At 39.8% G+C, this 286,895-nt stretch overlaps 4 protein-coding genes, 1 long non-coding RNA gene, 1 other non-coding gene and 1 pseudogene across 14 annotated transcripts in view; 4 read left to right on the top strand and 3 right to left on the bottom strand.

The window, feature by feature from the left end:
* Positions 1-11,015, bottom strand: part of LOC110542271 (transmembrane 9 superfamily member 2-like) — a 92,973-nt gene extending 81,958 nt beyond the window's left edge. Inside the window, exon 1 of the mRNA XM_060374675.1 lies at positions 10,905-11,015. Within this exon, the coding sequence (XP_060230658.1) occupies positions 10,905-11,015 (111 nt within the window). The remainder of the gene's footprint in view (positions 1-10,904) is intronic.
* Positions 11,016-23,977: 12,962 nt separating this feature from the next.
* On the top strand, positions 23,978-38,442 carry Rbmx (RNA binding motif protein X-linked). Of its 4 annotated transcripts, XR_002476066.2 has the most exons (11): positions 23,981-24,162; positions 25,324-25,454; positions 25,646-25,752; positions 26,484-26,655; positions 27,193-27,345; positions 32,766-32,880; positions 32,964-33,089; positions 33,504-33,586; positions 35,361-35,503; positions 36,429-36,513; positions 37,114-38,442. XR_002476066.2 is itself a non-coding variant. In XM_021629086.2 (9 exons), the coding sequence occupies exons 2-9, from the start codon at positions 25,346-25,348 to the stop codon at positions 34,534-34,536; spliced, it is 1,176 nt and encodes a 391-aa protein (XP_021484761.1). In that variant the 5' UTR covers positions 23,981-24,162; positions 25,324-25,345; the 3' UTR covers positions 34,537-35,293. The 4 variants fall into 4 exon arrangements, 1 of the variants encoding a protein (XP_021484761.1); XR_009588497.1 differs by lacking the exon at positions 35,361-35,503 and having other exon boundaries at positions 23,978-24,162; positions 25,327-25,454; XR_009588496.1 differs by lacking the exon at positions 35,361-35,503.
* On the top strand, positions 25,502-25,573 carry LOC132650209 (small nucleolar RNA SNORD61). Its single transcript, XR_009588592.1, has one exon. It is a non-coding gene; the product is annotated as a small nucleolar RNA SNORD61 (small nucleolar RNA).
* A 25,895-nt stretch (positions 38,443-64,337) lies between the features above and the next one.
* On the top strand, positions 64,338-67,137 carry LOC132650073 (uncharacterized). Its single transcript, XR_009588433.1, has 3 exons — positions 64,338-65,169; positions 65,279-65,447; positions 66,552-67,137. It is a non-coding gene; the product is annotated as an uncharacterized LOC132650073 (long non-coding RNA).
* Positions 67,138-82,762: 15,625 nt separating this feature from the next.
* Arhgef6 (Rac/Cdc42 guanine nucleotide exchange factor 6) lies at positions 82,763-204,382 on the top strand. 6 transcript variants are annotated; one of them, XM_021658313.2, is made up of 22 exons: positions 82,765-83,369; positions 84,583-84,666; positions 114,737-114,821; positions 116,892-117,016; positions 119,765-119,966; positions 133,131-133,201; positions 146,512-146,606; positions 150,611-150,706; positions 151,164-151,286; positions 178,941-179,079; positions 182,019-182,078; positions 184,230-184,376; positions 187,529-187,615; positions 188,373-188,451; positions 189,419-189,564; positions 190,602-190,727; positions 192,502-192,522; positions 194,217-194,310; positions 195,640-195,717; positions 197,797-197,896; positions 201,001-201,055; positions 202,268-204,382. In XM_021658313.2, exons 1-22 carry the CDS (start codon positions 83,205-83,207, stop codon positions 202,406-202,408), a joined length of 2,319 nt encoding a protein of 772 aa, XP_021513988.2. In that variant the 5' UTR covers positions 82,765-83,204; the 3' UTR covers positions 202,409-204,382. The 6 variants fall into 6 exon arrangements, with proteins under 6 accessions (XP_060231771.1, XP_021513988.2, XP_060231770.1 ...); XM_060375786.1 differs by having other exon boundaries at positions 82,772-83,369; positions 188,373-188,455; positions 189,423-189,564; XM_060375787.1 differs by lacking the exon at positions 192,502-192,522 and having other exon boundaries at positions 82,767-83,369; positions 188,373-188,455; positions 189,423-189,564.
* Positions 106,792-107,112, bottom strand: LOC110561793 (large ribosomal subunit protein eL42-like; annotated as a pseudogene).
* A 5,680-nt stretch (positions 204,383-210,062) lies between the features above and the next one.
* On the bottom strand, positions 210,063-224,041 carry Cd40lg (CD40 ligand). The gene is made up of 5 exons (XM_021658316.2): positions 223,819-224,041; positions 221,733-221,864; positions 217,233-217,287; positions 215,292-215,354; positions 210,063-211,177 (listed from the first exon to the last, which is right to left on the bottom strand). Exons 1-5 carry the CDS (start codon positions 223,972-223,974, stop codon positions 210,801-210,803), a joined length of 783 nt encoding a protein of 260 aa, XP_021513991.1. The 5' UTR covers positions 223,975-224,041; the 3' UTR covers positions 210,063-210,800.
* Positions 224,042-286,895: the final 62,854 nt, after the last annotated feature.

Raw genomic sequence — 286,895 nt, 5'->3', positions numbered from 1 at the left:
AGATAGAGAAGCAAAATTCACAATGTACTATTGGAAAGGATAAGATTTGAACTATGTTTTAAAATGTGCCTCTTGGAACCTGCTATATTTAAAAGAACCTTGATAGTTCCTCATATCAAGTATAGAAAAAACATATTACTAATAAATTGTGTTTCAGTGATTGGTCAGTGAGCTAAAGATAAAGGTTAGTAGGATCCTTACATCGTGTCTCACACAAGGATATGTGAATCTTACTTAAATATGAAGAACTTAAAGCATAAAACACTAAAGAATACAAGGGATATTTAACTTTATAATCTTGTATGGAGTAAGAAAGCCCTTCCAAAGCAGTGGACAAAACTCAAAAGTCACTAAGCCTAAATTAAAAGAGAAATGAAATTTTAAAAATTGCGAAGAGAAAGCACACAAACCCAAAAGTCAACAGATAAGATAAAATTTTCCACATGTTCCAGACCTGGAACCAATTTCCTCACTCAAAGAGTTCTATAACTGGCTATGATGGCACACTCCAATAGCACATGGTAAAGAGGATGAATCAGGAGGATGTCAATCTGTACATCTGCAATCCTGACAGTTGGATAGTTGAAGGGAAGATGATCCAGGATCCTGAGCTCAAGGTCAGACTGAGACCTATCCATGAAACCCATGTAAAGGTGGATGAACTAAACTTAACAGCTATAATTCCAGCACTTGGGAGAATGAGATGGAGGCCAGCTGGCCATGCCGTGAGTTCTAACTAAAACATGGCTACAGAGTAAGACTCTGTCTCAAAAAGAGAAACAAAAAAAAAAAAAATGGGAGGAAGGGAAAGAGAAAGTTAAAGAGGACGAGAGTTAGAGAGGAAGAAAGCAAGATAGGGATGAAAGGAAGGTAGTGGGGGGGAACAAAGGAAAAAGGAAAGAAGAAACAAAAAAAGGGGGAAGAAAATGGTTAAACAGACAAAGAGAAAGAAACAGAGAAAGAAAAACAAGAAATAAAAAGAAAAGAGGAGGAACATAGGAAAAAAGACAGGAAGATGCACTTAAAATTCTGGTCGTGCGTGTGTATAGTATGAGTATATACAAACTTACATCTTAAATGTTTTAAAAGTATTGTTGTACGTGTATGGATGTTTCACCTGCACTTATGTCTGTGTATCACATGTGTGGCTGGTGCAGTGAAGGCAAAAAGTATGTAATGGATCTTCACCTCATAATGGGTACTGAAGTCAGGTTCTCTGGAAGGGCACCCAGAGCTCTCAACCACTGAGACATATTCTTAAATTCTTATGCATTTGGGAGGGGGTTAAAAACAAGAGAAAGAGAAATGACGAGGGGCAGCAGCAGCTGTGGCTATAATCCAAGCACTCACCAGACTGAGACAGGCAAATCTCTACTGTAGCCTAGAAGAGCGACTATGAGATTGTTTTTAAAGAATGAGGGACTCTTTCCTTGGAAGGTTATTACCCAGGACTGTAAAGATGGCTCAGTGATTAAAAGCTAGTACTGCTCTTGCAGAGGACCTAAGTTCCATTCCCAAGCACTCAAATGGTTGGTCACAACCATCTGTGACTTCAGTTCCATATATGACACCCACTTCTGGCCTCTAGGAATACTGAGATGTACTTCTCATGTAGCACACAATTGTACATACATGTAAGAAAGTGCCAGCACAAAAATATAAATAAATAAATCTTTTTTAAGCCCATAAATATGGTATGGGGTATATCTTTTCTTTTGAGTACCTCATTTTTTGATCCTAATGTTTAAGCCGAAATTAAAATAGCTTTCCAAACACCAACTCTTTCATGAAAAAAAAAATTAAGAAATAAAGGGAGAAAAGAAAAAGACAAAAAAGGAAAAAAAGTAGAAAAAGAAACGAAAGGTAAAAGGAAGAAATGAAGGAATACAATAGGAAGGAGGAAAAGAACACAAAAAAAGTAAGAGAAACAAAGAGACAGAAGGCTGGGAAATGGCTCATTGAGTAAGAATGTTTACTGCACAAGCATGATGTCCTCAATCCAAATCCTCCAGAATTAACAAGAAGCCAGGCTTGGTAAGATGCCTAAAACCCCAGCACAGTGTTGGAAGAAGGCAAGTGAGAAAAGGAGCGTCACTGGGGCAGGCTGGCTACTAGCCTAGATCCAGGCTCAGGAATATACTGTCTCAAGGGAATAAGACAGAATGTGATATAGTAAAACATCTGACAACCACCACTGGCCTCCACAAATGCACAGGGATATGTACCCACCCACACACATACACAACACATGTATGTGTATTCTCTCGCTCAGAAAACAAAACAAAATAGGGAGAATTAAAAAAAAAAGTAGAATACAAAAAGTGAGGGAAAAGGGAGAGTGTCGACAGTAGCATAAGCTACAGGGCGGGGGATATGATTTCTCTGGAAATAAGCCCCCTGGAAGGTCCCTGGCAAACTCATCCCACTTGGAAAAGAGATGTGTTCTGAGATTTCTACGCTTTTTCAGTTGTGGCTCTGGGGCTGGAATAGTGAATTCTTTGATCTTTCTCTGTGACACCTGAAACAGCACAACTAACTTTATAAAGAAATTTATTATTAGTAGATTGTTAAAGGCTTTAGTAAAAATAATAAGTTTAAGAAAGGTAATGAATTAGATTTAGTATTAATAGGCATTAAGAATAGTGAAATAATAATAGGCTCTTTCTTAAAAAATAATAACATGAGAAGTACAGCTGGCATGAGTTTACCCCTCCCTTCAGCATCTTGTTCCTAGGGAAGATCATAAATCTCTAGCAGGACATAAGGGAGGATGGTTGACAAAGGTGTATTTAGACTTTGGCAGGTATTCGACTTGGCTTGGAGGACTATTACAGCTCCTGACTTTCCTCTTCACTAGTCAGTGATAATGAAACCATAGTTTGAGGCTTTTGTTTCTTGTTTGCGTTGATCAGAAAGTTTCTAGGCAAAGATTTCTTGTGGGCACTGCCCTATGTTAAAACATTAACTTTGTATCCATGGTAAAAGTCTGAATGTTCTGGAAAGCATGCCAATTTTAAGGTGCTTCCTTGTGAGATCACTATAAAAATACTAGCTTGACTTCAGTAAAGTTGCAGCAGAGTCAAAACCATCAAGGTGTCTCTGTCTGTCAATTCTTCCCCGAAACTGTGTCTTCCTGTCCAAAGCCTTGTTCTCCCGAGGATGATGGGAGCCTGACTGGGCCTGTCCGTGGCAGGAGAGTAAGGTTAAGAAACAGAAAAATACAGACAAGAGAACAGAAACAGAAAAGGAAAAAGAGAAAAAAAGAACATATACAAAAAGAATGAATGAAAGGAATAGAAAGAACAGAAAATAAAAGAAAGAGATGGCTCAGTGGTTAAGAACATTCAGTGTTCTTTTCTGAGGACCCTAGTTCAATTTATCAAGCAGTTACAGCTTCCTGAAACTCCAGCTCCAGGGCATTCACCACCCTCTTCTGGCCTCTAAAGGCACTGCATTCATGTGTACAAAACCACTCACCAACAGACACATACACACATAAGTTTAAAATAATAGAAATAAAATATTTTAAAGAAAGAATAGAAGAAGGAAAAAAAATAAAATTGAAATCAAAAGAAAGTGGAAGAGAAACAGGCAGGTGAAAGGAGAAGGAGGGAGTGAAAGGCCATGGGAAAGGTAGACAAGAAATGCAAGAGAAGTAAGACAAGAAGAACAGAATGAAAAGAAGAAGAAAATAAAGGACAGAGAAAGAGAAGCAATAATAGAAATACAAAGACAGAAACAAATAGGAATAAAGGAGAAGGAATGAGCAAAAAAAAAATAGAGATGAGGAAAAATTAAAAATATGAAAGAACAAGAGAAAGAAGAAAAACATGAAATAGAGGAAAGAAATGAAGAAGAAAGAAAGAAAGAAAGAAAGAAAGAAAGAAAGAAAGAAAGGAAGGAAGGAAGGAAGGAAGGAAGAAAGAAAGAAAGAAAGAAAGAAAGAAAGAAAGAAAGAAAGAAAGAAGGAAAGAAAGAAAGAAAGAAAGAAAGAAAGGGAGAAGAGGAGGCAAAAAAAAAAAGAGGACCACAAAAAAATAATAAAAAAAGAAGGTTAGGGATAGCTCAGTTGGTAAAGTGTTTGCCTAGAATGCATGCACAAAGTCACCAGCACCTCACAGTCAGAGCTTGGTGGCACACACCTATGATCCAAACACTAGGTAATTGGGCTAGGAGGACCAGAAATTCAAAATTGACAGATAGATCCACAGTTAAGAGGAGAGCCAGAATTAAGATCTTAACTGGAGTTACAGGTAGTTGTGACTGCTTGGTAAATTAAACTAGGGTACCCAGAAAGAGCATTGAATGTTCTTAACAACTGAGCCATCTCTTCCTTTTATCTTTTGTTCTTTCTCTTTTTTCCTTCCATGTTTAAAAAGTGGGTGGTGGAGTTTTTAACAAGAGAGAAAGACAGAAAAAAATAAATAGAGAAATAAAAGACAGAACGAGAAAAAGACACAAAAAGAATACAGAGAATAAAATTTTTAAAAGGAAAGAGAAAGTCAGAGGAAAAAAAGAGCAGAGAAAATTTAAAAAAACTAGTGAATGGAGAAAGATAAGAGGAAGGAAATTTAAAAAGAGTAACAGTAAGGTAAGGAAGGAAAAGAAGGAGAGAGAGAGTGAAATCAGGTATCTGGGAATGGTGACACACATCTGTAATCACAGCAATAATGAGGGAGAGGCAGGTTTCAAACTCAGGATCACCCTTGAGATTGAGACCAGCCAGATCTTTATAGTGAATGTCAAGCCAGACTCGCCTACATAACAAGACAGAAAAAGGTGGGGGTGGGAGGAAGATATGTATGACAGGAGGGGAAGGGAAGAAAAAGAGAGAGGAAAATAACGGGGTGAAAGAGTACAGAGGTTGGAGAGGTAAAATAATATTGGAACATGAAAGAGGAAGAGAAGAGGGAGGGGAAGAAAGAAGAAGAGGGAGAAAAAAGAGGGTGAAGGGGAAAAGAAAATGTGATAGGAAGGGAAGGAAGGAAAGAAAAGACAGAATGAGATAAGGCAAAACAAAAATGGAAAAGAGAACGACTGAGCAGGAGTGAAAGGGAAAAAAACAGAGAAATAAGAGAGAAAAGGGAAAATGTAAAAACAAAAGACAAAGAAATAGAATGTGAGAGCGAATAAAGGATAGTAACAAACAGAAAAAAGTGAGAAAGAGATAGCAAAAAAAAAAAAAACAAGAAAAGAGGGAACAATAAAGACAGGAATACAGAAAAATGAACTGAGAGAAAGACATAACAGCCCAGGAGTAATAGCACACACACATATATCTGCAATGTCATCACTTGGGAGGTAAATACAGGAAGATCAGTCTAAGATCATCCTTGGCTACACCTCAAGTTTGTCGTTATCCTGGAATACATGAGATCCTAATCTTCAGACAAACAAATCATAATGAAAGTTTCAAAAAACAAAATAGAAAAAGGAAGGAGTAAGGAAAACAAACAAAGGAGCATAAAGACATAAAATGAGAAAGAAAAACATTAGCAAAGTTTAAAAAACCGGATAGAAGAAAAAGTGGGGAAGAGCCTTGAACTCATTGGCACAGGAGACAACTTCCTGAACAGAACACCAACAGTTCAAAGATCAACAATCAATAAATGGGACCTCGGGTGGATATTGAATGTAGGAGAAAACAAGTAACAGGACAGGAGCCTACCACAGAGGGCCTCTGAAAGTCTCTACCTAGCAGTGTATCAAAGCAGATATTGAGACTCATAACAAAACCTTGGGCAGAATACAGGGAATCATATGAAAGAAGGGGGAGTTAGTATGACCTGGAAAGGATAGGAGCTCCACAGGAACCAAATATATCTGGGCACAGGGTTCTTTTGTGAGACTGTATCTCCAACCAAGGACCATGTGTGGATATAAACTAGCACTCCTGCTCGGAGGTAGCCCATGGTAGCTCAGTCTCCAAGTGGGTACCCTAGTAAGGGGAACAGGCCTGGCTCTTTGACCTCCCCCACCACCACCCAAGGGAGGAGCAGCCCTGCTAGGCCACAGAGGAGGTTTGCAGCCAAGCCTAATAAGCCTAATACCTGATAAGCTAGGGTCAGATGAAAGGGGAAGAGGTCCCCCCCTATCAGTGGATTTGGAAAGGGGTAGGGAGAAGATGAGGGAGGGTGGGATTGGGAGGGAATGAGGGAGCAGGGTACAGCTGGGATACAAAGTTAATAAACTGTAACTAATATTAAAAAAATAAAAATTAAAAAATAAATGGGACCTCATGAAACTGAAACACTTCTGTAAAGCAAAAAACACTGTCATCAGAACAAAACGACAGTCTACAGAGTGGGAAAGGATCTTCACCAACCCTGTATCTGACAAAGGGCGAATATCCAGAATATATAAAGAACTCAAGAAGTTAAAGAGCAACAAATCAAGCAATCCAATTATAAATGAGGTACAGAGCTAATCAGAATTCTCAATAGAGGAATATCTAATGGCAGAGAAACACTTAAAGAAATTCTCAGCACCCTCATCAATCAGGGAAATGCAAATCAAAATGACCATGAGATTTCACCTTACACCCATCAGAATGGCTAAGATCAAACACTCAAGTGACAACACATGCTGGAGAAGTAGTGGAGAAAGGGGAACCCTACTCCATTGCTGTTGGAAATGTAAACTTGTACAACCACTTTAGAAGTCAATCTGGCATTTTCTCAGACAATTAGGAATAGTACGACCTCAAGATCTAGCTATACCACTCCTAGTCATATATCCAAAATGTGCTCAAGTACACAACAAGGACATTTGCTCAACCATGCTCATAGAATCTTTACTTGTAATAGCCAGAAGCTGGAAACAACCCAGATGTCCCAGAGTGGAGGAATGGATACATAAATTGTGGTACATTTACACAATAGAATATTACTCAGCAATTTAAAACAAGGAAATCATAAAATTTGCAGGCAAATGGTGGGAACTAGAAAAGATCATCCTGAGTGAGCTATCCCAGAAGCAGAAAGACCCACATGGTATATACTCACTTATAAGTGGATATTAGACATATAATATAGAATAAACATACTAAAATCTGTACACCTAAAGAAGCTAAGCAAGGAGAAGGACCCTAGGTAAGATGCTCAATCCTCAGTCAGAAAGGCAAATGTCATGGACATCAGAAGATGAAGAAAACAGGGAACATGATAGGAGCCTATCACAGAGGGACTCTGAAATACTCTACCGTGCAGGGTATCAAAGCAGAGGCTGAGACTCATAGCCAAACTTTGGGCAGAGTGCAGGGAATCTTAGGAAAGAAGGGAGAGATAGAAAGACCTGGAAGGGTCTGAAGCTCCACAAGGAGAGAAAAAAAAATCTGGGCAGAGGAGTCTTTTCTGAGACTGATACTCCAACCATTCATGGAGATAACCAAGAACACATGCACAAATGTGTCCCATGGCAGCTCGGATCCTATTGGGTTCCCTAGTAAAGGGAACAGGGACTGTCTCTGACATGAACTCAGTGGCCTACTCTTTGATTACCTACCCCTGAAGGGGGAACAGCCATACCAGGCCACAGAAGACGACAAAGCAGCCAGTTCTGAAAAGAACTGATAGAATAGTATCAGATGGAAGGGGAGGAGGACCTCCTCAATCAGTGGACTGGGGAAGGGGCATGGGAGGAGATGAGGGAGGGAAGGTAGGATTGGGAGAGGGAAAGGGAGGGAGCTACAGCAGGGACACAAAGTGAATAAACTGTAATTAATAAAACAATAAATAAATTTTAAAAAATAAATTAAAAATAATTCAGACAAGAAGACAATTATAGATTCCAGAAAAGGACCAATGAGTTTACAGAGAAACACAAGACAGGTGTTTCTAGTGGGAGAAAAGGACATTTTGAAACAGCACAGACCTGGGCATATACAGAATAAGGAAAAACAACAATAGTTGTCCATTTTACTTGAGGGGGAAAAATATAAGTAGCAAAAGAGTGACATAATAAAATAGTGTTTGGGGCCAAATTGAGAAGACAGCAAAATAAAAGAGTTATCATGGAAAAAAAGAAACAAATAATGAAGCAAGGCAGCCTGACAGAGAATAAGGACAGGTGGAGTGAAGGGGAAGAAATAGAAAGTAAAGGGAGAAAGGAAAAGGATTGGATGAGAAGAATAAATACAGAGGAAGAGAAGGTAGAAAGAAGGAAAAGGATGGAATAAAACAGAAGGTATTAAAAGAGTTATTATGGGGAAGAGAGAAGAGGAAAGGGGAGAGGATGAGAATGAATGATACAGTGGAAAAGAGAAAGAAGATCTTCTATGAAAAACAGAAAGGGAAAGAAAGTGAGAGAGTGAAGCCAGGCAAAGTGGCTTATTCCTGGATAATCCCAGCACTCAAGAAGGCAGAGGCAGGTGGATCTCTGTGAGTTCCACGCTAGCCTGGTCTACAGAGCAAGTTCCAGGAAAGTCAGCACTACAGGGAGAAACCCTGCCTCAAAAAATCAAATAATAATAATAATAATAATAATAATAATAATAATAATAATAAATATATGTATATATTTATTTTATATATTTATATATAAATAATATATCCATATATTTATATATTTATATTATATAATATATATTATATAATGATAATATATCTATATATTTATATATATAGATATATATAAAACATGAGTCCTGTGCTATGGAGCACCCTGTAATCCCAACACATGAGAGACAGAGGCAAATGAAATTTGAGTCCAGGGCTAGATTGTGTTAAAAAAAGGAAACTTTCTCTTAATGAAAAGAAAAAAAAAATCAGGGGCTTGAGAGATAGCTCAGTGGTTAAGAGCACTGACTGCTCTTCCAGAAGAACCAACCACATGATAGCTCACCATCATCTGTACCTCAAGTTCCAGGGTACCCAAAACTCTCACACACACACACACATGTAGGCAAAATACCAATGCACACAAAATAATAATAAATATGTTTTCTTAAAGCACCACACATAAAACCTTCAACCCAACCAATGAGTGGCCCAACTTGAGTCTCATGCCACGAGAGAGACCACCACCGACACTACTAATAATATTCTGCTATGCTTGCAGGCAGAAGGGTATTGAGTGGCTTCACACAGCAACTGATGAAAACAGATGCGGAGACCCACAGCCAAACATTAGGCAGAGCTCGTCAAATCTTATGGAAGAGAGGGAGGAAGGATTGAAAGAGTCAAAGAGATTAAGGACAGGAGAAAGCCTACAAATCAACTAACCTAGACCCATAAGTGCCCACAGAGACTGAACCACCAACCAGGGAACATCCATGAATGGTTCTAGGCCCCACACACATATGTAATGTACAGCTTGGTCTCATGTGGAACCTCTAACAGCAGTAGCAGAGGCTACCTCTGACTCTGTTGCCTGCCTCTGGATCCCTTTCCCCTAACTGGATAGCCTTGTCTTGCCTCAGTAGAAAATGTGCTCAGTCCTACTTGATATGCCAAGGGGTTTGATGCCTATGGGAAGTCTCTCCTTCTCTGAGAAGAATGGGAGAAGGCACAGGGGCAAAAGGGAGAGGGGTAGAAATGACTGGTACTGGAAGGGAAAAGAAAAGGGATGGGAACTTCTACCTGGATGTAAAATAAATAAATTAATAGGAAAAAAAGCCTGGGCAGTGCTGTGCATGCATTTAATCACAATGGAGAGGCTGGGGGTGTGCAGAGCCAGATAGATCTCTGAGTGATTTTGAGGCCCTACTGGTCTACAGAGTGAGTTCCAGGACAGCGACAGACAGGGCTACATAGAGAAATCCTGTCTTGAAAGGACAAACAAAGAAGGGGAAGAGTAAGGAAGGTTACATATCCTGTAACGACAACATTCTACAGGCTTGGAACACAAGGATGATATACTGTTGTTGGAAATCAGCCTGGGCTATCCAGCAAAATCAAATATCCCCCCTCCCAATTTTTTTTCAGGGATGTTCATCATGCCTTTCTGCCTATCATCCCAGCAAGGAGGACTTTGAAGCATGATGATTGCCAATTCAAGGCCTCAAAGCCAGCTGGCAGCTCTAAGACCCACTTACAAAAATTATGTTGTTAAGCATGATGATCACCATGGAGATGGCAGATGCCACTCTTGGTTACAGAAGACCATGTCTCCAAAATTTAATAATAATAATAATAATAATAATAATAATAATAATGATGATGATGATGACGACGATGATGATAAAGTTGGGCACAGTGGTGCACATACGTGAGTCTGAACTTGGAAATACGCTGAGTTCAAGCCTACCCTAGATACAGATACTGACTCAAAATGCTATCAGAGTGGGAGGAAAGAGAGGGAAAGGATGACAAGGGCACAGAGACCGCCGTTCCACTTCCTGAAACTCTCCTAAATGCCTGAGTGACAAATGCTCCTTTCTCAGTACCAGCAGCCTGTACAAGTAACCAGCATTATGAATGTTATGCATTCTGGAGGATCAGGGCAACCAGAAGGAGTACCCAAGAAACAGAGCAAAAAAGGTGTGAAAGCCCAGGAGGGTGGCAGAAAGATGGCAGGATCCTGACATGGAGGGGAGAGGGGTGAGTAGGAGGCAAAGAGGGTGGAAGAACTGAGAGAAGAGGATGGAAGAGCAAGGCGAGGCTGTGGGTGATGGGGATGCTACAGAAGGGGGCGAGCAGAGTAGACAACAGGGCAGAAGACAGGGCAGAATGGAGGCAGAATAGGCCAAGGAACCTGAGGCCAGGAGGACACAGGGAGGGCTGGGCACGGGAAGGCCTGGGTATGGGGAGGGAAGGGCGAAGAATGGGCTGGGAGGTGGGTAAAGATGCTGGGAGGCCAGAATTCAGGAAAAAGTATGACACTATACCAAGAGGGTGGGCCTGGGACCGCCCAGTGTCCACACTGTGGCCTTCCCTGAGGGCACTTTACTCCCACTGACTCCTCACCTTGCAGTGAGAATTAGGTTGGTCTTCCTCACAGTACATGATTGGAGCCAGTCCAGGAAAGTGGAAAGCGTCACAGATAGCGGCCAAGTGCCACAACCACAGCCACCACATCGTCATCAGGAGGGCAAGTCAGGGCTTGGCTCCCAAATGGCGACTTCCTGGACCTATCTTAGCCTCTGCCTCCGGGACAACTTTCCTAGGGACAGACCGAGACGGGAACTGCTGGTCAACTGAATCATAAAGGATGCACCAGGAAACGGTGACCAGTGGGCGGGGTAAAGAACTTTCCAGAAGAACTTTTACATTGTTAGGACCCTGTTGCTAGGCTACTTAGCAGTGACAGTTGATAAGCAGGTGAAGTGCGCATGCCTGCATATCATGTATCACTTACACTTTGCCCAGAGAAATGCCGAACTCTTCCGCCATTTTGGTCACATGTCACACTCTACCTCACTGGCAGCTGGGCAGAGGGGCCATGGTGAGGAGGTGGGAGGGGCTGTCTTAGTGCTTTCAAACTCTGAAGTTTTACTTTTTGAGGACTTTTTCTTTTTTTCTTTCTTTTCTTTCTTTCCTTTCCTTTCTTTCTTTCTTTCCTTCTTTCTTTCTTTCCTTCTTTCTTTCTTTCTCTTTATTTTTTCTTCCTTTCTTTCTTTCTTCCTTCCTTCCTTCCTTTCTTTCTTTCTTTCTTTCTTTCCTTCTTTCTTTCTTTCTTTTTTCTTTTATTTTATTTCCTAAGACTAATACTATGGCCAGGGAAATGACTCAGTGAGTAAAGTTTTTGCTGTTCAGCCTACAGACTAGAGTTTGATGCCAGCAACCAACACAGTGAAAGAAAGAAAATGAACTCCCCCTAAAAGTTGGTCTTTCAATGACGTATGTCTCCCACAGAAACAAATAAATGTAATTAAATTTTAAAAAGAAAATACTCTTAAAAGTATTATCACCCTACCCCCATCTTTACTGGTGGCAGGGCTTGGAGAGATGTGCTGGGAACAGGGTGTGACAGTGTGTATGAGGACTTCAAGACCTTGTGGTCCAAGCATAGACAAACATCTTTAATCCCAGCACTTTGATGAGCGAGGCAGATGGATCTCTGGGACTGTAAAGCCAGCCTAAACTAGGTAGCTCATTACAAGCCAGGCAGGACCCTGCACAATAAAACCATGTCTCAAAAAAGGGGGGGGGGTATCAATCAAGTACTTTGACTTTAAATAGCTGTGTTTGAAATGAGACAATAAATGAAACAACACATAAGTTGGCTTTTTGTTGTTGGGTTTGATTTTTTCTTTTTTAAGTTTTTTGAGACAGGGTTTTTCTGTGTAGCCTTGGATATTTTGGACTTACTTTGTAGATCAAGGTGGCCTCCAACTCACAGAGATCAGAGTGCCTCTGCCTCCCTGAGTGCTAAGATTACAGCCCAGCTTAACATAAGACTTTTTACTCATTTACAAATGTAATGCAACTCATGTACAAATGTAAGTTTTACTTCCAGTCCTGTTAAATGCTGCTATTACAAATTGTTTAGAATAATTAACTTATACAAATTAATGGTTAATCAGTCAGACTCATGGTCAATGTTAGATACTAGTCTGTCTGTTCTTCTTTCTTTCTAGCCATGTTTTCACTATGTAGACCAGGGTAGCCTGTAACAGACATCTGCTAGGGATTAAAGTGCTAGAATTAAAGGCATGTACTGAGCTTAATTTTCTCTTGAATCAGTATGTCTTTGTGTTTCTTTTTCTTGCATTGTTGAACTGACTAGGATTTCCAATAAAATATTGAAAAGAAATGCAGAGGATGGGCTTCCTGGCCTTCTTTCCTACATTTTTGTTTATGTGGGGGGGGGAGTATTCAATTTTCCATCACTGAGTGTTGATAACAACAATGCGGTTTTTCATAGAGCTCTTTAAAGGGTTGCAAAGTGGGCTTTGAGAGACCAAAGAATTAAAAATCAGTGGGTATAGTTTTAAACTTTAAAGCACAAGCCTGAAGTAAGACTAGCTAGGTGGAGACAGCTTCAGCCACCGGTGGAGAAGAACTAGACTTAATTCCCTGAGGGGAAGAACTAGCCTTACTGCATTCTTTTCCCACCCACTAGAGATACAGTTGCTAGGAAACTGGCCCATCCCCCTGGGCCAGTTTGGGGGGGCCTTCCTATAGCCAATCAATTCAAAATGCAACCTCCTCTTTTGTGTTTCAACCAATAGATGCTTGCCAGGCAGGAATCTCCCTGCTTTGGGTGCACTGGGAGGGAGCAGACTCTTTAAATCACCCAACTAACCTGAGCATGAGGCTCTCAGCTCTCACCACTTTGGCAATGATGGTGTGTGAGTCCAAGCTGTAGTTTATGATAAAAAATAAACCCTCATGTATTTAGAATAGAGTCTATTCCTGGTCTTTTGGGGTCTCCTGAACTGGGCACAACAGCTTTCCTTTCTAGTTTATGGAGAATCACCTTTCCTTTGTCATAAGAAAGTACCTGACACAAGTATCTTAAAAGACAAAAGATTTATTGGGACTCCTGATTTTAGAGTATTAAGATCTGGTCACACGGCAAGGCAGAACATCATGGCAGAAAGTTGTTGCTGAAAAAAAAATATTGTCACATGAATCAGGAAATAGGAAGGGCTGACAAAGAACCAGGAACAAGATAAAGACTACAAAGATGTGCCCTTGTTACCTACATACTTCTTTCATCCTTGCACTTCTGATCATCCTGCTTCTGCCTCCTGAGTTCTGCAAATATAGGAACTTGGGAAGGAGGCATTTCATGTACAAGCTACAGTAACAAATACTCACTGTCTCATGTGAATTTTCCAGTGTCCTTGAATTTTCATGTCAAGGTAGTAACTGATAGTTCCATTTTATGTCAGCTAACTAATGCCAGAGAACGAAATTTTGATTTGTGCTAGGCTACCCTGCTATTATATGAAAGGCTGAGGCTAGCAAGTGATGGCGCATTGTCAGTCATCCTAGCAGGAAGCAGGAGGATCAGAAGTTCAGCGCTAGACTGTGCTAGACAGCAAGTTTGAGGCCAGCCTCGGCTACATGAGACTGTATAAAAAACAAAAACAATACTAATACTGTTACAAATAAAATGCTAGAAAGAAGGACTAAGGTTATCAAATTAAATGATAGAAAAAGGAAATGTTAAGTGTGTAGCAATACAAAAATGACCTGATGTATCTGTTAAATTTCAGTCTGTACCAACTGAGTATTTTTCAAAAATGAACAGCAAAAAGTTTGAACATCGGTACAAAGTCCCAATTTATTTCTAATATCAGAGATCAGACCTCTACTCTTGCCTGATGCGTCTAAAACAAAAAGGGGGATCTGTAGAGAGCTGCGGAATGCTGTGCCTTAAAGATGGAGCTGGTTTCCGCCTTCCACCTTCCCGATGGTGAGTGCTCTCTGTCACGAACAACTCCACATTTGGCTAAGGCCGAGGATCTGGCTTGCTTCCATGTATGTGGACCTATCTGCATTGCACACGTGGCACGCCTGGGTTGGCTACCCAGAGGCTATTTAAGCTGTGGGCTGGCTTTCCCCAAGGTCAGATGATTGTTCAAGGTTCCTGAATAAACTGCATTGAAAAAAAAAAAAAAAAAAAAAAAACAAAGGTGGGGGAGGCTTGAAGTTAGGTCAGGGTCAGGAAGTAAAGGCTGGGTCTGGTAGGAGTTAGGGAATGGAGTAGGTGATAAATATTATCAAAATACATGTGTGTGCAATTCTCAAAGAATTAATACATTGTAAAGTACAGTAGAAAAAAAAAACAAAACAAAAAAAACAACAAAAAAGAAAAGCTAATATTAGGGAGTTGTATGAAATAGGTTTTCCAATATTAATTTACTGTTTGGCTTATGCACATAGAACAGATTCAAAATCATTGAACTAAAGTCTTACTCTATACTCTATTGGGTTTCATTAATAAACACTGAGTAATTATGAATGCCATATTTTAATATCAGTAAAGTGCAACATGACAAGATCATGGAGTCACAAAAATGAAAATATTTTTACATAATTTGAAAATGCATTGAAATCCAAAATATAAACAAACAACATGATTTCTATTTGTTAAATAAAAATAGGTTATGAAAATAAAAAAAAATAGTTGCATGAAATACATGAACCTCAAGGAAAGAGACTGTAATGGTGTTTGCGGTCGATATGAATGAAACTGATCTGCATAGGCTCATGTATTTGATTACTTAACCTCATTAGTGAAACTGTTTGGAAGAACTGATAGATGTGGCCTTGTTGGAGGAAGTGTGTAACTGGGGTTGGGCACTGAGCTTTCAAAAGCCCACTGTTCCCAATTAGTGTTTTCTCCTCACCCACCTCTCTCTCCCCTTTCTCTGACTTGAGGTTGTTGTTTCAAGATGTGAGCTCTCAGCTACTTCTCCAGCACCATGCATCATGCCATACTGTTGCCCTGCTCATTGCCATGATGGTCATGGACTCTTCCCCTCTAGAACAATGAGCTCCAATTAAATGTTTTCTTTTATATATTTCCTTGGTCATGGTGTTCTGTCAGAAAAGTAACTGAGACAACACCTTAGGAAATTAAAACATGGAGCTTGAGAGATGCCTCAGTGGTTATGGGGCGCTGGTTACTCTTCCAAAGGACATGGGGTTAGTTCCCAGCACCAGCAGCTCACAACATTATCAAACTCCCGTTCCAGGAGATTTAATGCCTCTTCTAGCCTCCATAGGCACCATGCACACACATGGTACTCCTACATACATGCAGCAACATTCTTAAATCATGTCAAAAAAGAAACAAGTGTTCCAAAGTATTTCAAGCATCTGCTCTAGAACACATACTATATATTTCATAGAATGTTGATAGAGCAGCACTAGAATACCTCTAGAGCTTTCCACCCTGGTGTTTTCCTTCCCAATTTCTCCAGATGTAATTATGTTTCTTCTAAACTGGTAACACAGATCTGATCACGGTTTAGTCCTCTGTAAACCCTCTATTGACCAAGCCTTGTGGTGCAAGCCTGTAAGGACAGCAATTCAGGAACCTGATGCAGGAGGATTGAAAAATCAAGATTTTCCTGAGTGTCAGAGGGTATTCAAGGAAGCCTAGGCAACTCAGATCTTGTATCAAAAGGAGAAAATATAAAAGGAAGCTGGAAATAGAGGCCAATGATAGAATGTTTGGCTAGCACGTGTAAAGCCCTAGATTTGATTCTTTGTACTGCAAGTCATCATCATCATCATCATCATCATCATCATTATCATCAAAAAGAAGGTAAGGCTAACTGATGAAACAGCTTTGTCAGTAAAGGGCTTGCCATGTAAACATGAGGACCTGGAATGTATCTCCAGAACACACATGGAAAAGCTGGCCACAGAGGTTTATGATCATAGTGCTAATAAGTCTGAGACATCAGGCAGATTCCTAAATCATTGTCTAGCCAGCTCTAGCATACTCAGTGAGCTCCAGACCAGTACTGGAGAGACAATTTTCAGAAAAATATGAGGACACAGCAAAGCATAATGGTGCATGCTTTTAATCACAGCACTTGGGAGGCACAGGCAGTCAGATCTATGGGAGTTCAAGGCCAGCCAAGGTTACACACTGAGACCTTGCTTCAACAACAACAACAACAACAACAACAATGAGCATGGCATGGAAACGAAGGCCTTAATGACCAGTTTATGTTTAGACAAACACGGCACCAATAAGGATATTCACTGAGTCAGCTAATATATGGCTGTTCACCAGATTCCCTAGGACACCAAAGTAAACAACAGTAAAATAATCTGCTATATAACTCTTTTTGGCAGAATGCCAATTTTCTGTGAATCTGCATAAATATAGTCTTGGGGGCAGAGGCCTGAGCTTTTGCCTCTACCTTCTCCAGAATTCCTCTGTGTGTCTGTCTGTAGGCCTGTGTGCCTGTCGCCATGTGTCCTGTGTGCCATCTGCCTGTGTGCGGCCATGTTTTCCTTTGTATGCCTGGGTGCCTGCTGACAGCTGCCTACCTTACAGCCCTAGCCTAGAAAGAGTAAAGTTTTTTTTTTTTTTATCTGCCTGTGAGTCTTAGTAATCTCTTCAACCTCCGAGGCTCCCATGACCCTCCTCTTCTGGTGCAGTGGAGCATGGACCTCACACCTGACATAGTCTGCAGGATGCAAGAGCTGCCAGGCAAAAAAAAAAAAAAAAAAAAAAAGACCAAAAAGAAGGAGATGGACTGGACTGAAACCCTGCATCTCTGGGAAAATCTTCTCAGGTCCTGGCTGACACTGCCAAAAAAAAAAAAAAAAAAAAAAAAAAAAAAAAGTAAAAGCTTATTGGAGAACTGGCTGTTTTGACTGCTGAAAGCAGGCCAAGAAGATACTTTGAGGTGAGAAACCAAACTGTGCAAACTGGTAGCCAGAGGAGAAATGGAAAGCTCAGTTCCCATTTGTGATTTAGAGTATGAGTTCATTTAAAAATACATATTATACATAATATATATGTTCATTTAAATATATATAATACATAATATATATTCATATTTTGTAGATAATAGATGACACATTTTATATGATTTTTATGCTAAAAAGATCATTTTATATATGCTTTATTTTACATAGAAACTAGAAACATAATTTATATAATAATATATACACAATATAATAGTAAGTATATAAGAAATTATGATATTATATTATAATGGCATGATAAATATATTTATATGTATGTAATATAAAATAATCATAAATTTATTTTTATATAATACATATTGTATACTAGATATCATAAATTTTATGCTATATTATATATTTATATTTGTATATTATATACTATATATATTAATCAAAAGGAAAGTAGTATGGTCATATACTGTGTGAGTTAGCTCCTGCATTTGTGAGACCAGGAAGCAGATAGTGTCCTGCTGAGAGGGAAAGAGGTGAAGAAATTAGCCTTTATTACCACCCACTTCTCTTTAAAGCAGTGCCTATATAGGTCATGAGCCCATAGACTCAGAAAGAATGAATATCTAGTTTCTCCCAGGCTAAGTATTTCCTAGGGGTGGAGCTAAGTTTCCTGGCTAGGGAGGGTCCAGGAAGACCAGAGGCATTGTGTTAGCTCATTATTCATTAATCTTCCACTAATGTGCATAGTGTTAGCTGTTGTTGACACTGGAACTGACTGTATTTTTTAGTCCATGGAAATCTAACCTGCTTTCCCAGGCCAGCCACATACATAGGCAGATATGGTGGCCAGTGACTGATTTGGGGTATCAGTCATTTGACACCTACCTGTATACAGTGTATGCTTCTCTTGAGGCTGAATAATCCTAGGGGCAACCCTCCAAGCAACCACCCAGGAGTTGCTAGTGAAGAATATTAAGCTAATGGTGAGGGGCCACCCTTCCCAAGGGCTGCCAATACCAAGACTTCACAGTCCACCAGGACCTGCTGCTTTCACAATGTCAGTGTAACATGGGCAACACATGGCCCTACACTGCCCCCGTGTGGTCAGTGTAGAAACCAGATGAAACCTGGAAAATGAGCCTGCAATGATAAAGCCCCAATTGTCTAAAATAGATGAAATGGAGGGAACAGGAAGGCTTATGTTTAGACAACATGACACCAATAAGGATATCCATACGAGTCTGGTAGTATATGGCTGCCACCAGATGTCCTGGTACCCCAAAGTTAATAGTGAAGTTATGTTATATGACTGTTCTTGACAGAATGCCACTTTTGTATGACTCTATATAAACATACCCTTGAGACTAGAGGCCCAAGTTTTTTCCTCCATCTTCACCAGCCTACCTTTATATGTCTGTCTAGGCCTGTGTGCCACCCAGCTGTGTGTGGCTATGTATATAAGTGTGGCCTGGGATCCAGCTGACAGCTGCCTACCTAACAGCCTTTGTCTAAAAAGAATAAGGTATATCTTAGTTGCCTGTGAGTTCTAGCATCCTCTTCAACTTCCTAGTCAGTCTCCCATGACCCTACTCTTCTCCTGCACTGGAGCGTGGACCTTGAAGATAGCTCCAGTGCTTGATCTCTAGCCTTTATCCATATGCACACACACAAACACACACACAGGTGTACCTAACCAAGCACACAGAGAAGAGAAAAACTGAAAAAAGCTGGGGATACGGCTTGTTGATAGAACACTTACATCACTTGTGTGAGAACCTGGGGTCAATCCGTAGTACCATATAAATAAATATAGATATACATACATACACCTGTGAAGGAAAGGATGAATCCCTTTACTGAACAGGCAACCAAAAGTAATGTTGGATCTTGCAACTTAAAAGGACGTTAATAAGAAACTGGTAAAAATGCTAATCCTGTAGTTTACCTAATAGCCTTATACTAATATTGAATTTGGAGTTTGGTCAAAGTAACATAATCATTTAAGATGGTCACATTAGTAGAGTTTGGATGAAGAGTATACAAGACCACTCTGAACTATCTTTTGTTGTAGTAAATTTGAAAAAAAAATGAGTGTTGTGCCATATAATGTTTATTGTTAGCCCCATGATTATCATGGCAATATTATCTAACCGACTATCACAAATAATAACACAGGTATGTGTTAGATTTTATAATTGCCTTATTTATCATGGGCCGGGCAGATATTTCTACCTACACTGTCTCAATCTCCTCACCATCCATCTCCCTGCCCCCAACCAAAGGCATCTACTTTAATTCTCCTCATCTGGACAATTTTCCATACATATTCCCATGTTACTTGCTTTATTCTTCATATGGGCCTTTTTACACCACACCACTGCTGGAGTCCTTTCTCTAGGCCCATGTGCTTATTTCTCCATGTTAACCCATTGTGGCTTTCTCCTTCTTCCTCTATTCCTGTCTCCTGTGATGCTCTCTGTCCTCTTCAAGCCTGGGAACCTTAGCCATGCCTATCCCATTTTGCCCTGCCCAGGTATAGGCTATTTAATTAGCCAATCAGGTAGGTTTACATAACACAGATAGGTATTCCCAGAGAGGGCTAATAACATGCATCAGATCAACCTCTAACAGTTCCTCTTTTCTGTCTAAATAAGAAGGTCATTTTTTTTACAGTAAGAATAATTATGAAACAACTATAAAAAAACTAATATGCAAATATATATAGTATATATAATGTCTAGTCTAAATCTATTTGGCAATCTGGAAGAAAATGTCTTGAAAAATATGAGGGACTAACTTTTTGTACCTAAGTTATTTTTATAGTTTGCATCTATGTACCTAATAACATCTATCTAGATCTAACACATCTTTTTAATTTTAATCCTAACAACTCAGCTAAGTGTAATATTATGACTATTTAGTCTTCAACCCCATTAAAGACTTAAGAAGGAATAAAATTAATTATTTAAGTAAATAGCAAATGCATGCTAGGAGCTTCCAAAAATTATAAAATTAAAAGAGACAGTTTGCTCCCAGAGACTGATACTCCAACCAAGGACTATTCATGGAGATATCCTAGAACCTCTGCACAGATGTAGTCCGTGGCAGTTCAGTGTCCAAGTGGGTTCCATAGTAATGGGAAGAGGGACTGCCTCTGACATAAACTGATTGGCCTGCTCTTTGATCACCTCGGGAGGGGAGGAAGGAGGGGCTTATGGGGGGATACAAAGTGAATAAAGTGTAATTAATTAAAAAATAATCATATCAAAGCAAAAAAAAGAGAGAGACAGTTTGCTGCCTAAACAACCATCCAAAACTCTCTATAATGTTGGAGCATTATCTTCAGCCTTTTGGCTCAGTATATTTGTCAGATGTAAAGCAAAAACCATTTAGTACTTGCTTACCCTGTCTTGGCAGAGTCAGGCAGTCAACATGGCCTTCATTTAAGCTTTCCCATTCTAGGCAGAATTTTGTCTGTAGTGAAGCAAGGGCATTTTCTCTTCTTTTCTTTTTTCTTTTTCTTTTCTTTTTTTTTTTTTAACCCTGATGGCTTGTTTGCCATATTTAAAGCCATCTCCATATGGAGGTTTTTCAATGCTCATTATCTTCTTTGAGGTAGTCTGGGTAATGCCAGGAGATGGCATGTCTCATTGTCAAAGAATCTTTAAAATAATAAAAAAATTTCTAAATGCCATATTCTGTAGATCTTTGAGGTTTTTGGAGACTTATCTATCTTTACATAATTTATTTATCTATAGAATCATATCTATCTAAACCTACGATGTATATTTTTGTGATAAACTAGACTAGTGTCTGACATGACCATGAGTTGATTGACTAACAATTAAGTTTTATTACCTAATATCTTAATAGTTTGCAATTGTAGTTGAAAAGTATTGAAAGTGAACCATAAATTTGTGTAAATATACTGAAATTTATACCAATGTATCAAAATAGACTTGTTTATGCATCAATAAACAAAATCCTATACCAATTAGTTAAAAATAACCTTATTTGAGAATAACAAATAAGGCCTTAAATTGAGTAGATATAGTAATCTACTGTCTGTCTTATTATGCATACAAAATATCCCTGTATTGCTCTCTCTTTCTTTTCACCCACTTCTTCCTTATCTAAGAAAGAAAGAGAAAAGAAAAAAGAAGAGAAATCCTTGAGCCTAACATCATTTTCTCTCTGAATATGGCCATTAATAACTTATTACAATAAATATTTATAACCCCAGAAAACAAACAAAAACATGCCCAACCCCCTTAAGGGAAATGGGGAGTAGTTCTCATAGATTAATTTTAGCTGTTTTAGGGACATGTAGAAATCCTGCTTAGAGACCTAAAGGAAATTGGGGGAAATGGTTAAGCAAGTTAGCTATAACATTTGTGGTCCAGTCTCTAAATCTTGAGAAATTCCAGGCTTAATAGAAATCCTGTTTGCAATAGTCTGAAATGCCGGACCAATTGAGATTAGTAGCTTTCTTCAAAGCTCTCTTGGGAGCAGCTTTGGTACTGAATCAGTGGAGACTAGAACAAGCAGAATGCTGGAACATGCAGGATGCTGGAACAGATGTGTCAGTATCTCATCATGCTGGAAGGATGAGTCCTGCCAAGTTTGATCCAGCATCATTGGTGTCCAGATCTTTTGTTCTAAAAATATATAATTTCTCACAAGAATTATATAGTTCTAAAAGTGTAAATTTATGAGATTTGCAGGATGCACAGATCAATTAAGAATGCCTCACTGCTCTTTGTATGAGCAGAAGAAAGACATCTGTAAGTCTATATTTATGTCATATGAAAAGATGACATGTACATGTCATGGGGATTCTGTAGCCAATAAGAATTATTGGCTATGCATAGACATCCATGTCTCAGTCAATTTCAGAGCTATTCTCATGTTGCAGGATCAGCAATATAAGTCATCATTATTATTGAACATATAATCATTATCATGTTGAAATCAAAACAAGGTTGTATAGATAGAAATATCCTCTTTGGGTTCTTGAGCACCTTTTGTATTAGGCTAAGCATTTATCTTATCTCCTATTAGGAGATAAGCCAGTTGTCTTGAGAAATAGAAAAGACATGTTTTAAGTAATCTTTATACAAATTCTATTTTAATTTAGAGTTTAAGCATACCCTAGGCATCTTGTACCTGGGTTTTTACATTGGTTGTGGTTCTTACCAGCTTGCCCCTTTTTTGATATATGATGGGCAGTTATGCCTTTATACCCAAACTCCCTTTTACCTTTAGTGTTTAAGCATATCGAAGACATCTTGTACCAGGGGTTTTGCAAAAGTTGTGGCTATCTTTGGCTTGCCCTTTTATTGGCATGGGATGGACAGTTCTGCCTTTTAAACAAATAAATTGTAGCTAATAGGGGTAATGGGGCAAAAGTATTAAGTCAGTGTTTGGTGTCATAGGACAAGTAGAAGTTGAAAGCCAGGTTTGGCGGCACACGCCTGTAAACCCAGCTGTCTTTCGAAGAAAGAAGCACGCCAGGTGCAGTGGAACACGCCTGTAATCCCAGCACTCTGGGAGGCAGAGATAGGTGAGTTTGATACAAGCAGCCTGGTATACAAAGCGAGTCCAGGACAGCCAAGGCTACACAGAGAAACCCTGTCTAGGAAAACTAAGAGAGAGCAGAGAGGGAGAGGGAGGGGGAGGGTGGAAAGTAAAAGGGAGGGGGTAGGGAGGAGGAGGAAAGAGAGGAGGAGGGGGAGGGAGATGGGGAGAAGCACCCTGGAGAGATGGCTCAGAAGTTAAGAGCACTGTCTCCTCCAAAGGTCCTGAGTTCAATTCCCAGCAACCATATGGTGGCTCACAACCATCTGTAGTGATATCTGGTGCCCTGTTCTGGCATGCAGGCATACATGCAGACAGAACACTGTATACATACTAAAAAATAAATCTTTAAAAATAAAGACAAATTAAAAAAAAAAGTAAAACGGGCGAAATTTTCCCTCCACAAAGCAGATAAAAATTTAGAATACAAGCCTGTCAGAGTGGAGCACGCCTTTAATCCCAGCATTCAGAGAGGCAGAGGCACGAGGATTCCCAAATATTGGGATTAAAGGCGTGGGCTAACACCTTAACGATTATCGGGTATTTTTCTTTGGCAGTCTTAACCCTGAGACCTTCTCTGGCCTCACTTGTTCTTGGTTGTATATCAATCTTGTAGGTATTTCTATTGCTTTATATGAATGATTTTTCTGTGATGCCATTCAAGTTATGTTTTCACTTAACATTTATTTACCAGTTTCTTCCCATTCTGTTAGTTATCCCTCAAGAAAATATAGGCAGTTATAGAGTAACAACTAAACTTCTTTGTTTGAGTGTTCTACAACATTGACGTTGTACTATTTTCACTTTGCTTTTGGAATTAAGATTTTTATGAAAAAGAGAGAGTTTTGCACCATGCTTGGCCTACTAGGTCGCTCAATATATATATTTACTTCTTTATTCAATAAATCCGATCCACTGTTTTAGCAAAAGGATAAAAGGCGCCTTGGAGGAGAATGGGCGGGGGCAGGACAAACGGTTAAAATCGGGCAGGTTCAGAACTTTAAGAGACACGGGAAAGGCGGAGCAAATAGTGATTGACAAAGGAGACTGCCAATGAAAAGTCTGGGAACCACTCTCCTCCCTCCCTTCGTGCTTCAAATTCTAAGCTTAATTTCCATCCGGGTTCTTCAGCCTCGTTCCCCGGTAGTATAAAGATTGCTGTCTCCTTTGTTCGCCCTCGATGCGCAGTAGTCCTAGCGTTATTTCTTTTCTGGTCTGAAAATCGGTAGCTGTCACTGGTGCAGCGCTGCTTGGAGGGTCCTGCCGGCGATCTCCTAGAAGCGTGAGACCACTGCAGTCCCCTCGGGTAGGTGCTTCCTTTCCTTGACCTGTTTTCTACACAGACTTCTCACAGTAAGGCTGGATATCGTTTGTTTCCCTGGAGATAGTGGTGGCAGGCGCCATTTTAGGACGCCCAAAGATGCCAACCTATTTAAAGCTTGAAGGGGTGGAAGCACCACACTAGCGGCTCCCTCCATTATCTTCTGTGCGTCTCCCAAAGGTTTGGCTGTCCCCTGTCGCGGGAGGGCAGAGGGCGCAGCTTTGTAGGTGGGGCTGGACAATCAGCGACCGCGGGACCCAGCACCAGGACAGCGCCTGTGCTAATGACGGGCTGGTGGACTTCTCTGCGCGTTCCTCTGGTTCTTGGCGATAAGGAAAGGAAGGCTTTTGAGTTTCTGTTACCAGTGTCAAAGGCAAAATTTAGTTAGCCAGGCAGTTGTGGGTGGTTTTGGGTTGGGTCCAAGTGTCGCCATTTTGTCTTTAACACGCGGTTTTTAATTGAGTCTTAATTAGGTGCAGGCGATGGGAAGGTTAACAGTGTGTGATTCTGAGCTCCGTTATTTTCCGACTTTGGTACTTTTATCTTTTCAGTCAGCCAGCAATCTTTTGTCGGGTTCAGTGCGGCGACTTTGTTCTAGCCCTGAGATTTGTACTTAAACTTAAGTAGGAAAGCTAACCGAGAAAAGGGCTTGGTCTTTTCTTGGTGCATCTGGCTGGTGAACTTGAATGAATAGGGGGAAGTCTTTTATACCCTTCGCTGCGGGGAGTGGGGGTTAGCGAATAGGGTGACAAGTAACGAAGTGTCCCAAGATAACAGATCAATACAATAGCCGGGTGTGGCGGCCTTCGTCTGTTAACTCCTGCACTCTGAGGCTGCAACCTTGTACTGAAAGTAAAATATGTTTAAAAGTAAAATTTGCCGTTTCAAATGCTAAGGAGCTGTTCATTCGTTAGAAACAGAGCAGATGAAGAGGTATGTTAAATTAGGCAGGCCCTTTTAACCTGGTTGGTGAAAAGTGCACTCCACCTTTAACCAAAGTATTTCATGGGGTTTTCTGATGTACTTGAGGTTTATCTGTGTCTTTAGTTTGTAAAGAATAAAGATTTGACTAAACATGAACCACCATTAAGCTGTTCAATAAACTTTGGGAACTTTCTCCAGAGAGATGATAATATTATTTTTCAGAAGGCTCCCATTGGTTGAAAAAATGGTTGAAGCAGATCGTCCAGGAAAGCTCTTTATTGGTGGGCTTAACACAGAAACAAATGAAAAAGCCCTTGAAGCAGTATTTGGCAAATATGGACGAATAGTGGAAGGTGAGTTAACTAAAATCATGTGCAGTATTATCATAATTAAAAGACAAGCTGTGATGAATTTGAATCCATTGATCATCTGACGTGATAATGTATTTTGTCCTCTAAGAAGTTCTGAGCTTGTGTTTTGTAAATGTGCTCTGGTTATTTTTGCTTGAATGAAAGTAACTTCCTCCCTCCCCCAACTGTCTTAGTGCTTTTGATGAAGGACAGAGAGACCAATAAGTCAAGAGGTTTTGCTTTTGTGACTTTTGAAAGCCCAGCAGATGCAAAGGATGCTGCCAGAGACATGAATGGAAAGGTATGATTGCTTAATAAAAAGGTGTTTGCTGGTAACAAAAATCACTTTAATATTATCCAAGCTTCAGTCCATAGCAGCTCTGGAATATATATACTTTTGGTCATTAGCACTGTTAGTACTCTTCTGGATTTTATTTTATTTTATTGTTTTTTTGAGTCAGTCTTAACTCAATTATAGTCTTAGTCTTATAGTCTTGACTATGTAGATCAGGCTGATTGCCTTTGCCACCAGCATGCTAGAATTAAAAAAAATTAAAAAAAAAAAAGTGCCCAGTCTCTGTTGTGAATTTCATTGTGATCCCACAACGAAATTTTGTGGCTAAGGCTAAAAGTTATATGCCTAACAAGAGTGAGTCCAGAGCAGTATATGATGATGTTATGTGATACTGGAAATTATCTTGGAATCTATAGGCCTTAATTTGATAACCTAGCTTTATTTTTTATTTTTATTTTTTTGGCAACAACCTGAACACCTACCTAGACTTGAATTTTCTTAAGAAGTTGTGTAGTGAATTTCTTGCATCTAGTAAAAATTTTAAATGAATCGAAAAGCGTTATTTATAGAAATACTATTTCCATTCTTTTTTTTTTTTTTTTTTGGTATAGTACTTGGCAGACAAAACTGTGTTTTTAAGGACCTTGTGGGATCCTGGGCCATAGTGGATCTCTTAACTTTCTTTTTAAGTCTTGATAAGATTTAATTCTGTTTTGCTCTTTTTTTTTTTTTTAAAGTCCTTAGATGGAAAAGCCATCAAGGTGGAGCAAGCCACCAAACCATCATTTGAAAGTGGCAGGCGTGGACTACCTCCACCTCCAAGAAGCAGAGGCCCTCCCAGAGGTCTTCGGGGAACAAGAGGAGGGAGTGGAGGAGCAAGAGGACCCCCTTCACGTGGAGGACACATGGGTAATGATTTGATTGAAACTCAGGCTTGGCATTTAAGTTAAAAGCTCTAGATCTGCACTGATGGTGTGCATCCTTTTTTCAAAGCCTCTGAAATGGAGACTGTTTACTACACACTATTATTGTAGTGTTGTTCATGACTTGAAAGGAAAAAGTAGAAGGCCTAAGTTAAATTACAGTGTTAAAACTATGGGCCACATAGTAAAAAAAAAAAAAAAAAAAAAAAGAAAGAAAGAAAGAAAGAAAGAAAGAAAGAAAAAAAAAAGAAGGGCAGAATTGGAACTTACTCAGGCTGTTCTTTTATTTTCCTAATCTATAAGTGTTTTGAAACAAATTCTCCCTTGTTAATTAATTCACCTGGTTCTGAACACTTGTCATGCTTATTCCTGTTCAACCAGGCAGAAAAGATTAATGTGATGCACGTAGTTCTTTGTGTTTTTTCCCCTTGAGGCAAGTAGTTTTTAGTCCTTTTTTTTTTTTTGAGTCTGAGTTTTTTTCTGAATTATTGTGTTAATGTATTTTCTTTCTACTCAAATATAGACGATGGTGGCTATTCCATGAATTTTACCATGAGTTCTTCAAGGGGTCCTCTTCCAGTAAAAAGAGGACCACCACCACGAAGTGGTGGTCCTCCTCCTAAAAGACCAGCCCCTTCAGGACCAGTCCGCAACAGCAGTGGAATGGGAGGAAGAGGTAATTGCTGCATGCCATAAATCTGTGTAGCTACTGTAACATTAAGTTGGAGACAGGCATGGTGGTGCATAGGACTGACTGATATGAGGTCAAGACCTACATGGGAAAACCTTGTTGTTTTTTTTTTTTTTTTTTTTTTTTTTTAGTTTTTTTTTTAAATGCTTGGCCAGTGGGATGGATCATTGGGTAAAAAAGTATTTGTTACTCAAGCACAAAAACTTGAATCAAACCCCCATTCACACACAAAAGTGGAAAAAGAATTAACTCTACAGAGTTGTCTTCTGACCTACATTTGAACTATCACATGCCCCCTCCAAAAATACACATTAATGCATTTTTTAATGCTTATGCTTAAGACTAATTTAGGGATTCCAATTAATCTCATAATTCTAATTAATGAGCACTGATATTATGTGAGAGGGAAACTTCCCATTTTAGCTACAAAGTGTTAATATTTATATAAAAATGCCGAACGAACACACAACCAATCTTAAATCCAATGAGGTTTATTGGATGGAGGTGGAGATGTAAAAAAAGAGGGAAGGGGAGAGACAGAGAGACAGATGTAGTGGGAGAGGGTTTGCCCTGACAGAGAGAAGGGAAAAGCAAGAGAGCAAGAAGGCATTAGAGAGACAGAATGGTGGGTTGGGTCCTTTTATGGAGCAACTTAACCACACCTGCCAGGTGTGACACCTGCCAGGCAACACATGATGACATCATAAATTACTAGGTAACCCAGAAGCTGGCTGCCTAAATACTAACATTTCTCCCTTTTTCTATAATTAAAAAGTGAGGAGCTTGGGCTGCTTCTCATGTAAGGCAAGTTAAAGTATATAAATGTAGGTTCATTGGAGGCAGCTCTTGGCTGCCATGCAAGGGGGTAAGAGAGAGAGGAATAAAAAAGTAATAGCAACAAAATGTCTAGATTATGTGGTCAAGAGGAGGAGGGGAAGCCCTGCCCTGGAAAGTTCAGGGTAAAGAGTTGCCAGCCACACACTACAGCAGGTAGGAACTGAGGAAAGCTGGGAGGACCTGGAGCTGTGTCCTGGTCCTAAAGCACACCATTCCAGACTTTTGTTAATAATAAGTGAATAACAGGCAGAGATTCTCTTCTGGCTACTTCCTGCTGACACTGGGGAAACTGTACGGAGGTTAAAAGGCTGAAATGCTGGCTAAGTCCAGGAAGAACAGGCTGCTTTGAAGCTGTCCAGGGTCTGTGAGAACATCCATGGCTGGGAGGAAAAGTGGAGGTCCAGCTTGATAGAAGTCTGTGAAGTGAGACTGGAACACCTGTGGTTGCTGCTTTGGTGCTGTTGTGGATGTAGGAAACACCTGGGTCTGGCAGGATACTGGAACATAAATATATATATATATGTGTGTATGTGTATGTATGTATGTATGTATGTATAGGCATAAGACAAAGTTAAGTACGTTATGGAGAAAATTCCTTTAGGTGTACGTTTAAAACTTCTGCGAGAGCAAACAGGTGAAAAGGTTGGATCAAAGAGATTTGAACATGGGAACTTCCATTTACCTGAGGGAACCTCTGTTTACCCAGTCACTTGTAGTAATTAAAAACGTTTTGCTTTGGATATGTCATCTAAGGAAATCAAGGCCAAGTTTGGTTACAGAGGTTTGTAAGAGCAGAGGCTGTTAAAGCAGACACTAAGTGTAGCGATCTGAAATTCTCGAGAAGACATCCCAGAGCAGAATCTGGAGGAACGGACAAATGGGCAGGTAGGAGACAGTGACCTGTCAAGGCATCCCAAGAGTAAGGTTTGACTCAGTAAAGTAGTATGGTACAATCTGTTCAAACAGCATATCAGCATTGGCCAGAGACCAAGGGCACAGTTGCCCGTAGTAGACACGGTTTACCTAGCTAGGATTTTTGTAGATGAGCTAGAAGGGGAGGAAGAGAACCCATGCCAGTAGAGGGAAAATCTTACCCAAGAGAGAAGAAGGTCCTAGATAAAGGGAGAGCAGTAGGAAGCATTTGCACCAACCAGAAGGGAAGACTCACTAAGGCTGGTGTTGGGTGTACACATTGTAGCAATCAGTAACCAGGAATTGATATCAATCAGAAGGGAAGCATCACCAATCAGCTGGTGTTGGATGTCAGAATGTAGCAATCAGGTAGACTGGAAAGGGAAGGAAATAGCCAGGAAAGGTAGGCAATAGGTGCAATAATTATCTGGAGCCCAGTTGACCTGAGAGGTGGATTCAGGTGGATTTCCTGCAGCTTGCAAGAACTACTTTTAAGTTTTACAGAGGAGATAAAACTTTAGGCATGTTAGCATCACAATTATAATCTGCACTGAAATGTATATTGTAGAAAAGGCAGTAGATGTACACATTTGTGTTAACATAAATAGTTTCTAAGGTCAGCTCTGGAAAGGCAGAAGCTCACTTGATCTTAACCTTTAGTATGATTACACATCATGGAAGGGAGGCTCCTCTCTATCCAGAAGAGATTATATGTACATAAGTCTAGCACAATGAGAAATAATTTTTAAGTCTATACATAAAAGACAAACCAAAGGAGATTTAAAATCTTGAGCTTGGAACCATGATAGTGGGTGCTATAGTAGAATGTTTTTGTACTAGAGTTAGATTAATAAATCAGAGCTCTGTTGATAAAGGTAAAAGCTCGGTATAGTCAATATAACAGTAGCATAGCAACAGGAGGAAGTATTAAGCCTTTTTACCTATTTAGGATACCTTAAGTCACCTTAGACCTTGCAACCTTTATAACTTGCATTTACCAACCTTGAAACACTTTTTAGACCCTCAAACAACATTTTCCTTAGGCCTTTGTATCTGGTTATTTACCATGAGACATAAGTGAGACTGCTATGAACATTTATTGTTCTTTAGCTAAAGTGATGATAAAAGGTTACATCTGAGGCCTGTTTCTTTAGTCTGGCAACAAGGCATATTGTGTCTAGGCCTGACAATAGCAACTCTAGGACTGGTCTCCTGCATATGAACAGAACTGAAAAGATATCCGTAGTCTCCTAAGAAAGAAGTTGGCAATATGTCCATGGGGCCCGAGTAGGCCAAAACAGACCTGCAATGTTACCCTGGGCTGGGCAAGGGTGGTGGAGGTCACTGAATCTAGAAGCCGTTTGTCCTTCACCAGGCCAAGAAGCTTGAAGGCTGGAAGTGTCTATAGCTCTTGTGCTGGTTGAACCTCCATGGCTGGGCACAGAGGATAAGTCTGCATGGGAGCATTTTGACTTCCAGAGGCCAGTCTGCCAGCAGGCAGTCATATCTTTTTGAGGCAGCCATGGGACCAGTGTTCCCTTTGGCTGTATTTGAAACAGCTGCTTGTCAGAGTTGACTTTTGGCTATACCCCAGCAGGGTATAGACATTACAGACCTCCTGTTTTTTGTGGGGGAATGCCAATAGCCTCAGAGCAGCAGCCAAGGTCTAGAGAATCCTTTTAGCTGTAGATTAGCCTGTGGGGAAGACTCCTTATTATTTTTACCAACTCCTGTATGGTGACTCAGGGACCATCCTCAGCTGTTAATTAAAGATGGCAGTGAGGCCATATTTGCATCTATAGGACGATAAATATATTTTTAAACATGTTAAAGAACTTGATCATCTATAAGATGACTCAACTATTAATTTGCATTTGCTAACCATTAAATATTAGGATTTTAGGTTTCATCCCTGTTCAGTTTGAGCCTTAAAAGTAGTCCACTAAAGTAAGAGCATGACAGTTTCCTATATGATTTAGTATATTAAAAGTTCATAGCTTATAAAAGTCTAAGCCTATACTATAGATTAATAATGTTACCATTTTCAGAAAACAAGATCAAGAATATTTTAACCTTTTATAGTGAAGATAAAGCACGATAATCAAGTTTTAACATAAATAAATGCCTTTAAAATTAATAGATCTTGATTTAAAGTATTGGTTAAAAACTTGTACATAGTAACCCCTGAGTTTTAAAAACAATGATATAATAGAACACTATAAAGCAATTTAAAAATTACATTTGAATTTATTATCTCAAACCTAGTAGCCAGAAAGCCTAGTGGTGAACCTGGATCATAGGCAACTCATGGTGGGAAAAACAACATTTAGGCTTAGGGCCTAGAAGAGAATGCATTTTTGCAGCTACAAAAACAGTGGGACAGAAACAGCGTAGTAAAAGCAGCTGGCAGCAAGTGAAACCACAGCTTTTTGGTTTTTTGTTTTATTTTGTTCTTTTTATAACCAAGATGGCTGCCAATCATGTGATTGTCCTTGATTGTCCTAAGTTAAGATGTTGGTGAAACCATGTGCTTACCCTTAGTGGAGATTGCAGTGAAGCCATGGCGCCACCAACTTTATCCCAAAATCAACATGGCAGCTAGCCATGAGTCATGTGCAGCTGAAGCAGGGTGGCAGAACCATAACCAAGGTTGCAGGAACCAGGGCCTTGCTGACAGCATGGTGGTCCCTGCCCAACAGTAGTTCTAAACTGTTCATGGGTGGCACCACTGAGCAGGCGTCAAGCAATTCAAAAGCACTGCTCCACACATTAAGCAGGAAAGTGAGGTGGGAACTTTAAAACCTGATTTCTTGGGGTCTGAGGCAGTGGCAAAATTTAAAGCTATTTGAGGGCAGTTTTAAAACCTTCCATGCTGTGTGGGTGGTCCCGAGGTCTGGCTTACCTAACAGTGAAGTCCAGCCCAAGTGAGCGAGTAAGAGCAGTTGTGAAAGATTGGAGCAGATGAGGGTGTAGGGGAGAAAGAAGTTCCGATGTGGGCCGCACACCCATCTGAACAGCTGCCAGAACTGGGACAGGTGCCTGTGGCAGCAGCAGGTTAAGCGATCATGAGAAGAGTGTGGGAGATGAGGGTGGGAGAGAAAGATTTGTTGTGGGCAGGCATGTGAAGATGGGTTCTAGCATGTCTAAACATTGCTAGAAGAGCCCTCCTGGGTTTCAGCACCAAATGTTAGTATTTATATAAGAATGCTAAGCACACAACCAATCTTAAATCAAATGAAGTTTCTTGGATGGAGACGGGAATGGAGAGAAAGAGGAAAGGAGACAGAGAGAAAGGTGCCAGACAGACAGACGTAGTCGGAGTGGGTGCCCAGACAGAAAGAGGGGAAGAGAAAGAGCAAGAACAAGAAGGCAAGAGAGAGACAAAGTGGTGGGTTGGTCCTTTTATGTAGCAACTCAACCATGCTTGCCAGGTGCAACATCTGGCAGGCGACTCATAATGACGTCATAGATTGCTAGGCAACCCGGAAACAGGCTGCCTAAATACTAACACATAGTATATTTGATTAAATCACTGTTGTTTTTTTTTGTTTGTTTTTTGTTTTTTTTTTTTTGTTTTTTTTTTAAATAGGCTGAGTATAAGGTCACATGAAAGCTCTTCCATGGCTAGATTTTAAAGATTACTTTTTTCCCTTAAGCTCCAGTGTCTCATGGGAGAGATAGTTATGGAGGCCCCCCACGAAGGGAACCCCTGCCTTCTCGAAGAGATGTTTATTTGTCCCCGAGAGATGATGGATATTCCACTAAAGACAGGTAACAGAAGAGTAGTTTCTTTTATGAAGTATCATGTTGGAAGAAAGCACATCAGAAGCATATACCAACTTTTCTTTTGGTAGCTATTCAAGCAGAGACTATCCAAGTTCTCGAGACACAAGAGATTATGCACCACCGCCAAGAGATTATACATACCGTGATTATGGTCATTCCAGTTCACGTGATGACTATCCATCCAGAGGCTATGGGTAAGTGGCTACTTCCGTGGTTTGCTTATAGGTATTTGCTGTAAAACTTCATGCCTTGAGGGCTTGGGAGATGGCCCAGCTGTTACAAGCATTTTCCAAATAAGCCCAACAACCCAAGTTCTATCCTTGAAACCCTTTTAAAGGCAAAAGGGAGAGAAGAGACTCTGCAAAGTTGTCTTTTGTCTTCCACAGGATCACCATAGCATGCATATGTCTCCTCTCATACACCCAATTTAGTTTTACATTGGACAGCTAAAAAAATTAAGAGATTTGAGACTTTTAAAGCATTGGGATTTTTTTTTCAATATTTGGGGTCTTTAGAATGCATTATACTTATATTATGAAATAAACAAGGGACAGAGCAAACAATATATATTTTTTAATGAGAAGTTGCCTTTTTTTTTTTTTTTTTAGTGATAGAGACGGATATGGTCGGGACCGTGACTACTCAGATCATCCAGGCGGAGGTTCCTATAGAGATACATATGAGAGCTATGGTAAGATACCACTTAAGGATCCTAACGATTAGCAGCTTGAGGTTTTAGGTTCATGAGCTGGATTAATAGGCTGTGTGGTGCTTGCTTTTAAAGGGACCTTTGCTTGCTTTTAAGGGGTAATTTTACCAGCTAGGCTTTTCCTAGTTTTGTGAAGGGCTTTTTGGTTCTCGTTTCCTTTTTGTTTCTTTTCTTTTGAGGCTGTTCGCTTGCTTTGGAGGGGATTTTGCTTGCTTAAATTGGCAGCCTTATGTGTTTTCCCCCAACAGTGAAAATACAATTTAAAAAATTTTATTAACAAGATCAAATATTTACCATTGCAATATGAAGGAAACGCAACAGTTCAAAATTGCAACTTATCACTGGAAAGTGGCTGAGTGTCTACTATAAAATAACAAGCTGTCTGGAATGTCCTCTTGAAATACACATCATCTTCAGTCTTTTCAAAACAAACATTAAAATCAATCCATTTCCGTATTTCAGCAGATGAGCAATTCCCTCTTATGGCCAGCAATGGTAGAGTTTAAAACTTCCCAGTTGAGAAAGTAAACTTTTCATACAAGAATTCTGTAAATTCAGATTTAAATGTTGTATATATACAATTTATAGTGTTGCGATATTACCTGACCATTGACCCTGCAGGTAACTCACGTAGTGGTCCACCTACACGAGGGCCCCCGCCATCTTATGGTGGAAGCAGTCGCTATGATGATTACAGCAGCTCACGTGACGGCTATGGTGGAAGTCGAGACAGTTACTCAAGCAGCCGAAGTGATCTCTACTCAAGTGGTCGTGATCGCGTTGGCAGACAAGAACGAGGGCTTCCCCCTTCTATGGAAAGGGGGTACCCTCCTCCACGTGATTCCTACAGCAGTTCAAGCCGCGGAGCACCAAGAGGTGGTGGCCGCGGAGGAAGCCGATCTGATAGAGGGGGAGGCAGAAGCAGATATTAGGAACAAACAAACCTTTTGGACCAAAAATCCCCATTCAAAGAAACAAACAATGGAAACTTTCTGTCGTAAACTACCCAAGGACTACTAAAAGGAAAAATTGTGTTACCGTTTCAAAATTTCCTGTTCCCCTTGATAATTTTTATGTTCTGTGAGGGAAAAAGTAAGACATGTTTTATTATATTGGCTATTATGACTTGCTTTCACCAAGCAAATGTTAGATGTGTAAACCTTGACTTGTTACTAGCATTGTAATTTTCCAAGTAAAAGTGTCCCTGAAGGCCACTTCCTAATTTTTTTCAATAAAGGAGGCAGGCAATCCCAAGATCTTCCACAAACATCCAGCTATCCAGATGTCCTTTGGTCTCCATTGATCAATGAATCACAGTGCCTATGCAGATAAGCTAGTTATTAGAGAGGGTTGATTGGCTGTGTTACCCTTAGGATTCAGGATTTCAGGGTGTCTTCCAACTGAAATCTCAATGTTCGCAGTATAAAAACAAAAACAAAACCTGAGATCAGATGCCTAGAAATGTGCTATTTACCCAGAAACCCCCTTTCCCCAAAACAAAAGAAAACAAAACAAAACAAAACAAACAAACAGAAAAACAAATGGATGCTGGCCATATTTTCCTTTTCTGACATTTCCTTGGGAAGCTACAAGAACCTCCCTTCCCTGTTCCCGAGTAAGACCGTTTAAGTGTGTGTTAAACAACTACAGAATACTAAATAAAAAAGTTTGGCCAAAACCAACCATGAAGCTGCAAAACGATGCTTGCTCTTACTGTTTCAAATTTTTGCAACTCTGTAGTGTCTCACTTTTAAAGGAACAGCTTGATTGCAAAGGAGAAAATAGATAAGCAATGAAGTTATCTCCAACTTCCTAAAGGCTTATGACTTCTAAAAAGTGAATCTATCAGCATTCCACATCAGATTTAAAGCACCAAATGCCTGTGAAACAGCAAAGATGGTAAGCAAAGCAAACTAGTTTTTCCGTCTAAGTCAAAATTGAGCACTTACCTTCCTCATAGTACAGTGAAACATACTGTACTTCATGGCAGTGGAAATGCCTTCTATATTAAAAAAAAAAAAAAAAAACCAAAAAAAAAAACCTTTTGGAAAACAAACCCACAAATTTTCAATAGCATATTAGAAGTCCTCCAAATTCAACACTTGGATTTTTTTAAAAGCATGTATGACACTTAAAGGCATTAATGCAGCTGTTGTTTATCAATAGCAATCTGGGAATTGGGAGGGGGTGACTTTTTTCTTAAATATTTTTGATGAAGACCTTTAAACATGCTTCATGTTTTGACTTTTATTTTCAAATTAATCTTTTAGGCAATATAAGAAATGGCTTAGTATTGGGGTCTCTCTGTCTGACCCCTATAAGCCATTGCAACTTGACCTTTAGTTGGATGCCTGACTTGTTTTAGTTCTATGAAACTACATTGTATGGAGAAAAAAAAATCTATTGCAAGTGGTCTTTTAAAAAGCAAAAAACCTGAGGCAGCATGACCCAGGTCCAGCCATGAAGTTGAAAAAGATGCTCTTGAATATAGTAAACTTTTGAAGACCTCCAACTAAAAATCCTTAGACTGCACTTATTCCTTCAAATGTTTTGTCCGTTCAACTTATGGATTTAACGTGGCAGTGCACCATTGGAAAAGAATGAGAATCCATAAGCCATGCAACTTAACCATTTAAGCCATTCCAGTCCATCCCAAGCCAGTGAACGTTCCACCAATTAAGAGAAGTAGTAGAAGTTGAATTATGCATTAAGCTGCAAGTCTGAACTTGCCTGTTCTTTCTGGGAAAAAAAAAGCAGTTATAGGCAAATGTTAAAGAACTTCCTTTGGAGAAATAACTAGTTTTTATTTATGTAATTTTTGCAGGTTGAACATAATGGTCATATGATCAGGAAGTGCTGATTGGTTCATAGTAGATAAAGCTGGCAGTAAGGAAAAATCAAATACTCAGGTAAGTGTTGAAAGTAGTGTCATTTGAAGGTTTAAGTACCGTGGCTTTGTCATTCTGTGTCTGTGCTGTGGGCAAGCATTTTCTGACCCTTGATTCATCTATAAAGTGGGGGATGATGCTGAACTTTGGACATATGGGTGAAATTGTTTTTCATGAAACACCTAGCACATCCGTTTGACTGAACATATATAAATGTGTTTTCATTACAGTATTGGTAATATGGTACTACTAGCTATTTCTGAAACAGTTACTAATAGCTCTCTACCTGCAGGAGCTCTTGTGAAAAGAGCTATCTAGTTAATGGTTTGCTATGTGAGCAATGTTGTATGAATTGCATGATGTCCATGCTTGCTTATTTTCAACTGACCTGTGTTACAGCTGCTACTGCAACCTTCGAACTTCATTGGCACAATGGGGCAGGGTATCTGATTTTACTATTACAAAGCTGATGCTTACAGTGCTTGCAGTGGAAGCTGACACTTTTGAGATGTGATACTTAAACTGAAAAAGCAAATTGTGTGCACTTACTAAGGAGAGGATTGAAGTACTTTGCCTTGTAAAATTCTCTGTAACTTGATCCCATGCTTTTTTTTTTTCCAGAGTTGTTGAAGCAGAGGAATGCTGAGACTAAGCTGCAGCAATGTCATAACCAGTGCTCATCAAAATTGGTTTGGAACAGGCAGTGGAATTTTATTTTGTTTTTTGTCTTGAAGGGAGGGAGGCATTGGTGTCGATTAAACCTTATTTAGGGAGGGGTGAATCACTTAAATTGGCCAAAGGGAAAGAAGGAAACTGATTGGTAAGTGGAGATATCTTCCCAGGAAGTTCTCATGGCTTTTTGTAGATTTAGTAATTTAGGCAAATAATGGGGCAATGATGATAACTGGCTATAAGAAAATTGAATTAGCTGGGACTGTAACTCCATGGTGGGGGGAGGGCTTCTAAGATACCAGTGAGGCCTAGAGTTTGATCCCTGGTACCACACATAGGAAAAGAAAAGTCAATCAGAAAAATGATACTTCAGTGGTAACTTTATGCACTGATGTCTGATTTTTAACAAGAAAACCATTTGGGGGAATTGCCTTTTCAGGGAAAAAAAAAACATTTTACTTGTCCTCTAAAACTTATAAGAGGAAGAGCAATGCTAGGAAATGAAAGTAAAAACCGGAAACATTGTTAAGATAGTGGAAAGCATACTGGAAAGAAAAGTAGGTCACTAGGTCACTATAGTTTTATAAAGGTACTTTACCCTCAGGTCTCAATCTTGGAAACAAATCATTACACAACTCTAGTTTATTGCTTTGGAAATTAAGAGTCAGTAATGTAAATATGGATATTTTCAGAGGAAACAGGTTGAGTTACAGGGTTAAAGGAGTTAATTCAACTTCTAAGGGTTTTCTTAGAAATTCATTACAGTACAGTCATGTTTAACATTTATACTTAGGGAAAAGGATCCAAAACTTTTAACTCCATTGGTCACATTTCTCATCAGATCATGAGGGTATTGACCAAATTTCAGTAGTTGTATTTGAATAAGCTATGTTAACTCAAACCTTCCATACTGTACTAATTCCTTGAGTAGGTGCTTCTTTCAAGACCTTTTGGCTCTGAGATTTTATTTTGATTTCTTAAAGATAGTTTGGCATAGGTTATCCTACAGTAAATATGAATGCTGAATTCAAAATAGGGAGTAGGTAGAAATTATCAAGAGACCATTTTGAAAAATGGTAAAGATTATAGACCAACAGGCCTAAAATCTGTAGTTAAGAGAAAAATTATCTTTGATTCTTCTGGCTAAACACTGCTTGTAAAAGAATAAAGCAGAAAGTGTTGTGGTTTATTTGGTAGTTGGATGTTGAGCTTAGGTTTATATTGTAGATCATTTTTTGGAATGTTTTGTATTGAAACCCAATAAAACTCGAACATGCATCTTTGTGGCGTTGGGTTCTTTTTAAAAACCTTTTTGAAAGTAGAAATTCATTTTAGGCGTTTCAGTGGGTTTTTATTCCTGTAATTTTCTCTTCCAAACTTTATTTCTGGTGCACTGCTGGCACTTAGGTGAGGGACATCCAGAGTCCCTGAAATGGTCTGACCACTGGCCTTTCTGTTTTGTGACAAGTTAATCTTAGATAAACATGGTAATTCAGATGCTTTTGTTTAATCCTTAACCTAAAAAAAGAAATGAGCTACCACACCATACTTTTCCAAGAATTTTCTTTCACATCTCCCTTGATTTCCTGCAAATTCTGGAGGGGGAGGGGGAAGATTGGGGATGGGCCAGTAATAATTTTTTTTATGATAGTCTCAGTACTTTGGATCAGAGTTCTTCAGTGATGTTAATAGAGCAACCCATAATGATATACTTCTGTGTGGGAGGTTTCTAGTTTCTTTACTTACTATAAAGTATACATTTAAAGGTGAAAGAAAGAATGCTGGCTTTGCAAAACTTAATTGGCAAAGGCTGTGAATAACCTTTGTCAGAGAAAGGGACCTGAGTTCCATCCCCAGAACCCAAGGAAAAAGCTTTGGATAGAGTCCTAATTCCAGTGTTCAGGGGTTAGAGACAGAAGGATTCCCAGACCTTGCTGGCCAGCCAGTCTAGTCTGTTCTATGGGCCTCTGCCCTGTGGTTTTTAGGTTTATTATTAGGGTGATAACACTTTCTGAATCTGTTTTTATTGTGAGATAGGAATTTAAGGTTTTTTTTTTTTCAAATATAGACAAGCATTTATTCCAGCATCTGATCAAAAAGAATGTCTTTCTACATTTTTTACATTTCTCCAGTGTTGCCTATCTAGGATCTTATACTAATGAGTTATCCAGGAGGAGAGGGATCACAGTGTATAAGGAAAATTTGGTATGAAAAAATTATTAATGAGTAGGAGTAATGGAAACTAAGGAGTATAGGAGGACCAGATAAAAAAGCAGATAGGACATTACTCTAATCATAATCACTACTGCTAGATTGAGATCAGAGTACCCAGTGGAGACCCCCTACCTTTGTAGTCTTTAAATACCACTGCAGGGCTGTTCTAAAAGATCAAGGAAGAGCCTCACTACCTACTTAGTCAAAAATTGGAGAGGCATGGCTAGGACTTGTTAAACATTAAGGGACACTTCCACCACTCTGGCAACACCTACCAGAAATCTGCCCTCTAGGTGCTGAAGGAACTACATAGGGAGGCATATTACCAGATGTACTCAACTGTAAAAACTGCCTAAGGGTGTTTATGAGGAAGTTGTTACAGAGTACAGACCAAATGTGCCCTCCAGGAGCACAAGCCCAGACAGGCTCCTGGCTGAAAGCAAGACTAAGTGGCTCACTAATACTTCACTGTCAAGACTTCCAAGTGTACCAGCTGGCAAGTGGTCGGATTTCATTTTCATGGAGCCAGAATAAAATGAATGTGGAGTCAGAGGCAGTAAAAAAAAAAAAAAAAAAAAAAAGTGTAAATGGCACTGCTGGTCGCCTAAACTGAATTACTTTGCAACTATTTTTTTTCCCCTGAAGATGCTTGGTGACTGTACAGTTTTAAATCCCAACACTTAATTCCAGTTAGATTTCTGTAAGTTTGAGGCTAACCTGGTCTACATAGTGTTTTTCAGCCTAGCCATGCTACATAATTGAGACTATGTCATAAAGATATCACAGAGCCTAGATTGACCTCAAACTCCTACCCAAACTTCCCAAGTGTTGGTATTACAAGCGTGTACCACCACTATGACTAGTTTATGTTCTACTGGAGATGGAGCCAGGGACTTTTTGTGTTCTAGGCTGTCACTCTACTAACTGAACTACGCCCCTGCTCCATTCTTTTCTTTTATCATTACCCAATACCTTAGCTGTGGACTAGCATGCACTTTAGACAGGCATGGTGGTCCACACCTGTAATCATAGCACTTGCAATGTAGATGCTAGAGGTTCAGGCTGCATCCATTTCATAGTCTCTTGTTTTTTAGTTAATGCTAGCATTTTAGTTAGTGATGTAATCTGAGACTTAATTACTTCGTGGGCTGAGCCTTTTCCATTCTACCTTTGTGTTGTTTTATTGTAGGATTTACCTATGGCTTTGTATTTTCTACAGCTAAGTTTTATCTTCAGTCTGTTCCTTGATTTGGTTTCATAAGGTATTTCAAGACAGTCTCCCTAAGTAGACCAGGCTGGCCAAAAGCTTTCTGTGATCCTCCTGTTTTTGACTCCCACGTGTAAGAGTAAGATTATTGGCATGAGTTACGATACCTTGCTTAACTTTTTAAGACAAGATCTCATAAGGCTAACCTTGAACTTGTTATCCTTCTGTCTCTACTCTCCAGTATAAGAATTTTAGATATGTGCCACCATGCCCAGTTTTAGGTAATGATGGGGAATGAGCCCAGAACTTCATGCAAGCACTCTAGTGGCTGCTGAGATATATCCAAGCCCTGGCTTGGCTTTCAAAAATTATTTGTATTTTATGTGTAGGAGTCTTGTATGCGTGTGTGTCTGTTTACCACTTGTGTGCCTGGTGCCTGAGGAGTCCAGAAGAAGGTATCTGATCATTTTATAGATCTTAATGGATACTGGGTCTTTTTGAAGTGTAGCCAGTGTTCTTAAGGGCTGAGTCACCCGTCTCTTTCCCTTGGCCAATAAACAAGAAAAGATGTTCAACTTCATTAGCAAATGCAAATCAGAACTATGTTGCGATTTCATTTACCCTATTCAGAACAGGTCTCATTAAGAAAAGAATAACAACAAATACTGGCAAGGGTGTGGAGAAAAAGGAACCCTTATTTACTGATTGTGGGAATATAAACTTGGACAGCCATTATAGAAGCTAGTATGGAGGTTTCTTGCAAAAGCTAAAAATATATCTTGAGTATAACCCAACTATACCATGCCTGGGGATTTACTGAAAGGACTTAAAGTCAGCTTTCACCGAGATACTTACACATCACTGTGTACAAGTTAGCATAGCTGTTAAGGAAACAGCCTAGTTGTCCAACAAAAGAGGAACAGATCAAGAATAAGCAGTGTGTGTGTGTGTCGACTGTGTCATTTGTAGGAAACTAGATAAAACTGGAAAGAATTATTGAGGGAACCAAGCCAGTCTCAGTCAAATTTGTTGTGTCTCACTTGTCATTGCTAAATCTGAGGAGATAAACAGTCATATGTGCATTTGTTCTGTGACTGGAGAAGTGAAGCTGTTTGGAGGGATTAATGCAAAGGAGAAGAAGCAACAACAGGTTTTGGGATATATGGGAGAATATACTCAACATATAATGCATACTTAAAACAAACTTATTTACATAGTTTTTGAAATTTTGACTTATAGCTGGCCATGTGTTCCTCGTACATTCTGTGAGAAAAGGAACAACGTGAGAGGAGCCCCGTGTTCATTCCTGCCTGGGGAAGAATTTTCTGATAACATCACACAGAGAAGTAGTGTCTGAACATAGTACGTTAGTGTCACTGGACATAGGGGCAGAGGTCAGAATTGGAGTTTCAGGAAGAAAAGCACAGGGTGTCCCAGATGTCACTTTGAGGTTTCCTAGCAAGTCATTAGTTGACAACTACCCTGCACATTCAGAGTGTGTGACATTTTGCCAGGCCTAGAACAAATTCTAGCTGCTATGGAGTTGAAAGAAGAATAGAAATACTGAGGTCATGCAGTGTTGAAGCTCTTGGGACTCTGACCCAGTCAGAGTGGAGTCAGCTTTTTAACACGTAGACATTGCAGACATTCAGTTGAAAAGCCACAATTGAAAACCTCTCCCTGAGTAAGAGCAAACTATCTGTTTGCTTTGACAAAGCCTAAATTGTGCTTTACCAGGATCAAGGAAAAAGGAAATTCACTGAGTCTCAAAACAGTGTTCTTTTTTAAAAACATGTTTTCTTTTTTGAGACAGGGTCTCATGTAGCTCTGACTACCATTAAACTTACCTAGCCTTGAACTCTCTTTCTTTCCTTTCCTTTCCCTTTCTTTTTTCCCTCCTTTCTTCTTTTCATTTATTCTTTTTTTGTGTGGTTGCTTTTGTTTTTATTTCTTTTTTTTTTTTTCAATGCAATTTATTCAGGAACATTGAACAATCCTCGGACCGCGGGGAAAGCCAGCCCACAGCTTAAATAGCCTCTGGGTAGCCAACCCAGGCGTGCCACGGGGGCAATGCAGATAGGTCCACATACATAGAAGCAAGCCAGATCCTCGGCCTTAGCCAAATGTGGAGTTGTTCGTGACAGAGAGCACTCACCATCGGGAAGGTGGAAGGCAGAAACCAGCTCCATCTTTAAGGCATAGCATTCCGCAGCTCTCTACAGTTCCCCCTTTTTGTTTTAGACGCATCAGGCAAGAGTAGAGGTCTGATCTCTGATATTAGAAATAAATTGGGACTTTGTACAGATGTTCATTTAGGTGTCATCCACCCAAAGAGCATCAGACCCGTCCGATACCTTTTTCTCAGAGGCGGGACCTGGGGCATCAACCCGCATGCAATCAGACATGCTCTTCTCTGGGTCCAAAGCGGCTGACCCTGAGTGCAGTGCTTAGCCTCGCATCCTGAGCGTATCATTTTAGCTTTTTATGGTATCCAACCATGCTTGGGGAGAATGTCCTGCTTCAATGGCTGTAAAGGCCTGAATGATCATGGCTGCATCACACTGTTGTGAGACTCTAATCTTGCATATATACCACAGGCAAACCAAGGAGACCAACACCAGAAGGCCTGCTAACACTCCCATGCCCACCCATTCCTTCAGATGATTCATGGCTGCAGCAATCCATGTTTTTATTTCTAAAGCAGGGTTTCACTTTATAACTCTGGCTGGCCTGAACCCACTGTGAGAGTAGGCTGGCCTCAAACTCGAGTGCAAGGATCAAAGGCCTATGCCACCATGCTCAATTCTTTAGGCATGTATGTGCTGCACCTACCATACACAAAGGCAAAAAAAAAGTGTAACAAATTTGGGCAGAAGGATTAGGAGTTCAAGGTCAGTTTTAACTACATAGAGAATTGAGGGCCAGCCTGAGATATATATATAATACCTTCAGAAAAGGACACATAGAAAGTGTCAAACAAAAACATTATGAGAGAAATGTAAAATGGTGCAGCCTCCTTTGGAAAGTTTGACATAAGCAGCACAACCATTCAAAGAAATCAAAATAAATGTCCACAAGGACATTTAATTTAAGGCCAGCCTGGGATATATAAGATAATTTATAGAGACAGAAAATAGATACATTGTAGCTTAAGCTTGAGGAATCATAGGTGAAAATTTCATATTGGATTTTAACAATAGTCACACAGCCACAGCTCTTGTTATAGAACCTAAAAGTTTAAATGTTTTTGTCCCCAGCCTATAACATTACTGGTAGGTGGTAGAAAATTTAAAAAGTGGAATCTAATTACAGGTCATCTGGCCATAGAATGAAAGTTGTTCAAGGTGATATTAGGACTCCAGGCCCCTCATCTTTGTACATCTTTTTAATATCAGGAATTAGATGAATAGTTTTGCCATGTGCTACAGCCATGATATACAGTCTCATTACAGGCTCATAAGGAATATGCTAATATTCTCAGGTATTTGCAGTTTAATAGGAAGCTAAAATACAGATATTCCTGCCAGCTTTATTTATAGTTGCCAACAACCAGGGCCAGAGATGGTGGATCACACCTGTAATTCTAGTACTTATAAGGCTGAGGCAGAAGAATCACCATGAGATCAAGGACAGCCCAATCTAGAGAGTGAAGTGTGTCTGAAAGAAAAATCAATGTAAAAATTAACCAGTAATCAGAAATGATCCAGAGACAATAGATTGATGACTGAATAAACAAAAGGTCATATAATCATTCAGTGGCATATAAAAGAATATTCTTAGCAATAAAAGAAACATGGATACATATTACAACATAGGAACCTCAGACACTACAAAGGATTTGCTGGGGAGATGGTTCAGAGACTACTAGCACCCACATGGCATCTCACAAGGGTGTGTAACTCCAGTTCCAGGGAGTCTTGCTACCCCTCCTGTCCTCTGTGGGCACTGCATGCACATCTTGCATACACATAAATGCAGGCACTCAATAAAAAACTACAAAGGACCATGTCCTTTATTGTTCCATTATGACAAATGCTCAGAAATGAATTTATAGACACAGGAAATAGATCTTTTGTTGCTTAGGCTTGAGGAAGTAGAGATTAGCTGAGCATAAAATTTCATAAAAAGAAATTTCTCATATCCACAATTTCATCTAATCCAAAAATCTGATTTTGAAGATGATCACACAGCTCTGTAAACGTTCTAAAGTAGTCTGTTGAACAATTATAACTGATATGATTATTATGGTTTCTAAGTGACACCTCAATAAAGCTATTTTTAAAAACATTTGTTAAAGTGAAAGTGTGATAATTGTCACTAATAATTATGAGAATATAATCTTTTATTTATTATTTATTACAATTAATTCACTTTGTATCCCAGTTATAGCCCCCTCCCTTGTCTCCTCCCAGTCCCACCCTCCTTCCCTCTTCTCCTCCTATGCCCCTCACCTACCAACTAATAGGGGAGGACTTCCTCCCCTTCCATCTGACACTAGCCTATGGGGTCTCATCAGGGCTCATCAGGACTGGCTGCATTGCCTTCCTCTGTGGCCTGGTAAGGCTGCACCCCTTAGGGGGAGGTGATCAAAGAGCCAGCCACTGAGTTCATGTCAGAGATAGTCCCTGTTCCCTTTACTAGAGAACCCACTTGGAGACTGAGCAGCTATGTGCTACATCAGAGCAGGAATTCTAGGTCCGGTCTCTGCAAAGACCTCTGGGCCAATATTTTTTGGTTCTGTTGGTCTCCTGTGGAGCTCCTGTCCCCTCCAAGTCTTTCTGTCTCCCCCTTTCATAAGATTCCCTGCACCCTGCCCAAAGTTTGGCTGAGTCTCAGCATCTGCTTTGATAACCCTGATCAGTATAGAAAATATAATCTAAGACCACAATAACTTTGTTTTTCTTGGATGTATACCCAGAAACTGGATTGCAGGATCTTCCAGTTCTGTATGTGTTCCCGTGTTTTAGGTTTTGAAGAACCACCATATTGTTTGGTACAACCCCTTTATTACCCTTTTCCCATCAACTCTGTGTAAAGGTCCCCATTTTTCCATAGCCTCACTCACACTCCTCATTTTTTCTGTTTTTCATATCAGCTCTTCATACAGGGTCAAGGTGACATTTCAACATGGTTTGATTTCTATCTCCCCGACAGTGACGCAAAGCAGTTTCACCTATATCTGTGGGTCATCTTTTCTTTTTCTTTTTTCTTTCTTACAATTCTGGATAATATCCTCTTGTCAGATATACAGACTTTTTGCTCTATTGATTGTTTCCTTTGCTTTAAATTATATAAAATTGTTTTGATGTAATCCTACTTTGCTATTGTTTGGGTCTGTTTTCAGTGCTTTTTCTGCCTTATCAAAAAATCTTGCCCATTACACTGTAATGATGCGTGTTTTCTTCAAGTAATTTCTTAGCTTCTGGTCTTACATTTAAGTGTTTAATCTGTTTTCGGTTGTTATTTTATTTGTTTGTTTGCTTATTTATTTATTTATTTATCTATTCTTTTTTGTTATTTTCAAGACAGGATTTCTCTGTGTCTTGAATGTCCTGGACCTCATTTTGCAGACCAGGCTGGTCTCTAACTCATAGAGATCTATCTCCGTGTTCATCCAAAATGCTGGGATTAAAGGTGTGTGCTACCACTGCCCTGCCTGGGTTGATTTTTATAACTAGTGAAGAACAGGAATCCAGTTTCATTTTTCTGCTGTAAATGTCTAGTTTGGTCCCAGCACCTCCATCAGATGACTCACAACATCCTGCAATTACAGCTCCACGGGATCCCACACTGTGTTCTAGCCTCTCTGAAGAAATCCACCCACACCTGTGCATATATCCACATAGACACATCACGCACACTCACAGATATAAAAGAGAAACAAAATCTGAAAAAGCTCGAGAGATGTCTTGGGGTTTAAGCATTTGCTGCTCTTGCAAAGAATTTCAGTTTCCATCACCCTTGTCATGTGTGCATAAATGCCAGTAACTTCAGCTCCAGGGAGTTTGATTTCTTCTGGCCTCCACCAGCACCTGCACACACCTCCATCTCCTGTCTGGTCATGTGCTCCACACCCTCTCCTGCTTCGGTCTTTATATATTATTTATTTGTGTTTAGGAGTGAGTCACATGCTCCAATGCACATGTGGAAGTCAGAGGACAGCTTGAAGGGATCTGGTTCTCTCTGTTGGTTTACTTTTTAAAAGACACTTATTTACATTTTTATTTTTTTGGCTTTTTATTATTATTTATTATAATGTATTCATTTTGTATCCCAGCTGTGGCCACCTCCTTAATCTCCTCTCAATCCCACCCTCTCTCCCTCTTCTCCTCCTATGTCCCTTCTCTAGTATGTCCCTTCTCTAGTCCACTGAGGTCTTCCTGCCCTTTTTATCTGACCGTAGCTTAGCAGGTCTTATCAAGACTGGCTTCATTGTCTTCCTCTGTAGCCTGGCAAGGCTGCTCCCCACCAAGGGGGAAGTGATCAGAGAGCCAGCCACTGAGTTCATGTCAGAGACAGTCCTGTTCCCATTACTTGGGTACTCACTTGGATACTGAGTCTGGGTTACAACTGAGCAGGGGTTTTAGGTCCTCTCCATGCATGATCCTTGGTTGGGGTAACCAGTCTCTGCAGGGACCTCAGGACAAAGGTTTTTGGTTCTATTGGTCTCTTTTTGAAGCTCCTGTCCCCTCCAGGTCTTTCTGTCTCCCCCTTCATAAAATTTCATGCATTCTGCCCAAAATTTGGTTATGAGTCTCAGCCTCTGCTTCAGTGGGGAAGAGCCTGGAACTCATTGACACAGAAGACAACTCCCTGAACAGACTATAAACAGCACAGTATCTAAGATCAACAATCAGTAAATGGAACTCATGAAACTGAGAAGCTGTAAAGCAAAGGATACTGTCATCAGAACAAAATGACAGACTGGGAAAGGCTTTTCACCAACCCTACATCTGACAGAGGGCTAATATCCAGAATATATAAAGAACTGAAGTTAAACACCAACAAAGCAAGTAATCCAATTGAAAAATGGTACAGAGCTAAAACAGAAGTCTCAAGAGATGAATATGGAATAGCAGAGAAACACTTAAAGAAATGTTCAACATCCTTAGTCATCAGGAAGACACAAATCAAAACGACCCTGAGATGTTACCTTACACCCAGCAGAATGGCTAAGATCAAAAACTCAAGTGACAACACATGCTAAAGAAGTTGTAGAAAACTCTTCTCCATTGCTGTTGGGAATGTAAACTTGTAAAACCACTTTAGAAATCAATCTGGCGCTTTCTCAGACAATTAGGGATAGTGTTACCTCAAGATCCAGCTATACCACTCCTAGTCATATATCCAAAATGTGCTCAACTATACAACAATGACATTTGCTCAACCATTTTCATAGAAGCTGTATTCATAATATCCAGAAGCTGAAAATAACCTAGAAGTCCCTCAATTTAGGAATGAATACAGAAATTGGAGTTCATTTACACAGTGGAATACTACTCAGCAATGAAAAACAAGGATATCATGAAATTTGCAGGCAAATAGTGGAACTAGAAAAGATCATCCTGAGGTATCCCAGAAACAGAAAGACACACATGGTATATATTCACTCATGAGTGGTTATTAGACATATAATAGAGGATAACATTTACTAAACTCTATACTCCTAAAGAAGCTAAACAACAAGGAAGACCCTAGGGAATGTTCAATCCTCATTCAGAAGGGCAAACTCGATAGACATCAGAAGCAGGAGAAAACCGGGAACAGGACAGGAGCCACCACAGAGGGCTTCTGAAAAGACTCTACTGATAAAGGTATCGAAGCAGAGGCTGAGACTCAGCCAAACTTTGGGCAGAATGCATGGAATTTACATTTCTTGTATCTCTTTCTCCCTATTCCACCCCAATCCCTCCCAGTACCCCAACACCAGGTAGGAGAGAGAAAGGGTTAGTGGGAGAGGGGGCACAGTTCTCTTATTTGCTTTCTGCTGGTTAGGATTATTGGGTTCCTTTGTTTGATCTCCAACTTCTTGTCTTACTGCAACAACAGCAACAGGAGCTGAAGGGGGGAAGCAGCAGCAGCCTTGTTCTTTCTCGGAGCTCTTCCATACTTTCTGGGCTCTGGCATTTATTCTCTCCAGTGTCTTCAGATTTAAACTATCTGGAACTGGCAAAGAGCTCCTATCGGAGGCCCACATGAGGCAAATAGTCTGCTGCTGTGGACTATCTGAACCAGTCCCACATCCCACACTTGGGTTTAAAACAAACATGTTTATGTTTACACCGTAACACCTCTCCTTCTACCACTCAGGAATCAAACTCAGGTCATCTGGCTTGGTGGCAAGTGCTTCTACCCACTGAGCAATCCTTCCTGTCCTTTTTAGGTATTTTTCTCAATTATAAAAAGGAATTATCGGTTAAGCATGGTGACATGTGCTTGTAGTACCAGCACTCGGTAATCTGAGGCAGAAGGGTCACCATGTATTTTAAGCCAACCTGGGCTAGATAGCAAAGCCCTTCGTCTTTAAATCAGTATGTGAAAGACTCATCTACATTCCCACTCCATTATGAAGCAATCCACAATAGGCAATATAAGGAATCATCCTCATATATCCTCAATGTCCATCAACAGATGAATAAGGTGTGTGTGTTACTATTCATCCATAAACCGGGTAAAATTTTGTCTTTTCAACAACACAAATGAGGCTGGTGGACATTTATGTTAAATTGCATGTCGGAGAGAGAAATAAAAATGCCAAATGATCTCATTCATGCGTGGAGAATTTTAAAGCAAACATTTATTTAGTATACTGTAAGAGTGTAGTGGAAGAAGGAATGTCCTGTCTACACGTGTCACGTTTAAAAATTGGCTTCCTGCGTATTGAGAGTAGAACAGTCACAAGGCACTGGGGAGGGCAAGCAAGCAGATGTTGAGCAATAGGTATGCTGTAATAGTTAAACAGGAGGAATAAGTTCTGGTATGCTGTTTCACAGCAGGGTGCCTAGTTAACAGTAATGTATTATACATTTCAAACTAGCCACAATGTTGTGAGTACTCTTACTCTAAAGATATAGATAGCTAAGATTATGGATATGCTAATTATCTTTATTTAATTTTATTGTTATCTTTTTTATTTATTTATTTATGTTATCATGCTGTACCCCTTAAATATTTAGAGGTATCTGTGAATTACAAGCCAAATTAGGAGCTGGCCTTGTGGTGCAGGTCTGTAATCCCAAGCACTAGAAAGGTTAGGGAAGAAGGAGTGCAAATTGAAGATCAGCTTGGACAGATTATTGACACTTTGCTAGAGTAAAAATTAAAAAGAAGTACATGGTTGTCTTTCTTTCTTTCTTTCTTTCTTTCTTTCTTTCTTTCTTTCTTTCTTTCTTTCTTTCTTCCTTCCTTCCTTCCTTCCTTCCTTCCTTCCTTCCTTCCTGTCTGTCTTTCTTTTTTTCTTTCTTTTTGGATGTGTTTTTATTTTGTTTTCTTGGTTTGGGGTTTTTGTTGTAGTGTGTTTTGTTTCTCTTTTGAGATAGAATTTAAACTTAGGTGGGTAGGGAGGGTTGGAGGAACTGGAGGGTTTGGGGGAGGGGAAGAATATAATAAAATATATTTAAATTTGCAAATTGTTTTAAATAATGAAAACTATAATAATAAGTAAAAAGTTTAGGATGTAGCTTAGTGGCACAGCACTCAAATGCCACATGTGAAGTCCTAGGTTCAGCCCCCAGTACTGCTAAAGAGAAAAGTAAAATAGTCCTGGGTGGTGTCCCCACGGGAGAGTGCCTGCCTGGTATATATGAGATTCTGGGTCTAATCCCTAGCAGTGTCCAGAATTTTTGAAACAAGAATAAATAAATAATACAAATAAATAAATAAATAAATAAATAAATAAAACTCACAACAGTAGAACTATATTCCACTGGCAAGCATGAAGAAGCTAAAGAATAATAATGGCTGGACAATGTGGAGAATTAAATGGCTGATCTGAAAAACAGATTGGCAATTTCTAAATAAGCAAAGTGTATGTTTACCATACACCCAGTGATGTTCCTCCAAGGTGTATGCCCAAGGAGGACTGGACAAGGATTTTTCCCAGCTGGATTATTTATGATTGCCAAACTAGAACCTGTCCAAATGTCCATCCAATGGTTACTGTATAAAAAATAGAGGGTAGAATATCATTAAGCAATAAAGAAATTATACAATGAATATATACTACAACCTAGATGAAATTTGAACACATGATAGTAAATGAAACAAGTCAGACACAAAAGGTCACATGCAGTATATTCATATGAAAAGTTTGTAGTAGGTAAATTCATAAAGATAGTGGTTGCAGGAGCCTTATGACAAGAAAGGGAATTTAAAATAAATGGGATCTAAATAAATTAACTAAAGCAAAATAATCCCAATAGTTATAGCATTTGTTATTATTTTTTAAAAGAATCTCACAAACCAAGAAGCAGAAAAATTGTAAGCAGGAGGAAGGGTGTGAGCAGCTGACTTGCAGGAATGACATGGCTATTGCACTCTTGACAGTAGCTGTGATTACTTGCATAGCATCTGCACAAGACTGAGCCTGTCAAAACACCATCATCGTTAGGCATGGTGGTGTTTACTTTTAATCCCAGTACTCAATAGGCAGATACAGGTGGAACTCTGAGAGCCAGGCCATCCACGGCTATATAGAAACACCCCGTCTCAAAAAAAATAAAAAAATAAAATAGCAGGAACCAAAAAGACCCTGTCTCAAAACAAATATAAGCAACGTAAAAAAAAACAAAAATCAAAAACAACAACAACAACAACAAAAAACTATGGCACATAAGTGAGAGAAGGAGGACTCACCGAGAACTTATATGCGGTTAAAGGTTGATGGGAGAATTAGGGACATTTTCAGTAATTTAGCTGCTGGCCAGATTCCAATGTTTTTATAAACAACCCTAATGGAACTCATTGGGTCACACTAAAAAGCAAAACAAACAAACAAAACACTTGAAAGTAGAAAGTAGCTGAGCAAAGGTGGCACAAACCTTTAATCCCAGCACTAGGGAGGCAGAGGCAAGCAGATCTCTGTGAATTCAAGGCCAGCCTGGTCTACCAAGTGAGTCTAAGACAGTCAAGGCTATATAGAGAAACTCTCCCTTGAAAAACCAAAACAACAACAAACAAACAACAAAACAATAAACAAAGTAACTGTGCTACTCACAAAAAGGGAATTAGCAGGAATGGGAGGGGCACAAGAGAGGGTAATGGGGGATGAATATAATCAAAGTACAGTATGGACATATATTAAAATATCAGAATAAAACTCATTATGTAAAATTAATATATGCTAATAAAACATTTAACCTTTAATTTGAGTCAAGTATGGTAGGTGGCACAGGCTTCTTATTCACCAGTTAGAAGTAGAAGATAGTTAAACATCATCCTGAGATACATAGTGAGTCCAAGGCTGACCTGGGCTGTATGAGATCCTGTCTTAACAAACAAATCAATAAGTTGTGGACTGGAAATGGACAGATTATGTGATAAGTGAAACATGCATTGACCTGTAAAAACCCAGTAGTGAATTTTAAGACTTGTTAATGTTGTTCTGTCCATATGTCTTTTGAGTCTTAATTGTTTCATTTTGTAGTAATTCTATCCTTCACCCAGGCTGGTCTCAAGCTTGTGATCCCATTTTAGCCTTTAGAATGCTGCTGAGATCACAAGTATGAGCCACCATATCCAGCTACCTCTAACAATTTCTGTGCATTCTTTTGTATCTACTTCCCTATAAAGGCCTATACTTTGTCTCTTGGGATAGCAGCTTAAAGGAAGAAGTTTTAGTTTAATTTGTGGTTTCAGTCCCTAATCACTTGACCCTGTTGCTTCTTGATTCATGTATCATAAATCATCATAGCAGAAACATATGGTAGAAAGAAGTGTAGATAGACAAATATACAAGGACTAGGACAAGGTATACCCTGCAGAGGCAGGCCCTGGGGGACCTACTTCCCACCTCCCCAAAACATCATATAATGATTTCATCAGTGAATTAATCCGTTGATGGGTCAGATGGTTCGTGACCCAAATGCCTTACCAAAACCACAGCTCTGAACATTGCATGGAGGACAGGTCGTTCAACACATGAGTTTTGAGAAACATCTTAAGTCTATCCTTAGATTAATTAGGAATACTGATGCCCAACGCATGAGTTTTAGAAAGACATAGTCATATCTGCTGTGATTTGATTGTCATGAGATGGTAGGGTTGCTGCGTAATACGTGCATTAAAAAAGTATGCCTGATATTCAGTGACATATTACATAACTTCTTGGTATTCATTATGTATCCGTTGATAGCCTGGAACTCACTATGTATCTTAGTTTGGCCTCATACCCATGATGTTCTTGCATCACTGTGAGTGTTGGGATTGCAGATGTGCACCAATATGCCTTGGAAAGACAGTTAGTTTGCTTTGGATAAATTATTACCTTGGAACTTCTTGGAAAGGTGCCATTCCAAGTGAATGAGTTGTTCGTACTTATGGAATGAATAATGTTCTCAGCAGAAGTTCAGAATGATTTAGAGTGAAGCAGAAAGAGGTAAAGAGGAAACATAAGAGTTAAAAACGCTTTCCCTTTCATAGAAAATTACTCTTTCTCTGTGCCTCTGCCCTGCATGCCCTAACCTCTGCCTCTAACTCTCCCTCTTCTTTTTCTTATCCTTCTCCAACACCTTTTTCTTTGTTTTCTTCTAGTGGACAAATCTGATTATTTTTTGTTTCTGATTATGCAGTATTTAAGCCAAAACTTCTAACGAGTTTTTAGAACTCCCACCTGCATTCATTCCACCAGAGGCATCTAGAGTTTTCCACGTACTCAGAGCCTCAGAAACCAAAAAAGGAATGGAAACTGATGTTTTGACTTTATCCCAAGCCTTTGCTTCATAAGGCCTGAAGGTCTCCTTCAACGAATATTTTTTTCCTGAGGCAAAATATTCATAGATTCTGTTGTAAAATAAACTACAAGATACAGAAAGTTGCAGTCTGGGAGTTGTCTTGTTTTGCAGATCACATGACATGCTAAAACAACACAGTGCTAAGATCTATATGTTGGCATATGTGTTGAATCCCAATCCCCATTATTTTATTAGAAGTTGAGGGTGTGGGATAGCAGAGTCATTCAGTGGTAGTTGACTTCCTGAGGCCATGGTATTTATCTTCACCACTGCAGAATCAAAACAAAACAAGGAAGAAATTGGACGTGGTGGCCCCTCTTATCCATGTCCTCAGGAGGTAGAGACCAGGGTTGTCTATGATTTCCACTGTAAATTTTAAACCAGCCAGGGCTACCTAGTGAGACCCTGTCTCAGACAAACAAGCAAATAAACACTAAACCAAATAACTGAATGAAACAAAACCAAGAGCCAGATGTGATGGCAAATGCCTGTAGTCCCAGCACTTGAGAGGTAGAGGCAGAAGGATTAAGTATGTTTTTATGATGGTGAAGCAGGCATTTTACCGCATATCCCCAGCCCCAGAATTCTTTTTTTTTTTTTTTAAGTCTTAAAACATTATCTGATAGTGGATGCTTCACTTTCATTTGCATTGACTGTAGGTTTTTTTTTTTTTTTTAAGATGGTGAAAGCAGCATAGATTACAAAAGTACAGAGCTTGTCTTGGGAATCTTGACCCGCATTACATTTTCTAGATGACCACACACATAGGGTATGTCGGACATTCCTTATTCCTTTGGCCCATATATCTCATTCCCCCAAAAAACGTGCTTATCTCTTTGAGTGCTGGGGGAGCATAGTTTTTGTAACATGAAAGAGCTTGTGACTATTGCTGGCATATTCTCAGTCACTGATAGTAGGATACTTTCTACCCTCCTTTTGTTGGAGCCATTCAGTCAAGCTACTTTGGAAAGGAAGAGAGCTACAGCTTCTGAAGGGAAATCCTTTATAAGACATCAAAGTAGGCTCAGTGAATTCTCTCTACCTGCTTTACAAGGAACCTGGTGGCATTAGATTGATAGAAATAATGCTCAGGGGGAACTGGTACCTCGCTCAGTTGGTAGAATACTTGCCTAGCATGCATGATGCCCTAGGTTCCATCCTCAATACATACGCCAGATGTGTTGGCACATGTCTTGGGAGGCAGAGTCAGGAGGATCAAGAGATCAAGGTTAGTCTGGGAATATTGTTCATAGGTAGAACATTTGCCTAACATAGGCAAGGCCCTAAATTCAATTCCCTAGTACCACCAAAGATATGAGGTTGTTATCCTAGGTCATTTCAGGCTATAGAGTGAGTCAAGGCTAAGCTACATGAGCCCTTTTCTTAACTCTCCCACCTTCCCCAAAAAAAGGGTGTTGGGAGATAAGATTTGTTTTTTGGTTATGGTATATCTATGATCTAGGTGGGTTGGCATCCTTCCCTCTTGCAAAAGCTGATGTTTAGTTAAATAGCACGAGTAAGTTCTAGACATCTGCTGTATAATATTGCACTATATTATTTGAATCTTTCTGTGCATGGATTTGCATGTTCATGGCGTAAATATAGTCATATGTTATGTGATCTTTTATGTATGAACCCTTCAACCTCATGTAGTGTTTTTAAGGTTCAGTCATGACACCGTATCAGTATTTAAAACTTTTAAAAATTTATCTATCTATCTAGTTAGTTATTTAGTTAGTTTGATCACTTCAAACAGAATCTCATTATGTAGCCCTGACTAATCTTGAAATTACAGTAACCCTCCTGCCGCTGCTTCCAAAGTTACAGAGTTATAAACATGAACCACTGGGACTGTTACTATGTCATACTTTTTATGACAAAAATTATGCTATAATACCTTATCTTTTTAAAGTTTGGGACAAGCTCTCACTAAAAGGTTCTTGTTGGCCTAGTACTTACACAGACATACATGCAGACAAGACACCCATCCATACACATAAAATAAAACTTAAATCAAAACTTTATTGATAAAAGGATAAGGTTATTTTAATAATTATTTCACTAGTAGCATTAAAACCAGACAGATGAAAACAACCTATATATACTTCTATAAGTGAATAGTTCAATATTCTGTACCACAGAATACTACTTAGTAATAAAAGGAGTGAATTGTAATCCTATCACTTAGGAGGCAAAGGCAGGAAGACCAGGAGTTCAAGTCCAGCTCTGGGACTAGAGTTTGAGACTAATCTGGGCTAGTCTCAAAGGTAAGGGCTTGAGATTCTGTTTTAAAACAAACAAATAGACAAACACACACACATATTTTCAAAATTTCCCTTTTAAATAATTTCTCTCAGAAATAAAAAAAAACATGAGTAACACTTGACAATATATCAGACAAAATATCTGACAATATATCAGACAAAATACCTACAATAATAACTTCTAAAACTCATTAGCAAAACCTGAAACTAACCAGAAAACATTAACATATTCTGGAAGAAAAAATATATAAATAGCCAAAACACATGAAACAATGTTTAACATTGTTAATTATTAGAGTAAAATTACTATTAGATGTAAGTACATATTTGAAATAATAGCTAAATTGGGATAGAAAGATGACTCAGTGATTAAACAGTCTTGTTCATAACTATGAGGGAGTTCTGATTGTAAAAACCATATAGTCATGCCCATAACTCCACCTCTGAGAGAATTACTGCTCTCTTTTGGCTTCCAGGGACGCAGCCATGAACATACATGTGTGCATACAGTCAAGCACACACACACGCACGCACGCACACAAAATAAAATGATATTTTATTAAAGTGTGTTTATTTTTATTATATGTGTATGACACACACACAGAGAGGAGGAGGTGGGGAAGGTGGAACAGCATAGAGAGCATATGTGACCATGCCACGGCATGCTTGTGGAAATCTGAGGACAAGTTAGGGAGTTGGTTCTCTCTTTCCACCATGTGGGTCCCAGGAATCAAATGGATGTCCTCAGGCTTAGCACCAAGCTTCTTTTCAGCTCAACCATCTTACAATACCTAACTGAAACAGTAGCAGCAAATGCTGAGACAGATGTATAGCAGCTGGACACATGTAGATGCCATTATGTATGTAAGCTATTGTAACAACTTTGGAAAACATGAAAAAATATTTTATTGTTATTTTGATTAGTTTTAGATTTTGAATTTTTTGACTATTTCATACATTTATAAGATAAAATTGAGCTATTTTCAATTTCCATTTGCCTCTCATCCCCCTCCCTCTACTTCCTAATAACTTGTCCTCCTAATTTTGAGTCTTCCTTTGTGTGGGGGGCCTCTAACTTTAATTATAATTCTTCCTTGAGTGTGGCTGGGGGATTATTTGCTGGAGCAAGTAAATTTAGTATCAGCCCAATCATGCAAATGACACCCCTTACCCCAATGACTGTTAACTGCTAGTAGTCCATCAGGGCCATGTTAGGTCTTCTAAGATCCTCTTCAGTTGTGCTGAGGGGCCCAGTCTTGTTCAGGCTTTGTCTAGAGAGCCACAGCCGCAGTGAGTTCATGAGCGATTGTTGTGTTTTGTCCAGAAGACATATTTTTGTTACACATCTCCCCAACTTATGGCTCTTCCATTTTTCTGTTCACTCTTTCAGTACATTCCCTGAGCATTGGTGAAGATGATACAGCTGTTTCATTTAAGGCCAACCACTCCATGATCACAGATACTCAGCACTTTGGTCATCTCTAAGTTTTTGCACCACCTGCCACTCAGTGCAGTAAGAAGAATCTCTGATGATGGCTGGGTACAACACTAATCTATGTGTATAAGCATGAGTATTTGTGAGGTAGTTTGTCAAGACCATTTAGTGAAAGGTTCTTTTTATTTTATTTAATCACTTTGCAGCCTTATACCAGCCCTCCCCTCTCCACCCAGTCCTGCCCTCAAGTCCCCTCCCCTCATCCCCTTCTACTTCTTTTCAGAGAAGGCTCCCCCAAGGGGTACCAAACCACCTAGGCACACCAAGTCATAGCAAAACTATTTGCATCCTCTTCTACTGAGGCCAGACAAGGCAGCCCAGCTAGGGGAAAGGGATCTAGAAGCAGGCAACAGAGTCAGAAATAGTCCCTACTCCTATTGTTAGTATTAGTATTTTGGAACACAACCTGCTTCTGGGTTACCCAGCAACTTATGATGTCATCATGTGTAGCCGGCCAGGTGGTCACACCTGGAAGGCGTGGTTACCTTGTGCCTTAAAAGGATGACCCTGACATGTGGTGTCTCTCTCTCTTACTCTCTCACTCTCCCACTCTCTCATTCTCTCTCTCTCTCTCTCTCTCTCTCTCTCTCTCTCTCTCTCTCTCTCTCTCGGGGTGACCCCCATTCCCCTTTCTTTCTCTCTCCCCACCATGTCCCATTCTCCTACTCCATCCATAACCACTTAATAAACCACTTGCATAGAAGATCGGTTGACCCCAGCCTCATCTTTTTTTTTTTTTTTTAATAATAACTAACAGGGGATCCACATGATGACCAATCTTCACATCTGCTACATATGTGTAGGAGGCTTAGGTCTAGCACATACATGGTCTTTGATTGATGTTTCAGGATCTGTGAGCCCTTATGAGCCCAGGTTAGTTTACTCTGTAGGTCTTCTTGGTGTCCTTGACCCCTCCAGCTCCCTCTATCTTTCCCCCCACCTCTTCCACAAAACTCCCTGAGCTTGGCCTATTGTTTGGCTGTGGTACTCTGCATCTGTTTCTTAAAAAGCAAGACCTGCCACAGAGGAAGACAATGCAACCCGTCCTGATGAGACCTCATAGGCTAGGGTCAGATGGAAGGGGAGGAGGACCTCCCTTATCAGTGGACTTGGGGAGGAGATGAGGGCAGCTTTATTCATAAAGTCTCAAAGTACAAACAGGACAGTAGTTCATCTTCAGTAGAATAGATAAACCACAATATATTCATGCAATTAAGTATCACTCAACAATCACTACTAATGCAAGACTTGATGGGGGTACTTGCCTGTAACCACAGCAATTAGGAGGGAGAAGGAGGACATCTTTAAGGGAAGCCTAGTCTACACAGTGAGTACTCAGCCAGCCAAGGATCCCATAGTGTTGGGAGCCGCTGTTTTAGCAGCTGCTTTGATATTTAAATCTCAGCGGAAAGATTGCTTTTACCAGGCCTTCACTGAAGTCAGGGAAGAATTTCCAAGTCCGTCTCCTTTTTGTGACAGCAGGTGGGATAGCTTGTCAAGATCACACCTCTTGTTTCACCTCCTTGTAAATTTAACCCATTGTTCTAAGCTGTTTTTACTCTGGCTTAAAAGCACTCTGCAATAAAGTCAGGCGGCTGGTTGAGTCTACTCTCCACTAGAGCCATGTGTTGTGTGTTAGTTTATTTATTTTAATCCTCACTCCCAACTCAAGAGCCATTCGACTCTGCTGGCAGGCTCCGGCAACATAGAAAGATCCTGTTCCCCAAATCCAAAGGATTGGTATAGCAGGGTGTGGGTGGGAGATAGCCCATGCAGCATGGGTGAATCTCAAAAACATTGTGAGTGAAAGGAGCAAAGGTTTTAAAAACGCATAATGTAAAGTCACACTTAGTGGAAGTTGTAGACCTGTAAAATGACCTATTATGGTAGGAAGCAGATCGTGGTTACAAGAGGAACAGAAGAGAAAGGAGATGGGAGAAGTAAGGAAGGACTGCAAGGGAAGGGAAGCAGTGCATGCCACATGAACGTGTTCTAGATTATTTTTTGAGACATGGGTCTTGCTATGTAATATAATCTAACCTTGAATTCATGGCAAACCTCCTGACTCAGCCTCACATGTCCTAGAATTACAAGTAGGAGCCACTACCCTGGGCTCTAGTATTCTTACCTTTCCTAATCATTTTTACATTTATTTATTTATTTTTGTATGTGAGTATGTGTGGGTGTGGGTGTGGGTGTGCATGTAGGAGGAAGAAGAGGTAGACCTCTATGAGTTTGTGTCCAGCCTTCTCTACAGAGTGAGTTCCAGGTTGGCCAGGACAACATAGTGAGAAGTTTCCCAAAATAGAAATTCTGTCTGTGGGGGCTGGGAGCATTGCTTGCTCCTTCAGAGGGGCTGATTTTGGTGCCCAGCACCCACATGGTGGCTTACAACCATCTGTAACTTCAGTCTCAGGGGATTCAGCACCCTCTCTTGGCATCTATGGGAACCAAGTAAGTGCATGGTACTCATACATACGTGCAAGTGAAACACCCATACACATAAAATAAAAAAAATTGAGGGAAAAGGGGGCCCAGCACCCACACATGTGACTCACAAGCAACCATAATTCCAGCTTCAGAGGATCTGACACCTTCTGGCCTCTGAGCACTGTGCACTTATGTGTACATATCAGCATACGGACACATAATGCACAGTATTAAAAATAAAATTAAAATAATAATAATTCTTCTTCTGAGATTAACATATGTTGTATGTATTTGTAATAGCTGCCAACATTCTGATATCTGTTCTCTCCAGTTTATTGATACGTACTCAGAATCAATTACAATTGTAACATCATAGTGATTTATAATCCCTTTTCTTATTTCCATGATAATACAGATCTCCTCCATCATCTACAAATTATATTTTCCTGGTTATAAAAGTCATATATACTTATTATATAAAATATATACTGTATCCATCATTCATAAAAAGAATATCCTCTCATTTTATTATCCACTCAAGAAAGCTCTTACATTGAGAATATCATTGTACTTTCTTACTGTTTTCATGGTACTGGACACAGAATTCAGGGCCTTGCTGGAGAGGTTTTTACCACTGAGCCACATCTTCAGTTGGCTCCAATTTTTTGTTTCATTTTTCAGGAAAAGTTTGAAACTCTGTAGTTCAGGCTGGACTTGAGTTTATATGATTTCCCATGTCTCAGTTTCCCAAGGGCTGGGATTAGAAATTTTTGCCACCATATCTGACGCGCGCGCGTGTGTGTGTGTGTGTGTGCTCAATAAAGAAAATGTTACTGACACCATAGAACTTAGTTTGTAGTAGCAATTACTAACAAACGAGTATGCAATATGCTAAGTGATAAATGCTATAATAAAATATGAAGAAATGCAAAAAAAGGTAATGAAAGTGATACTGGGTTTTCAATAGTCTGTTAGTTTTATTTTTTAAAAATCTTGCACAGGAAGGTTTTTTGCTTTTATTTTTATTTGTTTGTTTGTTTGTTTGTTTGTTTTGGGGATGTGGGCTTATACATCTGAGGCTGGCCTAGAACGTACAGTGTAATTGATAATGACTTAAGCTTCTGATCCTCCTGCTTTAGCCTCGAGGAGCTGGGACCACCCCATGCCCAGTTTCTGCCATGCTGGAGATTAAATCCAGGACTTTGCACTTGGCAAATAAGAATTTTTCCAATTGGGTTCCAGCTCTATTCCTTGTAAGAATTTTGCTAATTCTTTGAGAATTTGGTACAATGCATTTTGATCATATTTACCTTTTCTCCCAACTCCTCTCAGAACCAGCCATACCTTCCTACTCACTTCTGGTCCTTTTATTTTGTAACAATATGTGCAATCCAAATACTATTGGGTATGGGACTACTCCCCAGAATGTGGTAAGCCTACCAGGGATCACACCCTGGAAAGAAATTGGCTGTTTTTCTTCCAGAGTGGAAAACAAAAGGACAGTTGCACATATGAACTCACAACAGTTGTGGTGTCATCCACAAGACCGGCGGAAACTCAAGGCAGACAAAATTGCAGTGTGGTAGGGTATCTGGGCATGGAGTCCTTGTTTTTGTCTTTTGACATAAGGGTATTTATGATGTATCCCAGTGTAGCTTCAGATTTGTGTCTTTGTGCCTCTTCCTTTTAGGTACTGGGATTTTAGGTTCACACTCCTACCCCAGGCTAAAGGGATGCTATTTTAATAGCTCTGATAAAGGCAAGTACAGAGGTTCCTGGGTTTCAGCTTATTTGGTATGCAAGAATACATGACAGCAGGCCAAGAAAGACATTTGGTAGGGAATATAATTCAACGTAGGCAGTGGCTAAATCATGGCGGCCTAGTTGTCCTTGGTAAACTCTTGAGATTTGGTCCCAACTATGATGAAAACACCATTGGAAAAGTAAACACACAAGAAAGAGGGTATTTCTTTCTTATTGTTGGTTACTGAGACAAGATTTCATGTATCCTAGGATGAACTTAAACTTGATATGTAATTGAGGATGACCTTGAACTCTTGATCCTCTTCTGGGATGACAAGCATGAGTTACACATCCAGCTCATTTGTATCTTACAATAATTATTCTAAGGGCTGGGAATATAGCTCTGTTTGTACAGCACCTGCTCAGCATGCATCCAACACTGTGTATCATGCCCAGCATCTGCTACAGTTGAGCATGGGAGCACTTACTTGTAACTACACTTGAGGGCAAAAGCAAAATCAGTTCAAGAGCTGCATGAGAGCTTGCCTTAAAAAAATATTCTGGTACTGGAGACATGGCTCAGGTTAAGACCACTTTCAGCAGACCTGAGTTTTGTTCTAAACACCTAGATCAGTCTGCTCACAACTGCCTGTAACTCTAGCTCCAGAGGATCTGACACCTCTGGCCTTCCTGGACACCTGTACTCAAGTGCTCAAAAACACATGTGTGTATACATGTGCACACACACGCACACACACTTAAAAAATAAAAAAAAATTAAGTTATCCTGTCTCCCTATGTTTATGTGTAGAACATTTCTACAGTATAATATGACAAGAAGAGATGTAGCAGGCCTACAGAGTGCAGTGCTATTAGCTGAGATTTGGGTGAGAAGTAAAATAATTTAGACCAGCATGACAGCAGTAGAAAGAATTGTAGGAAGATGGCTTCTGAACTTGTACAGGGTGGACAACAATCCCAGTTGCTTGAACTTGAGGTGTAAGTGAAGAAAAGGAAGTGAAGTCTGACTCCAAGGCTTTTCACCTTGATGTCAGATCTCAGAGAGACTGTCCATCTAACTCCCTCCTTTGCTTAGTTGCGTAGGAAGAACAGGCCTGATGCATTGAGGTATGGAATCTGAGTCACACTGACTGAGATGAGATCATTCAAGCAGGGATGGTGATTAGGCAGTTGAAATATGAGTCTCAAGTTCAAGGCACAGGTCAGGACTGGCCATTTATAGTTATGAAATCACCAGGAAATGAATATGGCTAGAAGAAACAAGATGCCCAAGGCCTGAGTCCCCGGGCACTCAGATCTCAATCTGAAAGAAATGGAGCAACCAGCAAAAGAGACACACGTAAACTAATGAGATTAGAGGACACTAACGTCACAGAAGTACATGCTTAAAGATGTGTGTCCAGAAGAGCAAATATGAGGCTATATGATTCCTTTATGAAAACAAAAGAAACAAAAAGCCCTGTCTCTTTCTCAAGTAAAAATAATTAGTTGCTTTACATGGTGCCTGGGAATAAAGCCTTGGGTTCATGAAAGGAAGGCAAGTAATCAACTGAATGCTTTTAGCCAATAGGTGTCAATTTTTTGGCAGTAAATTCACTTAGCACTGATAAGCATCATTGCTGTCTTTTTTGCTGATTTATTTCTAACGCTATTCAATGCTTTGGGGAGCACATGTGCTTGGATGATCTGTGAGTTAGTGTTTTTAGTGGTTATGACTTTCTAAACTGGGTGTTGATGTTCTCTAAATGATTCTCTTTAAAAAACTGAGGAAACAGGTTATGGTGTGGTTTTGGGGTCGGTTGACTGTGTGTTGCACATTCAAATCACTAATCTAAATTCCTGAACATCCCAAACCACAGAATTAAAGATATATGTCCTCAAATATTTGGCATTTTCCATAGAAAAACTATGTCAAGCTGGTATTGTGTGACTCTTAAAGGAAGAACTTAGAACTTGTTCATAATTCATCCACAAAAGAAAGTGTTGGGGCTGGAGAGACAGCTCAGAGGTTAAGAGCACTGCCTGCTCATCCACAGGTCCTGAGTTCAATCCCAAGAAACCAAATGGTGGCTCACAACCATCTGATCTGTTCAGATGCCCTCTTCTGGCATGCAGATGTACATAAAATAAATAAATAGCTAAAAGAAGAAAAACTCAAACAATTAAATAAAAAAGATTTCTTTAAAAAAAAAAGAAAGTGTTAACACTTTCAGTTGTGCAAATATTATTAAGATAATTTCAAAGCACATGTACAATCTAGCCTTCAGGAAAATCTGAGTTGGCAATAAAACGTTCATCAATAAACATGAAATAAGGTACCGCCCAATGATGATTTCTGTTTTTATTTTTTCCTGTGGAGTGGGTGACACTAGTATAACATATGTCTTAGTCTTTAAGTCCCTAGTTTCATGAATTTGTAGCAATACTATTTTGATTATGTTTTAAAAGACTGTATTTAAAACAATAAAAAACCCAGCTTTGACACCAAGAGTCTTTGAACTATATAAATCAGGGAATCTTATGAAAGAAGGAGGAGATAGTAAGACCTGGAGAGGACAGGAACTCCACAAAGAGAGAAACATAACCAAAATATCTGGGCACAGGGTTCTTTTCTGTGGACCATGCATGGAGATAACATGGAACCTCTGCACAGATGTAGCTCATGGCAGCTCTGTGTATCCAAGTGGGTTTCCTAGTAAGGGGAACAGGGACTGTCTCTGACATGAACTCAGTGGCAGGGTCTCTGATCACCTCCCCCTGAGGGAGGAGCAGCCTTGCTAGGCCACAGAGGAGGACATTGCAACCAGTCCTGATGAGACCTGATAGTCTAGGTTCAGATGGAGTGGGAGAAGGACCTCCCCTATCAATGGAGAGGGGCATGGGAGGAGATGAGGGAAGGAGGGTGGGATTGGGAGGGAATGAGGGAGGGGACTACAGCTGGGTTTTTAATTAAAAAATAAATAAAATAATTAAAAAAAGATTTCTACGAATGGCTCAATGGTTAGGAACACAGTGCTCTTGAAAGGTCCCAGAGTTTCATTATTCTTAGCACTCATGTCAGTCAGCTCAAAGCTACCTGTAACCCCAGTTTCAGGAGGAATCCAATACCTCAGTCCTCTGAGGGCACCTGCACTCTTGTTCACCTTCTCACCTATAGACATACACGTAACAACAATACATGTTTTAAAAATTTATTTATTTTATATTAATTACAGTTTATTTACTTTGTATCACAGCTGTAGCCCCTCCCTCATCCCCTCTCAATCCCACTCACCCTCCCGCATCTCCTCCCATGCTCCTCCCCAAGTCCTGTTTTTAAAAGATGTATAGAACTCATTCCCTTAGCTGTTAAGATTTGAGCACTGGACTTCCTTATGTAGCAGCATGTGTTTCTAGAGGGTAGTAACTAGGCATTGTAAATACTGCTGAGATGTCTGGTGAGGGGCCCATAACTGATCACTGGGTAACATGAAGGTTGTTTGGGGCTTAATTCTCTCACATCCAAATGTATATGTTGGCTATGTATAGTGATTTGTGTTTGTCATCCCAGCACCCAAGAAGATAAAGAAGGAGGATTACCAAGAGTTCCAGCCTGAGCTCCATTGTGACTTCCAGGCTAGCCTGGGCTTCTGAGTGAGAACCTGGGAGTGGGGGCCATGAAGAGGAGGAAGAGGGAAGAAAAGTAAGATAGGGGGAAAAAAAGAAAATTTATGTTGAAGAGCGATTCCCCAGATCCTCATAATATAATTGTATTTGGAGATAGTGATGTTTTGTTTTCTTTTGTGTTGCAGTGTATTTTGCTGCTTTGAGAAAGGATCTCACTGTGTAGCCCTGGCCAGCCTTGAACTTGTGGGAATCCTTATACCTCTATTTCCCCCAAATGTTGGGATTATATGTGTGTACCACCAGACCTGGTTTATGCAAAACCGGGGATTGAACCTAGGGCTTTGTGCCTGCCATGTAAGTATTCTACCAACTGAGCAATATCCCCAGGTCTCTGCTGACATGTTTTTTTTTTTCATTTTTTGATGACTCAATGAGTTTAATTAGCATTGCTTACAGGAGCATGGGTGAAGGATAATTTACTGGAGCAGGGCAATTTACCAGGAGCTGTACCAGGAAAGAAAATGTCTTCTCTTCCTCTCAGCAACTAACTGTTAACTAACAGGAGCTTTTCACAGGGTATAAGAGTCCCCTCCTCCACTCCTCGATTGACATCTCCACGGGAGACATCTAGCTAATGTTCAGCTGTGAGAAAATAAGCTTTGCTTTCTCAAGCCACCCTGTCCACAGTATCTTTCCATGACATCTTCAGCAAGGTAGCATAGAGGTGTGGCCATAACTGCTGGGCCTAAGTATTCAAGTGCCTAACAGTTAGCTGTAGTGGGAAGGGAGGCAACAGAGCACATAGCTGCAGATGCAAGTAGCCTGCTTGGTTGAGACAGAGGAATGACTACCTCTTCAGCAAGACCGTCAACTACATGGGGAAGGTAGGCAGGGAATTACAGATTTGTTGAGAGAGGAATGTTTTAAATAGTCTTCTAATAAGTGAGTGCAATCTTAAATACCTTAAGTTGCAATCACCTCTGAGCTGGGTGTGGTAGCACATATCTGTACCAGGACTTAGGAGGCAGAGGCAGGGGAATTGCTAAGAATGTGGAACTGGCCTTGTCTACAAAGCAAGTTCCAGCCATGGTAACATAAAAATACCCTGTCTGAAAACAAACAAGCAATGTAAAAGGATGATCTCCCCTCAGAAAGTCTTTTTTAAAATCTTTTTTCCAGCGTAATATTTTTATTGATTATTTGGTAATTTCACATAATGTACCCCGATCCCAATCACTTCCCAGTCCTCCTAGATCTACCCCACTACCCTTGAGAACTTCCCCAAGGAAGAAGAGGAGGGGAAAGAGAAGGAGGAGGAGGAAAACAACCAAAATACTAGGTCCAATTTGTGTTGCCCACCTCCAATGGCTTCCAGTCTAGTTTTTTTTTTTTTTTTTTTTTTTGAGAGGCTGGAAAAGAGAGGTTGTCACAGAAGCTTTCTTTGTCTCTCATTCTCAGCTGTGAGTCTGCAGTCATTGATACCACTGCAAAAGAAGCTTCCTTGCCCTTTACAGTCAGCAGCAGCATGGATCATGGACTTCTATATGGTTTCTGGCCGCAGACTGGATATCTATATGGCCTTCAGTGTCAGAAGGGACCATGGTCTCTGGTGACAGTACAGACCACAGACAGTGCAGCAGGGAGCACAGATACTGTCATGGCCTTCGGCAGCAGCACAGTGGATCTCTTCTGAATGGGGTTAGTTCCCATGTGAAAGAGATTCAAGAGAGACCTCTGTCTCCTTCCACCATACAATGACAGCAAAAGACACCACTTATGACCTAGAGAGTGGGCTACCATTACACACCGAGAACATCCTGACAACTTGGTTATCAGAATTCCCCACCTCTAGGGCTATGAGAATTTCTATTGTTTATGAGCCACCAACAGTCTATGAGTAAGTGAACTGGAGAAAGAGAAATGTATGAAGATGGATGGATAGTGCTGACAGCCCAGTTGAAGCTAGGCTAGTAAACAATTGGGGTTGGCCAGGTTCATGTTCTTGAAATATGGAAGAAATAAAATTTGATGGTACATTTTCAAATATTCATTTACAAATATATCCCTTCCTTCCTCCCAGCAATTATTAACTACCAGTAGCTTTTCACAGGGCATAAGAGTCCCCTCCTCCACTCCCTGATTGACATCTCCATGGAAGACATCTATCTAATATTCAACTGTGAGAAAATAAGCTTTGCTTTCTCAGGCCACCCCGTCCATGGTATCTTTACATGACATCCTCAGCAAGGTCCAAGTACAGCTAAATAAAAGCACTGGACTTCTACTGATGTTTTCCATTCTAGCTAGCCCACCCTCAAGACATGGTAAGCCACATTCCTACCCAGCCTAGAAGTTTAGAGCAGAAAATTACTAACAGCCAAGCTTGACTGCAGCACCATGAGCCTGAAAAGTTTGAACATAAACACATTGTAAAGTATAGGAATGAATCCATGGACACAGAGATGAGCCATGATGCATGGTTTTATTGAGAAACACAGAGATGTAAGCAACACAGAGAAAGATAATACCTGGATGATGTGTATGATTTTACCCTCCTGATTATTCAGTAAGAAAAGGACAAAGAGTCAAGACTTAAGGTTTATAAACTGTTCTCTGCACTCAATGACCATACCTTCCTGTCATTCTAAGCTGATGCCTGGCTTGCAAAGTTGTAAAATAATAAACTCTCACTATTCTGCATCTTCAGTACTCTTATTATGAAATGAGGCATTGTTTCTCAAAAAGAATAAATGTGGCGGAAGGAGGTAAAGGAAGAATGTGAAGGAATATGTCAGGAGTCTTAGCTGTGTAGGAATTAGCGTAGTTATCTGATGATATAAAAGCAATGATTTAGCCAGCTCTGGAGACTCATTCCTGTAATCACAGAACTTGCTGGAGGCAGGAGGATCCAGAGTTCTGGGACAGCCTAGGCTATATAAATCCCCATTTCAAAAGTGAGATGCATTGGCTGTGCAATGCTTACTGGGTATAGGCATTTGCTGTCAAGCCTGATTGACCTGAGTTCAATCCCTGGACCCCACAGGTAGAAGAAGTGAACTCAGTCCTATAAGTTGGTCTCTAACCTCTACAGGTGTGTCTTCGCATACACTTCCACACAGTAATATATACATACACTAGATAAATTTAAAATTAAAACAAAAGAAATACCTACAAAAGCACCCTGTGTCCTATAGAAGAGATGATGTATATTTAATGACATTTGCTTTTATTTTGGAATGGCATCTCAGAAAGGACTAGTGCTTGTCATTGAAAAAAAAAGAGTTAAATGCATGGTGCATTTATTCAGTTTTGTACTCTGAAAGTAAGGTAAGTAATGAGTATTCAGTAATAAAAGATGTTTTTGTCATGTTCATATTTTAATATATGTATGTGTATATGTATGTTGTTGAAAAGGGATCATGTAACATTCTATATATTTTTCACAAGTATATGTCATATATATGTATATTATTGAATGGAGAACATGCCATATGTGCTATATTTCAATTGTACTACGGGAACATGTTTTGAGGCACAGTATTGCTATGTAATCCTGGCTCTCTTGAGACTCACTGCAATCGGTTCTAAACTTGCAGTAATCTTTTTCCCTGTCTCCCAAGTGTTGGGTCATAGGTATGAGCCATCATGCCTTCCAGGCTGCAATCTGTTCACTTCGTTTGTTTGTTTTTTCGGACAAGGTCATTTTAGTATTCCTGCTGGCCTAGAACTTATTAGGTAGTCTAGGCTTGCCTTAAATTCACAACAATCTTCCTGAATTTGCCTCCCAAATGATTGTAGGAATGAGTTACCACACTTGGCTTTGCAATAGGCTTTTAAACTTTACTATATATTTGATATTTTTCTGTGTTAAGCACACAATTTGTATAATTCTTTTTAAAAATTAAAGATTGGATTTGATATTTATGTTAGAATTTAAATCAACTCTACATAGATTGATATCTATCTAACATCTATCTACCTCTCTCCCTATCTATGGGGTTGAATAACCCAGGGGTTCATATCTGCTAGCTAAGCACTCTCGCAAAGAGCTACAGTCCTACTCTTAAATGGATAATTTAAAAACAAAATAGGATTTTAAGACCAGCTGGGTCTTAAAATGGCAGATACCCATAATCACAGCAGTTGAGACTGAGATAGCAGGGTCCCTGCAAGGATTAGAAAATTCTAAGCCAGCTAAGACTACATAGAAAAACATTGTCTCCAAAAAAGTAGTATCCTATACTTTATATTCAAACAGTTATATATGCAAAATAGTATGTGATGCTTAACTGCAAATGGGACCAATAAAAAAATAGTGAAAAAAGAAAGAAATTTTAAGTGAATGGCTTCTACATTTGCCTAGCTTAAGCCTCCTCCTTCGTGGACCTATAACAATGCCAAACATATCAGTAGTGCCAACGATCAAATGGGATCATGATATTTCTCTGTAGATTTCTACAGACATATCTGTCCTGGTGAAAATGCCTGGGATTTTTCCCAGTGATCAGTGGTTGATAATAGTAAATGTGGTTCATAGTATAATGATTCTCTTGGCTTGCATTTCTAGGAAGATTGCAGTTAGGTGGCCATTTTCATATTTTCAGTGTGTTACATAGAAATCAGTACATTACCGATTCTTTTGAGAACACTGAGTCATATACATTTTTTCTTTGAGTCAAGGTCTTACGCTGTAGCTCAAGATGACCTGGGACTCTCTATGTAGCTGATGATGACCTCATATTTGTGAAACTACTCCTACCTCAGCCTCTTGATTGCTGGGATTACAGGCGTGGGTTGCCATGTCAGCTCCACATGTACCCTTGATAAAAAGCTTTTCTCTATTCAGGGCTAAAGAGATGACTCAGAAGTTAAGAATGCTTGATGATTTTCCAGAGGACCTGAGTTGATTCCAAGAATCCAGGTTGACAGCTCACAGCTGCCTATAATTCCAGCTAATGGACTTTAAGCGCAACTCTCTCTCTCTGTCTCTCTCTTTTTTTCTCTGTCATAAATAAATCTTTTTATTTTAATTTTTGAGACAGTGACATAACCTTGGCTGACCTGGAACTCACTGTGTAGACCAGGCTGGCTTCAAACTCACAGAGATCCACTTTCCTCTGACTCCCAAATGCTGAGATTAGAGGTGTGCACCTCCAATGCCTGCCCATAATAAATTGTTTTCAAAAAAGCTTTTCTGTATTCACTGTTTAAATTTCCAGACCACTGTATATGATGTTTTCATTACATGTTATGTTAGCTCTTTGTGTGCAGGCTGCATCCTCACCTACCATCTATAGTGTGGAACAGAGGGGTGGCCACAAAGATATGCAGTTTACTGATTTGCATTGAGTTTTCAGGCCCTTTAGTTTTCTTTCATTTCCCAGTATTGCTTGCTTGTTGGTATAATATTCTTATGGACTGTACCCTTTTTCATTGAAATGCTGATTTCTCTATCCCACTATCTGGTTTCAATCTGGACATTGTATTATAATGCTTATTCTAACCATCACCTGTCATTTGTTCTCTATATTGTCAACTAAACATCCAGCCAGTGCTGTGCAATGGAGAGAATAGGGTGGGACATCCTGGTCCAGAGGGGAAGACAAGGAAGCCAGGGGCAGGGGAGGAGAGCGGAGATTGGCAGGACAGGACTTGGAACCATGAGGAGGGATGAACTGGACTTAGGATATGACTAAAGTATAATGTAGGAAATATGAATGGTAGAAACTATGAGGGCTTGGAGGTTTAAGATGGAGTAACTATGCCCAACATTGTGCTCTAGGTTAATTAAATAAATTCTAGTCTCTGTGTGGTGATTTGGTTATACAGATGGCTTAGGAATAACTGCTGCTTTAGTAAAAGATAAATCAATAATAAATATTAATCACCCACAACAGTTGCTTTATTGGTTCTGGCAAAATCTACAAAGTAGAAAGTTGAAACCAATTTTTGATATGAGTGCACAGATTGAGGCGAGATTGTAAGCAAAGTATTTACAGAACTATATTTGATCCACAAGACCCTGCTTAACCATAATGGCAAGAGGAATGGTTTGATTACAGATAGGTATAATGATTTCTTCCAAGTTACCCTTTGTGATCATTAACTTTAACAGTCAACTCGACACAACAGAGAATCTCCTGGGAAGAGAATCTTTGTGAAACTGTCTATATTGGGGTGTCTTGTGGGCATGTCTGTGGGATATTATTTTGAGTGCTTTAATTGATGTGGGAAGATACATGATGAATGTCGGCAGGACCTTCTGGGTGCAGCCCCTGTGAAATGACATGGAAGAAAGAAAGTGTTTGCCTTTTATGCTTGCTGGTGTTCACTATTGCTGATGAGTTCATCCGTCCTATTGCTGCCTCTTCCAATTCTTTAATTGATACAGAACCAGCATCTTTGGGCTACCAATGTGGTCTGAAGACCCTGTTGATCCTTTGCTGGTTTTTGGAACCAGCTACTTCAGGCTTCCCAGTGTGGAATGAAGATCAACACCTTTTCATGAATCCTCTGGGCCTTCAGTGTCATAGTGGCACTGTAGAGACATCCAGTCTCATGGACTGAGACACTACTGGGTTTTTTTGACTCTACTGTGAAACAGTCACTGTTGGACTCCACAGATCAGATTGTGTAAGCCATTTCAATAAATACCCATTTAGAATTACTTATTTTATTTAGATTATAATGTAGTTACATCATTTCCCCCTCTAAACCCTTCCATACACCACTCATTGATTTCTTTCAAATTCATGACCTCTTTTTTCATTACATATAGATATGTATACACATACATGTTCCTAAATACATAAATACAAACCCCTCATTTTGTATGTTACTTCTATGCATATTTTCAGGACTGACCATTTGGTGCTGGATAACTAATTGGTATACTCTTCCCTGGAGAAGACTATTTCATCATTCCTTAGCTGCCTGTAGTTCTTTGTTTAGGGATGAGATCTTGTAGGCTTTCTCCTGTTCACATTAGCATGTTTACTGGTGGTGTCCTTGTTTCAGCTTAGGTTCAGGCAGTAATATTGGTAACATTTGGAACTGAAGCATAGGCAATGGAGGAGTGCTGTTTAATGGCTTACTTCCAAGCTTATGTTCAGAGTTACATTTTTAATACCTCTCAGGCCCACCTTCCCAATAGTAGCTCTACCCACAGGGTGATGGGCCCTGTCATGTCACTCAACAATCAAGAAAATGCTGCACAGGCATGACTACAGGCCAATTTGATGGAAGCATTTCCTCAGCTGAGGTTCCCTCCTCCAAGTGACTCTTACTTGTGTCTAGTTGACAAAAAGTAACCAACATAAGCATGTTATTATATTTTCATCATATTCACTCTCTCAGCACCTTCTCTTGTCCTGTTCCCACTCCTGCTAATCCTCCTCCCAACTAGTCCTCCCTTCTACTTCCACGTCTGTTTGTGTGTGTCACCTAGTAAATTTTATTACTGTTGCTTACAGGATCATTGCTGGAACATGAACACCTTAAGTGGCCATATTACTGAAGACAATGTCTCCCTCTCCCCTAGCAACCATAAAGTGTCTATAGATCCTAAGGCAGGCGTGGGACCTCATGAGTCCCTATTGCTTCTATGATGGGCAGAGTCTAGTCCATATAATCCTAGGTGCTATGAGTTCAAGAGTGCAACCAACGAACAACCATGCATGCAGAAGACCTAGACCCCCTGCTCAGATGTAGCCCATAGTAAGTTCAGTCTTCATGTGGGTTCCCTAATAAGGGGGGAGGGGCTGTCTCTGACATGGACTCAGTGGCTGGCTCTCTGATCACCTCCCCCAAGGGGGTGCAGCCTTGCCAGACCACAGAGGAAGAGGATCCAGGCAGTCCTGATGAGACCTGATAAGCTATGAGCAGACGGCAGAGGAAGAAAACTGCCCCTTTCAGTGGACTAGGTGAAGAGGATAGGGGGGAAGAGGGAGGGAGGGTGAGACTGAGAGGAGTTGAGGGAGGGCCTTCAGTTGAGATATCAAATGAATTTATTGTACAAAAAATATTTTTTAAAAAGTGCAACAACTATGTTATGCCTAGAATACAGTGTCCCATAACATCCTACCCCTTCCTCCAGTTTTTATATTCTTTCTGCTCCATCTAACATGGTGTTTCTTGAGCCTTGAAGGCAGTAGTACTTTTTAAAATTATTTTAAATGTGTATGTGTCTGTGTGTCTCTGTGTGTGAGAGAGATGTGTGCAGGTTCCTATAGAGGCTAGTGGTGTCAAATCCCTGAGAGCTGGAGTTTAGCCACTTGACCCCCTAACATGGACGCTGACAACTGAAATCAAATCCTCTGCAAGAGGAACAAGCACTCTTAACTGTCAAGCCCACTATTTTTTATAGATCTTATACCTCTCTAGTACCCAATATCTTTATAGACGCTATACCTCTCACACCAAGAAATTTCTGAGCATCTATTATTTCAAGAATATTAATAAACTCAATGATTACACACACCTATTTTGCCGCACTTGGGAGTTAGAGGCATGAAGATCGGGAACTCAAGGCCAGCCTGGGCTACACATATGAGTACAAGGCCAGCCTGGGATACATGAGATCCTGTCTCAAAATAAAAAGAGTATTAATAAACAAAGCTTTATAGTATGCAACACTCTGAAACTGACTTTTGTTCAACACAATACTTTGTGTTCCATCCAAGTTGTTGTATATATCAAACATTAGTTTATTTTTATCATTAAGTGGAATTCTACACTAAGGCTATAGAGAAGTTTTAAGCATTTGCCTATAGAGAAGAACATTTGAATCAGATAGGTATGGTAGCTTATGCTTGTAATTACAGCACTCCGGAAGCAGGGGCAGGAGTCTATACCCAGCTTGAGTTGCAGAGTGAGTTCTAGGTCAGCTTGGGCTACACAGCAAACTCCTGTCTCAAGAAGAGTATGTTGAATTAAATTCTTTCTACCTTGGAGCTGTTACAAATAAAGATGCAAGAACATTCATGTGTAGGTTCCTGTATATTCATTTCTGAGGGAAATGCTTAGAAATGTAATTACATAGTAACTGATTGTTTAGGTTTTTGGGTTTTTTATTTTGCTTTCGTTTTTTTCCCCCAAGAAACTGCAGACTGTTTTTAACACAGCTCTAGCACTTTGGTGACCGGCAGTGATATTCAAGTCCAACTTTTATGCATTCTCACCGGCATTTTGTGTCATCACCATTCCTTTATTTTAGCTCTTATTTTATTTGTGTATTATGTATCAGGTAAACATTTGTCATTTCCCCAAATGATTAATTAAGCTAGGCATCTTCTCATTTGTTTATTTTACATCCAAATAATCCATTTCATGAAATGTCTCTTCAGGTATGTTGGCCATTTTATGTTGGATGGGAATGGGGAGGGGTTTTGAGACAAGTCTCATTAGTGTAGCTCAAACTAGCCTGGACTTATGATGCAACTCAGGTTAGCCTTGAATTCATGGCAATCTTCCTGCCTTGGTCTCCTCAGTGCTGAGATAATAAACATGAGCCAATATAAACAGGTGAATTAATTTCCCCCCACTGTTGAAGGAGTAGTGATAATTTGCAAATTCTTTTTGGGTAGTAAGACAACATTAGATATGTGAGTCTGATATTTTCTTCCTGGTTGTGACTTTAATTTTCTGAAATGAGATTTTATGCAGGAAGCACTTTTATTTAGATGAGGCCTAGGATTATTTTGTAAATTATAATTCTATGGTAATACTCCCCTTTAGAGATAAATGGTCATTTTTTTAGTCCAGGCTATCCTGAAAATCAGTTTGTAAACCAGGCTAACCTCAAAGTTGTGGAAATCCATATTTTTCCAGGGGTCGGGGCGGAGGGAGTTTACATGTGTCACCTGGTTATGTTCTGTTTTGTTTTTAGTTATTGTTTCCTTATATGGCCCTGGTTGGTCTCCATCCTACTATCTTATTTAGTCCAGGCTGGGACTGAATTCAGGTGACGACCATAGTTCAACCTCCTAGGTGCACGGGTTACAGGTGTGAGTCACCATACTGGATGGTCTTTAGAATTTCTGTTTCATAGGATGGACATTGGAAGAAGGAGAAAACAGGAAACAGGACAGGAGCCTACCACAGAGGGCCTCTGAAAGACTCTACCTAGCAGTGTATCAAAGCAGATCCTAAGACTCATAACCAAACTTTGGCCAGAGTACAGGGAATCTTATGAAAGAGGGGTGAGATAGAAAGACCTGGAGAGGACAACAGCTCCACAAGGAGAGCAACAGAACCAAAAAATCTGGGCACAGGGGTCTTTTCTGAGGCTGATACTCCAACCAAGGACTATAGATCTAACCTAGAACCCCTGCTCAGACATAGCCCATGGCAGCTCAGTATACAAGTGGGTTCCCTAGTTTAATGGGAACAGGGACTATCTCTGATATGAACTCAATGGCAAGCTCTCTGATCACCTCCCTTTGAGGGCGGAGCAGCCTTACCAGGCCACAGAGGAGGTCAATGCAGCCAGTCCTGATGAGACCTGATAAGCTAGGGTCAGATGGAAGGGGAGGAGGACCTCCCCTATCAGTGGACTTGGAGAGGGGCATGGGAAGAGAAGAGGGAGGGAGGGTGAAATTAGCAGGGCATGAGGGAGGGGTATACAGCTGGGATACAAAGTGAATAAACTGTAAATAATATAAAAAATAAAAATTTAATAAAAAATTGTTTCAAACAGTATATTTTGATTGCATTTCCCCATCCTAGAGCCTCCCCACTTCCCAACTAACCCAGATTTATTCTCTCTCTCCCTTTTCAAAAACATACCCACAAAATTGAAAATGAAAACAAATAGACCGTTAAGACAAAAAATGTCAAAAAGGAAACTAAAAGTTATATATATATATATATATATCAAAAAACATATAAATATATATGAATAATATATATATATATATATATATATATATATATATATACACAGATATAAAACAAGAAACAAACAAACAAAAGAGTCTGTTTTGTGTTGGCTAACTTCTCCTAGACCTGGGGCCTTCCCTGGAGTGTGGTTGATATACCTAGGGACATTACATTGGGAAAAAAAAAAAAAGATTTTCCTTTTCTCAGCAGGTATCATTGCAAATAGCTTCTTAGTTTTTTTGGGGGGGGAACTTTGTGTCTACTTCCCTTTCTCTGCATTAGAATTTTGTCTGGTTTGAACTTGTGCAGGTCTTGTGCATGCGGTCACTATTTATGTGAATCCTATTTTGTCTTCAGCATGTTCTTTTCTTGGAGTTATCCACTACAGTCTTTCTGGCTCCTCTTCTGCATGGATCTTTGAGTCTTGAGGTGAGGGTTGTGATAAAGACATCCCATTTAGGACTGAGTGTCCCTCACTCTCTGCATATTGTACAGGTGTGGGTCTTTGTGTTAATTCCCATCTATGGCAAGATGAAACTTCTCTGATGTGGGTTAAGTGAGACTCTGATCTATGGGTATTACAGTATGTCATTAGGAGTCATTTTCTTGCTTTATTCCATTAGCAGAATAATAGCATTAGGTTTCTTCTAGGTTCATAGCGTATCTAGTCTCAGGTTCGTGGCAACTTTAGAAGTGTCAGGTATGGATTCCTTCTTATGGAGTGTGCCTTAATTCCAATTTCAAAAAGTGGTTGGTTATTCCCATAGTATGTGTACCACAATTGTACCAGTATGTCTTACAGACACATTGTTGTTGTAGTTTACGGGTTTGTAGCTGGTGGTAGTGATAATTGCCTTTCTGTTCTAGTAACATGCAGAGTACTTTCATTTGTCTTTTTGGACTTACTTATTCTCAGTATTTCATGTGAGATAAATCACAATACATGAGCTTGTGGCCAGTTTCTTTCATATAGTGATATATTTCAAAAGTTTATCCAGGATATAATACTTATCAATGTTTCATTCATTCTTCTGTATTTATTCAGACTGTATTGTAATAGCTGGCTTTGAACTCGATATGTAGCTGAGGCTGACCTTTAACTCCTGATTCTCCTGTTTCTCCTTCCATGTTTTCAGCTATATGCCATAATGCCCAACTTGTCTGCCCTTTGGATTACAGCCATCCTAATTTTTGTGAAGTATAATTCTGTTGTAGTTTTTATTTTTAATTCTGTGCATGTTGTCTTTGGAGAAATTTCTATTTGCTCTTAGTTGTCACATTATTGAGTTGTGGGTTCTTTACAAGTCTACATACAAGTCCTTTGTCATTGATACATGATTTGAAAAGTTTCTTCCCTCTCATTCATGTGTATGGTAGAAGTAAAAATTTAGAAATTTAAACTATCAAGTGGTCAACAGAAAATCATAATGTCTTTGTTGGGATGCAAATTTATGCAATCATGGTGGGAAATTATTTGGAGGTCTCTACAAGATCAGGAAATTATAGTGGGAGAAATGGAAAAATTATAGTTCAACTCATCATTCAGGAAGCAGAGTACTTTGTGTGATGATGAGTTACAAGGTATAACCTTGCAATTGGTTTGCTAAAGTATAGAGTAGGTGTTCTTCGAAGATAATAAAGTGAATCTGTTTAGACTCAATGAGGTTTCAGATGCTTTATAATAATTTGAAAGTATAAGTTCAACATACAGAATTACCAGTCAGAGAAGCTGAGACGATGGCTCAGTAGGTAAAGTGCGTACTGTGTAAGAGTGATGACCTGAGTTCAGATCCCCAGAACATAAGAGCTAGGTGTGCTGATGTGTGGCTTCTTGCTGGTCATTTATTTATTTGTTTATTTATTTATTTATTTATTTATTTATTTATTCATTCATTCATTCATTCAACTTGACATATACTACACTTACCTGGAAAGAGGGAACCTCCACTGAGTAATTGTGGCCATCACATTGGTCTGTGAGCCTGTGTTGTGGGGACACTCTCTGCATCAATGATTGAATGTGGGTGAGCTCAACCCACTTCGGGGAAGGTGGTTTTACACTTGTATAAGAAAGCAAATCGAGCAATGCATTGGAAGCAGGCTGGTAAGCAGTGTTCCTCTACAGTCTTTGTCTTGAGTTTCTGCTCAGGCTTCTTTTCATGATGGAATCGAAGCCATAATATGTAATAATCATTTCCTCCCCTCCTGCTTTTGGTCATGACTCTATCACAGCAATCCAGAAGCAAACTAGGGCAGCCTGTAACCCTAGCTCCTGAGAATTGGAGACATGCAGATTCTGTGTCTCACTGGCCAGCTGGTTTAATCAAAACAAGAGGTTCCAAGTTCAGTGAGAGCTTTTCTCTCCAAAAATAATTTGGAGTTCATAGAGACGGCTATCTGAAGTCACTATCTGGCCTCCACAAGTCTATGAGTATACGCGCAGGAATGTGCACCTTCCCCTGTATGTGCACACGTATGCATACCTACCACAGATGAAATGAATTAGCAGCCAGGTGTGGTGCATACCTCCTGCAAGCCCAGGACTCGGGAGGGAGAGTGCGAGTCCAGCCTGACTACAGGACATTTTTGTCTCCAAAAGGAAAAAAATAGTAAGGGGGGGGTATGGTGGCTAGCCCTATAATCCCAGCACTGAGAGCTCAGGTCCTCATGTTTTCACAGCAAGAACATTACCCATGAGCCATCTGCTCAGCCCCTCTGGCTGCTAGTTCTTTTCTTTTCTTTTCCTTGGTTCCCTCTCCCTTTCTTTTCTTGAGACAAGAGCTCACTATGTCTCTCTGGTTGCCCTGAAATTCACTAGGTAGACCAGGCTTGCCTCAAACTCCAGAGATCTGTCTTCTGCCTCTGCCTCCGCAGTGCTGAGATTAAAAATATGTGCCACCATGCCTGGTTTTGACTGCTAATTCTTATGTTAAACTTTTTCCTTTTCAAATTACTGTAAGGTTTCTCCATCCCTGATTGAACTTAAAGGTTTGCTTTTCAAGTCTAAGACCAACCTGGGCCACAAATTTTTGAAGCAAACAGTAACAGAAGATTAGAGAATTGGGGTGTTGAGTGTCTGGCTAGAAGTAAAATTTATATAGTGTACAAAAGAAGTAAAGGAAACTCTAAAAGACTGTAGGACTAGCAGATTAATATAGAATAGTAGCTATGATAAACATAATGTGCCACATCCAATACCCTGTGGACTGTGACAACTGCCTCTCAACCCATACCTGAGCCCCAAGCCTTGTTAGAGAACTTGCACTAAACCAAGTCAGCAGAGCTTGGTGGACATCAGCTGTCTACAACCTCCCCAAAATATGCTTTTCAGGGGTGCTTGTTCCCACTGAAGGTGTCTTCCAGAGACACTTTGCGACAGTACCACTGAAGGGTAATGTCAAGTAAAACTGCTTCCCACCATAAAACAGAGAAACCAGAGCCACAGAAGGTGAGTGTGGGCAAAGCCAGGGGTCGGGGGGGCTGAGCAAGAGCCTGTGGATTGAGCAAACAGGAAGTAATCAGCACTATTTCTCCCTCATCCCTCAGTGATAGAACTTAATACTGTGGCAGCTGGCCAAGCAAAAAGCATTTGAAAATCCCAGGTCCATTTTCAAAGAGAATAGGCATGAAGGCCATCTGAGAGGTAGTAAGTACATGCGTCACAGTCAGAGGCAGTATTAGAACTGGGGAACTGAGTGGCCAAGGTGTTGAATTGTTCCTGGGGATTTTGAAACCAGCAAGATCTTGCCAGTACCTGGACTGGAGCAGAGGTTCAAGCTTTCTTCAAGTGTGACCTTGGTCTGTCTACATCCAAGTCAGGTGGAGGACTCCACTGCAGGTCTTCCGAGGTCCACCAGATCTTTGTTTGGTGGCAGAGTTCCACCAGATCTTTGTTTTAACAAGTGCCCCAACAGATTTGTGGTTAAAATAACAAATCACTTGTGTATATTTCAATTGCATAAAAGTAAAGGAAATAGTATAACAGGTCCCAGTTTACTCATCAGCCAGCTTTAGCATATGTTCACATATGCCTCATTTCTTTTAGGTCTTTTGTTTCGAACAAAATGCTACCTATTTCAGCTCAAATTCTACCCTCATTATTTTTCTCTGTTGAAACCAGGTGGTTATCATTGTGCACATTCTTATTTGTCAATCACTGCTTTAGGCAATGGAAAGCCTTTGAAGGGTTTTATCTTTTTTTTTTTTTTTTAAAGTAGAGGTTTCACATAACCCATGGTGGTCTCAAACTTACTATGAAAAAAAAAAAACTTACTATGCAGGCAAAAATGTCCCTGAATTCCTGATCTTCCAGCCCTTACCTCCCAAGTGCTGGAATGACAAGCTTGCACCACCATGCCCAGCTCCTTCATAGATTTGTTTTTAAAGCAGGATGCCACTAGAAGCATAAAAATGAAACAGAATGAAACAAGCTAATGGGGGTCTTCTGGAGTATTCATTAGGTTAGGAGGAGGGAGGCAAACCTTTAAGCAGGTAGATCCAGTAGTCCTTCTGGGAGGCCTGTTCAGTTCTTATGACCTCTAGTATCTTGCTCTCATTTTATTTCCCAGCTCATCAGCTCCTCTCTTGTCTTTACCTGCCTCCCAAGCCTGCCTGGGTTCCATGGTTAGTCACTTCATGTAGAAGCTTGGGTGCCCTGACATTATTCTGTAACAAATCGAACTTTCAACTCTCAATGTTAACAAACCATTTCTTTTGCCTTGACGTGAGGTAGGAAGTGATGAGGCCCATCTATCTTACACTAAAGAGACTGGAGTAGGAGCACTCACCATGAGTCTAAAGCTGACCTGGTCTACATTATTGAGTCCCGGGCTAATCAGAGCCATGCAATTAAAACCTTGTCTCAACAAAACAAAACAAAAGCAAAACATGGCACCTTTCAAACCAGGTGACACTGGACATGAACCTATTTTGGGTTACACTATATTCCTGAAATGACTCACGCTTTGCTAGACATCATAAAATATTAGTACCTCAATAAGTCTACCAGCTTTTGTTTGCTTATGGGGTAAAATTTGCCTGAGCAATTATGATGCTATCCAAATGACATACAAAACTCTGTTTAAATAGGTCATATTGAGGAAGTAAATTTATCAACAAATGGATTCTGCTTACTTCTATTACATATATTTGGCCATGGGTCAAATCTAATTACAATTTTGATTGATAATATTTATTTTACTTATAAGTATAACAAGCCAAAACCACAGAGGTAAAATTCTTCATTATAGAACTATAGATAAACCCAACTACATTACTGAATCTCAAAATGTTGGTGTTCAGAAACCACAGAAAGCAAAATACTGAGGCAGGTAGGCATAGGGAAAAAAAAAAAAAAAAAAAAAAAAAAAAAAAAAAAACCTTGACAAAGAATTATGAGACAGACTCTCCAAAGTTGCCATTGAGTTTATTTTCTTTTGCCTATCTACTTCTGGGAATTGGGTCTGCCCTTAAAAGTGGTTTGTATAGCCAGTGAGATTCTGTCAGAGAAGATTATTTTTTTTCATTTGTGATGGTTATTGGAGATAGATTCTGGATTAGGGATGCAAATGCACACTTTTGAGATTGATAGAAAAAGTTCATGTAGATCAGAGGTTCCCAAGGATTAAATGATTGTAGCATTAGGAAGGTTGGGAACCTCTGATCTACATGAACTTTTTCTATCAATCTCAAAAGTGTTAGTAGAATGCTTGTCTAACATTCACAGAGTCCTAGAGGCAAGCCCAAGCACCCCATAAACTCAGTTTGATGCTGCATGCTATTAATCCTAGCACTTGAGCGGTAGAGGCCCAAGCACTACAAATCCAGCCTCAGCTACATATGGAATCAAAGTCAGCGAGCTACATGAAACTGTCCCTATCACTATCACCATCAAAAAAGCACGAGGGGAGGGCAATTAAAGGATTGTGAGACTTAGCAGATATCATATATAATTAACTGGATGCCTCGCATGTGTGAGGAGAGGTAGTGAGGGCCTGCATTTGCAATCATAGAGCTATGCAATTAAACTTTGCCTTATCATAACTTTCTCTATACATATTTTACCTGGTGCTGAAATGCTTGAGAGAATGTGGTCATACTACACAGAAATTTATGATAAGGCAACATTTAATAGTTCTTCTGAATTCATGAGTGGGACTGGCTTTCAGATCACTGTTTTAAATGCAGAGTGTTTGTTGATGGAGGAAAATGAATTTTTCAGTCTGTATTGTAGACAGAGAGAGTACAAGTGCTCTTTTGTTCTCAAGTGCTCTGTCTCCAAGAATATTTCCCTCATTTTCTGTGACTGTGTCTGAGTCTTTGCTAAGGGTACTGCAGCTGGACTGTGGAGTGGAACCAGGTCCAGAAAAAGAATTGCTAAAGAATGCAAGTAAACAGGATGTCAGATGTTATCCTTAGCCTATTTCCCTAAACATAGCTTTTTGGCTACAAAGTAAAATGCCATTCTTCCAGCTTCTGCTAATATGCAGTGATGGCTGACAGCAGGGAAAGTCCTCATTTGCTTGGCAAGTTGTCACCATGCGACTCCACGTGTTCTGTAAGGAAGGAATGATCACAACACACACACACACCATCTCTGAGATTGTCTGAGAACATCTGGCCATTTCTGGGAGGAATTTTCTCAACCCACTGAAGTTTTTGAGCACTGTTTTACCAGCACAGCTCCTGATGAGGCTCAGATCTGTCTGACCTAAGAGCCAGTTGGCATCTTCCTCCTGACAGAAGCCAGATTTTTCACTGTGACTAGACAGTAGTGATAGTGTTTTCCCAGTCTGCCCCATGCATGTCTTGTTTCACGGTTCTCTAAAGTGCAGGCTCACTCCAGTTTCCACGAGCACTTTCTTATTTTTCTGCCTCCCCAGCATCCTCCTCACTTCCTTTCCTTACAGCTTCTTGCACTGTTGTACGCGTTCAAAGAAAAAAAAAAAAAAAAAACTAAAGAATTTGTTTTGCAGGTTTTGGAAAAAAAAGACAGCGATGTTATCCCAGGAGTTTGTCCCAGAACTTTCATCCATTTCCATATCTTTGAGTATGATCTCTGTGGTTTAGAAATCCCACGTTCCACTGTTGTCAAAGAAAAGTTGCCTTCAACCTTTGCCCTGCAAGCACCAGAAGAGAGCTCATAAAAAGGAAGACAGCAGCAGATGCAATCACGGATGTGGCTTAGTCCTCACGGCTGCCCCGAGAGCTGTTCAGAGTGTACGAGCCTCAGCCATGAATCCAGAAGAGCACGTCGTTACATGGCTTATATCTTTGGGAGTTTTAGAGTCTCCTAAAAAGACTATCTGTGATCCAGAGGAGTTCTTGAAGTCCTCACTGAAAAATGGGGTAGTGTTGTGTGAACTCATCAACAGACTTGTGCCTGGCTCGGTGGAGAAGGTAAGGTTGTTTTGCAGTGTCTTTGGGATTACTTTCCACCACAGAGCAGCAATAATATCATTCTTGAGATTTTTTTCTCTTGCCTTCTCATGGGAATCCCCTACTCTAATGTCTTTCTAAAAGCTAGGCATTCCTTCTTTCTGTCCTTGTCTTTGAAAAAGTCAGAAAATGAAATGTTATCCTTCAGTAATTGGTCCCCAAATGTTACCCTACTAAAAACCTGCCACATGACTGGCAATCAGGGATGGGAAGACAACCTTGCTGTATTGTAGAGATGATTAAACTTTCCTGTGCACTTTGGACATGTTTTGAACTTTGGGTACACAAGTCTTGAAATAATGTAATAATTTGTAGTAGATCTTTCCTGTATTCAATAGTTTGCCTAAAAATTGATGCAGATTTCCTTTCAAAAAAATTCATTGAAGAAAAGTCTATTCACAAAAGTCAATTTTACATAACCACCCCCCACACACACAAAAAAAAAAAAACCAAAGAGAAACCAAAATATGAATTGAATGCAATGTGCATTCAAAGTGAAACTAAACCTTGCTAAAAAAATATCCAAGATTTTTGAGGTTAGAAGCCCTGTTATGACAGTGGCTGGCTTCTAAAGTAGGCACTTTTGTGTCATTAAAAGTAGAGTTCTTCTGATTCTTTTCCCAAAGTCATTTCATTGTAGCATGTGACAATAAAACTCTTTTTGCCTTTTGGAATTAGTTCTATTTTTATGGGAAGAGGTAGATGTACTTATAATTTTTTTCAACTCGAGAAACAGTGATTAAACTGGTGATAAGATACAGTGAGGCATGATAAAATGTAGCACTCAGCCACAGTGAAATCTAATATCAACAAAAGATCATGGGGAGTAGAGGTAGAAAATCAGAGTGGCCTTCTTGGGTGAAAGCAGGAAATATATGTGTGTGTGTGTGTCTTGGGGGGGGGGTTCTTAGTCTCTGATTTGCTATCCCCACAACTGAGTTGAAGGCACAAGAAAACCTTTTAAAAGTAGAAACGGCTTGGGTACATTTGAAACAAAAAACAACAGTTTGAGCACTTGCATCACTTCCTTCAGTGGTTAGTCCTCTTCCTGGATAGAGAGCGGGGCTGCCCTGTGCCTCCCAAAGCCGAACACATGTCGTTCTCAACAAATGATGATGCTGGTTTGTTTGTCATGGCTTAGCAATCTCCAAGTGACATTTGGCTCTTTCTCTAGTATTGTCTGGAGCCCCAAACTGAAGCCAACTGCATCGACAACATCAATGACTTTCTGAAAGGATGTGCAACCCTTCAAGTGGAAGTAAGCTTACCTGCCTTGTCTTTCATTTTACCATTATTTTCCGCTCTGCTAATAAAATCTGTCTGCAAAAGTACATGATTGATTTTCACTGTTAGTAGCCACAGAAGTAAACAGAGGTAGCTATTTAGAGAAACCAGAGCTGAGACCCCTCCCAATGATGCATTCCTACCTTTTTTCAGAACCCAATTCTAAAAAAAGAAAGAAAAAGAAAAGAAAAAGAAAAAAAAATTATTAGCTGGACATGGTGGCACACCTGGAAGATCAGAATTTTAATGTCATCCTTGGCTACATATTTAAGTTTTGGCCCAGTCTGGGTTACCTGAAATTCTATCTCAAAAATAAAAAAGAAAGAAGGAAAACCAGAACTGTCCCCAAAAGAAAGAAAAAAAGAAAGAAAAAGAAAAAAATAAAAATTACAAAACAACAAAATACAAAATTGATGACTTTCAAATGCAGCTTCTCCAGGTGACCGGGCTCTTTGTGATTGTACTTCCTTATTAATGGGAAACAAAAGCCCTCGCAACAGCAGAGGGTCTCTGCAAACAGCAGTAAAAGTAAACTTTAAAAAAAAGTCCCCCCCAAATAAAAAAAAGAAATGGCACAGTGCCAACTGATCAGCACTGAAAACATACATACAAGTAACATTATATGTACTGAGCCGATTATATTTAGGAATGTACGTGTATATGCATATACATATATCCATGTGGTAACAATTAATGGAAAAAGAGGGCATGGATTTTAAGTAGAGTGGGGAGGGGTATAAAGGAGGACTTGGAGGTAGAAAGGGGAAGGAAAATTGTTGTAATTTTTTTCTTTTTTTTAATTTTTTATTAATTATACTTTATTTACTTTGTATCCCCCCTGTGGTTCCCCCCCTCCTCCCGTCCCAATCCCTCCCTTCCTCCACCCTCTGCATGCATGCCCCTCCCCAAGTCCACTGATAGGGAAGGACTTCTTTTCCTTCCTTCTGATCCTAGTCAATTAGGTCTCATCAGGAGTGGCCGCGTTGTCTTCTTCTGTGGCCTGATAATACTGCTTCCCCCTCAGGGGGAGGTAATTGAAGAGCAGGCCAATCAGTTCATGTCAGAGACAGTCCCTGTTCCTATTACAATGGAACCCACTTGGACACTGAACTGCCATGGGCTACATCTGTGCAGGGGTCTTAGGTTATCTTCGTGCATAGTCCTTGGTTGGAGTATCAGTCTCAGGAAAGACCCCTGTGCTCAGATTCTTTTGGTTCTGTTGCTCTGCTTGTGGAGTTCCTGTCCTCTCCAGATCTTACTGTTTCCCACTTCTTACATAAGATTCCCTGCACTCTGCCCAAAGGTTGCCCATAAGTCTCAGCATCTCCTTTGATAGTTTGCTTCCTTAATTTTCTTAAAGTAGCTGGTTATGATGATGCAAAAACTTTAATATCAGCACCTGGAGGCAGAGGCAAGTGGGTCTCTGTAAGCTATAAAGATAGTTCCTGGCCAGCCAGGACCACAACATGAGACCTTGTCTCAAAACCAGATTTTGCTTTTTTTTTTTTTTTTTTTTTTTTCTTGAAGCTCACCTTAGTCTAAAGCTATACCTGTGTCAGAATGTCTTATTCCAATCTTTCACCCACCTTGAGGGTCATGGTCCATGTGGCCTCAGAGCATGTGATATGTGTTATATAGAATGCTCTCTACTGTGGAACAGACCACGAAATTTTCACGTTTAATTTTTCAAATAAAAATACAGTGAAGTTGCCAGTGATTTCTGTGTTGAACCAGCCAGAAGCTGTACTGTGCTTCTTTGCAGTTCTAAGAATACTGGATGGTTCAGAAACACCTCCCGCTGCTGCCACGATTGGGGTTTTTCTGATAACTAAAGATTATTCCTTTTTAAACCCAAATGCTTAAAATAGTTTTCCACTTTGGTTAGAAATTTTACTAAAGAGTATATCAAACTGAGGTGATTCGAACGTTGTAATAAAAGAATATCGGATATTATGGTTATTGCATTCCTTTTGTAGCTTCATAGATGTGTTAGAGTCTGCGTCAGTATCCATGTCCGTGTGTGTGTGTGTAATGTATGCACATTGTGTGGATACATGTGTAGGCTAGAGGTCAATGTTGGTGTCTTTTTCTACTGCTCTCCAGGTTACTTAAGCCATTTTGAAACAGTCTATATTCCTTATATGTAAAGATGAGTTTTAGAATTATCTTGTCCATTTCTTTTGTTTTCTTTGTTTCTCTCTTTTTGAGACAAAATATCTCACTGGACTTGAAGCTTGCTGAGCTAACCTTACACCCATGTCAGAATATCTTATTCCAATCTTCCATATTTTTTCAGTTTGAAAGGGCCATCACCCACCTTGAGGTTCATGGTCCACGTAGCTTCAGATCATGCGACATGTTTTGGATAAATTGGCTTGTCAACAAGACCCTATCTCACCCAGCGTTAGGATAATAGGCAGCTGCTGACATGCTCAGCTTTTACATGGGTGTTGGGAACCCAAATTTTGTTCCTCATGTTTACACAGCAAGCATGTTACCCACTGAGCCATCTCACCTCAGAAAGTTACTTAATATCACTGTGCTCTTGTTTCCTCATTTGTGTGATGGGGACTAACAGTTTTTACTGCAGTGGACTTTTGAATTGTGTGTGTGTGTGTGTGTGTATGTGTGTGTGTGATATGACTCTATGTTTTGTCTGCAATGTATGTTTGTGTACCAAATGTGGTTTAGTGCCTGCAGAGGCGGGCATCAGATTCCTTGGAACTGGAGTTGCAGATAATTGTGAGCTGGGACCTGAACCTGGACCCTGTGCTAGAGCCGCCACTGCTCTTAACTGCTGAGCCATCTCTCCAGCTCAGCTGCAGAAGATTTTAAAATCAATTTTTACAGTTAACATTCAGTGTGGTGTGTATCATTACAGAGAACTATTTTAAGGGTTGGGTGAAAGAATGCATCTACCGCTCTTAATGTATCACTACATCTAAGTATGACTCCTCCAGCTCACTGTTACCTTATGACTAGGTGCTCTTTGCACTGTGTGCGTAAAACTGAGCCACAATGACTCACTCACAGAGCCCTCAAGGAAGGCAGATAGAGTCACCCCAGAAGGAATGAGACTGAAAGATGAGCTGGAAAGCACGGAGCAGCCGCCAGGTATGAGGACTTCCAGTCTTAAAGCTTCCAGATAGCTGAAAAACAGACCTGTACGGAAGTATTTTCAAAGGTCATGGGAGGGAGAGGGAGAAGGAAAAGGAGAGGGAGAGGGAGAGAGAGGTATAACTCAGCACTAAGTGCTTAGAACAGTGTGTGGCATAAAATATGCCTGGTGGATCTCAGTCAACTTTCTAAAGCTCCAAAGGTGTGAAAAGCAAGAAGAGGGTTTGGCTCTTTCCTAGGGCACACTATTATTTCTCTGAAGAAAGGGTGGCAGTTTGAATCAGTAAGTTTGAGAGACTGCAACACTTAATGGGAGAGGTGGTGACTGAGTATTGGGTCCAGAGGTGTGGGGGACCACACTTCAGATTTGTGACCACTTGGTCTGTCCAGATGCCCTTTCTGTTGTCTGCATATATGAGAGTTCTGGGTCTCAAGTGGTTTATACAGGTAATAACAGAGAAATCTAGAAAGAAATTACTTTCCAGCATTTATACTACCCTTTCAAACATTTAAAAAATATTGATAAAGTCCTATTTGTTTTTTGTTTGTTTTACTGTGTCTTATTTTATTTTTTGTGCATGTGTCTGTGACAGTGTGTGTGGAGTTTAGAGAACAATTTTCAGTAGTTATTTCTCACTGTCTGCCTTGTTAAGGCAGGGCCTGTCTCATTTCTGTTGTGGGGGTGTGCCCTCTAGGCTAGCCGCTCTGAGAGCTTCCCAGCAATTTTCTCATCTTTGCTTCACACCTCACCGTAAGAGTGTTGGGATTACAGATGTGCACCAAGGCGTCTAGATTTTTTTAATTAAAAATGTATTTTATATCTGTGGGTGGTTTGTCTGCATGTATATTTGTGCACCACTTGCATACCTCCTGCTCATGGACTCTAGACAGAGGTGCCAGATCCACTGGAGTTACAGATGGCTGTGTACCACCATGGGAGTTGTGGGAGTTGAATCCAGGTCCTCTGTAAGAGCAGCCAGTGCTCTTAACTACTAGGCCATCGGGTTCTAGAGATCCAATTCAGCTTAGCATGCTTACCCAGCAAGCATTTCTACCCACGGAACAATCTCTCCAACTCTCATCTATTTTTTAACATTGACCTTCGGTGTCATCTGGGAAATGCTTGTACAATCAAAGGTCATGAATCCTTGTGTTTTCCTCTAAGAATGTTATCATTTGGCTTTCACATTAGAGCCTTTGATCCCTTTTAAGTTAATTTCTATATATGGCATATACTATATCATTATATATATATGTATATATATATATGGAGTCCAAATTAATCTTTGAAAAAATGCATGTGCCATACATTACAAATGGAGGTTCCTTTCTTCCACTCTGTGGATTTTAGTGATTGAACTCAGGTCGTCAGACTTGGCAGCAGGTGCCCTTGCCCACTGGGCCATTTCACTGGCCCATGTTAACTCTTCTAAATTTGACGTGCAGTTTTCTAATCTCCATTTACTGAAAAGACTATTTCTCTCCCCTTTGGCTAATTAACAACAGCTTTATAGGGATTTTTAAAGTCAAAATGTTTGAGTCCTTCAATATGTTCTTAGTTTCAAAAACATTTTGGAGTATTCTCAATCCTTGACTGTCTCCTGCCTGTATTTCTTTTCTCTTTTATTTGTTGATTTGCATAATTATTTATTTTTGAGACAGGCTTTCATTGTAAAGTCCTGCTTGGTCTGGGAACTTGCTATGTAGAGCAGGCTAGCCTTGAACTTGTGACAATCTTTCTGCCTTTGCCTCTTGACTGCTGGGATTATAGGTGTGTACCACTATGACTATCTCTATTAAAAACAGCCAGCTAAGACCTTGACAGGGGTGTGCTAAACTTACAGACCACTCTGAAGTGAGCAAGTTTTTTTAACCCTTGAACATAGCTATCTTTCTACCACTTAGGGGTGCTTTAATTTCATTCTATTTTGTTTTTATAGGTTTTAGCATATGTGTCTTATATCACTTTGGTTCAATTTTTTCCCCAAATTGTTTTATATATTTTTCTGTGACATAAGGTCTTATGTAACCTAGTCTGGTCTTAAATTTTGTTCTTGTATAGCTAAGAATGGCCTTGAACTCCCAAACTTCCTGCCTCCAAGTGCTGCTGGGATACATTTCTGGATGCTTTTATATGTAGGATGTCTTTTTTACAAAAGTATTTATGCCAGTTATGGTGATGCACACCCAACTCAGAATTTTGTGTGGGTTTTTTTGTTTGTTTGTTTGTTTTTGTTGTTTGAGACAAGGCTTCTTTGTGTAGCCCTGGCTCCCTCTGTGTAGACCAGGCTGGCCTCAAAATCACTTAACCTCCCAAGTGCTGGGAGTAAAGGCGTGCATCACCACTTCGTGGTCAAAATTGTCTTCTTAATTTGGCTTCAAAGTATTCATTGCTAGGGCATGGAAATATAATTAATTTTTAATATTTATGTTGTATATTTCAACTTTTCAAAAATTTTGTTTATGAGCCCTAATAGTTTCTTAGTGGAGTTTTTATGATTTTGTTATATAAGCTTATGTCACCTATGAATAGGGAATACTTGTACTTCTTCCTTTTGGGCCTGGACAGTTTTATTTATTTTTCTGTGCTACTTTATTAGGCTAAAACTTCTAGTACTACATTTGGTGGTAGTGCTAGAAGCAAGTTCGTTGTTTGGGTTTTGATGTCAAAGAAGAAAGGGTTAGTCTTTCACTACTAGATATGATGATACATGTGTATTTTTCATAAATGGATCTTAGTAGTGAGGACATTTCCTGATAATACTAGTTTGTCAAGTGTTTCGTTTTTGTTTTGTTGGTGTTACAAAAGATGATGCAATTCGCCAAACTCTGGATCAGCTGGCCTTGGGACATAGAAGTAGGAGGTTCCAGAGTTCAGGGGCTTCCTCAGCTACATGTATGTTCCCCGTGTGTTGATGTTATGCTGTGATTGTATTTGCGTATGTCAGTCCAAGTTTGCATGTAGAGGTCAGAGGAAAACCCATGGTCCTGCTTCTCATCTCCCCTGTTATTTTCAGTTTCTCTGTTGCCCAGTGCTGCAGAATGCAGGCTAGTTACATGTGAAGTTTCCAGGGATTCTGCTTCTGTCTCCACCTCCCGTATTGCCATAGGAGCACTGAGATTACAAATGGGTGATGCTGTGCCTGGCTTTACATAAGTTCAGAGGATTCAAACCCAGGTCCTCATGCTTGTGTGGCAAGCATTTTACCTCTTGAAGTGCTATCCCCCCCCTCCCCCAGTTTCAATTGTGCGTTCTATGCTTCTGTTGAGATGATCATTAATTTAGGCTCTCTTTTATGCTGATATATTCCATTGATTGATATTCATATGTTGCATCAATCTTTCATTCCTGTGGTAAATCCTGGTGAGGTATGTTGTATATGTACATATAATTTGTGTGGATTTGTGATTATTCTTGAAGAATCTTTCATCATAGAAATGGAATTATGGTGTCAGATTTCAACAGATAATGTCAAATTCGCCTACAAAATTGCTCTACCAACTTATATTTCCACCCAAAGCATAGAAACTGTTTTCTTCCTCATGTTCCTGTCAGCACTGCACATTATTTATCTTTTTAGCTTTAAAGTTTGCCAACGTGATGGATGAAGCAATATTTCTTTTGCTTTTCTTCTTCTTTTTTTTTTTTTTTTGGCTGTAATTTGTATTTCATGATTCCAAATGAATTTGGACATACTGTCACTCCCTTATATTCCATTTGTTTTCCTTCTTTGTAAACCAAATATATCTTTTTTTTTTCTCAAAGAATGGATGAGGCAGGTGCAGGTGTGTGTGTGCATGTGTGTTTGTGTATATTCAGCCAAGTCAAAAAACCATATAAAAACGATTTTTCCTTTTAGGTAGTCACTAATACGACCAGGAAGCTCCTCAACAGTATGAGTTTTAGAAATCACAGGGTCTCATCAGTTAAGAGTGTCCTGAGTGGTGAGATCTCTGGCTGTACTGTTTGGGATTGTCCATGTGAGTACTGGTCTGTGAAAGCTCTAGCCGAGGGAGTTTCTCTTTCCTTCCCAGTAGAGACTTTTTCTTCATTGTCTCCTACTGCTGTGTCCTTGCCTAAGACACTCTCCCATCTCTATTTTGTATAAATAGACATGTCTTCTGTTTCTAGACCCAACTTATTTTGTTAAAAAAGTTTTGTTTTTGAAGGGGTCATTGAATGAATATGTGATTCAAATAGTTTCTCTGTCTCTTCCTTCCTTCCTTCTTTCCTTCCTTCCTTCCTTCCTTCCTTCCTTCCTTCCATCATCCTTTCTTCCATTATCAGCAGTATGTTTTTTTTCTCAGCCCCACGCCCTCACTCACTCCTGACTTCCTGAGTCACTCCATCTGCCTTGTCACCACAACAGCAGGGCCACTCTCCCCAAAGTGAAGCCTGTGACATGGACTGGTTGCCATCTCCCAGGGACTGTTCTGCAGGGAGGCAGTCCTAGAAGTAAGGCAGCTTTACCAATGTTCATGAGTCAAAGTTATATCTGCCCACTTCCTGCTCTAGCCCTATGAAAGTAGAAAAATAAAAACAGAAAAATAAAAAATGCCAGACCACTAATTAATGGCACAGTGGACTTTTACAAGCCCTAGCAGGGGTACTTGTATGAAGTCAGAGTTCCTCTCTCTGGGCTTCTCACTATGAAGCCCTGGCTGGCCTGGAACTCACTATGTAGACCAGGCTGGCCTTGAACTCACAGGTACCTGCCAGTCTCTGCCTCCTGAGAATGTTGGGATTAAGGCATGCTAAGCTAAGAAGCCTGCCTAAAAGTTGGATAACGTCTCATTTTCCATCTGGCTCTTTTCCATTTGTTTCCACTGGGCAAAGCTTCCACTCAATTTAACGAGTAGGAAGACCAAAGGGCCTTTTGGCACCTTTGTTTTCTTTGCTAGTTGAGCCAATGTGACATTCCCATTACTCGGCTGACCTAATCTTTTACTAACTGTGTATGTAAAAATTGAGCTTCAAAACGTAAACTATAGGACACACATGACCCAAGCTACGCCATACGCTAAGCCAGGAGGATGTGATAGGAGCCTGGGATGGAGTTGGTTGGTAGAACCCTTACCTAGCCTGTATTCCTTTGAAAACGGTATGTGATTTGGGGTCTGTTTGGGAAGAGATGGGTGTGAAGGGCCACTGAGTGCTTCTCTGCTTGGGGGAAGGCAGTTGAGGGTGTCTCAGTGGTCACCATGCAGCTTACAGGTCCCAAGTTACATCCCAGGGTTAGGAGGGGAAAACAGTCTACTAACTAGTAATGGCTATTTCTTGACTCTAGCATTCCCAACGGGGAATTTGGCAATAGCTCTGGGCAGGCCAGGCACTGATCTTGGGAACTGGGTGGCAGCAGCATGCGCAGTGTAGCTGCAACCCTTAAATCATGGTTTTTGCTCCTTCCCTGGCTACCGGGGTGCTAAGGCTGCTGCCACCACGGCCACTGCCGCCACCGCCACCGCCACCACCACAGCTGCTGCTGCTCTTCCCTGTGCCGCTGTCACTTCCAGTTCCTACTTCTGCGATCCAGGTCCGGGTCATAGCTTCCCCTCTGCTGGCCGTGTCTCTCCAGGCTGCTCTCCCTCCCGGGTTCTGGCTCCTGGCAGCAGAGCTGGGTCTGGAGGAACCCTGCCGCCAGGCTCCCACAGGCCACCCGCTCCCCTCCTGTGGCTGCCCCGCCGGGGCACGCCTCCCGCAGCCCTTGATAGGAGCTCTAGAGAGAGAACTTGAGGGCAAGTATCTGACTTCCCTCTTTACTAAAATAAAGAAATAAATACCTACAAAAACAAATAAATAAATACATAAAATCCTCTGCCTGTGGAGCTTGGCTGCAAAGGAAGGAGTTTGGAGACAAGCTTCTCCTCCTCACGCGTCCAAGAGCAAAGTTGCAGCCGCCCCTCCCCACCGGTCATACCAGCTTGCTCTCCAGTTTCACCCTGGTGGCAGCCGCACGGGGCAGGGTCCCAGCTCCATCTGGGGACAGCGCTTCCTGCAGCCTTGGCACGGGCTGGAGGAGCTCGGCCGGCCCCGTGACTCTGAAGGGCGAGCCACTTCCAAGGAGGAAGAGGAGGCTGGAAGGAATGAGCAGAAGGACGACAATCAAACCAAGCCAGGTGACCTGCTTGAGGGGCACGGGGTCAGGGGGAGGGGAACGTGGAGGGTCTGGCGGTGGAGGGCTTGTTGAGCCAGGGGAGGAGCCGCCCTTCCTCCGGATTGACCGCGCAAGTCTGCAGCCCTAGCCGCCAGTCTGTTCTCTGCCAGGGCCTCTCCTTGGTGCCGAGTCCCTGGGTACCCAGAGCGGGGGCGGGGGCCAGGGCGCAGGGCGAGGACGCGCCAAACTTAGGGGTGTGTTGTCCAGTTTCCGCCGCAAGGTTTGTAGCAGACTGGATTCCGTCTTCTTCCTTCTCAGCAACCAGAGCAAGAAGTCAACGGTACTGTTTCTGATATTAATTTGATGCTCTCTTAAGCTGGAGCAGTCCTTGGAACTGGGGAATGTTTGGCACAAGTCTGTCACGGGAGTGCTTTTCAGATGGACTCTACCTGGTAGTCCAAAGTACCTGTAGTTGATTTCGCGTTTTCATTTTCTATTTATTGAAGGACCCAACAGGTATTCCAGCTATTTCATTTCTTAGCTCTGGAGTAGAGCCCTCAAGTCTATCTCTGTCCCCTCAAATATCTTTCTTCTTAATACCTTATATTTTTAGTTTGAGTTTGTTATTTTTTTGAATGTAGGAGTGACTCACATCCTTTCTCCTTTCTTTTCTTAATGTGTGCTGGGAGTAAAAATATACGCGAACAATTGATATGAAAGTATGTTTTTTTTTCAATAAAAGCTTCCCATAAATGCCAAAAGCCACGTAGAACAGGATGAATTTCAGTTGATGTTTAAGTTTTTAAGGTATTGATTTTAAAGGCAAGATTCTAAGGTACAGCCTGCTTGTCTAACTTATATTTGCCTGGAAAAATCCAGTTTGTCCTTGAACTTCCTATCTTAATTTTGACATTGACCATGGTAAGAGGATCTCTGATGACATCATTTGCTCCAGCCACAGTTCAGTGTTCCACCACTGAGAGCACCTCTTTCCAAAACTGTAAGGCCCGGGCCTGCCCTTGTACTTTTCAGCAGATTTCTCTTAAGCAAAATATTATGCTACATGCTAGGCAATGCTGCAGTCCCTTCTTACATAAGCATGCTCCAGGCCCATGTGGTGCAGGACATGCTCGGAGCAGTTAAACAAGAGAGGGACTGTTTCTCCGGGAGTTGCCAAAGGATGGCTGAAGTTCCTACTATAGGAAATCTCCAGCTAAAAAGCTCACCTTATATTTCTTTGGTGCTGCATTTTCTTCCCCCTTGGTTTTCTGTTCTTGTTTTTATGGGATGCTTTCTAATTATCCCAAACTTCAACTCATCGTGTCCTTAGAAAGGACAGTTGAGAGCAGACGTTTCTTCCCATTATTAAAGAAACAGAAAAGTTGGGTTAAGCAGAGTCATAGGGCTTCTAGTGGTAGAGTCAAAAAGGCTAACTCAGAAATAACTTGGAGCTATTGCTTCGGGCCTAGGCTTTGTTGTTTGTTTCACTAAAAGGTGATATGTTGTACAAAAGCGTTTCATTTAGAACACTGTATGGATGCCCCTGTCCTCTGAACTAACTTTTGTTCATTTTGTTATCTCTTACTTTGGCCTCTTTTGCTTGCATAGAATTCTCTAGTTAGGGTCTGGGGCTTTTATTGGCCCCTTTGGTTCATCATCTTTCCAGTCATGCTCAGGGGATAGCAAAGGTTGGCTAGAGGCAACCTTCAGGACTTAGAAGTTTCCAATACTTATTTGACACCATTCATAACGTATTACTTCAGTCTCTAAAAACTTATTCAGAGGGCAAAATAAGAGAGCATGTGTTTGGCTCATTCACAGCAACCTGTGCAGCGCTGTTCTCAGGGGCTTAGGTGCAAAGGTGAAATGTATCTGAATACCATTTCCCCAGCACTTGCTGTGTTCTAGACCTTGGGATGGCTGCTTTAAGTAATAGATTATCTAAATTAATCCTCATAATAACCCTGAGAGGCAGGTGACATTGCACCCATTCCACAATGGTAGAAACTGAGGTTTGAGGAAGATTTATACTTATGCCTCATCCTGGCAGTTCAAAGACACAGAATAGTCAGATAGACCTCATTTTCTCTATCATAAGCCATGCGGAGGCCATCAGAGAACCACTGATAACACACAGAAACATTGAGATCCTTGGTTTTCAGGCATGACCAGACATTAGAAGTATTTGGGGTGCTTTTAAAACAAGCATTAGAGTCTCATTGTTCAGAGATTCTCACTTAATTGTTCTAGAGTGAGGCTTTTGAGTTGGTATTTTTTAATGTTTAAGTCCGTTAGGTAACATCAATTAAAACAATACAAATATCTTAAAAATGTATGTTGATGAATCCTCACAAATTGATACACCTATATGATTTTTATTTGGATTATGGAGCAGAATGTTATCAGTGCCGTTATGTACTCTTTTGTGCCATCTCAGTCATGATTGCTCATTAAGGAGCACTTCCACCTGACTCCTATGAGAATAGATTGTTGTGTGTTTTTTGTTGTTGTTGTTTTGGTATATAAGTTGAATAGTAACGTGTGTACTTGTTTTTACAACATTTCTTCCACTAAGCATAAAATCTGAATAACTAGCATATTGTAGGTACTACTGTTTCCTTTTTTTATTGCTGAGTAGTATTCCACTGTACAGATATGCCAAATTTTGTTTTTCTATTTACTCACTGATGGACATTTAGAGTGTTTCTAGCTTTTCTTTGGGTGTTCATGTGTGTTTTTGCTGTTGTTTCAATGAGCAATGTTGCCATGAATATCCTTGTGGGTATTTCTTGAAGAACATTTCTGTTGAACTTATGTATAGCAATAAAGTTGCTGGGTCATAGGGTATGTAAATATTCTGCTTTAAGAAGTACCCCCAGAAAGGTTACTAAAGAGACCAAGCACTAAGAATATGTGTTTTGAGAACTATGCAAGTGATTCTGGTGTGTGTCTAGGGTTGAGAAGCACTTCTCTAGTTTATCCATATTTTAGCAATCTAGCCACTTCAAGCATTTGCTGAGACCATAAAGAAAGAAATACTAAACAGTGTAGTGGCACAAGGTTGTAATCCCAGCACTTTGGGAGGCTGGAACACACGTGTTGTTGAGTTGGAGCGAAGCCTGTGCTACATAATGAGTTTCAGGCAAGCCTGGGCTACAAAGAGTGAGAGGCAGAGACACAAGGAGAGGGAACTGCTGGGTTAGGTAATTTATACCCATAATCCCTTACACAGATTCTTTTAGAATTTTTTACCTTATTTATTATTATTGCGATTATTAGTGGGTGTACATGCACAAATGCCATACCATATGAATAGAAGCTAGAGGCCGCAATGGTAGAGACTCACTGCGGTTATGTTTTAATGTATCTGTTGACTTGTCTTAGAAGTCCTTAAAGGCAGAGACCAAAGACTCTTCATCCTTATAACTCTAGTCCTTGGGATGGAAAAAGATTCATAGCAGGTGATCACTAATATTCACTAAATTAATGGTTAGTAGAAAGGCTGAATAGTCAGAGGAGACCTTAGTTACAACGGAGGTGATCCATTTTTACACTGAGGCTTACATGCTTTGATCCTAGGACACTGCCTCTATCTCCCACTCAGAGACAAATTACTTTTACTCATGTAAACATGTGAGCATTAAGGGTAACCTGGCTGCTCACCCCAGACTGATTAGAAGCAGTTGATGAGGTGAGATGAGAGAAGGTAAAGTGGAAGCACTTTGCAAACTGGGACACCAGTGCCTGAATGGGAAGTCAGGGATAAAGGGAAAAGAAGAGTTACTGTAGGTTAGACATGAGGGAGATGGCACAAAGTGTGTGTGTGTGTGTGTGTGTGTGTGTGTGTGTAAACGCAATAGTAGCACAGTGGTTAAGAGCTTCAGTGTAGCTTTGAACTTGGTTTGACCTGAGTTGGCTACTTATTATGTATATGTCAATCTTGCAGGTGGTGGTGGCACATAGGACCACTGATGAGGTATTTGTTCCTCCCAGTGTTAGTGTCAGACAGCAATAAAAGCAGTTTGCATAGTGCCTGACACCAAGAATAGACCCAGTAAATTCTATCTCCTTTCCTTTGTCATACTCTTCTCCTCTCCTTCTCTCCCCACCTCCTCCCCTCCCCTTCCCTTCTCTTCCCTTCCCTTGCCTCTTGTCTCCTCTCCTCTCTTCTTTCTCTTCTTTTCTTGCTTTCTAGTGGTATCTTCTGTATGGCAGATTGTCCTAGACTTTTCCACAAAGCAGAGGATGACCCTGAACTTCTGATCCTCCTGCCTTTATTTCCCGAGTTCTGGGATTCCAGGTGCATGCCACAGGGCCTGGTTTGTGTGGTGCTGAGGACTGAGTCCAGGACTTTGTGCAGTCAAGAAAAGTAGTTAACAAAATGAGCTTTACCCCAACCCCGAGAGCTATGTTTTAATTGGAACCTAGATGTCTTCTACTAGACTTAATCATAAATGGTTCTGCATTATGAAAGCAGCAGCTCCCTTGGTTCAGTTATGTTAAGGTAATCCCATTTGCTAAATAAGCCAGATGATCTCTTTAAATCTTAACATTTAAACAGATTAGATGCAGAGCCTGGGTAAGCTCTGGACTCTCCCAGGGTGCTGTGCCTTCATATTAGCTATGCTGGAAAGTCAAGCATGGATGAAACTTGAAATTGGAAAACAAACGCATGCAACCATCTTATGTCTCACCTCCATGTTCCATTTGGTAGAGACTGCTGTTTTTTGTTTTTGTAATTTTTTTTTTGAAAACTGTCTTAGATAGCAATGCCAACGGTAAAAGCCTCGCATACTTTGCAATACTTAACACACGCCTTTTTTGCAAAGCAAAACAAAGTTGAATGTTTTGGGGCTTTTTAGATGAGGAGTGGTTGCAGGCTTGGCTCGATTTCTCATGATTAGTTGCAAAGATGAACCCATTCAGCATTGTGAGTGCCTTTCTTAATTGAAGCGCCATTCCCCCTGAAATTGAAATTCTCATCAAGGACAATCACTGCAGTTTAGAGTAGGTTGCAATGTGTTTAAAATAATTTATACAACAGATTTGCTTTGGGAGACTATGGAAAGACAGTTCATATTTTATTGATACTGTAGCTCTTGTAACCCACTGAACACAGATTGGAATTTTTTTTTTTTGTTCCTGAGATAGGGTTTCTCACAGATTTTAATTCTTAATTACTGTAGTTTCAGACAATCATACAGGTTTTAAGAACTGCTTGTAAAAAAAAAAAAAAAAACCGAAAGAAAAAAAAAAAAGGAAAGGAAAAAGGAACATGTATGGAGAAGACTTAGACCTCCCTGCTCAGATTTAGCCCATGGGCAGCTCAGTCTCCATGGGGGTTCTTAAGTAAGGAGAGCAGGGGCTGTCTTGTTGCCTCTTCTTGAGGAGGGAGCAGCCTTACCAAGCCACAGAGGAACACAATGCAGCCAGTCCTGATGATACCTGATAGGCTAGAGTCAAAGAGAAGGGAAGGAAGACCTCCACTATCAGTGGACTAGGGGAGGGGCATAGGGTGAGAAGAGCCAGGGAGGGTGGGACTGGGAGGAGATGAAGGAGAAGGCTACAGCTGGGATACAAAGTGAATAAATTGTAATAAATAAAAACATTTTTTTTAATAAAAAAAGAAAGAAAGAAAGAAAAGAAAAAAAGAGAATGACTTGCAACTGAACCAGGTGAGGTGGTGCACACTTTAATCCCAGCACTCAGGGAGGCAGAGGCAGGATGATCTCTGTGATTTTGAGGCCAGCCTGGTCTACAAAGCGAGTCGAGTACAGCCAAGGCTATACAGAGAAACCCTGTCTTTAAAAAACGTGGCTTGCAACTGTTCACTGTTCTCATTATTTTTCTACCTTATGGGTATATAAACATATATGCATATATATGTATATATGCATTATATGCAGATATATACTTTGAGAGCAAATATACTTCATAATATATTCTTTCATATAATACACACATACATATACTTAGAAGAGGCTTCACTCTGTCCTGGAACTCATTATGTAGATGAGGCCAGCACCAAATTCAGAGAAATCTGCCTTTCTCTGCCTCTCAAGTGCTTGGATTAAAGGTATGTGATACCATACCTGGCCATACTTTTTAACTGGTAAGAACAATTTTTATATAGTTTTCTTCACAGTAAGGCAGGACTAGAAATATGCTTAGGTATCCAATTGTAAAGGGGATACTGAATTATTTAGTTGTTAACCACAATAACTTTGGAGGCCATTTTGTGCTCTAATAAGAGAAACAACTTGGATAGATTCTTCTTAGAGTTGAAAACTCAGGAAAGCTGCCCATTATTTCCTAGTCTACACACCAGCTAGACAAACATGAGAAAGGACTATTTTCATTTTCTTGTGTTTTCCTCCATGAAAGGGGCTTAGTTCATGTGTCTTTTTTAAACGAACGTGTTTCTTATGTTATTAAAATATCATGAAATATAAAATGTAATACCCGGCCTAGAGAAAGGTGCTTATTATTTCAGTTAAATAAAACAATTCAATGAATGATCTTTTATTTTTGGTGATGACTGTACAACATTCGCTTTTTCACACAGGATATAAGTAATAAACCTGTTGAATTGAGCATAGTTGGGGAGGTCAGAATCAATGGCCTCTGTTTTTTAAAAATAAAGAATGTAAGTTCTAAAAAGGGAACCCATTGTTTCTGAGTTGAGTTGTATGAACCCATTATCTATGAAAAGCAAGGCTTTATGTTAGTAAATTGGATCACTGCAGTATTCCTGACTGGAAGTGTAACTTCTCTCTTTTTAAATCTCACTCACTCTAATTTGCTTTTAATTGACTCCAATTCAGGCTGTGTCTGAGGGCAGCCAAGTACAATATGCCTCTTTATTCAAACCATGTAGTCTTGCTCAGCTATCCTCAAATGTCGCTTATTCTAACTTGGTCACATGCATTGATGCAACGCTCCTTTAGGACCAGTGTAAAAGTTGATAACTGGGTTGGCTACACAGCAGAAGGTACACTCCATAATTGTGGATGACATTCAATGTAATACAAGTCTCCAATGCATCCTGTTGTACTTGTTTCTTGAGACAGTGTCATACTATGTACCCCTTGCTGGATTAAAACTTTACACTTAGCCCAGGGTAGTATTGAACTTGCAGAGATCCTCCTCTCTTTCCCATGAGCAAGGATTGCATGTATGATGCTTCTTTCAGGCTGTTTATCTCCCGCAGACAGAGTCTCACCATGTAGTCATGTACTGCTGGCCTCCTCAGTGCTAGGATTATAATGCCTGGCAAGCTGGCAGTCTCATGATGTGCTTTAAAAAAATTGTTCGTAACTATCTACTCTCCCTCCCCCTCTCCCTTCCCCTGCCCCCTCTCCCTCCCTCCCTCTGTTTCTCTCTCCCTCTCTCTCTCTTTCTTGCTCTCTCTGTGAGAGAGCAAGAAAGAGAGAGAGAGAGAGAGAGAGAGAGAATGAAGTTTCAAGTGTACCAATGGCAGGCCTTTCCTTTCAGCATATGGGTAAAAGGACTGGGCTCAGATATCAGGCTTGCACAGCCAGTTCTTTTACTGCCTGAGCCTTCCTGCTGTCCCAGGGTGTGCTTTTTGAGTTGCAAACAAGAGAAGTTTGAAGGCACACTCTGGTCCCTTAAGGCCCTTACTTATCAGTATTTTATAAAAGGTGATTATCCACCCTGGCCAGAAGCTGCCTGTTCAAAGATTCAGAGATATGGATATTTTTGTTTTTGCAACAGAGTAGCCCAGACTAGCCTCAAAGTTTCTGTCACTAGGTAGCTGAAGATGGGTTGACCTTGAACTGGCATGATCTTTCTGCCTTCCCCTCGGAAGTGCTGAGGTTACAGGTGTGCAGTACGAAGCTTAGCTGCTCAGCTTAGAGATGCACACCTCTGTTGATGGCCTTTGGAGTGTGGTGATGGTTCCCTAGAGAAGATAGTCACACGTCATTTCTGTTTTCCTTCTGGCAGAAGATTTACCTTCCTAATTAAGTTCCACTTAGACAAATAGAGTAAAATCCCAGTTTTATTCATTCTTAGGGACTTGAATATTATTACAGAGATCAGACCTGTCAGTAGAGGGATTGAGTAGGACCAGAGGGAAAAGGAGGAATTAAATTGAGGTTAGACAAAATGCAGCAGCTTTCAAAGTGGCAAGAAAAGCCATTATTAAGGACTGCTCTCACCCTAGACTCAATAATAAGACATTTTTCTGCTTCTTGAAAGTGTTGACTTTATTTTAAGAGGCGGCTTTAAGGTGTCAAGTTCCTAACATCTTTTATGAAGAACTGTGCTGAGAAACAAACCTCAATACTAAGAAACATTTTCTATTATAATTTGTGTGTTCTTCAAAGCTAGATTTACAATAAAGTAAGGTTAACTTCTCAGTACTTTTAGAGAAATACATGCAAATTAAAAGGATGATAAATTTTACTAACAAAATAAATTTAAAGCCAGGCATGACAGTGTATGCTTGTAAGCCCAACACTAAGGAAGCCAAATAGGAGGATCACAAGTTTGTGACCATCTTGGGCTAAATAATGTTTTTCAGGTCTACCTTTGCTATATAGCAAGACCCCATCTCAAAAATAAAATTTGAGAAAGCTGGATAGATGGCTCAGTGGTTAAGAGTACTGTCTGTTCTTCTGGAGGACTCAAGTTTGATTTTCAGCACCTACATGGCAGCTCACAAACTGGCTGTAATTGCAGGTCAAGGGGATCTAATGCCTCTCTGGCCTCTATGGGCAAAAGAGATGCACATGGTATGCAGATAAACATAGGCAGAACACCCACACATATAAAATAAATTAGATAATTTAAAAAATAAAAAAATCTAGCAACTTTCAATAAAAAATAAGCATTTATGAATTTATTATTTTTGAGATTAAAATATAATTACATTTCCCCCATTCCTTTTCCTCCCTCCAACCCTTACAATACACTTTCCTTGTTTTTCATGTGTATTTACACATGTGTATATTCATGTGTATGTACTTGTACATGTGGCCATATGTGCATAAAGAGGCCAGAAGTCAATCTTTGGTGTCTTCCTTAATAACCCTCCACCTTATTTTTAAAATATTTATGTTTATGTATATTTATGTGTACCTGTGAGTATATTTCATGTGCGTGTGTGCATGCGTGTGTGTGTGTGTGTGTGTGTAGGTGCTCAAGGAGGCAAGAAGAAGGCATCATAGTCCCTGGAGTTGGAATTACCATAGCTATACGCTTCCTGATGTCAGTGCTAGGTAGTGAATTCATGTCTGATGGAAGAGCAGCAAGCACTGTTGACCATTGAGCCATTTCTCCAGCCTTCCACTTTTTGATTCAGACATAAGCTCTAACTGCACCCAGAACTCATTGATTCTGCTAAACTGGCTAACTAGTAAACCCTGAAGTCCTGTCTGTCTCTTACTGTTTAGCTCTGTGATTATGGAAATGTGCCTGGTTTTTATGTCAGTGCTACAAATTGAAACTCAGATCTTCATGCTTGCATGTCAGGAACTTCATTACTAAACCATCTCCCTAGCCCATTTGCTATACCTCATATAGTACTCCTTTACTTATCTTACAAGAAAATTATGAATTAGTGTATCCTTACTCTTCTGTTGCTGTAATAAAATATGAAGGCTAAGGCAACTTATAGGAGAAAGGGTTTTTTTGGGCTTATGGTTTAAGAATCCATCATGGTGAGAGGCATGACAACAGACAGGTATGGTGGCTGAAGCCGGAAGCTGAAAACTCGCATCTTGAACTGCAAGCATATAGCGAATGAGTAAGCTGGAAATGGTGCCAGTCTTTTAAACTCTGAAAGCTGGTCTCTGGTGACATATTTCTTCCAACAAGGCCATGGCTCCCAAACACTCCCAAACAGTGCCACCAACTGGAGATCAAGTGTTCAAATGCCTGAGACCATAGGGGACATTTCTCATTCAAACTATCACAATTAGTTCTTGGTGTATACTAGGTGTTCAGATGATATTTACTGAATAGATAATGACTTGACCTTGATTCAGATTAGCTTTAGATCTTTTCTCCAGATATCTTAGGTGTCCAATGCTGTAGGTATAGACTGTTAAATGTTGATTTTGTTCATAGAAATGACTCTACAGTGAGTGAAAACAGAAAAAGGAAGCCAGGTCTCCTCTAGCACAACATTGCTCATTTTCTATGCCAAGCTGAAGTATTTGTTTCAAGGTTGTCTTGTTTTGCTTAGATAGAGTCAAGAGTGTCCTCCATCTTGTATCAGTTTTTCTGCTCAGTTTTTTTCCCTCAAGTTTATTTTTATTTATTTATTTATTTTTACTTAGAAAACAGAGAAAGTTGTGAGAGCTTAGTCATATAATGTCATATGAAAAAGTCTTCTGGGCTTCCCCTTTTCTGGCCACTTCTTATTTCTTATCCTAAATCTCTTGGTTCCATTGGCTTTCCTTTTAAAAAAAATATTTATTCTTTATTCTGTGTGTGCATGTATGTAACCATGAAGATGTGTGCACGCCCATGGACCATGGTACATATGCAGAGGTGAGACAACTTTTGGGAATTGGTTTATTCCTTTTACCATTTCTACCTGTGACCTCCTCCCAAGTGACACAGGTGGTAACTTCACTTCCTTTTGTGAGGTCTCCCAGTCACATTTTTAACAAGAGAATTTATTTTACAGAATGAGGTAAAATGTATGAGGCCTGATCTAAAATTTTTAATAGGAAAATAAAAGCTGTTTGTCCTTTCTTTTTTCTTGGAGAGGCATGCCAAAGGACAGGTATTCTTGATGTAAGTAATATCTGCTTGAATTTTATTTTATTTTAAAATATTTACCTTATGTATATGAATGCTTCCCCTGAATATATTCATGTGCAATATCTAAGTGTCTGTTGTCCATGAAAGTGAAAAGAAGTATCAGATCCCCTGAAACTGGACTTATGGATGGTTATGAGCCACCATATGAATGCTAGAAATTGAACCTCGGTCTTTACAAGGGCAACAAGTGTTCTTAACCCTATTTGGCACCATTTCTCTGTCCCTTGTTCGAATTTTAAATTAGGAAAGAAGCTGACAGCCAGTGGGAGCCTGTCTGTGACTAAGTTTAAAAAGGTGTAATTTAACAGCATATAGCTAGGTGTCTAAGTTAGTAGTTCCAGAGTCTAGAGACCAAATGCACTACAAGTTCAGAAATCAGGAATTCCACTGGGTACGCATAAGTAGTGTTTGGAATAAACTTTCTAAAAGAGACATGTTAAAGATCTGGTCTTTTGGGTGCCATGTAACCTTTTATAAAGGAGAACAATAACTGCAAATGAGAGGCACAATTGAAGAAAGAAGAGATCATGGAGTACACATTGATAGGAAGAGGTAGTGAGAAATATTGGAGAGGGGTCAGCTTGAGAATATTTTTGCATGCTACCTTCTGAGAAAAGTGAACATGCTTTTTTGTTTTCTTTGTTGATGTTGTTGTTAATATATATTTATTTTCATTTTATGTGTATGAATGGTTTGCCTGCATATATGTATGTGCCATGTGGGTACAATGCTCATGGAGACCAGAAAAGCATGTTGGATCACTTTAAACTGGAGTTAGGGAAAGTTTGTCAGCTGTTACGAGAGCGTTGGGGAGTGAACCCAGGTCCTGTGCAAGAGTGGCGTTTGCTTCTATCCATGGAACCATCTTTTCAGTCCCTGTTTTGTTTTGTTTTGTTTTGTTTTGGAGGGGGGTTGTTTGTTTTGAGACAGGGTTTCACTCTGTCATGAATGTCACTGTGTAGCCCAGTCAAATGGACCTTGAACCTGTGGTGCTCTTCCTGCCTTTGCCTTCTGAGTGCTGGGGTTACAAGTAGTGTTTTTGATGCCTGGCTTGTGATCCTGATATTTCAGGCAGTTTTAGTTGGGTTTTTGTTGGGTGGCTGTTCTCGGACCTATGGATGCTAACTGAAACCTAACTGATGTCTATAATATATCCGAGTGGCTGAATGCCCACCTCACAGTGGTTGGATTGTATCTGAGCTAAAATGGAGTTTTTAACGAAATGTTGTAAAACTGATTAATTAATTAATTAACAAACTAATAGACTAATCTTCATTAAGTATTGCTGTCTACGAAAATATTTTTAATGTTACACAGACAAAAACATGAAGTTCCAGAAGAATTGCTACATGCCATCTCTAAATAAAGAGGTAGTAGACATGTAGTTTAGTTTGTAGAGTGTTTTTCTAGCATAGAGGAAACCCTAGATTTGGTTCTTAGTATTGCATAAACTAGTGTGGTAATGTAATATCAGCACTTGGGAGATGAAGGAAGGAACATCAGAAGTTCAAGGTTCAGACGTTGCATAATGAGGTGCAGACTATATGTTGGGCTATGGGAAACCTTGTTTATAAAAGAAAGAAAATTATAGTTAATTTTGATGAACCATCTTCCCCACCCAGATAAGCTAGTGTTAGAAGAATTTTGGATGAGCAGTTGGTAGTATTTCAAATTGCAAGTTATTTCTTCTTGTTTCTTATCCTCTGCCTCCAAATTGAAGTTGGTTTTAGAACATGTATATGAGCAAGTGAATAAAGCTTGTATCCTTTGTCATTTTGCTGCTATGTAATACAATAGTTAAAATAAAGTCCATTTCAGCAAGGCAATGAGAGCCTGCAAATCCTTCTGTTTCCCTTCTCTATAATAACTTAAGTCATTGTGCTTGTGATAGGATTTAATGGACTGGGACCATATTTGGTACATGATTCAAAAGATAAACAACCAGAAAGTTTGAAGCACTTCCGGTCAGCTCCCAGCCACAGGGATTAATCACTTAATTTCACAGATGAATATTGGGTTTTTTTTTGTTTTGTTTTCCCTTTAGTGAACAAAAGCTCATGATTTTATTTCATTGTCTTCATAACTAAATCGCCTTAGAACTGAATCACTTGGCCCTTTCTCTTCTTATCACCACCCAGTTCAAAATGCTTGCATCTCCTCATAGCAAACATTCTCTTAGATCTACGGTTGGGCTCAACACACTCAAGTCTCAGCACAATCTTCTTTGTAGTTTTAGCCTTTTTGTGGAAAATAGGCTTAGTCTGCCCACCATAGCCACTCTGTTTCCTATCATAATGCTACTTCCCCTGGACATACAAAGAATCCTTGCCCTTCTTGTACTGTGTTACTTTGTGGGGATGGTGCTTGCCACATTTCTTGCAGAATGTCCGGTGGGTCTTAGGAACATTCACCATGTTTGCAGGAGCGATACTGGCTCAGAAAGAAGTGGTGTTTCTTGTTTTAGATAGCTGCTTACTGCAAACCTGGGAGGTGATTAATTGTTGTTGTTTCTTAAATGTTATTTCTCTCATAGTTTATTTTATTTTGTGCCATTAGGTTGGACCTGGCCTTGCATATGCTGGACAAGCAGTTGGAAAACTGAGCCACATCCCTATCCCTCTCAGTTTATTATAGTTTTATTAATGCCTTTTCTTTGCTTGTAATTAAGTATGCATTGATGAGAACATTGAAACATTGAGAATGCATTCAAATATCTATTGTGATCCTACTGGATAACAGGAGTCCTTCTGGACATGGAAGGTCCAAGAGTGAAAAAGGTTACAGTGCTGTCACATGGCTTACCTTACCTTGTAGAAGTAGTCTGTCTGCATGTAAGTCTTTCTGATAGAACATCCTGTCAGTTAACCACTGAGGGATCATTTATCACAGATTCCACATATGTGAGCAGAACAGTAGAGCAGGTCAGTTTGGAATTCAAAGACTCTACCATCCAGTTGGAACCCCACGAGTAATCTTGATGCCTGCAGAGGGAAAAAGGAGACATGTAGGTTGTGAAGAGTTGGCTTACTGGTAGATCACTGAGGGCTCTGCCATGCAGCATCACACAGCCCAGGACTTCTTTCAGAAGAAACATGAAGGTCAGTCTGTGGAAGACTTCTTGGAAACTGACAGAAGGACTGCTGCTTACAGTAGCTGGCAGCTGTCCCTGTGTTCATGAGCCTGCCTCTCTGCTTTGTGCAGACCTCATTACTAGCCATATGTCCTGAGCCTAGCATGTGTAGTGGAAAGATTGCTTTGCCTATATTTTAAGGCTCTGACCAAGGAATCTGAGGCCCCTATGAAAGCAGAGACTTCAAATCCTCCTCCTCAACTCTCCAGATAATTGCAACATTAAACACTAACACGTCTCAGGAGATTCTCATTCTTTGTATACTTACCATGGTCCTTGAACCATGGAGTTTTAAAATACACAGTACTGCGAATGTCTAGGCCCTTTATCCATCCTATAAAAAGAAGTTGGGATATACTTGTAGATGTTAGAAGTTGATTTAGGAGTGCATGACTAGTGACAGCGACAAGTTAAAATATATTGTTGGGGTGGGTAAGATGGCCCAGTGGATAGCTCCACTTGTTTCAAAGCCTGATAATCTGTGTTTGATCCCCACATGTTGGGAGGAAAGAACTGGCTCCTATAGGTTGTCCTCTGACCTTCATATGCCCTCTGTTCTCCTTCCAGAGTGAATAGATGAAATGTAAAATATAAGCAAAAATATATGGTTAAATAAAATGTATTCTTAAAAATACAAAATTGGACTATTTTGCGAGTTGTTGTTACTAACACAAGCAGTTACCCATAGAAATAAAACTTTGTATGGTAATTATGTTTTCTGGCTGGCCACAAAAGCTTGTTTAATACTTTATGTGGCTACAGCATAAAAACACACAGAGACTGAGTAGCAGGTTCAAGATGCTAGGTCTCCAGGAAAATGTGTTCTTCATTCTGATTTAGAACACTGGGGTGGCAGTCTGTCTTCTTAAGTGGGTGGTGACAGCATCGGGGGAGACCACCTCAGGTTCTGGCATAAAGGCATCCCAGTGGCTCAGGTATAACCCCCTTTATATAACCCCCAAAACTGGCAGCCAGTATGGTTCTGAAAAGTGTGCAGTGACAGGAGAGCAGTGATGGGGGAGCTACAAGAGTGATCTGGTCCTTAATGTCCTACATACCCTTTCTCCTTCTGGTGCTTATTCTCTATTGCAATGTCTTTTTGAAATCCCGTGGCTGCTATCCCACCCCAGATGCCTCTGTCACTTCTTGTCTCTTCTCTTCCTGAACACTGAGCCCTCAGCTGAAGATAAATGTCTACTGTAGAGTTTTCCCTGAAGGCATAACGCGGAAGAAGGAAGTCATAAGCTGTGATGCCCTGGTGCTTCAGAAGTCAATTTGGTGAATTCAGAATGTGGATAGTGAGGTATTAAGCTTAGGCATTTGTTCTTTCCTACCAGCACTATGGGTCTGAACTTCCTGGCTCAGGACAATATGAGGTTCAACTCATGTAAGAGTCTGTGTTAGTTACAGAAAGTGACTTCAGAGAGATCCCCAGAGACAAGGGAACATACATGGTTAAACAAACTGCCTGTAGTCACAATCACAATCCAAACGCCACCGTTCAGTGGCAGGATGCTAGAGATAGAATTTGAATTTGTAAGTAGGTCATTTTAAGTGACATTCTGAAAAAAAAAATCATTTTATAAAATCAATTCTGTTAGTTCACAGTACCACTGACTCCCTTGCTCTATATATTAGCACACGGGCTAGGCAAGCAATCTACTACTGACCTACACCCCTAACCCTCTTCACTTTTTAATTTGAGGCACTATCTTGTTAAGTGGCTTAGTCTGGCCTTGAATTTGTGTTTTTCTTGCCCAAGGCCCCGAAGTGCCTAGGATTACAGGCCTGCTTCACTAAATCCAGTTCACTGTCCATATTTCTGTTTGAAGAGAATTCTCTGGTCATAACATGAGGATGTGATATCCTGAATCCACTTAGCAGTACATTTTAGCAAGCATTAAGAAGTTGACATTGGAGTTATATGGTGGCCTTTGGTGAAGTTGGCTACTGTGAATTCATCTTCCACAGCCTTGAGAACTGAACCAGATTTGAGACCTCACGAGTTCTTGTTGACTTGGAGAGTCTCTGTTCAGAAAATAAATCAATAGACTTCTCATTGGCCTGTATTAGTCAAGTTCTTCTCACTTTCCAGATGTAAAAGCCATAGGAGAGTAGTAGTAGTGCTTTCCTAAGACCCTTATAACTGTTTAGCACTGACAATGCTGGTCTTAAAGTCTAGGTCCCCAGACCCCAACACCAGTGCTCTTTTCAACATACCTCATGTTGTTGTGACTACAGGTACAAGTCGTATCTTGTTTCCTAAATTTCTGAAATGCAGAGACATGGAAAGAATCAAAGTCCAATGAATTTAAGTTTGTACCCCATCAACAGAAGCAGTGATTCGGCCGGGTACAAATGCCATCACTGTGTTCTAGTAAGTGAAATGCTGGTGGGTAATGAGTCCAATTTATGAGCTAGGATCATTATTTGTTGCTGACTTTATAACTACATTTAGCAGGAGCTGCGGGAAAAGCTTCCCAGGTTATAGGGTCAGAAGCAGTGCCACCAGTGAAATATGACTAAGCAACTCTGATTTGCCTTCTCAGTCATACCATGTAATGACATTTCCATCCATGTTAACAGAGACAGTGTGTTCAGCTGTGATAATTAGAGAATGTGCTTCAGGATGAGCTCAGTTAAATTAAGATTCCATTTCATAAGAGCAAGATGAAGAGGGAAACATTGGAATGTCCTTAAATATTTAGCATTTTTTTTTGAACAAGCTAGAAATAGAAGCTGAGTGTTCTTGTGGTTCCATGGGATCATTAGTTTTTCAGTTGATCAGATTTTTAGAAAAAGTGCTGGAGCCAACTGTGATCAATGTAAACCTGGAATTAACCTGAAATGGGAGTTGGCTGGGTGCTGCTGAAGGCACAGTGACGTTAAAAGCATTGCCACTTCTGAAGTAGGAAGGGGTGGATTCCTTTCTTAACTAGGATGTGGCTGGCCTGGTGTGACTGCGTAACTCAGGTGTGGAAGGAATGATAATGAGGCAGTCAGGAGGCCTGGAGTGGTTTACCTCCGTGTTGTAACCGTTTGTAACCACAAGATTCCCCCACCCTTCCTGACTAGTGACTCCAAATGGATATATTTGTAAAGTCATAGAAATAATAACTTTTGCACAGTTTACACTGGCAGATTCCCAAGATTTCAGAATTCACAATTGGCAGTCAGAGGATGGAGAATAGGTTTTGATGTTGTTGTGGATTTTCAGAATGGAAAAATTCTGGAAAAAAAAAAAACACTTGTAAAAAACTAAATGTTTTGTCTCATTTCATCTGCTGATGTTGGAGTGGACTTGGGCTTGCTATATATGAATGTTCAGGAAAGGAACCTAATGAGATTTAGTGATTGTCTTTTCTATTGCTTATCCAGAGTTGAGTTTCTGTTGTTTGAAAACTTGAGCCTTAGTCATCTACTTGGTGGAGTGGTACCTTGGGATTCTCTAGCAATGTTTAAAGTTCATTTTTCCTTATCCCAGTCAGAGAATAGTAAAATGAATGGAGGGTGGGAGTACTGCTGTTTGTATGAATTTCAAGGATTTAAATGAACTGACTGACTTATTTCTGGATCAAAATTGGAATAAAGTTCAACTAATTGGAATCTCGATCATATACTGGGCACTAAATAGCCTAATGAGGGGTTAGTTCTCCATTTTGTGACATTGGGGCTGGGTGTGGCAGCTCAATCCTGTCATACCAACACTCACACTAACAATCAGGAGGTAAAACTAGGAGAATTTCTGTATACAGTGAGTTCCAGGCTAGCTAGAGCTACCTAGCTTTGTCTCAAAAATCAAACTAAAGAAAAAGAATAAAAAAAACAAAAACAAACAATAAAGGTGGTGTCCTTCCTACTTGAGTGGCTTATATGGCATCTAGAATTCTTCTTGCTTTTCTTTTTTCACTCCACCTTAAGGGATTCTTCCCCACTTTTACCCAGTTGGGCACCAATGCATTTGGTCTTTCTGACCATCCCCATCTGTAAATTTAAGCTCATGCTTCTCCTTTGCAGTATGGTTTAAATGGCTGACAATGAATGGAAGTGATGTGCCTTCTCCAAATAATATCTTCTACATAGGGGACCCAGGTCAAGTTCATATAAGAGAATTTTGTAGTAGAATTTTGAATACTCAATTTGGAGAGGCTGAGGCTATAGTTCAATTGGTTGAGTACTTGCTCAACATGCACAAAAACCTGGGTTTGATCCTCAGTACCACATTAAAACGGCATGGTGGTGCATACCTCTAAGTCCAGAACCTGAGAGGTAGAAGCAGGAGGTGAAAAATTTCAAGGTCATCCTTGACTGCAGAGCCTGTTCAAGGCCAGCCTGTGCTACATGAAACCTTGTTTCATAAAAACAAATCAATTTAGAGTTTAGGAATGTATGCTGTAGTGAAGAATCTGGTCTGTAGCTGTAACTGGTCCCCCAAATGCTCTGAAACAATAATCCCTGAGAATTGTTTTTCTACCAGTTCCCAAAGGCCCTGTAATGCCTTCCTGTGTAGTTCCTGCTGCTACAGAATTTGCTAGCTGTGAGAAGAACAGCATCTGTGGATGAACTCAAGTATATTTGGGTTTTCGCAAAAGGGAACTGGGTGCAGTCCACACAACTTCCTCATTTGAGCAGTGACTCTTGGTTGATGTATGTTTTATTTTATGATTGATTCATATGTTATAAAACTCAGTCAAGTACCAGGATATTTTAAGAATCCGAGCATTTGTAAGGAACAGCTACACCAGTACAACAAGGGGGAGATTTTCAACACAGGTTTTATTCTCATGTCTGTTCTCCTAGCCTTTCGGTTTACTTGTTACTGTAGGGTCTGCCCACTTCTTCCTTATCTGTCTAATATACATGTCCCCATGCACAATCCCACTGAGAATGACAGGATAAAAACAAGTGAACTTCACAGGCAGCCCTAGTTAGTCTCAGGATGTTACCAAGCAAAAGAAAGCAGAGATTTAGGGGAGAGGTTTGTGGGGGGAGGTAACAGAGGCATGGGGGAAATGTGAGAGTGGGTTAGGGTGACACTGAGCAGAAGGCACTGTCTGTGTGAAATTGTACAAGGAACACGTTTAACACAAAGGAGACAAGTGAACTCTGCCTGGTGATCATTTTGGCGTAGGTGCCACCAAAAAATCCCCACGGGGTCAGTTCTAGGAAAGAGTGATTAAATATGGAATCCTCTTGGGTTCTTTCACCGCCATCTATTACACTGTGTTTACCTTGGCTTTGGCAAACTCAAACAGAACTTCTGTCAGTTCTTTCCTGGAAAAGTGCATCTTAAACATTTGGAATGTAGTTTTCAGAAATACTGGTGATATCCTTTGACTAAAAATCGATCTGTGTCCCCTTTCTCTGTTGGGGGAACCCCTCTCTTCCTCTTATCATGTCTCACTCGCTCCTTCTCTCTTCATCTCCATCTAATAAACCTCTTTCATATAAAAAAAATCTATCTGTGCTTCTTATTGCTTATTTGCTCTGTGTGTGTGTTCCCATGCCCATTCTATAGTATGATTACAGAGACCAGAGAATACCTTAAAGAGTCAGCATTTTACTTCCATATGTGAATTCTGGGGTTCAAACTCAGGTAATCAGACTTGCTATGTAGACCAAGGCAGGCCTTGTACTTTTTGTGGTCCTCTTGATTCCACTTGCTGAGTGCTGGGATTACTAGTGTAAGTCACCACGTCTGACTATCATCTACACGCTTGACTGATCCTTTAGACTGGGCTCGTGCTAAGAATACTAGTCTCAATATATAAGTCAGAGACTATAAGAAGCCTCAACACAACTTAATACATGGAATGTATTTTAAAACCAACATTTTATATTGCATTTAAAACAATGGTGCTGCTGAAATTGCCTAGTGATTGAAGGCACTTTCAGGCCAAGCTAGACAAACAGAGTTAACTGCCAGTGATGCACATGGCAGGATACAAGTGGTTCTCAAAAGTTGTCCTCTAAAACACACACACATACACACACACACACATACACAAACACACACTCACACATACACACACACACACAGAGAGGAGAGAGAGAGAGAGAGAGAGAGAGAAGTATATCAGTTGGTAATTGGTACTTTCTGTAGCAACATTAACCTATCAGAATGATGGCAAAAACTGGCAATGTCAATTTTATTTTTAGGCAGGTTAGCACTCCTGTCCAGGCTAACCTGGAACTTATTCTGTAGCTCAGAATGAGTTAAATTCATGGCAATCCTCCTGCCTCAGCCTCCTGAGTGTTAAGACTACAGCTGTGACCCACCATGCCTGGCCAAAATGTCAGAAAAGGTCTGGCATCATAGCTAGAAGGGTCACCCAAAATCAGGAAGAGCTCAGCAGCTCAGGCAGATAAGAGGCAGATCCTCTCAGTTCACAGACCAGAAAGGCAAGATCAATCAACAGAAAACAGGAAGTGAGGCTGCAAGCAAAAGGCAGGTTGGGACTGAAGTTCTGCAATGTGGCATTGGGATCCAAACATTGGGCAGCAGCAGGGAGGAGAGGGAGGAATGACGGGGACTTGTGACAGTGCCACTGTACAGCAGTGTTGGGCAGTAACTAGAACCCATGCACATAAGTGTCCTGTAACCGGCTGAGGAGCTTCATTTGTTCAGGTCAGGAGAGTAGGTTGGGGTATGTGCTGTAGATTTCCTGGTGGGCACTGCCTTCTCAGATGGCCTTTCATGTCCCAGTGCTGTTTTGTTCTGACTCACTGATGGTTGCCACAGGCCATTAGGCCTCTCAGCTGCTGCTCCAGTTTCTCTAGAAGGTATGCAGAGGTTTGCATTTTGTCTTGTGCAATTTTTTTCCCTCTTGAATGCTGGAGGAAGGGGTCTTTTCACAGTTTCGTTTGTTGAGTTGAGTACTTACAGTTTCAAATTTTCTTTCTATTAGGTATTTGAGCCTGATGACCTTTATTCAGGGGCCAATTTCTCCAAGGTTCTGAATACTCTTTTAGCTGTCAACAAGGCAACAGAAGGTAAGGCATGTTGGTGATTTATGATCCATGTTTCTAGAAGCTAACTATGATCATAATGGTGCAAATTTCTTCCCTTTCCCCCACTAAATCCAAACAAATACAAAATACTTATTTTTATGAGTTAAATGAACCAATCACAGAATAACAAGAAAAAATACGCACTTACCAAATTCTAATATTCTTAACATAATAGTAAGAACCAAAAAGTGACTTCATGCAAATCTTTTGGATTGCTAGTTGAATATAGCAAGACAGAAATAAAAGGGAAAGACCAGTTCCTCCTTAAAACAATAAGGTTTACAAAATACAGCCATCACTTCCCTTTCTCTACCAACAATATTTTTCTTGTAGTTTTCCATAAAAAGGAGCTTTTCAGTAGCTTTGCACTGTGAATGAAACCTGATTCCCCACAGATAAGTAACTTATTTAAACATTTCATTCCCATTGTATTGGGTATAATCAGAGTAAAGAAGGAACTGATAAAACTACAGTAGAAACCCATTTCTTCTGTGATGTCATCTCTTAATTATAACAGTATTAGTCATTGTAAGTTCAAGTGCCATGAGCCCTTTCCACAGGTCTAGGATGTCTCAATAGCTCCAAGTGGTCACATTCAATCTTTGAAACACTGTTGTGGGATATGGGGATGATGTAGTTTACATTTTAGATAAAGAATGCCAGGCCCACAGTTACTCAACTAGAAAATGGGTGACTAAGCTGGGATTCAAGTCCACATGAGACTGTCCAGAGCCCTGATTGCCAAATGTGAATCCTGCTGCTGAATGTACCATGGAGGAAGTAGAAAATATGGCCTGGCCTTTGAGGAAATTACCATCTATTTATGGAGACTCAACCTACCCAGGTGAAGCAATTACAGAACAGGAGCAGAGAATATAATCAAGTGCCAAGTAGGATGAAGCATCTAGGAAGCCATCAAGTAATTATAGTTTTACCCTAACGAGCTGTAGATAATAGCAAGATGTGGAAAAATACTTCTCCAAAGTTGTTCTTTTGCTATTTGGGAAAAAATGTTTTTGAGCTATTGCAAGGCGTATAGCAGAGAGTACAGCTAATTCGAGTAGCTATATTTAACACACATGACAAGTATCCAGTTCTGGGAAGGGAGGATGGTATAATTCTAACATTATGCCACACAAATTATATGTTTCTTTGCCAAACTCTTCTAGCAAGTTTTACAGTCTCTTCACTTACCACAGATATTTATAAAAATACAAGGAGGCGAAAGTAAAAACCCACAGCCTCAAGGAGATTACTCTGATACTGAGCCTGTTGCCTAGGGAATGTTTGGGCTTTAGACTTTTGCAGTTTATATCTTTTAAAAATAAGTGGAGAGAAAAAGAAGCCTCATTTGAATTTGTCAAGAAGCCAGCCTCTCCCTTTAATACACTCTCAGTACACTAAAAACACTGAGCTCAGCTCTGGCCCAATCAAATTTCACAAAGAATCAAGCAAGAAAAGGCTCTCATGTTTGGTTTTACAAAATTATTCTAGTCCCAAGAGTACATCTGTCTCACATGCATCCACTCCCTCATTCTGATTTTCCACCCCACCCAAAACACCAGGGAGACTTTATGTTATGTGTACTATGCATATTTTTACATGTAAGCAATGAACCTCTGAGTTATGGGCCAGCAAACAAAGAGAGAAATTTAAAATATTTCAAAAGTAATAAGAGCCACAAACAGCTGTTTGATACCCAATATAGTTCTGCCTTGGAGAACAGGGCACACTGTGGCAACTGTTTCAAGAGGGAAGAGTTGTAGGGAAATGGGTTAGGAGAAAATGTGGTTCTGTCACTGTTTTTCATTATACTGGACAGCAGTGGCCAGTAAGGTTAAGAAAAAAAAAAAAGACTATCAAAAAGGAAAACGGGAGGGGGAGACCTAAAAGCACATAGTCTGTTTATAGTGATAGAATCCCGGTAGCTGCGAAGATGGCTTTGACAATGTTCCGAGCTGGAACTTCTCCTGTTGGAGGTGGTTTCTGCCGTGGGTGTTTTGTTTCGTTTTGTTTTGTTTTGTTTTACCATGCATTTCCCTCTTTTCACAGATCAGCTATCAGAAAGACCATGTGGACCGTCCTCTTCTCTTAGCGCTACCACCAGCTCTCAGACGAACCCACAGGCAGCAGTTCTCAGCGCAACTCCAGAGCAGCCAAGCCAAGCAAAAGCAGTGGTAAGTAGAGTCCTCATTCCCTACCCCTTCTGTTTTAAAAAGCTGTCAAATTGGATCGACATCCCAGATATATTTCCATATGTGATAAAGTAGATGTTCTGGTTGTTTGGAGTGTCACCGGACAAATGAAGTACAGAGTGAGCACCATTTCAAGCCAGAATATTGGGACAAAGCAGGTGGACAGAGCCCGGCATCAGGAACTTAGGAACTTAGGGGTGAGGCCCCAGCTCTGTTGTTTACTAGAATTCAGCTAGTCACTTAGCTGGGAAGGCTATGCAAATGTCAGTCATTATGATTGCTCCTGATGGCACTTTGCTATTATTCTTTCTACCCCATGAGCTTATTAGAGTAGGTAATTACCCGACACTCACAGGCAATCAATAAATACTCATTGCTGTTCAGATCTTGATTGCAGTCTTTTTGTTTTTTAATTCCTATTGAGCAAGAACTAAGCTTAGCAGGATGTGGTAGTGTACACGTGCATTTCCAGTACTCTGGAAGCTGAGGCAGGAGCCTCACTAGTTTGAAGTTAACCTGGGCTACATAGTACATTCAAGTCCAGTGTCTCAAAGAAGAACCACTTTTAAATCTGAGCCCATGATAAATCTCTATATTGGTCTTAGACTAGTGGCCCAAAACCTTCCTAATGCTTTGACTCTTTAATACAGTTCCTCATGTTGTGGTGACTCCAACCATAAAATTATGCTGCTTCATAACTGTATTTTAGTACTCTTATGATTCATAATGTAATTATCTGTGTTTTCTGGTGGTCTTAGGTGACCTCTGTGAGAGGGTTATTCAACCCCCAAAGGGGTCACCACCCTCAGGTTGAGAACCATTGTCTTTGAAGCTTTGATTTGGGAGGAAATGTCATTTTTCTGTTCTTTCATTCTTGTCAAAAGTGACTGGTTTACTATAGGCCAACACAACCTGTTATTTCCAGGGCATCTCAATGGGTGGTTCTCATTCTTTCAGGGATCTCCTCTTCCTCCTCATTCTTCTCAGACAGGCTCTCACATAATCCAGCCTAGCATAGAACTTGCTATGTCTCGGATGGAAAATGACCTTGAATTTCTGATTCTCCTGCCTCTATCAGCCAAGTGCTAGGATTACAGGTGTGTGCAAGCATACCTGATTTATACAATGCTAGGGTTCAAAACAGGGCTTCCTGCTTGCTAGACAAGCCCTCTACCCCAATTAAATTTCAGTCCGGCTGCTTCTAACAAATCCCTTTGAGAAGCTGATGATCACATAGCTGATGATTGCTATGGCACTATATCCTTTAGCCCCTCTTAAATCAAGCATAAAAGCTCATGGGAATAAACTAATATGAGCACAGAAAGCTACATTGAGTTTATCAAATTCCCATAAAAGTCTGTGACTCTCAGAAGTTAAGCCCAGAACTTTTGATGTGCATAATTGTGGGCATTTTGAGGCAGTCTCATTTAGCTCAGGCTGACCTTGAACTCTCTGTATAGTGAACTCCTGATCTTTCTCCCTTCACGTTGTAAGTGCTCAGATCATAGATGTGTGCCTTCACCTACCCAATCTAACTAAGATACATGATTTTTACTTATGACTGAAGGCTGGTTAAGATTTGTTAGTAACTGAGGGATGGGATTGATTTTTACAAGAGTGGGTTAGTTGCTAATATTTAGACCAAGTTTTATGTTGGATAGAAGCAGGATCTAGTGGTATGTTAGTTTACTTTAGTAGCTGGTTCAGCTAAGTAGCCATATTTAGAAAACTGGTGAAGGAAGAAAGGAATGAAAGCTGTGACTCCCTCAAAAATGTACATTCTGACAAAAGCAATTTTCATTTAAAAATTTTATATTATAGTTATTGTTGTGTGCATATTCTATCTGTATATAGAGGTAGATACATGTGAAGATTTGGGAACAACTTTTGAAAATCGGTTCTTTCCTTCCCTCTTTTTTCCTTCCAGCATGTTCTCCAGGGATGGAACTCAGGTCATATATTCTAAGGTCCTGCAAACATTGTATATGGATTTGAAGGGGTTATTAATTTCTCCTAAGACTTATTCATAGGTTCATAAGTTTAAAGCTGACGCTAAGCTAGGCATGATGTCACAAACCTGTAATCCCAGCTTTTGGGAGGCTGGGAGACAGGAGAATTGCTTTGAGGTCTGCCCAGGCTACATAGTGAATTCTAGGACAGCCTGAGCTAATGTGAGACATTGTCTTAATGAAAACACGAAATAAATAACTAAAATGGGCCTGGGGTTTTACTCTTTTTAAATAAATTTAAAAAAGATTATGAGTATAGGTGTTTTCCCTGCATGTATGTCTGTGCATTACTTACAAAATTGCCCAGGAAGGCCAGAAAAAGGCATCAAATTCCCTGGAATGAGGGTTTACAGATGTTTGTGAGTGGCTATGTGCATGCTGGGAACTATACCCAGGTCCATGGTAAGAACAACCAGCATTCTTTTTGTTTTGTTTTGTTTTGTTTGTTGAGATAGAATTTCTCTGTGTATCTTTGGCTGTGTTGGACTCACTTTGTAGATACGGGTGGCCTCGAACTCACAGAGATTCACCTGCCTCTACCTCCCTGAGTGCTGGGATTACAGGTGTGCACCACTGTGCCTGGCTAGCATCCAACATTCTTAAGTGCTGAGCCATTTCCCCAGATCCCTGGGTTATAATTTTGATCACTACACTTTGCCTACATATACATAATTTCTCAGTTAGATGGACACTTAATCTGGTGTGGCTTTTGTTTCTCTAGGAGATGACGGAAAATGGAAGTCACCAGTTGATAGTAAAGGCAAGATTCAACTTCAAGCAGACTAATGAAGATGAACTGTCAGTCTGTAAAGGGGACATCATTTATGTCACCCGAGTTGAAGAAGGAGGCTGGTGGGAAGGCACATTAAATGGGAGAACAGGATGGTTCCCTAGTAATTATGTCCGAGAAATTAAACCTAGTGGTAAGTAAAGCTTTTTACAAAGTCTTCAGTGTGACACTTGTTCCTTCTCAGTGTTCTTTTTTTTTTCTTCTCAGTGTTCTTACTGAAAATGTTTTATTTTAAATTGTTTAACACAATTGATACGTGTATATCCAAAATAAGACTAGAACAGAACTGGGAATAATTAGATATGTAGAAACAAAGCAGTATTTAGATTATGTGAAGGCTAAATAAGCAAAGGAATCCAAAGTTCAACCAACTGCAATATTGTAAGTATGTGTCTCTCTGATGACTCTAGCCTAGAGCACAGTGCAGACTCCCCCCTGCTCCTCTGAGGATCACCATGGCAGAGTACAATAACAAGAGAAGCTGAGAGCTAACTTCCTTTTTTAGCTCTACACTCCTTAGGCAGACCTAAGACTTACTGTCTCAGAGATGTGTGAAAGAGATAAGTTTCCCTGCAGAAAACTGCCTGGCCACTTTAAGAGCAAGATTGTTCTTAACTTATTGTACACCATGAGCTGCTTTCCCCTTTCTTGAATAATATACACATGATAAACTCTAATTGCTTTATAGAAGTCCTTTTTTTTAGAATTTTTAAAACTTATTTGTCCTTCTTAAATAAGAAGGCAGAGTCTTGTAATACTAAGCAGAAATTAGCAGAGCATAGTGGTGTGTATCTGTAATCTTAGTGGAAGCAGGTGAGTTAAGAGTATAAGGTTATCCTTATCTGTAAAAGACATTCTAGGCTAGCTTGGGCGACAGCAGGCCCTGTGTCAAAGAAACCAAACAACATCAAAAATCAACAGACCCCTTCCACAGGCAGTTTATGAAAGTACATGATAATACAGATAAAACCATGCTGTTATTACATCTCTTCATTTTTCAAAAATAGTTACTCAAGGGCTCCTTTCAGTAGCTTGATCCTCAGTGTATTACTTTTTTATAGATTTCCTCATTTTTTTATTTTAATGCTTCATAGGTGGTAGGACCAGTGAATGAAGGTGCTTCTTGCCAAGGAAGCAACTCAAGATCGACCTGAGTTCGCTCTACAGGACCCACAGGGTAGAAGGACAGAAACAACTTCCAAAAGCTGTTTTTGACTCCCATATATGCATAGCGGTGCAGGTCCTCTAAAACAAACAAGCAAACAAACAAACATGACGTTAATTTAAAAAAAATGATACTGTGGGCCCAGGGCGTGAATGTAGTTGCTTCATATTTGTGAATGATACATGCTCAGTGTGTGAAGGTACTTGCACAGCAAAGGGCTAATGACAGGATTCTGAGCCTTAGAACCCATGGAAAAGTGGAAAAGGAGAACTAACTCCACAAAGCAGTCTTTTGACCTCATCATGTGTACCGTGGCTGGAGTACCTCTCCCCGCCACATCATGCTCACATATACACAAAGTGTTTTTTAACATTGATACTTTTAATTAATAAAAATGTAGACTCACACTCAAAATAAAATAAAATATTCCGAAAGTATAGTATGGTTCATGAAAGTTCCTTCCCCCTCCGCAGCCATCCCCAGACACAGATCACTCCTAGAAGACTTTCCTCAGTGTTCTTAAGATGAAATTTAGCTGTCCTACTTTTTGTGTTCTGGGATAGGAGAGAAGAGCATCTCATGTAATGGAATGTGTTTACTAGGCAATTTATAAATATTTGTTGATATAGTCTTCTAACTAGTTTCTGTCATGCTAAGCATGGAATCCAGGTCCTAACTAATATATGCTGGGCAAATGATTTACCCCTAATCCAGAGTCCTAGCCCTCAAACATGTAGTTACTGGGAATTGAGACATTTCTGTTAAGCTCTGAAGTATTTTCACAGGCCCTGCCTGGAATTTCCTTGGTTTTGATTATTTTTACAGCTGACCTTCACCTCCTACTCTATGTTTCCTTTGACATTATATGCTTGTCCGGATCCCTAAGCCATTTTCCAGATTTACACTATGTTCCCTGGTGCAGAGTCCTCTTCTGCCAAACTAAAAGGAACAGCTTTTGCTGCCTTGCCTGGAAATTCCAAGCATTACTTACAGGGTAGGAGAAGTGAATTTAGAACATGTCCTTCACTGTGATATCTTAGAGCAACGTGCCTGATCTTTTATGGACTACCTTGGCCCTGGCCTCTCTTCCCTTCAGGCTTTTCCTAGGACATTCTAGTTTAAGACTCAGATTAGCAGTCTCTGAGCCTGACTTGAGAGCACCTAGGGGATCCCTGGAAACATTCTGCTACTGAGGGTAGTAGCTGTGGCTTCAGAATCCAGGAAACGTGTGAGGCAAGAAAGGTCTAGAATCTGGGGTGTGCGTGTGTGTGTGTGTGTGTGTGTGTGTGTGTGTGTGTGTAACAGCAGCTCTCATGTAGCTTGTTGTCATGTGTCCTCATCTTCCCTGCTGCTGTTCTCGTCACTTCTGTGATCTAGTCTAAACTAAGTAATCAGGGCAATTCATTAAAAATATATCCCAAATCATGGTTCCTCCAGAAAGCATAAACGCCTAGGTTACCACAGTAGTGCTGACCCAAACTTATCCTTAATGACCTCACTCCCCGTCACTCATTCTACTTCATGCACACTTGCCTCTTGACCTAGCTGGCTGTCCAGCCAGTGGCAATGCTCTCATCAGATTTCAGCATTGCTGCTTGCCTTGTGACATTCAGGTCTGCTCTCTTGCGCACATTGTAGCCAGCACCTTCCTGAGTCACCCAGGACAGAGGTGAATTCTATTCCTGCTGCCTCTATCCATCTCTCTATTCTGCTTCAATTGTTGCTCTATTGTTTTTCTTCCTCTAATATCCAAAACATTTACTTCGTTATTTCATTTGCTGTCTACATCTTACCTTTAAAATGTAAATACCACAGGAGCAGAGATGCTCTTCTGCTTTGTCTATTCTTTGTAAATACTTGTAAAATGTCTGGGTGTGATGGCTCATGCCTGTAATTTCCAGTACTTTGGAGAGTGAAAAAGGAGGATTGCCCATGAGCTCAGTGCCAGCCTCGGCTACAGAGTGAGACCTTGTCTCAAAAGAATCAAGACCAAAACAAAACACAAACACAGAGGGTAATTATGGTCAAAGTACATGGTTTACTTGAAAAAAATTGTTTATATGCAGCCTAATACTATGTACAATGAGTATACACCAATAAAAAACTCAGGCTCAAAAAAAGATATTTGTAAAATAAATGAATATTGTAAAATAGGTGATAAAATTGCACTCATCTTGTCCACTGAATATGTGCTAATTGCTTGGGTGTTTGTAACTTTGTAATAATGCCCACAAATTCTGCCCCTAGGGTGTTCTAGGGTAGTAGTAGGGAGGTTTATGTGCTTAATTTACAGTAACAGCATGAGACAGAGCAGGCAATTCAGATAAAGGTCTAAAAAGAAAGCTATTGGAACAGTAAAGAAACAATTTGATTAGCAATTTCCTAAGTTGAGGGGGAGCCCTTGAACTGGGTTAAGAAGATTTGACAATGGATCTGACTGGTGTAAGGTTGAGAGACTGTGTTAAAGAATGTTTATTGGAAGGCATAAAGCAGCCTGCAAGATGATTTTCTTTGAAAATGAATACATGAAAAAGACTGAGCCCTTGAGCTGGAGCTCCATGAAAAGGCATAGGACAATGTCAAGTTGATTTTTATTTTTCACTAACTTTTTTAAACAGTAATTTTTAACGGTAATATGTGAGTTTCGTTATTACATTTCCATATATTCCACTTCTCCACCCAGGTTACTTCTACATCTCTTGCTATTCCTTCTTCTCCTATGAATAACTTCACTTCTACTTTAATGTCATTATGTGTGTGTGTATATAGATTCTATATAAAAAATATGCAATATTTTCCTTTTCCCCCATATCACCCTTGTTTCCATCTTCCCTATCTTGTCTTAGTCACTGTTCTGTTACTGTGAAGAGACACCATGATGAAGGCAACTCTTAAAAATGTATTTAATTGGGGCCTTGCTTACAGTTTTAGAGATTGAGTCCATTATTAGAGCATGCAAGCAGGCTCTAGGAACTACATTCTGTTCCATAGAGAGAGAGAAAGAGAAAGTCGGCCTGGCATGGGCTTTTGAAACCTCAATGCCTACCCTCAGTGACATGTTTCCTCCAATAAGACCACACCTACTCTAACAAGGCCGTACCTAATCTAATTCTATCAAAGAGTTCCACTCCCTGTTGACTGAGCATTCAAATACAGCCTATAGGCAGACATTCTTATTCAAACCACTATATCTCTTTTAAGACTGTTCCCCCCTCACAGTTATCTTTCTACTATCATGTCCTACATATATATTCTAGATTCTGTGTCTGACAAGAAAACATGTACTATTTGTCTGAGTCCAAGTTATTTTGCTTAACATGATCTACAGTTCTACTCTTCTGAAAATAACTATTTTATTATACTTTTATTTTAAAGATAGAGACTTACATAGCCCTAGCTAGCCTTGAATTCCTTATGTAGAGATGATAACCCAGAACTTCTGATCCTTCTGCCTGTACCTCTTAAATACTGAGGTTATAGGCTTGTGCTACATATGCTGTCCATTCCCTGCTAGGAATGGACCCCAGGGACTCTTGTATACTACACAAGCACTGCACCAATTGAGCTACATTCCAGGTCACAGTTGGAGTCTTTTTTCATGTCTGAATAAAACTCTTTTAGGCAGAGGATAATATGTGGTTTTGAAAGATAGCTGGATTTCCGAAAGTGGTGGTTCAGGTTTCTGCTGTGGTCCAGACAATGTACATAGTGAATGAGAGTGAGAGAAAGAAAAGTGAACCGATGCAGAAGATACTGCTGAAACAGGACCAATGATTGTGGTTATAAGGACAAAGAATGAGATGAAGAGAACCCCAAATCTAGAGTTTCTTCACCTTGATGATGAATTCCTTGAGGGTATGCATTATTATGCATCTGGCCAGCTGACTAAGATTTATTTATCATGATTAGCTTATTAATTCTTGTCCTGGATATTGGTGGGACAGAAAAGCTTAAGAATCACTCTTGCCTCATTGGCTTGCAGCAGTAGGAGAGGATGTCATTACAGTACAAAATATTTAATGATGTAGCTAAATACAAGATGCTGTGGAGAGTGGCAAGGAAAAGAGGGGTACTGTAAGCCATCCAGATGAGGGTAAAGGGGAAAATTACTCATTTTTGTATATATTATTTTTCTTTTCTCTTCTCCTTTCCATTCCCCTTCTTCTTTGCTTCCTTCTCCTCCTCCCCTTCCTTCCTCTCCCTCTCTCTTTGTTTTTATATCTGCTTTCTCTTCCACTCCCCATCCACCCCCTTCCTTTTTTTTTTTTTAAAAAAAAGCTTTTCTTTTCCATCATGCCTAGCACAGTACTTCAGGCATATGGGATGTTTGATCTGTGCTTGCTGCGGTATCAAAATCTTTTGAATGGACAGTGGTAGTGCACACCTTTAATCTCAGCACTTGGGAAGCAGAGACAGGTGAATCTCTGAGTTTGAGACCAGTCTGGTCTACAGAGTGAGTTCCAGGACAGCCAGGACTACACAGAGAAACCCTGTCTCAAAAAAACAAACAAACCAAAACCCTGACTTCAAAATATTTTGAATGTGTCCCCTCAAAAGTTCACATGCTGCAAGCTTGGCCTCCAAGCTTGGGTGGTGCTGAGGTGGTAGAGTCTAGTAGAAGGTAAGTCTTCCTTGGGGACAGCATCTTTGGAAGATAGAATAGTATAGTTATTTAGGCACTTCGAATAGTTCCTGTAACCGAGATTATTATAAGGAGAATAAACCAGACTCTAGAATCTCTGTGGTCCCCGGTCCTACTGTGCAATTTCTTCTGCATGTGGCTGATTGTTTTTCTGCTTTTCTTATATACTGATTTTCTAATATACTATGATCTAGTCAAGAAACCCCTCATCAGAGGCCAAATAAACAAGGCCACCCAATCTCAGATGTTCAGCTTTCAGAATTGTGAAATAAATAAACCTATTTTTATGAAAGCCTGGTTATAAATATTTTGTTATAGTAACAGAGGGTCAACTAATAAAGTGGACTCCACTTAGAAATAAGATAACAGAAGGGTGTGTGTTATGCATGTATGTGTGTGCATAGCTGTGTGTGTGTGTGTGTGCGTGTGTGTGCTGGTGGTGGCTGGAAGGTACCGGTACTGAAGATGATGAACTGTTTGAGAGTTATAGAATATGAGAATATGGAGGAAGGGAATGAGAAAAACTGAAGGTGAAACATACAAGTGACAATATAAGGCAGTGTATATTAGTATGAAATATATTGCAAATCAGCAATATTCAGAGGCAGAGGCAGAGAGTATATTAAGGGTAAAGGAAGCATGGGAGACTTAATGAAGGAGATAATGTTTGAGATGAATGCTAAAAGAAAGGAAGCTTACAGATGGTCTAGGAGGGAGGGAAGGATAATATAAACACTAGTAACTGGTCAAGGAAAGCCAGTGAACTTTTGTGGTCAGACTGAGCATAATGAACTTTGGACCAGTGCCAAAGGTTAGCTTGGTATAAATGAAGGTATTTTATTAGTAATGTTAGGTGAGCAATAAAGCTTTCTTGACTTGAATTCGTTCCCACCTCAACAATTGCTGACTCCACGAAATAGTGAGTAAGCCCCCATATGCCTAGAATGTCACAAAGGACATGTTGTATTCATTATATTCAATGATCGTGAATGGCTGCCTTTTTATAAATTTCCTTCCATGGATTCTTTTGCTGGCATGTTAACGCAGAAAACAAGAATAGTCTTCAGGGAGGTTGAAAGTGATTCATATGAAATGTATGTTCCATAGACACAGACCTTTGATTTAGCATTCTAAACTTCACTGCTGAATAGCCTCTTCAACCATTCATGAAGCTGAATCAGGAATGGAACTGAAGAACTTGAGTATTTGGTCAAAGGTGTGAACCATATGGTCATGCGGGCAGTCAGTGATTCTGACAAATCCACAAAAGTAGCCTGGGAGGTGACACATTCAAGCTAGTATGAAGAGTATTTTTGTAATGTCATGTAATATAATGTAACGACAAAGCAAGAGCAGAAGCATGTAACCCTCGCCTATAGAACACTGTGCCAGGGGAGTGCCATGCAGTTTCTCTATCTTGAGACTGTCCTTCACAAGAACACTTAGTGCTGGGGTACATTTGTGCTCTGGGAGTGGCATATTAAATTTCAGATTCCACTGTAGGTCTTGTATAGAAATTACTGTGCAACTTTTGCACCTGCTATTTGAGAGGAGACAGATTGCAGAGAAGTGCAGCATAAAAAACAACACACAGGATAGTATAGAAAGGCAGGAAATAGAATAGTTGGGACTCTCTCTCACACACACACACAACACACACACACACACACACACACGAGGAGGGGGAGAAACAGACCATGATAATAAAATCTCACACTAAGATGATATAACTTCAATATTGGTGACATAAAAAAGCTAAGGCTGGGCTGGAGAGATATCTTAGTGGTTAAGACTACTTGCTGATTCTTCAAAGGACCTGGGTTCAGTTCAATTCCCAGGACCACATGGGGGGCCACAGCTATCTGTAACTCCAGTTCCAGGGGATCGAACATGTTGTATTGGCCTGTGTAGGAATCGTGCATGCATACAGTGTGTATGTACACACATACAGGAAAAATAGTCGTACACATAAACTGAAAATAAAGTAAAAGCTATGGGTATGTATTTTGTTTACTCAACATTTGATTTCTTATAAAACAAGTAAAAGCCCTGTCTTTTGAGTAAATTACAGTGTTCAAAGATAGTATATAATATGAATTTGGTCACTTTGTAAGCCATAGAAGGCATGGTAAGAATCCTGACTCCTTTTTTTTTTTTTTTGCATTTGAATCAAATGTATTTTAAATGAACGATTAGTCATCTGTATAATTTAAGTTCTCTTTTACAAATCAGTAGTAACATATAAAGTAATAGGTTGTTAATACAGCAAAAGAATTTCTAACAATACATTGTGGTAGAATATCTGGCTGTACCACTCATTCAACTAAAAAGGAGGGGTCAAAAAGGGAAGGGGGGTCCTCACTGTACAGCCCCAGTATCAGACCAAGCCATTCTCAAATTACAGTGATTCATACTCTTGCTTTGCCATTTTTTTCTTTGTTATCTGAGAAGCCAAGGTTTGGAATTATTTTATTTCATCTATTTATTCATTCACTGATGTGTATGTAAACAAATGGATGTGATCATACCACAACATGGGTGTGGCAGTCAGAGAACAGCTTGTAGGCATTAATTCTGCTGGTTCTTCTGGAATTGGTTCTGTGGGAGGGAGCCAGTTCCCTCTCTCCACCTGGGCCTCAAACTGAGGCCATGAGGCTTGATGGCAAACATCTTTATCCTCTGAGCCATCTTACTGGCCCTAAAAGCTAAGGCTTTTTAGTGAGGATTTTTCATTCACCCTCTCCCAAGACAGGCATTGTGTATTACACCCATGATCCCAGCACTCATGGTGCTGAAGATGGAGGATGATCATGAGCTAGCAGCCCAGCCGGGTTTGCTGGCAAAGATCTTCTCTTATAAACAAACATGAAAGGAAGAAAGGAAAAGGAAGAAAAAAAGCAAAAGAAAGAAACAAGGAGAGACAGCTTTTTATTTTCCATGCCAGGAAAATGTTGAAACAAGCATGAGTAGAAAAAGAGATTTTATGCAAATTTTATTTCCTCCAACTGGTACTGTTATGGAGTCATTCAGTTAGTTGAGGGGATGATTAGGCACATGCTTAACTAGGTTTGTACTAAGGCAGCTTAGGAAACTACTCTTCTTCATCATTGTAAACCAAAGATAGGCTTGAGCTTTAGATTTAGACTTAATGTTTTAATTCCCCAGCTGTTTCACATACAAGCTTCATGTCCAGAAAAACTGTCACTGGATTTGTTTTCATCACCTGAAACAGGCAATAGAAATTTCAACAACAGCAAAAACAAAGACTGCAAAGTGAATTGGAAAGGAGTCTTTACAGTAGGATCAGAGAGTTTCTTATTACCACACATGTGTAGCATTGTTATTTCACATGGAACAAGCCATGGTTTTTGTTTCAAGACAGGGTTTCTCTGTGTAGCTTTGGCTGTCCTGGACTTGCTTTGTAGACCAGGCTAGCCTTGAACTCACAGAGAGCCACCTGCTTCTACCTCCCTGAGTGCTGGGATTACAGGCATGTCCCACAGGTGTGCCATAATCCATGTTTTTTAAAAAAATGTTTACTGATTCTTTGTCATCAATTGAATGGAACTGATCAGCTTTGCTTTTTCATTGCCTTAGAAATGCTATCCAAATGTTTATGCTTTCATGCTTCTAATTAGGTCACTTTGAACTATCTCTCAGGAGCTGAACATATTTATTATCTGAAATTTTCTGAGTGTGGATTTTAGAGAGAACTTCATAGGGTGAGAATTGGAGCCAGAGGAGTGCAAAGCAAAAGAACAAAACACCAGAAACTGGACCTGGGGATGTAGCTCAGGTGGTAGAATGCTTGCTTAGTATGTAGGAAGTCCTGGGTTCAATCTCCAGCAAGAATAAACCATTGTGGATAAACACCTGAAATCCCAACACTCCAGAGATGTATGTAGGAGAATCAGCAGTTGAAAGTCATCCTTGGCAATGTAGTGAGTTAGAGGCCAACCTGGCATGTATGGAGATCCCATCTCAAAAATAAATAAAAATATTCCCTATTTTCCAGAATCTGGAGTAAAATCTCTTGTTTCATCCTTGTTGTTGGTGATTCATTATTATTATTATTATTATCAGTAGTAGTAGTAGTTTTTTCAAGAGAGATTTTTCTCTTTGTAACCTTGGCTGTCCTGGTACTAGCTCTGTAGGCCAGGCTGACCTTGGACTCCTCAGAGATCTGGCTGCCTCTGTCTCCCAAGTGTTGGGATTAAAGGCATAAGCCACCATCACTAGGCTGGTAATTTATTTAAAAATAAAATAAATTTAGTCTCTGTCTCTCTCTCTGTCTCTCTCTCTCTCTCTCTGTGTGTGTGTGTGTGTGTGTGTGTGTGTGTGTGTGTGTGTGTGTGCAAGCAGAGGCAAAAGGAAAGAGTTTATGAGTCAGCTCTCTCTAAGGTGGTCAGTCTTAGTGGAAAGGGCCCTTAACCCACTGAGTCATCTCATAGCCTCTGATAGTGATAATTCGTTCTCTTTCTCTGTCTCACTCCTCTCACAGTGTTGTTAGAGCTTTGATGATTTCACTGATTTTTTTTGAAAAGCAATGTAAAGCTTTTATTAAATTTGCCCTTTGACAACTTCACATGCTTGTAATGCACTATGATGTCTCCTGCCCTTACCCTGTCATGTTTTCAAAGCGCTAACTCTTTTTCTGTTGCTTTCAGTCATCCTAATCATCAAGGAATCTCTAAAGCATCCAGTTCTCTTGTTTATGATTCTTCTCCTTTCTACTTTGCATAGTTAACATTGTGTTTCAATCACATCATGCATTCCTTCAGACTTTCCTGCCCTTGGTTGTGTCTTAGCAGGTACTCCATTCGTGGAGTGCACTTTTCTTGGCCTTGCTTCTGATTGGTGACCATATCTTGTTGTTATTGTCTATCCCTGTACTAACCAGACTTGACCTTGCTTAGTTTCTGAGAACAAAGGAGATGAGGCATGTTCCATGTGTTGTGGCTCTAGACCTTGCTTGTACACTTAAAAAGTGGTTTATTTTTATTTTTATTTTTTATTTTTGGAGACCATCTTACTATGTAGCTCAGTTGACTTGAAACTCTGAAAGTATCTTTAGCTAGCCTAAACATTATGACAATCCTTCTACTCAGCCTCGTTAGGACTAGGATTATAAGTGTGCCACACCACAACAAACTCAATAGTTTTATTTTCATCAGGATCAGTTTAAATAATAATTGAACAAAACACTTAACATAATTAAAATCTCTTTACAAGTTGTAGAAAATGTGCCTGATAAAAATTTTGATAATTGCTCATTTAATTCTCTTCTCTCTCCTAATTGTTTCTGCTTCTGCTACTACTACTACTAGTAGTACTTGTTGTTCTCCTTCGTCTTCTTTTTTTTGTTGTTGTTGTCCTCCTTTTCTTATTTCATCTTCCTCTTCCTCCTCTTCTCCTCTCTTTCTCTTCTCCATTGCTCTCACTTCCCCTTTTCCCTTTCCTTTTCTATTTCTCTTCTCCTTTCGTTACCTCCCAGCAGGGTCTCACTTATAGCTCAGACTGTTCTTTTTTCCTTCATAAGATGTTTGGATTTTAAATATGTCTAAGAAAAAACAGTAAGTCCAATAGTACAGTCCTTGTGTTCAGGTCCTGGCTGTCATTTACAATCTCTAGTAACAGGTGGAGTGGTTTTTATATTGCTCAGTTTGTCCCCCATAAAGTCTTCTTTAAAAATTCTTGTGTATATGCACGTGTTCCTGAGTGAGGGTTTCTATGAGTGCTGGCACCTGCAGAGAGGCCAGAGGCAGCAGGTCCTCCTTGAACTGCAGTTACAGGCACTTGTGAGCCTCGTGATGAGTACTGTCTTTGCCATTTTTGAAGCTTTTGAGCATGGCCCAGCTGGATGATTCACTCTTACAGGTACACAACTCCCCCTGAATACTGCATTATGTGTATTCTTTCTTTCTCCCTGACTAGAAATTGCTCTGCATCCTTGTCTGCAGTCCTCTGAAGTCAGGTCAAGTCCTTCTGTAGCTATCCCAGCTATAACTGAAGTCCTGCATCAGTTTCTGCCCGGTGCTATTCACCAAACTTTTTAGTAGCTCTCTGTCTCTGGGAATCCTGTTGATTTGGAGCAGAACCTCCTTATGAAGCCATGCCTCAGTTTTGGTCTTGGTTCTGTCATTTCCTATCTGCGTGATCTTAGGCAAAAGATACAACATCTCTGGCTTAGGATTCTATCTCCTCTGTGAAATATGATAATCTCCATTTTTTTCAGGGTGTTGTAAGGATAAATAAAATGTCTTTAATGCCACTTAGTCCCAAATAAATATTAGGAATATTTTAATATAATTAGAGTTAAAATTAGATTATAGATTATTATTAGATTATAGTTAGATTATATGGGAAATGTTCGTGAAACAATATTGTAGTAGAATTACAAAACTATAGAAAAAAAGATGTGTGTGTATGTGTGTGTGTCCACACACAAACATACATAAAATGAGTGAAAAGACATTGTTACTCTGAATGATGCTTAGCTTTGTGTAATCAAAAATCATTGGGATTTATTTGTTTCTATATTTAAAATTTTTAGGGTTGGCCTATAAAAGATTCATAACTTGAAAAATACTATTTCTAAAAGAAGTATTAATGTGTGATGACATATGCTTACTTGGTCATGTGTATTCCAACTTCAGAAAGGTTTTAAAGCAGTATATAATATAGGAAAATAATGAAATACAAAGGAAATGAAGAAAAGGAGACATCACAGGCTGGATAGATACTATGCAGTGATACTACTACACTTATAATCCTGGCACTTGGGAGGCTGAAGCAGAAGGATCAGGAGTTCAAGGCTAATTTGGATTACATGGCAAAACCCTGTCTCACAAAGAAATATATGAGTGTCTTGCTTTTTTTTTTTTATTGTAAATGGAAGAATGGTTAGGATATCCCATAATTATGACTTACTGGGAAAGATTAACTTCGTAAAATAAAGGCAGCATTTTCTAATTCAATGCAATAATATTAAAATAATACAGAAAACAGAAAGAGGAGAATTTTACAGAAGTTTTTAGTGACTTATAGCTTCTGATTATTTTATTTTTGGCACAATAGGCAACCCCAAGATAGGCATGGCTGGTATTCTTTTCTATTTGTGTGTAAATTTGAAAGTTACAAATACATTTTCTATTACTTTGGTTTTACTTACTTGTTTTGAATAAATTAACCGCACACCCTGACTTCCATAAATAAACCTAAAATGAGAATGACACTCTTTTCCTGGTTCTGCCATTGTTTGGCTATGTATTAGCTCTTTTTGTCTGGTCCTCCCTTGGACCTTGAGGAGTCTTCACAAGAAGATTGAACTTTGACCCTCTGCAGTTAAATGATATTCCCACTTACTTAGGAAGGTACATTTCCCCAATCTTTTCATGTCGACTCTTTATAGTACATCAGTTGTTCTATGATATCAAATTTCCACCATGGGCTTTTGTGATATTAACGTTATTTAAATGTCTTTTTCACAGAGAGACCTCTGTCTCCTAAGGCTGTCAAAGGATTTGATGCTGCTCCACTTACCAAGAATTACTACTCTGTGGTGAGTGTTTAGGGGCCAAAATTATTTTTAACTCAATAATGGAGATGTTTCACTTGTCCAACCACTGATAATTTTGAGGTGACACAGAGGAAAGATGGGATAAAGTTGCTTTGTAGAGGTTCCAAGGCCATGTACTTGTGGGACTCTTAGAGATACCTAGAGGTTTCACATCCACTGTACTGATCAATGCTTCAGGGCAGGCTCACTGAGGTAAAAGTGAAGATGACTAACATGTAGGCACCGTGCTGAAATCCCATGACATAGCCGAATTGTGTATTTGGAAGAAGGCCGTTCCTCAGGTTTCTAAGATGTTTTAAGTGATTGTGTTCTGTGATTTTACTTGATAGTCAAATCAGCTCATAACACCTGCTGAAATGTTATCATTTCCATTTTTGAGGAGAGCCTGAAAAAAAAAAAGACCACCTTTTCACACAGAGGAACGAATGAAATGACTTTGGTCTAAACTCAGATATGTCAAACTATATTAGCTATAAATAGGATATGTGTAATACTCAAAATAAGCTCCTGTTTGAAAACAGAAATTGCATCATTCTCCTTCATCTACTATCTGCATTTCTTCATGTCTCCTTTCCAGACTTGGCCCAGTCACTAATGAAAAGGTCAAGTTATCTTTACCTCTGAGTTGCCTTGTCTGGTAGCCTCATGATTTCCCTAAAGCTCCACTGAAATACAGCTTCCGACTTTACCCAGTGTACTATGTGCATTTGTACTGCAGGCTCTTTCAATTTTGTGCATGGGTAGTTTTTAAATGACCTCTATACAGGTATGTTAATGTAATTTGGCTTCAAAAATTAAATTTCACTATCCAGTGAACGTGTTCCATACTGGTGACATGAACAGTAGATGATATGAAAAAAAAATCAAGAAGGAACAGTAGTTGATATGAAAAAAATCAAAGGTACCGTGGATTATTATTTTTCCATGGGTTTCCTCTTGTTTCTAGGTTAAACAGCATGATTCAGCAGAGCTAGCCTCCCATCTTCCTTCAGTCCTCATCGCTTCTTCCAAATAACCCTCACTGATTTAATTTTTTTTAAAGTTCCCAAATTAACAAGTTTATTTAAGCTACATTACATGTAGAATAAGTAGCTAATAGCTCTTTTCTCTGTCACCCATGATCTGGAAATACCAGAAGCAGCAGCATGAGTTAAAATATAGAAGGTTTGAGTAACACTCAACTGAAGAAGAGGATAAGCCTTTTCAAGTTTCAGCTTCTCTTTTATCTTTCCTTGGGACAATTTCCTAAGCAGAAGTGAAATTCATTTTTAAGAAAAGGACTGAGTCAAATGACAGTTGAAAGCGCCATAGCTTCTCCCTGTGGATCTGTAAGCATATGGCACTCTACCATGTTATCACTATCTTCTGACTGCAATACTTTAAAATGTTGAGGTGGAGGTGGAGGTAGCTCAGTGATACAGTATTATCTAACACACGTAAGAGAGCAACCCTTGTGATTCTCAGATGCTGATACTATACACAGACTTTGGATGGACTGCAGTTTACATAACCTACCTTCTGTTGGAAAGCCTATATAGTGTTTCTAGATTTAGTCATTATAAACAATTCTTCAGGAAGCACTTTAGCCATAAAATTTGATAAGAATCTGCAGGGCGGGTTCCTATTAGTTCAATTTTTGGCTCAAAAACAGAAATATATTTTAAATATTTTGATATATATTATATCAAATCTCATATTTAGTAAAGAAAAGAGAGGGTCTTGGGTAATTTATACTGACCCAAATGGAAAATATGTAGAACTTTTGTGTTAATATTACTTAATAATTTTTACTATTTTATTGCTTGTTCTTTTCCTTTTGTCTAAAGCTCATTATTTTTAATTTGATTTAATTTATTATTTATTACAATTTATTCACTTTGTATCCCAGCTGTAGCCCCCTCCCTCTTTCCCTCCCAATCCCATTCTCCCCCCCCCTCTTCTCCTCCCATACCCCTCCCCAGTCCACTGAGAGGGGAGGCCTTCCTCCTCTTCCATCTGACACTAGCTAATCAGGTATCTTCAGGACTGGCTGCAATGTCCTCCTCTGTGGCCTGGCAAGGCTGCTTCCCCCTCGGGAGGGGGGTGTCAAAGAGCCTGCCACTGAGTCATGTCAGAGACAGTCCCTGTTTCCCTTACTAAGGAACCCATGGGCTACATCTGAGCAGGGGTTCAAGGTTATATCCATGAATTGTCCTTGGTTGGAGTATCAGTTTCAGAAAAGACCCCTGGGCCCAGATTTTTTGGTTCTTTTACTCTCCTTGTGGATCTCCTGTCCTCTCCAGGTGTTTCTATCTCCCCCTTCTTTCATAAGATTCCCTGAGCATCTCTTATAGCTAAGGCTGACTACGAACTTGCTATATACTCGAGGATAGCCTTGAATGTCTAATTCCCCTGCATCTGCTTCTAATGTGTTGGGACAGTAAGCATGCCCAGTTTGCTTGCTTGCTTGCTTGTTTGCTTATTTATTATTTATTCATTCATTCATTTATGTATTTATTGTTAAGACAGTCTCACTTTTTTTTTTTTTTTTTGGCCAAGCTGAAATGGAACTCAACATATAGGCCAGACTGTCTTTGAATGCACAATCTTCTAGCTTCTGCTTCCCAAATTATAGGGTTCCAGGAATCTATTGCCATCTCTGGCTTATTATTGTTTTATTATTGAGTACATATACATTGTGTTATAGCTAGATTATGGCCATAAAGAGATTGGTGTTGGTTATTTATTTTTTTAATCCATACTACTTTGGAGTTGAATATTTAGGAAAAATTGTGGCTTCAGAGTATGTCCAAGTGATCTGATTATCCTTTTTATCTATGGATATCTCAGTCAAATAAAAAGTACTATCCCATTGAGAAAAACTAGAAAGTAAAGTTATTCCACCTGAAATATGTCCCTATCTAATCTTATATCAACTCTCTCGTCTAAGCACTGTTAATACAAGTATTAGATATCCTTTACTAGTTGTATTATCTAACATTTTATTGTTAAAAATAACATAAATTACATTGAAACAATTTTGAAAAAAGTATAAAGAAAATAAATACCACTTTTAGACTCATTAATCTGAAATGATCACTAACACCTAACTTTTCTTGAGAAATATATAATATGTATATATGTGTATGTACATATGTTTACGTACATTTTATGTGTGTATAGTAAGTATGTGTGTATGTAAGTATGTGTTTATGTGCATATATATTATAACATAAAATAAGATAAAGTATTCTTCATTGTTCTCCTTCATGTACACATATCAACTGTACTTGTCTCCTACTGGAGGTTTTCTTAAGGATGTCCATTCAGTGAGCCCTTGCTAATACAAACTCCTTTTACTTTGGTACTGTGTATTAATTAAGTTTCCCAGAGAAACAGGGGACAGAGAGAGGAGGAGAAGAGAGAAATGTAGGAAGGAAAGGAGGAAGGGGAAACAGATAACCAGCACATGCAAGAGTGAGGACTCTTACATTTACTTATCTATCTATCTTTTATTATTTGTTTATTTGTTTATGCATTTATTTATTTGTTTTGACAGGGTCTCACTATGTAGCCCTGCCTGCCCTGGAACTTGATATGTAGATCAGGCTGGCCTTTAACTAGAAAAGATCCACTTGCTTCTCTTTGCCTCCCAAATACTGAGATTACAGGTGTACAGCACCACACCTGGCTTATTTTTCTAACAAACATCTGTTCGTTGCCTTTCCTTGCCCATTATGACTTTCTGTTATACATGAGAAGGGATAAAAAAGGTGAAAAATGGGGGGGGGGGATTGTATGCATATTCACATCTTCACTGTCAGACATGCTCTTACATGGCTTTTGGGTTTTGGCACCCATGGTCTCTTTGGGAATGCAGAACAAACGTGATAGCATCAGCCACAGAGCCAAGAATTAAAAAATGTGGTCAAAAATGTTTTGTAACAAAAGTACCTGGGTATCTTGTTAAAACTATAGGTAAATGGGATCCTCAAATGATTTGCTATGTACATCTCTGCTTATGGATATGGGCAGTAATGTTTTGATCAACAATTCTGACCCCTTCTTCAATTTTTTTTTCCCTGAACACAAAGGTGGTTTGGGAGATCATTTAAACTAAAATTTGAGGATCACTGAGAGAATGGGTTGAATGGAAAGAACTGTAAGGCTCTATGAAGAGAATCACAGCACAGCTATAAGCAGAGAGGAACTGAAAGGAATATAGGCAGTGATAATTGCCTGAGGAAATTTGTTCAGGCATAAGCGGCCATGCCTGCAATTAGTCGAGCATGGCCCCCACTGAAATGTCTCTCAAAAGATTGGATTTTTTATTTCCTGAAATTCCTGTATTATACTGTAGGAAAATACTCTAGCAAAATACCTGACAAAAGGAAGAGTCCTCAGACTAAAGTAGGAGGATACAGTCTATCAGGAGGCAACTCACATTTCATCCAATCAGCACAATTGGAGAGAGGTGATTGGTGCTGCCCTTCCCTTTCTCCTCTTTTATTCAGTCAGGATCTCCACCTCTAAGAATGGTACATTCCACATTCTGGATAGGTCCTCCCTCCTCAGTTGAAACTCTCTGGGCACACCCTCACAGACATGCCCAGGAGTGTGACTCTTAGGTGAGCACCTAAATTTAAGTCAAGTAAACAGTGGAGATTAATAGTCACAATGCCTAAATGACATGCCTCACAGAACTGACACACACTAAGAAACACCTGTAAGATGATGGCTACATGGCAACCCAAAAGTCCCATGCCAGCTTTTATGACCCTTGCTGCAACCTCCCACTGGTTTACCTAATGTTTGGTCACTGGTCTCTCTACTCACTGATTCCCACCCTGAATTTTCTCTGCCTTTTGAGATCTTGTAGTGTGTGTGTGTGTGTGTGTGTGTGTGTGTGTGTGTGTGTTTATGGTGTCTCTGTGGGCACATGTAGAAGTCAGATGATAATTTTGTTGATTCAGTTCTCTCCTTCCACTATATTTTTGTTTGAGAATGTCATGTGTGCATAAGATGTGTGCAATCAAATCTACCTCTCATTTCGTTCTCTCCAGTTTCTCCCTATCTACCCCAGTACTTCTCCCTCTCCACTTTCCTGTGGTCTTTTAATGAACCCTCCAAGTTCATTTACTGCTACATGTATTCCCATGATTGAAGGATGATCTACTGGAGCATGAGTAACTTCTCTTCCCTTAAAGAAATGGACTCTGCTTCTCCCAACAGCTCTCAGATGCTAAGAGCTCCTCAGGTAGGGGTGGGACTACATGATCTTCTTCTAAATCCATGCTGTGTTGGAGCCCACTAGCAGAGTCTAACAGTTCTTGACTGGAGAGTGAGGATTGAAAGAAACATTTAAAAAAACACACACTGCACATGGAATCTGTTTGGGAGGACTGCTAGTAGAAAACTGTCACACCTGGTTTATTCCACAATTCCTTTTTATAGTCAAAGCAAAGCACCTCAATACAATGAAGGGGTTCATGGAGAGGTCAAATTTGTTTACCTCAACCACCTGTCTGTGTTATCCACACACAAACAAAAGGAAGTGAACTTGGCAAAACATCCTGCCTATCCCTGTCTCCAGGTGAAGGCAAGGGTGAAAACAAGCAGCTCTCCACAATGCTGTAAGGTTTCATCTGACTTGATCTTGTGCAGCAATCTCTCTGTCCTTTTGCATGGGTCCTGGAAGTAGAATTCAGGTTGTCTGATTTGTGTGGCATGAGCTTTTAGCTGCTAAGCTATCTCAGTGATCCTGACTACCTTACCCCATCCCTCTTTTTGAGATAGGGTCTCATTATGGATCCTGAGCTCTCCTGGCGCTCACTATCTAACTAGTCATTGACTTGGGGGTGTAAAGTTAAGCAAGCAGCTTAACTGGCATGAAGTCAACTATGACACAAATACAAAAGATAGTGTCCTTTTTGCTCTTGAAGGATGTTTGCAACATGCTGTCATTTTTACAGGCAGCAGAATTATCTTCAGACTCCTACAACGTATGTTTGCTTTGATTTGAGGTTTTCTGAGGTCACTATAGTCTTCCTTTATTGGGAATACTCTATCTTGTGACACTGTTTATATATTTTAGCTTCTTAAAACAATTTTTTCATACATTTCGTTATTTTTGTTTTTGAGACAAGGTCTTGCTGTGTCTCAAATTGGCCTAAAATTCACCATGTAGTCTAGGCTGGCTTTGAACCTGTGACTGTACCACTTCAGTACAGAAATTACAGGTATACCTCACAATTTCTTCATACTTACATTGCTCCTTCTCCTTTAAAAAAAAACAAAACTTAGTTCTAAATCTGTGTTTATTGCAAAGCCCTTGTAGGCAATGTAGGGAATTTATTTTATGGGAAAATAATAGTCCAGAGTAGAAAAACAGAAGATTGCCGTATTTTTATTTTCCCTGTGGCTTCATGCCACCTGTTCTGTTCTGAATTCAGGGAAGGTTAGTTCAGCAAATGGATGCTCACTTATCCTCATGGAGACAGAACCAGGTGGCCCAGGCAGTGGCTGGACACAGACTATCGTAGTAAGTTTGAAGGGCTTTCATCCCAATCAAACTGTACTGCTCTGAAGTTTTTTGGTTTGCCAAGCTCCTTTGCCTTCTGACTCACAACTGAGGCCTTCTGTTAGAGAGCACATAGCCTTCTCTGTCTGCTGCCCTCTGGATCCTTTTATATGAGGTGCCCTGTGCTTTGAGGGGGGAAAAAACGATCTCCATTCATCAGCTGCTCTTTTGAGTTTGAAAACAGCAAGATAAGTCTGAGCAAATTTAGCAAAGAATCTCAAGCATTCCCTGATGAACGCTGCGGCCAATAAAACTACAGTAAGGGAAGTTCTGTGTCATGGATTGCGAATCTCATGTGGTTTGACAGGAAATAATGTGATGAGAAAGCTTCCCCCCTTGCCCTGCGTGTGTGTGTATGTGTGTGTGTGTGTTCATGTGTATTCATGCTTGTATATATACAGGTGGACATTCATGTATGTGCACGTGTGTGGATGCAAGGAGTCAACCTTGGGCATATTTCCTTTGGAGCCCTCCACCTTTTTGTTTTGAGGCTGGCTCTCTTACTGCAACCTAGAGCTCAGCAACCAGACTTGGCTGGATGGCCAGTCTGGCATCACCTCCCCAGTACTAGGATCACAAGCATGTGCCACCACATCTGACTTTATATGTAGGTTCTGTGGCTCAAACTCAGTCCCTTATGCTTGCATAGCAAGCACTTTAATGGCTCATTATCTCCCTACAGTGCTGTTGTCTCTTTCTTTCTGTGAGGGTAGCATCCTGCCACCTCTAATACTTGCAGTTGTATGGGTTTTCTTTCAGGAGTACAGAGGGACTCTGCAAATGGAGGAGCTTTTGCCTAGGTTTTAGGAGGCTCTGAGCTCCATCACCAGCATAAGGAGCAAAGCAGTCTTTCCTCTAGCAGACTCTTTTACTTCCTTTTTCTTTATTTTAATAGGCATTGTGATTCAGGTTATGTGACAGAGACAACAATGCTTGAAGTGGGGATGAAAATGTGAGATGGCTCACTATCAGACATGTTCTTTTTTTTTAAAAGATGATTAGAACTTTTCATTCCTTCTTGAATTTAGGAGGGAAAGCATGATACCACAGTTTGAGTTTTTAACCCCAATACAACTTCTTTTTTTTTTTTTTTTTTTTTCAGTTCTTTTTTTTTTTTTCAATGCAGTTTATTCAGGAACATCGAACAATCCTCGGACCCCGGGGAAAGCCAGCCCACAGCTTAAATAGCCTCTGGGTAGCCAACCCAGGCGTGCCACGGGGGCAATGCAGATAGGTCCACATACATGTAAGCAAGCCAGATCCTCGGCCTTAGCCAAATGTGGAGTTGTTCGTGACAGAGAGCACTCACCATCGGGAAGGTGGAAGGCGGAAACCAGCTCCATCTTTAAGGCATAGCATTCCGCAGCTCTCTACAGTTCCCCCTTTTTGTTTTAGACGCATCAGGCAAGAGTAGAGGTCTGATCTCTGATATTAGAAATGAATTGGGACTTTGTACAGATGTTCATTTAGGTGTCATCCACCCAAAGAGCATCAGACCCGTCCAATACTTTTTTCTCAGAGGCGGGACCTGGGGCATCAACCCGCATGCAATCAGACATGCTCTTCTCTGGGTCCAAAGCGGCTGACCCTGAGTGCAGTGCTTAGCCTCGCATCCTGAGCGTATCATTTTAGCTTTTTATGGTATCCAACCATGCTTGGGGAGAATGTCTTGCTTCAATGGCTGTAAAGGCCTGAATGATCATGGCTGCATCACACTGTTGTGAGACTCTAATCTTGCATATATACCACAGGCAAACCAAGGAGACCAACACCAGAAGGCCTGCTAACACTCCCATGCCCGCCCATTCCTTCAGATGATTTATGGCTGCAGCAATCCATGTGCATGCCTCACTGGGTGCCTATGCCCATTGATGCCCCTCACGCTATGACTCTCTTCAGACAGAAAAGGGATCTTGGAACTACAGCCACCATTGTTACTACCATCTCATTGACGGCTGTTGGAGCTACCACCAGGGCATTAGCCATGAGTCATACTGGGCAGACTGCTCAGACCCTGAATAATCATTTAGCCAATGTAGCTCATGCCTTAGTTGTACATAAAGGAATTAATGCTCAACTAAAAGGAAGCTTGATGGTGTTCAATCAGAGGATTGACCTCTTGCAGGAGCAAATTGATACCCTATGGCAAATCGCTCAACCTGGCTGTCAATGAAAGTATGCTGGACTTTGTGTCACTAGCATACAACATGAGAATTTTTCCTGCGCTGCAAATTTGTCTAAACAATTGTCGAGCTATATTTTAGGTAATTGGACTGGAGAATTCGATACTACGATGGAGCAGCTGAGAGTGGCCATTGTCACAGTAAATTCTACCGGAGTGGACGCAGGACTACCCAATACAACTTCTATATACAACCAAATAAACACTTTTAAGACCTGTTCCTCTCTTCTTCTCCTCCTCCTTTTTTGAGGTACAGCGTGATGGTTAATCTTCATCGTTAACATGACTAGATTTAGAATCACCTAGTCTACAAGATCTCTGAGTAAGTCTCTGAGGGTGTTTCCTACGAGAATTAATCAAAGAGGAAAGTCCCACTCTGAATGTTGGAGATGTCATGCCATGAACTGGAGTACAAGACTGGATACAAAGCAGGGGGTGGGGAGAAGCAATAAGAATACCAGCATTATTTGTTTTCTGTTTCGTGTTCTTCACTCTGATGTGAGGAATAGAGTAGTCTCAACTCTACATTCCTGCTGATAAGGAGCTACTTGCTGTCAATGATTGGTTCTATCCCTTCAAGCGGTGAGCAGAAATAAAGCCCTTCCTTAAGTTTCTTCATTGGGTGCTGATATGGAACCTATGGCCTTGAGTATGCTAAGGCAAGCCCTCTACTACTGTTACGCCCCTAGCTTCAGTTGCTTTTCCTTTTAATATGCCTTTGCCATTTCGTGTTGGCAGCCTGACATGATGTGCTGGGTAAAAGATCTTGGAGAACAGGTGTTCAGTATTGTAGTGATGAGGTGTGGAGAGACGGACACATTCTATTTTCCCATGACATATTTTAGTCTTGTAGTGAGACCCAGGTCTGTGACCTTCACAGAACATTCTGTTGTCATAATGACTGCTCCTCCTCTCTTGCCTGAAAACTGAGGATATTTCCTTTGTTTTTTTTTATTTCCTTTATTTTTAATGGGAGAAAATTCACAAAAGTGTAAGTATGCTTAAGCGACACTGAGCCCCTTCAGTTCTCAACTTTCAGATTTGTCCGGTGAGAGTGCCTGACAGTTTGTCAGTACCCTGGCATACTTCCTGTGGAGGCTTCTTGCTCTGGCAAGTTCTCATTTCTAGCACCTGCTTGTCTATCCACTCTTTGGAATTGATGTTTTCTTTAATCTCATTCCCCACAGATAGTAGTTTATTTTTCACTTTGTCCAGCTTATCTATGTCAGAAGGAAATAACTACTTCCTAGCCCCTTCAATATTAGATGGGGTATTAGAAACTATCCCTCCTTCAAAAATATTTTTATTGAGAATTTTCTTCATGTAAACAACAAATTTCAACCATATTCACTGGTACTGTGTTGTGTCCTCCCTTTTTTCATCCATTGAGTCCAATTAGTGCTTCCAGTAAGTACATCTGTTTTAGAATTGAAATACCTTGTTTATTCTTAATATAGGAATTTGCACCTATAATTACTTTCTTGAAGCATCACTTTAATTGAAACCAATAGATTTTTGGTTTTTTTTTGTTTTGTTTTGTTTTGTTTTTTTGTTTGTTTTTTTGTTTTGTTTTGTTTTCTTTCTTTTTTTTTTTTTTTTTTTTTTTTTGCTTTGCTTTGCTTTGTTTTGCTTAGGAGAAGGTACTATGTATCCCAGACTGGCCTTGGACTTCCTGTTCTACGTAGATGTGGCTGGCCTTAAACTGCTGGTCCTCATGCCTTCACTTACCAAGAACTCTGGGACTATAAACATGAACCATCACACCCAGTTTGTGTGGTGGTTGGACTCTAACTGGGGGCCTTGTGTATGCTAGGAAAGCACTCTGCTAACTGAGCTCCAGAACTAGTTTTTACAAGCTGTATTTGCTTTTCATTAATCTCAAAGCAGTTTCTAGTGGCCTTTATTATTGTAACTGGATTGTTTTAAAGGCAGTAACATTTCTATTCCATCACTGGACAAATTTCAGAAAGCATCAGTACTTTCAGACCTCTGAATTTCCATTTGTAAAGAACAGTTTCTAAGCAATAGGGGAACTGAAAGTACATGAGCTGTTGCTGTCAGTAGGCCTATAATTTAACCCTTTACTCTTCCTTTTTTTTTTTTTTTTTTTCGTTACAGTCTTGCCCTGGCTGGCCTTAAGCTAACTGTGTAAATTGACCTCAAACCATCTTTTTGCCTCAGTTTTCTCAGTGTTGGGATCATAAGCATGTGCTTTTATGCTTAGCAAACCCTTAGCTTTGGCGGCCTTCTAAGTCACTGATCCCCAACTAAGATGACATTCTCTTATGAGCCCATTTTTTGTTAGTCATATCTGCATGTGCAGTTTGGGATGGAGTACAACTGGCATCTAATTGGTAGAGATAAGGGATGCTACTTAACTTCTCACAAGACATAGGGCATTTCTCTCCCAATAGAGACTTCTAGTGTGAAATACTAATAAATGCTATTATCAGGAGAGATGAAGTTAAGCCTCTTAAATTGGTCAAAGTGTTTCTCACTTGCCCAGTACCTACCTATGCAACATCTCACTGCTGCTTCACAATGGACCCTAAAATGTCACAATCTAAGATGAGGTAGGTCATGCCTTAAAACTGAAGCAGCCTGTCAACCAATAGCACAGTTGGGAATACCATCTCCTAGTTCAGTTGGCCATCAAAAGGCCAGTGGTTCCTTGGGCCCCTCATCTACTTCAACCGTACCACATTTCAAAAGGGAATCATGATGCTTTGTCCTGTGAGTATTGTCACTCTTTGGTATCCAGAAGTATTGGCTCTAGGGCCTCCTTGGATACAGATATTCAAGATTATTATATAGAATGGCCTAACATTTGCACATTGACCTCTTTGTATCCTCTCCTCTACTTTAGATAACCTCTAGGCTGCCTGCCCCCCGCCCCCGTGTGTGTGTGTGTGTGTGTGTGTGTGTTTGGTTTTTTGAGACAGGGTTTTCCTGTGTAGCCTTCATTGTCCTGCTCTCATTTTGTACACCAGGCTGGTCTCCAACTCTCAGAGATCAACCTGCCCTTCCCTTCCCCAGTTGCTGGGATTAAAAGCACTCATCCCCTCACTGGGCTAATGATTGTTACACTTTCACTTGTGATTCTGGAGACTGAACCTAAGGCCACACACATGCTAGGGCAAGTGCTCTATCTGTGAACTACACCTTCAGCCTTTTTTTTCCCCACTTTTTATGTTGAGACTGGATCTGACTAAGTTGCCTGGTGGCCATCAAGCCCAAGGGTACCTGGGATTAGAGGCTTGTGTTATTTCATATTAGTTAAGGAATAATGACAAGGGGGAACGTCAATATATATTCAATTCAGGTTACATTTAAAAAATATTTTCAATCAGAAATTAGCTGAATTCTGTAGAAGTTGAAGCCCTTTATAACCCATCTAATGTGAAAGGCACAAACACACAGTATCAGGTGTGTGTTTCAGCCATTTTGGTAGACTAATGTGCTTCTCCTGGACACACATGTTTCTCTCTGTCTTGTAGGTTCCTACTTAATGTATCCATCTTCAGATATGGTGGAAGCTCCTTATCTGTAAACAGCATAGCCATTGCATGGGGGAGATTTGTTCAATGAATTAGAAGATGTGAAAAAATATATATAGCAAAGTATTAACTTGGTCATGTGTAATTGCGTGAATTGAAGGTTGTGTCTGCCTCTAGAACAGGCTGAGAAGTGGGACATAAACTTAGAAGTGGTGGGAAAAGACAACTTGTGGGGTTATACACTGGTTGTTGTGTCTATAGACTTTATTATTAGCTAGATACAGTGTCTTACACTGATAATGTAATTTTGGCACTGTAGATGCTGAAGCACATGGATTATTGTAAGTTTGAGGCCTGTTTAGGCTATATAGTGAGTTCCAGGCTATTATGGACTAGAGTGAGACTTTGTCTCAAAGAAAGAACAAAAAAAAAAGGATTTTGTGTTATTAATACCAGATAATTAGTGAATTGTTCTCATTATTAAAGTCCTCATAGTACTGTCTCCTTTTTTAATTTGAAGTGCTCATAAGAGAAGCCTTTGTTTTTACTGAAAGACCAGTTTTAGCCCCACTTCAGTATGTACTATATGCTATCAGTTTATCTTATCAGAAACAATACACAAACCAAATTCTTGATGTTTTGTGTCATAATTATCCTTGAATTGCCCTATTCTTGAATCTCTGTTTTAGACTTTTGTTATTCATAAACTGGGAATACTGAGTCTTTATTAGCTAACCTAGCCCTTTCCTTGATCAAATTATTTAAAGCATAAATGTGACCAGCACAATGTAAGTGGCAAATCTCCTCCAGTTGTGGATAATTCATAATAATCATGTGCATGTGAGTTATGTGAGTTATGTGATACAACTGTTAGATAATTATTAAAATATTTTCTAATGTGAAATAGAGTACATTTGCATGTGTCTTACATCTAGCACCAGCCTAAGTAAACCGCAACATCTTTTTCCAGGAATTTGACTTAAATATATAAAGCTCTGTTTTGACCTTGGACTTGCTTGATGGTTACGAGACCTTAATTCTTATGTCTCTACAGGTGTTACAGAACATCTTGGACACGGAAAAAGACTATGCCAAAGAACTCCAGTCTCTTCTTGTTACTTATCTAAGACCCTTGCAGTCTAATAATAAGTAAGACTCTTTAAATCCTTAGTGAAATAAAGCGAGATAATGTCAGCACTGGGAGGCGTTACACTGAATAATTTATTTTGCCCTTTAAGAGAATTTCCACAGATCACAGGTTGCCAAGAACATGGTCAGGGCAGCAGCGATTGTGCAAGAGGTTGCCTTTGGAGAGCTTGGCTTTGCTTGCTGTGGAAGGAATATAGCTAATACGAAATTTGGCTGGCAACAATTTGTGGGTTGGATATTTTTCCTTTTCCTCTTTTGTACATTATATTAAAAAAAAAAAAACTTCAACACTTGCCACTAAATAATTGCACATGCTTAAAGAATGGAATGTGATATTTGAATACACCTCTACAGTGTGTAATGATCAGATCAGGGTAATTGGAATCGCTATGAGCTGTTTTGAAATACACAATTACTTTTTGGCACCACTAAAAACCCTACTGTGCTGTAGAATATTTAGATGGTATACACTTCCAGTTGTACTCCTATATTCCTTAGCTGTCCTTTCTCCATCTCACCTTTTTTTTTTTTTTTTTTTTATCTTCCCAAGCTTTGGTAACCACTCTTGTAGTCTCTGTTTCTATAAAATTTACTTTAAAAATATTTTTAGCCAAAAATGTTTCATACAAGTATATATTTTATGTATTAAGCATAGTTTCCCACCCCCTTATCCTCATTTTTCTTTTTCTACTCCCTCTTGTTACTCGCCTTCATTCCCCCACAGTTTTTCTTCTATTTTTACCACACACACACAAAACACCTGATATTCACCTTCCTGAAGCTGGCTTTGTTTAACATGATTTTTTTTTCTAATTGTAGTCATTGTCGTGCACATATCTTCGTTCTTCTTTATAGATAAACATATTTTCTTGTACACAGATAGCAAATTTCCCCTATGCATTCCTCTAGTGTTGGGCACCTGAGTTGATCCCATTGCTTAGCTATTGTGGACATGGCTGCAAAGGATCCTTTCACTAGCGCGGCTATATAAGTCCATGTTGATTATGGGATCCCTCTTTTAGCTTCAACATTTCCAGTGCACTGTAAAGGAATAGGTCTGTTTGTACCATGCTCCCAAAGGGGAAAGAGTGTGGCATTTTGCAAATGTTTAGAAGGGCAATTCAAGCCAGTATTTCATTCAGGCACTTGTGAATGATAATGAAATGGAAAAGCACTTCTGAAAGCAAAATGTACAAAAATGTTCTACACCTGAAATGATTTTTTAAAGTGTGAGCTAAACACTGAGTTTTTGTGAAAGAAACGTATACGTTAACACTACTAATCAAAAAAATGGGGGAGTAAGTGAGGGGGATAAGTTGGAGGGGGGAAAGAATGAGATGATACAATTATATTTGTATTAAATATTTTTAAAAATATTGACCATTTATTTTTTATGCTTTTATAGAGATAGCATATTTAACAAATAATGACTGTCCTTATTTGTTACTTGAATTGATGAAATTTTGCTAGTGATCATGATCTGTAAGTGAAATAGAAACTTTAGCTCATACAGTGGAAGAGAAAAATCCTCTCCTCTTACTTTAGGAAAAGCTGACTTTTGCAAAAGTATGTCTAACCTACTAACTTCAGGCTTAAATAAGTTTAATGTAGTTAACTGTTTTTCTCCCTTTTTTTTCTCAAATTCTGTTGGTTAGGCACAATGACATGCTAAATTTTGACTTAACTGTTCTCATGGCACCATGGGAAGCATTTTTCCTTTGGAAGGGTTTTCTATTCCTGCATTTGGCTTTTATTATGTGAAATGTGAAGTGTTATGTTACTCACAGTTCTTAGAGTGCTATAGGAATTACAGCATATCACCATTTTTAGTTTCCTGGGAGAACTGACAGTCTCTGTTGAGTAGATAAGAAAGCAAAGTCTGGACAAGTTCACTGCTTTGCCTGTCACACAGACAAGTGACCAGACTGGCTCTACCATGTCTCCTGCCACTTACTATCTGAAATGCACCTTCTCTTTTCCGGCTGTGACATGCAAAAAAGAAGGCCACTGAGGTGGTCATCCTGGAAAGGAGATTTCACATTCGGAAGATGATGACTTGCAATCCCGAAACAAGGGTAGGAGGTGTAAAATTGAAGTCAGAGCTGTCTTCATCCTCAGTTTGCTACTCATACTGTAATTAGGGGATTTCCACTGATTCTGACTGTCCTCTCATTATGATTTGAGCAAGCCAGACTGTGTACTGTCTGATAACAAAAAGGTTAGATACCTCCCCAGGCATGATGCAGAAAGTTTAGAGACCCTCCTTGCTGTGACTATGACAGAGCAGCACACAGAGAATCTGGCTGTGTGCCAGAGTTCTCTTAAACAAGAGGTGGGAGTTTCCAGTTTGCAGCTGAAGAGGGGACGATTGGGGAGCTTTCATGCTCTGAGGGTTACTGGGAATGTTTACTGGGATCTTCCCTTTTGAGTTAGTCGGCAAAACTCCTTTGCAAATATCGCCCCTAGGAATTACATATGAGATGTATATGTTTTTTAAAATGTGTTCTGAGACAGCCTGTCTCATGTAGCTTAGGGCTAGCTTCAAGCTAAAACACTTGATCTTCCTAGGTCCACCTCTCAAGTGCTAGGATTGCAGGTGTGTCTTACCACACCTGTTTTAGGATTTTATATACATTTAAATGTATTTTTTTTATATCTGCAACAGTTTGTTACATGAGTACTGTGTTTTCACTCATTCCTCCCCCCTTTCTGATGCCGCCCTGTCCCTTGCACCCATTTATTGTTGCTCATATGTATTTAGGGCTGACAATTCATTTCTTAAAACAGATTTATCCTTTTTTAATTTTTAATTATGTGTATGTATATTTGTCTATGTGAGTGTATGCTACAATGTTCACAGGTGCTTGGAGTAGTCAGAAGAGGGCATTTGATCCCTGGAGCTTGAATTACAGGCAGTTGTAAGCAGCCCCAATGTGGGTATTGGGAACTGAATGAACATGGGTCCTGAGCAAAAGCAGCTAGAGTTCTTAGCCTCTGAGCTATATCTCCACCTTCCAGGATTATACATTCCAAAGGAAGGAGAATTTACCTCTTAAGTGACTCTTCAGACAAGTTTCTTCACCAAAGTGCTTAAGAGGGTGGTCTCTAGACTTAGAATGCTTTGGATAACCGTTCTTTGATCTTCATTGCATTTTGATGATGGATGATTTGCTTACTACCTTCCCCTGTGCCTATGTTTTGTCACCTGTAAAGTGGAGACAGCCATGGCACATAGCTCACAGAGTAACGGAAGCCTGTACTTGAAAAGTGTTTGCATGATTGTTCCATGTCTTCATAATTCACATAAGGGTTGCTTCCTGTTCTTAGTGCTACTTTATCCTTCTAAACAGCTACTTGCTGTTTAGAAGGATAAAATGAAGGGAACATTCCTCAGTAGAGGCCCTGCATAAAATCATTGTTTGCCTGTATTTGACCCCTTTCCATCCCACAAATAACAATAACAAAATCAAGTTCTATTTTCTCCCTTCTATTCTGTTTTATAAAGAATGTTTTTAGTTGTTATTTGAACATTTTCATGTCAGAGAAAGCTACCTTTTCCCTACCCTTTTGCTACCCTTTTTCCACTGTACTTGTTGAACATACTTTTGAATCACTTCCCCATTTTTCTGTAGAGGAGATAACGCCACAGATTTTAACTTATTCTCAATCAGGTATTTTCATCTATTTTTATACTTTCATATCAGGCATGTGTTTTTCTTTGTGGCTTAACCAAATACCTAACTGGCCCTGATGACCAACAACTTTCTTTAGGATCATTATTATTTTAGAAAAGATGAACCAAGGAAGGAGGCTAAACAAGGGTGCTAGAGACATTAGAGTGGTTTTAAGATGAAAAAGCAGAAGCTAAAACACCAGCATTTTGCCTTCTCTCACTCTTGCCAGATATCAGCAAGCTATCAGCTAACTGGACTCCAACTAGATACCTGACGCATCTTCCATTCTATTAACTGGAACTTTATGTCCTTTTTTTATTATTAAATCAGCCTGAGTTCTGTGGAGTTTACATGTTTATTGGGAAACTTTGAAGAAGTATGCACATTTCAACAGACACTCTGCCAAGCCCTGGAAGAATGTTCAAAGTAAGTGAGGCAGTGACTTTGCTGTTTCCTTCTACACTTAATGATTAATTGATTTTTTGAGACAGTGTATCACATAGACCAGCTTGGCTTTGAACTTGCTCAAGAGGACTTCTTCTGAGAATCCAAGGTCTCCAGGTCATCTCTGTTCTATAGGCTAAGACTGAGTTCATTGTTCCATGGCTTCATCATCCACTAATGCAACACATTTATTGTTATATAGTAGAAGCTGACCTTGAACTTCTGATGTTCTTGCTTCCACCTCTCACCTATTGGGATTATAAGGTTAGACCAGGCACAAGTGCACTTTATATTTATGTATATGCTATAGTTTCAACACATTGTCCCAGAAAATAAATTAATCCCATGACAGACATCAAAAGATTTACCTGCTTCTGGGCTCAATTACAAATCACTTTACCTTCTGTTATATGCTCTGCCTGATATGTTTTCCTTTCAGGTTTCCAGAAAACCAGCACAAAGTAGGAGGCTGCCTACTGAACCTCATGCCTCATTTTAAATCGATGTACCTGGCTTACTGTGCAAATCATCCTTCAGCTGTCAGTGTGCTCACCCAGCACAGGTAATGTCCTGACTGTACCCCAGCTCAACTGTTCTGCAGTGAAAACCTTACTCAGGACGACTTCTTCCGGGAATCCAAGGTCTCTAGGTCAACTCTTGATCATCTCTGTCCTATAAGCTAAGACTGAGTTCATTGTTCCATGACTTGATTGTTTCAGCCATTTCCTGTATATGCTAGCATTAGTTGTTGTTCTGTCTCTCTCCCTCCCTCTTGATATTTCAAGACAAGGTTTCTCAATGTAGCCCTGCCTGCCCTAGAACTTGCTCTATAGACCAGGCTGGTCTCGAACTCACAGAGACCCTACCTGCCTCTGACTCCTGAGTGCTGTGATTATAAGCATGTGCCACCACAGCCCAGCCCAATTATTGCTTTCTTGATGAGAACCATCTGAGTCAGGGTGACATGGAAATCCCAATACTGTTTTGATTTTCATCTCTCTGGTGGCCAAATATTGATTTTCCCCTTTAAATTTTTAATATTGTACTTCTCCTTTTGGAAACTGTTTACTTGGATAATGTGTCCATTTATTTATTGTGTTATGTCTTCATTGGCTAAGTTTAATGAGTTTTTATGTTTTGAAGCTTGAAGAAAATCTTCTTAGACTTAAAAAGAAAAATCGCAGGGCAGGCAAGCTGTAAATCTCACTGGCTGCAGGGAGGAGGAAGTTGAGAGAGAGAGAGGAGGGAGGGAGGGAGAGATAGAGAAAAGAAAGAGGGAGAGAGAGGAGAGGAGAAACAAAGAGACGAGAAAGGACAGAGAGGTTGTCATTTTAGCCAGGCCAGCATGGAGGTCAACCATATGGTAGACAAGCAGACACCAAGCAGGAAACAGAATATCAGAGAATGATACTGACCAATATCTGAAAGAAAACAACAAAAAAAGAAAAGATAAGAGTTACAGTGGCTCCAGGACAACCGCACTTTTTGAGCTTTTAGGAAACATTTATTTGACATTCTGGAGAAGATTTCTCTCCCATTCTGTAGGCGACTCTTTGTTCAGTTTTTTTTTTTTTTTTTCCTTTTCTTTTGCGGTGTAGAAGGCTGCTTGCTTTAAACACAAAACCAAAAATAAACAACAACAACAACAAAAAATCTCTGTAATTGCACATGCCACTTCTTGCTTAGTTTCCTGGCATATGTGAGTACTTCATAGAAAGTGCTTGCTTATTTTTCAGTGTTTCCTCCTAGCAGTTTCAGAGTTTCTGGTCTTACACTGAAGTTTTGGTCAATTTTTAAATTTCTTTTTGTTCCAGGTGAGAGATATGGAAGTAGTCTCATTCTTTGGCAGGTTGTTATCAAGTTACCCCCAGTTGTTGTTTCACTTATCCTTTATATTTTCTCCTACTGTCCGCTTAATTAATGTTTCCTCCAAACTGTGCCACTGCTTGGGGGCTGAGGGATACAAGTCTCAGGAAGTCAAATAAGTAAGCAACAGGCGATGGTAAGGAACCTAACACTTGCTGTGTTTTGTGTGGCAGATCATTTAATAATTTGAGTGAATAAGATTTGTTTTATGTTTGTAAAAGAAAAGAAAAAGAAAAAAAGAACTGAATGGTATCTCCCATCAGAATAAGTCTTTACAGGGCTGAAAAGGTGGTTTAGTGGGTGAAACGTTTCCCACACAATTATGAATACCTGAGTTGGGATCTCTAAGACCCATGTAAACAAAAGCAGGCCAGGAATGAAGGTGCCTGTCTGTAACCCCAGAGCTGACAAAAACCTGGAGCTCACTCGCTAGCTAGTTCAGCAGAGCAGTGAATTATAAGGCAGAGAGTGACCCGGGAAGGCATGTAATACATGGATCTATGGTTTCAACATGTACACTCGCATGTACACTGAAATGCCCATGTGCACACACACACATACCTCAAGGGAAAAAATATGCCTTTTACAAGGCTAGATGAGTGACAAATCTCTTCAACTTTTCCTTATGTGCTCAATACCCATTTTGGTGCATTCACAAAATAATTACCCTGGGTCAGAAATGGAGTAAAGGCTGGAAGATGAAGTCTGACCACTGGAATCATATGTGAGAAGCTTTGGTGGGACAATAATAGTGTCAGCTCACATTAGCTCTGGTTGCCTTTACTTCACAGATTGGATTCACAAAATACATGGATTCTGGACACAGCTCAAGACAAAAGCTCTTGAAGTGTCCCAGATTTGAAATCTCAGAGCCAGGCTAGAAAATTAGTTGATGCCAACCCTCAGAAGTGGCAAACATTTGAACTATGGAAATCTGTATGAAAGGTCCTTTAAAAACTAAATTCAAAACGACGGTTTTTAAAAAGCATCCCCCTTAGACTCTCTACTCAAAAAAATCAAGGTCAGTATACAATAAAGACACCTGCAAAGAAAATGGTGCGATCTAGAAAAGATCATCCTGAGTGAGGTATCTCAGGAGCAGAAAGACACACACGATATATACTCTTTAAGTGGATATAAATGGATACTAGACCTATAATATAGGATAAACATTCTAAAATCTGTACACCTAAAGAAGATAAATAAAAAAGAGGACCTGGGGTAAGATGATCAATCCTCACTTAGAAAGACAAATGGGATGGGCATTGGAAGTAGGAGAAAACAAGTAACAGGACAGGAGCCTACCGCAGAGGGCCTCTGAAATACTCTAACCTAGCAGTGTATCAAAGCAGATGCTGAGACTCATAACCAAACCTTCAGCAGAGTGCAAGGAATCATACGAAAGGGGGAGTTAGTATGACCTGGAGAGGACAGGAGTTCCATAAGGACCAAATATATCTGGGCACAGGGGTCTTTTATGAGACTGTTTCTCCAACCAAGGACCATGTATGGATATAACCTAGAACCCCTGCTCGGATGTAGCCCATGGTAGCTTAGTATCCACGTGAGTTCTGTAGTAAGGGAAACAGGGACTATTTCTGACATGAACTCAGTGGCTGGCTCTTTGACCTCCCTCCCACTCCGAGGGAGGAGCAGCCTTGCTAGGCTACAGAGGAGGACATTGCAGCCAGTCCTAAACATACCTGATAAGCTAGGGTCAGATGGAAGGGGAGGAGGACCTCCCCTATCCGTGGACTTGGAAAGGGGCAGGGAGGAGATGAGGGAGGGGAGGGTGAGATTGGGAGGGAATGAGGGCTGGTATACAAAGTAAATAACCTGTGATTAATATAAAAAATAAAAATTATAAAAAGAACCTCCCCCCCCCAAAAAAAAGACACCTGCACACACATGTTTATCTTGGTACTATTCACAAGAGCCAAGATGTGAAGTCAAGCCCATCAGTGTGGATGAATGGGTGACCAAAATGTGGCATTTATACACACAGGAATATTTTTCAGCCATGAAGAAAAATAAAATCATGAGGTTTTAACTTCTTTTTCTAGTACTTCCTCAAAATACACAATGAAAAGCAAACAAACAAAAAGAAAAAACCAAGGATACCATAGACATAAGATTGCACTGACAATATTTTCTTGGGCTCGTGAGATAGCTCAGAAGGCAATGGTGCATGCTACACATACCTAACAACCTTAACTCAATCCATGAATCCCAACCCCACAGTGGAAGGGGAGAACAGACTACTAAACGTTGTCCTCTGACCGTGTACCCTCACTCATTCATGCATACACATCACATACGCACCATCATCATCTTCATCATACATAAGCTCTAAAAAGAAAAAAAATATTTTAAAAAAGAGTAGATATTACTATAGACATTTTAATGCAAGCAGTTCAACTGCTCAAAGGGAATGCACATATACCAGTTTTTCTTTATCCATTCATTTGTTAATGAACCTCTAGGTTACCGCCATTTCCTGGCTGTTGCAAATAAGCGTGGATGTGCAAGTATCTCTATGGTCTATCTACTTAGATTGCTTTGGGCAACTCCCTGGGGTAGTATAGCTGAGTCATATTCTATTTTTTAGTTTCGCGTCTCCATTGTTGGTTTTTGAGGAACCACCATACTGTTGTCCATAGTGGCTACACTAGTTTCCATTCCCACAAGCAGTATGTAAGATTTCCTCTTTCTCCACAGCCTAGCCAGCATTTTGTAAGATTTATTTATGTATGTATATGAACACTCTTATTTTCATGTACACCTGCATGATGGTTGTGAGCCACCATGTGATTGCTGGGAATTGAACTCAGGACCTTTGGACAGGCAGCCAGTTCTCTTAACCTCTGAATCATTTCTCCAGTCCCTAGCCATAATTTTTTAAAAATTAACTTTACTTGTTTTTTTTTAAGTTTTTATAAAGTATATATCGCATGATAGCCATGTCCCTCCGTATCTTCTAACCTCCCTTTTCTCAGTCCTCTCCTCCTGTTAGCCCCCTATATGTCCTTAGATTGTTTTACTTCTACTTTTATGTACATATACACAATTTGATATATCTATATAACATTTGAAAAACCCAATGAGGGAAGAAATGAAATTCGTCTTTCTGAGAATGGCTTAATTCATCAATATGATTATCTCCAGTTGTATCCATTCTCCTGCAAACGTCAGCATTTGTTGTTTTCTTTGTGGAATTGAACGGAATCTCGATGTAGGTTTAATTTTCATTTCCCTAACGTTGGCATGTTTTAAATCTTTCAACATACTATAAAATTATCATCATATCATTTAAAAACCTATACACAGGGGACTGGAGAGACTTTCCAGGCCTTAAAGTGCATTTGTATTGCTGTCACAGAGGATCTGAATTTGCTTCCCGGCTCCCACATCAGAAGGGTCACATATACCTGTAACTCTAGCTCCAGGGCCCCCAATGCTCTCTTATGGCATTACAGGCTCTGGCAACGGCTCATACAGACACATAAACATACATATACATAAAAATCAAATATTTCAATAATTCTCTTAGGTAGATGCCACATATTAGTCTTCCATTCACAAGTAGATGGATCATGAACAGTGCTGTTTGAAAATTCAAATTTGGGTACACATGCTTGTACTTCTAGAACTCCTGGATTCTCTTATCTTCACTTCTCAAGTACTGGGATGATAGGGATGCACCACTAGATTGGCTGGGCTTGAATCTTGCTTTTCATTGAGGTGCTGGGACCTCACAGATATTGTAATACCAGCCAGGCTAATGCCCCAGCTCTCTCTGTTTCACCTTTACAAGAACTATCAGACTATTTTCCAACGTGACTGCGTCAATTTATTCTGAACCAGCAGCGCATGAGAACACCTTTTCTACAACCTGATATTTCTATTGTCGGTCTTTGTTCCTTATCTGTGTGTGTGCGTGTGTGTGTGTGTGTGTGTGTGTGTGTGTGTGTTGCATGAATATATGTATGTATTTTTGCATGTGGGGACATGTGTATGGAGGCCCAAGATTGGAATCAGGATTCTTTTTATTGATTGCTCTTCTCCATTATATGAAGAAGCTAAATTTTTTAAACCCAGAGCTCACCAGTCTGGCCAGTCTCACTAGCCAGTTTGGTCAGGAGTTCACGTACCTCCATTGTCTGAGGCTGGACTTACCAGAGGGCCACCATGCCCACCTAGCATTTACATGGCTTCTGAGGAGCTGAGCTGTGGTCATCTTGTTTATCCATCAAGTGCTTTAATTACTAAGCCATCTCTCTCAACCACTCCTTTATTATATATAGAGATATAGAGATATAGAGATAGAGATAGAGATAATCTCCACATTAATTGGATATACAATAATTTTTATTGTGATATTGATCTCATTTTCCTAATTGAGAAATCATGTTAACCACATTTCATTGGTTCACTGGCAATCTTCACTTTTTTCACCATCAGAATTTTTTTTTTCTTATTTTTATCTCTTTGTGAACTTCATTTTTAGCTGAGAAACAAAGACAGAAAAGTTACACATGTTTACAGGGTACCATGTGATGATTTGATACACACATATACTGTCTAATATTTAGATAACACATCGAAGTATTCAGACATTTAGCAGCACTTTTTATAGTGAGAACTTGCAAAATCATTTCTTCTATTTTTTAAGATGGACCGTATATGATTGTTAACTCTAGTCATGTTTCGTGTATACTAGAGCAGCTTGCTCTTCTCTAGGCATAACTTAAAAGCCATGGCTCAAGTTTTCCCCCTCCTGATTCGTCACTTTCTCCAGCCGTATGAAATAATTCTTCTACTGTCATCTTTCATGAGACCAGCTTTCGAAAATCCCATGTGTGAGTGAGATCATGACATTGGTGCCTGGCTTATTTCACTTGGCATACTTATCTCCAGTTCCCTCTGTGTTGAAACAAATGACGGTATTTTGGGTATTCTGTTCTTTTTGATAGCCTGAATAGTGTTCCTTTGTAGACATGTACCACGTTGTATATATCTGTTCATTAATGGACAACTAGGTTGGTTCCATTTCTGGGCTATTGTACATAGTGTTGTGGGAAACAAAGGAACCAGATGAGCTGTTTCTACAACATACTGATCTCATTTCCCTTAGACAGATACCCAGTAGTGTGTTTGCCAGATCATATTTTTATTTTCATTTTTAATTTTTTTATTAATTACAGTTTATTCACTTTGTATCCCAGCTGTAGCCCCCTCCCTGATCCCCTCTCAATCCTACTATCCCTTCCTCAGCTCCTCCCATGCCCCTCTCCAAGTCCACTGATAGGGAAGGTTCTCCTCATCTTCCCTCTGAACCTACCCTATCAGGTCCCATCAGGACTGGCTGCAGTGTCCTCCTCTGTGGACTGGTAAGGCTGCTCCCCCCTCAGGGAGAAGTGATCAAAGAGCCAGCCACTGAGTTCATGTCAGAGAAGTCCCTGTTCTCATTACTAGGGAACCCCATTTGGACAATGAGCTGCCATGGGCTATATCTGTGCTGGGGTTCTAGGTTATCTCCATGCATGGTCCTTGGTTAGACTATCAGTGTCAGAAGCGACTGCTGTGCCCAGATTTTTTGGTTCTTTTGCTCTCTTTGTGGAGCTCCTGTCCCCTCCAAGTCTTTCTATTTCCCCCTTTTTGCATAAGATTCCCTACACTCTGCCCAATGTTTGGTTATGAGTCTCAGCATCTGATTTTATACCGTGCAGGGTAGAGTGTTTCAGAGGACCTCTACGGTAGGCTCCTGTCCTGTTCCCTGTTTTCTCCCTCTTCTAATGTTTGTCCCCTTTGTCTTTCTGAGTGAGAAATTATCATCTTATCCAGGGTCCTCCTGTGTGGTTTAGGTATCAAGGTTATTGTAGGATCATAGAATGAGTTTGGTAATGTTCCTTTTGTTTCTATTTTGTGGAATAGTTTAAAGAGAATTGGAGTTAGCTCTTCTTAAAGGCGTGGTAGAATTTTGCACTGAAACCATCTGGCCCTGGGATTGTTTTTGAAAGGGAGACTTTTGATGACTACTTCTATTTCCTTGGACGATATAGGACTCTTTAATCTATTTACCTAATCTTGATTTAATTTTTGTAAATGGAATCTATCAAGAAAATTGTCCATTTCATTTAGATTTTCAAATTTTGTTGCGTGTAGGCTTTTGTAGGCTCAGTGTCTGTTGTTATGTCCCCTTTTTTCTTTGTGATTTTACTGATTTGGATAGTGTCTGTTTGCCTTCTAGTTAGTTAGGCTAAGGTTTTGTCTATCCTGTTGATTTTCTCAAAGAAACAGCTCTTCCTCTCATTGATTCTTTGAATTGTTTTCTTTCTTTCTAATTATTGATTTCAGCTCTTAGTTTGATTATTTCTAATCAATTACCCCTTTGGGTGTGTCTGCTTCCTCTTTTTCTTGTGCTGTTAAGTTGCTTGTGTGAGATGTCTCCAACTTCTTTTTGGAGGCACTTAGTGCTATGAACTTTTCTCTTAACACTGCTTTCATTGTGTCCTATAAGTTTGGATAAGTTGTGCCTTCATTTTCATTGAAATTTAGGAAGTCTAATTTCTTTCCTGACCAAGTTGTCATTGATTAGAGAGTTGTTTAGTTTCCATGTGTATGTAGGCTGTTTTGTTATTTCTGTTGTTGAAGTCTAGTTTTAGACCATGGTGGTTTGATAGGATACAAGGGATTATTTTGATCTTCTTGTATTTGTTGAGGCTTGCTTTGTGCCTGATTATATGGTCAATTATTGAGAAGGTTCCAAGAGGTGATGAAAAGATGGTATACTCTTTTGAGTTTGGGTGAAAAGTTCTATAGACATTTATTAGGTCCATTTGATTTAGGATCTCTGTAAGGGTCATTATTTCCCTATTTAGCTTCTGTCTAAATGAGCTGTCCCTTGGTGAGAGTGGAGTGTTGAAGTCTTCCACTATTAAGGTGTTGGGTTCAATGTGTGATTTAAGCTTGTAATAATGTTTCTTTCACAAATGTAGGTGCTCTTGTATTTGGGGCCCAGGTGTTCAGGTTTGTGATGTCCTCCTGGTGGGTTTTTCCTTTGATGAGAATAAAGTTTCCTTAGTGATCTTTTTTGATTAATTTTGGTTGAAAGGCTATTTTATTAGATATTGGAATAGCTACCTCAGATTGTTTGCTTAAAAAGCATTTTTTCCAGCCCTTTACTCTGAGGTAGTGTCTATCATTGTTGCATAGGTGTGTTTCTTGGATGCAGCAAAATGTTGGATCCTGACTCCACAACCATTCTGATAGACCATAGCCTGTGTCTTTTTTTTTTTTTTTTTTTTTTTTTTTGGAGAGTTGAGTCCATTCATGTGGATAGATAATACTGACCAATGATTGTTAGTTCCTTTTATTGTGAAGTTGGTGGTGTTACTGTGTTTCTATGCTTGTTTTCTTTTCTTTTTCTTTTTTCTTTTTTTTTTTTTTGTTGTGAAGTTATCTATATCCCATGTTTTCTTGGGTGTATTTGACTTCTGTGGATTGAAGTTTTCCTTCTAGTATCTTCTGTAGGGCTGGATAGCTGTGTAGATATTGTTTAAGTTTAGTTTTGTCATGGAATATTTTGTTTTCTCCGTCTATGTTGATTGAAAGCTTTGCAGGGTAGAGTAGTCTGGGTTGGCATCTGTGGTCTCTTAGAGTCTGCACGACATCTGCCCAGGCCCTTCTGGCTTTCATAGTTTCTTTTGAGAAGTCTGTTATGATTCGGATAGTTCTACCCTTCTATGTTACTTGGCCTTTTCTGCTTGTTGCTTTTAATATTTTTTCTTTATTCTGTAGATTCATTATTTTGACTTTGTGTGACATGCAGATTTTCTTTCTGAACTAGTCTATTTGGTGTTCTGTAGGCCTCTTGTATGTTTATGGACATCTCTTTAAGATGGGAAATTTTTCTACTATGATTTTCTTGAAAAATTTTACTATACCTTGGAGCCTGAAATCTTTTTGTCTATTCCTGTTATTCTTATATTTCATCTTTTCTTGGCACCCTAGATTTCTTGGATGTTTTGTGTTTGGAACTTTTCCAATTTCACTTTTTCTTTAAGAGATGTATCAATTTCTGCAACTGTATCTTCAGCACCTGAGATTCTCTCATTCCAATATCTTGTGTTCTGTTGGTGATGCTTTCCTTTGAGGTTTCTGATCTTTTCTCTAAGTTCTTCAGCTCTAGCGTTTTCTCTGTGTTTTCTTTATTGATTCTAATTCTGTTTTCATGTCTTGCACCATTTCCTTCATCTGTTTGAATGTGGATTCCTGCCTTTCCATGATGGCCTCTATTTTTTGTTATTGTTGTTCTTCGTTTCCTCTCTATATGTTTCTACTTGTGCCTCTACATTTGCCTCTATTTGTTTGGCTGTATTTGCCTGTATTTCTTTGAGAGCTTTTTTTATTTCCTCTTTATGTGCCTCTAATAACTGGATAAGCAGAGATTTGAGATCATTTTCCTGTGCTTCTGATGAATTAAAATATCTGTTGATTTTTGGGTTGCTTTTGAAGCCATGATGTCCTGATTTTTGTTTGATGTGTTCTTATACAGACCTCTAACCATCTGCTTATCTATAACCTTCACTGTTTGTTCCTAGAGTCTGTACATCAGACTAGGTCCGTCTGTCTCTGTCATCTGGAGTATTCTTCAGGAAGTTGAGAGAGGTCCACCAGTTTAAGAGTGGATGTTGGTGTTTCAGCTCTAGCTAAAGGAGGAGGGTCACAGGCAACATGGGTGCAAGAAAGGGCATGTGTGTGGAAGTATCCCTTTTGAAGGACAGGGTGCTAGAACATACAGATGTCTGAAAGGGTGGAGCTTAAGAGCAAGGGGGGCAGTGCTGGCACTGTTCACAGGAGAAATGCACATGCACAGGTGTCCTGAATACCTCAGTGGCCTACAGGCCTGTTGTACTGTCCTCAGGGTATTCAGATCTGTCTGGGCTCCAGGAATTGTTTGCCTGGACTCCACTGTAGACCCATAGAACAGGTGCTTCAATGTTGAGATTGCTGTCCCAAGGATCCCCATGTTGCCCACAGTGGGGGTGTGGTTGGGAGGAATCAGGTGTTTGCCTGTTAGTGTAGAGGGACTGTGGATCTGGAGCTCTGCCTGCACTCATTTGAAGAGGCACTCACTTTCTGGCAGGCCTAATTGGAAAGCACAAGGGTTCCCCCGTTCTTTGCTCTCTGATTTGAGCCCGTATTGGCAAATGAGAGTGTAGGAGATTGGTCAGTTCAATGGTATCCCCTGTTTGGCCGCTGAGCAAGGAGATCCATATTTGGTGCAGCTGCCTCTGTTGTCTCACTCACTGAGCACAGGGATTCCTGCTTGGGCTAGCTGCTGCCTGCCACAGCTGCAGACCTGGGAGGCCCATACTGCCTCTTCCCTCTGCTATCTCAGTCACCCAGCAGGGAGGCTCCTCCTTGGGGCAACCATTGCTGCCTCTGCTGAACAGGGAGGCCCCTGCTTGGGGCAAGGGGAAGTGCAGTAGGTCCATTATTCATCACTCTCGGTCCCCGGAGATGTCCACGGTGACCTGGATCTAAACTGTCCCAGCTCACAGGTTGCCCCCTCTCGCCGAGGAAGCCTCAATGTTGGTCTTCTGGCTTCAGCTGCCCCTCCACTCACCAATTTCATTGTTTCAGATCCTGTGCCCCTCAGACGTTGTGCACACTGGTCACCCTCATCTTTGACTCCCCATGAAATTTTTTCTATGTTTGCAGATGAGTCCTTTTTTAAAGTCTGATTTCTGTTATAGTTGTTTGGGAATACAAGCATCTTTATTTAGTGAGATCTTTGGCATGCTTAGTTTGAGCCAGAAGTGTTTAGACCAGTATATACTTTAACAAATTTTGTGGATTATATGCTTTAATGTAAATTTACTCCCTAAAATGAATCCATCACCTATAACCTTCTTTATATAAGCCCTTTTGTTTTCCTTTTTTTTAAAAAAAGACTTCTTTATTTATTATTTATACACTATTCTGCCTTCGTGACAGAAGAGGGCACCATATCTCACTACAGATGTTTATGAGCCACCATGTGGTTGCTGGGAGTTGAACTCAGGACTCTTGGAAGAACAGCCAGTGCTCTTAACCTCTGAGCCATCTCTCCAGCCCTCAAGCCCTTTTCTATGTGGGGATTCCTGGCAGCTTCTAAAAGACAACATGTTAAGAGTAGCCAAGGGAATAGAATCATTTTCTTGGCTGGCCTAGCCATTTGTAAGTTGCTCAAACTCCAGTAAATGATCCCTACCCGTGCAATGATTCTAACTCAGGAGGTCACACACAAAAGATATGAAAGTAGGAGGAAAACTAGTTGGGAAGAAGGAGGGGGCCAGTAAAAGTAGGGTAAGGATAAGAGAAGGTAAAGTGGTTGCATATGACACATTATATATATGTAGAAAATTGTCAAAAACAATAATAAACAAAAACATACAGGGAGAGAGAGGAAAGGGAGAGGAAGAGATTCCCTACGTTTTTAAAAGAAAGCTTTCCAAAAAGTGTTCTTGAAAGATCAAGAGAGTGTATTTTTACCCAGTTAGCCTTTTCTGAGTTTTTAAGTCTGATCTTATGTGTGTGTGTGGTGTGCCCACACATACATTTATATATACAATGTTTTATTAATTCCTTAATGATTGCACATATGCATAAAATGTATTTTGATCACATTCACCCTCCATTCCTTTTCCTAACTCCTTCCAGATCCACCTTTCACAACCACCCTGGAATTCATAGTTTCCTTTATTTTTAATAGCCCATCTGTGCTGTCCACATCCTCCATTTCCACTGGAGCATCGTCAGCCAACCAGGAGCCACCTTTTTAAAGAAACAAAACTGACTTTTTAACGCCCAGAGCTATGCATAACCCCTCATCTGAGGGCAGAAGCTTAATACTGATCTTACAGCTCACTCCTGATTTTTTCTTTTTTACACTGAAAGACACTTTCTAATTTTAAAATCTTTTAATTTGGGGGATGGAGGGACGGCTTAGCACTTATGAGTACTGTTTACTCTTGCAGAGGACCCAGGTTTGTTTCCTAGCACCCATATGGTGGCTCAAACCATCTATAACTGCAGTCCCAGAGTCATTTTATACATTCTTCTGGCCTCCACAGATACCAGGTATACATGTAGTGCACAAACAAAGCTACAGGAAAGATACCTATACCCAGAAAAATAAATGAAATTTTAAAATTATAAATTAATTTCTAGAGAGACTGAGACTATGCAGTCCAGGATGTCTTACCTCCTTTAGAATGCTTCAAAATTCTTTTTAAAATGGAAAAAGTTCTTATTTAGCATCCATTCTCTGCTTGTGTGCTATATAGTTATAAGAAACCAGAATTTATGTCATTTGCCTGGAACTCTTAGATTCATCAATTAATTCAGCATTTTCCATATTACTATAGGTGACAATTTTGTCAAGCCTTCTACCATTTTATAAGATAGGTCCCCCTTTCTCTATCTTCCAAAAACACATCCAAAAAGTTAGGTTTCTCTAAGTTCCTGTGGATAGTCTCCTTGAGGAGGATAATTTTAGAGGCTTCTGTGGTCACATAGTTTGGCACTCAGAATCAGATGACTCACAGGTTGGACTCAGCCAGGTCTCAAAAACCAACTCCTCATGTGGCTTGGGATCTTAACAGTGTGAGGGCTGTGTTGAGAGAAGATCTAAGGATGGGTTGACAAGAGAGATAATGTTACAGGAGAAACTGGGAGGATGGAAGATAAGTCGATTTTTTGATTTAGCCTCAAAAGTCACAAAAAAACTGTTTATGTGTTGTATTTGTTACTAGATAGTCAGAAAAGCCAGTCCAGATTCAAAGAAAAAAGAAACCAACTTTATCTCTTGGAGGTGAATGACTGATTGCATTGCAAAAGAACATGTAAAACAGGAAATATTGTTGGGATGATTTTATTTAAAAAAACTACACTGCATATTATTATTAGATGATGTGGGGGATTTTCTGAAAAATTTATCAATAGTTTCTGGTGAATAGGTGTTTTAGAAGTAGTGATTTGAGTTATTGCTGTTCAGATTGTTAGTTTCTTAGTGAATACTATCAGCCAAAAATCGTCAGGGACTTAGCTGTGATAAAATGGCAATTTGGCTTGTTTAACTTTGTATAGCAAGAAAGATGTATCTGAGAAGGAATGTTGGGTATTGTAGTAAAAAGGATTGGAAGGTATAATTACATGGTTTTCATTTCCATTACAAAATAATTGAATTGGGGCAACTTTATAAGGCTCATAGTTGTAGATGGCCCATGGCCATGGCACTGGTATTTTCTTAGTTTTGGTGAGGAAATCAGGGAGGATCACATCACCATGGCAGGAGCATGGCAAGGAGAAATCATGACACCAGATAAGGAACTAAAGAGGCTGAAACATGACCTTGCTTTGTACTGTATGTGGTATGGTGTGTGTGTGTGTGTGTGTGTCTCTGTGTGCGTGTGTCTGTGTGATGTATGTATACACATGCACCTGTGCACACACTTACACATGCACACAGAGCTCAGAAATCAATGTTCAGTGTATTCTTTAGTTACTTTTCACCTTTTTTATTTTGAGACAAGGTCTAAACCAGGAGCTCATTTGTTTTCCATTCGGCAGGGTCCTAGATTTTGGCGAGGTACTGAATTTTGACAGGGGCCTGGTACTGGCTTCCAGATGGAGAATGGTGGTCCTGTTTCTCTCACGGGCAGCTAGAGTGCTTTAGGGTGAGGTCCATGTGCTAAGCGGGAGTGTGGAGTAGGGTTTTCTTGAGTGTTACAATTTAGCAATTTTAGCATGAGATCGCCAGTGTCAGTGGAAGCTCAGGTGATCCAAAGCCTATGGTGATACCAGAGTGTTACAGCTCTTGGTCAAGCTGCTGTGCAAAGCATGGCAAAGGTGTGGCCAAAAGCCCATGACTGGTCAGCTTGCATCTGAGACACAGACCTGGTGAGGCCCAGACCCAGTGGGCTGAAGGGCAGGCATGGTGAGACAAGGCTCCACAGGTGATAAATGGTGAATCTCAAGCAGTCATGGTGGAAGGCTGATGGTATCACACAGCCAGTCAGCAGCACGCATCCCCAGCACGTTTACTTGAAATCAGGGATTTATAAACCTTGGGCAGTGGGAGGGATTTTGAGGGTGAATGTGTTTGATTTGCTGGGGTCAATGGGGTCAGGGATACTTGGTTTACATGTAGTGGTACAGCGCCTCATTTTCTATGCAGTGCCATGGTCCTATCACAAGAAGGAGAACACAGTACTTATCCTGTGGGTGGGAGGAAATCTCGAAAGTACAACTGAAGGTCACTGCTTAAGACTAAGATCTCCTTAGCAGAGCGGGGCATTGGTTTCCTTATTAGGAAAGAGTCTGCCCTGGAATCTGCTCTGAGGGTTAAGTGATGCTCCTTACAGGACTTGGGGTCACCGAGATCAGGGGAGGTGTAGTTTTAGGGCTTTGCTGAGAAAAAGGAGTCCACCATCATAGACTAAGTGCAAATAAGTGGTAATCCAGAGCTGTCAGACTTTAATGCAATCCATTGTGTGCAAAACCTCACACTCACCCATTTATTGAGGCCAATGTGGCTTCAGGGATTGACCTGATTCAGGCAATGAGGGAAGTGAAAAAAGGACAAAAAAAAAAAAAAAAAAAAAAACAAAAAAAACGTGATCAGGTTGACTGTGTGCACTCTAATGTAGTGCAACCAATGATGAAACAATCCAGAACCTCTGCGTGTTTATTAAGTACAGCAGAGAGGGAGGAGTCATTCTCAGTAGGAGGTCTCTTTGGGGAGGACTCTTAAGTTACAAGTCATCAGAAGAAGGAAATTGAAGTTACTAGTTTTTATTGATAAACGTTTTATTCATAAACACTCACACTTGTACACACCATCAACACTTGCACTCAGAAACTCAGAACAGATAAAACTTTACCACCCGTCTGAACCTCACCTTAAAGGAAGGAAGGCTTTTTTCCTCCCCTGGGTCTGAGGTACTGGGTTCATGCCATGTTAAACAAAAGACATTCACTTGGGTTTTCAGTTAGCTTAGCTGGCCAGCAGCAACCAGGAACTTCTTGTCTCTGCCTTCCAAGCACTGGAATGGCTGGAGTCTGCTGTATATGGGTGCTGGGATACAAAGTCGGGTCACTATGCTTGTACAGCATACACTTGACTGAGTTGAACCGTGTCTTTAACACCCTTTTGTGTTCTTTTTTTTTTTAATTTGTATCTTTTTTTTTTACTTAAATTATACTTTTACTTATTCTTTGATGATTTCATATATTACACAATTTTTTTTACAAGGTCTCATTATGTAGCCTCAGCTGGCCTAGACTTTGCTGTGTAGGCCAGGCTGGCCTTGAGCTCATGGAGACCCACCTTCCTGTGTGTGTTGAGTCCTGGGATTATTAGGCTTTTAGCATAATGCCCAGCTATACAATGTATTTTGGTCATATTTATATGCAATTCTTCTTTTTTTTTTTATTACCCTCTCCTTCCCTCTGGAACACCTGTTCTCACCTCCATGTCTTTTGTTTTTCACAATCCATTGCGTTGAATTAGGATTGTATGCATGCACAAGGATATAAAGTTGTTTATTGGATCATAGTCAACACCCCCAGTGGCTACATCCTCGAAGAAATAGGGCTGTCTCTCCCCCAGAAGTTATTAACTCAATAGCCATCCAAGTATAAAGATAAGGCCCTACCCTTCCCATCCACCCTGGAATATTGACTGACTTGATCCTGTGCAGGTTTTGTGCAGGTAACCACTACTGCTATGAGTTCATGAATGCAATAACCTTGTCATACCCAAATTTGTAAAATCACATTTATTTATTTGTGTGGCAGTGGGGCAGGGAGGAGGCCGGGGACATATGTGCCACAGACTGTACAGAGGTCAGAGGACAACCCCAAGTAGATTTTCTCCTTCACAGTGTAGGTTCCAGGGTTCAAACTTGGATCATCAGGCTTGGTAACAAGTACCTTTACTCACTGAGCCATCTCACTGGCCCAGGGTATTTTGACAAGATCTCATGGAGCTCAGACTGGCCTGGAACTCACTATGACATAATACCCTTGGATTCTGATACTCTGCTTTCTGTTTTCTGAGTGACATAATTACAAGTGTGTCCCACAGTACCTCCCTTTTAGTAGTCAGTATTTTACTTTCCTATGTGTATTACTTATTGAAATGTCTTTCCATTTGAGAAGAATCCCCTTTTGCATTTCTTGCAGATCTAGTGAAGATGTGTTTGTTATGTGCAACTGACTTTATTGTAGTTAGGGGAACACTAATAACAAGGTGCATATATTTTTATATCCTCCATAAGTATTGGAGGTTACTACTACTCTTTGTTTTCATATGTGAACATAAATTTATATCTGGTTTTACCTCTTTTCAGCCTAAAGAACCTTGTTTAGTGTTTTTCATTGTGTAGGTGTTCTAGAAAGGAATTCTTTCAGCTTGTGTGTGAAAATGCTTCAATTTTGAATAGTAGTTTGGAAAGTTATGGAAGTCTGGCTTGGCAATTTTATTTCTTTCAGTGCTTTGAGTATGTCAGGGCACTGTCTCTTGGCCTTTGTGATTCTAATGTGAAATCAGCTTTTAATTTTACTCAGATTCTCAAGTCCATGGTGAATTATCAATCTCTTGCTGTTTTCAAGATTTGTATCTGTTTTTTTTCCACCATTTCCCCTATAATTTGTATGAGTGTAGATCTTTTACTTTTATATTGCTTAGAATTCAACGGGCTTTTTAGATGTGCAGATTAATATTTTCCTAACTATTGATACATTACCAGTTGTTACTTCTTTAAATGTTTTTTTTTTGCTCCATTTTTATCTTGACTTTCCTTCTGATGTGTCCATATTTTAAAAAGATGTCTAATATTTTCCCCAAGTCATGTTTATTCTCTTTATTCTTTTTTCCTGGTTGCATAATTTCTCTTACCGTCTTTGAGCTCTGTTTTGGAGTTTCTATTGCTGAGAAGAGACACCGTGACCACAGCAATTCTTATAGAGGAAAATATTTAATTGGACTTGTCTTACAGTTTCAGAGGCTTTAGTAAATTATCATCATAGAGGATGCATCGAAGCCTGCAGGTGAACTGGCGAGGTAGCCTTTCTTTCTACATCTGCATTGGCAGGCAACAGAAAGAGTATACTACCCTGGGCCTGCCACATCTGAAACTTCAAAGCCCACCCCCTAGTGACACAATTCCTGCAACAAGGCCACACCTACTCCTCCTAACAGCACCACTATTTATGAACTAATGGAGGCCAAAACAGCACAAGCTCTCTTTTGCCTGTTTAGATCTAGTGAGCCTTCCTAATGACTTATTAAATGTCAGTTATTTTACTTCATAGTTCCAAAACTTTGATCTTTTCCATTATTTTATATGTTCAAGCATATTTTCCTTTTGTTCTTTGAATTCAAATAAAGTAGATACTCTGAAGACTTTGTCAAATCTAACATTTTGTTGTTCTCATGGACAATCTGTACCATGTGTTACTAACTCCAGGGCACACATTCCTTTTTCTTTGCATGTACACATTTTTAGTTCAAAAGTGCAAGTTTTAGATAACCTTAGGTTTGACCACCATCTTGATACTGACCACAACGTCTTTTCTGAGAAGCTTGTTTGGCTGTGGTTGCCTGATTTGTTTGTTTAGTAGCTTGATCACACTTTTTTATTGAAGCCTGTTTGCACATAACATACAAAAACTGGCATCAGTCTTTAGAGGACATGGTATGTTGTTACCAGAAACTTCAGTGAGACTCATTTTTTTTTCCTTAAACATTTCCCTCCCTAATCTCTTTGTTAGGGTCAGTTTAACACTACATCCAGATGTTAGGCTCCATTAATTTTAACCTAACTCTCTCTAACTTGTTTGAAAATTCCCTGGGACATAAATAATTCTACCATCGAAGCCAGTGGTTCTCAGCCTGTGGATTACAAGAGCTTTGGATGGTTGAATGACCCTCTCACAGAGGCCACCTAAGACCATCCAAAAACACAGATAATTACATTACTATTCATAACAGTAGCAAAATTATAGGTATGAAATATCAACAAAAATAATTTTATGGTTGTGGGTCACCACAACATAAGGAACTGTATTAAAGGGCTGCAGCATTAGGAAGTTGAGACGCACTGTTGTAAGGTAATCAAGTTCAAGCAGGGACCATTTTTTGATACCAAATTTAGAGGTTTGCCCTGACTCTCCTTAGCACTGCAGCAGCTTCTTTCCCTGTTTCTCTCTGATGACTTAGCTAGGCTGTGAATCTAATAATGTTAATCTTATTGCTTGTTACCAAAGCCCCCTATTATTTTTTGGAAGAGAATCTAAACTTGCATTCATCCACAGTTGTCTTCAAACAAGAACAGTTCCTTTTGAGAGAGCTTCTATATTGTCACTTGAGTTTTTTATCTTAGCCATTCTGATGTATGTAAGGTGAAATCTCAGGGTCATTTTGAATTGCATTTCCTTGATGACAAAGGATGTTGAGCATTTCCTTAACTGTTTCTCTGCCATTCTGTATTCCTCTATTGAGAATTCTCTGTTTAGTTCAGTACTCCATTTATTAATGGGATTACTTGATTTGTTGCTTTTTAACTTCTTGAGATCTTTATATATTCTGGATATTAGCCCTCTGTCGGATAGGTGTTGGTAAAAATCCTTCTTTCCCAATCTGTAGGCTGTTGTTTTGTTTGGATGACAGTGTCCTTTGCTTTACAGAAGCTTTTAAGTTTCATGAGGTCCCATTTATTGATTGTTGCTCTTAGAGCCTGTGCTGTTGGTGTTCTGTTCAGGAAGTTGTCTCCTGTGCCAATGCGTTTAAGGCTTATCCCCACCTTTTCATTTAACAGGTTTAGTGTGTCTGGTTTTATGTTGAGGTCTTTGATCCACTTGGACTTAAGTTTTATGCAGGGTGACAAATATGGATCTATTTGCATTTTTCTACATATAGACTGCAAGTTAAAGCAGCACCATTTGTTGAAGATACTGTCTTTTTTCCATTGTATTGTTTTGGATTCTGTGTCAAAAATCAAGTATCCATAGGTGTGTAGGTTTATTTCTGGGTCTTCTATCCGATTCCATTGACCCACCATTCTGTTTCTATGCCAATACCATGCAGTTTTTATTGCTGTTGCTCTGTAGTACAACTTAAGATCAGGGATGGAGATATCTCCAGAAGCTCTGTTGTTGTACAGGATTGTTTTATTTTTTACTTTTTTATATTAATATTTTTGTATTTTTAAATAATTTTATAGATTCACTTGTATCCCAGCTGTAGCCCACTCCCTCTTTCCCTCCCAATCCTCCTCTTTCTCCCTCACCTCCTCCCTGGCCCTTTCCGAGTCCACTGAGAGGGGGTGTCCTCCTCTCCTTCCGTCTGGCCCTAGCTTATCAGGTATCTTCAGGATGGTTGCAATGTCCTTATCTGTGGTCTAGAAAGGCTGATCCTCCCTCATGGGGGAGGGGAAGCTCATGTGTTCATGTCAGAAACAGTTCCTGTCCCCCTTACTAAGGAACCCACTTGGATACTGAGCTACCATGGGCTATGTCTGAGCAGGGGTTGTAGGTTATATCCATGCATGGTCCTTGGTTGGATAAACAGTCTCAGAGAAGACCCCTGTGCTCATATATATTTGGACTTTGTGGGGCTCCCTGTCCCCTCTAGGATATACTAATTCCTCCTTCCTTCATATGATTCCCTACACTCTGCCTAAGGCTTGGTTATGGGTCTCAGCAGCTGCTTTGATACACTGCTCAGTATAGTCTTTCAGGTGCCTTCTGTGGACAGGATTGTTTTAGCAATTCTGCTCTTTGTTTGTTTGTTTTTCCATATGAAATTATGAATCCTTCTTTCAAGGTCTGTAAAGAATTGTGTTGTTATTTTGATGGGAACTGTATTGAATCTATAGATTGCTTTTGGTAGGATGGCCATTTTCACTATGTAAAGACAATACATGCTAGAGAGGATGTGGAGAAAGGTGAGCCCTTCTCCATTGTTGGTAGGAATGTAAACTTGTACAACCACTTTGGAAATCAATCTGGAGCTTTCTCAGACAATTAGGAATAGTGCTTCCTCAAGATACAGCTATACCACTCCTAGGCATATATCCAAAAGATGCTCAAGTATACAACAAGGACATGTGCTTAACCATGCTCATAGAAGCTTTATTTGTAATAACCAGAATATGGAAACAACCCAGATGCCCCTCAGTGGAGGAATAGATACAGAAATTGTGGTACATTTACACAATGGAATACTCAGCAATTAAAAACTAGGAAATTATGAAATTTGCAGGCAAATGGTGGGAACTAGAAAAGATCATCCTGAGTGAGGTATCCCAGAAGCAGAAAGACACACATGGCATATACTCACTTATAAGTGGATATTAGACATGCAATATAGGATAAACATACTAAAATCTGTACACGTAAAGAAGCCAAGCAAGGAGGAAGACCCTGGGTAAGATGATCAATCCTCACTCAGAAAGGCAAATGTGATGGACATCAGAAGAGGAAGAAAACAGGGAATAGGACAGGGGCCTACCACAGAGGGCCTCTGAAAGACTCTACCCTGTAGGGTATCAAAGCAGATGCTGAGACTCATAGCCAAACTTTAGGCAGAGTGTAGGGAATCTTATGAAAGAAAGGTGGAGATAGAAAGACCTGAAATGGACAGAAGCTCCACAAAGAGAGCAACAGAATCAAAAAATCTGGGCACAGGGGTCTTTTCTGAGACTGGTACTCCAACCAGGACCATGCATGGAGATAACCTAGAATTCCAGCACAGATGTAGCCCATGGCAGCTCAGTCTCCAAGTAGGTTCCCTAGTAATGAGAACAGAGACCATCTCTGACATGAACTGGATGGCCTGCTCTTTGATCACCTCTCCCTGGGGGGGTGCAACCTTACCAGGCCACAGAGGAAGACAATGCAGCCAGTCCTGATGAGACCTGATAGGCTAGAGTCAGATGGAAGGGGAGGAGGACCTCCCCTATCAGTGGACTTGGAGAGGCACATGGGAGGAGATGAGAGAGGGAGGGTAGGATTGGGAGGGAATGGGGGGGGCTACAGTTGGGATACAAAGTGAATAAACTGTAAGTAATATAAAAGTAAATAAATAAAAAGAAAAATTCTTAAAGAGAGAGAGATTCTGACTTCCCTGTCCCTTGACAGAATCTCTGCATTACTGCTCTGTCCATTTGGAGGCACAGTGGTCTATGATCTTTTCAACTTGCCACTTCTAGCATGGGACCCTTATCTGTCAAACAGTCTTGGGTGAAGGTGATAAGGATACAGCATTTTCAGCCTTCTGTTCTCAGAGTTTAGCCTAAAATGGGGATTTTAGCAGCAAGCTCTAGAGGAAGGGAGTGTCTACTTCCCAGTCACTTACTTGGAATTCACTCCCTTTTACTTAGAGTTGAAGAGGATGTGGTATGTTGGTGGCGTGCCCATTTTGGTGAAACGTATCTGTTGACTAGGTTGTAAGAGATTTGGAGATCTGTTTGCTTGGTGGTATTTTCATGGAGTATGGTATCTCTGAAGCTGAGCTGTGGAAAAAAGTGAGAAGGCTACAGTAGACTGGCTCAGATGCCACTGACTCTCCCTTCCCTCCATCATTTTACTGTCTTCATAAACAAATGTTTCTCTGTTAGACACCATCAGAACAATTTCTAGAGACTCTGAATGGCTCTTGAATTATTTGCATTAGTTATGCATGATTTACTGGAGAGTGAGGACAATGAACATTCCTTAACACCACTCAGAAATTGGAACATGCCACCACATTCTTGATTTCATGATTTATTTGTGTCTGTGTGTGTCAGACAGAGGAGGAGGAGAGGGGAGCAAGGGTAAGGGTTTTGGATCACCCAGAGCTTGGCTACAGGAATTTTTGGACACCTGGGTGCTGGGATCTGAACTATAGAACTGATTTTGAACTACATGATTTTGTAGTAAGCAACCTTTGACTACTGAGCCATCTTTGCAGCACTGCCATTTATTCTTCTAAGTCTATATGTGTCTTTACTTGATCTGATCCTAATTTTTTAACCACTTTTATACTGTCCCAGTTATATTTTGTGTTACATGGTAGGATTCACTTAACATCTAAATATTAGTTACCTTTTTTGAGGATTAAATGAAGTAATATATACAAAGTACACAGCCTATAGCATGAGGGACTTGACACTGTATAAACTTTACACATATTCTACCTCTGTTAGAAAGGGAATTTTGAAAGTAACATTAGAGAGTCCTTTAGTCAGTATGATTTACATAGTGTTACATGATTACTCTAAACAGTCTCTATGACTTTAAGAATTGTAAAATACTGTTCTCTTGGATTGAATTAGTGGTGCTTTTTGTGAGAATTTTATGACATACCTTAAAATGACAGAAGACTTCAAAGAATTAACTTTGTTTTCTGACTTAGATGAACAAGGTGAGAGTAGATCAGAATGTTCGAGCTTTCCTTCAGTTGTGCTTTGAATATAATCCATGCTGTTTTGCATGGTTGAAAGAAATGCAGAGAAAATTAAGATAAAAGTCGTGTTTTGATGAAGGCTTCTCAAGTTGTGATGCTCAGGTGAACTTCTCCCTTTGGGTCTCTAGGTGGCAATATCAAACCAGAAATGCTCACACGCACCTGTTGGCCAGGAGAACACTTTCAGCCTCCAAATTGGATGATTACATACAGGTGCCTTGTGTAAAATGTGGCAAAGTCTTGTTTGAATTTGAATATGTAATCAGACACCAGCTTTGCCTCATCCCCATATTTACATACGTTTGAATGGCCGCTTCTGTCTTCTGTGATTCACAGAGTGAGGTCTTCTGGGATTTCCCCTCTCTCTCCCCTGCTGACTTGCTAAACTACCTTTATGGCTCTTCTTGGGAATAACTGCTCCCTTGTAGAAATACCCACTTCTTCCCCGTGCTTTTGTATACCACCTGTCCATCCTTTCCACAAGGGAGAAGGTTAAAAAAAAAGAGCCAAAAGAGGAGGAGTGTGCATTAACCCAGCTCTGGACTTTATTTCCATTGCTGTTGTAGTGACTGCCACAGATACCCTGTATACTCTTCTCCTTAGTAATTGTCCTCACCTTCTTTTTATCATGGTTGCTAGAAATGATGACTTTGAACACCACCCCGCCCCCGCCAAAGAGGTAGCCATTTGCTCTGTGGGCAAGGAACACAATTAACAATTCTAAGCCTTAATTATGTTTTGTTTATGTCTTTGGGGAGTCAGGGAAGGCAGTAAGACTAACTAGTCCCATAGACAGTGGTGGGGACAGATGATGATGATGAATGTACCTATAATCCCAATATTTGGGATGTGAAGGCAGGAGAATCAGGAAATTAAGGCTGACATGGACTATAGGAGAATCTGTTTGCAAACAAACAAACAAACAGAAGCAGATAGCCTAATATTGGGGACTAAAAAAGGAGAAAGAAAAATAGGGATCATTCAACTGAGAGTAAGCTGCACCCCTGTGTTTTTCCATTGGCTAGAAGTCAAAGTTTTCCATGCCTAGTGCCAGTGTACCACAATTCCAAAGAAAGGCTGTTGGGAAGGAATAAAGTGGAAAGGAGGAACCTTTGACCCTCTGTTAGGTTAGGGTTATATTCATTCAAGTTAAAAGTCTGCACAGAGATTCTACAGAGACAGTTTTTGACATTTCTAGTGGGTGCATGTATGCGTGTGTGTGCTTGTGTATTGCGGTATGTGTGCGTGTGTGTGTGTGTGTGTGTTACAAAAGTCCAAGTGTACAGATCAGAGAACAACTCTCAAGAGTTAGTTCTTCCTTCCACTGTGAGTCTTAGGGATTGAACTCTGGTCAGTTGTAAGACTCCCACTCCAAGTACTTTTACCACCTGAGCCACCTCAATGTCCCCAGAATCACTGTTATATGAATTAGTTAAACATTCTCATGTTATTATGTCATGGAATAGTTTTCTCCAGGCTTTCAGCCCAATCCAGAATAAAACAGAACCCCAACCACCATAATTTCTATAAAACAAATATATACTGAATTTGAGGCAGCACTTATAAATTCATTATATTAGTCACATTGGTCTCCAAATGCAAGCCTTGAGCTTGGTTTGATGGTACACACTTGTAATCCCATCTGAGGCAACAAGATCAGTAGTTTAAAGCTGTCCTTTGATATATGGCAAAGGTCAGCCTGATCTACATGAAACCTGTCTCAAATAGCCAAAGCGGGGGGCAGAGAGTGGACAGATGTCTCAGCAGTTAAAAGCATTGGCTACTCTTGCAGAGGACCTGGGTTAAATTCTCATCACCCACATATTGGCCCACAATCTGTACCTCCACTTACAGAGGACCCTGCACCCTCTTCTGGTCTCTGGTACCATACCAAGCATGCGTATGGTACCCAAATATACATGCACGCAAGACACCCATACACATAAAATAAGAGTTTCTTCAAAGATATTTTAAAGTAAAAAGAAAACAAACAAACAACAACAACAACAACAACAAACATTTCAAGCCATATTAGTCTTTGGTATAATGATTATGCATATGTGTATTTTATTTGCATATAATATTTACTTTCTTATTAAACTTATTTGGTTAAAGTATGTCTTTAGGATCAATTTATCATGACAGACGGTGTTTCTATAAGACAATTTGGTTCATTTCATTAGTGACATTTTCTTTTCTCCCAAGTGGTTTGTTTTAACCCAAGACAGGTGTCTCATGTTATTTTGAAAAAAACAAAGTTAAATTACTTTATAATATTTAGCAAGCCTAGGAATTAGAATACTTCATGGAAAGTAATAGCACATTGTCCAGGAGCCCGTGCTATTAACTGCTGCAACTCTGACAGCAGTTAGAGCAGAATATAGAAGATTGACAGTCATTTAGACATAACAAGAAGATACAAGGCTTATTTACCAAACGGAAAAGAAATTAGGGAAGCTATATTCTTCAATCACATGTCTGCTCAAATGCACTTTCTTAATTATATTTTATAAGTGATAACTTTTAATGTTTCTTTAATCTTTTGGTTGGAAATTAAAAATCAGTTGATTATCCATTAAGCTGTAAATCATGGGTCCTAGGAGACTTTAAAGATGAGATTCTAGTCAGGCATGTGTATCGAAAGATAATAATGCATCTGCTGGCTAAATTTGACAAAAATCCTTTTCTATAGACAGGCAGGGTGTTGACAGAGACAGACCCAAGGTTTGGCTTCAGACCTGCATAATGAGTCCACCATACCCACTTACCAGCTATTAGCCTTCCTGGGCCCCAGTTTTCTCAACTGTAGAACGGGGGCTTAGCATAAAATGGTAGCTTTACAAGTCACATCAATTTAATCTAAACAGTTTCATTGGAAAGTAGGAGTAGATATTATCTGTTTTAATAAAGATTTGTTTTACTTTTTGTCATGTGTATATGTATGTTTCCGTGTGGTGGTATGTACACGTGTGAATGAAGGTGCCCATATGATACAGAAGAGGGTGTCAGATGCCCTGGAACTAGAGTTATAGGCAGCTGTGAGCTGTCTGATGTGGGTTCTAGAGACAGAACTCTGGTCCTGTGAAAGAGCAGTAGTATATGCCTTTAACCACCAAGTCTTCCTCAAGCTCCTGGTTTTATCTGTTTTATGGATGAGTTACTTGAGACTCAGGCTATACCCAGCACTTCCCCTGTACTGCTTCTAGGAGAACATGGTTATGAAAATGGTTATAACAGATAAGAATGATGATTTGATGTGACTGTCCATTTGTGAGCTAGCTTCCCCTAAGTCAGCTATTGTCAGACCTTTCGCCCCTGACGTTCATATGGTACTATTGGGCTGCTGTTGTGGTTGCTGAAACTACATCCTTGACTGAGCCCAGAAACTCAAGAAGAACGTGTTCATTTATAATAGGGACCACCTGTATGTTACTCCATTTCCAACTCTATTTGTACTCCACTTCTGATAGTAGTTTTCTTTGAAGCAATTTCACTAGCTGTGGTAACACCACATACTATATAAAGTATGTTCAATATAAAATATGTCCACTTTTTGGTAAATAAGTCTTGTTTGAGGTGACAAGGAATGTCTGTGAGGCCAGAAGTCTCAAAAGGAAGACTATCTTGCAGGTACTTAGAAGTTCTTGAATAGGAAAGCTATGGTTCGAAAGCACTGTTTTGCAGGATGGTGAATAGGGAAAGACAGTAAGCAAGGGGAAACACTTGGCCTTCTGAATCATGCTAGATAGGATATGATTAAGGCTTGGACTTATATGGTATTGGTGGGAATGGACAGGAATAAAACATCCAAACAAATCTGGAACTGCCTGAATATGTGCAGGTGACCAAGGAGTTTAAGTGGTCAAGGGAGAAAGCAAAGTTTCAAAACAAGTTCTTCTTTCTCTAATTGCATCTTTCTTTCCATTTCCTTCCTCCCAACTTCTCTCCCCTTTTCTTCTTTTCTTATTTATCTTCCTTCCTTCCTTTCTTCTTTTCTTCTTTTCTTTCATTCTTTTATGCAGCATCTTATTTTTTTTTATCCCAATCTTCCCTAGAAGTTACTATGTAGCTCAGGCTGACCTCAAATTCAAATTTCTCCTGTGTCCTGAGTGTTAGTATTGCAAGTGCTATCACACCTGGTTCTCTCTCTTTTTTAAAGTGCATATCAAGTGACCTTGCCATCCTAACCTTCCCTGATGGAGATAATCTGGAAAGGTACCAAAGGCTACAACAGCATCTGAGATTTATACATTTATAGGGCCAAGTTTAGGAAAAATTACTTTGATTTGCACTAAGATGCTGCCTTATGGAAGTATTCAGGTAGCCTGCAAAACTGTGCTCAGGTCTTACACAAAATGACCTAGTGGTTAGTCATACCAATATTATGGTGCCTGAATACAGCTTTTGGCTGTAGAACAGTACAGTGGAGTAAGATGAAGACATTATTGAGTTGTTAATCTTGGCATCAGACAAGCAAATAAATAGAATGTTTGAAGTGACCAAGAAAACATACTATTTTAATCTGAGATTGAGGTCATCTTATAGACTCTTCACCCTATCACTTGGGTACATAAAGGTGAGAACTTTTGTTTTGTTCATGGCTGTAGCACTATCCAAGGACAGAGTCTGCTCCCCAGGAGCTGCTCAATTGGTAAATGCTGAATGAGTATTTAACACAAGGGACCCCGAGTGTGGCCTATCATCATCTGCCCTATGGTGGACATAGAGATGTTGGCATTAGAGAGACAAATAATGGCTGCTTTCATTGTGAAAAATATAACACAGTAAGTTGATACTCAGCATCGGATATTTAGCAATATTGAAAGTATATTGATTATTTTTCTTTAGTGATGATGTAGAACGCTTCATGGAAAATCAAGGTGCGTCCAGCCCAGGTATCCTTATTTTAACAACAAGCCTCAGCAAACCATTTATGCGCCTGGAAAAGTATGTTACTCTCTTGCAAGAACTGGAAAGACATATGGAGGTAAGGAAAGACAAGCTTTAGCAAGGTCTGCTACCAGCTGGTGTCCTCTGTGCTCTACAAAACAGATGGTCTGCCTCCAAACAGGCTTTTCTAACAATACAGAAAACATCTTGGTTTCAAATTCTACTTGATCTGATCTTCACTCTTTCCTGGATGGTATTCTATAATTCCTCTTTATGCAACAAAATAAGATACCCTTTTTTTCCTGATGCAAAGTTATCATTATTCCCCCTTCTTCTCTTCCAGGCCTTGGCCCTGTTGCTGTCCTCAAGACTATGCCCATTTATTGATTTAGGCCAGTCATTCTCAAACTGTGGTTTGCAAGTCCTTTTGGGGGGTTAAACGACCCTTTCACAGGGGTCACACATCAGATATCCTGCATATCATATATCTACATTACAATTCATAACAGTAGCAAAATTATAGTTATGAAATAGAAACAAGAATAATTTTATAGTTGGTGGTCTCCACAACATGAGAAGCTGTATTAAAGGGTCACAGCATTAGAGAGGTTGAGAACCACTGACTTGGTTTTCTTTTGCTATCTTGTCTGTAGATGATGGTTCACTGGCAATCAGAACTACAAAGCTTTATTGTTCTGGTATATTAACTAACATTATTGTGAGAGAAAATGCAAACCAAAATAGAAAACATGATGACTAACAAAAAAAAAATGTATGTTGCAGATGGAAACACTGTGGACATTTTGTTCTCCAACTCTGGCATTCCTTAAAGATTATAAATGGATCCAATACTACTATATCACTGTCCATCAGTGTGTCTACACCAAAGTCCACTCACATTTTTGTTTTTATAAGCAAATTAAAATTATTTGTAATAATTGCAGTGCAGCTATAATCTTTTTTTAATATTAGGAAATGCAACAAGGTTTGATAAATGAGTATTAAATACCCAAAACACATTGTGATTTTAAAAAGCAGTCACATAGCCTTGAGCTGTTCTTTCATGATCTCTCGTGAGGTGTGGAGGCATGGGTGGGGAAGGATTGTCTTTATCCTAGTTGCTCTTCCTGTGTCTGGGGCAGGCTTTTGAGGTTTTAAAGGGGTTGATTATCTCTAAAGAAAAAAGGCTACATGTCACTGTTGCTTGTCAGCTTTTGTAAGTGTTGAGAACTCACTCTCTGCATGAAAACACACTCTCAGGATATTTGAACTCAGGATATTTAAAGTTGGAGGCAGTGGAGAGCTGGAAAGGAAATGCTGCCAGAGTGAAATTTCAATTAGGGCTCTGGAAGGTGTTGAACTCTGGATGCCTTTCCATATGCTAAACCAGTATATCTAGACTGTTTGAGGTTTGCCCCTCCTTCCTTATAAAAACCCAGAAAGCAGTGGCCTCTTGTCATTTCTCAGGGCTTCAGTAGGAACAACACTAAGAGCACACAGCTAAATGAGGGAAAAACTCCTAGGCCTTAGGTACTCCTCCGGAGTCTGCCTGCCTCACCTGTTTCTAGCCAAGCCTCGGTTTGGTCACACTGGCTTTGGCTTCTTTCTGATTGCCAACATCATATTATATACCCTCCCCCCTTTCTGGGAGAGTACCACTGGGCCATCCCCATCCAGATTTCTACTCAATTGTGAGGATCAGTTTGACCATGAAAGAGTCCATGCTAACTAACTTTCCATGCACAGAGTTGCCTGTGGCTTGAGTCAGACCTCTAGTCTGCTCTACCCTGTTTTCTACTTGAGACTGGATGAGCAGCATTGGAATTCTTACTTCTTCAGCTGAACCGAGGTACTCAGTACATATACACCCCTAGGTGAGGTATGCCCAACATGTCTATATCCCTTAGCATTAGGATCCCTACAGGATCAGTGATGTCCCTCCAAGTAATTATTTTTAACTATATTTATTATTAAATATCATTTATTATATTTCATTATTTCAAACAATTTTAAATTTTAAATTGATTTTGATCATATTCTTTCTCTCCCCCAAATCCACCAAGATTTCTCTTCCTCCTTACTCGATCAACTTCAAGTTCTTTCTCAAAAATCAAACCCAACCCCCCAAAACCTAGAAAACAGAATACAACACCCAAAAAGAAAAAAAACAAAAAACAAAGAAAGAAAGAAAAGAAAAGAAGGAAGAAAATGTAACCAAATAAAAGCACACAAAAATCTGTGGAGCTCATTATTTGTCAGAGAAATACAAAGTCTTACCTCAATTATGATACTTATAAGGTTCTTACTAAATATATGACGTGATATAACTGTCTTAATACTTAATAGTGCTTTGATAAATACTGAAACCCTACAATGTGTATATGTGTAAAACATCATATTATACACCATAAATATCTATAAATTTGCCCATCAATTATAAAGAAAAGATAGTCATAAACTCTAATTTTATGTGCAAAACAGTCAGTTGTATAATATAAACTAAGAATTCAAAAACAGAGCAGAATATAGGTTCCCAGTAATTCCAGTAATTAAGTGGTTAAAAAAAATTCTGGGGCTGGACAGACAACTCAGCACTTAGAGTGCATACTACTTTTGCAAAGGATCCCAATACAGATCCTAGCACCCAAGTGCTGGCTCACTGCTCACAACTGCCTGTAACTCAGTCAGCTCCAGAGGGATCCAAAGCCTCTGACTTCAAATACCTATACTTATGTTCTCTCTCTTTCTCTCTCTCTGACACACACACACACACACACACACACACACTTTTACGGTGGCCACACTTTCATCCCACTCTATCCGTCACAGCATTCATTCTCCTCTAATCCTGTTTTTATTATTTATCTCTTTTTAATGATTTCTTTTATCTTTAGAGATTATAATTACATCATTTCCTTCTTCCCTCCTTCCTCCATACCTTCTCATGTACCCCTTCTAGCTCTCTTCTAATTGTTGTTATGTACATATATACACATATGCTGATACTGTTTTTTTTTAAATGTCTTCCTTTGATAGGACACTCATCCAGATCATCAGAATATTCTGAAAGCAATCATAGCATTCAAGACACTCATGGTAGGTGACACTCTCAGATTGTCATTCTCTGTTTTGTATACTTTGTGATTTGTGTGTAGCATTTCTTTCCTTAACAAAGGTTCTCGGGATAGAAACAATAAGCTCTCGGGACAGTAGCTCCATGACTATTTCATTTGGTTTTGTTCTCCGCAAATCATGCTTACCTGTGAAGGTTTGCCAGGCTCAGGGCATAAAGCAATCACATTTGAAAGTCTTGGCCACATTAAGCACTGATGTGTAGGTGGGGGTTTTTCTTCCTTTTTCTTTGTCTTTACCCCTTTTGCTCACCCTATGTCTGTATAACTTCTCATTCACTGATTGGCATCAATATTGAATCTCACAATTGTGCCAAACTGTGAATTTGTTCTTTGCATATGAAAAAGAAATCCTTCCTAAAAGGAAAAGTACAACATACTAAAATAAAATTGCTTAATATAGATTGCTACCAGAGGTAGCTATAATCTTGCATCTTGAGCAGCAAGATTAACCTGTCTCCTTGAACCCACTGATGTAAAACCTTTTGATGCCATTTCAGAAGGAAAAAAAACAACAACTTTATTTTGAGTAATGGGTTAAGTTTAGATGTATTTGACATTTCTAAAGCATTCTGTGGGATTTGGACTGATGGTTGGCTTTTGATCCTTGCTGGAAAGTTGCTGCATAGCATTCATCATCACTTCACTTTTATTGCTTTTGAAAGATAAGTAACTGACACGTCAAGGGCTAAAGGGAAAGCTGAAGATCAGGCAAGGTGTTATGACAAATTTTCTCCTGCTGTCAGGCAAAAAGAGAAAAATACCAGCAGTTCTACACGGCTCAACTTTGTACAAGAGCTCACTCAAACCCATGGCATGGCATTTGTTGTAACTTGTATCTCTTTTAGTCAGTCTTATGTGAAAGAATATAGAAGGCCTTTGAAAAAAACAGACAAGCAAACAATACAACAAAATCAAGTGTCCGCCAGGTGTGGGGGGGTATGCCTTTAATACCACCACTTTAGAGACTGAGACAGAATGTCCAGTTTAAAGTCAGCCTCAGTTACATAGTGAATTTGAGGCATCCTGGGCTGCACAAGACCCTGACTGAACAACGACAGCAGCAAATAAATTAACCCCTCCAACAACAAAAAGTAAATGTGCTCTTTTTTGTCATGTTGTAAAACTTGCTTTGATAGTGGTAATATATTTACTGCAAATACACATGCTTTTAAAAATCTGTGTAATGTATTTATTTCTTAAAATCTTAGCTGAATGATGCAACAGCTTTTTATAGAAAAAAATACTTTCCAAAAGAATTATACTACATTCATTTGGATGCAGTAACATAATGCAACATTTGCTTAGACTTGTATTCACATTGCAATGAGTACTGTTAAATTACTACAAGATAACTTTAGTCTTCTGAAAGAGGTTTTATATCTATATATTTTCATACTCACATAGTATTGACAAACTGTTTTTTTTATTTGAATTTCCAGTTTAATCATCATGAAATCCAGTTGTATCTGTTTTCCCCAATCCTTTTAGGAATAAAAATAAGCTTAGTATTTTACAAAAATGTGCTGTTGCTCTCTAAACAAAGAACAGTGCGTGTTTTGTGATAAACTCAGTTTTATTCACTCTGGCATTAAATATTTTTGATATTCTTTGCTTTCAAATCTCTGGAAGTCCTTTTTGTTCATTTTTTTTTTTTTCTTATCATCAAGCTGCTACCTTGTTGGAGAGTGAGTATACATCGTGTAAATGAAATTGCTTTGTAATTATAGTCCTTTTTCACCATGATAGTAAAGGGCTGGTTGCTGCCCTGGCTCTACTTTATGGGGTTCTGCTCTTTGTCTCTCCAGATTCCTCATGGGGAGGGGGAAATACGCCCCTTCTTACCACTTTATCTTGATGCTTCAACAAAATGGAAACTATCTCCTCTTCCTATAACTTTGAGAGGCTCAAAGCTAGATAGTGTGCTTGCCTGCCAGGAACATGGATGGTCTTATGATTCAGTGTAAAGGATAAAGAGAAGTAGTGAAAAGCAAGGAGTCAAAAGCCATGCCTTATTTTGAATTTTTTTTGGGGGGGGGGGTCTAAGAATTTTTCCCGTCTAACTTGTACAAATTCCCATTGCACCATGGTTTGTTTGTTTGTTTTACATCTATAGGGGCAGTGCCAAGATCTGAGAAAGAGAAAACAACTGGAATTGCAGATCCTTTCAGAACCTATTCAGGCATGGGAGGGAGATGATATTAAGACCTTGGGAGCTGTGATCTTTATGTCACAAGTAATGGTGCAGTATGGAACCTCTGACGTAAGTCCTCAGCATTGCTTCTTTCACATTTCCCTTCATTTATTAGTACTTCTGCCAAGGTCAATATGAGTGGTGGCCAAGGGAGTAGGAAACAAAGTATAACTTTAAGACACGTTTAGATCGTAATATCAACAGACATGGGTGACTTGTGAGATACAAAACATGGCAGATATAATTTAGACCTGCTAATTTTCAAAGATCCTAGGTATCTGCATGGAAATGTCCTGTACGCAGCTGTTAATGCACTCTGGAAATGTAGGTGAGAGGTTGTTGTTAGAGAGAGAGATGTGGATGTCTCTGACAGATGTACCTTTCTAAGAAGTACATATCCAAAGAGAAGTACAGAGGTTGAAGATGGATTATTTCTTTTAGGAAGAGACCAGGGTAGGGCACAAAATTTGATCATGTCACCTGGTATGATTTATTGGGTGTTAGAGTTATCTCCTTTCTCTACAAACACCTTCCTATATCCACTGACATGCTTGTGGCAGAGATTCATTACTTTCGGTTAATAAGCAATCTCATTGAAAATGCAGATACCCTGGGGAAAGCTAATACAGCGAGGGTAACTATTAGTCATTCACATCTTTGGGATGAAGGTAAAGAAGGAGGTACTATTGTGGGGCTGGGTGGAGGACACAAATAGGAGAAAAGAATTGGGAGACTGCGGTGTCCTTGAAATTCCGGGAGGAGCACTTGAAAGTGGCCAGCAAGCCAAGTGCTCTGGAAGGTTCAGAGGTCAAGGAGTATGAAGACCCAAAAGAAGCCATTGGATTTTGCTGGAAGGCAGTTATTGATGACTTTGAGAGAGCAGTTGAGGAATGCAGTTAGGGAGGGATCAATGGAGAGAAAAATGAAGGCAGGGAGTAATTTGGCAATAAAATGTCAAGAAATGAGATATTATGAATAAGGAGCCACATGGGATGAACAAGGTCCTTCAGAAAGCAATAAGCATATGTTAAAGGTAAAAGAGGAGAACCTAGTAAAACAGGAGAGGCTGCTGAAGAAGAGCAATGTTTGTGGAAGGAAAACTGGCAAGAGAGCAATCTGAAAGAATAATGGCTGTCCCCACTGTGAGCTCTGAGGGTTTACTCTACTCAAGTGGAAAGGAGAGTGAGGAGACAGCGAGAGGATAACTGAGTCAACTGGAATTTTTGCATCTACTAACTGTGACTCTGTTAAGGGGGTCAGAGCATCCCTCAAGCATTGTTTACTTCAGTACAATAAAAAACGTAGTTGACAGTAATACATTATAATATATGTTAAAGGAGCTAGAAAGGAGGATTTCTTTTCACCTAAAAGCAGTTTATACATTTGACATTTGTCTGTTTGCTTGTTGTTGTTGGTTTTTTTTCCATTTGTTTGTTTTTTTTTGCATATACACATGTGGAGGTCACAAGACAACTGTTAGGAGTTGGTTCCTCCTTCTACCATGTGGGTCCTGGGGATCAAACTCGACTCTTCAGATCATCTATCATACTTGTTATCAGACAAGTCTTTACCAACTGAGCCATCTTACTGGCCGCATAATGGATTTTGTGCTTGCTTATGATGAAGAAATGATAAAAGTTTAAGATAGTTTAAGATATGCTAATAACTTGGATTTGGTTAGTACGCAGTGTATACAAGAAATTCCATATTGATTCTTATAAATGTGTACAAATCTCTTTTTAAAAAAATAATCTACTTTAATCTTTTTAAAAAGATTTTTCTTATTATGTATACAATATTCTGTTTGCATGTATACCAGAAGATCTCATTATAGATGTTTTACAAGCCACCATGTGTTTGATGGGAATTGAACTCAGGACCTTTGGAAGAACAGACATTGCTCTTAACCTCTGAACCATCACTCCAGCCCCATGTATGAATGAATCTCTTATGCACCATCCAAACACCTATGAAATTGGATTGGGAGTAAATAGGCAGTGGAAGAATGTGGATTTAGTGTGTACAAGATCCTGGGTTGGATTTCCAATATCATTCACAGGGACCAAACAATGGACACCACTTTAAATTTTTTTTTATTTATTATGCATGCAGTGATTTTTAGATGGTTAGGGGCCACCATGTGGTTGCTGGGAATTGAACTCAGGACCTCTGGAAGAGCAGCCAGTGCTCTTAACCTCTGAGCCATCTCTCCAGCCCCCAATCCACACCATTTTAAAATGTAAAATGTATTTACTTATTTGTCTTCCATGCCAGACAGTGGCTATCTCTCTTAATGTTTATGTATGTGCTGACTTGTCGTATGGGTGCATTTGTGAGGAGACCAGAGGTACACAGCAGATGTCTTCTTCTATTACACTGCCGTTTTGTTTCTCACTGAATTTGTAGCTTACTGATTATGTCTATACTGGCTAGCCAATGAGCTCCTCAGATCTACTTGTCCACAAGCCGGCAGAATTAAGAATGTTGGTAATAGGTTCTTGCTGCTATGCACAGAATGTACATGGTTGCTAGGAATCCTAACCCAGGCCCTCACGCTTAAACAGCAGGAACTTTACCTATTTGAGCCCATAATTATCCTCGTATTAGTGGTTAGAAAAAATTTGATGAAAGTGAATATTAGCAGACCATACATTTCTTTTTTTAATTTTTTTATTTTTTAATTCTTTATTAATTACACTTTATTCACTTTGTATCCCCCCTGTGGTTCCCTCCCTCCTCCCATCCCAATCCCTCACTTCTTCTACCCTCTGCATGCATGCCCCTCCCCAAGTCCACTGGAGAGCAACAGAACCAAAAAATCTGAGCACAGGGGTCTTTCCTGAGACTGATACTCCAATCAAGGACTATGCACGGAGATAACATAAGACCCCTGCACAGATGTAGGACATTTCTTATCTGATGAAAGTTGTTTCACTTTGCTACTATTTAGGGTAAAGTTACATTTTAGTTCTGTGAACGTTGAGAGATGGCTTTGTGTCCAGAACTAGTATGTCACACTGGGGCATAATATGTGTGAGTTCTTACCCTCACACACTCGGGAATAATGAACATACTTATTTGATGCTTCTGACTTGGCTATCTTTTTGCAACTCACTGCCAATGCTCAGGTTGATGATTATGTAAGGTCTGCATGTCAAAGCATTTTAAACAAAAGCAGTCCAATTTATGTTATCCTTTTCCTGATTTTTATTCTACTTCAGGAAAAAGAGGAACGGTATTTGATGCTGTTTTCAGATGTCTTGATATTGTTGTCTGCAAGTCCTCGGATGAGTGGCTTTATCTATCAGGTGAGTAGATCCATATAAAACAAATTATCAAAGGTCAGATGAGAACAGGTTTCTGTTCAGATGTGATATATGCACGATGCCATTAATAGTTCAAGCCTGCAAAGGAAGAATGTTTTGGCTTTTCACTATAATGAAACCGCTTGTAAGAACATGTGGTCTTGAGACCAAAGACCTTTGTATTAGAATTCTGCCCCAGAAATCGGCTGTTCTGCTTGTGAGCTAGGTCTCTAGATGTATAAGTAGATATCTAAGTCTACAATTGGATAAATTAGCCTCAACAGTTTACAGACCCATATCATAACTGCTGAGAAATACAAAACTGGCGCTTGATCCCCTGGTTGTCATTTTGCAGCCATGGTTCATGGTTTCAGTTTGTAAGATGTCAGTCCTAAAAATGCTTCAGAGAATGAAACCTCCCTTAGGCTGCTCCCAAAATATAGATCATTATGCTGTGGTTCTGTGTTATATGTAGTCCTAGCCATTACTCCCTTTCATAAGTTGTGAACCTCTGATTTTCAGTTCCTATGAAAATAAGCTAGAAAGTCAACTGTTTTGTAAATCATGAGCTTAGGGTTTAAGTTGTATTAGCCAAATGCATGCTTCTCTCTTGCTTTCTTAACTGTTTGAAACATAAACTAGGGAAGCATTACCTCTTGTCCAACTAATGAATATGTCTTGCCGTGTGATTTGTGAGAGGATCAAAAGTCTGAGAGAAATATGTACAATCATAGAATTAATAGGAATATTCTTTGTCTAGGGAAAAATATCAACAGCAGGAATGGTGGTGACTAGATTAGATGAAATTGAAGGGAATGACTACACATTTGAAATCACAGGTAGGTAATTGTCTCCTTTTCATGTGGCTAGTTCAAATCTTTTTTGGAATAAAGCGGAGCTTAAACAAATAAATGATATTACTTTCTCCTGTATAGTTCATCAGCACGTTTTATGGGGATATGACAAAGCCCGTTCCATTTCCCAGAATAACTAGAGTAGACTGATAAAACCACAAAGCTTCCTCGTTATTTACTAGCCTCTGCTTTGCCATTACTCTTCATCTTCTTTTGCCTAAGAGCTATTTGTGAGAGCTATAACGGTGAGATAGACTGACCTTCTCCTCTGTCGTGTGGTCCATGGTGGCCAAGAAGCCAAAGGTACGGCCTTCCATCACCATTCTTACTATCAACCTATAAACTAGCAAGGTTTGCTTCTGTTCTATGAAGCTGTGCAACTTTCAATACAGATTGAGCAAAATGTACAGTCGTCCTACTTCTTCCTGACATCGTCCCTTTTGCCAGGCCTCTGTGATTTACTTGTAATGGCTGTACTTCTACATGGATGTCTTAGTGGTGAAGACAGGGTTAATATCCCTAGCCTTATCAAAACCTCTACTCACCAATAAGTAGCCTCAGTTTGGGTACTTGCCTACAGGTCTTTCTATTAGTTTCAACTACATGCTGTTCCATCTTTGAGACTGGGCAAAAAGAGACAATATTCTTAGATTAAACTATGGACTAGATGGTCAGTCGATACACTTATGGTTTCAGTTGCTAGTGTGTTTGTAGTGAAATTTTCCACTTATGTCTAAGATTCTGCAAAGTGGTAGGAATCAATTGACAGCTTTAGAAATAAAAATGAATAATCATTTACTATATCATCAAAACTTCCCTGTTCCTAATATTGAAGTTTGAAAGGAGGGTTATTTCATAGAAAGGAAGATGCTGAAAATAGATGTTCGACTGAAGTGTTTGTAAGACAGATCCTTACCTTTGGGTCCTAAATGTTCAAAATTGGGTGATGCAGGTAGCATGATAGAGAGAACTGTGGTCTATTGCAACAATAACGAGGACTTCCAGGAATGGTTGGAGCAGCTCAACAGACTGACCAGAGGACCAGCATCTTCTAGTTCATTGTCTAAGACCTCCTCCTCATCATGTAGTGCTCATTCTGTAAGTAGTCCACTGGGATTGTTGGGATTACTGAAGTATTAAGCTTATTGAAGTTTTTGTCAGACTTTGCACACAAAGACTTTCAAAAATCAGTAGCAAACATGCCATTTGATTTTGGGTGGACTCTATTTGTAGATTTTGAGGTACAGTTAAACCTCACTGATTCTAAGTTGTCATCATTGTGAAGCCCATTGAAATGAATAAAACATTTCAGTTAGGTGTGTGCGATTGTATTCAGCAGTTTAAAGGTACTCCAGCTAACTACCAAATACCCTTCTAAAATGTTTTCATGATAAACAAGACTTACTTGTTTTATAACTGTTATTCTCACTTAATCATGTGCTAAGTCAAAGCAGGGAGTTCGCTTCCCTGAGTGCTTACACATTTCCATGTAATCCCACTCATGCTTTCACATCTGCTCAGTAACTTGCATGAAAGGTAAACTATTAGCAATGCTATCCTCTGAGTTCTCAGAGATCTAGAACTTGTGCAATTGGAATTAATGAGATTTTACTCTGCTGGCTGGGTGAAATGGAAGCTTTCCTCTGCTGTCTGGTAATACTCAAACCTGCAATGCCAACATTCCTATTTTGAGTGCTGTGTGTTGTGGTGGCAGAACACAGGCTTTGGGTTCAAATCTTGTCTTTGCCAGTTACTAGCCAGTTTGCTGAGTTGTAGTTTACTCTGATGAAATAATCCATTTAAGATTCTGTTTGAGTGCCAAACACAACACAACACTGAAACCCAAATGCTTCCACTTTTCTTCCTTACAGAGGATAGATTTCAGCCTTAAGTGGAATTGCAAAGAAGAGAGGACAGTATCATGGGACAAAGAGCGCATTTTGTGCTGGTCCTTAGAGATCCCATAAGCTTATGTAGAGACTGTGACTTTTCAACCGGACACTTTCACTATTCCATAGTCCTCCTTTCATGCCTGGGTGTGCTGATGCAATGAAGTTATTTTCATTCTCTCGCTGGGTGGTACCATGTTGGGTTCAGATGGCAAATTGCCAGCATCTCATGAAACATTTTCCCAGTCTTTTAGCTCTGCCGGACAGTCCCGAGGACTCTTGGAGCCTCCTCAAATTTTAAAACCATGGAGTTTAAGTTGCCTACGACCTGCACCTCCCCTTAGACCATCAGCAGCACTAGGTTATAAAGAGGTAATTTTTCTACATATGGTATAAAATGCTTATGACAAGCTAATTTTAGAGCTTATTGCAAATAGTTCAGTGACACTATGCTAGAATTTATGAAAGCATATATATATATACTGATATATGTGTGTGTATATATATATATATATATGTATATCAGTCTTGAATTGTTAGACTCAGTGATTTTTTTTAATTTTACATTTCCCTGTTCGTCATATACAGACATTGATGGAACTGAACAGTTCAAGTGAACTGCCTGTTTCTTCAGTTCTTTCAAGTGCCTCTGTTGTCTCTCTACATGGAGAGAGTAATTTTTTTTTCTTTTTGTGATTAAATTATTTTTATAGTAATTACAGTTTATTTACATTATATCCCAACTGTAGCCTCCTCCCTCATTCCCTCCCAATCCTACCCTCCTTCCCTCATCTCCTCCCTGACACTCTTTAAGTCCACTGATAGGGGAGGTCCTCCTCCCCTTTCATCTGACCCTAGCTTATTATGACTATTCTTTAGAGTTGTTAACTATGTATACACATCGCAAACAAGAAATACGTAATTTAAAGTTTCATTTCCAATTGAAATATCTAATTCTGTATTTTGTAGCATGTTGATCAATGAACCCCAATCAGTAAAATATCATAAGACCAAGCCAAGGGTCTCAACTATGAAAGCAATGTTTGCTTTGGTGTGAAGGATAAAAGGATGTAATGAAAGAACTGTCTTTTTTCAGAGAAGCTTCTCATTAGCAGCCACCCACACAGGACATTTGATATTTGCCTAGTGTGCTGCCCAGATAGACCATGGTCAGGGTGGCTGAAATTTTGCTCTAGAAGTACAGTGTAAGGCACATCAGTCACTAGCTACCATGACTACACAGTGTTTGTTACTTTTTCCATCCAGTGAGGTTTTCCCTTTTATTTATTTCTAATTATTTTAGATCTCAGAAAAGATGATGCTCATTTATTAATAACTACTCTTCAGGTATGGTGGTATGAAGAGTAAGTTGCTGACGGTTATGAGATGAGCTTTAGAATTTTGGTGGAAAGGCATCCATTGGGTTTTGATCTTGGAGACTTGGCTCAATTTTCAGTGTATTTGGATTGGAGCAACTATGCTTTTGCTCCAGTTAATTGCCACCTTCGTCTGTCAGTGCAGCAAAATATAATAATAAGTAGACACTGGAGGACTTTTTTTTTAACCCTTTCAGCTGGTGTAAGAGGAGACATGACTCTTAAGCATACTCTTTTAAGTAACTCTATTCAGAGTTTGCATAGGAAGTGGCCCCACAGATTTGCTTTGAAATTGACCTGCAACCATTCAGCTTTCTTTGATTACTTAAACCAGGAGTGCCACTTCATAGTAACCTAGTCCTGTTTGTAATAATGGACATTTTTGCAACTGTCAGTTACTAAATTCATACCAAGATGAGCTCTGAAGGGTAATGTTGACTTAATCCTTCATACAACTAATCTATTAAAACTAAGGCATGATCACTTTGCTTCTGCTGGGGGAAGAGAATTATTAATATATTCTTACTATGTACTGTGCGTTTTGGTGATTCGGCATTTGTAATTCTGCACAGAACTGGATTCTTTGGACTTTTGCATGAGGATATTGCTTCTGAAACTAATGTGGGAAAATGTAATTATATTCTCTCCATCTAATTTATGATAAAACTAACATTTCAAATGTTGTTTTAGAATTATTGATAAATGAATTTGGTCATTATAACCATCAACCTCTCACTCTCATCTTCTCTTTCTTTACATATTCATTTTAGAGGATGTCTTATATCTTAAAGGTAAGGGTAGAACAGTGACATCATAATGTTATTGTGCTGTAATCCTTGATGAATGAAGCTTTCCTTTATGCTTGTTTTGTCCCGTGCTATAATTGATGGCTAAAATGTAAAGATGCAATTATGACATGAAAGTACTGTTGGAATAATGTTCTTGTGGAATGTACACAATTTACCCTTGTTCTTTGAAATGCTGATTTCTCTCCCCCACTATCCGGTTTCAATCCGGACATTGCATTGTGATGTTTATCCTAAGCATCACCTGTCTCAAGTTTGTGTAAACATGCCACCATTTGTTCTCTGTATTGTCAATAAAACAACCAGCCACAATGCTGAGCAATGGAGAGAATAGGGTGGGACATCCCGGTCGGGAGGGGAGGAGAAAGAAGCAAGTGGGAGGAGAGCGGAGATCAGCAGGAGAGGACTTCGAACCTTGAGGAGAGATGAACCGGACCTAAGATATGACTAAAAGCAAGTATAATGGGTGAAATGGTAGGAACCTATGTGGGCTTGGAGGTTTAAGATGGAGTAACTATTGCCCAGCATTGTGCTCTCGGTTAATTAAATAAATTCTAGTCTCTCTGTGTTGATTTGGGTATACAGCTGGTTTAGGAATAACCGCTGCTTTAACTAAAAGATAAATTAATAATAAATATTAATAATCAACAGCAAAGTACTTTCTTCAAAACCAGGCTTGTGTTTTATACACATAAAATGTCACTTTATATATCATGCCTTTAAAACGCTAATTTTTCTATTTTTAATGCTAGCTTTTCTTATTATTTTTCTTAAATCACATGTTTTTCATTTTTGTCTGTTTTTAACTTTAAGTGGACCTACTGTGTCTAAGTGAAGGCAATTAAATTCATTGTTTCATATATTTTAAAGTACTAATCATTACTTATATATCAAATACATACATACATACATACATACATACATAGATGCTGAAAAGCATGGGATATCAGGATACTATCTTGGGATTCTGAGTGTGAGTCCAATCTGTTTACTTGCATATTAACACTGAACTGTATTCTTTTTAATATGGCAAAAAGAAAATTTGCTCATTTTCACTTCTGTTGTGTACTAATTTGGCTGTATGCAACCCAAAGTTATTTATCAAAGAATGCTTCATGAAATTCTCCTCGGAGAAAATAACTTAGTATCTGTACCTTAATTTTCTCATCTTAATGATAGGAATTATAGTTTTCTTTGTGAGGCTACTGCTAAAAAACAAACAAACAAACAAACAAAAACCAAAAAACTTACTCAAGTAGTTTTAAACTCTTAGAAAAGGGATAACTGTTCTGTCATTAGTTACATCACTTACTTCACTTCAAACTATCCACAGGGAACATAAATCAAGTTAAAAATACTGGCACTCTTTTGGGGTTGAAATTCCATTACTTTTGCTGCAGATGGTACCCTAAATACACTGACCATCCTGCACAATCTTTCTCTTTCTCTATTCTTATTCTCATTCCTGTGGCAACTGAAAGTGGAATGTCATTGCCTGTGCTTTGCTGAACCTTTTTGAGTTTACTGGAGCTCTTTTTAGTATGTGTAATCTAAAATCTGACACTTTCTTAATGGATGCTATCGCAATGAGAGATGCATTCGGATTCATTTTATTTGCTTTATTTTCATTCATATTTGGGAGAGAATGTCAATTCATGGAAAAACCATTATCCTTGCAGGAATCTGGTAAGAGCCCCAAAACGATGAAGAAGTTTCTTCACAAAAGAAAGACAGATAGAAAAACATCCGATGAAGAATATGTGATTAGAAAAAGTATGTGTTCAGTACTTTTTGCAAAGTTATTAATGGATAAATTAACATGAGAATTTGTAAAAAGCAGATAATTAGAGCAGTTTTGTTCTTGGCATCATCTGTTGTAAAACTACACAGAAAATTCGGTCACTACTATGCCTTTTGAATAAGCTGCCTCCTGCTAAACTTCCTGCCGATTCTGACAGACATCAATCTGTATCATTTTCATGCTGCAGAACACTTCACCTCACCTGGTTTAGATCCCCCAGTGGGGCCCATTTGCTTTGGACGCTATTTTTTCCTCTAGGTTTCTGATGCCTGAAATATTGTTTTTCTGAACAGATAGGCTAAATGGACCTAAGAACAGACATTCTTCTGGCAGTCTAATGCTCAGGGTTGTTCTCAGTTGACCAAGGAGGCAGCCTGATGACATCAGAAAACTGCTTTATTTAGGAGCTGACTGAAAAGTCAGTTAGCCAAGTGATATGTCTGTATCTGCCTCTAAAATTGTGACCAAGGTACTTTGGATGTACATGGAGGAGTCAGTGATGTAGCAGCACTGCATGTATCAGTTACAAGTCTAGTTTAGTTAAATCTTTGCTGTGGCTAGGGACATAGCTCAATTCATAGAGTGCTTGCCTAGCAAGCCCAAAGCCCAAAGTTTGATCCCTCAGAACCACCTAAACCAGGCATGGGTGGCATGTGACTGTAATCCCCACTTCAGCTGCAAAACAAGTTAGATGTCAGCCTGGACTACATGAGACTGTCATGCAATGATATGATATGATATGATATGATATGATATGATATGATATGAAATATATTAAAATTAATTTTTTTTGAACTCCAACTACTGCAACCTCAACTCCACCCTCACCTAAACTTATTAGTGGAAAACTGTCATTTGAGTATTTAAAGACTAAGCTGGGGAGTGGAGGAGAGAGAATCAGTGATTTGCTGGTTCTTTGGGAAGATGAGTGGGGTTAATAGGAAAAAGGCTCTTAAAGAAGGCAAGCCTTGAAATTTAATTAACAGGGAGACTTTGGTGTGCTGGATGAGAGCTGGAGCCAACATCAAGGCCCGGTGCTGTAATTTTAGCCTTCAAAAGATGATTGATAAAACCCTCGCTACTTTAGAGTTCTGAACTTCAAGAGCAGCCCCCTTCCCTGGGATACTGACCCCAGAGCCCGCAGGGTCAGTGTTGGTGTCATTCTCGACTCATGGGGCTTGAGCAAATTTTTGCCTGTCTTTCAGAAAAACTGAGAGTCCTTGGCAGTGATAGGCACCGAATCATTTTGAGTGTCCAGGGTCATATATCTAGGAGAAGTCATTATTGATTAAATTTGACAGGTACTGCTGCCCTGGAAGAGGATGCTCAGATTCTCAGGGTGATTGAAGCCTACTGTACCAGTGCCAGTTTTCAACAAGGTAATAACACAAGTAAAATTCCCCACACTGCTTTCCCTAATGAATGGGGTTTGTTCTTTCCTGCTTACTGTTTCTAGGGAGAAAAGACCATGAGTGCAGATTGAGTTTCGGGGTGTGAAAAGCATATGACTAGACTGTCAATGCAGACTGGGTTGTAGGGTGTGGAAAGCATGTGACTCAGTGCAGAGCACAGGTGCAGGACTGAATCTTTCAGATAAGGTGCTTTAGCTACTAAGTGGTTTGTTTACAAACTGTTGCTTTTCACCTAGAGAGAAAGATGCAAGAGGGAAAAAGTTGGATGTGATAGAAATGAGAAAAAGTTTTTTTTTTAAGTCACTGTCTTGATCTACATAGATACCTTCACCAGCACTAGTTAGGAATTAAAGAGCCCAGAGAGTTCCTGTGTCTGCAAACTGATGCTAATCTTGTCTCATAGGCAGAATTGGAAAGGAAGTCAGAATACTATCTCTCATCAGCTATGTGTTGAAGTGAGCAATGCTTTACCAGACTTAGGTTTCAAAGTTGTTCTGAAAATCTGGAAATGTTGCTACACAGCTGAGGCTCATCAAAATGTATAAAATGTCTCATGGAGCTGTTAGGTGTTAAACCCTGAAAGTTACACAATGCGTTCTTTTGAATCCTTGTACTTTTTTTTCCAGCCCAGTTTACATAGATTATAAATTTTCTTTTCCATCATCATAAACATATAGGACATCCTTTAGAAAGTTTCTCATATCTGCATAAAGAATGAATATCCCAGAGTGCTGTATTTTTCATAGCTGCTGACCAGCTGCTTATTTGGTATGAGGGATTTCTTAAGATGCTGCCTTGACACACTCTTTGAAAGTCACACATCCTACAAGCTGTCACAAGAGGAAAGAATTTGACGTGGAAATCAATACATGGCACTGTGAATAGGAGCAGTGCACCATGGACACAACTTAGCCTGTGGCTTTTGGCATGCTTTGTTGTAATAACGAGTTTTGATGTGCTCACCAGGAGAAGAGATGGGGATGAGGACACAGCAGAGAAGCATCCCTCACAAAATCTGACCATCAGTCACCTCTGTACTCTTGTTTTCCTAGCTGTAGTCTCTCCACACACTCAGAGCAGAAACTCGGGCATGGGATCTGGCCTAGAGAGGCACAGTTTTGTTCCTTGTTTCTACTGTCCTTTGTACATATGGGAAATGTCTAGTGTCTTATGTGGCCATCATTTCAGCATTGTAGTGGCCCTCGATGTCACTCAGTCAAATGTCTTGTCTCCCTAGAACTGACTGCTCTTGGCTTTCTGAGATAATCATCCATTTTTCCTCTATATCCTAAGCAAACACAAAGAGCTATTCTCTTAACATGGAAACACATATCACCTCTGGGAAGAGGAGAGGGTGATCAGAGAAAAGCAGTGGGTGTGTACACCTCTGAAGGATAGTGGTGTAAAACAGACCAGGCCAGAAACCTAGGTAGACCAAAGATTAAGTCCTTGAACTCAGAAAGGAAAGATCTAGAATGAGGTGTGGAAAAGTTGGAACTACCTGTCATCTCTTCTGTCCCACGTGCTAGACAGTGTGGGCAGAGAGCCGTGACGCCTGAGTTTTGTTGCTGATATGATAACCTCCCAGCTCTACTGTACCCACCACCAAAAATAGCTTTAAGTCACTCTACATTTCTCTAGAGGACTACAAAGGAATGACTGCTGCTTCTGAAGCCCTTTCAGCATGTTGTATTCCACAGTAGTGCTACTCTCAGCCCAATCTTTACTGAAAGTAAAGAATAGCAGAGCAGGGCATGTGGTGTGTGACTCCTAGAAGCATGCAGAGACTGAGTGGTCAGTGATCAGCTCTTTGTTCTGGGCCAGGCAAAACAGAAAAGTCTGAGGGTCTTACCACATCCATCCCCCTTCTTGAAGATCAAATAACATCATTTGGCCATTTAGAGTTTTCCCTGTCAGAAGAATGTAAAAGTGGCATGATTGCCCTTTGAGGGCAAGGGTGTGAAGAAAGCCAGTGCTATAACAGTGGAAAGGGATGGCCTCTGATAATAACTCCCTACCCAGCCCTCTCATTATCTTCACTTACAGGTACTCATAAAGATTCTGTCCCACAAGTACTACTCCCTGACGAAGAGAAAGTCATTGCTGAAGACACCAGAAGTGGCGAGCAGACCATCACTGAAGAGAAGTGAGTAGGGACATGTCTGGAACCTGCAAGTAGTTAGGGCAGAAGGTCTTAGGGCTTCTGTTGCTGTGATAAAACACCATAACCACCAAGTTTGGAGAAGAACGTTATTACTTTAGCTTAAAACTCTCCGGGCAGGTACTCAAGCAGTGTAGGAACCTGGAGGCAGGAGCCGGTACAGAAACCATGGAGAGGAGTACTACTTACTGGCTTTTGCTCAACCTGCTTTCTTATAGAATTCAGTACTACCAGCCCAGGGATGGCACCACCCACCATGAACTGGCTACTTCCCCATCAACTACTAATTAAGAAAAATGTCGTATAGGCTTGCCTACAACCCAGTCTTATGGAGGCATTTTCTTAATTGAAGCTTCTTCCAAAGTGACTCTAGCTGTGCCAGGATGACAGAAAACAAGCCAGCACGTGGGTCCTGCCTTGTAGGGCCCCTCCTTCTCTTTCCTCTTCCTGCTTCTCTCCATTTTTTTTTTCCTCCACAAAGAGGGCCCTCATTTCTGAGCATACATTTGGGAGCCCCTTGGGGAAGGAGGAAAGGCAAGCAAAAGCAGAGGTCCAGAAGCTTCCTCTTCCCCTGTGGAGTCAGCAGCTTCTCAGAACCAGAGATCTCCACACGTGTGTCTGGATGTATTCAGGAAAGCCCTACCAATGATTTGCCTGCCCACAGCATTGCTGCTCACATCTTTCTGTCAGGAGCTCACCTTCCCACAGTTGACCTCTTATAAAGTCCTAAAGTGATCAGGAGGGAAAACATCACTTCCACAGATGAAGAAATAATGCTCAGGAAAACTGTGCTCATGGCCTACCTTTCATAGTAGTGAGTGTAACTTACACAGGGTGGGATTAAATACCTTCCAGCTTATACAGAAGCACGGAGTAGCCAAGAAACTCACTCCTTTATACTTGAGTCATTACTAAAGTCAGTCCTGAATTTGCATAGGGCAGCACCTTTCACAGTGCTTGCTTGTCATTGTGGATATATTTTCACGCTTACTGTATGCTAAAGCACTTGGGCTCAAGAGTAGAATAGGCTAGTGTAGCCAGCATTTGTTACTTTATTTGTCTCTTCCACCCATCTTCAGCTTTCCAACCCCCATCACTAGCTAGGGGAGAAAGAAGGATAGAGGGGGAAAGGGACATCATTATCATTATCTACTTCCTGCTGATTACAGGTGTCAAGTTTCTTGGGGCAAGTTTCATCTTCACTGTCAGGATATCTAATTTCTTCTTGTTTCTTTGCACACAAGTACTTGACAAACCACAACCAACAGTATTTAACCACCAACCAGCCAACGACAGCTACTCTACCTCTCAGGGCTCTAGCATTTATATATCCTCTGAAAAGTTCCCAGAATTCCAAATGTAATACACTTGCAGAAACTATCTGCAGCTGACAAAGTCATGTCCCTGCTAAAGCATGAGGCAAATTAGAGTAAGCTGCTGTGAAGCAGCCTTATATCCCCTGGGATTAAAACAAAAACATATTCCCATAATATTTCTGTATTTTTAAAGAAACCAAAAATTCTCTCTACAGGTTAGAGTCCCAGTTTTTTTCTGAATTTGCTATGTATTGCCAGGGTCACCCTGGGCTAGTTCTTCTACCTCTGCAGATTTGTTTTCCTCATCTGTAAAATGGGAATGATGTAAATACATTCTGAGTTGTTGTGTGGTCAAATATAATAATTATAAAGTTTAGCACTAAAAAAATTAATGCCATGTATAACAATTATCATTATTAAGAACATTATTATTGATGTAGTAGTAATTATCATAGCCTTGTGAAGGCTATCCCTATTTCATATATAAAGAAAGCAATAGCAAAGACCAGACAAAAAGGAAATGGGTTACACAAAATCAGAGTAATATAGTAAGTAGCAGGATTAAAACTAAAACCTAGAGCCTGGAGAAATGGCTCAGCAGTTAAGAGCACTAGCTGATCTTTCAGAACACCTCTGTTAAGTTCACAAACCCATGTTGAGCACGCACAACTGCTTGTAAATCCAAACTTCAGGGTATCTGGCACCCTCTTCTGGTCTCCTTGAGTACTTTCATTCATGTGCATATACACACACATCAGTAATAAAAATTAATCTTTAAAAAAAAAATACTTAACTAAAACCCAGATCTGTAAATTCCTTGACTTGAAAGAGTTGGGGTACAAAGAGTGCCACAATTAACCAGGGAATTTTATCTTTTTAAAATTCATTTCTTTTTTAATGTCCTGATTCTCTGTTACATGACGTTAGCTAAATGGGATAGATAATTCTGTAACATGGTCATTAGAGCAAACATAGGGTCTTGTGATAGCTCTCATTATATAGTAGTAAAATTTACTCCTATTCTAAACCTGCAGCAATCAAACCTCAGGATGGTAATCTTAAAAAATTAAACTCAGAGAGCAGAGAGTAGAGTAATAGTTGCCAGAAACTTAGAGGGGGTAGAATAAATAGGTGATCTTGGTAAGAAAAAAAAAACTATGAAGTTAAATCATATAAGATGATAGCCAGGTTTTACACTGTCTAACATACAGCTTAATGGCGATAGTTACTAATGTCTTAGTAATGAAATTTACTAAGAGTATAGACCTCCAGAGTTTTCAATAGACTCTCACACACATGCACACAAATAGTAGCTACAATTACATGTGGTGATGGCTGTGTTAATAACTTCATTTGAGACATGATTACATAAGATAAACACACAGAAGCATCATATTATATACTTTAAATATATACAGTTTTTGTTTATCAACTGTGTGCTCAAATTCAAAAAAAGACACATTATATAGCAATTATCTGTTGTTTTCTGGCCATGCAAGCTAGGAGTGGGAAAGGAAATGGACAATATAGAAATGACTCTGTAACATGGCATTGAAATGGGCATGTGTGGTGATAGTTTTCTTTCTATGAAGAGAAAGAATGTGGACTATCCAGATCATGAATATTTGCCATCAACTAGACACCCCATTGGCTATTTCCATATCTGTAGTTATACAATAAGGATATAAGTATAGATATAGAGATGACTTGCTTATTTATGAGCACTTCAGTACCAGCCATTCATTTCTAATATTTTTTTCTGCATAATTTTAGGAGCCTTGTTGATACTGTGTATGCCTTGAAGGATGAGGTCAAAGAACTGAAGCAGGTAATGCATAATCAAAAATTTTCTTCTCAGATGACAGAATTACTCTGTTTTCTTTGTGACTGGGAAAGGGTGTCAGGAAGAGTCCAGGAGCAAGGTACTAAGGGAGAATTTGTATTTTCTTTGGGTTATCAGGCGGGTTTTATTTTTTTATCATGTGGCCTTGAATTTCTGAGGCTTACTATTTAGATATATGCAGCAGAATCCTAAATTTAGCTACTACTTTTTTGTCCCCTTACATCTTTAAAAAATGTAAGGAAGCCTAGCTGTGTGTGGGTGGTGCCTGCTACAATCCTAGCCAGTAGGAAGTTAAGGCAAGGACATCATGGTTTTGCTAGCCTGTTATAGCAAGACCTTGTAGTGGAAAAGTAAAGAAAGGAAGGGAATAATGTAGGAGATATGGAAAGAAGAAATTCCCAAAGGAAGGGAGGAAGAATAATTGTTTATGGTGATTTGTGAAATTGTGGGTAGTATGGTCCTATGCTCCAGGATATATACTCTACCAATGTCTTAAGACTGATTATACTTGTGACAAGGTGAAGGATAGGGATGAGAAGAGTCTAGATCTTGGAAAAGCACTTGTGGAATTCTTAGCAAATTATGAATGGGGTATGGCAAAGACTTGTACTGAGGCAGACCAGTGAGGCCCCTCTGAGGAGTAGGACAAATGTAAAGGGACATTGCAGAGTTCGAATTTATTGCATATTATGGCATGGTGCTGGAATTATGAGAGCACAGACATTAGAGAAGCTTCTCCCCTGGTTATCTAATTTGCTATGGCGGCCATTGTTTCAAAGGTCTAGGAGCACTGGAAGAGGTTTAGGGTGTTGGGAGAGGTGATACTTAGTTCCCTTTAAAACATACTAAGTGCTTACCATCTCTTAAGATCAACCTGCCCCACTGGCATTGTCCTGTGGGTTTGGTACTCAGAAGATGATGTTGGCGCCAGAAATATTTGGGAAGCCTCTTGACACACACTTGCACTGAAAGAAAAATGATCCTAAATGAAAAAGGGTAGAGCCAGAAGAGAGCCAGGGCAGGTTTAGCACTTGCATTTAAGTGAAGATTGTAGGAGGCTGCTTACACACAGGCAGAGAAACAAAAGAAAACCTGGTTTAAGAATATGTAGTCAGAGTGAAGGATGCCATGAAGAGGAGGAGGAGAAAACCTGAGGTCTGCCTTGACTCAGTGATCGAAAACTCTTTTCCCTTTTAGGAGAATAAGAAAATGAAGCAATGTCTGGAAGAAGAATTGAAGTCGAGGAAGGACCTAGAAAAGCTTGTCTGGAAGCTGTTGAAGCAAACAGATGAGTACATTCGAGCTGAGCCCAGCAGCAAGACAACGATTCTCCCATAACAATTACTGTACAGCTGAGCACTGTGAAATGGCCGGATGGTCAGCTGAATGATTTAACTGTGCACTTCAGATTTTGCTTTGTGTTGGGATTCTTTCTCCCTGTCATTTCCTCCCTCTCTCCCACCTCCTCTGTTTGCTCCAGTGTTTGTTGCTTGGTTATTAGTTAGTTGATATTTGCTTTAATAAGAGAAATAGCCTGAGGCGGTGGTAAAAATGGCCCCAATACTTTGCTTTGCCCAACAGCCTTTTACCACCTACTTCGCTGAAGGCAAAACTTCTCGGGCTATGTCTAGATTAGGTAACGATCAACACCTTTGCCCAATGATCCAGCTACCTTTCCCTTGAATGTCACACAGCCCCCTTCAATACTTTAAAAACCTATTGCCCCGTGTTGTCTGTTAAGACCAAGAACAGTGTAGTGCCAGTGTTCCTTTGTGCTGGTGTGCATTTAAAGTCAGAGTGGTAGGAACTCCAACCGTCCACACCAGCACCAAATCTGTCAGCAAACTGCTTCAGGCAATCCCCCTCAGCAGCAGGGCAGAGCAGCTTGACTAAGCAGCTAGTACTAGTGCACTGTAGCTTTACCGCCCAGCCTTCTGCCTCTGTGTAAGTTTTCTACCTCTCCTCACCCCATGCTTTTTAGCTTACCATGCCAAGAGGTGTGTAAATTAGTTTGGACAGTGACTTTACCGTGAATATTCAAACTACAACCTTTTCACCTTTCTGAACAAAGTGGATGAGAATATATTGTGCCCCAGTAACACACCTTCCCCCCATCATCTTATTAAGCTCTGGTTTCTGCAGTGAGAAGTTAAAATCATCACTGACCTCCTTGGAGCAGGCCTCAAACATGGTGAACCAGTTTGTGTATCTCAAGTTAAAGGGCCTCTCCACTAGCTATGCTGGTTGCTAGTGAAATTGATTGTCTGAAACCAGTTTGCTCAAGTTGTTTAGAATGTCAAACCATTGACTTTGTCAGTAGTCCAGACACCTGAACTGTGAGAAAGCAGGTTCAGAAGAGAGCCCCAGAAGAACATGCTATGCCTAAATTCAACACAAGTCAAAATGGGCCAAGGCTACAGGATGGAGCAGCACAGCTCTTGCCTACCTCTTCAGATGGCAGGGCAACTTGACCAGATGGAAAATTACTGTGAAAAGAGGCAGAAAGCCAACAAAAGTCTTCTACATATATTTGATGGGTGACTGCAAGTGCTTTTTCAAAAAACTTGAGGCCTAAAAGCTTGTTGAGGAGCCCTTTCTCTTCCTGGTATGAAGGCTCTCAAGTTCCATAATTTCATGGTACATGGAAAACATTATAGCACCCCCAGAAAATGGAGGAATGGAGAAGTCAAACCTCAGACAATCACGCACAGCCATCTTTGTCAGCTTGAAGAGTGAAGGGTAAGAACAGCTGTCCTGTTCCTAAGCCCAGAGATTTCTGTGAGACATCTTTTATGTAAAATTTAAGAAAGAAACAGCAGTAGCAACCCAGATGTTCACATGTGTCCTGTCTGTGCTTAGTCAATAGTTGGCAATAAATGTGCGAATTTTGTCTCTAGGAAATATTTTGTGATTATCAAATAATTTTAGCTGATTGCTTAAGACATTGAAAGGTCTCTAAAAGGATGTGTACATATGCATGTTTGGGACTTTGCCCTTCTTAGGAGAGACCCTTGGTACTCTGGATAATGAAACTTGTGCAGCGGGCTGCCTGTGCTTACACACTAAATAATATAAAGGAAATGAAGCCATGTTAACCCAACAACCGTGTCTCCATAGTTGTGTTGTTTACAATACTCTAGAACTGGGTTCCTGTTATTCTGTAATTAAACTGCTGCCCTTAGAGGCCTTTCAGTTTCTTCTCTGCCATGTCCCTTCTTGTAGGAGCTCAAATTTTCTAAACTTGTTGTTATTATAAAGACTTTTATAATGGACATTTTCAATAAACGGGAATAAACAGTGCTTTATAAAGAAGATCACTTGTTTATTTTTTTCGTGGATGTTGAGGAATGTTTTCGTTTTTGTTTTAGTGTCATTTTCTTTTCAGCTGACAAATACAAATTGCATGTTGGTGACAAACAGTGTGAGCTTTCATTCCACACATACATCATGCTATCCATGGTCATAGGCTAATTGAACATATCATTTACCGCCTCAAACATTACCATCTCTGTCATGAGAACATTTAAAATTCTTGCTTTTAATACTTTTAAAATACATGAAGAAATATTATTAGCTATAGTCACTGTATTGTATTCAACTTACGGGTTTTGTTTCTTTTAGAAACAGGGAGGAGTAGGTTGAGGTTAGCAATGTTAGCTAGTCCACTCGCATCAGCCTTCCCCCAACCTATCTTTTCCACTTAAAGTTCTATTTCATAGTGTATTCATACCTGTAATGTAGTGAGCAAACGTCATCTACTGGTGTCGTAGAACTTTCCTTATCTTCTCTCTCTTTCATCTTCCAGCCTCAACTTACAAACTGCATCTTAGGTGCATCTTGAAGTGCATCTTAGGCCTTTCCTTCTAACATTAAGAAAGACACATTCATTTTTCCATCCAAGTGCTCGTTCTTATTTGTATTTTACAAGAGTTTGTCAATCTGTGACATTTTACAATTGTGATCTCTGGTGTCAGCAGTCAGGATGAAAAGTATCTGAGCTGTGGGCTTGGAGAGATAACTCAGTTGAAGTGCTTGCCACGAATCTGAGCTAGATCACCAGAATGCATACAAAGGTGGTGGTGTGGTGGCATGCACCTGTAATTCCAGAACTGGAATGTCAAAGACAGTTGGTTCCTGGGGCTTGCTGGTCAACCAGCCTAGCCTGCTCATCCAGTCTGCCTAGTAAGAGACCCTATCTCAATAACCAAGGTGGGGCTGGTGAAATGGCTAAGCGAGTAAAGGTGCCTGCTGTGCAAGCTTGATGATTTGAGTTAAATCCCTGAAACACCAAGGTGGAAGAAAAGCAACTCCACAAAATTGTCCTCAAACTATTCCCTACTGGTGAATGCCGCATGCGCGTACCCTACCTATCATAAACCTACACACATTATACTGATAAATAAAGTGCAAAAATCCAAAAGGTGGATGAGTCCTCTGCCATAACATCTGATATTGACCTGTGCACTATACATCTCCCCTCTCTTATATGGACACAGAGAGAGAGAGAGAGAGAGAGAGAGAGAGTCTTTATGTACCCTGGATACTGTTTGTTGCTCCACACTCTCTATTCCTATCCCCATGTTTTCCCTGAAAACATAAGGACTAATATACATTTCCCAAAGTCTTACAGAAAGGGTAATGGCTCACATACACTTGCGGGTATGCCAACATTTGGGTGGTGGGGTTAATTTTAGACAGAATATAACTTCTGGTGGCTTGCAAGACGTTCCCAACATATTGTGGTGTGTGTAGTTCACATTGCAGTGTCTCTGCTCAAGCTCTGTGGGTGACACTGTAGCAGTAATAGTGCCAGGCAGTAGTCATAGTAGCAGCTTCCTAACATTTGGGTCACAACTGCCATGAGATGATTTTGACACCATTAGTTCACCATAATCCTACTGTCTCTCTCTCTCCTATGTCCCCACAATTTTGTAGATACCAAATTAGTTTCCTGCTTGAGCTACCTTACTGGTTCTTTGTTGCTTTGGACAAGTACATCTAACTCTCACATCCTAGCATTGTATTAAATAGCTCACCTATTAGCTTTATATAAACCTTACACGACCCTGTCAGACCTTCTTTGTTGTCTCAATCTTACAGATAAGTGAACTTTCTGAGATGTTGAATTGCATGGTAGTTCATAAGGGAGGTGTGATATGAGCCTATATCCTGGTCTACCTATTAGACCTGTGCTGTATATGCCACATTTCCTCATCTGCCCTTGTTACCTGTTAAACACTGCTTCTGCATCAGCTGTCAACCATTGTGAAGTACCATTTTGTGGGGGATTTTTCTTTTGTTTGGGGACAGGGTTTTGTGTACTTCAAGCTTGCCTCAAATGTACTAATGTAGCCCAGGATGACCTTGGACTTCTAATTCTCCTGTTGCTGTCTCTGATTTATTGGATTATAGGCATGTGTTATCATGCTAGGTTTTATAAGGTACTGGGTATTGAACCCAGGGCCTCACGCATGACATGTATAACACTATGAATTGAACTACATCTCTAGTCTACCAGTGGACACTTGTCAAATCTAGGGAACTGCTTTTCAACACCACAATGTGGCTTCTTTGCTGTATTCAAACTTTAGTCTAAGCAACTAAAGTGGGGGTTTTGGGTTTTTTGATGGTATATCACTATGTAGCTCAAACTGGTCTTGAATAACTCAAATGTAGCTTTAAGATGGTCTTGAACTCGTCAGTTTTCTGCTTCAGTTTCCTTAAAGCTAGAATTTCAGATTTGCAGATGTGCTCTGCTTCACACGGCCCTTTGTGCTCTCTCTCTCCCCCTTCTCCCCCTTTCCCTCCATCTCCCCTCCCTCTGTCACAGAGGTCTGTTCCACTGCTGTCTTCTTTTTTGCTTTCACTTCCGTTCTCACTGCCTTCTTTTCCACTTCACAGGTATGGGCTTTTAGTATGTCGGAGTTGCCAAGTAGGGTCCTTGATTATAGAAGTTTCAACAACTTTAAGATTTCCCCTTCCCCTCATCCATTTGGAGTGCTGAAAACTGACTACTGTTCTGGGTTCCACAATGTGCTTCATTTGATGATGAGCCTGAGAAAGCAGTCTGCTGGAACTTTCTGCTGACTCTCTTATTGAGTCATCATCAACCCTGCAAAAACGAACATTCTTACTATCCCTACTTTCCAGATGTGGACACTATGACTTGACAGGTTAAATGATTTTTCCATGGTTATGAAATCAATAACTTGTGGCATCTGGACACAATTTTAGTCACAATTCTATCTGAATATCTCCAAAGTTAACCACAATGTTACAAGAAGAACAGAACAACAATCATACTTAGTTCCAGGCTCCCTCTTTAAAAGGAGAACAGCTCTCAGCATAGCAGATCTGGTTCTGAGTGAATCCACCACAATATATGTTCCCACTGGAAGCCAAGGAGTCTATAGCTGTTTCCCTTTAAGTGAGGTGCTCCTGTGCTGAAAGCATGTTATAGCACACATTTGCATTCTGTGGTTACTTGCTTCCGATCAAATAGCAAAGACAGCAATATTTTCTACTTTGTTCATTTTCTATTTAAAACAAAACAAAACAAAACAAAAAATGATTGAGTATTTCAACTATCCCTGGCCCACCTTTCCATGTAATGTAGAAGTAACATGCTTCTAAAGCCAGCCCCTACAGGCTAGGGCTGTGGCTCAGCTGGTAAACTGCTTTCCTAGCATGCAAAAGCCTTAGATTTAATCCCCTAGTGCTGAACAAATCAGGCATGGTGGGACAGGCTTATAATTCCAGCACCTGGGAGGTGTAAATGGAAGGATCCTTGCTCAGTCAGGTTTCTGCTTCATTAAATGAAGTAGAGGAAGATGGCATTCAGTGGAATGAGCAGCACTGAAAAAGACCTCATCCCACAGGCAACATGATCAGAAGTTCTGTCTGCATGCTTTGGCTCTAACGCCCTGAGCCTACTGCTGAGAGGTAGGGAAACTCAAGGGGACAATAAAAACCCAAACTGTTACCTAAGTGTAGTGGCTCCCTCTTGCCATCCCCAGGGGATGAGAATTGGAGACAGGAGGACTGTCATGGATTTGGCCCTGCAAGGAATACATTGGTCAAGGCCAGCCTGAGCCTGTCTCAAAAAATAGTCTAAACACAAATAAAACCCTGAACAACCCCTACCCCAAAGTTTTATTTTAACAGTAACTTGGAGGTGGTTATTAAAACCATGGGTCTAGCAGAGATCCTATGGCATATGGACTAGAGGGAGAAGGTGAAGAGCTGCACTTAGAGAGTTTAGAAAGAGTAAGGGGACCTTGTGAGAAAACAAGGTGAGAGACTAAATTCCTTACTAGAAGTAGAACTAATTCGGAAAGTAATGACACCCAATGAACAAGAATGTAGGCTGAAACACGGGGGTGATTTTTAATCAAGAGAACATGAGTATATGAAGATTATTTTTTTTTAAATCTGCCTGGATGTTCTGGTCTTGTTTGTACAGCCATTTCTAGGAGATACTGTTTACAAAGTGGTCATCCCTGAAACCATACACATGTAAACAAAAAACACCAGTAGATTATATTTATGTATTTATGCATACTTATACATACATACATATGTAACACTAATAGTAAATGAAAGAGACTGCCATCAATTTGAGAGTAGAGAGGCATGGAAGGAGTTGGAGGGAGGGGACTTGGGCATGCCTTGTAGGTAGGAAAGGGGAGAAGGAAAGTAATGCTATCATATCTTAATTAAAATATATAAAAAAGCAGGTGACAAACTACGAAACTAGTGATGTCTCTTGCCCACCCCATTCCCACTGTCTAACTCATACAAATAACGTGAGGAAAAATATGCTACAACATGGCCATTCAGCTGCTATAAAGAAGAATTATGGTGTATGTGTTGCTGCCCTCTCTTTTGACTGAGCCGTTGCCTACTTTCCAGCTGGCTTAGGATTCTGGCTTCCCAAGGCCCACACTGAAAGAGCACTGTGGCCTCTGTCTACTCGGCTGCCATGGCTGCTGCCTCACTGCCTTCAAGCCACTTACATAGAGGTTTGTCAGTTGATGCTTTTTTTTCCCCCTTTTGCAATGCTGGACATGGACCCCAGGGCCTTACACTTTCTAGAAAAGAACTCTATAGCTGAGCCACCCTGACTCAGAAGGTAAAATAGTAGAAAGATCTTTGCTCCTGGAAGTCACAAAGTCACAGTGCGCACATTTCTAATTTGTTCCTAAATCCACAAACATCACTCTTGCTCATACCAAAGGTCTCTTGTTGAAGGATGTGTGCAGACACACAAGTGGGCACAGCATGGTTTCAGCTTTCCAGTGGGTCTTCATATTGCAACAGCTCCCATCAAAATACAGTTGTGCCATCCACACGACTGAAGAACAAGGGCACGAGAGAAGACACTTTCTCTTTTTTATTTCTAGCGTAGTATTTTTTTTTAATGAATGTATTTCTTTTAAGAAAAGCAATTCTTCAGTTAAACTCTCAGTTTCTCGTATCATCATTTTTACACCACAGTTGGAGGTGGCAAGAAATGACTGTTGGTTTCAGCGGTAGACTCTGGAGCCAAGAATCACCCTCAGGGTGTTCCAGCTCTGTTTCCCTCTTGCAGAGCCTCCTTAGAAGGCTGTTAAAAAGATTTGCCACTGCTTTTCATTTAAGGCGCTCTCTCCAGTCTCTGTTAGCCATGATCAAGTTTTAAAATGCCAGTCTCCTGCAACCTTTCCAGAGCAAGTTAGAAATAGAGGCCTAGACTGCTTTTCACCGACCAGGCTTTTGTGGTCATCTACCAATATAACTTGCTGTATGCTCAGCTTCAGAAATAAGTTTCTGGTAGCAGAAAAAAAAAAAAGTTGGCAAAATTCCCTACAAATACTTCCTTCTCCCTCCCCCTCCCCCAACCTGGATGAGAGCTATACAACAATAATGTTAAAAGATCTTTATTATTCAAAAAATAAATAATAACATAATCATTAAGTTCACTATGGAAACAACAAAGACTTCAGGGAGCCACAGCAGATCTCTTTAAATACAGTCATTCCAAATCCATCATGAGGAATGGGCAGGCCAGGAGCTGCTATCTACACTGCCCTGTGCTATAAAAAGAGACAGGGTAGATAATGAGAGAACCAGTCAGCAGCAGCCTGACTCTGGGGTGGGGGGAGGGAAGGCGAAAAGGAAGATAAAGAGGGATGGGGGAGAGAGAGAGAGAGATTGAAAGCGTGAGTACTGGGGTACTGGGGAGAAGGTGAAGGCAGAGTTTCTTAGTTCTCCCTGGGAGACTTTAGAAACTGGCCTATTGGAGCCAGTCAACCATAACAGATTGTGATCCAGGACTCACAGTTGCCCTTCTGCATCATTCCTGGTTAGTCAAATACACTCACTGTCCACCGAAAGACACACTCATAAAGCAACAAAACTGAGCTTGATTAATTATCTGCTGTTTCGTCAAAGCTCTATCAACTGAACATTGTGGCTTTATCATTTCCTAGGGCTTTCTGGTTGTCTGCATCAGTGGGGTTGCTGTTTCAGATTATAAACTCTTAGGGAGCAGGGTCCCTTAGGATTTTGCCTGTCCCTCGATTCTCTTATTCCACCTCTATGTGCCTTAGGGGTACATAATAAATAGTTCTCCATGAGGAGGGTCCTAGGGTTATAAATAGGCAGTTCAAGAGGGGGTGGGTCCTAACTGCTTTGACGTATAGGGAAGACTGCCAGCATCAACCAGCTGCAGCCTAAGACAGCACACTGTTCAGAGTTTGAGTAAGCCAAAAGATGTGAAGCCGACTCTGTGGATCACTTGGCTTGCATCAGTCACATTGACAAACACAGAGGCACCCGCTTGTAATTCAAAGACTCCTCCCAAGTGAACGGACTGTTGCTCGCAAGGCTTGGAGGAACTGTGGGTATTTGCCGCCCTGAGTAAGATTCTCTCAGATCCACCACTGTGCTTCAGCCAGAGGTTGACTATAAATGGACCTTGACTCGAAGGTTCCCGATTAGAACAGAAGGTCACCTGGGTGTAGACATAATAGGGTCCTTGTCTTTTAACGGTCAGCTGGTTCCCATTTTCAAGAGTTACCAAGTTGCTTTTCATGGTGTAATATCCTTTCTTGGCCCACTGTAGAGCTGTAACAAAGAGTGGGAAATCCCTGGTGAGTGTAAGCATAGCATCACGCATATTCAAACAGGAAATCAAGCTTTCGGTTGGATGCCTACTTTGTGTGAGAATGAATTCTCAAGGCACCTTATGGCCTTCACAGGCACAAGGAATTATAGATACCAAGTTTACATGTCCTTCAGAGTTAGTGTCAGTTTCCAGTTTGTGCTTTCTTCAAGTGTGGGCAAGTGTGCCCAAGCCTGTTTCTCAGCAACAAAACAGGGTCAACCTAAAACATGTTTTGGAGACTTGAAATGGTTAAATAAAGTAGCAGGTAACAGTAGAATTTCTCTTTTTTAAAGAGTTCTCCAAGCAAATTTGCCCTTGAATTTAAGAAAGTTTGAGTGGTATGTGCCTAGAGTTCTCAGACAACACTGAGGTGGGAGAATCTCAAATTCAAGGTCAGTGTCATCCTTGGCCATATAGTGACTTTAAGACCCACCTGGGCTAAGTGAGGCCCTGTCTCACAACAATAACAACACAAAAGGGAGCTTAGAGAAGATAACTGAGACATGCTAGTACACAACCTACCTGAGAAAACGTGAGTCCTTAGTTCAAGAAAAGCCCCTACTTCAAAAGGATAAGTGGACAGTGATAAGAAAAGGATACCCTCATCTGATCTTTGTGTACCCCCACTTCTCTTCACATACATATACAGTCACATAGACGTACATACGCAAACATAAATGAATCAAGAAATAAATGATTTTAAAATGAAGTGCAAATGATTTCAGCTTTATGCACACCATAAAATTCTTGTTAATATGCATGGGGACACTGAGTTTTACAAAGCTGGAGTCATCAGTCTGCCTGGATTAGTGTCATCTCAAAGTCAAGACCCCACTTCTTCCTACCTTATACTGTTAACAACCTGACCTGCCTTCTACGACCAAGCCTAAAATAGGCAAGGAAGTATGAAAATAAACCTTGTGATCATTTAACTGTGTTTTGATCTCGCATTGTAGTGGGTGCCACCAACTTGAAAGTACCCGTATTCTTGTGGCTGCAGCAGAGTCCTCCCCACCAACAGTGTGCCATCTTCTGTGTTGAGAGGTTGAGTGGTTTCAGAGTGTAGGGTGTGTACTAGATTTCAAATCTCAACTTCCACAGTGAGGTTTGAAGGGGGTGAGGAGTGGGAGGTAGAAAGAAGTAAAAAAAAAAAAAAAATAAGTGATTGATACATTTACTTTCTCAAGGTTTTCCAAATATGTTATTTGGTGGTCTTACATCTACTAGGCCATAAGATGCTGCTTGTTCAGATTCTTCTTTTTGCATAGGAAGACAACTAATTGCCCCTGATTCATTGCACCCCCAAATTCTCTATAAAGGTAATCTTTTTACTTTTGAACCATTTGATTCAGAAAAAAAAAGACCAGATTCCCTTCTGTTCAATTAATTGGGTCCCCCTACTCCTTACATTTTTTTTTTCTTTTCTGAGAATGGGTCTCACTATATATCTTTGCCTGGCATGCAGCTTGCTATGCAAATCAAGTTAGCCTAGTACTCACAGATATCTTCCTGTCTGTCTTCTGAGTTTTCTCCCCCCTTTGAGGCAACATTTCATATTACCCAGGTTGGCCTAGAATTTGCTTTGTAGGTTAGGATGATTTTAAACATATAATCATTTTGCCTCTATCCCTAGCATTGAGAACACAGATGTGTACCATTAGGAGCTGTTTACTTCATCTTAATTCTTACTAAGTGATCTAAGTTTGTCGTATCACATCCAGAAAGGAACTAGAAAACGGGGGCTGTGGTATTCTATACTATTTTCCGTACATTGTCTTGTGTATATTAACTATACTATAGACTGTGAGTTATTTCACAGGCAGTACCAATTCTAAGCCTTTTGACAATTTTTAAATTCCATTAAATGAACCAAAAGTTTTAGGTACAGATTGACAAAGACCAGTAAGTGGTAATTCTAGGAGAATTCTCTGTTGCTATAACCTAATGCAAAAGTGAATGTGTGAATGGCTTTTCAGGCCACAGCAGTAACTGTAGTGTTTCCCTATAAACATATTTTGAAGGGAAGAGCATATGACAAAATTAACAAATATTATAAGAACAGCTGATAATCAATGAAAAACTTTATGTCACTCTCTTGATACCACAGTGAAATAAACTAAGTATTGGCACCTTGGTCTGATATAGCACAACTTGATAATATTGCTTTCTCCCACATTAGTTGATTTTATATTCACAATTACCCTGTGAAGTGGGTGAAAAAGAAAATCTCCCTCAGGATGAATGGGATTTGCCTAAAGTTACTTAGAAGTAGTTCATAGCTCTTAAAACCTAGTGTTCACAAACTCCCTAACCAGTACTCTTCTGTGCCATGAACCACAATATTATGTGCTTCTGCATTTTACCCACTGAGGAGCTCAAGTCTCTCTCTCACACACACTCAAGTAATTTTGCACAAATTAAGATTTGTTTCTCCCATATTATATGGTTAATATCCACTTATAAGTGAGTATATATTATAATAAAGAATATACATACTAAAATCTATAGCCCTAAAGAAGCTAAACAACAAGGAGGGCCAAAGGGAAGATGCTTAATCCTCATTCAGAAGGGCAAATAGGATAGATATTGGAACTAGAAGACAAGGAACAGGACAGGAACCTTCCACAGAGGACCTCTGAAAGACTCTACCCACCAGGGTATCGAAGGAGATACTGAGACTCATAGCCAAACTCTGGGCAGAGTACCCAAATCCTTATGGAAGAAGAAAGAGAGATAAAGAACTGGAGGGGACAGGAACTCCACAAGGAGGAAAACAGAGCTAAAAAAAAAAAAAACCTGGGCCTAGACTGCAGAGACGGATACCCTAACTATAAGGACCATGCATGGAGAGGACCTAGACCCTCTGTTCAAAGGAAACCCATTGCTGCTCAGTTTCCAAGTGGGTTCCCTAGTAAGGGGTACAGGGGCTATCTCTGACATGAACTAATGAACTCAGTGGCTGGCTCTTTGATCACCTTTCCCTGGGGAAGGGGGGTGCAGCCTTGCCAGACCACAGAGGAAGATGATGCAGCCAGGCTTGATGAGACCTGATAAGCTAGGGTCAGATACAAGGGGAAGAGGTCCTTCCTTATCAGGGGACTAGAGAATGGGCATAAGGGGAGAAGCTGAGGGTGGGTCGGACTGGGAGGAGACAAAGAGGGGGCTGCCACGGGGATACAAAGTGAATAAATTGTAATAAATAAATATATAAATAAAAATAAATTAAAAAAAGATTTCTCTGTGTTTCTATCTTGAGCATACACATGCACACACACGTGCGCGCACACACACACACATACACACCAGATTTGGAAGTTCATTGTAGAGCACTCTGCTGAAGCTTTCTAAGACTGCTCTGATGCTCAAGCCTTTACGTACATGGGGAATTTTATGCCAGGGTACATGTTTCCATCCATCTACAGATCTAATATATTCTACAGGACCAGCTATCATAGGGTAGAGATTTGGGGAAAAACAAGGGCTAGAAGATAGTTGAATATATATGGAAATAAAAGCATTCAGTGTTGAAAAGAGCACTGTATGCCATCTGTTGTTACTTCATTGAAAAATCTAACATCTCCGTGCCTATTGATCTTTACAAAATTATTTTGCCTTTAATTTCTCTAAGGTCAGCTCTACAGAGACTGGGATTGACATACAAGGATTGACAGATGACAAAAAACAAAACAAAACAAAAACATCCCCCGAGGCCCATTTATACACAGTGAAGAGGTCTTAGGAGAAGAGATGTTCCCAGTGAGGAGGCCACTACCTGCCATCTCTTTTCATGCTTGCAAAATAATGGTTCTTCCACCTAGTCATTCATCATTTAGAATCAGTCACTGAGCAAAACCATAATGGGAACAGAGGGACTGTTTCCCAACTCCTTTTGTCCCTCTAAGTCCCATCTGTGCATTTGAGATGACTTTGATAACAAAGGACATTATATGAAGAGTTATATGAGTAGGTTTGTAAATTGGTCCCTGGAGGAAGAAAAGTGCCTAATGATTAGGCTGTATGCTTTGGAGTAGCACACCCCTCCTCAAATGTTCCCACATGTGCTCTGGGACTTACCAGATGCTGTTTTATTGTTGGCCTCGCTTACAACATGTGCTGCAATTTGAGGATCCTCATCACCTGAAAAGAAACCAAAAGCAAACCGTCAGGCCAAAGAAATATACAACAGCTCATGGAATTAATGGGTCCAGTTCTACCACTGCTTAATAGTGACTCTTTTACAGTGGTTTATGTTAAACTAAGGGTAACCAGTCTGGAATCCTTCCCACTGAAAGAACAGGTGGTTTATAATGCCTTAAAAAGTGAATTGGCTTCTTCCATTCAGCTTTTCTCCTGATAGGTATTCAGTACTCAGTTCCACTTAACACAGATGGACACAGGTCTTCATTAAATTTGTCTTGAATCTTGCTTTTAAGAACAGCTTCCATACACTGGAGTGGTAGTGGGCACCAAAGCCGTGCCTGCACACTGAAGTAGTGATATGATTGTGGAATCCAATTGATTGTGGTATCTGATTTGGTTAAATGACTGTCCAGACTTTCAAATCTAGCTGTTTCTCATGCAACAGCCTTGCTTCCAAATTAAACGTGCTCATTGCCTATGTGTAGAAACTGTGGGTACTTTCATTCCAGTTATGGGCCTGATGCTGATAGCTACATTATGAAGGATGTTTTGTCATGCATGACCTGAAAGAGCAATTTGGTCAACTTTATGATTTGTCTGAAAACAAACATCCATAGGGGCTTTTTCTTCAAAATCTCCCTGCAAGTAACAGAAAACATGGCACCTCTGATCGCATCCTGCAGTCGCTGTGAGAATGAATGCGTCAGAGGAATCAGATGAGCCTTTGGCATCTAGATCAGCGGTTAAGATGGGTTTTGAGCACTCTTTTCCCCTAAGAAAAGAGTATCTATAACTTGATGTGTATGCATTTCCTCATATGCATTAGATTTGGGTAGCCATAGCATTGTGTTCAATAACTGAGTAGTGTTATAGTTTCTGCAACAGCACCTCTTTCCTTCCATTTTCCACCACTCAAGACACTCCAGATGTCACTGTTTTGGGGGTGAGTGCTATAGTCTAAAAGGAACAGGAGAAACTAGTGTTCAGAAAAGGAAATACCGAGGAAAGGAAAGAGCTTGTAATGGATCATCAAGAGAACAATGGAAGGAGCTGGGCTTGTTTAGCATAGATAAGAAAAAGTTCAATGGAATCTCAGGGTTGTGATTGTTGTCTTTGGTAACCAGACAATGCTGTATAGAGAAGTAATTATTCTTTGCTTAGTATATCCCCAAAGAACAGAAATGTGCCCAGTAAGTAGATATTCCAGGAACAAGATGTTAGGTAAGACTTCTTTGAGGAACACAATTGGGAAGTAAGACTTTTTTGAGTAGATATTGACCTTAATATAATTATTAGAGATGATTGGAGATAGGTCAGGTGGTTTTATTGAGTGTAAGGTATACTATCTCTAGGTACAGCTGAGCAGAGATCAAATGCTCAGTATGCTTTGAAGGACATTCGTATTCTCAGAACTGTACCGGAACTGATAGCCATCGATGTCCTTTCATGACCCTTAGATATCCAGGACACTCTCACTTGAAGAACAGGACAAAGATTAGAATGAAGGCACTGTGTTCTTTGATCCCAGAAGACCCACTGGGTACTGTCCTCCCACAAAATATTTATCATTGATAATGACTTTCTTGTCATTTGGTCCTCTGAAGGTGGAGCCACATTGTATGGTTATTTGGATAAAGGTAGTTGATGTAGGCTTTTTGCTATTATCAACATTACAGGAAAATATCATCACCAACATGGACACAAAAAGCCTTTCTGTATTACTGAGGCCGGAGAAAGTACCAATCTGACAAATATCTTTTGTTTTATTTGCAGGGCTAAATATTCCCTGTTTCATGTGGTTAACCTAAAGCTTCTTTTTACTCTTTAACCATTTATAGAAATTGGTAAATAGCAAATGTGAAAAAAAAAACATACCTTTTTGCATTTCAAAGCTGTTTTCTTTTTTCTCTCCTTTGTTTAACATTATACTCTAAAAGAAGAATAGTCAAAAAAGATCAGTTGACAAAAGCTCTGCTTTAGGGGTTTTAGAGGTATCATGTATTTGGCAACTGTCAGTACTGTGTTGTCTGCTTCTGGTGAGGATTATAATATGGACTAAGATGCTGCAATTAATTCCATCATAGCAATTGGCAATCCCTGGCTCTGACAGATGAGCTGACAGCCCAGAAAACCCAGGGGAGACCCTGGAAGCAAAATCCAGGCCTTATTATCTCCATTACAGTGCTGTCCCCAGACCAAAGGTTGTGGTTCTGACCCTTTCTATGACCCTAACCCCCTTGCCTTTGACAGATAGTGATAAATAATGCTGAATGGGGTAATAATTGAACCCTGGAAACTGGCTTATGGAATATTATCAAACATAATGCAAGGCGTGGATCTGTTAGAATGTGATTGGTTTGAAACCTTGTAGGAAAAGATTTGAATATGATCATGGAAGAGAAACCCAGACTTTTAACTTTGAATGTGTTTTTGTGGATGGTTATCCTGTATGGCCTGCACTTATTTAAAGTAATCAACATTCAGCAAATATAGGCCATCTTCTAATGCTGGTGATGGTGTTTAAAACACTTAGTTTCTTGTTTTTATTGAAAAACTGTATTGTATTTATTCTTTAAAAATCCCATGTACCTTGCTTTGTGTTTTAAGACAGGTTCTCATGTAGCCTAGGCTAACCTTGAACTTTTTATGAAGCTGGTGATGACCTTGAATTCCTGATCCTTTTGCCTCCACCTCCCAAATGCTGATGGCAGACATGTACCACAGCTAAACACAACACTTAAGGATGTTTTTTTTTTTTTTTACTTATAAGGTGAAAGAATGCTGGAAATACTTAAAGAAACTAACATAGACTTCCTTCTATGAAGGCTCAGAGACGGTAAAGGATATTACCACCATTTTAAGAAGACTGAATCAAAAGGCCTGGAGAGTATGAGGTCATCCAAGAGCCTGAGGTTTAAATGAATTACAGAAAGTGGGAACATATTCACAGACTTGGCTCGATATGTTATGCCACTCTATTCTGAACACGAGGGGAAAGAAAACATCAGTATTTTCACATCTGATAGTCCTACGCTCCTTGCCATTCCAGGGACCTATTACCTGCAGGCCCTTTCCTTCACATTCCTCACCACAAGAAGACATGTGTGCTGTCACACTTGACTCTTTCAACCATAAGCTCAGCTTGGTTTCCAGATGCAAGGGCATAAAGCAAGGATCCCCAGAGGGGTTCTGAGCCTTGTAATGCTCACATAGGCTATACAGATCAACTTTCCATTTGAGCTGTAGTGGGACACTACGACAATGCAGCAACAGGAAAATGTTTGAGAGCTAACAAGTAAGCAAATGACTATTTGGTGTCTTTTCAAACACTACTGTGTGATGATTGAAGTTGAGATACTTTTAGGCTAGGTGGTTGCAGTGGGGTTGGGACCTGGCCCAAATGAAAATGTGAAGTCAGCAAAGTTTGTCTTTTATGCACCCAGCCTTGCCTTTTTGTGAACTTTCTCCCCCAGTCTCACACTCCCCAGAGCCTTTTTTTTTCCAGCTTCATTCTTCACTTCAACTGAAAAGCTTTTTGAAGTCAAATTTTAGAAAAATCTTGGGTTACTGATTTCTCTCTCAATGGAAACTACATGGCAGATAGGGATATGTTGCCCTTTAATCTGAAATGGAAATGATTTGATGCCATCAAATGTACCTCAAATGTTGGTAGACAGATAGGCATGAGACTGATCATACTAGATGGGGAGCTAAGTAGATATTAATGTCGTAATTACGCTGTTCAAAGTGGTGTCTCCGCTTGCCCTACCACAAGACTCAAATCCCATCTTCTTGCCATGGTGAGAGCTCCATGACGCTAGTCTCAGAAGTTAATGAGCTCTCTGTCATAAGAGGTATTTAAATAAAAATTGGGTGACCACTTTGTAGAGATGGTGGAGAGAAGACTGAAATTCTAAGAACTGAGAATTACACTACTTCTAAGATCCCAGCAGGCCCTGTGACTCCAAAGTTACTCAGGGTCAGCCCACTCATGGTCCAGAGCCTGCTATTATTAGCTGAAGAAACACAAATCTAATCTGGAGTTAGTCTATAGTTGACTTGCTGGGCTAAACAGTTGCAAATACTGCTTCTGACTGAGACCTCTAAGGAAATGGTGACTTAAAAGGGGATCAGTCTATGGAAGAGTAGTAACTGACTGGAAAACTTTGCATCTCAGCTTTTTAATATTCTAGGTAAAGATGCCATTGAATGGGGCTCCATAGCTGCTATGGTAGAAGCAAGAGGCATCTTCAACGGGTAAATAGAACATTACCAAGGCCTTGGCTGATATGCCTAAAATGTTTTACTTTTACTTTTTTTCCATGTAAACAGAATCAACTGTTTTCCCTACTCCTATTCAAGGTAGATGATTCTGGAAGCTTTCCACATCTGACCTGAATGAGGACAAAGAAAACTGGCAGATGGCTGAGAAACCTCTATGTAAGAAGAAAAGTAAACAAACAAACAAACAAGCAAAAACATAAAAAACACCAAACAATCAAAAAAAAAAAAAATAAGCCACTTTCACTGCCGTTCAAGAAAATTGAAGACCGACCACCCGAGAGCATGCCTGAGATCGTAGTGTTAGTGTTCTTATAGAGAGTCTCAGACTCCAAGACTCTATCTATAAGCACTGAATAACCTTAAGACATTTCCCTAACTCACTAATCTCAGAAGTAAAGTGTTAGAAATTTTATGTAAATCCTAGATTATAGACTACATGGTTAATACACACAAGGTACATTATACCTTGACATAATAAAAATTAATTTGAAAAGCATCATTATAGAGAATGGAAACAATAAAATCTAAATGCAACTGGACAAAGTTTATTCCTGAGCTTAGAAGTAGGAGGGTCAGTAAAAAAAAGTCTTCAGCTACACAGCAAGTTCAAGAACAGGCTACTTGAGACTGTCTCAAAAAATTAAAAAAACACATTCTAGATGATAGAAAGAAGTTTAAAACCAGTGGCACATTTGAACTGTATGCTGAACCCAGTTAAGTGGCCTAGAAATAAGCATAACAGTCTTCTTCACTGTATTAAATTACACCTTTTTGGTGGTATGGGAGGAAATATATTAAGTTTCTAAATAAGATCTGAAGAGGTCAATGAGGTGACACAGTGGGGCAAAACACCAGCGACCAAGGCCGAGGATCTGAGTTCAGTCCTGAGGACCCACAGAGTAGAAGGAAAAGAAAGTCTCACAAATTGTCCGCCTTCCATGTGTCAAAATTTTACAAATGAAGTAAAATATTGAGCTCTTTACTCCACTAATCAATTACATGTTATCTGTACATAAAAGTGAATTTCTGTTGGTTTGTTCAGATGACAGTGCTGCTTCAATGTGAAGTAAGTACTACCTCCTAGAACAACCCCTAAATTAGCCAAAGGATGGCCAAAGGTCAGTGTTCTGAAGGGAAATGGGAAGGGAGAGTTTTTGATGCTCTGTTTCAGAAAAAGAAAGCACCTTAAGCTCATGTCTGTGATGTACAAATAAATGAAAAAAAAATCTTGAAATGCATGTTTTAGATATTTAGTTACTGGGTGAAAGCCGTGTTGTTTAGAAGGCTTCAAATCTATAGAGTGAAATGGCTGCACGAGTGAGGAGCGTTCAATGGACTCTAATAAGAGCAGCCATCATCACCCACACCTTTTTCATACAACAAAAAGAAAAGATGACACTATCACAGTACCTGACATCCTCCCATCACTCAATAAGCACTGAAGACTGGGTCAGTCTTCAAAAGTCCTCAGTATTTTCAGGACAGACAATCTCTCCCCTTATGGCCTGCAAAGATGGCACGAGCCAACCATTATCACTTTCCATAAGAAATGGAAATCAGACCCTGGTTTCACAACAGGAAGATATCAAATTTGGATGAAAAAATACAGAAATAGAGAACACCGCTGTATTTACTGTATAACTGTTATGTGGCAGCTGCATGTGTGTATGGATGAGCACGTGTAGATGTGCATTGGATGTGCATTGGATTTTCTCCAAAGAAAACCTTTCTAATTGCAGCACGGTGCACAAGTCCAACTTCCCTCTTCATTTTATCCGAAAGCTTTGTCTTCAGTTTTTCTTTTTCAGTATGTACACATGTGCACACCTACCTAAATGTATATGTGTATGTATGTATGAGCACATGTGTGTTTATAGACAACACATTTTGGTAATGTCTGACTCTGTAAACCACACTGGCTGGGAGTTCATGTTCGTCATTCTTCTTGGGCTTCTCAAGCGGTAAGATTGCAGGTGTGACTAACATCCCTGCTTACCAGTTAAAACCTTTCCAGGGTCAGAATTCAGTTTGCAGAACTAGGAAACGTACTAAAACTTCTCAGTGAAATCTGCTGGGAACTGCACGCCTTACCTTGAAAAGGTCTTCAAATTGCTTTCTCTTTCCCTCACAGTTCAGCAAGGACAAGGGCCCTTCTCCTTTTTGGCATCTCTGTAGCATCTTTATGAATACAAAATCTTCATGAAGGCTTATTTCCTCTTCGACCTGTTTTGAAATAGCAGGATTGTGACACATGTCATTGGGGAGAAATAGGCAGCTAACGATGTGTGCGTCTGCATTCACTTCCATGTCCCTGAAGAGAACAGGACTTTAAGCGCATAAGTGGGGAGCATTATAGGTTATTATGCTGCATTATTACGGTTGGGCACTTGCCATGTCACAACTAAAAAAGCCCGTGATTCAGATGCCATATTATCTGTGGCTCTGGACAGAAAGCACAGCTATTCTAATGACTTGTCATTCCAAAGCCTCTATGTTTTTCAATGTACTACGGGAGCAATAGCTTGTGTTTGTCATGTTTCCCATCAGCCATAAAGTAGTTTGCTGCTCAACTAGTTTGCCGACTTCATGGCAGTGTATAAAAAGTTTATTCATGATGTGGATTTATAATTATATCTTTCATTTCTTTAGTACTTGTGGAATGCATTCACATCTTTAAAGAAATTATCTCTCAGCCCCAAAGTGAATGTTTCCTTTTTAATATTTGAGTAATTAAATGTATATGATTAACTTGTGTTGTCAACTAATCCTATATGACTTTTTTATCTTAATGTAAATTTTTAACTTTCAAAACAAGAACCAATACAGGAATTGTGAAACATTTCTGTAATCGCTGTACTTGTAGGCTGAGGCAGGAGTGTTGCTGTGAGTTAAAGGCCAGTCTGGTCTATTTAGTGAGTTCCAGACCATTCTGAGCTCCATTATGAGACTGTCTCAAAAAGAAAAAAAAATCCAAAATCAACCAAACAAACAAAGAAAAAATAAGGCATAGTTTGCCAATGGCTTTGCCAATCATTAAAGGCACACTTAAATATTATATAGCACATTTGATTCTATATGCGTAACAACTTCCCCATTATCTTCAAGGCCTATATACAGACATTTGACAAAGCCCACCATGCCACACACGAATAAACAAACAATCAGAAACAGAACCTGTCTCTTTGCTCGGCAATGAAATCCATTTTGAGTAGGCAAACAGATTGTCTCCACTTTTATTACCCATCACTGCCCATCCTTATATTGATAGAAACTTCATGGCCTTCATTAGGTCCTCTTCTTAAGAAAGGGCAGCCAATGAGCTCAGAGAGAACATGGTCACCCAGTTGTGGTTGCCTAGCCATTGTCCTCACTTCCAGACCTTAAGGAATATCTGGATACTTGATTGCTTTTCTCCTATTCATCTTTGATTGGCATTTTGTAACACAGCCCATGTGCCCCTCAGTGGAATTGAACCAATACATGGAAACAAAGGAAATCCTGAAGTTACTTTTTATGCCCAACCATTTAAGCTTGCAAAACACCTCCAAGGAGCACAGAGCAGCTTACAATGGCAGTTGATACTGAAGAGTTATAAGGACAGCAGCATTAGGACTTGAAAAACAAAATGTGCAAATTGAGGGGATTGTACATGTCTGTACTGATCCAAAACACAATAGAATTTCTGATCAAATCAATGCTCTTTCTCTCTGGCTCAATTTTTTTTAGTTGTCTTCGTGGGGGGAAATAGTTTACTGTCTGAAACAAATTTTAAGAAATAACTATAGCTGCATGGTCTAGCATTCACTCTTTGTCATATACTATTCTGAGTGCTTTACAGGGTTAGATTCATCTGGTCTGTAACACGGGTACCATGTCCATTTTTATTTCCTTGGCACAGAAAGTAAAATAGAAATATGAAATGACATGTTCAGAATCTCAGAGCAGCTAAGCATCAAGCTAAGATTTGATGTCTGACTTCAGATCTCAAGATCTTAGTCAGAGGCAAAAATATGAGACTCTACTTTCTAGGCAGCAAGCACTATGCCACAAGTATATCAATCAACTTAAAGTTTCTACTGGACTCCATCATTTGGATAGAACTTAAATCAACCAGTCCACATATTTATAAGACCCCCCCCCCCCAATTCAGTCAATGAAGGCTTGTATGTTACTTTACCTTATCCAATCTTCTATGAAGATACACAGCATAAAGCGCCGACCCAATCATCTGGGTGATAAGAAAAACAGTAAGTAAATACATAAAAATTTTCATGCTGCTGGGAAGTCCAGTAGGCACCGATCGGGGAGAAGTTTGGCTGTATGTTTCTATCATGCTGGGTAAGCGGTGAAATGGTGTCTTCTGACCAGGAAGGTGGCAGAGGCAGCATGAGAAGACTGTCAAAGTGGCCACCTTACTCAGGATTAGTTAAGAGCGCACAATCGTCGCAGCCCACACTTCCTGGAAAATGTGCTTCGTAGTCTTCTGTCCCAGCAAAAAAGTTACGTAAAGGTTTTTTCTTTTCTTTCCTTTCCTTCCCTTTTTTTTTTTTTTTAAAAAAAAAAAAGTATACCCATATCATTAACTTCCAGGCTTTCCCTTTTGTTAGTAAAGAAGAAACAAGTTTCTTCTTCCATACATTCATTCTTACCTTGAAATGTCAGACTTCTTAAGAGACAATGGCACTATTTTCCTATCTCTGTCTAAATTTTGGGGTTCACTAGTTTCAAGAAAAGTGACAAATGAGTCCACTAGTAATAAACTTATTTCAGTTTCAGTCTTACTAACATAAATCTGAAACCTGGTATAAAGAAAAAAGAAACAATGTTTGCAAAAATATGTATTGATTTCATGCCCAGGGTTAATTGCTTCTCACCACTTTGTTTCTTTAATCTGTAAGCTCAATAAAATCTTGCTAGAGTGCTAGTCAAAACTACATGTCATAAAGCAAAAACGGGTTCCATATTTGTTAAATAAAATGTAGCTGGAAAGAGAATTTAAGAAAAAAATCTGTGCTGAAAGGCAAAGCTAACTATAGTGTTTAGGGAAATCCAACCAAAATTTGAGGAATGAAGATGAAGGATAATGATTAGCCTGATTTGGCCATATTGCCTGTCTCCACCATTACAGTCCATTCTGCTGATGTGTGGCTAAGGATAAGAAAAATGAGCTTCAGCTGGGAAACCTGGAATCTAGTACTTGCTGTACGAATAAATTCCTACAGAGCCCCAGTAAGCCACGTTGCTGCTCTAGAGCCTCCCTACACAAAGGGCAGCACTTTCCTTGCCCAGCCCATAGGTTTTGGTGAAGATAGAGTCAAGATGAGGATGAAAACGACTTGTGAAGCATATTACACAATATATAGTTTATTCCTGTTCTTAAAGGGTTTCTTAGCCTAAGAAATGAATTTTCCAAATGAGTGCTAACTCTGTATAATGACAATAAAATAACAATGGCCAAATCACCTCAAGTTGTGTCACTGTTTTCAGGATTACACATATATGTATAGCCATTGCCATATCATATCAGATAGCCTTCAAACTAAACACAGCTGTGGAAATCCCTCTCCCACATCCCAAGCTCATGCAGAAACTGATAATGCTGCTCTGGTGGTTCCTAAAAAATTGGTTTAAGACACAAATAGAAAACATAAACACTGCTCTGCTAGGCATGCTGTGTGTGCTGTTAGCACCTGCTGTCTTCCCCTCCCACGCTGCAGCATCCTGTCCTGGGCCCAGACCTGTGCAGTTTTTTTTTTTCACTACATCTGCTAAGGAGGTGTCTTCAAAGCAAATGATAAACTTTGATCAGTCAAGTCAGAGGCTTTGGTTCTTAGACAAGTGATCATACTTGGGCTCAAGGTTGTGTCCCAGGACAACTTTACACAAATACAGAAAGTTCAGTTCACAAAGACCCTATGAAGAACAGCTTGGCCCAGCCAATCTCAAGGGAGAGGTTGCTACAGTGACCTCAGACAGGCAATCAGGGCTTGTTTGTGTGACCAGCTTCAAGAAAGAGTAATCCAGCCTTCCTGCTCCCCTTCTTCATCTCCAGCCTCCTGAAGCCTGATTATTGCCCACAACATAACGCTGAAACTGCTGCTTCTGCTATTAGCTTAGTTTTGGCTGAACGCTTTATAGCATTTATTTTTAGTGCTTTCTCTGTTATTCTCCTGACCTATTTCTTCCATTCTTCTAAATAATCTCAACCCTTGAAGCCTGTACCACCATGGCCCTTTATTCCATTTTATTTTCCAGATTTACAAAGTGTAATTGGCTAATGAAAACTGTATGGATCTCAGGTGTACAACATAATGCTATATGCATTGTAAAATGATGGATCTTGTTTTTAACCAGTCATTTTACAGCCTGTCTGTGACATGTCCTGCTCAGGCATTCCTAGTTTAAGTTTCTCCTTTGTGTCTACCAAATATTCCACTATTGGGGATTTATACAGCTAAGTTAATATGTATTTCCATTGCTCAAGTCACAGTGCACTCATGGAACTAAAGGTTAGGCCCCACTGAAAAATTTTCAGCTAAGCCTGTGATGGTGAAGCATTCTTGCAATTCTTGGGAGTCTGTGGCAAGAGGATAGTGAGTTTGATGCCATCCTGGTCTATATAGACCCTTTCTAAAAACAAACAAAAATTACAATACCTAAATAAAAGTAACCCCCTCAACTTCCTACATTGAGAAGTAACTCTCAAACTTTCTTCCTAGAAAATATGGAGATTTTTGGTATGGGCACAAGTATCTGGAGATCTAATTGAATGCTGACCACCATTGATTTAGTTTATAGAAAGAGTGAAATCAATGTGAATTGTTTCATTTTGCAGTTTTTCTGCTGCAGACTTTACTTACGTCTTCTTCATCTTTTTGTGCTACTCTTTTTTTGCAAGCTGCTAACTGATCTCTAACCAACAACTATAAAGGGAAAAATTCTTTCAGTGTTTTGTAATTCAGCAACTTGTTTTGGGTGTGAATTCACTTGTGGTTGTGATTTTATAGAGATAATCTAGAATACAGTCATAATTTCTGCAAGAAAAATTATTTCCAGTGTATATGAAAGAGTTAACTATATTAGTGTTTTGTTTGTTCTATGAAGAGAGTCACAGTCTGGTTTTTCCTAAATATATTGGAAGATTATACCCTAAATGATACAGTTTTTTTTTATTTTCAGCACAAGATATGAGCAAATCCCTACCCACATTTCTTTACTCATCTTCCACAAACCATTCATGCTCATCCTTGCTCATAATGCGTATTAAGCTAGTTTTGTTTTCTTTAACATTCTGTGCTTATTCATAGTATTCCCTGAGTATAGGCTGGTTCCCTTGCCCCTTACCACAAATGCTTAAAGTGAAATACCCCCTTGCAGAAGGTGCCCTCACCCATGTTTAATTTCTCATAATATTTGCCACATCACGTCATAATTGATTTGTCTAACATCTCAGTCATTAGCTCCTAGAGCAGAATGTTTGTGTTGGTAATTTCAGAATCCTTGACATCTGAAAAACTCTTAAGAAATTAGTAAATATAAATAAACTGTATTTTAATGGGATAGAAAAAGTGTAAAACATTTTAAGCTAGAAGAATACTGGCTTCCTTTACAGTGAATGTAGGTTTGATTCCCAACACCCACATGGTAGTCCACAAGCATCTGTAACTCGAGCTTCAGGGAATCCAATTTCCTTTTCTGACTGTCTTGGGTACCAAGCCTACATGTGGTACATATATATGCATGCAGGCAAAACACAAAACACTCAAACACATTTTTAAAAGAAAATCTGAAAGAGAGAAGAGGAGGGGGAGGAGAAAAAAAGAGGAATATTAGTTCTAGCCAGCCTTGCCAGTGATATAAGTCAAAATATGTTTGTTTTGAAACTTATTCTACTCCTTTTATAATTTCTTTCCTCTAGAGTCAGTTTTATTTGCTTATTTTGTCCCTTCTTTTTCATATTGTCAGCTTTCCTGAAGTGTCTGGTGATCTTTAGCTATCTAGGCATATCTTTTATTATAAGGCCAAGTCTCATTATGTAGCTATGGCTGCCCTGAAACTAGCTATAGCTATGGAGACCTGCCCCATAAGTGCTGGGACTTGTAGATGTGTACCACCATTCTCTTCTAGTGCTCTAGTCTTATTTATGGGTGGAAAACTGTTGATTTTTAAGAGTAGATGACATGGGTTTCTAATTGTGTTGATCTTTTCCTCCTACAAGTGTCTCTCTGCAATGGAAGGGTTGCCTATAGCTTCTGCTTTAGTTTGTGTGGCCTGTCAATAAGCAGGCTTTCCTTTAGATTATGTGGGTCAGGAAAACCAAGAACCCTCTCCAACTGATAAGGGAAAGAGAGTTTGTTCCTAAAAGTGGAGTTTTAGAGACTTTCAGTCTTGAGTGGTTGATGCTGGTTTTCCTTAGTTTTATTCTTATCTTCAGAATCCTACCTAGAGCTCTTTCCAAACAACTTTAGCCTGAGGGCAAAGGCTGAAAGCTGCTGCAAACAAAACATCCTTAGGGGACCTACTGTTGAGTTCTAGAGGGTATAACCATGAACAGTGGCAATAGCCTGCAATATTGGGGGAGATGTCTGTGGGACCTCAATGAACAGAAAATCTGAAAGAGGTAACCCATTCCTAACATAGGGCTTTTTGTTTAGTTCTATGATGTCTATCTAGTAGGGGTTATTACCTCTCCCTTATAGGGTAACCCAATTAAGCTTTTAAAGTACTGGTTTTTAACATGATTTTCTTCAGAATGTGTTAGTTTTATTTATCCCCATACTCTCTTCTCTACTATGACTTCTCATCCCTAACACCATCTAACCATTTCTGTTCTAATATTCAGTCTTCCCCCTATATATCACTCTATTATTCCCCCTATATATTCCCTCTCTCTTGAATGACCGCTTATTAATTTCTTGACCCCTGAGGGTATTCTGGATGAAGTGCATATCTAACTAATATCCAAAAATGAGACAAAAACAAGGAATATTTGTCTTTCTGAGTCTGGGTTACCTTACCCAGAATGATTGTTTCAGGTTCCATCCATTTACCTGCGAATTTCATAATTTTATTTTTATTAACAGTTTGATAACATTCCACTGTGTACATGTAATACGTTTTCTTGATCTTCTAATCAGCTGACATATCAGCTACTTCCATTTTCTGGCCATTGTGAATAGACCAACAATGAACATGTGTGAACACGTGCCTCTAAAGTAAAATGTAGAAACCTTTGGGAATATTCCTGAGAATGGTATGGCCAGATTATGTGTTATATCTATTTCTAGTTTTTTTTTAAAAAAACTTCTACACTGATTTCTATATACCTAAATATTTTTATATTTAAATGGAAAATGCATTTAATAGAAAACATTTTCACTCACTCTATAGGGATTGCCACATACACAACCAAATATAAGAAAGCCACGTTTCAGAGGCTCCTTGACAGAAATTGTGTTTTCTTTAATAATACTTTTTATTTCTTTTTTCTAATAATGTGGATGCACCATAACAAATAACCCTGAACCTAAGTAATCATTTAAATACTCTTCAGACATTTTTCATAGGCCCTAGAAGGCCAAAATTCATATTTGTCTTAACATTAGGCAATCAAGCTGTAACTTTAAAACACACCATACTCAAAGTCATTATTTTTCACTAGTTAGATCAATTCATAGCAAATAATTTGTTATATATATTCTCTTCAAATTTATATAACACATTTTAAGCCTCCCATGTAAAGTTCCTTATGGCCTTAAGAATTTGGGTTGTGCAATGTGAAATTCCCCATGTGGCTCTGAAGCACAAAGCTAAAGATGGTGTTATCATTGGTATCTCCATCCAAGGTCCTGTATTTGCTGGCTACCCTAGCAAGAAGCAATTTCACAAGTGACTCCCTTGAATCAGTTCACTTGGTTAAATCAATGTCCACTGAGTACACACTGTGGCGAAGTACTTGAGCTGGACCTAGGGATACAAAAATGAGATGAACTTGAATGTTGAACCATATGTGGCAAATATTAGATTTTAGTGTTAGTCTGTTTCTCTTGGCTTTTATAATGTGGAACATGTCCCCATTTCTACTCTTCAAAATATTCTAGTTGGTTCTATTCACTGACATTTCAAAGACCCAGGAGGAGTAAGCTAGGGAAGACCAGGGGATAATCACCTCCAGCATAGATGAAGGAAGTTGGGAGTGTTGGCCTGGTTTCAGGCATTGGCTTCCATAATGAGACCATAATCCTCAATATCAATTCTGACCAGCTGTCTACCTGGTGAACTTTCATTCATTTTGGAATTAGGTTTAAACAGGGTCTCACGATGCATCCTAGGCTAGCCCCTATATCACAATCACCTTGTTTCTTCTTGAGGGCTGATATGACACCCAATTACAAATAACTTTCTTCTTTGTTCTACTGTAATTAAAAATTAAAAAAAAAAACTTTTAGTGTGTGTGTGTGTGTGTGTGTGTGTGTGTGTGTGGTGGGTGGGTGGATGGGTGGACATGCCATGCCAGGGTGTGGATGTCAAAGGACAATTTTGGGGAAATTTTCCTGTCCTTCTACCATGTAGATTCTAGTGGATAACATTCAGTTTTTCAGGCTTGACGGTTACACCTTTACCTCCTGAACTGTCTTGTCAGATCTCTAATGTATATAATTTTTTTGTAAGAAAACAGCTTATATGTACTGAGGTGCTTAGACAAGACACAATGGCTACTATTGAGATGTAAAGCTGTAGCACAAAGAGGGAACAAATTTTACTTTTTGCTCTATATTCTTTTGTGGATATAAACATGTTTTTGTTTTAATCCAAAGTGTGGGGTATGAGACTTATTCTGATAGTCCACAGCAGCAAACTATTAGCTCAGTGCAGGCTCTGAGAGTAGCTCTTTGCCAGCTGCAGATAGTTTAAATCTGAGGACTTGGGAGAGAGGATAAATGCCAGAGCCCAAGAGCGTTGAGGATCTCAGGGAAATAACAAGGCTGCTGATGTTTCCCCCTTGCAACTCCTAGTTGTTGTTGCAGTGAGACAAGAAGTCGGAGATCTCCTGAAACAAGGACTGGTCTGGCTCCAAGGAACCCAACAACCCTAACCAGCAGGAAGCAGCTAAGAGAACTGTGCCCCCCCTCTCCCACTAACCCTTTCTCTCTCCTACCTGGTTTTGGGGTGTTGGTAGGGATTGGGGTGGAATAGGGAGGAAGAGATATAAGAAATGTAAATAAAAGAGTTTTTAAAAAGTATGCATTCAACCAAGGACTATGTATGGATATAACCTAGAACCTCCGCTCAGATGTAGCCTGTGGTAGCTCAGTAACCAATTGGTTTCCCAAAGTGAGGGGAACAAGGACTATTTCTAACAGGAACTCAATGACTGGCTCTTTGGCCTCCCCACCCCCCAAGGGAGGAGCAGTTCTGTTAGGCCACAGAGGAGGGCTTTGCAGCCAGTCCTGAAGATACCTGATAAAACAGGATCAGATGAATGGGGAGGAGGTCCCCCCTATCAGTGGACTTGGAAAGGGGCACGGTGGAGATGAGGGAGGGAGGGAGGGACACGGCTGGGATACAGAGTTAATAAAATGTAACTGATAAGAAAAAATAAAATTAAAAAAAAAACTATGCCAACAATATCCACTGTGATTTTTCATTATTTTATAGCATGTAATTTTATCCTCATGATAGACTATTTCTGACAAATTTTATATTGAAGCGAAAGACATGAATCATAAGCCAAATGAATTTTCATAGAGTAGACAAATTCATTGTAGTAATCACCAAGATTTTAGTCCTATTATTATTTCAGAAACATCTTTCTGGCCACCTTCACATCTTACAGTGATCACTATTATGTCTTCCATGACCAAAGACTACTTTTACTGACAGAGGGTTTAATACCTTCTCCTACTAGCTTTTAGTATCATCTATATCCTTTATTTTTGTCATTCTTACAGCTCTATAGAATTACCTCATTTCAGTTTCCATTTCTATTTTTTGTTTTATGTCTTCATGGACTTTTTCTGTGTATTTTACTTAAATCTTTTAAAAATATTCATATTTTTACCTAAAAATATGTGTGTATCTATGTGTAGTTATGTGCATATGTGGGTGCAGTGCCCACAGAGACCAGAAGAAGATTTGGAGTTATGGGTGATTGTGAGACACTGCATATAGATACTGGAGTTTAAGTTCAGGTCATTTGGAATAGCAATAAAGCTCTTAACTGTTTAGCTATTTCTCTAGCCTTTTCTTAGTCCTAAATGAGATTACATAAGACTGTGCTGTGTGCAAGGCATAGTGAATGTTCATAAGTGTGCTCTCCATGCTCTTTTTGGAAAGCCTGAAATCAGTGTCATTGAGAGAGTGTTTTCTTGGAGTAGTCTGTGACTTATATTTGGGGGAGAATATAACTTCTCTTTGTCTTTACGGGGTGGGGGGAACTTCAGAGGTATGTCTTATAGGTAAAATTCTATTTCCTAAACAGCTCAAATGTACACTTCTCTCCTATACAAAATGATCTTTCCCCAAGGGAAAACTAGAAGAAATTTATAGCCATAACAGGACTTTTGGAAGTCTATATGAATATAACGTCTACTTCTAGTGTATCCAGCAGAAAGATTCTGCCCCTATAGTATTTTTCTATATGATTCCTAAAGGTTCTCCCATTGGTGTTTTCCATGGAAAGACACCAGGGAACCTAATGGATAATTCTGTTGTCAAATTGTTGGTCAGCATTCACCAAGTACTGGGCTCTCTGATAGGTCTGGAGGTCCAAAGTGAAGGAAGAAAAGATTTCTAGCAGTGAAGACAGAACAGCAAAAAAGAAATTAATTGCAGTGCACTGGGTAAGCCCTACCTTAGGGAAATACTGGTGGGATAGTGCTTAGGAACTTGAGAGAGAAATACTGGTGAGGGTGTATATGCTGAGGAGCACCAAAGAGAAGGAGGAGGAAGAAATGAGAGGGTCGAGGAAGGTTTCCTAGAAGGAGTAACACCAGAGGTCCTAGGGAATTTTCTGGGCTAGGGAAGAATTCAGTGGAAGTATGGGATATGGGTAGGGGTAGCGTGTGGAAGGATCCAGAGGCTGGAGGTTAGCACCTCTAACTTCACTTGCCCTAGTATTCTTGGGACAAAAGCTTTGCCCTGGGGTCTTTGTAGCAAGAACATGGATAATCAGTCCTGAGATTTTTTTATTTTAGTAATTTTTTTCTTGTTGTTCCATGGTTAGGTGTGTCAGGGACTGAGTATCCTGAAAAAGAGGTTCTTTTGCTACCTGTTTTTCATAACAAGTAAGCCTGACATGCTAGGACATTTAAGACTTGCCTGTCTGAATTAATTAATTAATTTTTTTAAACACACCATTGCATCAGGCTCAGCCTGCCTTATGTATCTTCCTCTAGGGCTCCAAAACTCCCTTAGGCTATCCTGTAGCTTCTGTATCCAGACATATCTTTCTGTATCTTTCCACATAGCTTTTCCCTGCCGGCCCTCAGTTTCCACTACCCTAAGTCTACTTCTTTATTTAACTTGTTAGAGAACCACCCTCCTTCTCTCTCTTCTTCTCTCTCTAATCTCTGCTATCATGCATGAGGTTGCCCTCTTCAGCTCTAACCTATCAGACTTCTGCAGTTCCTTCCTGAGATCTGCTAGGGAGCATTGCTTCGGAATTGTGTTCTGTTCCCAATTCAGCCTCAAGATGTCCTCAGTGGAGCCTGTCTTCCTAGTGGGATCATACCTTAGGAAACCTTTAGTTCTACTGCCAGTGTCTCCTAGGGCCAGCCCTATGTTTTCTTTATAAATGGGGGAAGAACTGAAGTTCGGAGAATGGGAATGACTTACCAAGTCAGGCAGCATGGCTGAGTCTAGCCTGAGTCTCCTGGATGTCAGCCTCATGCTCTTTTGCAGAAAACAGACTGCCTTTCTCAAGGCTCAGGGCTTCAGGGCTTCAGCACCTCTCACCTACTGCTGCACTGTGCACCCATCTCTCTCAGCACTTCCTGCCTGCACTACTTCATTACTACCGACCAGAGCTGGCCCGTCCGTGTTTCTGACTCAGCACTCTAGCAAAGGACATCTAGTTATGTCTTCAGATGATTAAGGAAACATTGGGGACAGGAAACTTTTTTTTTTTCTACATGGGTGGGAGGTGGTGGTGCAAAAGAAGTTGGAGGTGTGCAAATAAATACTAGGGTTGGAATAGCAAGTAATCTCTCAGCATAAGATATACCAGGGAAAGGAATATACATGGAAATGCTTTATTATAAGATGTAGGGTTATCCATTAGATGCATTATGTCAAAAAAGTATTTTTACTAGCTTATAGGGAGTCATGATATTGAAAATAATGGCAAAAATAAGGTTTTCCCATAGGTCCACTTTTGTAAAAACATGGGATTATCTCTGAAGTATCTATAAGTGGTAGTTAGAAATTATCTTAGTTTTCCCTGTATCTTTGCATCCATGCCTCTGTTTTTCGTCCACAATCCCAGTGCTTACCACGAGCTCTCAGAGCTGTAGTGTCACAGGTGCTCTCTGTAAATACATGGAGTTGAGGGCTTCTCTCTGCTGCACTGTCCCACCACCTAGAGTGCCACATGAGTAAGTGTCAGTTCTCAAGGTCTCCCACCTCAGTACACCCACATCCAACCTAATGGACTTGCTTTTGGAGATCATGATATTTTCTCACGCAGCAGAGCAGGAAATCCTGGTGATTTTTACGATTACCAGGTTGCTAGTGCCTGCAGAGGTCTCTGTTTAGGTGGCATAATCAAACACACGGAAGCACGATTCAATAGGTAGTGGGAGTGACTCTTCTGGGGTTAAAGAGTGTGCTCCAACATTCAAATCCATGTGGGACCTGTCTATGTGATCTTATTGAGAAATACACCTGGCAGATTTTGCTAATTCAATTAAGATAATGTCATACTGGGGGTGGGGGCTCTATCTAATTCATTGTCTGTTACCTTATTAAAGAGGCAAATTTCCACTTGCTCTTAGCTAAAAGGCCAAGAAGTAATAGAGGAAGCAATTTAGACATAACCCCAGCCCACAAACAGAGAGACATGTGAGGAGGTGGATGCAGTTTAGAGACAAGTTGCTACAAGTCAAAGATCTTCAGAAACGGGGTGACCCTGCTGACACCTTAGGTTCAGACTTTTGATTCCCCAGGCTAAACAACCCTTCTGTTGTTTTAGGATCCCCGGGGAATAGTAAATTTTTCTGCCAGTCCTTGGAAACAAACAACACTTCTATCAAATAAATTGGTCTCGTCTTCAGAATATGCTCCAGGAAGGGCAGAGGGGGAAGATGTTCAATGGGGCCCACTCTCTAAACCATGTGTTTCCTTAGATGATACTGTGCACTGGTGTGCACATGAGCAGGGGAACAAGTTGAAAAGATCCACGAGACTTGATAGTGATAAGTTCTCAGATACCTTTGTTCTTTTTTTTTAACTTGCATCACTAAGTTTCCCCTGCATGAATATATATTATTTGCACAACTACATATCTATATTTGTAATATATTTGTAGCTATATCATTTAACCGATCTATATTATCTTTCACGACTCCCATTCTTTTGCATTTGGAGAGCACTTGTAAATGAAACAGACCTAGAGCACTTTCTTTTTTGTAGATAATTACTTTCCAAAAAGGTGAGTGTAGGTTATCAAACTATACCTTTATGTGGTGTGTGGCGCTCCTCAAAGAGCTCACCTCTATGTGCACTGATCTATTCAAGCTGAAGGCCCACTCTGAGAGATAAGGAACCTGCTGTCTTAAAGAGGTTAAGCAATACTTCCAAGGTCTTATAGGTCTCATGCTTGTTCAGGACCAGCTTCTAGACCTGCAGGTTCTCAGCCTGCAGATCATGACCCCTTTGGGTCAAACAGTCCTTTCACAGGGGTCGCCAAAGACCATCAGAAAACACAGATATTTATGATTTATAACAGTAGCAAAGTACAGTTGTGAAGTATCAGTGAAAATAATGTGATGGTTGTGGGGGTCACCACAACATGAGGAACTATATTAAAGGTGTTGGGTTTCAGATCTGGGACAAGTGGCTGAGATGCCTATTTAACATAACAAATCTGACCTGGCCTTCAAGTTCTCCCAGCATCCCTCAGTCCCTACCTGTTACAGGCCATAGCAGACATACCCCACGCTCTACCCTGAAGTTTCCAGCCTAGGGGCTGGGCTTCCTCTCCCAGAGGGACTCTTCACTATATAAGCCAGACATTTTGGTTCTCTCTATTCTCTGTCTGACTCTGACTTTCTCTCTCTCTCTACCCCAACCCCTGCTTTTCTGTCTCCCTCTGAATGTGACTTCATTGAGCTCCTCCTAGGAGACCAGTGAACCCACCAGAGAGCTCTCCCCTATAAACCTGTCTTTGTATACTTTAATTTAGCTTGAATTGGCTCATTTTGTCAGTGGAGAATACCTACTAAAAGCAATGCAGCACTTGGGAGGTTGAGAACCACTGCCCTAGGATGTAAGCTATATAAAGCATCACTTTTTGTCTGTCTTGTTCACAGATTTGTTTTTATTACTTAAAGTAGTTCCTGGAATACAGTAAGATCAACACCTTTTCTTTTGAATGACTCGGTAATTATAGTGCGATGAAAGCAAACTTCTCCCAGTTCTATTCAAATCAGGCTGTGGTATTCTGCAAAAGATGAGCAGGATTGCTGAAGGGGTCCTACCAGTACTCTTTCCAATATCTGTCCTTCCATGCCCTGACCATTGCTCCAGATAAGAGATAGTTGGTTCATTCTTCACTCTACCCTTCCATATAACCTGCAAGGAGGCTTATATTGTTGGCAATGCATGATATGGGGCGGGGGAGCACCACAAAACGTTCTTTGTGCAAACACAGGGCCTCTTAGTGTAATATAGGTCTGAAAGAAAGAAAGAAAGAAAGGCTCTGTGTAGATGTATGAGCTTTGTTGCAGATACAGTGATCTGTTTCTGGATCAAACTATTCAAAGAAACAGATGAAGAAGCAAGGTGCAAGAGTGGGGCAAATTTCTAGATTTTTGGTTTGGAGCACAAGATCTCACTCTGTAACCTAGTATGGCCTTGCAGACTAGGTTGGCCAGGAACTTGTAATTATTCTGCACCAATGCTGAGGTTACAGCCATGTACATGTGACAAGGAATGAGCTCTGAAAAATGAAGAACAGATCGAGAAAAGGAATTCTATTTAAAACATTTTCCCTAGAAATTTGGTGCTCTCTTATAAAATTATTGTGTACAAAATACAAGTTAGATGTGATGGTACATGCCTGAAACCACAGCACTTGGGAGGCTGAGACAGGAGAATAGCAAATTTGAGGTCATTCCAAGGTGCACAGTGAGAATTTGACTCAATAAAATAAAACAAAACACAAACCAACAAAAAGGCTAATTAGAATGCCAGTCATATGCCTATACCTAAGAATTAGTGAAAGTTGTCTTTTAGAGCTCCTATCGTCAGCTCCCCCTCCTCTTTCTTCTCCTCCTTTCACTTCATCCTTTTGAGATAGTATCTCACCATGTATTCCACGCTAGCCAAGAATTCACAGAAATTCTTTTCCCACAGACTCCAAAGTTCTGGGATTACAAGCCCGGGCCACTAGCTTTGTAAGCAAAACACCTATCTCCAGATCTGCTCTCATTTGGAAGCAGAATGTCTAATTTTGTTCAGCTTAGGCTACGTAAGAATTTTTCCGGTGGTGTGGAATTCAGGCACCTCCCTCACAGATCTGGGGAGCAATGCTACTTGCTGCATTTTTAGAGCTAGCGCTTCTGAAACCGGAAATGTGAAGCAAGCTGACTTCGTGCTAATACTTTCTCTTACTCCTGTATGAAAGAGGAAAGACTGCACTCGTTAGCAGTGATGTGCGAAACCACAGTAGAGGTTTTGTAAAGATGAGCATTTTTTTACTTTTACACAAGTTATTCCTAAACGAGGGCTGAGGACAGGGTATGACACTTTCAAAGTAGCTTCTGGATTGGTAGTTCACTGAAATTAACATATTTGAGCAAGACCGGAAAGACGAATTCTATGCTTCATGACCTCTGCAGGAAAGAAATAGTCGCACTGTGGAACATTCTAGAGCAGCAGGCTCAAACCATGTCCCCAGAAGAACAGTAGGCCTTTTTGGGTAGGAGGGGGGCAGACAGGGAAAATCTAATGCCCAATAGGGCTTCTGATAGTTTTCCACTCTCACCCACTACCTGCTCACCCAGTTCTGCAAACCTCAGATACCACATCTAGCCTAGAATGATGGCTAGGAAATCCAGGAAAGGAGAAAATAGAGGAAATGAAGGGGGGGGGAAAGAATGCCAATTTCAATAAGTTTAGAACTTCATGAACATTAAAGTTGCTTTCAAAAATGCTTAATCTCTATCAGGTACCCATTTGTACTGATAGTGCACCTGTGTGTGCCAGGCATGGAGACCTGGTTTTAGAAGAAGTCAATACTGATTTAGAAAAAAAATCCAGACTGAGGGAAGAAAGAAATAAAACCTTTGCTACAGACACATATGGACAAGTGGTTCTTTGACACACTAAGTTGATCATTTTGTAGTAAAGAAGCTGCCTTTCAGCCAAGATCCCCCTGACTTTCCTTCTTTCCCTCACATGCACAGGAAGGAATTTTTCTTTGAAAAATTTGTACCCCCTCAAAGAAGGGATTTAATGGAAGGGAACACAATTGCCTTCCAGTCTCCTTTTCACAACTTCATTCACCAGAGCAGATTAAATTCAATGCAGGAATGACTGGAGAAAGTCACCCTCTCTATGACGACTTCATTTTGTCTGGTTTTGGTTCAAATAATTTCCAAAGAGGATTATTTACAAACTATAGTCTGCACATTGATCAAATGCAATCCTCCTATTTCTCTTCCTATGAAGGCATTTGGGCCTCACCTGCTCTACTCTCTCACTGTTGAGCTTTGTATTTTGTGTGACTCCTGAATAATTATGCATATGAATACATCTGTAAGCCCCTTTTTCCCCTTTTGGTCTATGTTGTCAGCCTGTTGCAGCAAACCTTCAGTGGTGAAGGAAAAAGTCCCTTGACAACTGCATTTATTACTAGTGAATAAGTAAGTGAATGAGAGGAGCAAAGAATGGAGTTAAGCCATTTGCAGAAAAGTGGATGCAAGTGAAAGTTATCATATTAATCGAATTAAGCCAATCCCAGAAAGAGAACTTTGTGTTTCCCTCACTTGTTCCTGGATCTTACATAGCTGAATAAATTTTTTATATACATGCACAGCACTGTATACTTATGATAGCAGAAGTAAAGCTGTCTGGGGGACAAAAGGTCCATCATAAGGGGATGAGGGATGGAAAAATGGGAGGATTTGAGGGAAAATATATTCAACATACTATATGAGCTTCAAAAATACTTTAATGAAAGATGAGCTTGAAAAATACTTTAATGAAAGAGCAAGGAGGCACTAGATAGAGTTGAATACAACACTCTTTATTTCATTTCTTGGACTACTATAGGTTCCATGGACTACATTAGGAACATTCTTCGTAGTAGTCAGGTCTCCTAAACAGCATTAGGCTTAAGGGATTTCATGAATAAGTTATTTTCTTTTTGGCCACAAAGAGGCAATATACAGAAATTCTCTAATGTATCTATATAATTTCTCTGTAAAAATAACTTAGTTTTTAAGAATAAACTCTAATGAACAAGCAAATGAGTTGTCATACCAGGATACCTCTGTGCAAAACAGAAACCTCATATATAATGTCTCATACAGGATGGTATCATGCCAAAAATAACTAAGCTTGCTGGTACACGCTGGTTTTTCTAAACTCATTTATACTTTCACAATTTCATATATACATAGACATATGATACTCTTGATCAAAGTATGCTCCATTATTTGCTCTTATAACCACCCCATTAATTCATTCATACTCTCAAGGAACAGCTAATGTCACTACTTTTCCAAATGTTCAAGAACAGACAAAAATAAGAAATTGTCCTAGTTTTTCTTTCTCTTTCTCAGTGTCTGTCATTTTCTTTTTCTTTTTCTTTTTCTTTTCCTTTTCCTTTTTTCTTTTTCTTTCTCTCTTTCTCCCTTTCTCTCTCTCTCTCTCTTTCTTTCTTTCTTTTCTTTCTTTCCTTTTTCTTGATTTTTGAGACAGGGTCTGTCTGTGTAACCCTGATTGTCCTGGAACTCACTCTGTAGATCAGGCTGGTCTCAAACTCAGAAATTTGCCAGCCTCTGTCCCCCAACTCTCTTTTGCTTTCTCTCATTCCATTTCTTTCTTTCTCTTTCTCTCCCACGCTCCCTCCTTTCCTTCACTCTCCCTCTCCCAATGACAGGATAACATGTCAAAAGTATAACAAAGGACATAAAATGAAGTTTTCAGTCGGTCCCACACATAAATATATATTGAAAATCGCTTTTCAAAATATTGAATCTGGTAGTACAAAATATTCCCACATCTGCAGAAAAACAAATATTTGAGTCATTACAGAATGGTTAACGTTTAAAAATCTATTAATCTTGTTAACAGAGTAAAGAAAAGGCATTATTGTGATAAATGCTGACAAAGCAAAGCATTCAACACTAATTTTTGATGATGCTTTCAAAACATGCAAATGTTCATCATTCTTAAGCCACATTAATATGCCAACCTTACCATTTTTTACATTTCAGAGCATCTCACTGTTTGTCCCCTTACTTATTTATCTTGTTCTTTCTCCTTTTATCTTTTTGAGACATGGTCTTATGTATCTCTTACTGTCTTCAAACTTATTATATAACCTAAGATAACCTTGAATTTCTGATCCTCTTGCCTCTGCCTTCCAAGTACCTGAATTACAGGTATACAGCACCATCAGTTTATAGGGTTCTGGGGAATGGACTCATACATGCTGAGCAGGTAGTCTGAGCTACCACTACAGCTGAGCTATAACAAGCCAAGCCTCTTTATTCATATTTTCAACAGGGATAATACATACTTTTCAGTATTATAAGGTGTGCTGGATGCTTGGTTTTTGTTCTTTGTTTCTTTTTCTTTTTCTTTTTTATCAACTTGACACAGACTAGGGTCACCTAGGAAGAGGAAACCTCAATTGAGAAAATACCTCCATCAGACTGTCCTATAGGCAAGTGGGGGGGTAGTTTTTTTTTTTAATTAGTGATTTATATGGAAGGGTACATGGGTATAAGAAAGCAAGCTGAAAACAACTATGGGAGCAAGCTAGCAAGCAACATTTCTCCATGGCCTCTGTTTTCAGGTTCCTGCTTCCAGATTTCTGCCTTGAGTTTCTGTCCTGGGTTCCCTCAGAGATGGAGTGTGACCTTGGGGGTTGCAAGAAGTAAACTATTCCTCTCCTATCTCCTAAGTAAGGAGTGTTATTTTAGTCAGTGTTTAATCACAGCAATAGAAGATTCAATAATAATCTATGGAAAGTGCTGCCATACAACATTCACCTCCCCTTCTTCCACTTCATTTTCTCACCCATGTACCATTCATTAACACTGCTGAGCACACTAAGAGGGGTGGTATACTACCATTTCATTGATTTCCTGTTTTCTTTCCATTTGACCAATGGATATAGAGCGATTTTACAGCTGCCCTGGTTTGTTTATTCATCTATGGTCTTATCTACCAAATAACACTGTTCTTGTTGAACAAGACATTGGGTCCCTTTCATGCTAACTCCTGGATTTTCTCAACATGTAATTATACCAATTGGCTTCATTGACTGTAATAACATAATGGTTCCTGGCTCTATTCTCACCACACTAGAATCACTTTAGAAGTTTCCTCAGATTATCTTAATGACAAATAGAATTATAAAGTCATGTGGTAGTCATTTGACTCCAGTCAGAAAAAAACTTCTACTGGCTTTTACGGTTTTGATGGTACATAATAACTCCTGTTGACACTATCTTCATTGTGAGGTCTTGAAGACTGAACTTTTGTTTCACTTGGTATTTAGAGGTGGGATATTTGAGGGATAATTAAAGTTCAATGAAGCCATAAGGGTGGAGGCATAATTTAATGGAACTGTGGCAATATAAAAAAATGGAGAGTCTGGTGTGGTGCTCTGTTCACTCATGTGATGTCCTTAAGCACCTCAGAAATCAGCAGAGTCCAGCAAGAAGGCTCGTTCCAGGAGCTATGGATATTGTGAGGGCCAATCAAGGCTCTGAGAATAACACTAGAAAACAGTATGAAGCACTGTGCTAGCTCTCTTTACTCCATATGTCCCCCCCCCATAAATCTCCATGCCGCCATGTTTTCTCCTTTAACATTTGTCTCAGTTTTTATTTTACAGATACCTTTTGTGATTTCATTTAACCCAACTATGTTGACTGTCCTTTTAAATAATTTAAGGCTATTTGGGGCTTAATTACATCTGCAACATCTCTTCATCTTCATAATAATACTCACAAGAGTATTATTATAGTACTAGATACCCTCCTTTGGCAGACAACTATATAGAGCTATATAAGGCGTGAACATGGATATGAGTGTGTAGGAATCTTGTGGACCATCATAGAACTGTGATTAGTACAATAGCTATGTGAATAATCTCTTACTCCCTTGAGAGATCATAAACTTTCCAAGGACAGGGCCATATCTGCTTTATAAAATGAGTAAACGAATAAGTGGGTACAAATATGAACCTGAACATGCATATACAATATATGTTATATGTAATTCCAGGTAAACATAAAATATGATTCTGTGTGTCATTTCAAACATCCTGAAGTGTATTTATTCCTCTTGCTCCTTTCTCTCTCCCTATCCCCTCCACATTGAAAGCCTACTAGTTTTTCTATTTTCCCTTTCATAGTAACCGTGTTGTGCTATTACCCACTTTAGAATTGAGACCAAGAACTCTCAGGAATATGATAGCCTAAACAAAGGCCACTATAATGATAACACCAATTGTCATGCCAACGTGGACAAGGGAAATTTCACTTGGTCCTACCCCTAGATGGAGAGCTACAGGTGGTCAAAGACTACCGTGAGAAGGAGATTAAGTTTCCTCCAGGGACAAACTCCCACATGATTTTCCAATCTTAAATGGTCATTGCTGTACATGTGCACCCGAGACAATCTAAATGGACACAGTAAGTTACATATACATGTGCGTGCACACACACAGATGCATATTCTGTAACAATAATACTTGAGAAAGACATCATGAATTTTAGAGGAGAACCTATGAGAAGTTAGGCAGTAGTGATATAGATTCAGTGCTCATGTATGAGTTTTAAAAACCTTATTTTATTTTAAAAGAGAGAGACTAAGGAAGAAATCACTTACATATATCTGGTTAGATTCTCAGAATGTTTACCATTTTGCTAAGAGTAAAAAAAAAAAAAAAGCTGAGGAACTTTTAGAATTTCCTGAGAAGACAAAAATCTTATGCTTGGGTGAGAATCCAGGCTGAAAGCCCTCTGTGGTGTTTGTCACATTACCAGGGGCCACTAAGGAGTGGCCTGGCACTTCTGTTGACTTGTGCAGTCTCTCACCACAGGGTCTCCACACACCCATCTCCAGCTCCTGGCAAACACTCAGAACCTAACACCTGGTTACCATGTGATCTCAACTGTTTATGAAGAGATCAAGGGCATCCTGGGTGAGGGAAGTGGGGGGGGGTTGAAGCCAAGTGTAAAACATAGTTGTACAACCATGGCTAATTCCAGAACATTTTTCATCACCAGCAGAAGAAACCATGTCCTCTTTTATCAGTCTTATCTTAGTTCCTCCACACCCACTACCATTCAGTTTTGATTGCAGTAGGATCTCTCTCCTCAGATTTTTCCCAGCCTAGAGCCACATTTCTAAAGGAGGAGATCTGAAGATTTGTGTGAAGGTCTGTGTGCACTCTTGGCCAATTGTCTTAACGTACAGACTTCTCTTTCTGAGGCTCCATTTATTAGACATAAAATGAAAGAGTTTGAATAATCAGAGGAGACTTTGATATTCCTGGACTCTTACCCACAAGCCACTCTGTGAACAAGGTATAAATTTAGTCCAACAGCCCATCAGAGGGTGTGTGTGTGTTTTCGTGTGTGTGTGTGTGTGTGTGTGTGTGTGTGTTTGAGCATGCCTGTGTATGTGTGTATAGAGGCAATAAGTTGATGTTGGATGTTTTCTTCAATTACTTTTCAAGGATGGAGCTTGTTATTGCAGCTAGACTGGCTGTCCAGCAAGCTCCACATAGCTGCCTGGCACCTCCACCCCTTCCCCACCTGCCTGTTCCTCAACATAGGAGCAGATGCATGCCACCTTGTGAGACTTAGGTGAGTGACTGGGATCCAAGGGCAGATCCTTAGGCTTTCACAACCTTCACTTTACCTTCTTAGTATTCAGTCCTTCCAGTGCTCAGCTCAAAGCCCAGCCTTCTTACCACTCACGCTATGTCTTGACTCACCTCTTCTGCAATGCCTCCCACCCCTTTAGAACCAATCTCTGTGTTACCTCCTCCAGGAAGCCCCATGTAGCTCCCTATTTTGTCTAAACTTTTCTGGCAGCTGTGTCGTCTACCACACAACGTGGGCCTTCCTTATATATAGGAAATCTGTGTTTCTTGTGATGGTTTCAGAGCCCACCCTGCAATACTATTCTCTCTGTCTATCCAATGCCTCATTTTACTGCTTTTGTACTCTTTCCTGTTTGACCTCTGGCAAGATACCAATCCACTTCTCAATGTGGATTGGAGTTGGTGAGGAAAGAACATTAGAGGAACATGATTCCAGTACTTACGTTATTCCCAGTCCAGGCTATGACCTAAGATGCTTTATCTCATTGCAGCTCCAAGCAACAACTTGAAGCTGGAAAGAGTAGAGTTGCTTGGTCAAGCTCATATGAAACACAAAGAAAAATTCCACATGTTTCTGTTTGTGCCTTTCACCTTTACTCCATGAACGGTCTTTGGAAGTAGAAAATACAGAGCAATCATGAGTACAGATTTCTCCTGTAATAGGTGGCTGTTGTGCCCAAGACAGAGCTCCACAGAGACTCCTACAATTTTATCACACTCCATATCGTGAGGAACGTCCGTACTGTAAAGCACCAAGCCCTTGTTTATTCCAGCTTTAGGCAATCTGTCAGGAGACTGACAGATAAGAACAAATGTGGAGGAAAGTGAGGCTGCCTTCCCTCCTCTCAGCCCAAATTTTAGTTAAGAACTCATTTCCAATTAGCCAGAGATTTTTCTCTGAAATAGTTCTTAAAGCTATAAAAGTATTTTCAAAAGAAGCTCTTCATTCGAGAGTGTTTCACCAACCAATGCTTGATGAAGCTCTGCCTTTCTGATGCGAAAAGTGATAAGCATTCATTGTGGGGAGCTTTAAAAGGAAGAAAAACATAGAGAAGGAAGCAAAAGGACCACAACCCAGAGATAAACATTGATAACGTTTTGGAGCATTTCCTCCTGGACTCACCAGTTTGCACGCTCCCTTTCTCTAAATACATAGATAAATAAATAAATAAATAAATAAATAAGCAAATCAATAAATATGTTCATTATGCATCGCTGAAATCAAAGCCAGAATATGTGTGCTTACTGTATTGTCCTGTTTAACAGGAATGTTTTAGTTTGACATATAAAACAATGAAGTATAAAATAATAAAACAGGGAGTTGTACTGTGGCATCTTTATAAGTGTGTTTCCCTGAACTTCTTTTAATGGTCCTTTATTTACTTCCAAATTGGTCACTATCAGTCACTGATTTTTTTTTTTATAATGGCTAAGTCAATTTTAACACTGGTTTTCAGAAGCACTTTCTAGAACCCTCAGATCTACAGCTTTGTAAATGAAAGAAAAGGACTCCAAAACTGCACAGTGGCAGAGAGAGCTGCAGAAATTGTTCTGGTAGCCAAGAAATGCTCTTGTATTCACATGACACTTAATTATGTAGTGCCAGGTGCTGACACTTTGCTCTCTCTTGTATCCACAAATAGCCCACATATTCCAAAAGCAGAAGGAGGTTCTAGGCTTCTGTGGTGCTCTGTACATGTATTTCTCATTTTTCAACAAACAGTACCTTTGAGAGTTGTTTGTTTTGTTTGTCAATGAACTGAGGGGCCCTGTGAAAACAGTTTAGTGAATTTGGCAATGCAGTTGGTGGCCTCTGGGGACAGGAAACATCCAAGCAGAAGATATACATTAACTGCACAGCATTCTTTGCCCAGAAGATACAGGCGCCATCTGATACCCAACAAATTCTTTGCTGAAGGAAGGTATTCTTCTTCCTTGTCCTTGGTGCTCAGCTCTCACACAAACATGGCTTGCACTAGATTCTCCAATGAAAAAGACAGAAGGAATGAGACAGATGGCTCTTGTTAAAGTGACTCAGAGTTTCGCTGGGCATAGTCACTTAGAGGCCAGGGCCCAGGTAATCCCTTCTCCTAGGCAACTGACTTAAGATGAAACATTGCTCACTCCACTGAGAATCTCAGTTTCTGGAAGATTGGGTTAGACTAGAGGAAAAATCAATTCATGCTTTCAGGCTTACTTTTACCATAACTGCACACAGAAACCCTTCTTTTACACAAAATTGTAGACAAATGACCACAAAGATTCTCCAACCAAGAACCATGTATGGATATAACCTCAGACATAGCCCATGACAGCTCAGTATCCAGGTGGGTTTCCCTAGTAAGGGGAACAGGGACTGTCTCTGACGTGAACTCGGGCTGGCTCTTTGACCTCCCCACCCCGAAGGAAGGAGCAGCCTTGCTAGGCCACAGAGGAAGACAGTGCAGCCAGTCCTGATGAGACCTGATAAACTAGGTTCAGATGGAAGGGGAGGGGGTCCTCCCCTATCAGTGGACTTGGAAAGGGGTAGGGAGGAGATGAGGGAGGGAGGGTGGGATTGGGAGGGAATAAGACAGGGGTCTACAGCTGGGATACAAAGTAAATAAACTGTAATTAATATAGAAAATAAAAATTAAAAAAAGAAGTTAGTGCCATTGCCAAACAAAGAATGACAAGGGGACTATAATAACCCCCCAAAAATTTAAAACACAACTATTTGTCTCATTTACTTTTTGTTTCATATAAATCTTCATGATTGTGATTTCAGACTTACATAATGTTTGTATCCTGCTCTATTTATATAGAATTTCCAAGTAACTCTCTTATTGGAAATGAAAAATACTGCTCCATATTTTGTTTTTTTTAATTTTAATTTATTTTATGTGTGTATGATGTGTGTGCATATATATTTAAGTGTGTGTGTACATGGGTGTATGCATTGTATGTATGTGTGCATATGTGTATACAAGCATGCACACACCATGGCACACATGTGGAAGTCATTTGGGGGTCAATTTTCTCTTCCTACCATGGGATTTTAAGGGTTAAATTCAAGTTACCGGGTAATGTCTACTGAATAATATCCCTGGCTCAAGAAATGTCTCTCTTTTAATGATATTGTATTACTGTAAACTTGTGGGGTTTTCCTATTTCTTCATATTAGGAACAGGGTTAAGACACTTAAGACATGGTTGCTCACTCAAAGGGGATTTACTACTTCTGGAAAAACAGTCAAATCTTGTGGATAATTTCAGAACCACACCCTGCAATACTATTCTCTCTGTCTACCCAATGCCTCCTTTTATTGCTTTTGTACTCTTTCCTGTTTGACCTCTGGCAAGATACCACGGTACTTCCCAAAGTGGATTGGAGTTGGTGAGGAAACAGTATGGGACAAACATGGTTCCAGTATTTACGCTATCCCCAGTCCAGGCTATGACCTAAGATGTTTTATCTCATTGAAGCGCCCACAACAACTTGTAAGCTGGGAAGAGTCGAGTTGCTTGGTCAAGCTCGTATGTAACACAAAGAAAAATCCGAATGTGTCTGATTCCTTTTCTTGTGCCTTTAACATTCACACTATGAAGGCTCTTTCTACAGTAAGAGATAGAGCTGTCATGAGCCCAGATTTCTCCTGTAACAGATGTGTCCAATACAGAGCTCTACAAAGACCCCTATAATCCTCAAGTTAGATCATAATCCATGATCAGCATCAAACTGAGGTCATTCTGAAAAATCTGTAAGCAATGAAGTACATATCGGTGCAACTGAGTGAGCATTCAGTGATTTGAATCTATCACCTTCAAACTCAGATTTTGTATTGGAACCTATGAACTACTGCTAACTAAAGTGCTATCTCAGGGGCCTTGATGTGGGGGTAGTATTGTGGAACCCTCTCTCACACCCCTTTAATCTTGTTGGTTAGTTTTCTGGAGAGTGTGTTCTGGTGGGTTAACACCTCACCCCCAGGTAACCAAATGAGAAGACTCTAGAGTCTTGGAGGGCACCAAATATTAAGGTGAAAAACATAATCTTATAACATGAAAGATTATCACATAGTCGATTTAGGATGTCAGAATAAGATACAACTCCTAGAGACCACTAAATGCTTAAGAACTTCTGAAACCTAGAATACCCATTGGTTAGTTTACCTGAGAATGATCCCTCCATGTCACCCCCTGACACTATTAATGATGCTCTGTTATGCTTATAGACAGGAGTCTAACTTGAGTATCCTCTGTGAGGCTCCACCTAGCAACTGATCCAGACAGATGCTGGGACTTGCAGCCAAGTATAGGGTGGAACTCTGGGGCTTGTGGAAATGTTGGGAAGGGGGGGAATTGAAGGACGTGGAAAGGACAGGAACCCTACAAGAAGACCACTAGAAACAACTAACCCAGACCCATGGGGGCTTACAGAGACTGAAACATCAACTAAGGAGCATGCCTCGTCTGGACCTAGGCCAAAAAAGGGGGGCTCCCTCGTGGGTATAAAGGGAGATGGAAAGAGGAAAGGAGGGGGAGGTGGTACTGGGAGAAAATGAGGGATTATACCCTTGTGATGTAAAGTCAATAAACTTAAATAAAATAAAAATTATAAAAAAAAGAACCACCTCTCCAAATCATTTACATGGTGGCTGTCTTTTATTTCTCAAGATCCTCTTTAGTTTTCCACACTCTAGAAAATAGCTGTGTCCTTGTACAGTTTTGAAATCTTCAAAACTGGTAAAGCTCATGAAAGAAATCTACCAACACTGATATGATATATTCTCAAATGTAAAGATCCATTTAGGTCTGCTAATTTCTGTCCTGACTTCCAATCAGGATATCAACTCTTAAAATAAACACTTACCTTTAGAGATTTTGTTTGTTTAAAAATATTTTACATGTTTATGTATGTGGTGGTATGTATGTATGTATGTGGTGTACATATGTGAGTTCAGATGTGTGAGAGTGCACATGTGTGTTAGCATGTGGAGACCCAAGGTTGACCTTGGAAGTCATTCTCAATGGCTCTCTACCTTGTTCATTGAGGCAGGGTTCCTCAATTGAACTCCAAGCATGCTAGCCAACTTGTTGCAGGGATCTTCTGCTTTTGTTTCTTGAGTCCTTGCATTACAAATGGCCACTACACCCACACAGTGTTTATGTGCATTCCAAGGATCTGAACTCTGATCCTCAGGCTTTCGAGGTTTCAAAACAGGTGGAATACTAAAAACATCTGTAGAAGGAAAGAGGTTCATAATGCAAATAAGTTAATGGTGATTCTTGATATCAATAAGTAATCTCTAAATCCAACAAAAAATGACTCTTTTTTTCTTTTATCCTGGCTTTTCTAACTAACACTGCAGTACATTTTTATACTGAGGCCAATAACACATGGTTGTGCATGTGTTATTACTCATTTTGTTCAAAGGTATTTGGATTGTTTGAAATGAGCACCTTACACTGAGGTATCAACTCAGGTACTAGAATGTGGGTATTGACATATCCTCTGAAAATCAAATTTTACATTTTGAATCATAGAAAAAATGTGAAAAACATGGTAAAGAAGAGATGAGTAACGTCTCCTTTGGTACCATTCCGTACCATTTGTGAGAGAGGATCTTGCACACTCCTACAAACTCCTGTAAGAATGTTTCCTCAGCATTTCCCTACTAAATGATGCAAAAAGACAGGTTCCCATTTTGTTGGTGTACCTTGCAACCTCAGTAAGCTATCTCAGTACCTTTGTCCACACAGTCATTAGACTTCCTCTAATTGCTCTGACTCAAATGGAGAGACAATGTTTGTGGTTGGAAATGTTGTGACATTACCAAGAAAGTTCAGTTAGTACTAGGACTCTTCTCAGACTCCTGTTTGCAAACCCAAGGAAATAACTTTATCAGGAAAGGCCATACACTGATACACAAAAAGCTATTATGTGATTCTTGATAGGGCTCAAAGAGCCAAAAGCTTATGCCCCCTCCCCCTTTTGTCAAAGGAACCAGTTCAAGGAAATTGTTAGCGAGGCTACCTACTGATCATTTATGTTCAGGAAGGACAAACAAGTTCTGGAAAATCCAAAGCCAGGCAATATTGAGAATTTGCTAAGCTAGCAGTTTCAAAATTATTCCCCACCTAACCTTTGTCTTTTTGGTTTTTTTGTTTTGTTTTGTTTTGCTTTGCTTTTTATTTCCTCCTTGCTCTGGATCACCTTTTGCTGGAAGTAGAAGTATGGCTTTAGGTAACTAGAAATCACTTGAGGACATCAACAACTGTACTAGGAATTAAACTAGAAGCTAAGAATGGTGAGAAGTCAAGCATGAAAGTGATACCATGTGTGAAGAGATGGTGAGAGTACGGTCAACAGGACAGAACAGATTCATAACCTGTTATCCCTGTGGTAGGCTCACAGCAATGGATATTTGATCACCCTATGCAATAAAAATGAACATTAATTGACAATATAGTGTACTAGTTTGTTAACCACAAACATACTGCTCAAACAATAGAAATATGTTGTGACATGACTGTAAGAGTTGAAAAGTCAAAGCTTACAATACCAGCATGATTTATTCCTTTTAGAGAGGCTGGTGATAGGCTTCCTATCTGTCTTCCTTGGCTCTGTCTTAACTTCTGCTGGTTTGTTGGTGATTGTTGGTATTCCTTGTTTATTTACGTATGCTCACAATTCCCAGCCATTGTGCTAACATGGCATTCTCTACTTGTGTGTTTCTGCCAATTTCCCACCTTCCCAAAAATAATAGACATATTGGATTGAGGGTCTGTGACATCTCAGTACAATCTAATTAGGTAACTAATTAGTTACCTATGCAGCAGCTGTATTCTCAAACAGTGCCATATTCTGAATTCAACACATGAGTTTCTGCAAGACACAATTCAGCCCATCACACAACAGTCTTGATTTCTGTGATGTATAGGGATGAGAAACTGAAGGAAGAAGGCTATGGAAGGAGGGGCAGAAAAGTAGGAACAAACTTAAACGTATACTGTCCTAGTGAAGAGAGAAGTGTATAAGAGAATTCAGATGCTAGGAGTAAAATCTATGAATTCCATAGTAAAACATGGACCATATATTTTTATTTGGATTATATCTGACATTTCATAAGCATAGATGAAGTTGTGAAAATTATCCACCTGCATGAATTAACATTACATTTTACTTATAAGTATATTCTTCTGAATCAAGAAGAAAAGACAATTATAACTTTTTTTTTTTATTTTCTGAGACTTTCCAATATAAAGTTTCCCATAGTTCTTAACTCTGAAGGGAAAAATAGCAATAGCTTTCCTTGGAGAGAATAAAAAAGTGTTCATCATCAAACCTTTCCTCACGGAGAGTATAAAGACAAGACATCACAGGCTTCTTGCTCTGGTACTCCTGAAGTGAAATGTGGTTTGCTGAGGCTTGTTGGAAAAAACGGAGGGCCTAGCTACAAAGTAGTCTGCTGAAAAGAGTAAAGACTGGGGAGGGGAATGGAAAAAGCCTAATGTGGTGGTGACATTTTCTTGAATGGGTTCGACCTTTCCCTTGCAGAGATTAGGAAGCTATTTTAAGTCAGGGCTGATTTGGTTTAGAATGTGAGCTTTGTTTGTTCGAACAGCCTTTGCTCAATCTGAGACTCAGTGGCCATATGTTAACAATCTGCACAATGCCTCTTCGCAAGATAGGCTACATATTCAGTGTCAGTGCAAAGGCTCATGTACTTTGGGAAAATGAAAGAGGGGCACACAGAGGGAAGAAGTGGGAGGGTCCACACAATAGGCAAGACAACTGCTGTGATGCAGGCTGGTCTCACTTCAGAGTACTTTGGGTGAATTAGGAAATGGGTGCTGAGTCATTTACCCAGCCTTTCTAGAAGCCAAAGGTGGGCATTTCTAGGTTTTGGTGGTCACAGAATGTGGCTTATGGTGGACCACAGTCTAGTTACTCTGGGGCTCAAAAGAGAGAGAGAGAGAGAGAGAAGAAAGAGGGAGGAGAAATACTCACTGCACTGAAGTTTTAATCTGTAAGGTTCGCCCTCACTATTCAGCTTTTACTTAGTGGAGATGATGGTCTAACCATGGGAGAAGCTTCTAAGACAGGATCATTTCTTATAGGAAGCAGCTCAATGCCTTAGGTAGCATATGTTGTGTTTATTGTCTGCCAAGTTCTGTTGTGTTATTCAAGTGTCCTATTCAGTCTAGACACCAGAGGAAAAAAATGCAGTTAACCTTATGTGAGTCTGTTTGCCCACTTTTCTACTGCTAGCAGGTTGAAGAGCTGGAGTCCCAGCCTGACATATGTACACTGTCACTATTATTGAATATTTCCCGGTCAGGTCACATGAAGAAAGGACAGTGGAGATGAGCAAAGCCATTGTCTGGAGCCATTAGGGGAACAGCTTTTCTTGAGAAGCTTAGTTCCAAAGGTTTGCCTGAGCACGTGAACCTTTACAAAAGGTGGCAGCCATTGTTGGAAAGACATCCTCCTGCAATGTTATTTCACAACAGAAGACTCCAAGCTTGTGGTCACATTTTCTGGAAGATTCCGTGGCTTCCATATGTACTTCACTCATGAACTCGCTACATGTGTATTGCAGATGTGGACTATTAAAGTTCCAGTCTACACCAACAAGGATGTACCTGAATAAGCATCACACTTTGTGTAGCATAGCAGCATCCCAACACCCCCCTGACTGCTGCAGCATCCCAGGTGGCCAGGTTGCACCTGGAAACACAGAATCAGACAGATGTCGGTAATTCGTGTTCACGTGGCTTCATGGGCAGGAAGAAGTCAGTGGTCTTTAGTGTCTTCATATGTTGATGGGGTTTTAAGGTATTTGCTACTTCAAGGACAGTGGAGAACCAGTAAGTAAATGCAGGAAAAGCACAACACTTGGCCCTCAGAGAGTGCTGTGATTATAAACCATCAGGGGATTTCTTTTATTTTATACAGGGAGTGCACTCTTAAGCACTGGAACATCTCAAGGACTCTGGTCCTCCTGGCTTTGCTACTTTGCAGTTGCATAAGCAAGTATCAGAGCTCTTGTGCAAAGTAGACACTGAATAAGACACCTGACTACAGTATAGACTAAGGCTGATTGTTTATTCACTTTATGTCTCCTTTCTCCACCTGCACATGGGCCTAATAAGGGTCTCCACCTACATGTCTTACTGCTGTAGTGAGGCTTCTTATAGACAAAGGCAAGGGGAGAGGAAGATGCTCATTAACAAAGTGGAAACCTTTGAACTTTCAGAGTTCTGGGGTTGTTGTGTTGTCTTCATCTTCTAAACTCCATTTCAGCATTTGAATGATGTTAGGCATGAGTTGTTCTCTTCCACTATCAAGCCAGTGTGTTCAGATGCACAAGTGTATGTGGACCTTTGGGTGCCTTGTCGTCCAACTTAACTCTCACTGGAATTCTCACTGAGTGACTGACCAAATAACTCACAGTCCCTGTCACCTCAGCATCTTCATCCTATTTTGCATGCACAGAGAACAAATGGTAGTCTTGTTTGACCTGTGCAACAGGAGTAATGTTTGGATTGTCAAAGGCCATGGCTAGGGAGTGAACGATACGGGGTGGGTGACTTTTTTTTGTTGTTGTTGTAGTTTTGTTTTTGTTTTTTAGGAGAATTTGCTTAAAAGTCAGCTTTTCATTCATTCCACATATACTCTGTGAGCACCTCTTATGTACCGGACACTGTTCTAGTAAACAAACCAAATTCTCTGACCTAGCACAGATTTCTAATCATTCATTGTACTTTTGAGAGAATATAGAACTGGTGATTACATGGATAAATTCAAGAGAAAACTATGAAAAATAAGGGTTCTGAAGAAAATGAAATGGGGTAATTGGTATGAAAAATGGCCAGGGTTGGAAAATGGTTTAGCTGAGACAATTAAGAAAGATCTCATTCAAAATACTCATCTCAGCTTAGGACTTGAGAGCTAGAGGTCACCATGCTTGGGCTCCACCTCTAGAAATGCCTTAACTTATCTGAGATTCCCTTTATATTTAAAATCTGAGCAAAAGGGGTCATTCTACACTGTCCATCCCTGAATGTATCAAATCCTGCTTACCCTATCCAAAAGGAGAAGCACAACGTAGGCCAACAGCCTTAGTGGGGAGTGACAATGAGAAACAGATACGGATCTCTTGGCCACCTCTCTGTCATCATTTCCGTCTTCTCCTGAAGGTGTTTTACCCTCTCAGGGACAATCTTGAGATGATGAGTGACTAGAAATCTGTTTGAGAGGTTTCCAAAGCCATAGATCTTGTGATCACAGTTGCCATACCTGCATTCTTCGCTTCCTATCAACAAACACTGGAAAAGCTCTGATTCACGGCCTCGGAGCTCTTCCACGCCGTGAGTGCCTCTTGTTCTGAGTCAGAGTGGAAGAGCTCAGAGCCTTTGGTTGGCAGAGCTTAGTAATGCGGAAGGAAACGGTTACTAGGAAATGAAGAGATACACGCATCAAAGTGATCAGTAACCAAAGAATGGTGACTTGGTTCTTTCTTACATGGTGGAATAGAAAAGAGTAGGTGTGTGACAGACCAGGATCCAGATGACCCCCACACCACTCAACAGGGCCAAGGCCAGCTTCCTATGAAGCTACTTAGGAAGTAGGTGGGGACCTTCCCTCTTGTGCCTCCATGTTGTTTATTTGTGCTTTCCCGAAATAAGCAATCTCAATCTTTAATTTCCATGTGGAAACATGCGCTGCTCTCCCCTGCCCTCAAAATGTGGGTGTGTTGAAGAACAAGAACATATAATCACTCAACAAAAGAGTTTGTAGATAGTAGTCAATGACCTGAACTGGGAAATTTTACTCACAGAAGGTCCTCTCTTATCTGCCTTTCCTTTGTTTTGTCACTAAACTGTGATCACAGTCAAGGTCAATTAAACATGTGGAAACATTTAGACTCTAATAACAATAATATATAGCATTTTCATGCACTTTAACTCTGTTTTAGTCACTTTTAAAGAACACATTCAATCTTACAATAGCTCTTTAAGGTAACTATCAGATCATTATTATTATCATTATTTATTATTATTGTATTATTAGTCCCATCTCATAGATTAGGAAACTGAGGCCCAAGGACATTTTTGTTAATTGCCTTTCTCTAGCTTGTGAGGACAGGATTTAGGCAGAATGTTTTCCAAGTGTATGCACGAACACACATTTTAAATTAATCCTTTAAGAATTATGAAAATATCTACACTATATTTTTAGTCATATTTGCCCTTACCTTCTCCTCCATATATTTCTGGATCCTCACATGCTCATATCTCCCTACCAAATTTACATTCTTTAAAAAAAATAAACTCTCTACAAATATGTAACAGATGGACAGTTTAGGCTTTAAGAGAGTCCTCTAGTAAGGGAAGTGGGGACAGCATGGGACATAAGACTCACTTGCTAGCTTTTTGATCACTTTCCCCTGGCGGCACTGACTTACTAGGCCACAGGGGAAGAAGGCATGTTCAGCCTTGATGCAACTTGATGAGCTGGGGTGGATGGGAAAGGGAGCTCCCCTTTTCTGAGGAAAAGAGGAGGGAGAGTGGGAAGAAGAGGGATGGGAATAGGAAGGGAGGATGGAAGGGGCTACAAAGAGGTAAAGTGAATAAAAATTGAGAAAAAAAAATAACCTATTATGTCTATTTAGTGCTTGTCATGTAATCACTGGACTTTAGTTAGCCGACCTGGAGCCAAACCCTTAAAGAAAGCTGAGACTCCTTTCCCCAGCAGCCATCAACTGTCAATAGCTTATCAATAGCTACATGTTAGAATGATGACTGGCTTGGTCTTGTGCAGGCACCTACAATTGCCGTGAACTCACATGCACAAAGGTCCAGAAAACCCTGTTTGGCGGTTACTCTTACAGTTTCCCAGCCCCATCTTCTGTGACATTAAGCAGCCTTGCAAGGGGGAAGGGTGTGGCACCTCCTCCTTGACCCATTTAGGGCTGTGCATGCCACTGTCACTTATTCTCTTCACTTCAACAGGTTGTGAGTCTGTTAACCACCACCGTCAAAGACATAGACACCGCTCTCTGATGAGGACTCAGAGCTACGTTTAATGTATGGGTCGAGTCCAAGCCTCTGAATCATCATCTTAGCCTGCTCTTCCCTGCTCCCTGTGGCAGCGCTACTGAATCTTTTCATGCTGCCTTCTGCTTTGGTGTGTCTGTTTAAGCTCTGCCTCTGCCATTCACATCATGTACGATTTAATGCACCATTTATCATCTTCCCAACCACTTCCAGAAAAGATTGGAGGCGGTGAGTTATAACTCACTAAACACCTACCAGCTGGCTTATAATTATTTGTTACACTCCCACACATTTCCCCCAAGTGTTTTTTTTTTTTTTTCATACGTTCTCTTTCCTCAGAGAATCAGGACTGTGAACATATGAAGCTCAAATTAGAACCATAGTATTTTCTGGAAAGTATGAGTGGGGTAGGCACAATGCCCAGAGATAGGCCCGATTTTTTTTTTTTAAGAAATGACTGAATTTATTTTTAGAAAGTTGGAGCCAAAGCAAAAATAAAACTAAATAGTAACACAAGAAACCAGAGTTTGGTTATTACATAGAACAAGAACTCCTGCCCGAGGTTTGCAGAAAAGAAATGAACTGGCTGGCTGGCCCCTGCTAGCCACACAGAGCGCTGTGCCTCCAATAACATGGCATAGGTTTTTATGCTTAGCATTGGATGAGGACTATCTGTGTGCTTTGTGTTTTGCTCTAAAGACTTGTGACTGGGCGAAAAGGGTCTGGAATCTTCTGAGCAGTGATCTATACACATTCCTGGAGAAACAGGTCAAAGTGGGAAAAGGAGCTAACATTTGTAGCATAATGGGATGAAAAAGACTCCCAGGAATCTAGTTGCTAACCTTGTATTTAAGCCACAATCTGAACGTAAATTTCAAGATGTCAGCCAATAGAACAGTGATTCTCACAACCTGTAGTTCGCAACCCCTTTAGGGGTGTCAAACAACCCTTTCACAAGTATCATATATAAGATATACTGAATATTAGATATTTACATTATGATTCATAATAGTAGTAAAATTATAGTTATTAAGTAACAATGAAAATAATTTTGGTGTTAGGGGTCACCACAACATGAGGGACTGTATTAAACGGTCACAGCATTAGGAAGGTTGAGAACCACTGCAATAGAAGAAAAGCCACTAACACTGCAGATTAATTTTTTTTTTTCCTGCTCCTCCAAAGATACCTTTTTTTTTTCATTTCAGACATCTGGCAGCAATTTTTTTTTCTCTCGTTATGCCAACATTCTCTGTTAAAACTCTCTTCTTTCTTTTAAAACTCATTTCTATGACCTTATGACCTTAATATAGCAAAAGTTTTTTTTTTCTTTTTGTTTGTTTGTTTGTTTGTTTGTTTGTTTTTTAAGATCAGGGCCTTATAGACTCCAAGCTGGACTCTAACCCTATCCCTGTGTAGCTGAAGATGACTTTGAAATTCTGATCGTTCTGCCTGCACATCCTGTGTGCTGGGATCTCAGGCATGTTTTAATTTGGTGCCAGGGATGGAACTTGGGGCTTCATGCATGCTAGCAAGTGCTCTACCAACTGAACTGCATCTCCAGCTTTCACCAAAAAGGAAGCACTGAAAGACTGTCTTCATTTCTATAGAGGAGACATTTGAGTCAAAGGGATTTGCCTGATGGCTCACTCTAACTCTCAAATCTCTTGCCTGCTTTAACCAGGGCCACTTCATCACTCTTTAATTTATTCGTTTTTTTTTTCTTTGCTTGAGTAAATGGTGCTTTTTACAAACCTAACCTAGGCTTTCAATGCTCAGAGCCTAGATGGATTATTTCCTGAGTATAGGTCAGGCAATATCAGCATGCTCCCAATGAGGGAAAGTAGTATTATCCATAACAGTGACAGTCGCTCATTGATGACCTTGTGCTCCTATGTACATGCTAAGACATATAGAAGTCTGTAAAATGTGTGGTGACTTGTGGCTGCCATGTTAACACCACCACTCTTTATGTCAGATTGCCTCTTTTGCTGCACACTAAGAGGAAAGGCCTTTCATTTGAGCACTCCAGGAAGTTGACTGGATGAAAGATGAAAACATTTTCCATTTTCTGAGCGTGTGCTGTGTTCAAGGAACTTCTCAAGAATTAACTTGTCTTGTCCTCCACCATGCCCAGCTGCCTTGGTTTCTTTAAATGTAAAATAAGAGAATTTTACCTAACACATATGTTTATAGAAGAGTTAATTCAGACAAACTACTTATTACAGCCTAGGACTGGAGGCATGACACAATTGGTAAGGTGCTTGCTATTTAAGCAAGAGAACCTCAGTTTGCATGCCCACTTACCCACATAAAAATCCAGGTGCAGTGGCACACCTGTAATTATAGCCCTGGAGAGGACATGCATAACTTTTAATTGTGTGTATATATGGGGTGGGAGGGTATTATGTGCACATGAGTACAGGTGCCCTCAGAGGCCAGAAGATGGTGTCAGATCCCCTAGACCTTGAGTTATGAGAGGTTCACATGAGTGCTAGAAACCAAACTCAAGTCCCCTGCAAGAGCAGTATTGCTCTTTTTTTTTTTTTCAAGACAGGGTCTCACTGTGTAGCTCTGTCTTCACAGAGATCTGCCTGCCTCTGCCTCCTGAGCGCTGGCATTAAAGGCATGCATCACTATACCCAGCTAGCACCTAGAACATATTAAGTTGTGTGCATTTCATCAGAACTTTTTGTTGCTGTGACAACAAAGAAACATGACACAGAGGACTGGAGAAATGCTTCTGCAGATGATCCTGAATCAATTCCCAGCACCCACATGGTAGCTTATGCCATCTTTAACCTCAATCCCAGGCGCCCTCTTTTGATCTCAAGAATACAAGGCATGCATTTGGTGTACATACATATTTGCAAGCAAAACAGAAAATAAGATATGTAAACCAAAATAAAAATAATGTTAGTCATGGTTGTCTGATTCCATTGCTTGCATGTTTGAGATGAAACAAAACATCATGGCTTCAGAAACATATATTGGAGTAGAGTGGTTCACCGTATGGCCAAACAGGAGGCAAAGAGAGCTAGGATGAGCTGGCCACAAGTTCTATCTTTCCAGAGCATAGCCTCAGGTTTTTACTTCCTCCTACTCGACTCCATGTTCTAGCTTTCCATCACCTCTATAGTAATTAATTTTGAATCACTGAGAGAAAGCTGTCTTAGGGAAGAAGGATTTTTGTTAATTCGTTTTTGTTTTGTTTGGCTCACGGTGTAAAGGAATGGCAGAAAAGGCATGCCAAGCAGAAGTAGCTTGTTCTATATTGTGACCCGGAAGTAGAAAAGGGGGAACTCCAGTGCTCAGATGTCATTCTCCTCCCCTTTTGAAATGAAGCCTGAGAAGGCTCCACCCGCATCTGTGACAGCCCTTTTCTCTTGTGTTTTTTGTGCCTTCAGAGAATGTCTAAAGGTGTTGGCTATAAAGTTCCCTTTTCAAAAATTTTTATTTTGTTTATGTCTTTATGTGTGTGGGCACATGCATGCCACAGCGCAGTTGTGGAGGTCGGAAAACCATTTGCGGGAGAAGGTGGGGGTTCTGTGGATTGAATTCAGATTTATAGGCTTGGTGACAAGTATCTTTAGTTACCTGCTCAGCCAACTTGCCTACCTAGCTTTACACATTTCTTAAGTCTATAAAGTTGGCAATCAAAATTAAGCATCACAACCTCCACAAAATGCCATAATGCTTGAGTAGGGTTGACCCTTACGTTTAGATCACTTCTCAAAGCCCTACGCTGAGTGTTGGAGTAGAGACCACGCCTTTAACATCTGAGCCTTTTGCTGGAATACTTCATACCCAAACCATCCCAGCTGAATACGTGTTATCTGACACTGTTATTGATATTATCATCATTGGATTGATGTGGGAAAAACTGAGGTCTCCTCTTGAGGTTCTTAGTATCATAAAAATTATTAACATTAAAAAAAATACGTGTTACCTGTAAGAAAATTCTATGAAGTTGTCAAGTCAGTTTTAAATATGCCAAATTGTATTGTAAGAATTATCATTCATGTAAATATTCATTTAAGAAAAAAAGCTATTTTTGTCTTAAAAAAATACGCCTGGCAAACTATAGATTTTGAAGATGCCTGCAAAAGGGGGATGGAGGAAAAAATCCATTTTAAGTAGTCATGAGGGTCAGACACATGGCTGACGAACAGCCACATGATGGTGAGGGAGACTTCAGACAGAGTAAGGAAGCCTCAGACTTATGACAGTTCATGGCTGTGGCTTAATGAGCTTCTGCACTAGGGGCAAGAATTCTGGGAAGGAAAAATACTGTATCCCACTAAAAGACTAATTATTCTGCTCACCTCTTTAGCATGGTTTCAGATGAGCCTGCCTTTCTAGGGGTGGTCCCTTCACCAAGTAAATGACCTAGCTAAGCTAGAATTTCAGGACCTCAGCCAGGCTAGAGATTCTATTTTCTTGAACAGGAGAGTTTGTTTGTTTGTGTGTTTCTAAAATACCAGGGAAAGAGGTTTTGCTTCTCTTTGCTTCTCAGTCAGATGTGCATCGCACAGCTGTGTCTCTGGCCACTGTTTGTCTCGGAGATCCTCACTACACGGAGCCAAAGTATTCCAGAATAGGGACAGTCAATTCCAGCCCCATTTCTAAACAGTAAAGAGAAATAACCATAGTATACAACATCACAGTTAAAGAAACATTAGGTAGGACTACCATGGCTTTGTAGGCAAGATAGAGTCCTTTAGAATAAGGTTTTTGTTGTTAATGTTTTCCTCAAATTTACTTTTTTCCCCCTGTGGTAATTTTATAATATATTAAATGTACTTAAATCCACCTCCTCCCAGAAATTCCTCCATATCCACCACCCAACTTCTTTTCCCTTTAAAAGAAAACTACTGAGGACAATTAGTGCTGCCCATACACTCATGGGTATCGGGCTATCCACTGAAGTTTGGCCAACTTACCTGGAGGCAACCCTCCCTCCAAACATCACTGTCCTTCCCCCAGCATCCATCAATTGCCAGCAGCTCCTCATCTAAAGGTGGATCTTCTTGAACCCCTCCCCTATTCATGCTGGAATATCTACTGGCTTAATCTTGTCTTTGTCTTGTATAAGCAACCACGACTAATGGAGATTCATGTGTGTAAGGATGGTGTAATGTCTAGAAGACACTGTTGTGAAGTAGCCCTCTCCAACCACTAGCTCATACAATCTTTCTGTATCCTCTTCTGTAATGTTCCCTGAGCCTTGACAGGGAAGAGCTCTGATATACTTGTTCCATTTAGAGTTGAACACTCTGATAAGTTATCTGTGCTTTGACCAGTTGTGAATCTCTCTATTAACCACTGTCCACTGCAAACAGAAGCTTCTCAGATGAGAGGAAAGAGTTTTTACCAGACCAGTTTTCAGACTTGGCATACTGGAGATGTTGATCATTTGCCTGCCTTTTGCCTGAGGGCTCTAAATGTCTCCAAGATATCAACTCCTTCTCTGTATTTTCTGATGACTGCAGAATTGGCAAGCATTGGATGCAATCGTGCCCCTTTTCTTAAACAAATTAGTACCCTATTTAGAATTCTTGGAGCCAGGTTTTAAAATAAATGAGAGTATGGCATTAGAAATCTCAGAGTCTGAACCCCAAATTCACCAGATCTGGCTGAAAAGTTATAAGGCGTACTTGCAGGAGGTCGTATGAGACACCACACAAATAAGAGCAAAAGTTCTGAGGCATCTAGTAAGCAGAATAGGAAGAATATGGTAGACACACAGAAATAAATTGAGATGGAAGGCCAGTAATGATAACTGTCTCATTCTGTATGCTATCTATTTTAGAAACGCCACAGGATGAGATCTCCATCTCCATATAGTTACTATGTCTTCCTGAGGCTCCAACCCACTTATCCAAACCAGTCTCAATGCTGTTGCTTACATCCCCAGAGACCTTGATGGAAGAAAGCTCATAATAGGTACTAAGTTGAGTGTTTGGAGTAGAGTGGAGGAGGAGAGCTGGAGTATTGGATTTTTGATAGGATGTTGAGCATTGGCTCTTCAGAATGTGGTGGTAGAAGGAGACTGTGTTTGGTATCTGAAAGGGTAAAGTACAAAGAGGTCAATGCTTTATGATCCTGCCCTGAGACAGATGTGTGTTCACACTTGTGTGGGTACATGTCTTTGTGTGGTATATGCACGTGGCAGGAATGGGGTGGCAAGGGAGAGAATCTTGAAAAATCCCAGGCAGGATATGTAGTAGATTCTGAAGACAGAGTGGTATATGGGATATTGAGACTTGACTGTCAACAAGCTACTTAGATCTGCACCTTTCCAAACCATCACAGGACAAAATCACTCTGCTTTAATATGACCCTCATGACAACAGCTTTAATGAAGCTACAATAAAAGCTTGGAGGAGGGAAAAGGGTTTCATAAGAATTTATTTCTACATTTTTTTTTTCTTTAAGTGTGTATAGATAGAGATGTGCAGACTGGAGTCATGAAACTAGCAAGCATCAAACACATTGCTTCCAAACATCTCAGTAAATATCTGGAAAATGGTTAGTGTCCTAAAGTAAGGTGTCCCAGCACCTCACTAACTTGGGGAATGAGAATATGTAACATTGGCCCCGATCTTGAACAAAAAAATCAGTATAAATTCTATAATCTAGCCTGTGGGTGGGCTCCTACCTGGGGGATCTGCACTTGACACCCATTAAGATGTGGTGTGATATCATGTGTGTTTAAGTCTGTCCAAACTTACATATGAAATCAATACAATTTTTTTGTGTATCTGATATACTTCACTAAAGCTATAAAAAGGCTTTATTAAATGATAATTGTTTGGTTTGTTTTGGATTTTAAGACAGGGTCTTACAAGATCGCACTGGTTAAACTTAAATTCACTTATAGCCCAGTTTGGCATTGATTACTTGATCCTTGGGATCACATATGCACTTTTCTTTTTCTTGTAGCTCATCAATTCTATGTAGTTACTATGGAGAAAATAAACACACACAGGTACACACACACACACACATTACCTTTAAAAACCCATGGTAACCTTACGCCCAGAGACCCACAGATAGCCACTGGTCACACAGCACTGCTAATTAGAGCCTTTTCTATTTAATACATTTATGTCAGTCTTCCTGGCCTTCTATCCATGCCAGGTTTGCATGCTTGTGGGCTCTAGATGTACACTAATCTGGCAGAGAGAAGCAGACCATTGAAACAATCCTGCCACCTGCTGCCCAACACGCTTTCCTAATCTTTTTGTCTTTTAAAAGCTCTTTTGTTTCAAAATGTTTCTGCTGTTTGTTTGCTTATAATTATAAAGGAAGCACGTCTTGCTACAAAAGCGCAAACAATATAGAAAGCATTGTGGGACATGTCTATAATTCCAGAACTTGGAAGGTGGAGGCTTAAGGGTCAGGAGCTCAAGGCCAGTCTCAGCTACATGGAGAGTTTGAGGCCTGCTTGAGCTACATGAGATTCTGTCTCAGATAAACAGTAAAGTAAAATAAATAAAATAAAAATGCATAGGCAGAAGAAAGGGCTCAGTTGATAAAGTGATTGCCTTATAGCATGAGGATGTGAGTTAAATCCCTGGAAACCACATAACAAAATCAGGGGTGCTGGTGCATGCCTGTTGTCTAAGTACCAGGGATGTAGCGATCAGTCCTTGGGGTTAGCAGGCATGCTGGCCAGTCAACCTTAACATTAGTGAAAGAATGAGAGACCCTAACTCAAAGGGTATAGATAATATTCCTTAGAATGATACCTGAGATTGTCCTCTGACTTCCATATATCTGTTCACTGGCACCTATATGCACACAAACGTGTATGCTTATGTGCACACACCACATATGCATAGAATTATTTTAATGAAGGAAATAGGAAAGCCAAAATATTTGGAGAGGACCTCTAGGTGCTAAGATAGATAGTGGAGCTATAGCCAGGAAAAAAATACCATTCCTTCCCTTTCCAAGTTTACATCATAGTGTAAGTGGAGGACTTAAGCCCCTTAAGAGGACTTGGGGCTAGAGTGATAGATGGCTCAGAAGTTAAGAGCGCTGGCTGCTCTTCTAAATGGTACTGAGTTCAATTCCCAGCAACCATCTATAATGAGATCTGGTGCCCTCTTCTGGCATATAGGCAGGAAAATATAAATAATAAATAAGTCTTTTTAAAAGAAAAAGAAAAGAAGGAAGGAAGGAAGGAAAGAAGGAAGGAAGGGAAAGAAAGAAAGAAAGAAAGAAAGAAAGAGAGGACTCCAAAATATACAGATGATGATTATGATAATGATGATAATTGATGATGCTGGTGAGACAATAAGACATGTTAAGGGAAGATCTGGGTAGTGCTGGGAAGGTAGAAGTTTTTTTATAGAATAAAAGATAGAGGTATGAATAAAAGAAGGACTCGCAGAGAAGTTGATATTTTAATAGACCCCTGGAGAGTCACAATAATCATTCTCTCACTTTTTGGGAATAGTTAATGTGACTCTAAAGGTCTGTGTCCTTCCCACCCACACCCAAAGATATACACACTATTTTACTTGACACTACAACGTTACCTGGTGGATGATTCTGAAAGCTGTTTTGCATGTTAATATGTGCCTTGGCAGAGAGACAAGGAAGAAGGATAATAGAAAGACATCTTAAAAGTAGTTGACTCCAGAAAGAAACTGGGGCCAGACTTTCAATGTACTACTAGAAAGTGGTCAGCAATCTCAAACTTGGGTATCTCCCAAGAAATGAAATGCTTAGAAATGTCAACCAGAAATGCAACATTTGGATTCTGATATGTCACACACGCTTCTTAAGAGAAGAATTTTGAACAGTAAAGGAGAGAGGGTATAAGCATCATATCAAACACCTGCTTTGTACAGTGCTATAATTATTCTCAATCTTAATTTAAGGTGCATGTACTTCCAAGGCCCCAGAACATAATCATATTTGGGAATGGAGTATTTGTAAATTAAATAAAGATAAAGTCATATTATGTTTGAGTACACCTTAAATCCAATCCAATGATAGCTATAAAAACTGTACACACACACACACAGAGAGAGAGAGAGAGAGAGAGAGATGCATTTTTTGTCAATGCATCCAAATAAATCAACCTTACTGATATCTCGATTTCAGAGTTCAAATTTCCAAATCCACAAAAGAACCAATTTCTAGATTCACATGATACAGTTTGTGGTAGTTTGACAAAGGCAGACTTCATTGGAGCTAATGCATAAGATGAAACCTGGTTGGATATTAATGCCTAAGGAAAAAAGCACCTCAACAGTACCTTTATGCCATTCTTTCGTTTATCCTGTTAGCCATTTCATGATACTTCTATATCAGACATTTGTTCTCTATTGAGGACCACTATTAAGCCATTATTTTATGGAAGACTGTTGATTTCATGGAAACTCTGACTTTGAGGCATTCAAGTGGACGATGATAGTTCCATGATAACCTGATCATAACATGTGCACAATACAAACAAGTAGAACAATGTTAATATTTTTCTGGTATGTATGTCAGAATAAATGGAAACCTCTATGTAGCTGGAACCTCAGTGTCCTCTTGCAGTCATTCCATTGGTACTGACTAAGCTCTCACACAATTTGCAATGTGCCTCTTCCAAAAGTAAAGCAGGATTGTAGGCTTCCAGGGAAGGGCTACTCAACTGCTGCTGCATTTGTCTTCTCTATTACATTTTAGAAAAAGCATATAAGAACTAGAGCCCAAAACTGCCTCAAAAAATGATGATGAAGACCAAACATTAAAGAAATGAATTGCATTTATGAGATAAACCTGGGGGCAATACTGTCAGAATTATATGGTTAGTGGATATTGTCAAATGATGAAGAACAAAAACATTCAGACCTTGAGTCGCTTTAGCTAAGTTGCTAGTGCTGTAGTGGTAATATCATCCATGTTGTAAAGTAACTTCCTCTGCAGTTAAGACTGTCCATCTTAGAGGAAAATGCTTTAAGATACAGGATGTTCTACAGGGAGATGAAACACTCCATCTTTCAGGGAAGTACTTTAAGGCAAGAAGAAAACAACTCAAAATAGCTTCAGTAAGTCCCTGAAACTGAGCAAATTTACTAGAACCCTCCCTCTGAAGAAGTATATCAATAAAGACTGCCAAGTTGCCCTCAGACAAGGTATGCTGCAAAGAAGTCCTTTAAAAATCCCAGCTACCTGGAAGAAGCAGAGAACAGTTGAACCACCCAGAAAAACAAAGACCAGCAGAGCTGCCTGGAAGAGTCTCAGACCTGAAAGGGGCTCTTCAATCACACTGAGCTACATGCAGCTGTGAGGTATACTACCAGTTTCCAGCTAATCCTGAGTTATCACCTGTGCTGGGGTTGGACTTTGATGATGCAGTTGTCTTCGAGCTATTTCTGTTCTATAAGTAACCTCTCCCCTCAATTCCTAAAAGCAACTCCAGTAATACTCATTGATTCACTGAGTTGAACTTTGGTGGTATTTGTCCTTTGGTGGTCTAGTGTCAATTCCTTATATGGTATATATATATAGACATTTGTCCACATCTTCACGGGAATAGTGGCTCACAAGAGTACAAAGGAAGGAACAAGTTTCTGAGAAGGACTAGTAATAAAACATCTTCTTTTAGATTAAGCACATGCTTTAAAAATAGTCTTTTTGTTCTCATTTTTATTTCAAAGATGAAGATGACACTATTCTAAAAGAGATTTTTGAAATCTATAAAGACATTTCACATGACTTATTTTGACACTTCAGATCGAGGATGTATAATGAATCTTCATCTAATCTATTTCATGAGAACTACAAAGTTTGTGAAATCAAGATGTCCGCTTTTAAATGTATGCAGGACTGACTGTATGATTCCTGTGGTAAGAAACAGAATAGTAGAAAATAATCACCATAGGCTTATAAAGCAGCATCACAGAAGCTAAAGGCTCTGATCACAGCATCAAACCAACTGAAGTACCAAACCCAGCTGTGTGAAATAAACTGAGTCTCCTTCCCCCAATAGCCAACAACTGCCAACAGCTGTTTAGCTAAGGGTGCGGCATAAACCATGCTGGAATGTTGACTGACTTATCTTGTGTTGGTGGCCACTACTGCAGTGAGTTCATAAGTACAACATCTAAGCCATATCTGGAAGATACTATTTCACAGCGCTCCTCCAATCCTTCAGTTCTTCCGTTCTTTCTGCATGCCTCCTTCCCAGATGTTCCTTGAGCTGTGTGTGAGGGATGGTATTGATATAGGTTGTCTCATTTTGAGTTGAGCAGTCATGGTCACTTATTCTCATAAATTTGACCAGTTACTATTCATCACTCACTGTAAAAAAAAAAAAAAAAAAAAAAAAAAAAAAACAATCATCTGACTAAACAATCAGCAGCAGCCCACATCTTTGGGTGTAATCACGAATATTTAGAAGGCTGTTTGACAACATGAATACATAACCAAACAATAATAGACTTCCACTAAGTCTTAAGTCATTGCGGATTTTGTAATAATTGTTGAAGTCAGTACCTATCACATAGAAAGGACCTAATTTATTTATAATAACATAAGCTTAATGAAGTAAAAATCAAGGCCAGAGAGGAAGCAATTAGTCCAAATAATTTGGGTACCTTTGTCTTTCCTTTCCCTGACTCTGTGGAGATCACATTAAGATGAAATGTTCTAGACTGGCTGACAATAGTATTTACTGGCTTTACAAGATTAGTACTCCTTCTTTGCCTCATGTTTCTTGAGGAAGCTAACGTACATTGTTATTTTCATAGAAGAGTCAGGTGGTCAAGATTTTCCTTCTTTAAAGAAGTCCTCCCCTATCACTGGACTTGGGAGGGGCATGCATGCAGAGGGTGGAGGAAGGGAGGGATTGGGATGAGAGGAGGGAGAGAACCACAAGGGAGATACAAAGTGAATAAAGTGTAATTAATAAAGAAAAAAATTAAAAAAATACAAAATAAAAAATAAAATAAAATTTAAAAAAAGATTTTCCTTCTTGATTCAGAAAGCAATTAAAGGGAAGGAGGAAAAGGTTTGAAATAATCAAATCACTGATTGGCAGTAAAGATAGTCTCTACCTTTTGGAAAAAGCTGGGGAAAAATTTCTTATAAATATAGAAAAAAAAACTTCTTGTCTTAGTTTCTGTTTTTGTTGTTGTGATAAAACATTCTGGAAGAAGCAACTTAAGGGTAAAAGGTTTATTTTGGCTTACAGTCTAGAGGAATACTGTCTATCCTGGCTATCCTGGAGGGGAAGGCATGGTAGCAGGCAGGGAAGGTGTGGTGTCAGGAGCAGGAGGCTGGCTGCTCACATTCCATTCACACCCTGGTGGCTAAGTGTGAACAAGGAGTGGGCCCAGGCTAAAATCCTCAAGGCCTACCCAAAACGACCCACTTCCTTCAGTGAAGCTACCTCCTAAAGGTTTTACACCTTTCCCAAACAGTGGCAGCAGCTGAAGATAAGGTGTTGAAAACCATTAGCCTTCGTGGGACATTTTTCAGTTAAACCACAAAGTTTGTGTGTGTAGTAAAGCTAGTACTATTAAGAATTCAAGTTACATTTTAAAAATACTCAAATTCTGGTTTCATAGTACTCCATTTTTAGGAAGGTTATGAAATAGTTTGACAAGCATTCAGATTTAAAATTTCCTTAGACGTAAGAGGCTGATGGAAAAATGCTGGATCCAAAAAAACAAATGAGATTTCTTGCTACAGCACAGATCCTTAAACCATTATTTGATGTTTTAAGTCACTGAACTATTACAAGATGTGATATGACAACTTTGTAAAACACACACACACACACACACACACACACGCACACACACGCACACACACTGCTGAATTTTTAACACAATAAAAATGTGGCAGGAAATTTTCTGATAGTTATATATTTGAGAGCAAATATTTTAGAAATCAAACAGAAAAATCACTTCTGTATTATCCTACAACAGCTGATCATTATTTCCATTGTACCTCATTTCTTTTTATGCATAACATGGGACAACACCATTTTATAGGTCCATGTTAATTCAGATCAAGTGGTGTAACCATGTTTTGGGGTGGGGAACAGGATGGGAAAGTTTATAAGGATACTTATTTATCCCCCACCATATGTAATATATAAGCTCTAAAAAAAATGAGGACTGATAGCCACTCTTATCTAGAAAAGGTGGCTCATGCACAAAGGCTGTATTTATTTTTAATTCATTTTATATTGACATATACCCCTTGTAACTATTTGTAAGACATGGTATTTAATTCTATGCATGTATATAATGTATAATGATTAAATAGGGTAATTAGCAGTCTTCACTCCCCAGATATATTCATTTCTATATGTCAAAAGTCTTAAAGTATTTCCCTTAGTTATTTTGATATGTGCAATTATTTATTTAGATAATACTTACCCTATTACGCTTTAGAACATTAGAACTTCTTTTTCAAACTATCATTTGGTATTCAATATCTACCATTTATTAAACCCTTCCTCTAGGCATATAGTGACCTCTTTGGGATAAGCTGTACCAATAACTAGCTGAATGAAAACAAATTAAAAGGCAATCTCATTTACAATGTCTACAAAAATGTCTCATAATAAAATAGTAAAGGAAGTAAAAATATCTGCATTGAAAATTATAAAACACACATGAAAGAATCACAACCCAGAATTCATCCTATGCTTATGAACTGGAATAATTAATATTATTTACATGTCCATTCACTGAGGTAAGCTGAGACATGGGAATCAATGATGCTTGATGGCTGCCAGCTTCAAGGTGGAAGACAGACCTGAAAGTCCAAGTTCAGTAAGTGACCCTGACTCAAAGTAAAAAGAGAAACAGTGCATGACACCCACTTCTTTCGTCCTCCATGTATGACAAGTGTATTCACACACACACACACACACACACACACACACCATACTCACACACATACATGCTCATATACAGAAGAAAAAGAAAAAATTGCATATAAAGCAATGTATTGTATTGTGCATTTCATAGTGCCAGACGGTATTTTTATTATGTTAATCTTTCTCCTCTATGCCCTTCCCCAGTCTCCCTTTCTTCATCTCATTTGCCTTCCTTCTACTTTTGTGTCACAAGTATTCAAATGTCCACCCTATTTTCTACTCTCTAACTCTTCCTTAATACCTATTATCCATTCACTATCATGGTCTCTTTTGTAGTCATAAACTTGGTTTTAAAGTATGCTAACTCAGTACAAAAATTGACTTAACTTTAATTTTTAAATAAATTATTTGAATCATTATAACATTTTGACCAGGCCTTTCCTTTCACTGAGAAATACATTAGCAGTTAGCTTTCAGTGAGAAAGTACTAGTTGTATCCAGTCTCAATGTCCCTGGACCTAATGATTTCACTGGAAACTTTTTTTTACATATTTGTAAAGTGGTTTTTCTCTGAAAGTCCCTCCTAATATTAGCAAGTCAAGGAGTAACTCCTAAAGATCACCCATCCTCTTTCTCTGAAAACCACTAAATAGCTGGGATTGGTAGTGCATATCTATAATCTCAGCACTCAGGATATAAAAGCAAGAAAATCGGTGGTTCTAAGCTAGACGCAGCTATGTAGTGACTTCAAGCACTGCCTGAGCCCCACAAGAGCCAGTCTCAAAAAAACAATTAAGTAAAACAGCTCAAGGAAACAACCTCCCCCACGCATCCAAGCAGTAAGGAGGCTTCCTGAATTGCAAAGAAAATCCTGCAGTTCTTTTCAAATGTAATTTTTTGGTTTTGTTTGTTTTGTTTTTTAAGGCAGAGTTTCTCTGTGTAGCCTCAGCTGTTTGCCCGTCCTGGCCTCACTTTGTAGACCAAGCTAGCCACCACGCCCGGCTAAAAGTGATTTTTTTTTTAATTTAATTTTTTATTTATTACAATTTATTTTCTTTGTATCGCAGCTGTAGCACCCTCCCTCATCCCGTCCCAATCCTGACCTCCCTCCCTCTTCTCTTCACACGTCCCTCCCCAAGTCCACTGATAGGGGAGGTCCTCCCCTCCTATCCGACACTAGCCTATCAGGTCTCATCAGGACTGGCTTCATTGTCCTCCTCTGTGGCCTGGTAAGGCTGCCCCCCCCCAGGGGGAGGTGATCAAAGAGCCAGCCACTGAGTTCATGTCAGAGACAGCCCCTGTTCCCATTACTAGGGAACCCACTTGGAGCCCGAGCTGCCGTGGGCTACATCAAGGATGAGGACAATTGAAACAAAATACAAAAACAAGAGCAGGATTTTATCTCATGTTCACTCTCATAACCTCTCCTCTCTCCTTCCTTACCCCTCCCAGTGCCCCCCCCCCCATCTTGTCCGTTCTTCATTCTCTTGGATATCTTACACATGCTACCAGGAGATGTTTCAACAGAGAACTTTCTAATTCTTTCTAAAATAAATTATCAAATGTCCCTGGAAGGATTTTGATCAACTCAGATTGGATCAGGTGCCCAAGTATCTACCAATCATGGTATCCAAGGAAACAGAGTTCTGTAAAGACATAGCAATCACTGTTTAAAGACATGCTTGGAGCAGAGAAACAATCATTTCCCAGGAGAGTGTTTTTCTCTGTAGACCGAACATTAGATGAAAGCCACTGAAATGAGGTTTCATCATTTTTGATGGAAGACAGCTGAGCACAACCCTCAGTAACAAGAGTCTGTTGACTCTGAAGGACTGAAAAGCCAAATATACTTTATACTCTTTTCTCTAATGCAGATATGCCTGTGGTTTGGCAAGAAGGCTTCATTTTCTATAAGTTATTCAAGGACTAAGCAACAAAAGCTCATCCCGTTATTCATACCAATACTTGATAATTACATGCTATGGCATTTTCATCAAAGGATCTCAGAGTATACAATTAACAAGTATTAGTCAGTGTTCAGAGGGCAGGCCAGAGGTGCTGAGAAGACAAAGACTGCCTGGGATAGTAAACTTCTGGAAAGTACCTTTTCTAACCATGGCCTAGTCAGAAAGGGGTTCAAAGGTAGAGCATCCTCCAACCTAAATGCCTAAATCCAGTAAGAAGCAAAGAGGAAGTCTAGGTTGCTATGGTATCAGAGATCCTTACATGTGGTAGAAGATTTGGGGTTGAATGCAGTTGAGCGTTTTTCCATCTGCATCTTATTTGTAGTTCTTTAGCCACAATGCGTGGCCTTGTACTGTGTAGAGGCCTGCCTCCATTTAGCTGACTAAGAAACCCTTTCATTGTTGGAATCAGAAGATGAACCTTGAGAACTGGAGATTTTTGTTGTTTTGGGACAGAGTCCCACTGTGTAGGCCAGAATGGCTTCAAACTCATAGAAATCCTCCTATCTCCATCTCTCAAAAGCCACTGAAAGCCTCTCTTTCAGTGGAAGTGGGTGGCTAGTATTCCTGAGGCGGTTTTCTGGTCTCCACATGCATACATTAGCACACATGTGTATCCACACACTCATATGCACAAATATGCACAAAATATGTTTTAAGAAAGGAATTTTAGGTGAAAAGAACACAGATAGAAAGTGTAAACATGAAGGTATGATTCCTAGTTATATATACATCTACAAGTCAACACCTCTCCCCAAACTGCCAGGAAACTACTAGAGGTAAGAAAGATTGATGGAACTGATATACTGCTGGCACTTGGAACAGGAACCAATTAGACTTCTGGACTCCAGAACTGTAATACAATATTTTATTATTTTAACCATCCAACCTCTAGTTCATGGTTATGGCAGCCACAGCCAATGGATACAAGTAATGAAGATAGAAACTTGGAATTTGCCCACACAGCACTTGGACTTCAATGAAGGAGAGGGGAAATTGAACAGACACAAAAACGCGTGGTCCATGTCTGTGAAAACGAAACCCCAAGGGTTTACAGAAATACTAGAAGTGACCTAATTTAATATAAGGAACCCAAAATAGACACCCAGAAAACATCTCTAAAAGATGAGGAGCTTATCTTAGGGGTGATGGGATAGGAAATGAGTTATAAGATGAGAGACTATCATATGCAAAAGTTCAGAAGTGGGAAAACGCATGATGCATATCAGGAACAGAAAGAAGTACGCTATGACCAAGCCTGATGTATTAAGAGTAGAAAGGTCAGTAGTGAGGATACGGGTTTGCTGTCAAATGTTGGAGAGTCTGAACACATTGTAGACTTTGAACTCTATTGTAAGAGCAACTGGTGAATTCAGTACTTGTCGCTGTACAAAAATATCTGACAAAAGATACATAAGAAAGGAAGGATTTATTAAATTGTTCATAAATAATTTGATTATACATTAGATTGTGGTGGGAAAATCATTGGAGTGTGAATCAGTGAGTAATATTGCATACAGAACCAGGAATCAGAAAAAGATGAATTCTGATACTTAAATCACTTTCTCTTGTCTTCCATTTTTATTCTACCCCATAGGATAGTATCACCCACATTCAGGGTAGGTCTTCCTTTCACAGTTAAATCACTCTGGAAACACCTTCAGAAATTCTATAAGATGTGTGCCTCCAAATGATGTTAACGTCAGTTAAGTTGAAAATAAAAATTAATTGTGAAGGCAAACATGAGGATATTCATTCATATTTTTGAAAGATAATTGTTTGAGAGTAGAGAATGGATTTGAAATCAGGAAGAGGAGATAGATAAATTTATGAGACTGTCATGATAATTTACTAATAAAATGATGACTTATGCCAGTGTGGGCATGTTATAGATAGAAAGAAATAAGTGGGTTTTAGTGTGGAAGTTTGAGTTATAGCCTATTGGATGAGAGGGAGAAGAGACTGAAGATGAACAACTAGATGGTACATGATGAAATGATCAAGACTGACGTAGGTTTGGAGGAGTCCTCTTTGGGATGTGGGAATTGGAGGCTCATAAACATGATATTTAGGCAATGGAGAAAGAAAGAACATTAAGAAATCTAGTAGACATGGTGAGATGAATTATTAATTTTTGAAAGATTACTCAAAAACAAAGTAAAAGGAGTATTAGAAGTAGGGAATTGGAAATCATTAACCAAGTTCAGGAAGCAGTTACAATATGACAATTAAAAATACTGGTTTCCAAGCCAACTGTGATGGTGCATAGTTGTAGTCTCAGTATTTGGGACATGGAAGCAGGATGATCCAGTGTTCAAGGTCAGCCACAACTGCATAGTGACTTCAAGGCCAACTTGTCTACAAAAGACTTTGTCTTAACTCCCTCTCCCACAAAAGTAGTGGCTTCTGTAGGATTTAGTGCCACATTTCCAGTACTCGGAGAGTGACGGTATAAGGATTAGAGTTTGAGGCCAGCCTTGCTACATAGTGAGTTGAGGCCAGCATGAGCTTAATTAAAAACAAACAAACAAACAAAAACACAAACACACACACACACACACACACACACACAAAAGGTGCCACCATGAAAATTGGCTTCTGAAATAGGGTAGTGTCAGTGTGAGTGTAGAGACAGAAGTCATACTTAAAAAGCTCTTAAGAAGTAAAAATTGCATAGTTCAGTGACAACTTGAAAGGGAAATGAGTGGGGAGGGAGTGCAGGATGACTCTGGCATTTTTTTTTCCTTAGGTGGACAGATAGAAACTATTGAACACAAAATTCAGGAGGAGAAGCAGATGTTCATCATGGGAAGATGATAAATTCTGTTTGAGCTATGATATGAAATGAGCAGGGGCACCGTGCACATCTCCTTTCTCATTTCATTGAGGCCATCAATGCACCCTCACTTTAATGAATCTTGCCTTGTGCACTGTGTTTACCATGATGCATGTGGAAGTCTGAGAACAACTTTTGGGAGTTGATTCTCTCCTTCCACCCGCTGAAGTGGTGCCTCTCTTGTTTCTACTTCTGGATAGCACAGTCCAGGCTAGCTGATTTATAAGTTTCTGGGTAGCTGCATCCAGTTTTCTATGTGGGTTCTGGGATTGAATTCAGGCCCTCAAGCTTCCACAACAAATTTTGGTATAGCTATATTCTCATTACATAACCACATTCTCATTGTGTCTCTATAGTATCTACATTTTCATCTCAACTCAAATGTCACATTCCTTTGAGATGGCATTCTCCAATTACTCCACCCTAACGTGCACTCCTCATGTTGTTCATATTTCTAAGAAGAATAATTGTATTAAAATGAGAAATAAAAAACCATATAGCATTATTAATAAGTACATAAAAAAGATTATGCTCTACAAGTCTTTTTTTAGTTAACATTTTTATTGACGTCATGAAATACCATGACCAAGGAGACTTATAAAATAGTTTGGCTGTCTCTGACATGAACTCAGAGGCTGCCTCTTTGATCACCTCTCCCTGAATGGGGGTGAGGGGCAGCCTTACCAGGCCACAGAGGAAGACAATGCAGCCAGTCCTGATGAGAACTCATAGGCTAGTGTCAAAGGGAAGGGGAGTAGGACCTCCCTTGTCAGGCACTGAGGGAGGGGCATGGGAGGAGAAGAGGGAGGGAGGGTGGGATTGGAAAGGGATGAGAGAGGGGGCTACAGCTGGGATACAAAGTGAATAAATTGTAATAAATAAAACATAAATTAAAAAAATAAAAAAGAGTTTAACAGAGTATACAGTTCCAAAGGGTTAAAGTCTATGGTTGTAGAGCGGAAGGACAAGTAGCTGGAGCAGCAGCTGAGAGCTTACATCTCAATCCACAAGCAGGCAACAGAGAGGGCTACATAGAAATAGCAGGCGTCTCAGGAAACCTCAACACCCACCCCTAATTACATACTATCTCCAGAAAGGCCACCCCCTGCTCCAATGCTTCCCAAATCACCACCAATTAAAGACCAAGTATTCAAATGACCAAGACTTATTTGGAACATTTCATTCATGTTACCACAAAATTTTACTTAGAGTTAAATATATGTAATTCAACAAGTATTCCAGATGAGCATTGTATCGTAATATTGGTAGATTTTTGTTTTAAATTTTGTTTTGAGAACCAACTCTGCAGAAAATCTATAAGTAAGGAATGATGTGTACATGCTATTTGATAATGCTTAATTTGCATCATAGAACAATTTTAAGAAGGAAAGTTTTTTAATGTCAGTTTTCATCTTAGAAGGATATCTTCTTACTAAAATACTAGAATGATTTTTTTAAGTTACATTTACACTGCTTTGGAAATTTTGCATTCAACAGAAATATCTGGCCTGGAAGCCTTCAATAAAGTTTCTCCAGGACATGCAACATTCTTCAAGAATGAGGTGAACCTAGAGCAGATGCCAATAGGAAGATTATTTCCAAAGGTTAAGAAAACTAACTTTCTGGTTGTACTATACTCACAGAAAACATAGGTGATTAAATAAATACCTCGTCACCAGGTGTGGGCTACTCCTATGAAAGTAATTTGTCAGGGAGACTCCAGTTCTCCCCAAAACAACACAAACAATTGCCACTGGTCTTGGTTTCTCAGGATAGCTAGACAGTAACTCTGGTTGCTAAAGACACAACACACTTTGGTTGCAATATATAGAGAATTCAAGCTCGAACTAACATAGAAATTTCCTACCTCGTGGCTAACTTTCACAATTTGTAAAAGTACTATGCAGGTTGCTGGGCAAGAAGAGTCATCAATTAGCTTAGTGTACAATGGACCTTGAAAGCTTCAGTACTAACCTGACAAGTGAGATGTAGTGAATGGTGCAATAGTTGCATGACTGTTATGGGGATAACCTATTGCTTTCTGAGTAAAATTTTATGCTTGCTCCATAGGAGGAAATTCATGCCTAGTACTGTAAATTTGGTAAAATATTGGGATTAACTACAGTGGTAGAATGATCTTACAGGGATTTAAAAGAAGATATATAATCCAAGTGTTTCAATAATCTATTACAATTTTTTTTATTTTATTAATTATACTTTATTTACTTTGTATGCCCCCATAAGCCCCTCCCTCCTACTCTCCCAGTCCCACTCTCCCTCTCCCTTCTTCACGCATGCCCCTCCCCGAGTCCACTGATAGGGGAAGTCCTCCTCTCCTTCCTTCTGATCTTAGTCTATCAGATCACATCAGGAGTGGCTGCATTGTCATCTTCTGTGGCCTGGTAAGGATGCCCCCCCCTCAGGGGGAGGTGATCAAAGAGCAGGCCAATTTTTAAAGTTACAAATGCTCTTAAAATAAATAAAAATTCATACTGAGAGTACAGAAGAATGGACAGAGTGCAGAGAATCTTATGGAAGAAAGGGAGGGGTAAAAGGGGACAGGACCTGCACAAGGAGACCAACAAAGCCAAAAAATCTGGACCTAGGGGGTCCTTCAGAGACTGATGCACCAACCAAGGACCATGTACCAGGAGGACCTAGACCCCCTATTCAGATGTAGCCCATAAGCAGCTCAGTTTCCATGTGGGTTTCCTAGTAAGGGGAGCAGGACCTGTCCATGACATGGACTCAGTTGCCTGCTCTTTGATCACTTCCCCCTGGTGGGTCGAGCTTGCCAGCCCACAGAAGAAGAGGATCCAGGCAGTCCTGATGAGACTTGATGGGCTAGGGTCAGATAGTAGGGGAGGAGGGGGAGCAGAGGGAGAAGAGGGAAGAAGGGTGAGACTAGGAGGAGATGTAAGATGGGTCTACAACTGGGATATGAAGTGAATAAGTTGTAAAAATAAATAAAATATTTTTAAAAAGAGTACAGAAGAAATATTATGTCCATTTAGCAGAGTAATATCAGGTTCTCTGTTAAGGGCTATGACATTGGCTTGTTTAAAAAAAAAAAAAAGTACCAGGCAAGCATTGCATGTTGTGGAGGAGACCTTAAATTCAATCAAAAAGTGATTGGTTATTCCCATAGTACTCATGCCACTACTGCACCAGTGGGTTTACATTGCCAAGCTAGTCATTATTGTAACTTACAGGGGTCAGAGATGGGTAATACTATTCTTTACTTTCCTTCCCCAGTAGCACGCACAAAACTTTCTAATACAAAATCAATTTAGCCAGTAGGGATGAAGTGTCCAGGTTGGTACTAGTTTAGTTTCTCTGCATCCTTGTGACTCAAGTATATGGAGCTTTCATCAATAAATTCATATCATCAAGTCCTGGAGTGTAACCAAGAAAAAAATGGCAAGATCTTGTAATATTTGGGGGAGGTATATGGGACCCCACTGACTAATAACTCAAAAAGAGATAATCAATCCCTGGTGTTGAGATTTTTATTTGCTAGGCTCTGGTGTCTGAGAGGGAAGCTTTGTCCTTATTTTGTAAGATATCTATATTTAAACTCCCCTTTATAACCATCAGTTAGTGCCACCCACATCAAAGAAGCTTCTTTTAGCAATAAGTGACAATGCAGAAAGCCACAATGGGTTGATTGCAGAGAATAAGTGACTGTGGAATGCTCAGCCTTAAATGGGGCAGCAGCTATATCACACTTATCCTTCTAAAGCTCAGAGGTTATTGGAGAAGAGGGGTCAGAAGGATTGTAGAAGCTAGTGGTAGTGGACATCTGCAGTGAAACAATATTTGCTAGGCATGACAAGGCCATTGCACTCGTGAACTCACAGCATCTGTGACTGCATGTACAAAACTTGCACAAGATCAAGCCAGAAAAATAAATTTCGGCTCAGAGCAGCAACTCTAAGAAGTTCTACCCCTAGTTGAGAAGCTATGGGCAAATGTTGGGAGAGGGATAGTCAATTTCTTTCAGGTGTATATCCCCTGAGAAGTTACCCATATTTCATTAGATGATCCAACACCCATGGATACACTTGCAGTACTAAGTGGAGTCAGTGCGTTTTTAAAAAAGAGAACATCAAGTTGATGGAAAAAACAAAAGGGGAGGTGGGTTGTTAAAAAGTGCTAGTATTCTCCTCTCTATGCTTTTTGACTCCGGATACAATGTGACCAGCTGTCTCGTGCTTCCATCACCACATCTAACGTTGCAAGTTGCATTCATTGCCTAGTCTTCTGTCCTCGGTGAACTGTATCCCCTTAATCTGTGAGCCAAAACAAATTATTTCTGTAAGTTGCTTTTGGTGGATATTTTGTCACAGTAACAAAAAAAAAAGTAGCTAATGAAGTGTGCCAATCACAATGTTTCTATCCATTAAAGGTACCTTTTAGGAATAAAGAAGTAAATCAAGACATTCTCAAAAAAAGGATAATTAATAACTTCTATCACCAGCAAACCAGCCCTGCTAGAAAGTTCTCTGAAGACGAAAGCATTTTTTTTTTTTTTTTACAGAAGAAACCACTCATCTTCAGTAAGTAAAGAACAATAGAATGGGTAAAGACAGAAGCAAATATAGTAGACTATCAATTTGTGAGTGTTTGTAATTACATACAGAGGTCAAAGCAAATATCTTAAGACTAAGCTGATGTGGAACACACTGATTAAAAAGGACCATCAGGTCTAATATTCGCTTATAAGTCAGTACATACAATGTGGGTCTTTAGGGTCTGGGCTACCTCACTCAGGATGATCTTTTCTAGTTCCGTCCATTTGCCTGCAAATTTCATGGTTTCCTTGTTTTTAATTGCTGAGTGGTATTCCATTGTGTAAATGTACCACAATTTCTTTTTTTAATTCTTTATTAATTACACTTTATTCACTTTGTATCACCCTGTGGTTCCCTCCCTCCTCTGGTCCAAATACCTCCCTTCCTCCCCTCTCGGCATGCATGCCCCTCCCCAAGTCCACCGATAGGGGAGGTCTTCTTTTCTTTCCTTCTGATCCTAGACAATTAGTTCTCATCAGGAGTGGCTGCATTGTCTTCTTTTTCTGTGGCCTGGTAATGCTGCTCCCCCCTCAGGGGGAGGTGATTAAAGAGCAGGCCAATCAGTTCATGTCAGAGATAGTCCCTGTTCCTATTACTATGGAACCCACTTGGACACTGAACTGCCAAGGATAACCATACCGCAATCCACAGACCCAAAGAAGCTAAGAAATAAAGAGAGCCCTTGGGGGTGGTACTAGAATGTTACTCAGAAGGAGAAATAGAATAGACAGCAGAAGTGAATGAAGAGAGGGGATTGGGAAGGAGATGGAATGGGGAGGAAAACAAGGATGGGAATTACATGTGGGAGCATGGAGGTGGGAGGTAAGAGGGCTGGGAACAAGAAGGGAAACTGAGGGGTGGGCATCTCTTTGTCAAGCTGGAAGCCTGAGATAGGGTAGGATCCTGGGAGGATATGGGGGTGACTCTAGCTGAGGCTCCTAACGCGGGGCACATGAAGACTGAAGTAACCGCCTCCTAGCCAGGCAGGTCTAGTGGAAGGAAGAGAACAACAACCCACCCACAAAACCTTTGATCCAAAAATTACCCTGCCCACATGAAGTGCAGGGATAAAAAAAAAAGGGAAAAAAAAGACTGAGGGAATGTCCAACTAATAATTGGCCCATCCTGAGACCCATCCCACAGTAGAGAGCCAGCAGCTGGCACTATTAATGATGCTCTGCTATGCTTGAAGACAGGAGCCTAACTTGACTGTCTTCTGGAAGGCTCCAGCCAGCAGTGGATCAGTACAGGTGCTGGGACTTGCAGCCAAGCATGGGGCAATGCTCTGAGGATCTTGTAGAAGTGTTGGGGGAAAGATGAAGGACCTGGAGGGGACAGGAACATCACAAGAAGACCAACAGAGACAACTAACCCAGATCCATGGGGGCTTCTAAAGACTGAGACATCAACTAAGGAGCATGCATGGTCTGGACGAAGGCCCCTGCACAGATGTGGACAGTGGGCGGCTTGGTCTTCACATGGGTCACCTGGCGAGTGGACAAACAGTGGCTGTTTCTAACATGGACTCTATTGCCTGCTTTTGCATCACTTCCCAGCAAGGCTGTTTTGCCTGGTCTCAGAGGATGAGGATATGTTCAGTCCTGATGTGACTGGATGTGCTGGGGAGTAGCCTATCACTTGATGTAATGTAATATTGGGGTAGGGGAGCTCCCCTTTTCTGGGGGAAAGGGAGAGGAGAAGGGAAAAGTAGAAAGGGAGGGATTGGGATGAGAAGAGGAAGGGGCACTTTGGGATGTAAAATAAATAAACTAAAATTTTTAAAAAAGAAAAAAATGACCATCAGAAATCTAATTATATGGATGGTAAAATGAACAAAAGAAATTGAGAGTTATACTTTACTCAGAGTGATAAAATATCAATATTAGTAGTCAATACTGTGATGATTTATGTGTGTTATTATTATTTATTCTATTTATTATTATCACAACACCCACAAGAATATTATACAAAGTAATTTGATCAAAATCACTATACATAAGTAAAATAATATTTGAAAATTAACTCAGGTAACCCATAGAAGTAAATGAAAAAAGAAACAACAAAAATATGGAATAAACATAAAATGAACATTAAAATGGAAGGCTTAAACCCTGAAGCCATATTAGCAAAGTATGGTGCAGCCATAAGCTATAATTCAAACTCACAGGATAGTTTGAAAGTGAATGTATTGGTAAATACATAATGCAAACTGAACCAAAAGAAAACAGAAGTGACACTATTAAGGACAAGTAAAATAGGCCTCAGAGATGAAACTACCAGAAATGAATGCTACATAACCATAAAACGGTTAGGTCAACCTACTGAACAAATTCCAATAGTGTCTCAAATATGCAAGCATAGTCTACAGTTGGGTCTTTTCATCACTCCACTCTTAGCAATTGAGAGAACTGACTGAAAAATCAGTAAGTTAAAAACATAGTACTAAGATATCAGCACATTCAGCCAGCAGGATCTAATCAATATACTAAAACACAGAAGAATTACATTTTTTTTTCAAGTGACAATGGGCCATCCACCAAAGTATGTCTATCCTGGGTCCTAAGACAAGCCTTAATGAATGAAAAATTATGAACACCATGAAGGGTATGTTATCTGACCAAGATGGAGCAAAAGTTGGAATCAACAACAGTATGAAAACAAAGAAGTCTCCAAACAGTTGGAAATTAAGCAGCACAATTAACAATTTATAAATCAAAGAGGTAGCTTTCAAAGAAATTTTAAAATATGTAGGACTGAATGAAAATGGAAATAGGGCAATAGAGAAATATATGAGAGCAACTAAAAGCAGTGCTGAGACAGAAAATTATAGTAGTAATTGCTTACACTAGAGAAAAGAGAAAACTGTAGATCAACAATCTAAGCTCACAAGTTAGAAGACTGGAAAGAAGGCTGGAGAGATGGCTCTGTGGTTAAGAGCACTGACTGCTCTTCCAGAGGTCCCGAGTTCAATTCTCAGCAACCACATGGTGGCTCACAACCATTTATACTGGGATCTGATGCCCTCTTCTGGCCTGCAGGTGTACATGCAGATAGAGCACTCATACATACAAAATAAATAAATAATTCTTTAAAAAAGATTTATTTAAAAAAGACTGGAGAGAAAATAACAAGTTAAACTAAATGAAAGCACAAAGAAGACCTGGTGTTGTGCTGTACATCTCTAATTCCAGCACTCAGAGGCAGGAGGATCAGGGATTCAAGGCCATCTTTGATTTTCAGGGAGTTGAAGAACACTCTAGGACAGGATAATCCCTGTTTCAAAGAAATAAATAAATTAAAGCAGAAGGGAGGAAATAATAACAGAGCGTAAGTTAATGACATCAAAAAGGGGGAATCAACAAAAATATATAAAACAAAAAGCTGGCTCTAGAAACTGTTGATACAATTAGCAAGTCTTCAGCAAATATTGTAAAGGTAAAAGGAAAAGAAACAGACACAAATTACTAGTAATAGCAGTGAAATAAAAATGGTACAGTGGATTCTTACCCCACTACACCAATAATAAAGTCACATTCCAAAAATTATGCTCATAATTTTGCATGTAGGAATGTGTACACAGATGTTCAAAATATTTTCAATTTTTACAGCACCTAATAGGAAAATATTTGTGGTCTTTAGAGGCTAGATGGTCAAACAGAGTTTCAGCCATACCATAGGAGAATGCTAAACAAATATAAAGAAATGAACTATTGATATTTGCAGCAGTGCAGGGGTATCTCAAGGGAACTATATTCAGAAGAAAAAGGCAATCTCAGGAGGAAGTATTCAATATAAATATATTGACATAAGATTCAGAGAAGGGAAAATTATAGATGACAGGGAGGAAAATGGTGGTTGCCAAGGTTAAGGGAGTTGGGCTGTAAAAGGGACACAGCACAGTAGAGTTTTGTAGTGATGCTACAGCTAACCTTCTTGACTATGGAAGTGGTCAGTGCCACAAATACTCACATGTGACAGGAGTACATAGAGTTAAACATAGACAGTCCATCTGTGCGCATACTCTGTATTGACAGAATTTGAAAAAGGTCCGTTTTTTCACTTGTAAAACGGGTTTGTATAGCACCTACACTCCCAGGCTGCTATCGTGGGCCAATGAGTTAATAGAATGCTTAATAGGCTATTCCCTGGCATGTAGTAATTCTGTTGATGTAAGTGATAACAGTTCTAGTATTAAGAATATCATTGTGCTCACACAGTTCTAATGGTAACCAACGTCTAGACTAGCACATGCCTGTAGATCACACTCATTATAAATGCAAGTGATGATAGCCCTTTCTATCTGCACCATTATCAAAACCTTTTGAGAGACTCCTCAAGTTTCAAATAAATCTCCACTTATTTGGGGTCCACACTGTGGTTTTCACTTACTTCAGCCCAAGGTAGAGTTCAGAGTGAAATTTAAAGGGGGAAGGAAGGATGGTGTTCTGCAACTACAACAGAAGTAGGTTTGTAAAATAGAAATTGCTGAATTTTGCCCAAATCTTTGGTCAGTTTGGTTTCTGAGGCCAGACAACAGTGCTCACACAGATGGAGCCTGAAGCTCAGAGGAGAGAACTAGGTGTGGAAAGGGAAGAGGCCCCTGTGTCCAGTGGCTACCCTGAGAGCAAAGAGGAGCTTGTGGTAAGTGAGAAAAAAAAATATCAGGTCCTGCCAAACTGCTGTGTCTACTGATTGTAGGGAGGCACCTTCGGGAGCTTTCTCTCTTTTCTAGAGAAGCCTTCTCTGATCTTTCCTTCTGTATAACCAGGACAAGGCCTTTCAATATTCAAAGCTCAATGCTCAAAGAATCAAGCAAATTGCATGGTTCTTAGATCACTAATTTGATTATTTTTTTTCTGTTGGATGGTACATACCATGAGAACAGGAACTGTGCCTCTTCATTTTTTAATTTTTTTACTTATTATAATTTATTCACTTTGTATCCCAGCTTTAGCCCCGTCACTTGTCCCCTCCCAATCCCACCTCCCCCTTCCTCTTCTCCTCCCTGCCTCTTCCCCAAACCACTGATAGGGGAGGTCCTCCTCCCCTTCCATCTGATCCTAGCCTATCAGGTCTCATCAGGACTAGCTGTATTGTCTTCCTCTGTGGCCTGGTAAGTCTGCCTCCTCAGGGGGAGGTGAACAAAGAACCAGCCACTGAGTTCATGTCAGAGACAGCCCCTGCTCCTCTTACTAGGGAACCCACTTGTAGAATGAACTGCCACGGGCTACATCTGTGCCAGGATTCTAGGTTATATCCATGAATGGTCCTTGGTTGGAGTATCAGTCTCAAAAAAGACCCCTAAGGCCCAGATTTTTTGGTTCTGTTGCTCTCATTGTGGCACTCCAGTCCCCTCCAGGTCTTTCTATCTCCCCCTTCTTTCATAAGATTTCCAAAGTTTGTCTATGAGTCTCAGCATCTGCTTTAATACCCTGTTGGGTAGAGTCTTTCAGAGGCCCTCTGTGGTAGGTTCCTGTCTTGTTCCATGTTTTCTCCTTCTTCCGAGGTCTATCCTGTTTGCCTTTCTGAATGAGGACTGAGCATCTTACTCAGGGTCCTCCTTCTTACTTAACTTTTTAAGGTGTACAGATTTTAGTATGATTATCCTATGTTATATGTCTAATATCCATTTATAAGTGAGTATATACCATGTGTGTCTTTCTGCTTCTGGGATACCTCACTCAGGGTGCTCTTTTCTAGTTCTTACCATTTGCCTGCAAATTTCATGATTTGCTTGTTTTTCATTGCTGGGTAGTATTCCATTGTGTAAATGTACCACAATTTCTGTATCCATTCCTCCATTGAGGGGCATCTGGGTTGTTTCCATATTCTGGCTCTTATGAATAAAGCTGGTATGAACATGATTGAGTAAATATCCTTGTCGTGTACTTGAGCATCTTTTGGACATATGCATAGGAGTGGTATAGCTGGATCTTGAGGAAACAAGATTGTATAATATGGGTGGAAGGGAATTTTGTCTGCGTCTGAGTTAATATCTATTGGGTTGTTGGATCCAGTCTCGTGGAGAAATAAAAGGTGAACTAGGACTAAGGCTGTAATAATAAATGGTAGAATGAAGTGAAATGCAGAGAAACGTGTAAGGGTAGCTTTGCCTACTGAGAATCTGCCTCACATTCATTCTACAATTGTTGTGCCAACATATGTAATAACTGAAAGTAAATTTGGAATTACTGTTAGCTCCTCAAAAGGATATTTGACCTCATGGTAGTATGTAACCTATGAATGTGGTAGCTATAACAGCAAATAGTAGAATTACTCCAATATTTCATGTTTCAGTGAAGATATATGATCCGTAATAGATTCCTCGTCCATCGTGAATAAATAGACAGATGAAAAATATTGAAGCTTCATTTGTGCGTATATAACGAATTACTCAGCCATAATTTACATCTCAGCAAATATGTGATACTGACGAAAATGCTGTTGTTGTGTTGGCTGTGTAGTGTACAGATAAAAATAAGCCTGTGATGATTTGAATAATTGCAAACTCCTAGTAATGACCAGAAATTTCATCAAGCTGAAATATTATGTGACGTAGGGGGAGTCAATAATTGAATGGTTAATAATTTTAAAGAGTGGTGGGTTTTTCGGAAGTTTGTCATTACTGTTCTCATAGTTGAATAAGAACAATAATTTTTCATGTCATTAGTCATAGTTTAATGCTATGTAAGAATAATGACTAATTATATTTTTATTTTGAGTTTCTTGTTTTTGACTGGTTGTATTGGGTTGGCTTTAAACCCATCTCTATTTATAGGTGTTTGGTTTTGGTTATTAGTAGATGTTTGGGTTATATAATCGTTTTGGGTTATGGGGGTTCTTTTTCGGGATTAGCTGGGTTTTTTTTATTTATTTGGGGGGGGGTGACAGGTGTGCACCACTGCACTGGGCTTTTATATATAATTTATTTTTATTTTATGTTTATTGGTGCATGTATGCCTGTTTGAGGGTGTCAGAAGTCCCAAAACTTGAGTTACAGACAGGTGTGTGCTGCAATGTGCATGCTGGGAATTAAACCCAGGTCTGCTGGAGGAACAGCCAGTGCTCTTATCCAGGGAACCATCTCTCCAGCACCACACACACCCTATAGGGATCTGTTGTTTCTTTCTTTGTCTTTCCAGACAAGATTTTTTGGTTTCTCTGTGTTGCCCTTTCTGTTCTGGACACTATGTAGATCATGCAGCCTGGACTAGTATTACTTCACAAAGATCTGCCTGCCTCTGCCTCCACAGTCCTAGGATGAAAGGTATGTGCCACCACCTCCCTGTTAACAGGGACTGTTCTTAGCCACTGCCCACCAGACTCCTAGCCCAGAACCAACATGCATGTAGTAGATATTAAGTGAATATGTTTGAATAAGGTCAGCTTCTTCATTCATGCTTTGTCTGAATTCACTCAGTGGCTTCCTGTTCTTTGCAAACATGAATATAAACAAATCAATATAAACAAATCAGAAAGGCTCAAACCAGATTCCTCTCCTCTTTTCTTTTCTTTTTTTCTCTTCCTTGGTTTCATTGTTTCTTTCTCCTTTGTTTCTTGCTTGTATATTCCATATTATTGTCATATTACCTTCTCTTATTCTGCTCCAACACCTACTGAACTTTTATTCCTGACTAGTCGCTCTCCCTCTCTCCCTCCCTCAAGTATCTAATTTTGTGTGAAGGTCTTGTGCAGCTA

The sequence above is a fragment of the Meriones unguiculatus genome, chromosome X (genome assembly GCF_030254825.1).
Source record: "Meriones unguiculatus strain TT.TT164.6M chromosome X, Bangor_MerUng_6.1, whole genome shotgun sequence".
Classification (NCBI taxonomy): Eukaryota; Metazoa; Chordata; class Mammalia; order Rodentia; family Muridae; genus Meriones; species Meriones unguiculatus.
The sequence above is the reverse complement of the archived record's forward strand: the minus strand, read 5'-3'. Positions and strand labels throughout refer to the sequence as shown.

Coding starts and splice junctions, on each gene's coding strand:
- Rbmx (XM_021629086.2), top strand. CDS start 25,346: ATGGTTGAAGCAGATCGTCCAGGAAAGCTCTTTATTGGTGGGCTTAAC. Junction 25,753..26,483: donor CCAGAGACATGAATGGAAAG/GTATGATTGCTT, acceptor TTTTTTTTAAAG/TCCTTAGATGGAAAAGCCAT. Junction 33,587..34,225: donor AGATACATATGAGAGCTATG/GTAAGATACCAC, acceptor TTGACCCTGCAG/GTAACTCACGTAGTGGTCCA.
- Arhgef6 (XM_021658313.2), top strand. CDS start 83,205: ATGAATCCAGAAGAGCACGTCGTTACATGGCTTATATCTTTGGGAGTT. Junction 151,287..178,940: donor AGTGTGCTCACCCAGCACAG/GTAATGTCCTGA, acceptor ATTTTTCTTTAG/TGATGATGTAGAACGCTTCA. Junction 190,728..192,501: donor CAGCACTAGGTTATAAAGAG/GTAATTTTTCTA, acceptor TATTCATTTTAG/AGGATGTCTTATATCTTAAA.
- Cd40lg (XM_021658316.2), bottom strand. CDS start 223,974: ATGATAGAAACATACAGCCAAACTTCTCCCCGATCGGTGCCTACTGGA. Junction 221,865..223,818: donor TTCATAGAAGATTGGATAAG/GTAAAGTAACAT, acceptor ATTTCAAAACAG/GTCGAAGAGGAAATAAGCCT. Junction 215,355..217,232: donor CAGCTTTGAAATGCAAAAAG/GTATGTTTTTTT, acceptor GTTTCTTTTCAG/GTGATGAGGATCCTCAAATT.